The sequence below is a fragment of the Cryptomeria japonica genome, chromosome 8 (assembly GCF_030272615.1).
Source record: "Cryptomeria japonica chromosome 8, Sugi_1.0, whole genome shotgun sequence".
In the NCBI taxonomy this organism is placed as follows: domain Eukaryota; kingdom Viridiplantae; phylum Streptophyta; class Pinopsida; order Cupressales; family Cupressaceae; genus Cryptomeria; species Cryptomeria japonica.
Window position 1 is genome coordinate 478,074,095 of NC_081412.1, and position 288,358 is coordinate 478,362,452.

Here is a 288,358-nt window from a genome sequence, read left to right on the forward strand (position 1 = left end):
TAAACTTGATGTTCTTGTGAAGAAAATGTTGAAACGAATGACACTTATCTATGAGTTGCACTATGAACCTGTGAATTGACTAGATTTTTCCTTGAAATGATCTAAGTTGACTGATATTCTTAGGAGAAGGCATCTCTAAAATTGCTTTGACTTTTGTTGGATCTACCTCAATACCTCGTTGTGAGACGATGTACCCTAGGAGTTTCTCGGAGGTCACTCCAAAGACACATTTATTAGGATTCAATTTGACTTTATACTTTTCCAAGCAATCAAAAATTACTGCTAGGACATCTAAATGTTCTTCCCTTGTAATTGATTTTCCTAAAACATCATCCACATAATCCTCCATGGTATCATGTATGATATCATGAAAAATTATTGTCATAGCTCATTAATATGTGGCACCTGTATTCTTCAATCCAAAAGGCATGACGTTCCAACAAAAGGTGCCCCATAGACATGTGAATGTTGTCTCATATTGATCTTCAAGTAAAATCTTAATCTGATTGTACCTAGAGAATCCATCCATAAGTGATAACATTGCATGGCCTGCTATGAGATCAACAATCAAATCGGTGTTTGCTAATGGTAAGTCATCTTTGGGACATGCCTTATTTATGTCTCTAAAATCAGTACATATCCTTATGTTTCTATCTCATTTGCTGACACATACAAGATTGGAAATTCATTCAGGATAGTTGATTGGACTGAAGAAGCCAACATCCAAGAACTTTTCAAGCTCAACTTTCACTAGTAGTGCCACCTGTGGATGCATTTTACACAATTTTTATTTGACTGGTTTGGCACTTGGAGTAACTATCAAGTGATAATCTAGGCATATCTACATACGACCATGCAAAATTGATATGTCTCTCTATGAATAACTGTGTGAATTTTTACCGCTCAATTTTTGTCAATGATTGTGCAAGGAAGATGTAATGTGGTACCTCTTTTGTCCCGATGTTTGTTTTTATTGTCTCCTCAATCAACATAGATGAATTCTCTTGATATGATGTCATGGGGAGGGCATCAAACCTTCCATCCTCTAGCACCTCAAAGAGGTTTTCACCATCAGATGGGTCCTTTCTTTTTACTTTTTTGGGGTCAGAAAGCGCCACAGTGCGGTTTTCACTAAAAGACTCCTTATTTGTTTTAATTTTCATATTTTCGCAACTAGAAGATTTGGCACCCTATCCAAAGTATGCCACACTATTGATTTCAATGGTGTATCATGCTTTATGGTCCCCAAGAGGGAGATCATATCGTATGCACCAAGGTAATCAATGAAGGCCTCATCATTTTGGAATGTGTCAAGTTGCGGAGGTCCTTGTTGGTCTTAGTCAATGAGTTGAGGGTGAACAAGGGGAAGACCATTGGAATTTTCAAAGTCAGCAAGTGTAAGGGTAAAGACACAAGAATATTCGGGTATGTCAATAAAGTCATTAGGGTCACTACTGGTACTCTCCCCATCAGTCTCGATTGTGAAAGAATCTAAATTGACATCACTAGAAGGATTCTCAGCAATGGGAATTCTCACTTTTCATGGTATTCGCCTAGAGCGTTGAGATGTAGAGGGTTCGAGATTGCAAAAAGTCTTTATCCACACTTCACCACTATCTTTCTTATCTTGAGATGTGGTATTTGATTATGTTTCTTGAACAACTTTAAATAGTTCTTGTAGACTGTAGACACCCAAAATTGTCATGTCTAATTAAATAAATATTTTATTTATTTAATTATCTAAGCTTAATTCTTCTATTAATTAAATAAATCCTTATTTATTTAATTAATTCATTTATCCTCTTCGAGCCTTATTTCTCATTTAAATAAATACATTTATTTATTTAAATTATCCTTTTTTCCTAAATTAAATAAATATCTTATTTATTTAATTGATCCCACTTCTTCTATTAATTATATAAATCTTTATTTATTTAATTAATTCATTAACCTTTTCTACCTATGACACATGTCATTCATCTCTTAATTCATACACTACCTACCCTCTAATCATAGCCGACCTCCTTTTACACCTCTCAATCTTATCCCCCCATTTCATATTGTGTCTTCTATATAAGGAGATGCTTCCTTCATTATCAAACCCTAATGATCTTTTATGCAATTGTCTACACTACGATCCTACTTGCAACCACATTTCGTTCTTTGTTGAGCTCTTGTGCACATAAAATCTGAGAGCAAATATATCAAGCAAGAATGGAGATCAAAACCCTATTGGACATGTGATAGTATAATCTTTGTGATTTTGTTTTATTTACATGGTCTTAGGTAATCTTCATATGTTATGGTGGATCTTTGTTGATTGTTAGGCTAGGGTTTTGTGGTTGAATTCATTTAGCCTTTCAATATTGTTATCATTGTTATCCATTTTCACCATATACATTTTGGCACACCCGGTGGGACTCTTGTCCCTTTTGCATTTAACTCCTTTGTTGCAGATTTTGTATTTTGAAATTGCAGATCCGACGTTTTCGGTAGCATTTTGATATTTCCGCGTCTGTGTACTTTCGGATCGCATTTTTGATTTTCTAGCGCATCTATAACATCTCGATCCGCGTCTGCGTTTTGGCAATATTTTATTTTTGCAGGTTCAGAAAAACGCGTCTGTGTTGTAAAGTCGCGTCTGCACTAATTTTAGCCGCGTCTATGTCCAGAAGACGCGTTTGTGTTCTGTAGCTGTGTCTGTGTCTCACAAAACTGCGCCTGTGTTATCCAGTCGCGTCTGTGTTGAGGGTAACCGCGTCTGTGTTCACCAGTTTCAAAATTTTGGGTTTTTCATTGATTCAGTTTTTCGGATTTTGCATTTAGGGTTTTAGATCTGGTTTATTTTGAGCTAACATTTTCAGATCTAGCTAACAAAATTGGTGCAGCTTGTCTTGAAAGCAAAATCGTTTAGTCGAAGGCCCCTATTTTCACAAAGTCTTTTGAGTTTAAAATTTACCTAACTTGTGTGCTTGCAGGAAGGGGAGATTATTTGAAACAATCCAAACTACTAACAACTCTTTGTTGCACGTCCTTGGCAAGGGTTTTTTTTTTTTTTTTGGATTTTTATTGTGTGCCTTGTTTTCATAGACTAGCAAACACTTCAATTGGTGCACTAAAATTGAATCATTGTCTTTTGTGTCTTGAGCAATAGGCTCTTTTTGTTTAATCTTTAGAGGGCTTGTCTTCCCGTGTGGTCATTAGGACTACTAGTGAGAAGAGAACGACCCAAGTGGTAGCGAGGAAAACCCACCTCTTCCGAACCACTATAAACAAATGTATTCATGGTGAAAACTATGAATAACATGTGTTGATTAGTTCATACCGACACTATGTCTCCCCATAAACCCGTTTGATCAAATTTATTTGATCAGTTGTAGGGCGTAACCCCTACCAGCTAGGAGCCTTCTATATTTACAGAGTTGAAAGTGCCGCATGTATGGCCACACGAGCGGATGCCCTTACTAGCACCATTTTGTTTTAGAGGCCCAAATCCTTCTAGTTGTTGGGGCAGGAGGTTGGACCTCTGGTAGCAGCCCACACACATACAGTTCTTAGTAGAGATACAAAGTTCGCCACGGGGAGTTTTCGTGGGGACTGATGCTTGGCTGACCCAAGAAGTGAGTGTCAAGGGTGGAGCCAGTGAGGTCAAGCATCTAAGTATCCGATCTGAATAGCATAGCCTCGGGGGTAAAACCCCATGTGGGATCAACAACTATTGTCTTGGCCAGCCATAAGAATTGTGCTTGACTTATGTTAAGCATTCAAAACATTCAAGACCAAAAAGCAAAACATTGTGTCTTTTGTGTCTTCAAGTGTATGCAAAATATTTTTACATCAAACAACACACTTTTTTTGGAGTCATTTTGAGTCTAGACACTTGCAAACATTGGGTCTTCATCAACACTGTGTCCTCTTGTCACGAAAAAACAGTCAAACAGTCAGATTTGGTCACAACAAAATGACTTCACAGATTGGAAAAAATTGCACAAATTTTACAGAAACGCGTCTGTGTCGAACATAATAGCATCTGTGTGGTATAACCGCATCTGTGAAGGGCAGAATCGCGTCTGTGTTCCAACAGTCAACATTACACTTTGCAAAAATCTCAGAAACGCATCTGTGTTAAACAGAGCCGCATCTGCGTCAGGAAATCGCGTCTGTGAAGTATACAGGCGCGTCTGTGTCTAGAATTGAAAAACTGTTACAGTCCAGCAAACAAACACAGTCAGTTTCAAAATTCTTGAGCTTCCTAGGTCATTTCTCCAGGGTTTCATTTAGCATTCAACCTGTCTTTGGGTCTCACAAAATCTATCATTGCTTCACATCTCACTTTACATTCACATTTGTCTAAACTTGAGTCAAAAGGTCACTTGCTTGTCCTCATCATACTTTGTCAACACACTACATACAACAACACTTTGCTACGTGGTCCCTCATCAAGGTTTCTTACCTTTGGGTTTCATTTGGTCTTACTTAGAGTCAAGGTCAACTTACCTCATCAAGAGAAACTATCCTCTCTTTGGAAGTCACACCTACTCTACTACATACATACTTGGTCTTACACTTTGGACATTGCAAGTACACTTCAGATTCATTTACATTCCATCCAACTCTTGGTCTTCCATACTCTTTCCATTTTTCATCTAGTCTCACGCATCTTGGTCAATACCTAATTCATGGTTGAAACCCGTCTTCAAAAATCTAGGAGAGAAACTAAAGAGGCTCAAGAGTCCGCAAACATGAGTTCTTATGAGTATGACAATGAGATCTTTTTCAATTCTGATCATACTACATTACCCGACATGGATGCCTATAGAAACATTCCAAATGTTGAGAACGTGGACACTATAAACAACAATGCTATACATAATGACAATATGGACAACTTTTATGTACATTCAGCAGATGTGGAAGAATCCATTATGAATCCCCATTTCAATCGATTGGTTGAGGAAATAATGAGGAGGGATAGACAATACTTTTTACAAATGATGGCACAAAGTGGAGCCAAGATACCTCATGATTTTGACATGTCTCAAATAATGGAAAATCGACCTTTGCAACAACCTCACTCCAACATGGATCAAAGGAGACCTAATAGTGGAGGAAATAGAGGACCACATATGGTACTTGAATTACCATCAGCTTTGCTTCAAAAACCAGAGGTCCCACATACACATGGTCAAACATATGATACTCACCTTCGTAGACCATTATGGAAGTCTTATGGAGAGAAATATGCTCAATCACATATCAATGCTAAGGATCAACCACCAAGGCAATGGGATATTCCAAGGCATGCTCAAAATTTGGACACAAGGAAACCCCGTGTCAAATTTGGGGGCAATACAATAGAACATGACATGCCTGTAGGGTATGGTATACATGCACAAAATAGATATGGTGTTCCTCAACAGGAATCTATACCAAGTGGTCCATATACGCAACATCATTACAGACCTCCTCCATATGAACATGTGTATGATCAATATCATCCATATATGCAACATGCTCCTCCTCCAATGGGTACCTCAAACATGGGGTATGGTCCAAGAAGTCGATCTCCACCTAAGAGAAATTTGGAGCAACAAATCAGGGATTTACAAAAGAAAATGGAGGACATAAATACACCGAAGCCAACATACACAATGAGAGATATATGTCCTTATCCATTTGACAAGAGCATTCCAATGCCTCCTTTTCCTATACACTTTGTGACACCTAAGTTTGATAAGTATAGAGGCAAAGGAGATCCTAAGGCACATATAAGACAATTTTTCACAGCTTGCATTGAGGTAGCAGTAGAAGAGACATATTTAATGAGATTATTCCCACAGAGATTAGGTGATCAAGCTATGGAATGGTTCTCCCAACTTCCACCTGGAATTAAGTCATGGGGTGACTTAGTAGAGGCATTTATTCAACATTTCTCCTACAACATAGAGACAGACATATCAGTCACTACTTTGTGCAACACTAAGCAAAAAGAGGGAGAATCTTTTGCATCATTCTTACAAAGATGGAGAAATCTAGCCAGCAGATGCTCTTGTGAAATTCCACAAAAACAAATGGTAGAAATGTTCACCCAAAATGTTAACAAAGACATTGGCTATGATCTAAGAAAAGCCTGCTTGTCCACCTTCAAGGATGTCATTGAAAAAGGCTTAGCAATAGAGAAGGTCCTAATTGAACAAAGAGTCATTAAGATATTCAAGGAAAACAAAGATGACTTTAAAGGAAAAGACAAGCCAAGATTTTGGAACAAAAACAAGAACATGGTCAATGATGGTGTTGTTGATGCCAACACAGTGCGACCCAAAGTCATCTTTTCAGGATCAAGTTCTACAAACAATCAAGTGAATACTCAAACAACTTCCAGATCACGAAGGAAGTACACCCCATTGGGAGAACCACTTGAGTCAGTCTTCAAGAAGCTAGTGGCAAACAAGGTAATCACAGTTCCAGATTTTCCTCCATATGAACCAAAGGTTAAACCAAATTGGTGGAATGATGATGAGTATTGTGAATTTCATAAGAGCAAAGGTCATAAGACAGGAAATTGTCATCAACTGAAGAACATCATACAAGATCTCATTGATAGAGGTGACATTGAGATTGAGGGACATTCATCTAATCAAGAACATGAGATGTTTAAGGAACCATTCCCAAAACATGACAAGGGAAAAGCTAAAGCCACAGAGGATCAAACCAACTATACCAGAGCATCTTACAACTATGATTCAACTATCAATCACATCTCGATGGACAATTATGTCTCTACCATTATCATCAAGGACAAAAACCCTGAGAATTCTACCTAGAGACCCAAGATTGTCCTAAAAGGTGTTGGATCTTCTTCTGAACCTACCTCTGAATGTAATGTCACAACTCATCGAGGTAAAATCAGTTTGCAAGGTGCTCCAACTAAAAACACCACTTCTTCATCAACCAAACCTGAGTATGACCTTGTAGAACAACTAGGGAAGACACCCACGCTCATCTCAATCCTTGAGCTCCTACGCATATCCCCTACTCATAAAGCCATTCTTGACAAAATCTTGAGAGATATTGCCATTCCTACTTATCTGAACGTGGACCAGTTTCAAGCCATGGTGGGATACCTTTCCATTCCACATTCACTTACTTTCACAGAAGCCGATGACGCCTCCGTAAGTCAGCCACATAATGCACCATTACACATTGAAGCCTTCATACACAAACATCGAATAAAAAGAGTCCTAATAGATGGAGGAGTAGGTCTAAACATTTGCACATTAAGCACTATTACACAATTGGGATATTCTGATAAAGCCATGAATTCTACAAACAAAATCACCATCAAGGCATATGACGATGAAGAGCGTTCATCCAAGGGTACAGTCATCTTACCTCTCAGAGTTGGGCCAGTTACAAAGGATGTGGTTTGTCAAGTCCTAGATTTAAATCTCACTTATAACATATTTCTAGGATGCCCTTGGATCCATGAAATGAGGGCAGTCCCATCCACATATCACCAATACATTAAGTCTCCTCATAATGGAGTGGAAGTAACAGTTAACGGTGATCCAAATCCATTCATATACTGCAATAACCTGAAATCAAAGACTGAGACCATCATTCCCAGTAATCGTGAGGTTGTTCCTTCCTCGACATACATTGATCCTAAGTCATTAAAACCTTCGACATCAAAACAAGGTGAGCTTAAAGGCAAGTTTCAAGACAAGGGCATGGGGGAATATACTTTAAATCAGACCATGTACTTACGACAAGTCATGAGTTCCCCAAAAGAATATGGAAGACCACATCCTAACAAGCAAATCTCCATCATGATGCTCAAATGGGACCCTGCTACCTTTCAAAGATGGGGTGAACTAGAAGAGGAAGATTTATACCAAATGCTTTTCAGAGACAATGAAGAGGAAACACAAGATCACATTAGTCTACCATGTGAGAAATATGGCAAAGGCTTCAAAATTCTACAAAAATTCAGGTATGATGGAAAAAGCCCTCTGGGGTTGCGAAAGGAAGGCATCATTGAACCTTTACAACCTGAATTGACTTTCAAGAAGGAACGCTCGAAAGGACTTGGTTTCTTAACTCCTAAAGTCCACACCCAAAGGACAGAAGAAGCCTTGCAAATCAAAGCTGCCAAAATGCAACAAGAGGATCGCTATTCCACAGATTCCAACGAATGGGAATGGGGTTCCAACAAGTCTTCCAGTGACTATGAGCTCACCGAGATATTCAGAGAGCCAGATGAACCAACAGAAGAAGAGGAATTTTATAACAAGTTCAGAGTTGGTCAAGAAACAACCCATGAGGATTCCACACAGTCCTTGTCTCAAGGTTCTAGGTTGAAATCACATAGGATGAGAACACCTGTCCCAGAATGCGCTACTAGTGATGATAATTTGGATTCGCTCACGATCGAGACTAATGAGGAGAGTGCCATCGATGACCTCAATAATTACCTTGACATACCCGAATATAACTGCATCTTCACTCTTAGCCCCGCTAACTTTGAAGACATTAACGGCCTTCCCATTGTTCACCATCAACTCATTGACTGGGATCATGAAGGACCTGCACAGTTTGACACATTCCAAAATGATGAAGCTTTTATTGACTATCTGGGCATACGAGATGATCTTCCCCCTGGAGACCATAAAGCGGGATACACTATAGAACTCAATAGCGTGGCATATTTTGGTGAGGGTGTCGGACCTTCCAGTCACAAAAATGTGAAAATAAGAACAAATCAAGGGTATTATGGCGAAAACCACATTGTGGCGCTATCTGACCCCAAAAAAGTAAAAAGAAAGGATGTATCTGAGGGTGAAAACCTCTCCGAGGCACCCGAAGATGGAAGGCTCGACATTCTCCCAGCATCATATGAGGAAAAGTCATCCATGTTGGTAGAGGAGACTATCAAAACAAACATTGGTACAGAAGAGGTTCCACACAACATATTCCTAGCTCAATCACTGACAGAGTCAGAAAGGTCAAAATTCATAAGTTTCTTCAAAGAACGACAAATCAACGTCACCTGGTCATATGCTGATATGCCTGGATTAGATCCGGATTTGGTAATGCATCATTTGACAGTCAAACCGGGGGCAAAACCAATAAAACAGAAATTAAGAAAAATGCATCCACAAGTGGCATTACTAGTCAAAGCAGAACTTGAGAAATTACTCAATGTCGGATTCATACACCCAATTGATTATCCCGAATGGATCTCCAACTTGGTACCTATTAGTAAACCGGATCGCAGCTTCAGAATTTGCATAGATTTCAGAGACATCAACAAAGCTTGTCCAAAAGATGACTTCCCATTACCAAATATTGACTTGATTGTTGATCTCATAGCAGGTCATGAAATGTTATCATTGATGGATGGATTCTCTAGTTATAATCAAATAAGGATCGCACCTGAGGATCAACATAAAATAGCATTTACTTGTCCTTGGGGAACTTTCTGCTGGAATGTCATGCCTTTCGGGCTAAAGAATGCAGGTGCTACATATCAAAGAGCCATGACTACTATCTTTCATGATCTCATGCATGTAACTGTGGAAGATTATGTTGACGACCTCTTGGGCAAATCAATAGACAGAAATACACATTTGGACATACTTTCAGTCATCTTTGATTGGTTGGAAAAATACAAAGTAAGATTAAACCCCAAGAAATGTGTCTTTGGAGTAACCTCCGAGAAGCTCCTAGGATTCATTGTATCCAAAAGAGGAATTGAAGCTGATCCAGCAAAAGTCAAGGCCATCTTGGAGATGCAACCACCAATAAATACTAGCCAACTTCGGTCCTTACAAGGCAAACTCTAGTCCATTCGAAGATTCATAGCACAACTTGTAGATAAGTGTAATCCTTTTCAGCACCTGCTACATAAAAACATCAAATTCAAATGGGATGATAACTATCAACAGGCTTTCCAGACGCTCAAAGATTATCTTCTAAATCCACCAGTTCTGATGCCACCAGTTCCAGATCAACCACTGTTACTATACATATCAGCTACTCCAACAGCATTGGGGGCACTCTTAGCGCAACAAATTGTTGAGGGCAAGGAAAAAGCAGTATATTATATCAGTCGCACATTAGTAGGATATGAGCTAAACTACACACTAGTTGAGCGTGCATGTCTCGCCGTGGTCTTTGCTTCACAGAAATTACGACATTACATGCTTACTCATAAGACTAAGTTAGTTGCAAGAATAGACCCATTGAAATACCTTCTCAATAAAGCAACACCTACTGGGCAACTGGCCAAATGGGTAATGATCCTGAGTGAATTTGACATCGAGTATGTGGACAGAAAAGCAATAAAAGGACAAGCCATTGCAGATCAATTAGCAGATGCTCCGATGATAGATGATGTTCCTCTAAGTTCAGAATTTCCAGACAAATCCATTTTGACAATGTCACATGCCAAGCCATGGCAACTGTACTTCGACGGCTCATACACACAGCATGGGGCAGGAGCTGGCATCCTCTTTATAACTCCTCAAGGGGATTCTATACCAAAATCATACCGCTTATCATTTCCTTGCACTAACAATATAACGGAATATGAAGCATTAACAACAGGATTACGAATTGCAGTTCAATGGAAGATCCAGGAACTTCGTGTTTTTGGGGACTCCCAACTTGTCATCCGTCAAGCAACTGATGATTACCAAACAAAAGATGAAAAATTAATGCCTTATAAACAAATGGTGGATGACCTGAAACAACACTTCACAAAGATAGACTTTGAGCAGATACCAAGAGAGCAGAATCGTGCCGCAGATGCCATGGCTACAATTGCTTCCTTGATTGATTTACCTCCAAACGAGACCCGCTATGAGTTCTTGGTGGATAGCCTTTTGGTTCCTTCATATGAGATCATGCCTACTGAGACGATATGCATTGTTGGTCCCAAATCCCAGTTATATGGTTCCATTTTCACATACCTACGCGACAATACTTTACCTCCTGATCTATCAAATAACCAACGTCGCACTTTCATTCGCCAATCCTCTCGATATGTCATTTTAGCTGATATCATATACCAACAAGGTCTAGATGGCACTCTTCTTAGATGTTTAGAAAGTGACGAAGCTCAGATTGCGTTATGGGAAGTGCATGAAGGGATATGTGGTCCACATGCTAGTGGTCCTACCTTGGCCAAGAAACTCATCAGGACTGGATATTACTAGCCCAATATAGAGAAAGATTCATATCAGTTTGTCAAGAAATGTAAGCAATGCCAAATTCATGGAGATCTCATACATGCACCAGCACAAGAACTTCAACCACTTGCGTCTCCTTGGCCCTTTTGTTAGTGGAGACTCGATCTCATAGGCAAGATTCACCCTCCTTCCAATGGTCACAAATTCATTATCACGGCCACAGAATATTTTACAAAATGGATTGAAGTCGTGCCTCTCACACAAGTCACAAGAAAACAGATTGCTACATTCATCCTCAACTATATCATTTGCCGATACGGTATTCCTGTTTCCATTATCACTGATAACGGGCATCCCTTCAAAAATCAGGATGTTCGTGAACTCTGTGACCGCTTCCATATTTTCCATCGTTTCTCCACACCATATTACCCCCAAGGTAATGGCCCAGCTGAGGCATCTAATAAAACAATCCTAAAAATCCTAAAGAAGACAGTCGACGATGCTGGTCGTAATTGGCATATCCAACTTAATCCTGCACTTTGGGCCTACCGCACAAGTGTCCGCACGCCTATAGGAGCTACACCCTATTCACTTGTCTATGGCGCCGAAGCTATCTTGCCTATTGAGGTCGAGCTACCCTCTTTACGGGTCTCTTTGCAAAACATCATTAGTGACGAAGACTATAGGGTCTCTCTGCAAAACATCATTAGTGACGAAGACTATAGGGTCTCTCGCTTACAAGAGCTGGAACTACTGGATGAACGAAGACAAACTGCTTTTAGTCATCTCAAGGCTTACCAACAATGAATGAGTCGCAGGTACAATCACAAGGTCAAGCCTTGCACATTTGAGGTAGGGGACTTAGTTCTCAGAGAAAATCCTAAAAATCAACAAGACAGAGAGAAGAAGGGCAAGTTTGAATCAAATTGGCTTGGTCCTTACATCATTACAGCAGCCTATGGATCTGGGGCATATCAGCTCTCAACTACAGAAGGTGAACCTTTGGAGGATCCTATCAACAACATGCACCTTCGCAGGTTTTACACATAGCTCTTCAGAGTATCCTAATTCAAAAAATACAAAAAAATAAAATAAAATCAAAAATACAAAAAAAATCATAAAAAAAAAATCGTTACTTGGTGAAAACCTGGCAAACAGGCGCCTTGTGACACAAAAAACATTGAAAAATCGAAAAAAGTAAAGAGAAATAATTTTGTCCAATGGTGAAAACCACTTCGGTGGCACCCTGGGCAAGTACCATGGTGAAAACTGGGTCACCAACGCCATGTGTAGAGACATTGCTCCTCCCTCCTTCAGGATTCACTTTCATCCTTTCACTTTGCACACACTCACGACCAATTCATCCATAATGAACTTACCCATTCCCATCATGGCTTGTTATTGATCTACCTAAGATTGGTTAGCCATTCATAATGAACCTCCCTTTTCATCCCTTTCCATCCATAATAAATCAACTCCTATCTGTGGCTAAGGCAAATCCTACGTCTTGTGATGGGTGTGGTACTGAGAACATCACGTGTTTCGAGGAGTACAGTTTCTTCCAGCTTCCTTCAGTCTATCCGCTCACAATCCGCAATAAAGCAACATTTGCATCATAGATCCGCAATAAAGTTTCATCTTCTCCGCAATAAAGCATCAGTTTCATGGATTCGATCAATTTCAGATGAGACACAGCAGCAACAATGGGCTTCAACAAATCAAATCTTTCAACAGACTCAGACAACATATGGTTCAGTGCTATCTATCATTTTTGTGAAAGTAAACATTGTGACCACAATCAAATAAGACTTATACAAGTGACAAGAGACACTAAATTTGAGGACTACAGTGGATGTTGGTGTCGAGTCTTGGTTTTCTTTTGATTTTATCTTTTGGTGACATGTCTTTTAGCTTTTCCGGGATGTCTCTGACTAGAGATTCTATCTCCAGGATGTCTTTGGCTAAAAAGGCGAGGATGGGGTATTGTCACCTATTTGTATTTGTTGTCTGTGGATTGTCTCTTAGTAATGCTATGACTTGTCCAAAGATATGAGGATACTGTGAGTCTAGTATGAACTGGGGCATTCCTTGTTTGTGACTGTCTTATCTCCATGCAAATAGGTACAATGACTTTCTAGGTCGAACATATGCCTCGATTGTCATAACCTACTTGCCATAATAAAGCTCAATGATGATAACGCACAAGAAGCTCTTTCACTTTCATATCTTTTGTCTTCCATCCCCCTTTCTTGATTGACTTCCATCATCCTTCTCGAGTCCGCGTAGCTTGCTATCACATGACTGAGTATAATGACACACCAAAAACATTTGCATTTCATGTAGTTGCACCTGCATTACCACATATAAGCATTTCATACATACATATAGATATCACAATTGCATCACATCCTGCACACAACACCTGTTAGCACAATTTACATTTGCATTTTCATATTCATTTGCATTACATACATTCACATTTGCATTGGCATAACAGTTTAAAACATAAAAGAACAAAAATATTGCATTGCATCATATACATATTTGCATCCATGAAACATCTCATCACATAGGTACACATGCATATAGCTGCCGCAAAAATGAATCATCTCATATATATAATCAAAACGTGTCATGATACAATGAAGTCAAAAATCATATGGCTACAAAAAGCACCCGCAGGTGTCTACAATACAAAAAATGGTACAACACTGATACAAAGGGAGCCCTCTATGGCTATGATGAACTCCCTCCCTCGGAACCGCCTGGCCTCGATAGAATCTGAGCCTCTGAAGGACCTGCCCCAGGATCATCCCTCATGTCTCCTCTATCTGGTGTTGGTGGAGGACCCATAACCCCACCACTCGATGTCTGTCTCCTCCGGCTCCCTCCCATAGCTATCGTTGTATGCGATGGTCTATGGAAGCTCCTCACCCGCTGATCCACTAGCACTGCACCATAGTAGAGATCTCGCCAGTAGGCAATCTCCTCCCCTGCCCGCAGGACATAATAATATCTTTCCTTTGTGTCCTCCGCTGTCTATCTCCCGGCCCTCGGTGTTGTCTCAGCCTCTATATAGTGCTGAATAGCCTGATCCCGCTCCCGCTCAGTATCTCTGAGCCTCCTCCTAAGCCGATCCCTCTCCCTCTCCAGCTCCTGGATCTCATCTGCCTGGCCCTAGCAGATCTCCCTCAGATCTAGCAGCTCATCCTCCACCGGGTCAACCCCCTCTACCTCTGCCTGTGGCTCCCCCTGTACGGGTGCCTGCCCCTGTGCTTGTGCCTGTACCTATACTGGTACCTATCTCTGCCCCTATCCCTGCACTTGTACCTATCTGGGACCCTGTACTACTGGCACCTGTAGCGGCAATCCACTGTGACCCCTCACCACCCGAGCCTGTCTCTCCTCACCACCCTCCCTCTGAGGTGCAAATCTCCTCTCTCCAACTGCTCCCCTCCTCCTCCGTCGGCCTCTGCCCCAATCGCCTCCACCATCATCATCATCCCCACCTCCATCTCCATCCAATGGCTCTCCCGGATCCGTCAAGCGTGGGAAGGGATGCTCTGCCTAGTATGCTGTGTACTCAGCATCTATGTCGGCGTCCTCGATCTCTGACCACATGTCCCAGGGTACGGGTATCATCTCTACCAGCTGTGTCACTGCCTGATCATATGACAACAAAGGCCCAAACTGTGCCCGATCTCTAATTGTTCGTGCATACAAGCTTGAGCCTCGGGGCATCCTCTGAATCCGGCCAAACTGTCAGTCAATCCTGTCTACCAGCTACCTCTCTAGCACATAGGGCATCCGCCCAATCAAATACCTGTCCGGAAGGTGTAAGGAAGCTCAACTGCATCATCCTCCCACTGCTCGCAGCCCAGATATGGTCTCCATATGACCATGTCGATGTCATCTATCACCCGTCGCCAGTGCTCTAGCCTGCCAATCCGTGGTTGTGATGTGATCATATCATATAGGTGTACAAAGCTGTGTCCATGTCCCCTGCCCCTGAAGTGTATCGATCGGGTAACCGGCAGATGCTCATAGGCCCATACCTGCAGCAATGTCACTCCGCAGCCCAATCCTACTGATCCATGATACATGAACTGATGAAGCTCATAATACAAATGGGCCAGCACACACGGCCCCCAAGCATATCCGGTGTGTTGTGTCACCAGTGTCTCTAGTGCTCCTCCCCAACCCACAGCCAACCCTCATGTCGCCCTATCCGGACACAGGAACCCACTGATAGCTCCTCCTATCACTGTCGGCAATGCTAACCCTGTGGTTGTCATGGTGTCCCATGCCACATGTCCTACCCTCATCTCCAGTCCTGGGTCCTGGAACACCCGTCTCAGGGCCTCCCTGTCTCCATCTCGATCATATGGGATTAGCTCCCCATCGATCGGTATCCGCAGAATCCTATATACATCCTCCAGGGTGACTGTCATCTCACCCATCGGCAAATAGAACGTGCACGTCTCAGAGTGCCATCTCTTAGCTAATGCAGTCAGCAAACCCATGTTTGCCCGAAACTTGGGCACATACAGAACATGTCTCAGTCCCATCTCCTTAATAGCAGCTCGCTCCTCAGCTGTCAGCTCAGGTCGCAACCTCTGAGTCGATGGGAATCTCTCCCGTGACTCCAGCATCGGCAAATACTCCTACAGTCAAGCAAATCACTCACGTCAGTCATAGTGGCATTCACTGTTCATCACAAAATGCTACTTTTTATCTAAATGCATATGGCATTCTATCCTAGTGACACTCATTGTTCATCACAAAGTGTTGCTATTTATCCTAGTAGTACTCCATGTTCATCACAAAGTACTATGTGTGTGACACTCACTGTTCATCACAAAGTGTTACTCATATTTGCACTCCCTGTTCATCACAAAGTGCTGCTCATATTTTAGTACTCCTTGTTCATCACAAAGTACTCTATCTTGGTACACACTGTTCATCACAAAGTGCCTTGATATATCCTAGTCTTTCCTAGAGGACCTGCTTGAGTGTATCCTCTCAGCAGCTTATCCAATCGACAGTGTATGTTCATCACAGAACTGTCGATTTGACCTAGAAGACAAAAATAAACACAAACGCGCTTACCTGACATAAACGCGCTTTCGGACTGCACAGACGCGCCTGAAAAACACAGACCCGCCTGATCAACACAGACGTGCCTATGCTCTGCACAGATGCGCCTGGGCTACACAGACGTGCCTTCTTGGCATAGACGTGACTGACCATCACAGACGTGGTCGCATTTGACACAGACACGGGTTCCAACGCAAACGCACCTGGCACAAACACAGACGCACCTGGCACCTACGCAAACGCGCCTGGACGTTTTTGGACATTTTTTGGACCCTATTCTAAGCGCATTTATTACCCTATCTAGCATGCATTAATGACAAAAATTAAATGCGTCAAAGTACGAGGAGGTTTGGTGGTACTTACCGGCTCTCCTGCCTCTGCTGGCCTTTGGAATCGGTGAACGCGGTCGAATCTATGAATGAAGGCCATCACTATTGACTGTTGCTGCTCTATTTCACTCTACAATCTGCTCTCGTGGACGTGTAGATGACAATGAGGATGTATTTTCTCCCGTGGTCTATCTTATAGACTACCCCTAGCCCTCGTTTCCTGAGTCAGTCTTCTTTATCCCGTGACTTTGTCACTTTATCCGATCAGTCCATTCTAGCCTTTCTTTCTTATCGAGAGATTGTCTGCGATCTTTCCAAACATTTTCATCCAATCTCTCGAGGGGGCATATCATTCCCATCTTGGGGCAACTCTGTATCAGATCATCTTATCTTCTTTGAAACAATGCGACAAGCCGCATTGTCTCAAAGAGGGGCAAAATGTAGACACCCAAAATTGACATGTCTAATTAAAAAAATATTTTATTTATTTAATTATCGAGGCTTAATTCTTCTATTAATTAAATAAATCCTTATTTATTTAATTAATTCATTTATCCTCTTCTAGCCTTATTTCTCATTTAAATAAATACATTTATTTATTTAAATTATCCTTTTTTCCTAAATTAAATAAATATCTTATTTATTTAATTGATCCCACTTCTTCTATTAATTATATAAATCTTTATTTATTTAATTAATTCATTAACCTTTTCTACCTATGACACATGTCATTCATCTCTTAATTCATACACTACCTACCCCTTTCATTATTTTATTATTTCCTCTACCTACCCTCTAATCATGGTCGACCTCCTTTTACACCTCTCAATCTTATCCCCCCATTTCATATTGTGTCTTCTATATAAGGAGATGCTTCCTTCATTATCAAACCCTAATGATCTTTTATGCAATTGTCTACACTACGATCCTACTTGCAACCACATTCTGTTCTTTGTTGAGCTCTTGTGCACATAAAATCTGAGAGCAAATATATCAAGCAAGATCAATGGAGATAGGAAGAATGGAGATCAAAACCCTATTGGACATGTGATGGTATAATCTTTGTGATTTTGTTTTATTTACATGGTCTTAGGTAATCTTCATATGTTATGGTGGATCTTTGTTGATTGTTAGGCTAGGGTTTTGTGGTTGAATTCATTTAGCCTTTCAATATTGTTATCATTGTTATCCATTTTCACCATATACATAGACATATAAAAATGACCATATTCCTAAATGAATATCTTATGTTCATTCCTCTATTTAATTAAATCCAATATAATTGAATCACTCACATTTCTCTATTTAATTAAGTAAATTACTCAATTTATTTAAATTAAATTCACTAAGCCTCTTTTACCATTTAATGGGATAATTCATTTTATTCAATTAAATTCCCTCTATCCACTTTTTAATTAAATTCAATTTTAATTAAATAGTTTACCCTAAATTGAATAAATCTAATTTATTTAATTTCCCAAATTGCAACCAAATTGAATTAAATTAACTTTATTTCAATTAAATCCTATTATCTCTCCATCCACTTGCAAAATCCTACATCTCCCACTTGCCTCCTAAACCCTATTCTTAACCCCCTTCTAGACTCTTCTAATCACTTCTAAATTAGCCTAACCCATTTCCTAAATATTGTCACATCCCTAAGCAAAGGGAAGTCACTTCTCAAACCCTCAAAGTCTTTGAAAACCATTAAAGGCTTCAACAACTTAACTTTGAAAGTCTTCCAAACCATTAATGGTTAACTCAACCCTCCAACATGATTAAAGACTTTCTCTAAACTCAACCTCCATGTAGCCCAAGGGTCTCATCAAGCATTTATTGCTTTGACAATGGTTATTCCTTAATCCTTTGCACAGGAGTTTATCCTTTGAGTAAAAGCTTTATCCAATGGGTAATCCTAACCTAGCCTTAACCCTTACCCCCTAAGGTAACCATTAGGTCTTCTCAAGCATTTAATGCTTCTTACATCTCCTCTCAACCAACCCTATGTTGCCAATTGTCACCATTTCATTGGTGAAAATTGTGAACATGGATTGAGCAACTTTCAAACTCAACCCTTGATTAACTCTTTCAATCCTGGCCATCCATTACCCTATTTTTGCTATAAATAGAGCTCTCATTCCTCCATTTTCATATTTGCAAGCTCTTAGTATCATACTTATTCTCAATTTTATCACATTTAGTCTCTCTCTTTGCAAATAAGAATTAATCTAATAATCATTTTAGATTGCTTCTTTTATCAATAGCTTAAACTACATAACTAGTATATCATGTTAGGATAGCATCATTACTAATCTTGTCATCTTATAATCTAGTTCATTTCATTTGTAGGATCATGCATAGATAGGTTGCATTTTCATGTTAAAATCAATCAAAGCATCCCTTTTTCTTACATTTGTCATCCCTAAATCACTTTGCTCAGTGATCTGAGAGCAGAGGCATTGGTTTGAGGGACCTTGTGAGATAGAGAACCATGGAACCAACCTTGAGAAGCTGAGTTATCCTTCATGACTCCATAGCTTGCATCAAGAAGTCTTGTGGGTGTGTAGGAAAGCCTCTTGGAGCTTCATTTTTCACATTTTAAGTTCTATTGACCCGCTTTTCCTGCATACATTTATGGCGCCCACCGTGGGGCCTGACCCCATATATCAAATCAGTTTTTGAATTTAACCCCTTTTGCAGGTACGCGAAAAACAAGAATCAGTGTGTGGGAAACATTCCCTGGCGCATCTGGTTAACAGTCTAGCGCATCCCGCTTACTGTTTAGCGCTTGGGGTCTATTCTATAGCACTTGAAGCCTTTTCATTAGCGCATCGTTCTCATTAATATTTCCTGTAGGTCTTGGCACGAAAGAAACATAGAGTAGCGCCTCTGAAACACAGAGTGGTGCATCTGAAACACAGTTTAGCGCATCAGGCCTATCAGATAGCGCATCTAGATTATATTGTAGCGCATACAGTTTGTTCTGTAGCGCATCACAGACAGAGGCAAAAACTAAAATTTATAACCAAGTGTGAAATTAGACTTGTAGAAGTCCACAAGTTCCAAAAAAAATTCTAACGGTTTGATTGACATTTTGCAGAATTTCTGACGATTTCTTGCAGGTTTGGGAGCTCATTTTTTTTGTTTGTTTAGGAGATAAGGATTTAAATTTTTTTTTACTAACTTAGCAAGTTAGTTAAAAGGTTTGAAAGTTTTTAATATTCTTGTTTAAAAAACTAAAATTGAACTCACTTTTATTTTGGGCAAATACAAAAAGGAACAACAAAGAAATTTTTCTTGCTTTTCTAAGAGAAAATTTTTCAATTTGGGCTCTAAAAAGAACAACACAAATTTTCATTTTTGCAAACTCAAAGGGCTTAAAAAGAATTTCACCATCCTTTGGTGTATAAAAGGATCCATTTTAGGTTTTAGCAAGGTAAAGAATCACACAAGGTCCAAAGGTCATTTGCAACCAAAGAGGGAAGATCTTCCCCTTTGGATCGATTTATTTTGTTGACAAAACATTGGATTTACTTTGTTGACCATTTCTTTTCAATAGATCAGAAAATCATTGTAATGAAAGGTTAAAATAAACCCCATGTTTTTGTGGAGCAACATCTCCATATATATTTTAGAAAAATCATTGACTTGAAAGGTAAAAAGAACAACTTGATTGCCTTGTCTCGAAAGTAGAAGGTATATGCTCTCCCCTTAACTGGGTGATAAAAAAGCCAGACTACTCTTACGCTTTCAGTCATTTAAAGCATTTACATCCTTTAGCAGGCCTGCCGTCCTGAGGGGTTGAAAAACTCTTAAAGCCATTTATGGTCGGTGTGAAGGGAATGACCTAAGTGGGAAACGACTTTGAAGCCAAGTGTTCCAACCCACTATAATCAAAAGTGGAAAGTGACGAAAGTCCTTTTCAACGGTTGCGCACAATGATTAGTCTTCCCTCAGTATCCTTGAGATACGTAAAGCCTTTGTTCTAAAGGTTGGGAAGCCTCCTGAGGGAGTTTATCACTGACGGTCGAACAAGAAGCCTGATTACGAACCTTAGAAATAGAAACCTTGAGCCGAGTCAGTAACCAGACATTTGTAATATCATAGTGCAAGGGTGGGGAAGAATCCGCCCCCAAGATTACTCACCATATATCTCCCAAGATAACTACTCAATTGTGAAGCAATTCACTTTGAGTTAATTTATGGCAAAAGACAAAAAAATGGGCGCCCTCTAGGGAGTGACATGGTTGTTTGAGTTGACAGAGTATCGAGACTAGTGGGCTATGGTATTACTTATGACCCTTAAATAAAGAGTCTTTCTGAAGTAAATTCTTTATAACCAACCCTGTTGAAACATTGGGGATTTGAACACATCCTCGCATAATATACACTTTTTGTTTAGATTAGGCAAGGATGGTTATGTATTTTGTGTTGTGTTTGCATTTGTTACTTTAGAACATCATCCATCAGCATTAAAAACTTGAGGCAAAACACCAAAATCACATAAAATAGTCAAACCAAGGCAGTTTAGCGCGTAAGAGCAACATCTTAGCGTATATCAACCATACCTTAGCGCATCACAATTTATCCTTAGCACGTCAAGTATTCACAATAGCGCTTCATCAAAATTTAGAAACAACAGTAACAGTTAGCGTGTCAGAGTATCAACTTGGCGTGTGGAAGTCAAACTTTAGCGTGTGAGGTACAAACATTAGTGTGTCAACGGCTCATATTAGCACATGATACTTTGAAACCAAATCAAAAACCAAATTTACTGTCAGAAACAGTTAGCGCGTAGACAAGGGCAGCTTAGCACGTGGGGTATTTTCCTTAGCGCTTCAAGAAAAAATTGTAGCGCATAGTGTCTTTGCTTTAGCACATAATCAAAACTAGAAAAACAGGGGGCAGATTAGAGATAAATTTGGAAAATTTTGAAAATATTTTTGAAAGCCTCCTTTCATCAACTTCATTTTCGTCAAAACAGAATATCAAAAACAGAGTATTGAAAACTATTTCTAGAGCAAATTTCTAGTCAAACAAAAGTTGTCCAAACATCCAAAACTGATTGCGCGATAAACATATCTATCTTATCAAAATCGGGAAACATCATCACAAGGGACAAATAGGTCCTTTCTTATCTCGTGGATTTCATCCCAAAAACACTTGTTCAAAAACTTCAGGTTGTCAAATCAAGTTTCCATATCGAGAAACTTTATCCATATCATTTGACACGCTTTGTCGTGAGGGGGCATCTAAACCTTCACTTTGATAAAGTAAAAATTGAGTTTTCAAAACAAGATAAACTAAATCCAAAACAACTCAAAGGAAACCATTAATCACTTATGCATGAATAATCCTCATATTCTGAGAAGAAAGAATATTTATCGTAATACTAAGTTGAAGAAACAACAACTAAGTTTTTTGAAATTAGCCAAAAGAAATAAATTTTTATACATCAATCACCAACTCTTCAAATCTCATCGAACATTTCTTCATCACGTATGGCTCTATATCCAGAACAAATCCAACGAATTTGACAAAGAACCTTTGAAGACCAGGGCATATTGTCAAAAATCCGCATTTAGTCAGATCATAAACTGTGGAGGAAAGATCAATCCTGCATTCTTTCCCGATGAGTGCATCACTTACAACATACCTCGATTAGAACCACCAACCCCTGAGCAACACATCGAAGAGAATTTTATCCCTTTTTTCACAGAAAGCTTCTACTAGATGCCTATTGTTACTTGCTCTCAACAAAACAAACAAAGCAAAATGCAATCAGAATCCAGCATGAATCAGAGATTATCAAATTCTTTCGAGCATCCAAATCTAGAGGACGCCAAAATTTCTGAAGAACTTCTTCAAGAATATCAAGAGAGTGCTTCATTTCAAAAACTTGTGGAAAGACTCATGGAAAATGACAAGGAAAAATACCTACTCATGCTTACGAGAAAAGGGGTTAAACTTCCTGAAGACTTCGACAGACATGTTTAGAACAAGATCTCAACATTACGAATATCAAGAACAACAACGAGAAGGAGAAGCACATGACCCTGAGCAAGATATTCCTGAACAAAACATACCGGAACAAAATACACCAGGGCAAAACATCTATGAGCAACACATCCCTGAGCAAAACATACCGTTCCATAAACCATTTCAACCTAGGATTAATGCAAGGGAAGAAGTCTTCCCTTGGCAAAACAATGCGCCTTTGGTTGCCCTTACTCAACAAATACAAATGTTACAAAGACAAATGCAAGACATGCAACAAGGGACAACAATATGGTATTCACTAAATAAAATTTATCCTTATCCTTTTGACAGAAGATTGCACATGGTCCCTTTTCCTCCAAACTCAGACGTTCCCAAATTTGACAAATACGATGGGAAAAGCGATCCTCGTGATCATTTCTGAGAATTTTGCATCATGAGTCTTGAATTTGCTCACGATGACACCTATCTGATGAGGTTATTCCCAAGAAGTTTGGGAGGACAAACAATGGAATGGTTATCCAAAATCACACCTCCTGTCAGATCATTTGATGAACTAGTCAACAAATTCATAACTCAATATTCTTATAACATTCAACATGCTATTACCATGCTAGATGTCTATAATACAAAACAAAAAAACAATGAAACATTCATGGTATTCCTTCAACGTTGGCGACGTATGGTTTCACGATATCTTCGAGATATTCCTGAAAAGGAGAAAATGGAAATTTTCATCGATAACTTGAATAGTGAGATAAGTTACAGGTTCAAGCTCCAATGCATACCGTCTTTTGCTAAACTAATTGAAAATGACATTCAAGTAGAAGAAGCATTTGTCAAGAAAGGAACGCTAAAATTCTTCAAAGAAGGAACAGGTTCATCAAATTACAATAACCAAAACAACAAAAACTTAGACAAATCCAGATTCTGGACCAGAAACAAAAACAATGGAAATGAAGGAGGCAATGAATCAAATGATCCAAAATCTAAGCAGCCCATGCTCACATTATCAGGTAATCCTCAAGTTACAAAGAACCCCAAAGGTGCTAACCCAGACACTAACACTAACGCACCGAATACCAATCAAGGTCAATCCAATACCAATGACACCAATAACACCAACAATGCTCAAAACAATCATACAAATCGAGGACCTAATAACAATTCACGAGGTAGCACCAACAATTTCCAAAAATGTGTCTACACACCACTAGGACAATCACTGGAGTCAGCATTCAGAGAACTCCTGGCAAACAAAATTATCTCTTTACCAGCAATCAGCAACTATGAACCACAAATCGAACCACCTTGGTGGAATGACTCGCACTTTTGTGATTTTCATCACAACAAAGGTCATCAAACAAATGATTGCATGAGACTGAAAAACATTGTTTAGGACATGATTGATAGAGGTGATTTAACAATAGATGTTCTCAAGACAAATGGTGACCATGGAGCCTTTAAGAATCCTCTTCCAAACTACAACAAGGATGGAGATTCAACCACGAATGATACACGTGGAGCTCGTATCAATCACATCTACAATAACACCATCAATCATATATTAGTTGAAGACAATCAAGTCAATGTCATCACAATCCGAGATCAACGTGATCATGAATCTATCAACGTAACAAAAAGAGCTCAAAAATATGTCATGAAGGGACATACGTCAACAACAAATGCTATACCCAAAATTCAATATGATCTAGTCAGCCAACTGCGCAAAACTCCTGCTCAAATATCTATACTGGAGTTACTGAAACTTTCGTCGAAACACAAAGACATAATGGAACAAATGTTATTAGAAACAAATGTACCTCAAGATCTGGATGCTGACAAATTCCAAGCCATGGTCGCTCATATGACAGGACCTCATAATCTCACTTTTTCGGAGCATGATAATATCTCATTAAGTCATCCACATAATACTCCTCTCCATATTGAAGTCATTGTCTATAAACACCGAGTGAAACGAGTATTGATAGATGGAGGAGATGGACTTAATATATGTACCTTAAAACTTATTTGTGCATTAGGCTTCTTAGAGGAGTCTATTGATCCACGCAAAAGGATTACTATAAAGGCATATGATGATGAAGAAAGATCCTCTAAAGGAACAATGTTGTTGTCGATTCAAGTCGGACCAATACAAAGAGATACAATGTGCCAGGTCTTAGACATAGACCTCACATACAATATCTTATTAGGTCAACCCTGGATACATGAAATGCAAGCAGTGCCTTCTACATATCACCAGTGTGTCAAATTCCCCTACAATGGGCAAGAGGTTTCTATATCTATTGATCACAACCCATTTCAACATTGTAATGCAATGGGGGCAGCCCAGGATAGTTTGGTTCTGCATAATAGAGAGAAATAGAATCCCTCAGCATCAGATCTTCAACAAGAGAAGTCTAAATCATTACCTGGAGATTTCAAGAAGAAAATCAAAATCAAAGAACAAGGCATGGGGGAATACTCTTTGGAACCCATGTGTTTGACCAACTTACCCACAACACCTAGATCTCATGGATTACCTACAACATCAACACATCAAGCAACTCAACCCATCACCAAGTTTGATGGCACATTCATTCAACTCAGCACTTTAGCACATGAATCCGAGGAAAAGGATATCCTTAGTTGGCTATACAAAGATGAGGAAGAAGACAAAGCAGCTACTGTGGAAGTAGCTATACCCACACACCTATATGGAAAAGGCTACTTAATCATACAACAAATGGGATACAATGGCAAAGGACCTATTGGTAAGTGTCAGGAAGGTGTTACGGAACCATTGGATCCTCCTTCACAATTTAGTAAAGACAAAAAAGGATTGGGCTTTGAATTTACTCTACTACCAAAGAAGATACCACGCAAATATCAAAAACCTCAGTGGAAAGCAAAGAAGTACAAAGAAGAATCCTGGCAAGAAGCACTATTTAAGTCAGCAGAGACAATCCGTAAGGAACGTGAACATCAAGAAAAGAAGCAACATCAGGAGAAGCCCATCATTCACAAGAAGGCAACATCTACAGCAATAGCTCATATTCATGAACAAATATCCAACACAGCGAAATCACCTCAGGGCAACATCATTCCTCCCCGAGAAGAAACAGTCTACGAACAGATGCAAAGAATAGAAGCAAGATCTGACGCAGAATCAGAAAAAACTAGCAGACTAGTATCAATTATCAAAGATCTATTTTTGCCATTCAACATACCTGTTTATAGCACTAGAAAGATCTGGGATAATAACTCTGAGACTGATTCCAATGAATATGAATGGGGTAGCTGCCCAAATGCTACTGAAGATACCGTTGAAAATACTAGTTCTATATCCCTTTCTCAAGAAGAACATAGCATAGAAATTAGACTACTTGAATTTGGACCACAGAATATCTATGATGCTAAGGAAAGCAAACAGAAACATTATGAACAAGTCTATACGGAGGATGATACCATCGAAGACCTCGACAGCATCCTGGACTTCTTTAACACCCAAACCAATCACAATGAAACCTCTATCCTGACACTTACCGCAGCAGAACTTGATCCACCAAACGATTCCTTACCACTTGTCTTTCTTGACCTCGTCGACTGGAAAGAACCCGAAATACATGATATACCAATTTTCCCAAATGATGAATCTATTATTCACTACCTATGTACCGTTAACCCAGAAACAGGCTCTACCAGTGAACAAAGTAACGATGTCTGCAACCAAGGGAGTGCCAAGTCTCTCAGTCACAAAAATAAACCAGATAAAGGGTCTGATACTAAAAACCAGTCAATGCCAAGCTCTAGATCACAGAAAAGTAAAAATAAAGGACGCATCTGAGGGTGAAAACCTTTTTGAGGCACCTAAAGATGGGAGACTTGACACTCTTCCTGAACATTTTCATGAGAGATCGCCCATATTGATTGAGCCCACTCAATCGATCAACATTGGTACTACAGAAGCAGCCAAAAATATACACCTTGCAGAATCTCTGACAGAAGCAGAAAGGTCAGAATTTATCAAATTTTTTAAAGAAAAGCAAATCGACTTTACTTGGGCATATGCAAATATGCCCAGGATTGATCCACAATTAATCATGCATCACTTGTCTATGACTCCAGGAGCTAAACCAGTTAAGCAAAAACTGTGAAAGATGAATCCACATGTGGCACTCATGGTCAAAGCTGAACTAAAGAAACTACTAGATGTTAGATTTATCTGACCCATCGACTATGCAGAATGGATTTCCAACATTGTACCAGTTTCAAAACCAGATGATAGTATCAGAATATGCACAGATTTTAGAGACGTCAACAACGCCTGTCCAAAGGATGACTTTCCTTTGCCAAGTATTGATATCATTGTAGACCTCATAGCAGGCCATGCAATGTTATCACTCATGGATGGTTTTTCAAGATATAATCAAATCAAGATAGCCCCAAAGGATCAGGATAAAACAACATTCACCTGTCCTTGGGGAACATATTGTTGGAATGTCATGCCTTTTGGCTTAAAGAATGCAGGAGCAACTTATCAATGAGCAATGACAACAATCTTTCGTGATATGATGCATACCTTCATGGAAGACTATGTGGATGATTTACTAGCTAAATCCTTCACTAGAGCAGAACATCTAAGCATCTTAGAAAAGATTTTTGAACGATTGGAAAAATTCCAAATCAGGCTCAACCCTAAGAAGTGTGTCTTCGGGGTTACACCAGGCAAATTGTTAGGCTACATAGTCTCAGAAAAGGGAATTGAAGTGGATCCAGCAAAGGTACAAGCCATTATGGAGATGCCAGCACCAAAGAACATCAGCCAGCTCAGGTCGCTACAACGAAGACTCCAATCAATCAAGCGATTCATCGCTCAACTAGTAGATAAAAGTCTCCCATTTAATCATTTACTACATAAAAATGTATCGTTCAGATGGGAAGCCAAGTGTGTTGAATCCTTCTATCAAATCAAGCAATATCTGATGAATCCACCAGTTCTGGTACTGCCGATAGCAGGAAAGCCACTTATTCTCTGTATTTCGACAACAGATAAATCTCTGGGGGCATTGTTAGCACAAGAAGATCAATAAGGCAAGGAACAAGCAATATACTACACCAGCAGGACATTGAATGGCTATGAGCTAAATTACACCTTTATTGAGAAAGCCTGTTTAGTTGTGGTCTTCACCTCTCAAAAATTCCGCCACTACATGCTAGCTCACACAATTAAGCTAGTTGCAAAAATTGATCCTCTCAAATATTTACTCAACAAAGCAGCTCTTACAGGCCGATTGGCTAAATGGGTCATGATTCTCAGTGAATTTGATATCCGCTATACAAAGCGAAGAGCTATCAAGGGACAAGTAATAGCAGATCAACTAGCAGAAGCACCACCACCAGGAAAACAAACTATGGAGATTGAATTTCCAGATAGAGACATTCTTGCTATCTCTACCAAACAATGGACCCTATACTTTGACGGATCATACACACAACATGGTTTAGGTGTTGGCATTCTATTCATCACTCCTAAAGGACACACTATACCAAGATCATATAGGCTTATGTTCCCATGCACAAATAATGTGGTTGAATATGAGGCATTAGTTATAGGCATCGAAATGGTCGTAGAATGGAAAATCATAGAGTTAAAAGTCTAGGGAGACTCACAATTAGTCATCAATCAAATCAACAACGACTATCAAACAAAGGATGACAAGTTGCTACCCTACAAGTGAATGATGGATGACTTCAAACAATATTTTGTACACATCACCTTCAAGCAAATACCAAGGTTGAATGACAAAGCAGCCAATGCAATGGCTACTATTGCTTCATTACTACAAATTCCATAACAACAGAGTCGTTACAAGTTTCTGGTAGAGCAATTGTTCTCCCCAACCTATGACCACTCGGAATCCCATGTCATCTACGCCTTAACTGGTTTAGACTCCCCCTTATATGGAATGATATATGAGTATCTTAAGACCAATATCCTACCCATTGACTTGTCTCGAAACCAAAAACGTAACTTTATCCGACAAGCTGCCCGTTATACCCTTACTGCTGATACTTTGTACCGTCGAGGTCTAGATGGTACTCTTCTTCGTTGCCTTGATCGTAATGAATCTGACTCTGCTTTACACGAGCTTCACAAAGGTATCTGTGGCACACATTCCAATGGTACTACTCTTGCTAAAAAGCTTCTAAGAATGGGATACTACTGGCCTACAATGGAAAAAGATTCTTATCACTTTGCAAAAAAGTGTCCTAAATGCCAGATCCATGGCAATCTTATACATGCACCAGCACAGGAATTGCAGCCATTCACAACATCCTGGCCTTTTGTCAGTGGGGACTAGACTTAGTCGGCAAAATTCATCCTTCATCTTCAAATGGACACAAGTTCATTATAACTGCAACAGAGTACTTTACCAAGTGGATAGAAGCAGTCCCCATGACCACAATGACTGGGAAACAAATTGCCTCTTTTATCCTTAATTATCTAATCTGCAGATATGGTATTCCAAGTTCCATCATCACTGATAATGGACAACCTTTCAAAAACCAAGATGTCCGAGAACTATGTGAAAAATTCAAAATCCAACATCGTTTCTCTACACCATACTACCCACAGGGGAATGGTCAGGCAAAAGCATCCAACAAGACAATATTGAAAATCCTAAAGAAAACAATGAATGATGCAGGCAAAGATTGGCATGTGCAGCTTAATAGCACTTTGGACATACAGAACTAGCATTCGTACACCTATAGGAGCTACACCATACTCATTGGTATATGGATCAGAAGCAATTTTACCCCTGGAGGTAGAAATTCCCTCTCTTAGAGTCTCTCTGAAAGGCTTAATCCCAGATGAAGAGTATTGAGTTAACCGACTGCAAGAACTTGAACTATTAGATGAAAGATGCCAGCGTGCTTACGCTCATCTCAAAGCATATCTACAACGTATGTGCAGAAGCTACAACCACAAAGTCATTCCCCGGATTTTTTAAGTTGGTGACCTAGTACTCAAGGAAAATCCTAGAAATCAACAAGATCGAGAAAAGAAAGGAAAATTTGAACCTAACTGGTTGGGTCCCTATGTCATCATATCAATCTATGGATCAGGCGCTTATCAGCTAACAACTTCAGAAGGAGATGTGCTCGACAAACCAACTAACAACATCCATTTGAAGAAATACTACACTTGAGTAGTCTAATGCACGGAAAAAGTCAAAAATCAAAAAATCAAGAAAAAGCAAATAAAAAGGTACAATAAAAGCAACTGGTGAAAACCTGGTAACAGGCGCTATTGTGAAAGAACAACTCCTCTATCTATATCCATATCCCTATCTCCGTAGTAAAGCACTATCGGCCATCACCCAACATTCTATCACAAATATCCATTCAGGACATACTTAGCATAGTCACTATCCTGATTTATCCATCTAGCCTTTCACCACATCTCACCATGGCTTGGTAATCATTGTACATTCCTACATCAAGAGGTACCCTTAGCTAGGGGCAATAACCATCAAAAACTTGCAGCATGTTCAAACCGTCAAGACTATTTGCAAAACTCAAAACATCATATCCAACAACCAAAGGCTCACGCAAATCACAAAGCAAAACATTGATCGTTCAAACAAAGAATCACAAAAGAAATACGATGGATGATTTTCTGAAGTATCACATGTTGCATTTTGCATAAAATTTTGACTATTTTTGCATTTAAACTTTTTAAATTATTGGATTCTCTAAATTTTCTCCACAATGCTTCAAAGCTAGAGAACATCAGGCAACTCCAATATTTTTCTTAGTCTTCTATCTGCGAGGCGATCATTTGTACTATGTATATACTTGTCTCGAGACGTGATTCAAAACACATCACTGAAGACATGATTCCACTTTACGCATACAAATGGTTTAATCTTGTTTGTTTATACACAATCCGTACTCTGGTCGTCCTGGTTTAATTATACCTTGACGCTTGTGCTATCTTGCAAAATCAAACATCATGTAAATTTTTCTCAAGTCATCATAGTTCAATTATACCATTATGCTTGTACAAATTTTCAACATATCCCAAGATCAATCAAGGCTCAATGACGATACATATATCGAAAGCAAATAACATGTGGCTATATCGAATGACAAATACAGAATAAGGATGCTCAAAAACAATTAGTTGCATATCATTTTACAATTAGTTGCATATCAAGATACATCTCATAGCATATCATATCATACATCTCATTTTAAAGATACATCTCATAACATCATGCATTCACATCACATACATCTATCTAAGCATTGCATCATCATAGAATAAGCACAAGCATATAAAAAGCATAAATTCATAACACATCACATGATCAAAGAAAGTGGTGTCATATATATATATATATATATATATATATATATATATATATACAATATCTATCATGTCTATGCCCAGTACAACAAAAACAATGATAAAAAATACAATGGAGACAATGTCTCTCAAGTGTGACTATCTCCTGAAGGAGATGGTCTCGCCACAGATGTCCCAGCCCCTGGATCACTAGGTGGATCTTGTCTATGAGGCCCTATCACGCCTCTGCTCTCTAACCGCAAACCAGTCTCTCGAGATCAACTCGATCTCGACTGCGTGAAACTCTGCACTCGGCGCTCCCTGGGCACCGCATCCTCGTAATGTCTCCTGCAGTACTCCACCTCCTTGGCTCTCAAATCCAGCTCTCTCAAGGTGTCTCTCATCGGACCACCTATTGCCGCTCTCTACAAACTTGCTGCGAGCTCCTCTACTCAACCTCATCGCTCTATCTCAGCATCATGCTCTGTGGTCAGCTGTGTAATCTGACGTTGTTGCGCCAGGATCTGTGCCTGCAATTGCTGCACTGACAATTGCAGCGATCTGATCTATGCGTCCTCCACATGTGTTGGAATCTGCATCTGTAAGGGTACCTGTGAAGGGGTATCCCCTGTCCCTCTACTTGTCCTCGGTGTTGGCGGAGGTAATACATCTGATCTCCTCCTCTGAGTCGGTCTCCGCACATCCTCATATCCTCCCACTGCTGCTATCACCTCCTCCACCCGCTCCTCCTCTCCAGCTCTGATCGCCAAACCCCCTCTCCCTTTATCCAAGACCACCCACCGGATAGCTCCCTCTACTCGTATCCCCCTCCCACCTCCATCTCCACCCCTATCCCCTCTCCTCCGTAACTCCAATCTCCCTCTAAATGCACACCGACCTCTCCCACCTCCTCTGTCATCTCCTCCATCTCCTCCTCCTCCATCACCACCTCCCTCATCTGCCTCCTCATCATCATTGTATGCTCGAATCATCTCCGTTGGATCAAATATCCTAGCCATTGCCCGTGCTACGAAGAGTCCTGCAAACTCGTGAGTCATCCCTGCATCCACGATCTCAGGGGCATAATCCCAAATCTGGTTGGCTAACTGAAAGTACTCATCTACGACCGTCGTGCTATCAATCATAGGACCCCAATCTAGGATATCTTGTCTCCGTCGAGTATATAGACATGCTCCCTGTGGAATGCCCTGCTGCTGCCCATATTGCCGCAGCGCTTGACTATGCAAAAATCTCTCTATAACAAAGGGCGTTTGCCCTATCAGATATCGGGACATGAAGACATGTGGCATCTCCATCCCATCCTCTACCCAAACCTCACAACCTGTATATGGTCGCCAGACGACCGTATCAATATCATCTAACACTCTCCTCTAATGCTCTAGTTTTCCCAGCTTACGCTGGACAACTAAACCTCTGTACCCATATGCGTAAGCGCATCCAACAGGCCTATCTCTATCTACCAATGGCCTAGCCATGAGAATATGCTCCCATGTCCATACCTGGAGAAGTGTCACGCCAACTGATAGACTGACGTATCCAAGGTACACTACCTCATGAAGATCCCTATATAGATGGGCCAGCATAGCTGATCCCCATGCAAAACGATGACCCTGCATCACCATGTCCTCAACACTAACCCCCATCCAACGGAAAATCCCTTCGACCTACGGTCGGGACATAGAAAACCACCAATGAAACCTGCTAGAACTGATGGCAAGGGAGCGTAATCCAAATCCAAAAACTCCTACCATGGGATCTCATACCCGCAAAGGGTATCATCCTAAAAAAATTGACGCAATGCCTCGGTCCCACCCTCCTCTGTTTCCTCATACGGTAGTAGTGCACCTACTACAGGAATCCGCAGAATCCGATAGCAATCCTCAGATGTCACTATCATCTCAGCTATAGCTAAATGAAAGGTGTTTATGTCGCTATGCCACCTCTCTGCCAACGCTGTCAACAAACCCCCGTTTACAATAAACTGAGGTATCTCTAGCAAAGAGGTCAAACCACACCTATCAATAATATCCCTGTCTGCCTGTGTCAATCGTGGTATCAATGACCATGGTCTCAGAAATCACTCATGCGATTGCACTACACCAAGACGCTCCTGTCAAACACAATGCAAGTCCAAATATCAGTTCCCTCATCAACATATGGATATCAAAATCAAAATCATCTCAAAAACTTAAAAACTTTGAACAAATATAAATCAAGTTTCACATCATATCACTCCATCAAATCATATCAACTTGTAACACAACTCAAGTTCCATATCAGCTTGTAACACAGCTCAAGTTCCATATCAACTTGTAACACAATTCAAGTTCCATATCAGCTTGTAACACAACTCAAGCTCCACAAATTCATATCAATCATATTCATATCCAAAACTTGAAAACTTTGAACACATTTAAATCAAGTTCCACAAAATATCCAAAATCATATAAAAATCACTATCAAATTACAACATCGCAAAACAAATCAACTTGTATCAGAACTCATATTGGACATATCAAAGACAACAGACACAGAAACTGGCAAAAATTCACTTATCCCAGCAAACCTGACATTACCTACAAAATTTTCTTACTCACAAAATTCCACTTTACCATCAAATTTTCTTGTATGTGCTAACCTATTCTATCCAAGCACTAAACTGCATCTCATGTGCTACGTTGTTTTGTTTGCGCACTACCTGACCAACCCTATGCGCTAAACAAACTCTATACGTTATCCTTTTCTTCGCATGCGCCCTCTAAAACACCCTATGCGCTAAAGACAGTCTATGCGCTAGCCTGTTTTGTAGACGTGTTGTGAATTTACCCCTATGTGCTAGGTTACACCTACGCGCTATCCTACCCTCCTCATGCAACCTCCAACAAGCCCTATGCGCTAGGTTTTTCCTACGTGCTAAGCGACTTACCTTTTGCGCTATCCCATGCACCCGGTGCGCTATCCTAACTCGACGCGCTACCCTAGCCTGTCTATGCACTAGCCTAAAACATTCAAATGCTACCCTATTAACTGGACCCTACGCGCTATGAAATTTTTCGTATGTGCTACCCTTTCAACGCGACGCGCTAAAACGTAAAATCCGAATAGAAAATTCAAAAAAAATACCAGAAACGACAAAATCAAAAATCCAAAAAGGGTCAAAAGGTTGACTTACCGGTGGTCCATATGCGGCAGGCCTCCGACACCTCCGCACGCGCTCGAATCAATGAGTAGAATACGGAATCGGCATGTTGACTCTTCTCCAAAAATCACTCTCTACAAAGTCAACAAAGCACAAATGAGACAAAACAATGCACGTTTCCCCTTTTATAGGGTGAATTGAAATTAGGGTTTGGAGATGGGGCACCTAACTTGCTCACGGTCTCCGTCTAACCCTAACAAACATCATTATTGGGAGATGAATCAAATAAACGCATTCAACACACACCAAAATTCAAAATGCTATTATCCAAAACAATCCAAGAAATTTTTCAAAATTTTGATTCATCTCCCGAGGGGGGCATTATCAACATCATTTTATCGAATTTAGGGCGTCGATTATCAAAACTGGGGCATGGCATATCTCAAAACGACATAAAAAAAATAAAATTGATTGATCATAAATCGCAACGACACATCATTTTCTTTGAATTAACATGTGCACACACGTCACTTCAAAGAGGGGCAAAATGTAGACATATAAAAATGACCATATTCTTAAATGAATATCTTATGTTCATTCCTCTATTTAATTAAATCCAATTTAATTGAATCACTCACATTCCTCTATTTAATTAAGTAAATTATTCAATTTATTTAAATTAAATTTACTAAGCCTCTTTTACCATTTAATGGGATAAATCATTTTATTCAATTAAATCCCCTCTATCCACTTTTTGATTAAATTCAAATTTAATTAAATAGTTTACCCTAAATTGAATAAATCTAATTTATTTAATTTCCCAAATTGCAACCAAATTGAATTAAATTAACTTTATTTCAATTAAATCCTATTACCTCTCCATCCACTTGCAAAATCCTACATCTCCCACTTGCCTCCTAAACCCTATTCCTAACCCCCTTCTAGACTCTAGCCTAACCCATTTCCTAAATATTGTCACATCCCTAAGCAAAGGGAAGTCACTTCTCAAACCCTCAAAGTCTTTGAAAACCATTAAAGGCTTCAACAACTTAACTTTGAAAGTCTTACAAACCATTAATGGTTAACTCAACCCTCCAACATGATTAAAGACTTTCTCTAAACTCAACCTCCATGTAACCCAAGGGTCTCATCAAGCATTTATTGCTTTGACCATGGTTATTCCTTAATCCCTTGCACAAGAGTTTATCCTTTGGGTAAAAGCTTTATCCAATGGGTAATCCTAACCTAGCCTTAACCCTTACCCCCTAAGGTAACCATCAAGTCTTCTCAAGCATTTAATGCTTCTTACATCTCCTCTCAACCAACCCTATGTTGCCAATTGTCACCATTTCATTGGTGAAAATTGTGAACATGGATTGAGCAACTTTCAAACTCAACCCTTGATTAACTCTTTCAATCTTGGCCATCCATTGCCCTATTTTTTCTATAAATAGAGCTCTCATTCCTCCATTTTCATATATGCAAGCTCTTAGTATCATACTTATGCTCAATTTTATCACATTTAGTCTCTCTCTTTGCAAATAAGAATTAATCTAATAATCATTTTAGATTGCTTCTTTTATCAATAGCTTAAACTACATAACTAGTATATCATGTTAGGATAGCATCATTACTAATCTCGTCATCTTATAATATAGTTCATTTCATTTGTAGGATCATGCATAGATAGGTTGCATTTTCATGTTAAAATCAATCAAAGCATTCCTCGTTCTTACATTTGTCATCCCTAAACCACTTTGCTCAGTGATCTGAGAGCAGAGGCATTGGTTTGAGGGACCTTGTGAGATAGAGAACCATGGAACCAACCTTGGAAAGCTGAGTCATCCTTCATGACTCCATAGCTTGCACCAAGAAGTCTTGTGGGTGTGTAGGCAAGCCTCTTGGAGCTTCATTTTTCACATTTTAAGTTCTATTGATCTGCTTTTCCCGCATACAGTTCTCTAAATTTTTCTTCCTCAGTGGGTTCACCAAGTTCTCTAAAAGTTTTTGCAAGCTCATAATCACCGAATGATTTGTTCTAACCCCATTCCCATACATTTGAATCCGTTGAATAACATATTTCTTTGTGTTGATCATTAGTGGAAGTAGGATAAGTGATTTGCAATGTTGCTTGGGAATTAAGACCACGTAATCTCAATGATGCAAAACCAAGTCCTTTTATCCACTATTTCTTTAGTATTAGCTCAAGTTGTAATGGTTCCACAATACCTTTCTTTTGTAGGTCAAGAGGACCTTTTTCATTGTATTTCATCTTTTGTAAAAACTTGAAGCCTTTTCCATAGTTCTCCACTAGTTTTGTGATGTGGTCTTTTTTAGGTTTTTCTTCTAGTTCTTTGTAAATCATCTTGTAGATATCTTCTTATTCCATTTCACCCCATCTCTTGAAGGTGGTGGGATCCCATTTTATGATAATTGTTGATATTTTCTTTGAAGGATGTGGTCTACCATAAATCTTGGGGGAGTCCATAAATTGCCTTAAATACATAGTTTGATTTGGGTTGTATTCTCACATGCCTTTGTCTTTGAATTTCACTTTGAGTTCTACTTGCTTTGAAGTGGAAGCCTCTAAAGATGTTGGATCAATGTATGTTGAAGATGAAGTAACTTCTCGATTTATTGGGACTATTGTTTCAGGTCTTGGTCGAAGATTGTTGCAATACATGTATGGATTTGGATCACCTTTAACTGTTACTTTGATTCCATTGTGTGGTAACTTGATGCATTGATGGTAAGTTGAAGGCACTGCTCTCATTACATGCATCCATTGGTGTCCCAAAAGAATATTGTATGTGAGGTCAAGATCAAGCACTTGGTAAACCACATCCTTTGTTACTAGCCCAACTCTTAGAGGTAAAGTGATCGTTCTTTTTGAGGGGTGTTATTCATCATCATATACCTTTATAGTGATCCTTTTCCTAGAATCCATGACATTTTCAAAGAATCACAATTCTAAGATAGCTTTCAATGTACAAATATTGAGACCTACTCCTCCATCTATCAAGACTCATTTTATGTGGTATTTATGGAGAAAAGATTCAATGTGAAGTGGTGCATTGTGTGGTTGTTATGGAGATGAGTCATATGCTTTTGAGAATGTAAGGCAATGAGGGGTAGAAATATGTCCCACCATGGCATGAAACTGGTCCACATTTAGATCAGTAGGAATAAATGTCTCTCTCAAGGTTATAGCTTTGTGTGAGGGTGAAATGTGGAAAAGCTCAAGGATTGAAATAAGAATGGGTGCCATTCCCAATTGGTCTACAAGGTCATATTGGTTGTTGGATGATGTAATGATTTTTTATATAATACCTTGTAAAGTAACTTTACCCCTTTGAGTAGTGACATTGCATTCAGGGGCTTTGCCTTTTATGGTTATGGTTATGTAATCATAGGTCGTATTAGTGGAGTTGGCATTATTGTCGATCTCAGGGGTCTTTTCCTTATGATGTTTTGGAAATGGTTCCTTGAACATAACATTCTTTTCATTGGAAGTGTGACCATCAACTTCTAATGCACCATTATCAATAAGATCTTGAATGAGATACTTTAATTTGTGACAATTTCTATTCTTATGTCCCTCGCTCTTGTGATATTTGCAAATTTCATTATCATTCCACCGTGAAGGTTTTACCCTTGGTTCAAACATTTGATTATTTGGTAATGTAATGAGCTTGTTAGAAACCAACTTCTTCAATGCACTGTCAATTGGATCTCTCAAAGGTGTGTACTTCCTTGGAGGTCTAGGTGCTCTTTATGTATTTATTTGATTGTTGGACAAACTAGCACCAAGAAAATCTATCCTTGGCTTTATTATATTAGCATGCACAACCCCATCATTTACGGTATTATTGTTCTTATTCCAAAATTGGCATTTGTCTTTCCCATTACGATCATCTTTGTTCTCTTTGAATAACTCGATAGCGCCTTGCTCAATGAAGACCTTCTCAACTGATAGAACTTTTTCAATAACTTCCTTGAAGGTAGACAAAGATGTCATTCAAAGTTCATATCCAATTTATTTTTTCACATTTTGGGTAAACATCTCAACCATTTGCTTTTGTGGAATTTGACAAGGGCATGGACTAGCAAACTTCTCCATCGTTGTAAAAATGAGTCAAAAGACTCTCCATTTTTTTTCTTTGTGTTGCATAAAGTGGTCACTGATACTTCACATTCAATGTTGTATGAGAAATGTTGTATAAAGGCCTCCGTCAATTCACCCCATGACTTGATCCCAAGCAAAAGTTGTGAAAACCATTCCATGGCTTGTCCACCTAAACTTTGTGGAAATAATCTCATGAAGTAGGAATCCTCCCTTACCAACTCTATACAAGTCATGAATTTTTTTCTAATGTGTGCCTTGGGGTCTCCTTTTCCTCTATACTTGTCAAACTTAGGTACCACAAAATACGAAGGAAAAGGAGGCATTAGTATGCTTCTATCAAACAAATAAGGACATATGTCATGAATTGTGTAATCTTTTGTTGGTGTTGAAATAATTTCGATTTGTTGTTGTGATTCCTTGATTTGTTGTTGCAAATCACTGCTAGGTGGTGCTTTGTCTCTTTGAGGTATTCCCATGCCTAAGTCATCGAGCAAAGGAGGAGGGACCTAGTGCATGTAAAGATGATATTGATCATATATATGCTCAAATGGGGGAGGAATATAATTATTGTATGGGCCACCTGATATGGTATTGTGAGGAGGAACATTAAGCCTAGGATGATTATATGTATCGTGACCATGGGCATAATGGGTATTGTAAGCATGATCTTGAGTATTGCCACCAAATCTGACATGTGGTCTTCTTGTGTAGGTATTATCATGATCTTGGGCATTCACTTGTAGTTGGGTATGAGAATTGGTATTCCTTCGCCTTGGAAAGTACGTGCATAGGGTTGTTCATGAGTGTTTCTAGCATCATTGGTATAAGCATGAGTATTTGTCACTTTAGGTTTTTGAAATACAAATGAAGATAACTCAGGCATGATATGCTCACATCTATTTCCACCATAATTACCATTAAATTGATTAGGATCCTCTTCCAAACTTTGTGTCACATAAAAGTCATGGGGTAGTCTTGCACCACTTTGAATTAACATGTGTAAAAAGTGTGGCGGTCTCTTCTCAAAATTGCTTCAACTAATATTTTAAATCATTCATTGGAAATAGTGTCTTAAATCTTTGTGGTATTAAAAGACTCATTGTCAAATTCTTGTGCATTGTTGCGATTTTCATAGGATCGTGTGTTGTAAAATTCTTCCTCATCAAACTCATATGTTTCCATGTCTAGAGATCTTTGAGCTTCTTCAGCTTGTCTTCTAGACCTTTGTGATTGGGTTTCAACCATTAAATAACCTTGGCTAAAATGGAGTATGGAAGAATATGAATACTTTGGAAGATAAAGAGGTTTGTGAAATGGACAACGAATCTAGGGTTGTCTTGCAATGTCCCAAAATATCGTTCCAAAATAAATGTGATGATCCAAGCAAGGTGTGGCTTCCTAGGAGATGATAAACTTCAATGGGGTAAGTTGACCTTAACTAGAGATGCCCAAATGGTACCCAAGATGATAAATCTGATGCGGTAACCACCAAGAAGTGTATCTGGTATGTTTGCAAGATAAGGTAGGGACTACTAAACAACCTTTTGACTCTAGTTGAGAAAGTATGAAAGATAGATTGAAAGTGATGTCTGAAAGAGAATGAAAAGCCATGAAAAGATGATGATTGACCTAAATGAAATCCAATGGAATTAGCCTTAGAAGCTCTTATAATCTCATAAATATAGATGGAGTATGAATTCACAGACACGTCAAAATATCTCAAATACATAGTTTCAAAGTCCAAAAACATAGTTTCACAGTTGCAATGTAATTCTTAGTTTGTCCAAATACGCAATATGAAGTTGCAAACACGTCCCAGGAATAAACATAGATGCAATAAGATGAATCAGAAAAGGGTTTCCCAGTTAATATCGTTTTCTCACTTTTGTCTATAGATGCACCAAAAAGTGACACAAACACAACAAGAAGTGTGAGAAATGTCCTGACAATGAACATAGTTGAGACTAGAGTGATCGTATATGCGCTAGAAATAAACACAGACACGTTTCTGAAAAAATTCTGAATTTTATCCTTTTTTTTTAAGTTATTGATAAGTGACCAGATCTTAATGTTGATGTTTTTGTGGCAATAAAAAACAACAAACAAGAAGACACAATGTCTGAAGGTGTCGTTGTCCAGATATGAGTGTAATGTGTATGCTCTATAGGCCAAAACAACCCAATTTCCATGGGTCAACACAATCCAGAACACTTGGAAGCATGCACAACCTAGGCTTGGAAAGATGATACTACTTGATGAGTCCCCACTCGGATTTCTCCAAATACTTAAACAAGGCAGACGAAAAGAGATTTGGTGGCACTGGCTCCCCCTTACACAACACTCACTTCTCAGGCACACCAAAATCTCATACCCTGAAGATTTGAAGATCTTATAAATCAAGGGAAATTTATCTTGACAATGAGTATTAGAAATGCGGGGTGGCTTCAGAGGTCCGACCTCCTGCACCCAAGCAAAAAGGGTTTTTGGGACACTAAAAACAATGGTGTTTACTTTTGTTATATCTTAGGGTTCTGAACACAAAGCGCGTGGAAAGCACAAGATCCTTCAACAAACAAAGAAAAAGATCAATGAAATCAATGTGAGCCTAATTAAAATAGAGAAAACAAACACACATCTAAATTACCCCTGCAATCCAATGATTAGTAGTTTCAATTATTACCCCAATCTACAAGCAAACTTGTTAAGTTTATTTTTAAAATCCCAAAACAAAATGTTAAGGGGGCCTTCGACAAAATAATAGAAACAACTATACCACTTTGTTAGGCTACAAGATTAGGACAAAATTAAAAAAAATTTAAAATTTGACCCTAATTTGAAACACAAAAAGAAAATGCAAAAAACACAAACGCTGATATACTTGACACAAACGCAGAAAAACCTAGACTGTAACCTATAAAAAACCTGCAACCTACAAAATCATAAAAAACATATACGTGGCAATACAAATCACATATGCAACATAAGATAACATATACGCAACAAAAATTAACATATACGCAATAGAAAATAACATATACCTAGAAAAAAAACATATATGTAGCAAAAAATAAACATATATGTAGCAAAAAATAACAGTAAAAAACAGTCGGATTTGAAATCACAAATGTGCCAAAAAATACATATACGTGTCAATAATGAATTAAAACATGTTGATATGATGTAAAGACAGAGTAATACGATGCAAAAACGCGGTGACAAATCACATACACGATTATGGTGAAAACCTGCAAAATAGAGAGTCAAACAAAACACAGTCGCCCTGATATGATGCATGGACGCGACTTCGGCCTAAAATTGTCACTGATCCGATTTGCAACTTGTAAAAAATACTTAAAACTACAAAAATAATGTTAGAAACAAGGGACTAAGATCCCACTGAGCATGCAAAAATGTATAGGGTGAAATTGGGATACTAAAATTATTGTAAAACCAAATAAAGATTTTACCACGTAAACCCTAGTTCTATAATGAAATCCACCATACACCAATGAAGAACCTAAAAACATGCAAAATATCAAATATGAAAGATTATACCATTCACATGCTCATTAGAGGTTAAAAGCACAAAGTTGTGTCACACTTTTATAGAGGAAATGGTCAATGTTCATTCAACTTTTTAAATTGAATCAATAGAAAGTGAAATATATGTTTTGAATTTTGAAATGATGTAAACTAATAAAATGTATTATTTTTTGCATATTTTATGTTTTAATTTTTTTTTTTAAATTAAAATATTTGAATATGCTTTCTAATAAAGTAAACACTATAATTTAGTTGTTGATAAAATGTTGAAATTGAAGTTACACAAGGCATCACACTTTATATAGTAGAACTTACCTTTTTTCTTCAATTTGTTTATGTATATTAATAACTTGAAACTTTAATGCAAAAATATAGTTTTTATGTATATACATTTTTCAATAAATTTGAAAAATTGTGTGTATTGAAATTTAACTATTTTCATTTGGCATCACCTTTTTCCTTAATTATTTATCCAAATTAAAAAAGAATTATATCATCTCGGCATAGACTCTTTTCTCTAGTACATTTTTTTTTTCAAAATTTTTAAATAAATTTTAGTATTTTTCCTTTACAAGATAATCAACCTATTATTTTAGTGTTGACGGCCTACTTTCAATAAAATTAAAATATAAAAATATAAAAAACTAATTAAAATATTAAAAGATTTTTTTTTTTGAAAATTCACTTAGAGATCTACAAAAGGGTATTTTTACATCAAAAAAAATATTATTTATAAGAGTAGGAGTTGTTGAAACATCAAGTTTTTTTTATTTTTTTAAAATTGGTAATTAGACCCAAAGTGGTATAAAATAGACACTCGGTAGACAATTTTAATTGGAAAAGTTGTGGCGCATATAATATAGCTATAATGAATCTTTATAGAACATATGTTTGACTAAAATTAATTTATAGTTAGAATTATTTAAATTCACTTGTGTTGATAAGTTGGCGTGAAATGTGACACAGTTTTGTGCTTTTACCGTAGAATTGATCTACATTGTTTCTTATCTCCATTGATCTTGCTTGATATTGTTGCTCTCAGATTTTATGTGTGCATAAGAGCTCAACAAAGGATGGATTGTAGTTGTGTAGACTCTTGAGTGATTGATCGCATTCACATTAGGATTAGCATTAGGATTGATAAGAGTAAAAGAATCCTCTTATATAGAGAGTACCCTAGAAATGGAGGGATAGGATTAAGAGGTGAAGGGATAAATGGTCAGTTAGGATTGAAGGGTAGGTATGGAAAATAGAAAAATATTAGGGAGGTGGTTGAAGGTATATTAAGAGATGAATGAAAAGTGTCATGGAGAGAAAAAAAACTAATTAAATAATTAAATAAATGAAGATCTATTTAATTAATAGAAGAAGTGGGGCCAATTAAATAAATAAAATAAATAGATAAAATATTTATTTAATTCACGGAAAGGATAATTTAAATAAATATATTTATTTATTTAAATAAGGATAATTTAAATAAATAAAAATATTTATTTAAATAAGGACAATTTTAGTTGTCTATAGGTGGTTATCACCCTAATGCACCATCTGGGGAGCATGCTTAGAAAGGATAGCTCACTCATTGCTTAAATTTTTTTATGGATCGTTAATATATGTAGTAGCATGTCCACTTTTCTTTTAAACAAGACAGCTAATTATTCATGCTTATGCTCATATATGTTTATCTCCTTCCTACTAATCATTGGACTATATTTTGATTTTGTGAGAAATGTTATATGATCTTTAGCAATGACAAATTCATAATATTATGTTTTTTCTTTGCACCAAGATTCAAGTTTAATTGAATATTATGATATTGACTATATTGGTGAATATATTTTATATTATGCCTTCAAAATATATGGTTCATATGCTATTATTGTAGGTGAGAAAATGCGTATGAGATCTTATGAGAGAAGATCTAGATAGATCGTTCACCCAACAATGAAGTACCTAGAATGAACATGCATGCAAAATCATATGTCTAAACTAACACACATACACACACACATGCATGCAATGGGAATTTACCTCCATTGCACTCCTATTCCTCAAGATTTCATGTTCAAAATCATTTGCTCATCAGACTCACTTCTATGAGAAGCTATGAGAAAATGGAGATTCAAGATGAAAGATAAATAAAATAAAGATAACAAGATGTGAGATGAAACTATCAAGATAATGGATGCTAAGAAAGATAGAATGCTCAAGAATTCATAAACAATGGATGGATGCTCAAAATGCCAAGATAACATATGGGTGCTCAAAATGCAAAGATAATGGATGGAAGAATGAGAGAGAGGCTTGGTTTTTATAGATGTTCTCCAGGTGAGCTCATGTTGTGGGATGAATATGGGATAAAAAGTAGGGCTTGAGAGTTTAATTCCACATGCATGAGGTGGGTGCAAATAGATAGATGGAAAAGCACAAATAAGTGGTGGTTGCATAGTGTAATATGTTTGTGATAATAACGTGTGATATTAATATAAATGGGTAAATAATATTATGGATGCTAATAATAATAATAATATTAATGATGGAAAATAAATAATGATTTATAATGATGATATTAATGGATAAATAATATTATAAATGATAATGATAATAATAATATTAATGAAATATATGATAATAATAATGGATAAAAATATAATAATTGAAGATTTCTAGTTGGATGCATGTAAAAGTATCATCTTACTTGAAGTTATTTTACTCTTTCTAGAGAATATCATTTCTAAAGAGAGAAAAACAAGTTGAAGATCATGGGCACCTCATTGAGGTGAAAGTATTTCACCATAAAAGTTCTCTCCAGTTCCGTCATAAAAGCACATTGAAGATCATTGGTACATGTTATATATTGGAATATTAGCCATCACTTGTTAAAACCTTTGTGTAATGTTTGGATTTTAGGTGATGTCATTCAAGGGGAGTGTACACGACACCACCTAGAGGCTAAATCCTAGATGTAAGACCTAATAGACAATAAGACCTTTAGGCAATATATGCTCCAAATTCAAATCAATGCTTCGTCTTAGGTGATGCCATTAAGGGGGAGTGTGCATGTCAATGACACCACCTAGTGGCTAAATCCTAGTTTTAAATCATGCAGGTAGGCATAAGAGAGTCCCAATAAGTATAAAACAAGAATTATATAAGAAATAGTAAGTCCTTTGAGCCTATAGGTAGGCATAAGTAAGTCCTTTATTTTTTTAAATATTGTAGGTAGGCATTAGTAAGTCAAGTATAGAAACATTTGTGCTCAAGTCCTATGGGCATATTGTAAATTCTTCTCCTTGCAAATCTTCCACTTGTAAAAGCATTGTATTAAGTCCTACGGGCACTATGCAATGAACCTAGGGAGAGGCTAATTTGAGGAGGCGACAACTCCAATATTATTTCTTTTAAGATCTTGTAGCGTCATTTTTCAAACAATGGGATTATAAATTATGATACATATGACTTTCATGTAGTTCATAATGCATGATCTTCATGTTGGAATGCATTTGTGTCTCTGTTTATCACTGTCGAAGAAGACCTACGTTATTGGGGTAATTTATTTTTTATTTTATAAAAATTGACATGTGATGCCCCCTATTAACATTAAGGGGGGGTGTAAAGAACATAATGTTATTAGGGGTCACACCCTTGTAACATTTATATAGAGTTATGATATAAGGTTATAAAACCTTCTATATATTATATGCTTTATAAACATATCCCATTTGAAATAATCATAATCTAATAACTATTAGATTGTTAATTATTTATGAATGGGGGTTATTGAAAATATTTGACTAGAGAAGCTACCCTTCATCATATATTTAAGGAGTTTCTCTCTCATTTGAGAGGTGTGGGAATTTGGATCTATACACTGTGTTGTATCACTATCCACAAGAGGTATTATAGGCCATGTGGAAGTACATGGAGGAGCATCTCTAGGTTCAGGTCTATTTTATAATATACTACATTTATAAGTGTTTTAATAAAATGATGCTTTATGGGGTTTTTTACTCGAAAGGGTTTTTTCGCATGTATATCTTGTGTAATATGTACATTTATGCATGTATGGTTCTTACCTAATTTAATTTATATCTTGCTTATAATGATTAGTATACTAAGATCCTAATTTCTAACAAAGGCACACTATCTCTCTCTCCTCATATTCGTAATTCAAACAATGTAACTTATGTATATTGATTCAAAAAATTTAATAATGACATAATTATATAATGAACATTGTTTATGGATGTGGATATGATCATACACTATTGGAAATGGATTAACTTAGTTTTCATGTGGTTGGTGTTGGTATTAAACTGATTGATTATGCTTGCTTTTTTTTACGCTCAATGTTGTAACATGGTTAAGTGTATATGAAAACTTCATTTGGTGCTTGAAATGAAAATGGTAGAGTAATGTGGTGTCTTGAAGAGTTTTTTAATCCCCTCTTAGTGTTTTATTTTGTCCTTGTAAGAACTTGAGTTGATTTATGTGGATTCAAGTTAATTTGGACCCATTTAGGGTTGTCTAGAAGCATTTTGCAAAGTGTTGTGAAGCATCTGAGTGATTTAATTTATTATTATTGATGTGTTTGGGTTTAGGGATGGTTTTGAGGGTGATTTGGAGTTTATTATCTCCCTCCCTATCATCTCCCTTTGTGAGTCCTTGGTGCATAGTGTCTGAAAGGCTAGATCATCTTTTTTGTCTTTGTGTCTTTCTGCCATTTTCATGTTCCTTAGGTCACCCCAGAATGTTTCATAAAATTTGACATATATGTGATGTCCAAATGATTATATCCTAGTTTTGGTTCACTCACTTGTCAGGATAAATGTGTGTCTGAAGGACAACACAACTAACTAGCAACCAGTGACACTAGCGCTTAGAGAGGATACTAGTGTGCCTAGAGGATACTATCGCACGTAAAGGACTAGAAAACATTTTCCTATTTTCCATTTGTCATGTAGGTGTCCTAAAAAGATGCCTTATTCCCTTATGGGTGCCCCTATCTAATGTTCATAAGAGGCCATCTGTGACACCTAGGGCTTAGGAGAAGGCCTGGTTTGTTAAGTTGACTCTTGTAACTTTACGGGGGGTCTTGTTTGTGTCAAATCACCTTTTAGACCTTGTATAATGTGTTTTTATACTCTTCCCAATGCTTTATAGACATTTTGTGGTTTAAGTTTGAGGTTTGGGCTATTGTTATCATTTGTATTGTTTATGTTATACTTAAATGTTTCCATAAAAATTATTCCATGCATTCTTATGTCTTTTTATCCCATATTCTTAGGTGTTCCTTCTAGGTGGGGAATTACAACCAAGGAGTGGGGTGATCATGAAAATTAAATCTAGGAGAAAATGATCAAGCAACAATAATGCAAACTCTATAATTAAAATAAAAGACAACTTCTGACAGTTAAATTACTAATGTTAAAATAGTTACCTTCATAACCAACATAGACATACACTTTTACAATGAATTGACAGCTATAAGTACATACATAACCTTGTGTGTTTGTATGGAAATAAATTTTCTTGAAAGGCACGATATGTTTGCTAGGCACCTCAATCTGTATTCCTCTCCCTAATTGTAGTCTCCCTCCTCAACTGATAATAGGAAACTAGTTATCCTACATACACTTCATTAATCATATAATAGTTAGTTCATTAGTCACATCTATTTCAATTTTACCATAGCTAAAATTATAATAAAATGATAGAGTAAAATCATATCAATTTCTCATGTCATTGAAACTACTAGATCCATATTTCACATGCACTTGGTTATATATAATCAAACATGATAACTACATTTAATCCAAGGATCCTTAATAAAATCACAAATTAAAGCGCATAAACTAATTGTCTAAAATACATACTATAAATATTATGTGTTTTAATTATTTAAAACTAGGGTGTGAAATGACTAGATGAATCATTATCACATAACATGTTAGTGCTCCATGTGTCCTGTGATCCCATATCATCAAACAAGGTGGAGTATTACTACTTTGAATAAATGCAAAATCTCTCTAAACATTATGTATTTTCTATCTAATGTTTCTTATGATCATTGATAGTAAAATCTAGGTCGTAGTTTTTTGTTTTTTTTTTCACCTGTGTGATACAAGCTACCCATTACATATTTTACTTTATTTTGTAGGTTTCCATAGAACACACATATTGAAGGCTAGACTTATAAAATTCGATTTATTGGTGTTCATTTCTTTATATGGACTACGAACAGCTTTTACACTTGAATATTTAAATTACATTCATATTTTTACATTCTTTGAGGTGTATGATCATTTTAAGCACACACCTCAAATTGGAGGCATAATATAATGGTTGCATATTTGTGCCAACTCTTATTTAGATTTGTGCCTGTTTTGATAACATTAAAGGATGTAATCTCAAGTGTGATGAATAATGACGAACAGATAATACCCTAACTAGTACTGAGAGGGGGGGGTGAATCAATACAAACAAAAACTTTCTCAACACTTTATCATATTAAAACAATACTGATCGGTTGTCTTCACCACTAAAATTAACCATGGGTATACCGGTTAAACACAGATACTTCAAACAACATTTGGTAGACCTAAAATCTTGATGACTATTTCCTGATATAATCAAGCATGAGTTGTATCAACAATACCACGATCATTTAGCACTGCATGCATAACAACTACACAATCATCACATGAAAACTCACAACCCATAACACACATATTTTTCATGTGGAAACCCAAATGGGAAAAACCACGGTGGGGATGAATACCCACAATCTTGTTTTGAACTCTTTTGAAGCCCGCTTTGTTAGGAGCCTAGTTCGGTTAAAGATGTTAAAATAAGGTTATGTTAGGAATCGATCCTGTTAGAGATCACCCGGTTAAGGGATGGCTATAAACCCTGTTAAAGGTTACCTCGCTAGAGGATTTAAAGAACTTAATGAACTTGAGTCACCTGGTTAGAGGATTTGCAACAAGCCTGTTAAAGCTACCCGATCAAGGGATTTTCCTTCTGTTGAAATGGTTAGAAGTCATCAGGTAAAGCTTTGATCTGATAACAACACTACTTGCTAAGGCATATCCTTTTTAGCTCCTCTCCTCTACAATCACACTCTGCAGATTCCACACTCTGGTTTGGCAAGTATCTCAACATGAGGACACAAACACATCATTTGCCAACCCAAACAATAACAAACATCATCGACCTTATAGACAAAAATTAGGTCGGTAGCATAAACCCTAAACCCTAAACATTTTAGTTTTACAATTACAAGCAGTCCAATCTTGACAGTTAGATCCATTGCATAGAATGAAGCGATCTAAAACAAATCTTAAGTCATTCTACATCTTCCATTCTTCACCGCATCTGGAAATCAGTAACCCATCACGCACACTTCATACATTGCTCAGAACATCGTGCATTCCTAAGGTAGACATTCAAATGCATTTGATCTTCATGCTCACAAGAACATAGCTGACGTGGCACCACGATCTCATCCTTATCTCTTAACTAACTTATCACAGAATGTCATCGGTTGCACCACATAGGCCAAACCAGAAATCTTAGAGCTAAACGGGGACTACCAACCGATGGTCACACTTAGTGAACCTCGACACTGATCCACTCCATCCCGATTGACCATAACCACTTCCAATCTTCATACTAATTCACCTATTGACATCAATGACAACATATATTGTTACTGCTTCATCATATGCCAACAATCTCCCCCTTTGGCATTGATGGCAATACTCAGTGTATCATTGCTTAGTATCTGCACCATGCTTAATAACATATACCAGTTCAAATATCACAACCACCACCATCTGGACTAGTCAGTGTGCATTCTTTCATATATCTTCATCATCAGATATCTTCTCCCCCATACATCATCAGATATCTTCTCCCCCTTTGACAACAATACCAAAGTGGAGGCAAAAGCTTCCAAGCTCCACTATGTTGCTCCCCCTATGGAGTAGCAACCTTCAACACATCAATCCTGTAAGATTTGTCACTATAGTACCTTACTGATGTGGATCACACAACTTTAGTTTACCTCATGAAGGGGAAAAACCCCTAATTCATCTCTCAAATAGGTAAATGTAGTCTTCGGTAAGGGCTTAGCGAATATGTCTGCTAGTTTCTCCTTACTGGAAACATGTTCTGATACAACCTGTTTATTCTGAACCTTTTCTCTCAAGAAATGATACTTGAGTTCAATGTGCTTTGTCCTAGCATGCAATATCAGATTTTTGGAAATATTGATTGCACTAGTATTATCACAGAAAATACTCACCGGTTTAGATATAGGCACTTTGAAGCCATTCAGTACATGCTTCATCTAGATTGCCCGAGTGCAATTCATAAAAGCTACCACATACTCTGATTCAATTGTAGACTGGGAAATACAACTCTGCTTCTTGCTCATCCATGAGACTAGTCTTCCACCAAGGAAGAATGCTCCACCGATTGTGCTCTTCTGGTCGTCCACATTACCTGCCCAATTTGCATCGGTAAACACTTTGAGACCAAAGTCACCATTATATGGATACCACAATCCATAATCAACCATCCCTTTCAGGTATCTAAGAATCCTCTTTACTGCTACCAAGTGAGATTCTCTTGGACTCTTCTGAAAACGGGCTACTATGCCCACTGCATGAGCAATATCTGGTTTGTTGTGCACCACATAGTGCAGCTTACCGATCATCGACCGATACTCCTTCTCATCCACCAATGTTGTATCATCCTCTTTTGTCAGTTTGCAGCTAGTCACCATCGATGTTCCAACCGGTTTGCTCTCCTCCATGCCAAAGGTCTTCAATACCTCTTTGATATACTTGGAATGGGTGATGAAGATACCCTCCTTCATCTGTTGAATCTGTAGACTAATGAAGAACTTTATCTCTCCAATTAGAGACATCTCAAACTCTTTCTTCATTTCATCTATGAATGCATGACTCATTTCATCATCTCCTCTAAAGATTATGTCATCTACAAATACTTCACAAATCAGAATCTGATCACCTTCAGATTTCAGGTAGATGTTGTTGTCCTCACTCGTTCTCTAAAATCCTATCTTCACAAGATGAGAGTGTAACCATTCATACCATGCCCTTGGTGCTTGTTTCGATCCATATAGGGCCTTGTGTAATCTACACACCATGTTGCTCAATATACACTTCTTCTTCTAGGATTCCATTAAGGAATGCAAACTTCACATCCATCTGGTATACCTCAAATCCCTTGAATGTTGCAAATGCAAGTAGCATTCAGACACCTTCCAGTCTAACCACCAGGGCAAAGGTTTCTCCATAGTCTTCTCCCTCTTCCAGAGCATATCCCTTGCATACAAGTCTTGCCTTGTTCCTTACCACAGTGCCTTCTTCATTCAACTTATTCGTGAAGACCCATTTGGTACCTATTACATTCTTGTGTTCCGGTTTGGGTACCAAGGACCACGTTGCATTCTTTTCAATCTGGTCCAGCTCCTCTTCTATTGCCTTTATCCAGTCTTCATCAGTAAATGCCTCTCTAGTGGTCTTAGGCTCAAATTCTGAAATCATGCAAGAGTTTTCTTTCACCTTTCTCCTTGTGAGTATCCCTGCATCTTTATCTCCTATGATCTACTTCAGATCATGATGTAGTTTCACATACCTAGGAATGATCCTAGCTGGTTCTGCTTGCTTTTCCTCTTCTTTTTCCACTTCATCTTCTTCTTCACCTGCTGCAGCTTCTACTGGTATAGGTACACTAAGGTCTTTCTAGTGTTTGCAACTTGTTTCCTTCTTAACCGGTTCCTAGAAGGCTACACCCGGTTCATCTTCCACTTGCTTGCTGCAGGTTTCCTCAGGCTCCTCAAGGGATTCATCAACCCTGACATTGATACTCCCAACAATTTTCTGAGTCCTGTTGGTGTAGCATTTGAGAGCTTTTCTTTTAGTGGAATATCCCAAAAATATTCCTTCATCACATTTAGCATCAAACTTACTCAGATGCTCACCTCTTCTGATATAGCACTCACTGCCAAACACCTTGAAATAACTCACATTAGGAGTTCTCCTATTCCAGTACTCATAGGGGGTTTTATCTTTACCTTTCTTGATGAGTACCTGGTTCATGGTATAGACTGCAGTGCTCACCACTTCTCTCCAAAAAGTGCGAGCAACCTTTCCTTGGATCAACATAGTTCTAGCCGCTTCAACTATAGTCCTGTTATTCCTTTCTGCTATGCCATTCTGTTGTGGTGTCCTTGGGGCAGACAACTACCTCTTGATGTCGTTCTCTTCACAGTACTTTTTGAATTCATCATAAGTGAATTCACCTCCCTGATCAGTTCTTAGGCATTTTATTCTTCTATCGCTCTCCTTTTCCACCAATTCTCTGAAGGCTTTGAACTTTCCAAACACCTCAGACTTGTCTTTCAAGAATGTGACCCACATCATTCTTGAGTAGTCATCAGTAAGAATCATGAAATACCGATCTCCCTGAATACTTATAGTTTTCATCAGACCACACAGATCAGTGTGCACAAGATCAAGTAAGTTCTCTGCTGAAAAAGACTTACCTTTGAATGTTGAGGAAGACATCTTCCCAAGTTGACATTCTTTGCATAAAGCATTCTTCAGTTTGTTCAGCAAAGGCAATCCTCTTACTACCTTGATCTTACTAGCCTTTACAATATTATCAAAATTCATATGACAAAGTATCCTATGCCATATCTAACAGTCATCAAACTTTGCCATCAGGCACTGACTAATCTTGGCATTCAGCTGAAACAAGTTTCCTCTGGTCTGCTTATCGATGGCAATAAGTTCACCACTCTTTCCAATTATTCTATAGACTCCACCTTTGAACTCCATAACGAGTCCTTTGTCGTTCGGTTGAGCAACACTCAAAAGGTTGTGCTTAAGGCCTTCCACCCAGTAGACATCATCTACATTGCTTTTTCCATTCAGTGAGATGGATCCTTTTCCTTTCACCATGCAAGGTGCATCGTTGCCAAACAAGACAACACCTCCATCATATTCATCCGAAGACAAAAAACTTTCTCTGGTCACCAGTCATGTGGTGATAACACCCGCTATCAATGATCCACTCATTAGAGTTGTCAATGTGAGAGACAGGGGCTTTATGATCTGACACCTCTTCCTTTACAGCTACAAACACTATGTCCTCATTCTCTTCATCCTCAGATTATTCATTGGTAACACCTTCATCCACTGCAACAAGACAATTTCTCCTACCTCCTCCTTTATACTTTATAAACCTTTTTGGTTTATCCTTATTGTCATTGTTAGGATAGTTAACAACTATATGTCCTATCTTATTGCAGGAAAAACATTTTAGAGGAAGCTTACCTCTGTATTTTCTGGTGTCTTTTGGAAATCTCTTGGCAAGAAGAGCTTCAAACTCCATCAGAATCTCCTCATCATCCATGTCTCTATTTGTCCTGGATTCATAATTGGTGGTGACTTCTTTTCCTTTTCTGGTTGCACCGCATAGGCCAAACCGGAAACCCTAGAGCTGAACAAGGACTACCAACCGGTAGTCACACTTAGTGAACCTCGACACCGATCCACTCCATCCCGATTGACCATAACCGCTTCCAATATTCATACCAGTTCATACCGGTTCACCTATTGACATCAATGACAACATACATTGTCGTCGCTTCATCATATGCCAACAAAGTGTGAAGCTATGTTCATTCCCCTAGCCTTCAAATGTCCTTGTATGCACACATTCCTATAGATTTACTTGCACCTTATCAATCTTTGTACACTTTCCCATGTAGAGTATATTTATCACACCTAGCATGATTAAACATTCATTTCTTACAAACACTCTATTTTTATCATCTTAGAACATTTTTTTAGATGTAAGCTCAATCCCATCTCCATGGATTTGACTCTTGCATTTCTAAAATTCAAATTCAAGTTTGGTCTACTCTTGCTCATTTCACCAGTTATTATGAGCCAAATAAACACATGCTTGTGCATATTGTTTCTTTGTCTTTATAGTTAAAGGAATTATTTTGCATTCATTTCCCATATTTTAATTTTGGAATATCATCTCTTGTCCTAAAGAATAATCAATATCTAAGAACATTTCAAATTGCTTCACTAAAACTAATTAGAATTTGCATATTCATCCTAGGAAAATTTTTACATGGTTAAAGATTATTGCCTTTGATCATTCTCATGAACACAAATCTAATCCTTTTATAGGGTTGACCTAGGATAATTTATCTCCAAACAATTGACAACCCTCTAAAGGTATTAAAAAGTACCACTAGTTCAGTTAGTGGAGGTAACATAGAAGAATTCAACAAATCATAAAGTAGGAAAATGAAATGAACAAAGATCAATTCTACATGGAAGTGGCCTAAAGCTATGTACTTGACCTAGGTAGACACAAGCTTTGTGAAAAGTTCAAGGTGAGTCATAGATAAAAAGGTCTTATTTCAAGTCCGAAGATAGTTCATATTCTAAAATCTTCATTAAAATTCATCCATCTTTGGTCATTTTGTTAAGCATCTCTATCTATTGCATTTAATTTCCTAGCTTAGTGATAAATGATTGAATTACCCACACTTGTAACTCTCAACCATTAATCTTGGCTGATTTGTGTTGATGCAAATGTATTTTATTAGATTAATCTAGGTTAAGTTTGAGGGATCTTATTTTTCTTTACATCAATATTTCATGATGCCAAGTGGAAGTAAGCCTCCTAATAATATCATGATTCATTAGCTAAGGATGTATATTTTTGTGTGCACAACTTCTCCTCTCCCCTTGTAAAATAAATAGAACTAAAAAATGTATATAATTTATTTTTCCGAACTTATGAATGTATGCAAAACTCCATTAAAATCAAATATATCTAAAATATTATACATATAATTGTAATTAAATTCTTTAATAAACTTGATTGGTGTAGTTGGCTAAGGGCTTTGGGTTCTTCCCATATAGGTCTTGAGGTCGATTGTCTTCATCCAAGCTTACCTAATGATGATGGCATGTGGATTGTTGATGTCATCCCCAATGGGATTAATCTTGGCCTAGGATAGGCTTAGGCCAGGTTGGATTGCGAGGGACACCCTTAAATTATAAAAAAAAAACATAAAATTTTAATTAAATTCTAACAAACATTTAAAAAAAAAAAATTAGTTCAATTTAGCAACTTGTTAATGGGTCTTTATGGGTTAATCCATCTTCACAACAAAAAGAAGTGGTTGTATGGACAAAACTTGAGGTTGGGTGGATTAGAATTAACTTTGTTGGGATGTTAAGAGGCAACTTGAGGTTGTCTAGAGTAGGATGTGTAGCAAGGAACAAGCATAGAAATACGTTGGCGATTGGCACTCAGAAACTTTTGGATAAAACACATAATGATGCTAAAGTTAGTGTGACATTACTGACAATAAACTCGGCAAGTAAAATGTAAATATCCAAGGTGCATTTGGAAGGAGACTCGCAAATAGTTATCAATAGTATTGCTAAGGGTGATATGCCAAACTAGAAAATCAATAAATCACTAAGATTATAAGGGCAAAATTAAATTTATTTTCAAATTTTGAATTAACCCATACAAGGAGGGAGGGCAATAAGATGGCAAACACCTTATCAAAATGGATATCTGATGATCTTCTTGACATCTATAATGAAGCCATCAACACTGGAACTCTAGGAATTAATATTAATAGAGGGTTGATCAAACTTATACCCAAAGAAGGGGACAAGGCTTTAATCAAGAACTGGCACCCTATTACTCTACTCAATGTTTCTTACAAGATCCTTGCTAAATAGCTCACCTTAAGGCTCGAACATGTCCTCCCTAAGTTTATATGCCCCACCCAAACCGACTTCATTAAAGGGAGATGCATCTTGGAAAATTTGATTACAAGCTGGGAAGCCATGGAATGGGCCAGAGTTTCAGAACAAAAGGTGGCCATGTTTTTGTTAGACTTTGAAAAAGCCTATGACAGGATTTAATGGGGTTTCATAACCACTATGCTCCAAGCCTTTGGATTTCCTGAGATCTTCTGTTAGTCTGTTAAGGTCCTTCTTAGGGATGCTCATGCCCAGGTAGAAGTGAATGGCTTGATTTCTCATCCATTTGAGCTTAGTAGATCTATTAGGCAAGGTTGCCCTCTTGCCCCTGCCCTTTTTGTTATTGCTTCCGATGCTCTTTATTATTTGCTCAGAGACAACTCCCACTCCCCTAGGGTTAAGAGAATCTCCCTCCCTAATGAATCAGAACTGATCAACATCCAATTTGCAGATGACATTGCCCTTTTCTTTAAGCTTTCAAAAGAGAATTTGGATGCTCTATCAACCAAACTCTCCTTGTTTTGTGAAGCCGCAGGGGCCAAGATCTCCCAACCCAAATCTACCATGCTCGGATGGACTGAGAAACCTCCAGACTGGATTGCTACCTATGGGTATCAATGGGGAGGACCCACCATAATTGTCAAATATCTGGGGATCCCTTTTTCAATCTCCCCTTGCCTTAAGGATATGTGGGCATGGATTAAGGGGAATATTGAATCTAAGCTCTCTAAATGGAATAAGCACTGTTTATTGCTGGCAGGTAGAATGCAAGTATGCCAAAAGATTCTCTCATCTTACAGTATATACTATGTGTCTGTTTGGATGTTCAATAACTATCAGATCAATGAGATTTAGAAAACCATCAAAGACTTTTTGTGGTCGGATGGAAGAGGTCACATAAAAGCTCACTCGGTCAAATGGGATTGGTGTTGCATGGATAAATCTATTGGAGGCCTGGGTCTTAAGGATCTGAAAACCCAAGGGATTGCATTGGCAGCCAAATGGATTTTTCATGATCTGGAAGGTAATGAACCATGTAAAGTGCTCATTCATAATAATATTAGGAGGGGGTTTCCTAAGAAAGCTAAATCTTGGAAGTCCCTCCCCATTAGTGATTGACTAGTTGGATCTTTCTCAGTTTCTACCGTAGGCTCTGTTATCTTCAAAACCATCTAGAAAGCATGGGAAATTATTAGATCTAATGTTGGCAATGCTTGGAGTAGCCGTGTTAATCAAGTGTGTGGAAATAGGTCAATCTGGTGGAACTTAACCCATAAAGATAAGCCTTTAGCCCTTACTCAGGGGTGTTTGGCCAAAAAATGGGGCAGCAAAGGAATTTGTTGCTTCAAAGACATCATTACTAATGGAACTCTGATCCCTTAGGAAGAGCTCTCTGCAAAATTTAATCTACCTCCTTCTAACAAAAGGACTTATAAAATCTTGTGCAATGCTTGTAATTTCCTCCAGCCCCCCATTGCTTGCGAAGATAGCAGGCTTCTTTCCTTCACTTGGTTCGATGGAAACCCGATTGGGAACCTTAAACCTCTTGCTATCTATAAAACCCTCTCTTCTGATAGCAACATCCTCAACCATCTCAATTCAATCCGATATTCTGACCTGTCGAGAGCTCAATGGGGCCATATCTTCAAATCTCTTTGGGGATCTCCATTGGCTCCAAGGAAGAAAACCTTCAGATGGTTGCTTCTTCTAGACAAGCTCCCTACCAAATCCAATTACACTAATGAAGACCTGTGTTCTATCTGTAAAATCAGGGAAACCAGTAGACATATTTTTTTCGACTGCATTGTTGCTAAGGAAATTTGGCTTATGTTTGGTTTTACTCTTCCTGTGCAGTGTACTATTCTTAATGTTGTTATAGGGGTCATTAAAGGACTAAAGAGAGATAGTAATGTATTCTAGAATTTACTTTCTGGTGATATCCTTTGGTATATATGGAAAATTAAGAACTTAGAAAAATTTCAAGGGCAAGTCAGGGCCCTTACTAAGTCTTTTTGAAGTCTCACCCTCCACTCTGTTTGCTCACAGGTCACTATGGTGTTCATTCTTAACAAAGAGAAGTTCCAGAGGTTCCTTTCAGATGGACATGCCACGATATTCATCTTCGAGCTATCCCATGGATACACCTGGGGGAGAATCAATGCTGAGAGAACTCCTTTTGTGAACGCCCTCGACGCTCTCATGGAAGAAATCAGAGGCAATGGCCACCAGGTTAGACAACGGATGATCCAAACTGCTAGGATGTTGGACGATCGCAGGCTTTTCTGGATGGAAGGACCTACAGGATGGATAACCTGGATGTAATCTAGGCATACACCATGGATTATTTTTTTGCTTCTTTTGGTCTTTATTGTAATTAGACTGATGTATAGCGGATCTGCCAAATCACATACTCGCATATTTTTTGTACTGTTAGTAAGTAACAAACTGCTCCTATTTTGTACAGTTATATCGAACTGCTAAAGTAGTTACATACTTGTTTGTAATCCGGTTTATGAACTATATCAATACAAAAAAAATGGGTGAGTAGATTACATTCGAATCATGATGAAATTTAGTGGTATGATCTTTGGGATTTATAGATTGAGGAAACGGATATATGGTTTGCAAGGTGAAGTGATAAGGGTTAACGAAAATCATTTGCCATGTGTCTTACTAGCTAGTTGAAGTGTGGGAAGATTTTTGAGAGGAGATGAGGGTAGATTTTTAATTAATTCTTGTAGATGCAAACTCTTTTCTGCCTGGGCTATATTTGAATGTGGGATTTTTGAGAGCTTGAAGTGTGTTGAGACATAAATTAGTGGTGGTAGATAGCTTGTCACTGCCATCTCTCTATCTTATTTTGTAGAGGGCAGAGTGAGAGAAACTAGTTGATGATAGCATGGAGGCCAACTTTAGCCTTAGATTGAGAAAATGATAGATTTCTTTCATTCATGGGGGAGGTATTTGAGATTCACTTGAAACGTTTTTTTAAGTTCAAGGATCCTATGTCTATCAGATGGTGAGAATGTTACTGGAGGAGGAGTTTATGAAAGCATAGTACAAATGCCACTACAATGTGGATATGTTGTATATGGTGCTTGGAACTGGGGATGAAGGAGGAAGCTTGGTGGACAATGGAGTTGAGTGTGAAGAGTGAGTGGTGCTTGGGTCTTGGTACCTTTATTTCAATGGCAAAGTCGAGAGAAGGGTTCATTGCCAGAGGAGGAGATTGGGTTCAGGTTGTAGGGCATACTCCTCCACTTTGTCCTTTCATGCTTTGGAGCACAATAAAGAACAAGGAAGACCAACGAGAGGAGCTTCAATTGGGTTTTGTCATGAAGGAATACATCCAAGAGTGTAAGGAGGAGAAGTGTGCAGATAAGGAAGGTGGTCTCAAGCTGAAAAATAAGCGACTTAAATTCACTTAGGAGAACGTCCGAGTTTCAAATTGAGATAAGGATAAAATTGTTTAAATGGATAGTTTTTGATGGATTGTATTTTTGTTTATAATGACGAACTTTGCTATGTTAATATGTGGATATGTATAGGTATTTTATAGACTTGTTGTTGGGAGTATAACTAGGGGGGATAGTTTTGAAATTAACTGTAAATTTTGTTTATATGGTGTATGGTTAGTTGGCGAGAAGGATATGAAGATGCACATAGATATGATATACTTTGAAATATATAATTTTTTGATTACTAATATAATACTATATCAAATTTACTAATAATAAAAAATAAAATAAAATAAATTTAGCAAGCTAAGGATGTACATAAAATTCTAATTAATTTCTAAAAATGTAGATTAAAGGAAACCTTTAAATATACAAGAAATTTCTAGCCGCAAAAAAAAAAAAATCCGAAGAATTCTTGAACAAAAAAGCTTCCTAGGGGAAAAACACCAGTAGTGGATCACGTTCCAATAGCGGTGCACTCCTTGTGCACCCAACCCCCCAATTACTAATTTCAAAGGAGCCAAAAAAAGGATAATGAAAACTTCATTAATAAGTTTCACATGTACCAATAGCCAATCACTTTTTAGCTTTTTTGGTCCATAATTGGCATATTTGTGCACAACTACTAGACATTTGTCCACAAGTATTGTCAATTTTGAGTAGACGATTATTAAAACTTCTTTAAGTAGGTATTGGGCAACACTTTGAAATGTGTACTTTTTAACTCTTGTGCACATAACTGAACCTAGAATGTGTGTTATTACTACCTAGAATCCTGAACAATAGCTATAGTTAATCATATATGAAAATGACCAAAAAAATCATTGAAATCTGATGTACCATTTAAAATATGTGAGTGTGAAGTTACTCTAGCTAACCACTACTAATACACTTCCCTCCTTTAAAAGTTGAAATTTCACTTATCCAAAATAAATTCTAGGATGGCCCCACTCGTAAATTCTGTGTCGATTCTCCCAAATTGTCTAGATGGCTCTCTGCGCTGAAAGAAAATGAAATAAACGACTACCAAAATCTTACTCTCTCTATTGCAGAGCAAAGCAGAGAAGAAGAAGATTGATAGAGGATAAACAAAACAATGCCTTCCATCACAAGGCCCGCTCGACAGACAGATTATGCGTTGATGCCTAGGGAATGCCCTCTGGTTATCGACAATGGCGCTTTCAGTTTCCGCATCGGGTAGTTGTAAATCCCTAATTCTCTTGTTCTTCCGAAGCTGTTTAATTTTTTTAAAGTTGGCTTGAGATTGGTTAGGGTTTGGTTTTTGTATTGCAGATGGGCAGGAGAGGTCGAACCTCGCTTCGTGTTTCGAAATGGCGTTCACAAGCTTCGTCATAAAGCCTCCGGTAAATTGAATTTCTTTCTTTCGAAGAGAAATATTTTTTAAACCAGAGCTTAGCATTGTCGAGTCTGAGGGCAGAACAGGGTTATAATGCAATGGAATTATTATATATATTTGATCATTGTAGCATACCACATATAGGGCGAAGGCAAACACTTTGCCACATGGAGAAAAATATAGCGAGACATGGCAAATTAGAATGTTATACGATATTCATATAAACATTAGGCTTACATATTTGAAAAACTATGCGGTATAACTGAACAAACTTAACATTGTACTTGCAAAATTTGTATGTAATGAATAAATCACATTTTGAAAATGATATAATCTTCACAAAATATAGTAGACTTAGGGCAAGGTCCTATGCAGCTGTTTAGCTTATTTTGGCTAGTCATCACTGTTCAATTTTTTAAGGAGTAATTTGTGGAGCATGTGACCCCATGCAGCTGCTAATTTTGTTGCTTATTTTTAAGCAGTCATTTAATTTTACGACTAATAATATTATTATTAAATTTTCACATAAAATTTGGAGGGAAACTCTGGTGGTAAATGAAAAAGGAAAATTTGGTGGCAAATAAAAGAGGGAAATAAATTGATAAAGACACCTGACATTTTTTTCAATAAGCAGTTGCTGCTTATTTTTAGCCCCATTTTTTTAATGGCCTATTTTCATTTCCTAAACAATAGCTGCTCCACAAAAATAGGAAAAGATTCTTTATTATCCTTTTTCCACAATTTAAATTTTCCACGGGAACACTATAATTGCTTAAATTTAAGAAGAAAAGACACTTAAGCAGCGTGGGAACATGAGGTTAGAGCAGGTCCCTATGCAGCTGTGTAGCTTATTTTAGGTAGCAGCCATTGCTCAAATTTTTAGCAGCAATTTATGGAGTTGGTGGCCCCACAATTATTCAATTTTGCTACTTATTTTTAAGCAGTTAATTTGTAGAAAAATCAGAAGGCAAATAAAAAAGAGGGAAAACGATTTGTGGAGCCATGTGTTATTTTTCCCAATAAGCAGTTGCTGCTTATTTTCAATTTTTAAGCAGTGGGCACTCCACTAAAATAGGGAAAGATTATAATTTCTAATTTATCTTTTTCTCGTAATAAAAAATTGCATGGGAACACTCCAACTGTTTAAATTTAAGTAGAAATTGTATTTAAGCAGCCGTATGGGGACATGTGGTTATATATTTGAGAAAATCGTAGTGTCATTGACAAACCTACATGTGATGGAATAATAATGTCATGATTGCCGTGTTGTGTGATGTCCCCGGTTAGAATTGGGTTGGCTCCTTTTTTTACTAATGTTTATAAAATAAATAAATAAAGCTTTATTATAAATAAACATTAAATCTAAATTATGAATAAATGAAATTATTTATTAATTTGCATAAAGGGGCCCCTATTCCAACCTTGTCCAAGTTGTGGTGGTTTCCTCTTAGGTCAACTTGGTTGCGGTTCTTCTTGAGGTCAACCTTGGTAGGGATTTGTATATAAACTTATGTTGAAGAGTTTATTTTGTAAATGCATAAAAGGAGTGCAAGCTCTCAGACACAAACTTGAGAAGTCCCTTGTCAAGTAGGATGCCAACCTTGCTTGATGCATATTTGAAGTCCTTTATCAGCTGTCACGCAACATTCTGATTACATACCGCAACATCAACATCATGGGACATGAAGCGACCTGGTAACTTGGTTCAAAGGCTTCAATCTCTCACTCATGCGGTAGATGTAAGAGAACTTGTAGCATATAGGAGATTTGATGCCATTCTAAGGTGCCACTTTAAGGTGCTTGTTTTATTGCTTCAGACCTTCAGTCAAGGCACAACTGGAACATTGGTCTCCAGATAGTATAAGTTGTTATCATTGTTGAATGTATTTAGTTTATTTTCTGAAGTGAATACGTTATTTCTTAATCTGTATTAGTGCATCCGGTGGGCTAAGTTTGCTATATAAGAGGCTTTGAGGCTAAGCGAGTAAGTTATTTCTTAATCTGTATTAGTGCATCCTGTGGGCTAAGTTTGTTACATAAGAGGCTTTGATGTTTGCATATATCTGAGCCTCTCTTTGTTTATATTTGTTAACTGTGTGAACAAATCTGGTCCCTTATCCGAATGGAAACTTATTGCTAAGTTTTGAGCACGGGTATCACTGTTGCAACTATATTTATTGTTAAATCGTGTAGTTTCTTGTTTGGTATATTTCAGTAATATTAGAGCTTGGCATTCTGCTAGCCCGTGGATTATTGAGTGACAAAGACCAAAGATACCAGCCATGAGAAAAGAAGAAGTTCATGGGTGACAGGGAAGAGGCAAACCCTCAAGAATTCATTAGGGAGATCAAAGAGTTCCATATCAGTATGAGGGATACCATGATGGAGATGGTTGAAATTTTAAGAGGAATAAACCAGCAATTAATTACTGGAAGAACTATACAAAATGGAGGTGAAGGGAGCAGTTTGGGTGCTGAGAAAACTTCAGTTAGTGGTGAAAAAACTTTAGGAAATACGAAAACTTTTAGGGCCAAATTTTTGGAAAAAGAGGGAGCAGCAAGCAGTGAAGAAAAGCAACATGACTAGGAAGGTGAGATGACAAAGCTTCATGATGAATACAAGGCCTTAAGTGTTGCCATATGTAGGGACATGACCTTCACCAAATTTTATGTGATGAAGACAAGGACTAGGCATAGGAGGAGAAGGTATGAAGAGAGGAAAGACATTCAACATTGTTTGGGAAAAATAACCTCTCCTTTTGATGGAGCCGATGATTCCTCAGCAAGGGCTTGACTGCAGAAATTAGACACACATTTTTCTTTAATCCAATGTTTGAAGAAGCTATCAAATTTGCCACCTTGCATCTGGAGGGAGTGGCTCACGAATGGTGGTATTATGGCATGGTAAACCAAGGGCATGATTCAATCACTACCTTGGAAGACTTAGCCAAAGATTGATAGAAAATTTTGATAGGAGGGATCCAGAAACTCATTTTAGAGAGTTAGCATAGCTGAAGCAAGAGGGTAAGGTGGAAGATTATGTAGCAGAATTTCAGAGGCTTGTGGGTATGGTTTTTGATGTGTTAGAGAGAAGGCTTGCATTCTTCTTCATGGAAGGCCTAGTTGAACCCCTTAAAGGTTTAGTAAGGGCATTCGATTTGAGCTCATTGCAAGAAGCCATCAAAAGGGCTCTAAATTTTGAAGATACAGTGACTTAAGGACAGATTGAGTTTCAAGCAAGCATCTCTTATGCTATCAAAGAAATTTTTTTAGAAGATCACGCTACCTCCCAAAGAATTACCTCATAAGACAAACCATATAGAGGTGTTTAAGAACAAATTGTGAAGGAAAAAGCTATGCTTCACATGTAGAGAACTATGGCAACTAGGGCATAGGTATTTGGGTAAGGGAAAATTCACTATATATAGTCTCTGATGAAGACATTGACGATAGAACATGGGAAAGTGTGGATCCAAATTTGAAGTTGCTTGAGGACAAGTGACATCTAGGACGGGCTAATTGTGATGTCCTCGATTAGAATTGAGTTGGCTAATTTATTTGAATAAATAAATAAAGTTCTAAATAAACATTGAATCAAATTATGAATAAATGAAATTATTCAATAATTTGCATAACGGCCCCTAGGCTGCCCTTGTTCAAGTTGTGGTAGTTTCCTCTCTGGCCGACATGGTGGCGGTTCTTTTTGAGGCTGACCTTGGCAGAGATTTGTATATGTACATATGTTGTGGTAGGAGAAGGCATTGAATAGTTTATTTTGCAAATGCATGAAACAAATGTAGGCTCTTAGATGCAAACCTGAGAGGCCTCTTGTCAAGTAGGACGCTGTTGACGTGTATTTTGTACACTATCAAACACAGAATAAAATACCTAAAGGGTACCTTATCCTCTCTTGAGTAAAGTCTTTGAATGCTGAAGATATCGCGAAAAGGATCAATCAGGGTGGCTTCAAGGTTCTTTGTTGTAGGATCTCTATGTGTGGATAAGCTCTCTGTGGTATGATGTGATTTGCTGGAATCACAAGGGGACTTACACTTGATGATTGAACTTTTGATTTGCTTTGAATATTGTTGGAACACAGGATTTTACTGCCTTAGATTTGAAAAAAAGAAAAAAAGATGAGGGTGAGGAAAGAATCTAATTCTAATACTAAGGAATGTAGGAGCAATGATTGAGCTTTGATGAAATTCTAACTAAGTCTTGTTTTGACATCCCAGGACCATCTCCACAAGGTTAGTGCGATCTTCGAAGGAAAGCTTTATGATGTTCAAATCATCATTGCAGGCATAGACACCATCAGGCTGATGCATATCAATGAAGAAGCGGCAATTGAAGTTAAGCTTAAGCTGAATGATTCTAGTTGACTACACAAGGCAAGTCTGCAATCAACAAACTGCTAGTAGTATGGATGTGCGAATTTCACCATCAATCAAGCACATTTCTTCCACTCATCTAATAACATGAAATCAAGTATGAGAAGTATAGAGACCATGCAAATTGTCGAATCGACCCATAAATTTCACCATTTCTTCAATGAAGTTTTACAAGTCTCTTACAACAACATCTTGGCAACAATCTTTGCCTTCTCTCTCTACTCTACTCTAATTGCTATTCTATCAACTGCTAATCACCTTCTAACTACTCTCTATTCACTAACTCTATTCTAACCGCTTTCTATTATCCTTTACAAATGAAGAGCCGGGGCTTATATAGTGCCCTTAATACAATTCGATGGCTGAGATCAATTTGAGATCAATGGCCAAGATTCAACAATGAAAACCCTAATTAGGGTTTGTTACAACCATTACATAACATTTAATGCTCGACCAATGAAATAATTGTATTAATTGGACACATGTCTTCTCTGGAAAAATCGACCAATGGATAGCCGGGGTAGGTACATTGGAGTTTGTGCCATCTCCCATGAGTTAGGTACATTGAATGTGGACATGCTGAGGTGGATCAATCCGACTGGAGGAGTGATGATTGGGATGCCACCTCATTTGACACTTGGTTGATACTCACTTGATGTTGCTGAGAAGCTAGCTTTAATTAACTCTTCTGAAACTATCTGCTTCTTCAACGAACCCTTTGCTCTGACTTCTTTTGTCTCTGATGTGCAGGATGATGATGTATCTCGCCTTGTAATGCTGGATTGGAAGAGGTCGCCCTTGTCCTTGCTTGATCTTCTTGGAGGAGACTGTCCTTGATCTGGCTTGATTTTCCAACTCCGGGATCTCCATTTGATGCCTACACAAAATATTAAAGTTAGTCTTTTGAGCATCAAACCTTAAAGTATGAAATTTAAGACCTTTAAAAGGTAAAACTTAAGATATTAATTTGAAAAAAGTCATGATAAATCAAGAATTACGCATTTTCGAATTAATAATGAATGGAATTTGGATCTTCAAGACTTAGACTTTACAAAATTGCAATGGGATCACAATAAGTCTTGAATAAGAACTTCAAAAATGATTCTTCATACCTCCCTTTGAGTATTAAACTCTAAGAAATGATGCAAAAATAGATGAATTTCGCTAGGCAAAGTGTAGATCATAGCCTCCTCTTGGATGAATCACGCCTCCTCTAGCTTCAAAAGAATTTCACCTTCCACTAGCTTCTTCAAGATCTGGAAATTCGCCTTCAAATGTCTTCAGAAAAATCTGGAAATTATCCTCCAATCTAGCAAGAAATTCGCCTCTCCAATAGCCTCCAAGATGAATTTCGCCCCCCCTTAGTCTCCACACTTAGTAGAAATTCGCTCCACTCCAGCTAGATTTCGCACCTTCAATTAGCTCTCCAAATTCAATCTTGAAAGGATGATTGAATGATTTGAATTGTGAAAAAACACCTCCAATATATAGAGCGCTCACCCCATTGCTTCCTCTAGGCCGACTTGGCAAAAAGGAGGTTAAAAAATAAATAAAATCTCAAAAAGGAGAGGCCGACTTGATAAAATAATAAAAATAAGCCTTCAAGCGCTCCATTTTTAATTCTAATTTCACAAAAAATAATTTTAAATGCCTTTATAATAAGAATTCGATTTTTTTGAGGCTCAAAATTAATTTATTAAATGCCAATGTGTCTTCTATTAAATGCCAATTTAATTTAAATTTTCCAAATATTTCGAAGTTAGCAATTTGGCATCTAATGCAATTTGGAGGATATCAACGTTCAAGTATGGTGAAAATAAAAAAATGCTACCAACTTCGCCCTGGACCCTTGGAGAGGGACAGGAGTGAACTTTCAATTTTGGCCTTGCATTCCTCATTTTCACGTTCAAAACTTCATCTAGTCTTGAGTTTAATTTCACTTGATCTCTAGGAGGGAAGTGCATTAGGACCTTTTTTGCCCTGGACCCTTGGAGAGGGACAGGAGCGCTTTTTCACTTTTGCTCTTAATCTTTCATCCTTTAATTGCCAACTCTCATTGTGGGGTGAGTAATGATCTCTCTCATCCATTCCATACACGTTCAGCTTGCTTTTTTCAAGGCAAAATAGGTGTTTCAAAGACTTTCGCTCTGGGCCCCCAGTGAGGGACAGGGGCGACTTTTGTGTCCTTTGCACAAATTCTTAGTCACTTCAACATTCAAATTACCCCCAAGGCGTAGAACATCATTCTCCACTTCCTTTTGAGTCTTGGAAACAAAAAGTTATCTCGAAATGCAAGGAAAGTGGGCACACTTAGAAATTTCGCTCTGGACCCTTGGAGAGGGACAGGAGCGAATTTGCAAATTGTCATCAAAATTTGTAATCCTTGCATCTCAATTCCACTTCAAGGCATTTTAAACATCATTTCAAACTTGCGCCCTGGCTTAGATTTGTCCAAACTTGGCGAGAAGGAGTGGATATTAGGTTTTTCGCCCTGGTTCCTCAGAGAGGGACAGGAGCGATTTTGTAATTTCAAGCTTATCCGTCCTTTGCTAGCCCTCCAAATTATCTTCAATGGGCAAAACACACCTTCTTCCATTCATTTCAATCACAAAACTTGTTTTGTCCTTGCAAGAAAATTGGACTTTTAGAAAATTGCTTTGGACCTTCAGTGAGGGACAGGGGCGAAATTATCTTTGTTGCCCAAAATTCAACAATTTTCAAACTTTCAAACTTTCAAACGCATCCAGTAACGTCCAATCTTCTCTCCGGGAAACCCTGCACAAAACAAGTTAGCCAAAATTAGCGAGAAATAAACTTGAACAACATTTTCGCCCTGGACCTTCAGCAAGGGACAGGAGCGAAATTCGCTCTGGACCTCCTAAGAGGGTCAGGAGCGAAATTCGCTCTGGATCCTCAGCAAGGGTCAGGAGCGAAATTTGACTTTTTGAACTCTTCGTCAGGATAATTTTATGGAATACAACATTTAAGTATAAGAAAGAAGAAATAAGTTATATTCCATATATACTTTCAGGATGTTTGAGAGTGGTTTCAGACCTCCAGGAGTTATATTGCAAAATCTAGTTTTTGGAGGTTCTTCAGTTTCCAGACTTAGTCAAATTTCAGGATCAGGACATTCCAGACTTAGCCAAATTTCAGGATCAGGACATCACTCAAGCCGGACTTGCTATCCATGTGATCCCCTTGGCGACACTCAAAATGCAAAGGCTAACAGACAAAACCCTAAAAGACCTAGAAATCAAACCCTAAAAAGCAAAAAAAGCAGGGGTCCCCATTTGCAATGGGGCGATGTGTGAAATGGTCACAACAGACGCCAACCCTGCTTGATGCATATTTCAAGTCCTTTATCAGCTATCACACAACATTTTGATCACATATTGTAGCATCAACATTACAAGACAAGAAGGGACTCGGTCACTTGGTTTGAAGGCTTCAATCTTTCACCCAAGGGATAGATGTAGGAGAGCTCGCAACATACAGGAGATTTGAGGCCATTCTAAGGTGCCTATCTTATTGCTTTAGACCTTTAGTCAAGGCACAAGTAGAACATTTGTCTCAAGCCAATATTATCTGTTATCATTCTTGAATGTATTCAGTTTATTTTATGAAGTGAATAAGTTATTACTTATTTCTTAATCTTTATTAGTGCATCTTGTGGCCTAAGTCTGTTATTTAAGAGGCTTTGATGTTTGCATGTAGCTGACCTTTTTTTTTGTTTATTTTTGTTAACTGTGTGGACAAATCTGGTCCTTTATTTGAATGGAAATTTATTGCTACGATTTGAGCAATGGTATTACTGTTCCAACTATATTTATTGTTAGATCGTGTAATTTCCTGTTTGGTATATTTCATGCTGTGCTTCTATGCAATTTACATAGGGGTCAATTGCTTGGAAAACATTGAGATAAATAAGTGAAATGATGAGAAATGAGATCCTAGCCTGAATTCATAAACTAAGATCCCAAATCAATATCAATTTAAGATCCAACTTCAGTCCTAAAGGAGACTTGGATAGTATGTGTGATTATTTCCTCTTATTGTTTTTGATATGAAGATGTAAGAACTAGGTAAAATGCTAGGAAATTTAGAATATTCAACATAAACAGACAGATTCAAAACTAAAAGTCAACTCAGAAGTGCAGATCGAGAAATAAGACATCGAAAGAAACCTGTCATTGAAATTTGAGTTTGAAAATGTTAGACAAGTGTGTTAGGTGCCCTAGTCTTGGAGGTGCTTTTGTCAGCTAAAACTTCAGATCCTAGATCAGGATGCTCTATAGATTACTCCCTTTGAAATCTAGCCAAAAAGTGCCGAACAGGTGTGCTAATCGACATATTCCACGAGTTCTTTCTTGTTCAAAATCTAGAACTATATGTCTCAGTTTGCTCTTTGCACATCTGCAAATTTCCGTTGTTGGATTTGTAACTAGCACATAGAGAAGAGGGAAAAATAGTTGTGTTGTATAGGGGCTTGCCTAAGTCAAACCTTGGGTAAGTATTAATCTCCACTGCAACAATGATTGATTAGAAAAGGGAGCTTACCCTTGGTAGGGTAGAGTCTAAAATTGAAATGAAATGCTGATTTGAAATGCTATCACCTTAAGATTGATAATGATGGTGATGCAATGCTCTTTAGATAAGTCCTTTAAGCGTTGATGCAATAACATGATAAATAATAACATATTCCATCATGAAAACATTCTTGAAGATAACATGTTGTAGCTTGTTGCTTCTTGTGCTCAGATCTGCTCTTGAAGGAATTCAAAGTGTTTGATTGTAACTTGTGGATTGATTGTGGTTAGATGAAAATGAATTAGAAATGATACCTTTATGTAGGGTTGTCAAGGTATCTGGCATTTAGGTCGACTTCTAACAGTCATATCAAAATATTGGGATCTGATCACAAATGGCAGAAACTAGCACTTCGAAATATTGAAATTTGAGCCCCTTTTTGCAGGGACTATGGTGCTATGTGCCCTATCCCACCCAGAAAAGGGCAAACCAAAGGTGGTTGCAAAGTGCATAGGCCTAGAACATTGGATTGGATCACTGCTAGAGCATTTTAACAACTAATTATGCCTTTTTTGCTCAATTTCACCTAGTGCTTTTATGCTTCTAGTTGCTTTAGTTGTGCATCTAGTTTAGCTAGAGTTAAGCTTTTCTAGCTCCTCATGCTTGCACTTCAGTTCTCCTAAATTTAGCTTAGAGTATCTTTGTGCTTTCTTTATGAGTGCCTTATTGTACAATTGTAATTAATCCTATAATCTTTGTTTTTGAGGAGTATGTCATATTTTTCTTTCTACTTTTGTTTGTGGAATGTGTTCTAGTTTTTTGTTTGATCTTGTAGGCTTGTGTTGCGAAATTCAACATGGTATCAGAGCAAAATCATTAATTCAACATGGTATTAGAGCTCAATCTTTACTTCAATATGGTATCATAGCGTGAATTCAACAAATCCCTTCTCAAGTTTGAGGGTTTTTTTCTTAGAAGCATTGCATGGTCACTAAGTCTGCCTTGTGTGGAGTTGGAAGTGGGCAAATTTTTATCAGCTTTTGGAGCAAAACTGGCATTAGATTTTTTTTGGAAATATTCCATTTTCAAAAACTTTCTATTTTTGGAAACATTCTTTTTTTCGACAACTTTCTATTTTTGGGAACTTTCTATTTTCTAAAAGTTTCTATTTTTGGAAAGTTTCTTTTTTAAGAAACCCTTTCAAGCCTCCAAGCCCATTTTGATGTGCAGTTGGTTTTTCGACCATAACTTTCTCATACAACGTTTGTTTTTTGACTTTTGCATATTGTTGGAAAGTTTGTCTAGCAAGGTGTGTTATGCTAGTTGATTCATGCTAAAGAAGATTACAAAGCAAAATCTTTGTTTGCTAGATAATCTGAATATGCGACTATAAAATGGGCGCTACAGTGGCACCAAGCACAAGTAATGAGGAGGCCTTATATGTTCCCCTTAAGATGTCAACATATTGTCTTATTGATATCTTAAGGAAGATAGAGATGCACATCAAAGGATAAAACACCTTCAACACCAAGGAGACATCCTTAACAAAAATCCATGTGTTCCAAGCTAGGTAGATTCTTATAAAGGATACAAATCTTTAAGCATGGAAAATATTAGTTGTAAAGGAGATATCTTGCAACAAGTGTAAAAGGACTGTATCAAGGATACATTATTATCAAGGGGGGAGGAAGAGATCTTTGGCTAAAGATATCCACCTTTGTAAAGAGAGGAGATCTTTGATAAAGATGACATCTTCAACTAAAAGAGGAAGGAGATCAAGAATAGCCCACCTTCGCAGTTGCTAGAAGAGGGGATTCTTGATGGATTGCACACTTTCAACACCAAGGAGAGATCATTTAAAAGATACACGCTTTTAAGCAATGAATAGGTCCTAATCAAGGATACATACATCCAAGCAAGGAGAAAATCCGTATGAAGGACAAACAATTCTATGCAAGAAAGGGAAACTGTTAGAAAATAATGAAGGAAAAATGCTTGAAAACTATTCTTGGCCCCTAGTATAGAGGTGGGAAAAATTAAGCTTTTATGTTGCTACCCAAGTATGATTGCATATGAAATTGTACCACCATGAATGACAACGAACTCCCAGAAGGTAAGCTACTAGTGTCACATAGTGAGGAGCAAGATAATAGGAAATAAATGTTATTGAGAAGGGACAAGACAATGGTGCCACTTATTGTCACTTGTCATTTGAACAATACCAAAATTGCTGAATTGTTGAATTTTACTCTTTGAAGCTTGTTATTCATTAGTGGAATGACCATATATTTGATGATACATACACAAAGAAGAATTTTCATGATTTTGTTTAAGATTTTTTCTTCAAATTTTCAAAGGGAGAGTAATGAAATTGGCTTTAAGAGGCTCATATAAAATACTCTCTTGTTTAGATGAAAAGTTAGGAGAGGAAGACAAATGCATTAGACAATAAGAGAGGGGATGTCAACAAAGGAGGAGGTTGGAAACCTAAACCTTCTTTAGAAAAGTGTGATCTAGATTTCTTGTGGGCCTCAATACTTTGTTCCATACATCCTAAACCATGTCCATTGTATCCATGTTTATAATTTTTTAAAACCAACTCCATTTTGATTTTCCGAATCCGATGTAGGATCCTTAGTGGTTGTTGAAATGGCAAGAGTAGAGGGTTGACTCTTCGTTTTAATTGGGTTGAAGTCTAGAGAGCCCCAATCATCATAAAGACATGTGTTGGAAGAAGAAGAGGTTGGAATGGATGTGGAAAAAGCTTGGATAAATGAAACACTAGGCTCCTTCGAGGATTTAGTTTTAAATTTAGGGACTTTATGTTCTCCATAAAAGGAGGGTATAAAGTCTAAAGGACCCCAATTTTTCTCTAAGAAAGTGTCATCGATAGGAGATTGTGTTGTAGAAGGAATCATAGTGCTAAGGGAAGATATAGATCCTACCTCTTTTTTGACACCATCATATGGATTTTTATCACCTTCTAGAGTGTACATTTTGCTATTATAATTGAATTTGAGATTGCGATGAAGAGTAGAAGGGACTATTCGCATAACATGGAACCACGGTCTACTTAGAAGAAGATTATAATTGAGAGTATCGGGCATGACATGGATAGGTGTGGGTAGGATCATGGACCTACTTTAATAGGCAATGCAATTGTACCTAACGATTGTCTACCAACATTATCAAAGCCACAGATACAAAGAGAATCATGTTGAACGAGGGAGGTATCCACTTTGATCTTATGTAATAAGTCAATACTACAAACATTAAGACCTGGGCCATTATCAACTAAGGTACTTATTGCATTACCATTAATGAGCACAATGATCTTGAGAGGATCATACTGATTTGGAACTTCCAAAGGTGGTAACTCATGTTGTTTGAATACAATATCTAACTTTGTTTCATGCACACGATCAAGCAAGGCTGCTACATCATTGGGTCTAGCAGAAGATGAGACAACTATCTTTTGTAAGGCTTCTTGGAGCATCTCGTGGTATGTAGATGAAATTTGAATTAAATCCCAAAGGGAGATCTTAGCTGGAGTAGCACGAAGTTGCTCAATAAGATTATATTCCTTACCAACATGTTGTGAAAGATGAGGGGGTAGAGGAAGAAAAGGTTGAGAACTAGGAAGAACATTTGAATCTTGCTCGTTGTTACAAGTGTTATATGTGTGAGCTACTGCATGATAATCGACTCATTGTGACACTTGTTGATTCAGTCTATCTCTTTGAGTAAGTTGTTTTGTGAAGTTTAAGATGTAGTTGAGAGTTCTAGTTGGATTCTTAACACCTTGTAGAACAAGCATAGGTTTGTTTTAAGTTTGAGGGGCATCTTGACAAAGATGTACAACTATTTGAGGTTTCACATGATTGGCAACATGGAGTATATTGACTTGACATTGATTGGGCTCCTTGCTCACTAAGGCTTTATCTTTAGAAGAGAGAGCATTGGAAATATTGCTAGCAATACTCTCGTCTTGCACCAAAGTATTCTCATGAGTGGGACCAATTTTGGGAGAGGGACAAGCATGATTCATCAATACTTCATCTCTAGAAGAGATGTCATTAAAGTGAATATGACGTAAAGTGGAATTAAGGTCAGTCTTAATGGTATCATTCTCTTTTACTACAATATCCTTATAGGTAGGACCATGATTCATCAATGCTTCATCGCTAGAAGAGAGATCATTGGAGTGAATAGAAGGTAAAGCATCATTAAGGGGATTGTTAACCATATCAACCTCGTGCCTCACAATATCATCCCCTTGCACCAAGGTACTCTCATGTGGGATGTATATTTTTAGGAGAAGAATCGACATAATTCTTCAATGCTTCATCCCAAAGAGATAGATCATTGAGAGAAGTGTTAAAAATATGTTTTTGCACCAAAGTGTCCTCATGGGTGAGATAAACTTTGGGAGAGGTGTAAGGTGATATAAGAGAGGCTAAGGCAACATCACATGCATAAAAAAATTCATTTATAGCATTACTAGGAAAACACAATGCAAAGACAAGTTGGCCAAAGGTCGACCTTTTATCTCAAGTTGGACGACATGGAATGGGGTCTGGGGCAGTGTCTCAATTTTTTTTTTGCAACGTGAAAGTATTTTAAAATCTCCCTTTTTTTGGTCCATGATGTCTAATGCAATGAAACAAATATGCTTTCCAATTTATGCAATTAATGAAGCAATGATGTAATTAACTAAACAATGCAATAACATAAGAAATAAATTTGAGTAACAAATGCATTTAAATCTGAAAATATCATGCAAAAATTATATTTGGAACCAAAAATCAGAAAACATGTCGGCCTAACTTAGAGACATAAACTAAGATCCCAAATCAATATAAATTCATTAGGGGAAATAGCCAACAAGATTCAACTTTAGTCCTAAGGAGAGCTGGATACTATGTGTGACTATTTCCTCTTTTTATGTTTGGTATGATTTGATACGAAGATGCAAGAACTAGGCAAAATGCTAGGAAATTGACAATAATCAACATAAAGAGACAGATACAAAACTAAAAGTCAGCTCAAAGTACAAATATGGAAATAAGATACAAAAAAAGAACTTGTCATAGAAATCTTAGCTTGAAAATGCTGGACAACTGTGCTAGGTGCCCTAGTCTTGGAGGTGTTCTCGTCAGCTAAAACTTCGGATCCTAGATTGGGATGCTCTGTAGATTACTCCCTCCAAAATTCGACCAAAGAGTGTCGGATAGTTGTGCTAATCAACATAGTCCATGGGTTTTCGCCTGTTCAAAGTTTGGAACTGTATGTTTTTGTCTGCTTTCTGCAAATCTACAACTTTATACTATTGGATATATAACCTACACATAGAGAAGAGGGAAATATAGTTGTGCTGTGTAAGGGTTGTCTAAGTCAAACCCCGGGTAGGTATTAATCTCCACTACAACGATTGATTAGAAAAGAGAGCTTTCCCTTGGTAGGGAAGGGCTAAATTGTAATGTCCCCACTTTGAAATAGAATTTTTATAATAAATAATAATAATAATAAAATTTTAATATAAAAAATTAAATTAAAATATAATTAAAATGTAATTAATTAAAATTTAATTAAGTTAATGAATGGTCAAAAGACATGGAAGGAAAAGTTGTGACTCCCTCTACAATGAGATATAAAAGGGAGAAGAGAACCTCATTTGTGAGAGGGATAATTTGGGAATCAGAAGTGCAGATCTGATTGTGAAAGGTTGTGTCCCTTTCAAAGGGCAGAAATAATGAAGAGTTACACTCTTTCAAAGGCTGCTAATGGTGAAAGGGTGTGTCTCTTGCATGATGAAGAGGTGTGACCTCTCCCTCACATTGAGAGCTATAAAGGAAAGGAATCGAAAGCATCTAGTGACATCACCATCGATCAGATCAGATCAGAACTGTTACTAAGTTACAGGCAGTAACATCCTTGTTCTTGATGGTATGAATGGGGATGTGCTTAATATATCTGTTTAATATATGAAGCCTGATAATGTTCTTATGCAGAATTTAATAGTAATATTAATATAGACTGCAATATGTATGACAGTCATAATATACATCCACAGTACAAAGTGATATTGCCATAACTTTGTCCTAAGTCATAAATCTATTCTAATCCTTCTATTCGCCAAGGGAGATGGGTGCTGCTAGGGAAGGGCAGAGTAAAATCACTTCAATAGAAAGCCCCAAGGGTGAAAGGACTCCTCCTGAAATCTGGGCTGCAGGCCTCAAAGGTGAATGGACTGAGTTCTGGTAATCTGGGCTACATTAAGGAGGTGGTGTCAAGTGCCCTAGGCAGCCAAGCTCTCTTATTGGAATGGGGTCAGATTGGTTTGGATTTAGGCATGGTTTTAATGACATCATAAGCTATATTACAGAGAATTAGTTAGTTATGCTCAATTAATCATGATAGAAGGTAGTAACATAGATGTTGCTCTTGGGAATTGACAGTGTCTAAATAGGGGACATTACATAAATCTGAAATGAAATGCTGATTTGAAATGATATTACCTTAAGTTTGATAATAATGGTGATGCAATGCTCTTTAGATAAGTCCTCCAAGTATTGATGCAATAACATGATGAATCATAACATAGTCCATCATGAAACATACTCGAAGATAACTTATTGTAACCTGGTGTTCCTTGTACAAATGAATTAGGAATGCATGAATTGTAACTTGTGGATTGATTGTGCTTTGATGAAAATGAATTAGAAATATGTTCTTATATAGGGTTCTCAATGTATGTTTGCATTTAGGCCGAGTTCCTATGGTCATATCAAAATACCAGGGTCCAATCACAAATGGCAGGAATCGACACTCCAAAATATTCAAATTTGAGCCCCTTTTGGAGAGACTATGGTTTTAGGCACCTTAGTCCACTTGTCCATCCATAAAAGGGCAAACTAAAGGTGGTTGTAGAGTGCATAGGCCGAGGATGTTGGATCAGGTTACCTCATGACCATATGGCGATAGTTTGAATGTATTAAGGCCAAAAATAGGCTCAAAATGATCCAAAAGGAGGCACACTAAAGCAAGGGCCCCAAAAGGATTGTGAAAGTGTGAGTAGTTACAATTTATGACACTACATTAAGTAATTATACTCAATCGTAATTCAATAAATAATCTATGGTAACAAGCTAAGCAAGCCATTTTCTACATGGAATGGTTTTATCTTACTAGGAATTTACTTAGGTCATTGCTTCATTGTTATATGGGCCGCAATGATTGAGCCGTAGTAGAGCATTCTTATGCAGATCCTTTGTTTGATTTGGGTAGACAAATTATCAAATTCTTTTGTCTTTAATGACTCGATAGGCTTGACCATTTCTACAAATATACATTTATATTAAGCACATCAGATAGCTTAATTACTAAACAAGCACGATTACCTTTTTGACAGTACTATCTTATGTGAAGCTTATATAATGTTGGAAAGGTATTGCAACCCTATATCCTAATGTACTGTTTTATTAATTAATTAAAAAATAGGAAAATATATATTTTGGTACCCTAGTTTGATGGTGTCCTAACTCTTTACACACTTGTCAGAAATCAAAGTTCTTGAATATGTTGGAAACAACTCTGTAGAGCTGTTGAGAGGCTTAGCCAATACAACATGTTTCTCCAGAGCAATAGAGGGCCAGGAATGCATTGAAGGCCTCCTAAAATGTAGTTAAGATTACTAAAATGTAGAAAATATGAAAGATATAATTTTTAGATATTTCGCAGATTTGACCATGCAAATGCATCCAAATGCTTCTAAACCTCTATTGGATTATAAGGCATCTTTGGATGGGTTTGAATATGCCAACATGAGTCAAATATGACAAATTCTATGACAAGTTTTAACAGTAGTAAGAGCATCTTCTAAAAATAGCCTAGAAGACGATGATCAACTTGGGCATTGGTATTTGTGCCATTTTGGGTGCCACTTCTTGGCACTTAGATTTGGTGCATGGTTTTGGAAACCACTCTTGGTTTGTGGTTTGATATGTGCATACAAATGGGTGCTGCTTGGGATGAAGTATATTAGTTGATTTGCTATTATTGCTATGTTGTTGGAATTACATCAAAGTTGTAGGTTGGCAATACCTCTTGTAAGCTCTTGTTCTTGAGATGGTATTTTAAATTTGTTGCTGATAATACAATTGGTTTGTGCTTAGGAGAGTGGGATTTTTTTCCTCCTAAAAGGGTTTGACCCCCGTAAACCTATTGTTGGTGTACTAGCCATGCTTAGATGTCATCTTGCTTATGTAGCAAGGTAGTTACAGGGGTAGGTAGGATATTTCTCCTATATGTATGTCCCTTCTATGCATTTTTTATTCATCCACTCAATACACTCTTCATTTGCTCTAGTATTTTTGCCTCTTTGTTGTTTCTATTTCGCCTAATATATCTAGCTAAATTTCACAGCCATGCTAGTGCAAATGTAAATGCATTTATTTTGGGTGGATAGATTTCTATGTAAGATTGTGGACCTATGACTGAGGTGTGCTCGTGATATTCAGCATTAAGATTTGAGTAAGGTTCGTAAATTCTGCAAATATTTACTCTCTGCCAACAATATTTGTCAAATATATGATGGAATTTGATTAATCTTTGCAAATTCTATTGTAATTTGGAGCAAATTTCTTAAAATTTGTACAATCTTTTTTGGATATTCATTGTAACTACGAGTAGTATTTGCAAATCTGTTTAAATATTGAAGAAATTTGTGTAAATTTCAAAGAAGATTGCCTTCATTTGCAAAGTTTGCTGCAATTCTGCAAAATTATTGTAAAATATCTGGTTTATGAGGAATATTGTCAGTTGTTGCAAAATTTGGCAAAACTTGTGTTCAGATCTGCAAATACTTTAGCATTAAGCTTTGCATTTCAATTCAACCTGGTATTTGGTTTAAATCTGCAATTATTTGGCTCAAGACTGCAATCTTTGGGCTGTTTGGCATTGACCTACACTCCGAGTGTCATTTTGGTTTGCAACCTATTTTGCTAGCTCCAATTTTGGTGTGGATTTGCATTATTTGGTGTCGAATTGCAAATTTTAGTGTTTTGACTTGCTTTTTCACATCTATCTGCACTTCCTTGGCATCGATCTGCAATTATTTGACAAAGCTAGTAGTTATCTGGCATGAAATGAAAACCATTTAGCTTTTGGAGTCAAATCATAGTCATTTTTGTTGGGCGTGGCGTGAAGAATTGATTGAGATGATATGCAAACTTGAGTTTGTGTTCTAGCATGACGTGAAGATCTAATCAAGCCGATCTGCAAACTTGGCAGCATCCTTTGTGTTTGCTAGGGCATCCTTCTCTATTATGGCGAAAAAAAGAGAATTAAAAATTTGAATTTCAAGTCATTTTGGTCAACATTTGTCCTTTGTAATTTGACTTTGGCAGATCCTTATGAGTAGAAGTTTAAACTGAAGATTGAAAATCAACTTTTTTTTGGCATTTGACTTTTGTTTGATCAACTATTTCATTGAAAATGGTGAGCAATGATTTGAGCTATTGAGGTAGCTTTTGAATTGATGACCTCCAAGGGTTTGAATTACTAGTTATCACACCTCGTTGGCAAGCAAGTCACCTCGTCAATTTGCTATTTGAAGCGTCCCTTTGGCATCAACCTTTGGTGTCGAGATCAGCCCTTGGCATTTGCAAACTTGCATTTGAGTTCTCTATTTACTATCTAGGTGGCTAAGTCATTGATCTCCATTTCTAGTTTGGGTGGCATGTGCTAGGCTATTGATCTCCATTTCTAGGTTGGGAGGCAAATCCGAGTTGAAGACTTCTAGTGGCGAGGTATTTGGGTGGTAAGAAATTCTAATTTTTAAATTTGGAATTTGGATTTGTATTAACTTGCTATTTCAAATTTGTATCATTTTGAAAATTGCTTAATTTACAAATGGAAAGGGATCGTTGTCAACTTTATTCTAGCAATGTTGAGAACTATTCATGACAAAAAGTGCAACTTAAGGGGGCTTAAGTTCCTCGTTTCTCCTCTAAAGCAAATTATTTGTATTTTTTGCAAAGGCATCTTTTAAAATTTTGTAATGCATTGGGCGTAGATTGGCAAAAATCAAATTGACATAACTTTTAATCGGTAGCTCAAAACTGAGTGTCGTCCTTTACGAATGTGGTCAATTTTTCATGCATGTTCCATTGGAGTTGTTTTGGCACCATGTTTATAAAGTGCCATTTTTGGCTCCTAATTTGGACTTGCCTATGCACTTCACTCAAAAACTGCCGATTGGGGGGGGGGGGGGGTGTTCTTCAATAATGAATCAAGGCTGGGGGGTCGGAGGTGTAATTTGTGTTGTCTTTTGTATGCTTCTACGCATCTATTTTATTTTAGTTTGAGATGGGGATTATACATTTAATCATGAACTCAAATAAATATCTACTTTTATGGGGGTTCATCATGTCAAAATCGCAATTTCATCCTTCTGTTGTCAAGCTAACTTTAGAGAACTATTTGGCCTGGAAACAAGGGATCAAGAATAACTCTTGTGAGCATGGTCTACTACCTTGTCTCCTTGGACTCGTTCTTGATTCACGTGATGAATATCAAAAGAATAAATGGTTTAAGAAAAATGACAAGGTCTATGGACTGATAGGCATTACAATTTATGAGGAATATTTTCATCACTTAGAGCACATTGAATGCCCTTTCACTGCTTGGACCATCATCCAATAGCTGCATGGAGACTTTGAGTCTTCACCAAATCGTGATGTTTCCCTGGCTACTACTGAGACACCTGCCACCCCAACTTGTGCGGACACATCCTCAAGGAATTATTAGTTGACATGCTTTGATCCACCATGTATTGTAGCATCTATAATGGAGGACACTCTTTCATCTCTTGTTGCTTCATACTTGGATTTTAGTGATTCAGTGTAGCAGGTTTATATCAGTCTTCCAAAGATAGCTCATTAGGATACATTTCTACTAGATGTTGCATCTTTGTTCCTTTCATCTCTTGTTGCTTCATACTTGGATTTTAGTGATTCAGTGTAGTAGGTTTATATCAGTCTTCCAGAGATAGATCATTAGGATACATTTCTACTAGATGTTGAATCTTTGTTCGTAGAGTCTCGCATTGTAGACTTAGAGGACACCGTTGAGGAAATTTATCTCCTCTTTCATGATAGCTTCTATGAAGTTGATACTTATTCTTTAGATGATTTGAAGGCACGTTTAGACCCTCCTGTTCTTTCTTTGCCTACATTTGCTTTTATTGTGAGAGTACTAGATTCTTATTGGTTTAATTGTTTGGTGAGCATCATACATTCATGATTACTGTACCTAAATCTTCCATGGTACTTGATTTATCATATTAGTATTTGTCACAACTTGGCATTGGCTTAGAGATATGTTGTGACCTTTTCACACATCGGCCCATTGCTAACGGGGACCCCCTCTTTTCCTGCTTTCTGCGTTGTTAGGTTAGGGTTTTGGTTGCTTAGTGGGCAATTTTGTGTTTCTCGTGCTTGAGTCTTGGAGTTTTGATCATGCCTAGTGCCGTTTAGGGTTTTGAGGTTATAGGATCAAGTGCGTAAAATTGAGATTTTAATGATCCTAGTTTGTCTAAGTGTTGACCCTTTTGGAGCGTTAACGTGTTTTTGAATGTCCTCATCGGTGATTTTAGGTGCTAAGGTGTTTTCAGACCTTTTGGAGTTGTTTTCTCGCTCCTAGAGAATTATTCAAGTTGATTTCGCACTTTGTCCCGATAGATTCCCTTGTGTTACGCTCCAATTTTTGATGAATATGCCTAAGTCTAGTTGAGTTTTATTAAGTTTCGAAGTTTCTAAGTGATTCTGAGTGGAAAAATCATCATATTTCGGAGTAAAATCCATATTCGAAGGGTTTAAAGGTCAAAATTCCACACTAGAGCTGCTTTTCCCCTCGTATTCTTGACTACCCATGGTTTTCCCCTCTCAGAATCCATACTGGACATGGATTTCCCCTGAAATCCATACTTGCTCCATTTTTCCACCACTGTGAATCCATATTGAGGTCGTTTTTCCCCTGGAAGCATAAAATTTGACTAAGTGCGAGGATTTGTCCTGACGACCCACATTTTTCCACCAGGGAGGTATGGACAAGGTTGCGGATGACGTTTGCATTCATTCCACACCTGGGTCGATTTTCCACTGGGTCTTTTGTGACAAGTTTTTGAGGATTTTTTGTTCGGATTTTCATCCAGACTCATATTGATTTTCCACTGAGAGTAATTTTCATGGTTTTAGAGTTCGGATTTTCATCCAGACTGAGGTCGATTTTCCACCAAGGGGCAGTTTGAGTAAATAAAGTGATTTTTGTCCGGAATTTTTATTCCACACTCAAATCGATTTTCCCCTAGCCCCATTTTGTGTGCATTTTGATGGATTTTGTTGGAAAATTTTCTCCGTACTAAGATCGATTTTCCCTTATGGGGAATATTTTGACGTTTTAAATAATTTTGACGGGATTTTTTAATCCCCACCTGGATCGATTTTCCCAAGTGGCTCAAGTTTTGATTTAAATTGCAATATTTTAATAAAGTGAGCCTTGTTTTAATTGTTTTTCAATAAAGCAATGATTATTTAATAAATTATAAAAAACAATTAAATGATTTGCAATAAGCATTTCAATGTTTTCAACCTTCTAGAAGCAAATCAGTTTCACCCAAGCAAGTATAAGAACAAGTGGTTTATCCCACATTGCTTGTGTGGTGAAAGTTGGTGATGAATAAAGTTTAAAGAGAGGAGTCTAGCATTATTTTATTATTAAGTTTGCCAGGTGTCTCCATGCAAGGGCGATTTTCTCTCTTATTGGTTAATTTTGGTGAAGCGATTGGTAGAGGACTCCATTCTTCTCCATTTTGTCCAGCTTAGCAACCTTTTGGTGGCTGCCATTAATGGCTTAATTCCACGATTTTCCAAGTTTGGCGCTATTTTTGGTGTGTTTGGCGATTTTGGTGTTTATAAACTTTGGCGATTTTCCTTGACACCACCATCGTTGCTTGCTGTTATCAGACCTCCATTGTGCAGATTGTGTGCAGATTGAAGTAAATTTTGAAGACATTTTCAGACTTAAGTGTTTGGCGCCATGATTGAAAAAAATGTGATTTTGATTTAGCAAGAGTTTGTGCCTTTTTTGGGTGGATTACCTCATGTTTGGTGGTCACCATTATTCCCTACTTGCTGATGTTGCTTCAGATCTGAGTCTTAACGCCATTATTGCAGTTGGTTCAGCCTCCATTGTTGGCTGGTTATGTATTTTCAGACTTAAACTTTCATTGCCAGCCAGCTTCAGCTTCAACGATTTGCCTTTGGGAGGGTTTTCCAAGTCATCCTTAGTTGCATTCTTCATATCTGCTCCACGTGGAATTCCAAACACCTTAGCAATCGCATCCTCAGCAAGGTAGGCAATGACAAGTGATTCCTAGGTATCCGTCCGACAGAATGATCTTGTTGGAAGTGGTGAGACAACTTCTAGAGTTTGATTCCATTCAAAGAGAGAAGCATAGGAGAGACATGACATTCTCTATTTCAGTTGGGAAGACGTTGGAGGTTTGCTAGTCTACCTTAGCCGCTAGCACTGCGAGTGAGGAGCTTGTATTCTATCGATTTGCAACTTTCAAGAAAAGAGAAAGATTTGATCCAGATAAGAAAGTTGGAAGGATTAGGGGAGAGAAGTTCATCCACAAGGTAGACATAGAAGATTATTGGGCCAACCTGATGGACGAGTAGGCAGTGAAGAGACGAATGTGGTCCACAATGTCAGTAAATTTCATGAGGAAGTGTGGACTTTTTCTCATTCCTGATCAGGTGTTAGATGACAGGGATCATACGCATCCACAGTATGAAAATGAAATGAAGAAGGCAATCTTATTGTTTAATTGGTCAAAATCAGAAGAGATTGATCTGAATGTATTGATGAGAGAGGTTTTGAGTTTCTCCCGTACATGGGTAGATATTCAGATGAATAAGTTAGTTGATATGGGTGTTTTCTTCACTTATGAAAAGATGAAACCGGAAGAATCTACTTTTGAAGATGATCGAAGGACTATCAATGATATCAGGATTCATGCAGATGAAGAGAGTCAAGCTCCCAAGAGAAGGAAAAAACACGCTAGGAGGAGTCAAGGCCAAAGGGAAGAAAATTGAGGAGGTCAAGAAGAAGAAACAAAAGACTATCATTCCTTCACCTATCATTCCTTCACCACCTCTTAGTGTCTCATCACTTAAGGAAATTGAAATAACAGAACAAAATAAGGAAACCCAACAATATTCCAACACAGTGATACTATCAGAGAATATTCAGGAGTTACATGCCACAACGACATCTGCTCCACCAAATGAGAATGATGATCAGCTGGGATCCCCTACTGTCCTTTTGGAGGTTAGTTTGGGAAATGAGATATATGATTTGACCAGGAGTAATCCTGATGATGATGATGATGTTATCTCGGCATTGAGAGGACTTGATTGAGATATGTGTCTCGATGATGGTATGGAGATGGCTGCTATTCTTGATTGGCTGATGAAAAGTATGGAAAAAGTAAGAAAATGATAGAGGTACAACCTATTGATAACATTGATGACTACCTAGCTAGGAGCAATAAGGAGAAAGAACCCAATAGAGCTGAGATTTTGTCGCACATAGCTAGAGATGAGACAGGAATGCGGATTGCACAGGTGGCTGTTCCTATTGGAGGTGTGACGGTAGACATTGCTACTCTTATGGATTTCCAGATTACTTCAGTTGCCCTTGGCCGTACTACAAGAGAGCAAGAATTTCAGGAGGTTGGTGATAACCTTAAGGCGATCAACGCAAGGTTAGATAGAGAAATTGAAGAGAAGGAGAAGTGCAAAGAAGAGAATATTAGACTTAGAGAGTATATTGCGGGGATAAGGCGTGAGAATCCTACCCTTATTTCGCCTATTGTGGTTGATCATGGATTACATTCACACTATGAGGCAGCGAGAGATACACTCTCGGAGGTGGAGAAGTAGATTGAGAGTGCAAGAAAACAGGCAGATGATTTCCTTACTCAGTTTGTCCAAGCATATGATAGGACAATAGGGCTCATGTTTAGAATCTAGCATTTGGAGGGAGTTTGGGAAGAATTCCGGCCTATTCAGGAGAGGACTATTCCACGCCTTAGAGCTTTGAAGAAGATTCCTAAGTCCACATTGATCAACGAGAACATTGTGCACAATGGAGATAGATATGATTCCTTGGTTGGTATTGTTCATTGGCCGTGAAGAAATCAACTTATGAGAACACCCAGTTGAGTTGTATAGAGATGGAAGGATTGATTCAGGACATTTAGATGAAGATCCTTGCCTCAATTGAGGAGTTATTGGGTGTTGATGTTAGTGATGCTAGTGGTTTACACTTAGCTGACTTAAGAGACAAGATGAAACTTATGTATTTTTGTCAGTTGGACTCTTTGAAGAAGAGTCAGATAGATGATTTGGTCTCTTTGTTTATTCATGTTCATAGTTCGCAGAAGCTCATGCCAGATTGGGAGAACACTTTGGACGCTTGCTCAGATTCATTGGACGTGATTGATTTGCAACAAGATACTTTGCCTAGCATTTCCATGGAGGAGTTAGATTTTGTATTGGCTAGATTCTTGGAGTTTGCTAGGAGAGAGAGATACAGGGAGGAATCTTCTAGAAGATTCCTATTTGATGATTGGGTATCTTTTTATTGGGCCATATGTTGGTGGCACCATTTTTGATGTAAACCCTAATTAGGGCAATTCTAGGGTTTTGTTGGCATGATCTTGGCCGTTGATCTCGAATCAATCCTAGCCATCCATTTTGCAAGAGACTCTATATATACGTCCTTGTTTCTCATTTGTAAGAGAGTTTTTGTAGATTTGTTGGTATATGCTACAGCTATTTGAATCTAAATCATTGTTCAATTGTTGGTGATTTTGCCCTTCAAATGTTGTCTTTGCATTCATGGTTCTCAATTCCTCCAAGTTAGATTAGAATTTGTTTCCATGTTTATTAGATTGAATGAAAGATTTGTTCAATATATCTGTGTGGAATCCTTAATCCATACCACTAGCCTCTTGACGCTGGTAAGTGTGCTTTGTGTGGTCAACTGGAGATTTGAGTAAGCTTAACTTCAACTATTATGCATCCCTTGACAAGCATCAACTTGGATGGTGTTAACGTTTGATGGTGATAGTCTGAAAATCCTTGAGTATACCTTAGACGATTGCACTAAGCTTGTGTCAATACCTGTTTGTGAGACCTTGCCTAGTTTGATTCCACTAAACTTGTTCATCATTTCCTACACTCCTAGGCCTAGAATAGATTTCTTGAACCCTAATCCTTTTGCCCATTTTTTAGTAAGAATTAAGTCCAGAACTACATTGCTAAATCCTAAGTTGTCAGCATGCCTATTCCGCATATTTCATGATCGAAGAAGATTATCCTAACATTTGTGAAGTCCCCAAGTGAACACAACAATTCACATCGACCATTGAGTTACCCACTCGTCAAGACCTGACATGTAGAAACCTTGGAATCATTTTAGTTGATCTTACCCTTAACATTTGAGGTGATTTTGTTCAAGAGAGGGTAAATTACTTTGGTATTTTATTCTGAAATGTTATTTGCATAAAACACACATCAATAAGATACTTGAGTAACATCAGGAGTAGACATTTGCAAAGGAGGCACCATACGTCTTGAGCTTTCTTTCCTCATATTCCTTTCAGAAATGATAAGATAACTTGCATACTTTTGTGGTTCTATTTCTTCCTAAAGGGAGGAATGTTGTTCGCTGCGCTTGGATCATCTTCAACATTTGTTGTCGGGCATCTATCGTCATTGTAGGAGATTGTTCATTGAGGGGGGCTGCATGTTCTCACTTCTTCTCTCTTATGGGAAGGATGTTTCCCTCACATGGGGTTTTGTACTTCTCATACATTAGAGAGCATATTTTCCCTTGTTTAAGCTGAGTTTTTTCTCACAAGGTTTTCTTCTTTTCTCTTTATGGGGTGCATTGTACTTGGGTACCTTATTAGGCTTTGATGTCGTGACCCACTCTTTTTCCTCACCTAAGCTATGCTCAAGGTGGGGGGGGGTGTTGGTATATAAATCATGCTTAGGTGTCATCTTGCTTATGTGGTAAGGTAGTTATAGGGGTAGATAGGATATTTCTCCTATATGTACCTTCCATGCATTTTTCATTCATCCACTCAAGACACTCTTAATTTCCTCTTGCATTTTTGCCTCTTTGTTGTTTCAATTTTTCCTAGTATTCTTGGTTAAATCTCACACCTATGTTGTGATATATTTTTGTTGCATATGTATTTCTGTAACTATATGATTAGTTTAATTTTTGAATATACATTGTCATGTCCCCTTTTTTAATAGGTTTACATGATGCTTTGTAAGCCTATTTCCCGTGGGCTTAGGGAAATATTACTAGGGAAATGACTTTATAACTTTTAAGTTTGATATGCTTTTTATGTAATCATAAAATGTGACCTTATAAAGTATTTTCATAAAGTGGGCACCTAGAGTGGGGGTCTCTTGTAATTAAAACAATCTTTTACTTAATCCTCTGATGTGGTGCAGGAAGAGGCATTTGAAAATTTGAAAGAATATTTCTTTATGGAGGGAGTTGGGTGCTCAAGGAGACTGTCTAGGCAAAGCCTTTTGCCAAAGTATGTATGCTTATTTTATCAATTTATTCTCTCAAATAGATTGGACATTTGATTCATCTATCACTGAGGATTGGAGGACAAAAACCCTTGATTTCCATCATTGAATATTTGGTTGTAGAAAAAATGACAAGCACATTAAGGATAGAAATGTAGAAGTTCTTGGGTGCAAACTTTGAGCTTTGGAAGCCCAAGATGGAGGATATGCTTGTGGATGATCTATGTCCTGCAGTATCTGAATTCAAAATTGCAACTATGTCACTAGAAGATTGGGAGAAAATGGACAAAAAACCAAAGGGTCTTATCAAGCTCTTTTTGGGAGACTTTATATTGGTGAGTGTACATGAAGAAGGCAATGTTGTGAATCTCTAGAAGAAGCTGGGTGAGATTCATCAAGCTGAATCCTTGGTAAATATATTTTTCTTGATAAAGAAGTATATTTTCAGGATGAAAGATGGTGATTTTGTGGCCAAAATCTTGAATGCTTTTAACATGATTGTTACACATTTGCACTTTGTTGGATTGAAGATGGAGGAGGGAAATCATTGCATGGATTTTTTTATGTTCTTTGCTAGACTCATGGGATCACTTGGTGATGGCAATTGGGAGCACTACCATCGAGTTCAAAAAGGATGAGGTAGTTGTATTGTTACTTTTTGCAGAGATGTGGAAGAGAACTTTTGAATCAATCAAAGAGGCTCTAGTTGTTTGTGAAAGATTGAAAGAGAGGCAAGAAGAAGAAAAGAAGAAAGACATGTTTAGATCTGAATACCGTGGGGGATTCGTATTTTCTTAGAAGACTAGGACAAAATGTTGGAATTGTGGCAAGGTTGAGCATTTTAGAAGAGACTACAAGGGGGCGAAAAAGAAGAAGAATTTGATGATGAGTCTAAAAAGTCCCGTTAGAATGATAGTGATGCTTTTGTCGTGACCTTGGCAACACGTGTTAGAAGATGTGTGATCGATTAGCTTTAGGGCTTTTTTCCACAAGCCCTCATATTGGGATTGGTTTTCAAAATATGAAGAATATGATGATTGTAAGGTGTACCTTGGAGATGACTTTCATTTGAAAATTGGAAAAGTCTCGATTTGTTTTCTTGATGAAGTATTCAAGGGGAGCAACAATGTATTGCATATTTTTGGTTTGGCATGGAACTAAACTTTTGTAAGTAAATTTGATGATTTGGTTGTATACATTGTTTTCTCAAGTGAAGGTTGTAAGATGGTGAGAGGGGCTATGGTGCTTGCTAAGGGCGTCCTTATGGGCGCTCTATTTCGACTAGATACGTGCATAGTTTAGTGGAATAGTTTTGTTGTTCTTGCAATTAAGAGATTTGTAAAATCTACACCTTCACCATTGGAACCAATAGCAAAGAGGAGTTTTGGATCCACTTCTAATGGCTATACTTTCTAGGTACATACATGTGCTCTTAATGGAAAAAGCCTATTGTCAAAATTTTTGAGAGAAAAAAATAAGTAACTGATGGTCCAAATGAAATGGGTGTAAAAAAGTCTATTATATCAAAGAATTCAATCCAATGAGAGATCATGAGGAAAAAGCCTACATACGAGCAAATATTAAATGGAAAGCAAAAATGCTGATAGCTCTATTGAGAACTAGTTCTCATCACTTGAAGTGTGAAACAGGTTGATGGATGATACTTAAGGAAGAATTGGAAAAGCGAATATGCCTATTTTGCAACGCAGGAGTGGTAGAGATAGAACGACACTTTGTCATGGAGTGCCTGACACATATTGACATCCACAACAAATATGAGGATATTCTAAAAACAGATAATTTAAGCCATTTGTTTCAGGAAACAAAACTGGACAAAACAGCAAACCTACTTATCAAAATTCACTGTCAAAGGGCAGATCTAAAGAGGAGCTTACAAATTGTTTAAAACTTTGGTGCCTTGTTTTTTGGGGGTGTGTGCTATTCTTGAGTCCCATAGGCTGCTTCGGCCTCGTGCTCGTTATTAAAATCTCTCATTCATTCATTCAATTTAGAGGCCAAGCTATTTGTGAAGAAAACAATGTTAAGACACTAGAGAATAGGCCACATTGGTGAGAATGATCAAAGGACCCTAAAAAATAAAAATCTTGTAGAGGGTTTGAATGATTGTACCATTGAATTTGATTTCTATAAATATCGCATATATAGAAAACAAAATTGCATTCAATTTTACTTGAGTTTTCACAAATGTACAAATCTTCTAGGGTGTTGTATCTATTTCATGTTGATGTTTTTGGTTCTATGATTGTTCCTTTGATTTCAAATTTCATGTATTATTTATGTTTCATAAATTACTACTCTAGAAGGGAATGGGTATATTTTCTTATGGGTAAATTTGAAGTCTTTAGTTATTTTAAAGAGTTTAAGGCTCTTATAGAAAATTATACTAGTAAGAAGGTCAATGTTTTGAGAACTGATAATATTGGTGGGCTTTGTTTAGCAGGTTTTGATAAATTTTGTAAGGAGCACAAGATAGATAAACATAAGAGGACTCTATGCACCCCTTAGCAGAATGGAGTTATAGAGATAATGAATAGGACATTGCTGGAGAGGGTTAGGAGTATGGTTAGTGGAGTTGGATTTGAACAAAATTTTTCTGTGGAAGTGATTCCTATGGTTTGTTACTTAATTAATAGTGCTCCTACTTTACATCTTGTGCATAAGACTTCTATTAGGCTAGGTTGGGCAGAAAATCCTCATTACATCATCTTTGTGTTTTTGGTTGTGAGGCATATGCTCATGTACCCGAGTGAATCAAAATTGTAGAACAAGGCAGCTTATGGTTTTGGAGTGAAAGGTTACAAGCTTTGGGATCTTGTGCTCAAGAGAGTTTTGTATAGCAGAAGTGTCGTTAAGAGAAATTAAGCGTTCTCCTAAAATTTTGCAACCAAAAGAAGATAGGAAGTAAGATGTGGTTTAGCTAACTCAATGTTTTGATACTTGACAATATTGGTGGGCTTTGTTTAACAGATTTTGACAAATTTTGTAAGGATCACAATATAGATAAACATAAGACGACTCTATGTACCCCTCAGCAGAATGGAGTTGTAGAGATAATGAATTCCAAGACATTGATGGAGAGTGCTAGGAGTATGCTTAGTGGAGTTAGATTTGAACACATTTTTTTGGTGGAAGTGGTTCCTATGGCTTGTTACTTGATTAACAAAGCTCCTACATTAGATCTTGTTGTTGGAGATGTTGTCATTGATGTCAAGTAGGTATTCATTATTGTGTTCATTGATAAATAGACTAAAGTATTGGAAAGATTGTCTTTGATGTCAAAGGTAAGAAGACAATGTTGTCATTAATGTCAAAATGTGTATTGGACAAGATTATCTTTGATGTTGAAAGTGTAGGAGCGAGATTAATTTTTGTCACGTCATATCATCACATTGGAGCTATTCATTTCAGCAATTGGAGTGACATATTTAAGGTAACTTGCATCAGTTTTATAAGGCAATTTGAAGCAGATTCATGACATGTTTCTGAGCAGGGATATAAGGATTAATGGATCATATTTGTAGTTTAAATTTAACTTAGATATTTATTTGGGCTGATTCATCCTTTGGCGACAATATGTGAAGACCAAATCAAAATGTATTTTAAAGCTGGTCGACTATATGGAATTTGGCTGACTCATATCTAGTGCCATTGCTGGCCGACTACTTTGGAGTATGGAAGATGAAACCTGTATTTAAATGTTTTAATTGCCCGAGTTAGAGAATATGAAATGCAGATCAAGTTAATTAAAAGGCAGTGATTCATATGGAGCAGCAATTGATATGTTTAAAGACAACAAAACAGCAAAGATATTATTAACATGTGCAGTGATTAATATTATTTAAGTCTGTAATAAAGAAAATCAAGAGCAACAAATTATTAAAGATTGTTAATGCATGATAGCTTCGGTAAGATAAATGATTGAATGAGAGATAAATGAAGTCTCTCATTCAATCATTTATCATATCGATAATTATCATAGAAACCTTCAAGCAATTAATTCCTCTTTGATAGCCATTCTACATTTGCATATAAATAACCTATTCAGTTCGATCAAATCCTTAACAGTGATAATCATACTATATCATTTGATTATGTTCATCGATTACTAAATCATGTTCATGCATTCCGATTTGTATCGATTAACATAATTGATAATAATAAATGATTAATCAAACACCGATTAATATCGGGTTATATGTGCTCTATTATATATCGGGTGGCATGATAAAGTTTACCGATAGTTATCGGTTGTTAAGTATACACCGAATAGTTATCGGCTGTTAAGGCTAAACACATGCCGATAACTATCGGCTGTTAGTATTATGCAAACACCGATAGTCATCGGGTGTTAAATATAATCATACACCGTTTGGCATACACCGATAGTTATCGGGTGTTGAACATATACCGGTTGGTTAATTAACGCCATGCACTATCATAGCAAAGGGGCACAATCAAGCGATGTCTTGATCGGCCATGTCCAAAAGACATGGCCGGTCAAGGCATCGCTTGACTGTACCCAGCCCACTATATATGTCAAATGGGTATGTGTGAGAATGGACATAGAAATTGATAAATGCTCCTCTCACCTGCCACATAAAAGAAGATAATCAGATTCATATGATAATTCAGTAATAGATAAAACAAGATAATACCAAGTAGAATATAACTTGCATATTGAATGTAAATTGAACATCATTTACAAAGATGATTCCACCTATGTTATGGGCAGTAACTCTTATTAAATGACACCAAATTTGAAGTAATATTTAATTACTATTCTAGTTGACTCCTTTATAGCACCCAGGTTTGTGATTAGTAGAGAAGCAATTAATATATGCAAAAAACGAAATGTTATTGTCAGCAAAGGGGCAATTAAACAGCAGTGATTAGTGTTGATGTATAGCTTCGGTCGGATTCTTCAGGGCCGACTTAGCCATTAAATGTGTGAATGGCCTATCGGCCTTACACATTTATTAAATCAAATTTAATACTAATGCCTATCGACTTTATAATGTATATGTGTATTCATATTTAACACGCCACCCTTGTATAATAAAAAGACGTGTTAATTAAATGTAATCAAACTTAACAAAAGGACGTGATTGTTATTAAGGAAGCCGGCTCTTGAGGGAGACGTGTTGGTTGACATATCCAATGCGTGGGTATATAGATCGACTCCTCTTCTCTTCCAAGACAACAAACAATCATCTTCAGCAGGTCGTATCAACATACAAGAAGCAGATCATGTTTTCCTCTTAAGCATCGATTCATCTAATCTTCAGCAGATTCGCATTTCTTCATCAGCGATTCATATTGAGTAGATCTCCACCAAATTTATCTATAGCAGTTCGAGAGATTCTACAGCAGCTGGTGCACATTCATCTACAGCAGATAGAAGACTACTGCAGCAGTTTGAGAATCAACTGTATAAGCAGATTGTATATTCTCTATACTGAATTGTTGCCGCTCACATATACAGCTTTCAGTCTGAAGCAAAATCATTGTAAAGTCTCTTGACATAACTGAGATAATAATGACATATTCATTGCTGGGTTTTTCACCTTCAAGAGGAAGGTTTTCCCAGGGTATATTCTGTGCATTTGTATTTGATTTACTGTCTATCTAATCTGATCACCTAAAATTAACAATTAGATTGATAAAAGCAGCACTTAAGACTAAAGGAATGTTAGCAATAAAGGGACGGCTCCCTTCTCATTTCAAGTCACCCCCTTCTCATTACAAGTTGCCTTTCTTGGGCATGATACAAGATGTGATGCAATGGGGAATTGAAAATCATGGAACTAAATGAAATATCATTTTGAATTTGAAGCAGATTTATATAGAAGACAAAAGCAGATTTTGGAGCAAATTCATGAAGCGTACTGAAGAAAATAATTAAGGAGATTTAAGAAGAGGAATAGAGCAGATTTGTGAAGGTTTTGTATGGGCAGATTTATGAGTAGTTTTTGAGCAGATATGTGAAAGAGTTTTGAGCAGACTTGAAAGAACGAAAGAATGCAGTTTTAGTGAATAATTTGAAGCAGATCTTAAATATTTTTATTTGACTTCTAAGTTTGACTAAAAAGCCAAATTTGCCCCCTTTCCCAAAACAACCCTAAAACATGGATTCTAAACAATTAAAATGTTTCTCTCATTGGAAATGTAAAATGATGTGCACCATGAAGGTCTTAATTTGGGCATGGTGGCGGGGGCTCCACCCCTCAACCCCACCTTGTATTGTGAGAAGGAACATGTGAGGGGTATTGCTCCTCAATCCCATTGGGGCTTTGCCTCTAGATCCCGACTGAACTCATTTGATTTGCTAACTACTTTCTAAGTCCAAGTTTGCCTACAGGTTTTTGTCTGCAAGATCGCCATCAAATTGGACAACCTTCTCTAATGTTGCTTGATGCTTACTTGTTTTCCTTGCCATCTGGACGAGAACTTCTTCTTTTGGGGAGTTGATGTTGTTAGCGTGCAATGCCTATTATTATGTTTTAATAATATGGATGGTGATGATATTTTTGAAGACCCATATGATGATGCTTGATTAGTGATGTTTGATTGTTGATGCTTGACATTATTATTTTTTAATTTTGGTATCTAATATATATAATAATATTTGAGTTTGACTAATTGAAATTGTGATATTTTTTAATGTAATGGTGGCTTTGTTTATTATACAATATATGATGCTATGTGTGGTATTTCGAACTTGATTACTGCTGCAAATATATATATATTTCTGATTTTTATTAGTTTTTTGTATGGATGAACCCAAAACAAACCCAAACCCAAATTTTTTTTTGATCAAACCCGTGAACCTGAACCCAAATCAATACTAGGACCAGTAACTTAGCCGATAAACTCTTTGAAAAAACAATTTTATTTGTTTATATCAGTTTTTTCCGTATTTGAGACAATAAAGATATATAAGCTTCAATTACCATAATCCCACGCTAGGATTCATGATGAAAGCTTATTATGATCATTTATAAGAAAATATAACTTAGTATGCAGTAGAACTTTAGGGAGAATGTTCATGATATTACACAAAATATCTTTACATAAGTTGTTGTAGAAGATACATATTATTTTTAGATATATAACTCATAACAAACTATGATACATATGATGTTTCTATTTAGAAGGTAGTGAATCTGAACTTTTCAAATGTCAAATGGTCATAGCTTGCTAAGAAAACATGTTTTGAAATGAAATGATTAGATTTGTACTGTGAAAATCTAACACATCTAGAATCTTCATTCAATATGGCCAATTTATTCAATTGCATAACAATACCCCAAAACTTACAACATAAGCCATCATTATTTGCATTCCAATCTTCATTTCATTTACTCAGTGTCTAACTCCTAACTGCTTTGTCATTCTTGGAGATCAATGGAGCAAAGAATGCCTTAGTAGCTTTCTAAATTTAGATGCTGTCTTTTTATATTGAATAATTCGTTGGATCTATTTGAATTTAGTGTACTTAGATTAATTTTTTGTTTCTTTGCAATTCCCTTGTTTCATATCTCCTGTGCTTTAGGATCCCAATCCTGTTGTTGCTTAGTAAAAGATGAGCAATTAACTTGCATCCCAAGCATGTAACATGCTTGTGGGGTTCACTAGTTTAATTACCAAACATATTTGAATTGTTTTTTTTTTAATTTATTCATTCTTTATTAGTTGCATAACAGATTATCACAGAAAAAGGTACATTGCCAAAGATTAAAAGTAAGGATGGCCAAGGATACATATTAGATACCCATTGCTCATGTCTGTTTTTCATCAGATTTACTTTTGGAATAAATGTTTGCTATATTGGAACAGGAGACACTGTAAATGTCATTGGAGATTTCGATCATGGATTAATGAAATTCTTTGAATCTGGACGCTCCAATTTTAGGTCGGCATTTGATGGAAATGTTGTGTATCAGTTTGAGTATATGGAATATGTAAGACTTGCTTTCTTTAAGCTCTCAATGTTTTAAATTTCGTTTGTGCATTGGAGACTTTCTATATAGAGCAAGCCCTTATTTATGTTAAATGGTTAACTGTATGTGTTTGAATTTATTAACTCAAGTTGGTTGGCAATGGCACTCTTCAAATTCCTTGAAAGTTTGTCTCATAATTTTTTTCTTAGATATTTAGTCTTTATACAAATAAAATTTTAAGTACATATATTTTTATATTGGGGAAAGAGTACAAACATAGTTCAAATGAGCAAACTGGAGTAGAAAGCTAGCAAAACAGAGCTTCCAAAGAGCACAAGTATAGCATCAACAACTATCAAAATCTGCTCAAAGAGAGCAACCAAAAAGGTATCTCATATGTACTCATGATTATACAAAGCAATATAAAAACAGAGAACCAATTGTATCTTCATGTCCTTCATTTTAGCAGCTTTCTTCTTGTCTAAGTTGTTAAGCAAGTCAACAACCTGTTTTTCAGGAGTTTTAAGTTCTTAACCCTAAGCTCAACACGTTCTCTGATCCTCCACTTTGGATGGGCACTCCTGTAATCTCTGACAGGGGCAGGAGCATAATTTGAACTGGCATCATCATCCTTTCCAGGAACAGGATTAACTGCGCAATTCACTGAAATATCTTTGCTTCCCAAAGAGTCCTGCATAGGGATCAGCTATCCATCACTGTCATACTGTGTGTTATCTTCATATGTGCCAACAGCTTAGGAACAGCATCAGGAGGTGTAGTAATGCTCTTCTTCCTTTGATCCTGTGGAGGAATGTGGGTACCATCTGAAGCTAGGGAAACCCATCTGCAAGGAATCCAAAGGAGTGACTTCTCTAGAGAAGCCAGTGAGATCTTTTCAGTCATTGTGAAAACATTCTTATATGTATTGAAAGTTCTATCATAAATAGAATCACAGATCTAGGAATTATGCTGTATTTATTAGTCCAGACACAATTAAACCACTTGATGCTGAGTTCATTTACATCTAAAGATAAGGCTGTCTTTTATGAAGGAGGGGATCCTGTTGTATCCTGTGTATGACTAGGAAAAATACAGACAAAGGTTTCAATTTGTTGCTGTCAATCTTTTTTAATAATACATAAATTTAATCTAAACATAGAATATAACTTTGTTACCATAAAGATGAAAAGATCCAGTTACAAGTTTAAAATTTCAAGATTTTAGTACAATAACAATATATTAATAAGTAATGAATTCATACCTTTATAAGGACATAGTTTTTGTTGAGGTACTCCATATTTCTTTTGTTATGATTTAATTAGCAGTAATGGTTAAATGATATGAAATTCTCAAGTTAGCCCTTTGAGAATCTGAGAAGTTCTTAATTTTGTATGGGAATAGATTAATATAGACGAATATCAACATGCTTACAGTTTTTTAATTATATCATTGGGGATTTATTAAGGAGCCTCAGCCCAACTACAACTATAACCATGCATATAGGATAACAATTGTTGATTTTAGACTTTCAGATTAATATAATACTCAGAAAATAGAAATCTATCTTAATTTTCAGATTAATGTTGATTGCTGTTAGTGTTAGGATTTTCCAGAATTAACCATAAGTAGAGAAAATGAACAGAATGAACTCACAACACACAAGTACCCTGGGAAAACCTCCTAGGAGGAAAAACCCAGCAAGAAAGATCCTCGGATCTGATTATGTATTGAGCATAATGTCCTGATTACAACACTTATCTCTGATTGCTGTCCAAACAGCAAGATCCCAAGGTGATGAAGAATGATGCCCTAGCTGTTAGATGACCAAGAACCTAATCAGCAGAAGATGACTTCAACAGGCTGAAGCAGCATTATATCCAAATGTCCTTGGAGTTCGTCAAAGAGCAGATTCGCCAAGTGTAGAAGGGCAGATCGCATTTAGGAGCAGAGCAAATCGCATTTGCTGATGATGTATGTAATAATGAATTGAATTACTTCATCTTGAAGTACACATATATATACCTTTCTCTTGGCAGTAGACCTCTAGGTCGGCTTGCAATAATATATTATTTATTAATTACCTTTTCCTTAACACGTTTCATTTAGGTCAGAGGCATATTATGAGGCATGAGTTATATGGTCGACCCTATAGGAGAGTGGCGTGTGAGAAGGGCCCAGCCCTAAAGGGTACACGTTACCCTTTCAAGGTAAAAGGGCCCAGCCCTTAAGGGCGGATTCCAATGTTGCCTTAGGCAATTGGAATCCGCTCTTCACCCTAATTAAAACTTACACTCCCTCTTAATTAGGGAGAAGAGAATATAATCAGAATGTCACTAACTTCCATCTTGCACACAAGCAAAGAATGGATTACATAATTAGAACATAGTGGACTTCCATCTTGCACACAAGCATAGAATGGAATTACATAACAAAATCTTCCATCTTGCACACAAGCAAAGATTGGAGCTACCTTACATTGGCCGCAAAGGGTGGCGAGGATCTTTTCTACCATCTTACATTGCCCGCAGAGGATGGTAACAATTATTCTTCTCCTTGAGAAGACTACCACCTTACATTGCTACCAAACTACTATTTCCACTTGGCTTGCTGCAAGAGCTTATTGCATAACTTATCAAACTTCAGGTCAACATTAGTGGATGTAATGTTGAGAGTTTTGATGGAGTGCTCATAGGATCATGGTAAGCTTTTCAACGCGATAACCACCATATCCTCTTCTTCCATCTTGCGACCAATGGCCTCTAGTTGATCAAGAATGTCTTTGATCTTCATGAGACGATCTTGCAAAGACATCTTGTCATCCATCATAATCGAGAACAACATTTTCTTAAGGAAGAAAGCTCTGCCTTTATTTGACGTCTTGTTCAAATCCTTAAAGGGAGTCGAAATTTGTGCAACACTCTTTCCAGATGGCACTTCTGGAAGCATCTCATCGGTGACTAATAACTTGAGCAACATAACAGCTTCACAATTATGCTCATTAAACTTGTCTTGCTCTTTGCTTGCTACTGTGGAACAAGCACGATTACCCGGAACAATTTGGTCTAGACACCGATACTCAAAAATAGTGAGCATCCTTTGCTTTTTGGTATTGTAGTTCTTGCCGTTGAACCTCTGAGTGCCTTCGAACATGGTGTTGGGTAAAGAAGCCATCTGTCTCGTTATCCAAGACACAAGAACTGAGATTAGCTTCTCAAAAATTTGAAACCTATGATTTTGTCCAAAAATCATCAAAAAAAAAGTTGCTGTAAGACAACACCACTATTTTGTGGAAAAATCGTCAAATCCTCAATTTGATGCTGAAATCACACACAATTGTCTGAAAAAATCGGTAAAAACCTTCATTTTGTCAAAAAGACAGTAAAAGACCCTTGTTTTGTGGAAAAATGGTAAAAACCCATGATTTACAAAAAATTGTCAAAAAAAGCAAAAGAAGACCATAATTTTTAGGGAAAAAATCAATGAGAAAACCCTCCATGTTATTTGGAAAAAATCATGCAAAAAAATCCTCCACGATTTTATTTTTGGAAAAAAATCATGCAGAACATGCCAAAAAATAGATGTCTTAGCAAACCCTAGGTCTCATGCTAAAACCCTAGGTGCATAGGAAAGACACCAACAAACCCACATTTTTTAGAAAATTTTTGCAAAACAACCATTGTGCGAGTAGCAGAGAAAAAACAGATCTTCGCGTGGCAAACACAATAGAAGTCACATGATTTTTGTTTTAATAAATTGTAAAATAAATCCCATAAAATTGTTATGAATAGGAAGGCTGCGATTTAAAAAAAAACCCGCATATGCAAATGACCCGACCTTCAATGTGCGATGAAGAATAGAAACAATGCAGTTTTCTTGTGCAGAAGAAAATCCTTCTTTCAAAAAACCCTTGATCGATTTATCTCAAACATCAAATCGAGTTCGCGGAGAAGAAAAACGCGATGTGAGCAAAAAACCAGTCGTGGAGTAGAAAAAATAGACGTGGCCAAGAGTAGAGGAGCCCTCGTTGCAAAACCCTATTCATGTAGTAAAATCGTGACTATTTTGAAAAATATTGTGTAAAGAGACTTGACATGAACAAAAAACCTTATGCAGAAACACGGCCACAAAAACTTGCGTTCAACAGAAAGAAATCCACGATCTCAGGTCTGCAATTTGCAGGACGAAATCTGCGATTCAGACACAAGAAAAGGTTGCGCTATTAAACCCTCAATGCACGCGAAAATCAGCCACAAAAATTCCTGCAATTGTTTTTTCACTCACACGCTCAGCAACCCACGATTTATTTTTATAAACAAGACCACAATTTTTATTTTTAAAACAAAAAAATAAAACAAAAAAACCTTCTGAAAATTTCACGAAATTTCCATGTAGAAGCCATGACTTAAAAAAAAAAAAATCCGCCAAAAAACCCACAATTTCCAGAAATTTCCTCAAAATTTCTAGGTAAATGGACAACGATTTTTTTTTATATAAAAATTGCCAAAAAACTCCTGAGCTTTGATACCATGAAATGATAATTCGTTATTTACGAAGGAGATGAAAACTTCTTAAATAGAGAGTACAAGCGATGTCATCTATAAAAGAGATGATCAAGGATGAAAGACAGAAAGGAAACTTCCTAAATCTAAGTAGATTACCATTACATGCTATATATTACAATATTACTTTAATATAAATAAATGGAGCCAGCTAACACAAAAATATGTTTGCTATTTCATAGCACACACCCAGCCTCAACTCTACTTGGATTTCCTGCCGTTTCTCTTGCTTTCTACACTTGTGTAATAGCCATAGGTATTGATGAGAGATGTAGGTATGATTTGATCCCAGGTTAGTAATGTGTCAAGCATCTGTAATCTCCCAGATTTCTTCAAAAAAATAAGGATTGAACAGGTAATCAAGATTAACAGCAATTTAATGAACTACAGTTCTGATCCACACAATAAAGGCTGGAAAATTATGCATAACAAACTGTTGTCACCATTAAATTTGCAATGGAAATTTCTGATTTACATTCTGATCTGGATTCACTGGACCTTACAGCATTAACCCCTTTCAAAACTGATGTGATATAATCGTAACAACTGCTAACAATTCAGATACACCGGGTGCAAATCTGAGTGTTTGCCTTGACAAGGTGGCCACCTGAATAGGATGTATGCCTCCACAGTTTAAGGTCTATCTTTCCTCTCCCTGGTTGATGCCTGTGTAAAGTAGGTTGCTGCTTATTCTTGACAGAAGGATGGCAGCAGGCTGGAGGTAGATTGCATGGTTGTCGGTAAGATCTGTTGCAACCTGGAGAAATAGTGATCTTCCGGTGCTGGGATTGCTAGAAGACTCTAGCTGCTCAGATTTGTATGGATTATGGATAGCGGTCTGGAAACCACATTCGCCCTTGTGAAATGCTACTGCTGGGTACTCATTGGTGGGCGATAGGGTGGTCTGTGGCCTGAGAGGTTGATTTAAGGCCCACTCACCCCAATTTAGCTTGGTCTTGCCACTGGTGGACTGTGAACTGTCAAAGAAAACAGCGATCTGATCTCCAGGTAGATGTAATTTCTCTAGGATGCTAACTTGCGGAACTTAAGGCTTCAACCTGTTATAAGTCACAATCTCCAATAAGTACTGTTGCAACCCTGAATAAGATTGTAATCTGTGGTAAGGGTTTGCATCCTAACCTCAATTTTAGCAGCCTAGGAAATTCATCCTCAATTGCAGAAGTTTGGATTGAACCAAAATGTAAAATCAGAAAAATTAGGTGCGCCAAATGAGGATGAGACTTACTTTTATACTTTCCTGTGGTTTTGGGCACATAGGATCTATTTTGGAAATTTAAATTTAATTTATATTATATGTTTTATAGCATTGAACGTCAACTAGAGAGAGGGGGACATGACAACTTGCCTTCTTCAATACCCCCTTGAAGGGGAATATAAACATGCTTATAGTTACACATATATGCATATATAATATTTTTGCTTTATTTGTTTAAAATGTTAAAATGTTTCTGCATGTATTTGTGCATGAGTCTATCCATCTGCAAGCCCCTTTCTTGTATGCTTATGACATTGGGGTCATACGTTTCTAGCCACAAAACTTCTAGAATAAATGGGAATCAATTGCTCGTATGAAAGTCAAATTGTCTTCTCTTATTATCACCTTCTTGGATAAAGATAGCTTGTATTTATTACGAGGCTAATCTGTTAGTGACAATTCTATACACATTTTAGCACTTTATGGGTGGAGCTTTCGCTTGTTGCTGACTGAACATAGATTGTTTTGAGGTATACAAGGAGGAAATCTCATCTTGACACTTCTTTTGTGTTGAAGCTTAGCTCGTCATCGAAGGTCATTATAACCTTACAAATTATTGTTAGTCCCAACCGGTGCTGAGAGGGGAGGGGTGAATCAGCACTTTACCTATTATATCTGATTTAACCTTAATCAATTTTTCTATTCAAACTTAATACTTATCAGAATAAGCAGCATTAATAAACTACATGCACACACATGACCATTCACACAAGAACACCAAGATTTATCTTGTGGAAACCCAAATGGGAGAAAACCACGGTGTGAGTAGAAACTCACAAAATCTGCACTCTTTTGGAGGACGCCTGGTAAGGAGCCATCCTTGTTAGGAGATTACAAAGACACTGTTAGGTGCCACTCGGTTAAGGGATTTTTTTAGTCTTTTAACAAGGCTACTCTATTAGAGGTAGCCTTGTTAAAGGACTTAGGATCATCAATTAAGATGTCACCCGGTTAAGGGATTTTACAAAGGGACTTGTTAAAGTCCATCCGGTTAAGGGATTTTGAGTTGCAATGGTTAGAAAGCAACATGAAGTTGATCTGTTGGAATAGCTACTGATAGCTTGATTAGATTACAATGAATCTCATACTCTGTTTGCACTGGTTGTGTCTGCTCTGCACTACAGCGATTCTTTGCTCATACCCTCGGCTCTGCACTCTGCCGGTCTACTTCACACACACTCTGCTCTGCTAAATCACTTAGCACTTCCTCAGTCTTCACTCTGCACTTTGGATCGCCTCTCACAAGATTTGCACTTTGCAAATTTTTCGATCAATCATTTTGGTTTTCGCCAAAAGCCTTGATACCATATTTCGCCAACACATACCCGTTGATATCTCACAAGCAACTCATCCTTGATTGCCTCTGCAATTCATAATTTCACCAACCTCTGGGTCGTGTTCTGTCTTTTTAATGCGAACCAGAAAATCCGCACAAATCTCACCTTAACTGGTTGTTAACTGCTGTAGACTTCACTTGCTCGTTTGTTTGATGATATCTCGCCATGACTGACTCACCTTTGGTCATCGCATCCAGCTTACCGATCACTGCTTCGAGATTCCCGGTGGATATCATCCTTCAACCTGTATCACTGGTTCATCGTTGTAACTCTGTTATCTTCTGCCACCGGTCATTGATCACTAAATAGACTGATCACTTGTCTGTCCAAAGAGCTCCGGTCATGCATAAGACTACTAAACTTCAGTCTGAGCCAACTCCTGTGACCGCATCATCATGTCAACTACTTCTTATGGTGACTGCTTCTTTATCCGGTGGGGAGTCTTGTTGTTTCTTATCCAAACATCCTTCAACATACCGGTTGCCGGTTGCCGCTTCTACACTAACTCACTTGTCAGTTGGAAACAATGCACTGCCAGCATATCACTTACCGGTTTGTAGTCCTTGCACAAGTCAACACTAACTTGTGTACCAGTGACTCTAAAGGTCTTTGTGCTGAAAGACATTTCCTCACTTACCGGTGAATATCAAAGACATCTCATTAAGTATGCAACAATAACAGTACTGCACAAACATCTCTTACATCGGTAACCATCCTATACCGATTGACATCAATGACAATCACAATGCTAACAATTATATCCTAATTGGTTTCTTTCTAAGACAGTCTATTGGAAATTGAAACCAATTGCTGAGTCTAACAGAACTAGGAAGTGATTTGTTTTTTGTATCACAAAAGCCTGGCTAAGCTATATTTCAATTCCAATTTGCTTTTTGTCATACATAGGAAGTGATCATAGGATCAAATGCGTGCTATAGAAGATACAATATATTTTGTTTATTTGTTTCAAATGTTTGTAAACTAGTACATAAATTTTAAAATTTATGTTGTTCAGGTAGATTTTCTTGGATACTATATATTTTTCTGGATATGATTGAGGATGTTATTTGAGAAAGGGGAGAGTTTGTTTGTCATGAACTGTGCCAATATATCTATTCCTGCTATAATCCATGGGTTTTTTATTTGACTAATATATATTGATCTGCCGATGTCAAGGATAGGGATAAGTTGCTTAAATAGGTGGGGATGTATTAGAGCTCTCAAATGGAATCCAATCAGCAGAAAGTCACCTAGTAGCTCTTAAGCATTGCTTATCCTTAGTATTATCTACATTGAAGTGACTGAAGAGTAAGCTCTTTGGGGCATATACTTTTTTGCTAAAGAGTATCTTTGTCTCTTTGAGGTGAGTACATTGGCTCCTTTGTAATTGGTTACTGTAATGACAACCCTAAATAGAACCAAAAATTTGCACATTTTTTTAAACATCATTCTGTCATATCATGATAATGAATATGTATATCCAGGGGCAGCACTACAGAGCATTTTCCGGCAATGTAAATTCTCATAGTTCATACATAACACACATTATCTACAATATTACAATTCGATTACATCATAAAGATCAATAGAGAGTTAACTTTTAATGATACTTGAAGCATACCAAACCTGCTTTGCTTGGTCATTTAGATTCCTTGTCTTTAATCTGCCATGGTTGGCCTTGGGGGTGCATTACGAACCTTCCAATGTGGACATGATCCCTATCTATCCCTCCGAGCAGATTTTGCGGCCTGTGTTGAGGGAGTGGACATTTAGATTATCCTACAGTGCATAGGGATAACCTCCTAAAGACCAATTATTCAAGGTGTTTCTATCAAAGTTTTAAAACTCGGACTCGCCACAGACAAGGCAAACAAAAAATTTGGACTCAGACTCGGACTCGTGAAAGACTCGCGAAAGACTCGGCAAAAAAAACCCCGTAGTTTTACACATTACACATTACACATGTCATATGATCTACAAACATGCAATATTTGAAATTTCATCATTCATACTCATAGTTTCAACTCTAAAATGTATAATAGCAGCATAAGTTTATAAATGTTTACAAAATTACATATAATGATATATCCAACTCCAAATGTGAAAAACAACAATGAACAAACTAAAGAGAAGACTACATCTTCCTCTTTGTATTTCTCCTCCTTCACACCCTACAAACCTGTCATAACCAAGCAAGAATGCCAAATGAGGGGAAAAAAACAAAAAAAACTCACTTTTAAAGCTTGCATGACGTTTTTCCTGGGTTGCGTGAGTCCATCTGAAAGACTCGCACGTCTGTGCAAAAGACTCGCACGAGTCCTTGCAAAAGACTCGCGAGTCTTTCAGATGGACTTGCCAAGACTCGCCTCACGAGTCCTTGGCGAGTCGACTCGTGGCTCCCATGGACTCGCGAGTCCGTGGCGAGTCCACTATTCTTAAAACATTGGTTTCTACCATTGATGAACTAAGATAACAATTCCATATCAAGGTATGCCATATCAATAGTATGAAGTGGGCTTGATCTATTACCTATGTATGCTTCACTAGAAATTCTCTTTGGACTTTCATCGCTAACATGCTGCTGGCCCCAAGGCACACATGCTTTGGCGGAATCTGTCTTGTTGTCTAAGTGGTATGATTAACAGTCTGCCGTCATAATATGCTTCTTGATTATTGTCTATCTCAAGCATGGATAAGCTTACCTCTAAATGAGTCATAGGATTTCCATTGGTGATCACCTCAAAAGGAAAAGGGTAACCCACTTATTACAGGTATACAACCTCTACCTATGCCCTCATAGGGCCCTGTTGTGACGTTTTCACACATTGCTCCATTGCAAATGGGGACCCCCTTATTTTTTGCTTTTTAGGATAGTGTTTTGGCGTCTTGGGTTGTAATATCCCTAAATAAATATTAATATTCAATCTTAATTGTACTCTTATTAATATTATTTTATAATTTCTATCCTATATATTAATTTTTAATTTTTAATATTTAATAACAATCATTACTATTTGATATATATATTAATCTTTGTTTAAATATTAATTTAATATTAACCTGCAATATTATTAATATCAATCGGGGGGAGATTATTCCTGATAAAGTATGAACTATTGGAAATATTGTTTGTGACTCTTCATAAAGAAAGTTACGATCCTACTCGACCACGAATTATATAAAGCAAATTTTACAGCTAGCCAAAAGGGATATATAGAGGATCAAGGGGACAAGGAATCACACTGTCAGAAAGGTTGTCTGCAGTCGTATGTATCCCTTAACAATGTTAATATGGAAACCTTAAAGATGTGATAAGGTATTAATATTATTAAATATTGTTCAATGATAATCATGTTCCAGAATAGGAATAGAATTCATTAAATAATAAATAATAAGTTTCAAAATAAATGCAATATAATAAAAGAATATATCTTGGAAGAGAAATTAACTGGTTATCTAATTGTAGAATAGCAGTAAACTATACAATGTTACTCTGGATATTTACAAACATAAATACAGTCAGATATATTATAATAGGTCTGGATATTTAAATTAATCATGATAACAATTAAGTTATATAATAGTAAGAGAAACTACGTTAAATCGGTATAATAGTGGAATTACTTAATATATAATTGCCATTACTACGAGCAACTAAGGAGAGGTGATGGACTTGTTTCCAAGAGCGGCAGTCTAAATCCAATCAATAGGTTGTTTCCCAAGAGAGGGCGGGGATCAGCGATCTGAGAACCTTGAGGACAGGGTCCAAATTGGGGTAAGGGCTTGGATCTGTAAACTTTGAGGGAAGCCTATTGAAATTAGTATCAAAGCGCTTGGCAACATAGTCATTCTCTTCCTCTTAGACTGGAGTAATGCAAGGGTTTAAGGTTATAATTGTTGAAGTTAATCTTTTAAAATTAATTAATGAGCAATTTACTTATCAATCAATCAAATCAATAGAAAATGGACTGATACACATTTGATTATTTTGGTGAACCAATATCTTATTTTAACTAATCTAAGTCATATTGAAATAAGATAAATTATGATTAAACAGGGGACATTACATGGGTTTTGTCTTCGGTCTCTAGCCTTTGCAAATGAGTCAAGTTTTTAAAAAATTGGAGGTGTCATCAGAATCAATAAGAGTGGTCAAAAGAACGTTTTGATGCTATGGGTGCGCTCAAATAGGTCGAAGGAGTAACAACGCAATTTTCGGTGATCAATTCTGACAACTTCCTATTTTTAGGAAATTTGCTTGTTTTCTACTTTTTCTAAAAATAGAAAGTTTTGTTTTTGCCATTTTGGGGCCAATCTGAGAGCTTTCTTTTTCTAAAAATAGAAAGTTGCTTTTTTTGATTTTTCCGAGATTGTAGGTAGTTTTTGAGTCAGAGGAAATGTTGGGCTAGTTCATTGTTAGGAATGCTAATTGAAGATCACAGGAAAAATGGCTAAGTATGAAGTTTAGGAATGAAAAATTCCTAAATTACTTGGAAAAATTCCTTGTTTCCATGGAAGAATTCCATTTTCCATGGAAAATTCCTTAGTTCACATGAAGTCCGCCTAGGAATCAAGGAAATTCCTCAACCAAGGATGAAGTCCGCCTAGGAATCAAGGAAATTCCTCAACCAAGGATGAAGTCCGCTCTGGCTATTGAAGAAAATCCACAAGTTCACATGAAGTCCGTCCTAGCAACATGGAAATTTCCTGTCCAAGTAGCAAGTCTGCTCATGGTGAGGATAAAAAATTTGGTTAAGTGTTTGATTGATTGGAAAAAAATTCAAAAAATTTGGTTAAGTGTTGATACCTTGGAGTACAAAATAAAAATTTGTCTGTGTTGATATATTGGAGGAAAATTCGAAAATTTGGCTGTGTGTTGATAGATTTAAAAAATTCAAATCAAGATGAAGTTCGCCAATGACAGAAGGTTGTAGAAGAAAGCATATGAGATCACCTTTGAGGTCATTAAAAGTGAATAAAGAAAGAAAGGGAAGGTTCAATTTGGTGTCCAAATTATGACCGAGTTCATTTCCAATAAACATAAAAACAAAAAAACAAAGCAAAGCAAGAGTTCAACTTCTCTATAAACTTGAGCTTTGGCATTCATTCAACTCACAAGTTGCTTCTCGAGGTTGCAAGTTGAAGCTCAAGGAAGAATCTCTGTCAAAGTTCAAGGGGAATTTTGAAGAAAGTTGCAGGTGCAAGTCAATCTTTAGAGGAATTCAGACTAATTCCTACATTTGAAGGCGAAGTGGAAAGCAATTCCTCAAAGCAATTAAGGAATTTTTTTTTCAGGTTTATAAGAGTTTTGAAGGCATATTTTCAGAATTCAGTCTCTTTCACACTTCAAGATTTCCTTCTTTCAATGTGAATTTTAATTTACCAGACTTGTGGAAGGACCTTCATTCTGGATTCCTCGAATTTTTCGTAAGATTGAGGTTGCTTTTAATGCTTTTTACAGTTTTGGAGGCAAATTTTTTTATGATCAGACAATTAAAATATCCAGAATTTCACCAAGTCTTTATTTTTTAGTTTCAATTTCATAATCAGACTTGATTTCACAATTTCCAAAATTTCACTAAGTCTGATTTTTAAAAAGTTAGCTTTCAAAATTCCTTCAAGCAAGTATCAAACCCCCTTTTTCTTTTCTTAACTTAGGAATTTTTCATGTTTTCAGGTGGTAGATGTCATCTCAAGGAGGGATTTCTAGAAAGACGCAAATGAAATTCAACAACAAAGGACCACAACTGGAATCCAAGATCGTGACAAAGTGGAGGAAGGTTGTAGATATTGACCTTGGCCATGTGGATCTCGAAGATTTCAAGAAAAGAAGGCAAAGAAATCTTCCTTAATCCATAAATATTCCTTGGAAAAGATGAGGATTGATGGTGCCAAAGTAGAAGAAACAATCAAAGCAATCCAAGACAAGGTCTTTGTCATAGTCTCCGATGTGCTTGAGCAAGAAATAGTTCGAGACAAGGACATGGATGTAGAGAACCTGAAGGCCAAAGTTCAGAGCAACTTCTTCACTTCTATGAATCCAATCCAGAAGCAACATTTTAGCAAGGCATCCTCATTTCTATCCATTGAGGATGGTTTTCGAAAACTAATGGGATGGACTTGATGGAATACAAGACTGACATTTTGCCAAGTGTCCCAATGGAAGGGCTCAATGCCATAGTGACCAGGTTCATTGAATTCGCTGCCAAAGAAAAGGATAAGGGACACCCACTTGTAGAAGATAGTCGGATTTATTAGTTGTTTATTTCTCATTGGTCCATTTTGGATAACTATGTCAGCTTGCCTTATTTAGCATTTGATGTTTTAATCTTGGCCATTGATCTTGGATCAATCTGGGCCATTGCTTTGTAATGGGTGTCTGTATAAACCCTCCTCTTCTCATTTGTAAAGGGTGAGATTTCAAAGAAATTGTTGTAGTGATACTTCTTAAGTAATAGACATGATTCATTGTTCAATTGTTGGTGAATCTTTGTCTACTTTTGCAAGTTAGCATGGTTTCTTGCCTCTCATTAGAATGTATTTCATTTCCAAGTTGATAGATTGAATGAAGGATTTGATAAAATATCTTAATGTGGAGTTGATGTGTTCATACTTTTTATAATTGGATGATTTTCAATTATATTGCAAAATTAGCTAAACTAGTAAATAAAAACTTAACTTCTATTGTTATATTCATTGTTCAATATGTTGGTGAATATGAGTGATATGAAAATCTTTTGAACTCCTTAGAAGATAGCACCTTTCTTGTGTAGTTGTTGAATTTGGTAAAACAAGAATTGGTTTAAATTCCACTTTTGCAGTTTCTGTCTTCAGAGTTCATAGGATTAGCTTAGGATTATAATTATCTCCCTAAACCCTCACCCCTTTTTTCATTTTTTCCAAGTCTTAGTAGAAATAGGATCCAAAGAGCTTATTGCAAAATCATTCCAAAAGAGAAGAAAGTTACGAGTGTCAGCAATCATCAAAATCCTTTTGGTTGATTTACTCCTCGAACAATTATGTAAGTCCCCCCCTTGAGATTACCGGCAAATCACAACGAACCAACTGAGACTATCCGTACGCATTTGGGAACATTGGAGTCATCTTTGTGATCACATAGCTCAGCAGTTTAGCACATAGAAGATTTTGATCAAGAGAGAATAGGATATCTCTAGGTATTTTATTCTGTGTTGAATGTGCGTAAAACCATACCAACAGGCCCTTACTCCATTTGTAACTGTAAAAGTTAGTGCCTGGATCCTGCTTTGCATTACAATTGGAAGAGAGGTTCCTAATTCGGTATAAGTAGTTTCCAACCCAACCACCACTATGACTTAACTACTCATTGTGGTGTTTGAATGATATGAGGGGCCCAAATCCATTCATCCCCGAAGTGTTATGGCTGTTATTTACCCAAGAGGAGATAACCATTCGTTCCAAGCAAAATCCAATGAGGTAGTCAACTCACTACACCTCCAGTGATGGTTGCTACTACCATCCCCCAAGCTTAAAGAAAAGTGTTGCACCTGTTCTAAGTTTAACTATAGCCATGAATACACTCTGGAAATGTATTTAAAGATTGAGCGCTACTTGCTCAAGAACTCCTCTTAGCTGGAGGTAGAGTGAACTACTCCTTCCTTGGTTAGTGTGCCTATGATCCCCACTCCATCTCAACCCAAAAGGTATGTTTTTAAGGGATAAACTTGCAGGTGACAGATTTTTCATTTTTTAGGACATAATTTATCAGTTTTAACTAGTAATGGCTATTATAGCAGCTAACCCTGTTATTATCTTAAATGTGTAGTCTCATTATCTCAGCTCTTACTCATTAATTCTTAGTTTTCTTTAGGCTGTTTTCTGCCTTGCTGCAGGTTATACAAGCTGTCCTGGTTAAACTTTTAAAGTTATTATCATATATAGTTCCATCATGCCTTGACAGTTATTAAATAAATTTTGTGTATCCAAGTGGTTCATTAGAACTTAATAGCCCTAAATAAAAATGGATTCAAAGAGAGTTCGCTGCTGCTAGGAAAAATTAACATTTCAGTTTCATCGTAAGAGTAAGGGTAACACTTGAAGCTACCTGGATTATAAAGCAACGTTGCTTTCTTACTAGTTTCAAACTTAGAGGTAGATTCCATTTTATGCAAGTAAATATGCAACTTTCATCCACATAGGAGATTGAGAGTGTGTTACAGTGTGAAACAGTTTGTAGGAAATGGTTTATTTGAACTGTTTTATTTCAGCCAGCATATAGGAAAGCTCTGATATTATATTTTGTGGTGAGAAGTAGCAGACCTGAAATCTTCTTTGCTTTAAAGGATTATGCCTCTTTCAGTGCAAGCTAGGGTAGGGGTTTGTACACAAAGTTTAACAGCAACAACACCACAACATTCATGCCCTGAGTTGCAGCTCTATAGGAAGTTGTAAAACAGTTTGTATACCTGAAATTAAACATGAACCAGCTCTAAATTAACACCTCCAAACATACACACAAAACTAGTATATCAATATTTGTATATGCTAGCTTGTTTGTTTAATACACATAACCAAAATCATAACAGGAGGGGAAAACTATGAATTATTAAAATTTCAAATAGCTTTTTCCTAAATCTATCATTCATTAAGGAAAACATAGGAGTATTTCACTGTAAATCAGCTCAGTGATTCCTAAGGAACTCAACACCAACCATTGTTTGATGTCAAATTCGGAGGCATGAATGGGCAGGGAGGATGAGCGGCCAAAATGAAGGATCTCAGGTTGGTGTTACATATGTCAATATTCAAACCTGAATTACTATGACTAATGTATTGCACGATGTACTGTCCCCTTTTCTGTTCTAGTTTGTTTTGGGGACTATTGGCCAATCCCGAGACTCGTTGGTCAGTCAGAGGCAAAAATTAGGGTTTCCTACTTCTAGGAGGACGTTTTGGCATTTTTGGTGGCTTGCGTGTTGGCGTTTGTTAGTTTTGGTTCTGGATTCCTTCTGGGTTTTCAAAAAGCTTCGCAATGATGGTACATGCATAGCAAGCAATGGAGTTTGGCAGACTTACTATTTTTAGTAAGTGGAGGTGAGGGCAATTTATTTCTTTGGGTTTTCAGAGAGCTTCATGATGGTGTAACATGCAAGTGAATCTGAAGACTTTCCGGACTTACTATTTTTAGTAAGTTGCGATGGTTGCTCAAAATGTGGTAAAAATCACTTTGGGAACACTTACTATTATTAGTATGCTATTTTTAGTAAGTACTTTTTTTAGCAGTGCTACTTTTAGTAGGGGTTCAGTTGGTCAGTTTAGATGGCTATTTCCGACCGGTCAATTTGAGCAGTTTGTCTTCCAACATTTTTGGAGCTTGTTTTGGCAAGTTAAGTATTTGTTGAAAAATGGTGTTTTAAATTAAATAATAACTTAAGGCAAAGGTTGGACGATTTATTTAAGGGGGATTGCTTAAGTTATATCGATATCTAAGTCATTTCATTAATTATATGTTGGGTAATTCATGGTTGACGAAAATATTTTATAAGTGAATTATTGTTAAGGCAAAATGGATGCCTTAGGAGGAAAAAAAGATAATTTTATGATATAATTCACTTTATTCTTTGGACGTCATAATACACTTTATTGATGTATTTTTTTATAAAGTGTATTTGCCACCATGTGATGGGCGATTTTGGAAAAAAAGAAATGAAATGCAAATTAAGGAAATTTGAATGTCGTTGTTTAATCCCATATTGGAGGGTTTGATTCGGGGAGGAAGGTATAAATATGTGCCTTGGCCTTCATTTGAAACTATCAATGTTTATTTGCAACGAAGTTTTGCCGAAATCCAGAGAGATTGCTTCGAGGAATGCATACCTCCTAGCTGGTTCTTGGCTTCATGCTTGAAAGATAGCAACTAGTTGAGATTGAGAGACTGTTCTTTACATTGAAGAACAGATGGAGTTCATTGATGTAGTAACATTTGATGTGTTTTTAGGTGTTTGTGTGTTTTCAGGTTGCAGGTCGGCTGTAGTGCTGAAGTGGTTTTGTCATCATCAGTTTATGGGTGAATTCTTGTGGCTTTTGGGTATTTTCTCATCATTTTCCTGAGCCCTAGGCGATCCTTTATGCCAGTTTTCAGAGTCTAATTCGGAGTTTTGAATTTATTAGAGCAAATCACCCTCTTCCCAAGCCATACCATGGTGGGTTTGTCTAGAAATGCGTGCATTAATGCTTTGAGCAAGTTTGCAGTTGTGTGTTGGTCTTAATCAGGTTGGTTCCTTTGTAGAAATCATTTGCAATCAATCTTGAGTCTTTCCGTTGAGTTTTGGAGGAGTTGTGTGCATTTTAGTGTGGTTAGAAATTGCTGGTTTGTGTTATTCAGCTTGCTGGAAAGTATATCAGATTCTGAAATTTGGAGTGGGAGGGTCTTTTTGGGGTTAGTTGGTCTTTTATAGCTTGTGGAGTGCGTTAAACATTATTTGCAGCTTTGGATAGTGATATCTTTTAATCTAAAATTCATGCTATGTAATGTAAAGCTGATTAGTAGTACTAACAACTATCTCATTTTGAATTGTATCACAAGACCCATTGAATAAGTGGAAGAGGCTGGCTTTACTGCCTATCTTATTTCATTGTACTGATGTCCTCCCACTGAATAAGCGGTTGAGTGGATTGAATATTAAGTTGTTCAGTTCTCCTTCTGCATAAGTGGTTGAGTGATCTATTTCCTTGTTTGTAATAATTGCCCTCCCACTGCATAAGTGGTTGAGTGATCTATTTCCTTGTTGTAATAACCGTTGTCTTGCTGAAAAATGGTTGAGTGATTCTCTTTTAGTTGCTCTTGCCCGCTGGACAAGTGGAGGGGGCTTGCTTGCCACCCAACATTGTAAATTCAGTTGATTATTGGAGCTAACAATCCCCTATTCACCTTATGCTCTCACCTTCCCACATTGGGCTCTTGGTGATCAAAAAGTGGAAGGGTTCTCTTTCAGCAGTATTGAGTTTATATTTCCTAACCTTAATGGGTGTTTGTGGTGTTTGAAAATTGAAATAATTCAAAAAAAAAGTAAGGGAATATTTCACACGAATAGCAATAAAAGGGATGATTGAAGATTTTCTGCAAACCCATACCACCTGGCATTCATAATAAGATGTTTAATTTGCTGCTATCTAAATTTTAACCATTAAGCAACCTTATAAATTAGAGATTTGATTGGAAGAAGATATGGAACTCGAAGTAATGGCTTTTAAGGTATTTGTGTATGATTTGGAGATCTTTTCTTCCTTACCTTGTTGCCCTTAGCACTTTCCTTCTTACCAAATCCTTTCACCACCCAGTCGCCCAACTTTTGTTACTTCTTTCACACCACTCTCCTTACAAAACTAAAAAACTATCTAGTAAAGAAGTCATGGGGGTTTTTATTGCAAATGGGGCACTGTTTTTGGGTGAAATTTGCAAGCCGTCCCTCCTTTCCAGGCATTGCCATGTCTTTTAGGGATTAGCTGACCTCTTCTCTCCATGCCCATCGCCATTCTCGTTGATGGCAGGCTGTCTCTTGTTGTAGGAAGGAGTAGGTGATCAATTGATGGTGCTCCTGTTCTCTCCTCACCTTTCCTCTATCGTGAATGCATTTTAGTTTTGCAACTTGTTATTCCTCTATTGAATCTTATATTTTAATTTGCATAGGTAATCAAGTAATTTTATTAGACTTATAATTATTATTTAGCAATATCATATTTATCCAATTAAGTATTCTTGATGATTCTACTACTACTATTACTCTATGCTTGCATTTGTTTGAAATTAAATTCTTGTCGATGTCTTGTAGACATAAGTGAAAATGAATAAACAATTGCTAATGACGAGGTGTCAAGGTTTTTAAGAGTTTAGGCTTAAGGATTCAAACCCAACCCAAGTGGACTCAACTATGTTAGCAATTATTAATTATTGCAAGTTCAATTTGACTTGATGGTAACAATCTAAATTTGGGCAAAGGTAACAAAAGATCCCGACACAAAGGATGGGACCGATCTACATGTCTCTCACCAACAAAACCACAAAATTTGCTTCATATTGCACCTCGAGTACTTCCAACCAATGACAAACCTCAAGCAAGTCTACAAATGTACTTATTAGTCTAGGATAGTCTAAACAAAATCAATGCATTAAATTTACAAATACATGATAAGGATAGTAAACACATTCAATAATATTAGCATTAAGGCTCGCAATTGACACACATGGTTTCAAGGAGATATGACAATTACCTTTGACTACTTGAGGATTGTCTTCTTTGAATCTAGGATCTTTGTGGTGAGAATATACATAGATCATTGATGTTGGGAAAAGTTAATCTCTACAAAGTAGTCATCTAGTGTTTCAAGATGTGGAACGCTTTCTAGGTCATTTTGTGTGGCATGGAAGATTGCATTTTAGGACTTGTTTAGGAGATGTCTTCTTGTGGTAACATGGGGAAGTGAGATTCTTCACATGGTCTTTTGAAGTTAACATTAATTTAGCAATGATTTGGTGTGCAATCTTTGGTGTATGTTTTATCATTCATCGAACATTAGAATAAAATGTCAAGGACACTCTACCCTCTCTTGAACAAAATCACTACGTATGCCAAGATTGTGAGAAAGACCACACTGCGACTCCAAGGTTTATATGTGCGAACGGGCGACTTTATGTTGGATAGCTTCCTTGATTATGTATGTTGAAATACAATGTCACTTATGCTTGGCTCGTTCAATTCACAATGAAGGTCTAGACAATGAAGCTCTATCGTTTGGGTCTTGGATCATGGACTTCAAGAAAATTGAAAAGGAGATAAAGGTTTAGGAGTTCTAATCTATTCCTAAGAATTCAAGAGACGATATTGACTAGGTGAAACCAATAACCACGCTGGAACAACTACACAACGTGGGTGCAATCTTCAAGGGATGTGCTTATGATTTTCATGTCATGAATAGCTACCATCAAATCAAACAATATTCATCCAGACAGAAGTTAAGCATCCACAAAGTAAGCTCAGACTAACTTAACACGATGAACAAAAAACATCTGTTCATCAAAAGTTTGAGCGAAAGATTCACCATAAATCAATACTTATGAAGATTCACCATAAATCAATACTTATAAGATCTTGCATTTGTCTAACATACATGAAATAAAATCTAAACTATGATGAGGGATAAGAACCATGCAAACTCCAAACATCATCAATTTGAACAATGCATTACTTATTACTTTGGCAGTCATAAACAACAATTTACTTATCTCAACATGTTTTGCAACATGCTACCATGATTTAGAAATGAGGGGCGACCTCAATTTATAGGCTCTTCAATTACAATTCAATGGCCATGATTGATTTCGAATCAACGACGAAGATTACAAAATAATAATTAGGGTTTGTTACAACTAACTACCCCTTGACCAATGAAAACATTACATTTGGGGAAACTTGCCCTTTTGCTAAATATAAACCAATAATAAAATAGAAAGTTGTTGCATTGTGATGTATGCCTTCTAGAAGCTTCCATGGATAAGTTAGGTTCATTGAACCTAGACATGCTGACTTGGAACAATCTGATTGGTTGGAAGATGAAGAGGTGCCACCTCTGCGTGTTGGATGTCTTCCCTGAGTTTTCCAATTTGTGTCAAGAAATTGGTATGAAAATTTATTTGGAATACTCCTCTTTGTCACCATCTGATTCTGATTGGGAGCTTGTCTTTAACTCTTTAGGAGATGAAATCCTTCAAGAAGTTGCCCCGATTGCTCCGATAGGTCTGGGAGTGTAAATGAAATCCTCCAAGAAGTCCGGAATTTCTTTCTATATTTTCGCCAAGTCTGAAGACTTTTTTTTCTTGATGCCTTGAAATTCCTTCAAGTGCCTTGAATTTGCAGAAGAATTCCTCTGTACCTTCGCCACAATGGAGGAAATTGGAATTTACTCTGTGGAGTATTTCCCATACTTAACCAAATTTTGTCTATTCAATTTCATTTTGTGACACCTTCATGTGAACCCTCCAACACCTAGCCAGATTTTGGCCATCTCTATGCTCGGACAAACTTTGTCTGTGGATTTGCCTTCAATTTTGAATTTGGCTTGTGCTAAGTAGGACAAACCCCACCCTTGGACAAGGATTTTATTCATTTCCTCTTTATTCTTCTTCATTCTTCTTGTTTCCTCTTAGCCATTTTTTGTTTCCTCTTGGCAAATTCCAACACGGGTCGGACTTAGGAAATTCTTTCCCTTCCTTGCTTAAAAAAAAAATCCACTTATTGTCTTTGAAAATCTTCCCTCCTAGCCAACTTGTCTTCATCTTGGCCATGCAGTTGAATGTTTTGGCAAAGAATCTATAGAAATTCATGTGTTTTAAGAAATTTCTCTAAGTGTTGCATAAATCTTTGAAAAATAATTCTAAGCGTTATAGCGACCATTCTTCTATTATGGTTGAGCGGACTTTGCATGTTCCATGCCAAAAGGTGGGCGGACTTGGCACTTGCTTAGCCTTTTTGTGTTTTAGGGGTGGCGGACTTGAAGAGTTCTTTACCTTTTCTCCTTTCTATTGATGATATAGCGTCGGTAGAAATCCTACAGACTGACTCAGCAAGATCAAATGTGTGAATGGCCTATTGGCTTTACACATTTGATGAATCTATCAACTTATATTAATCCTTTAATATCTTTATTAAGTCACATATGCATTATCAGGTTTAATGATTAAACATACATTATCGAGTTTGACTTATCGGATTTGTTTCAAAGGGGCTGACTTTTGGTTAAAGTCCGCCACCCCTCATTTGAAGGCATGCAATGCTTCATGAAGGTCGTGCCTCCTTGATGAAAGCCGACTCTTGGATATCTCCTTTTGACAGATATATATGGACGTGGTCTTCCCTCTTTGGAACAGAGATTAGACAACAAGTTCGATCATAATTAGGCAGATTGAATTCATGTACAATCAAATCAATTGATGGTGAGAAATTTATGTAGCGTGCTCGGGGGTGACAATAAGAGCTTATCGTCTATGGTTGGGAAGGCAACAGATCTGATGTTTGCATGTGGTTAACGAGCACTACCTTAAAATCAACACTTTCTAGCTGGGCGGACTTGATCATCTTTAGGCCATCTTCCTTGGATAGAGCGGAGTTAATGTTTGTCAAGCCATGTTGAGTTTAGCCTTTGCGGACTTTGCTGTTGGCTTGCCACTTTATTACTTAGCATGGCAGACTTTAGCCTTGGTCAGCCATGTCTTAGCAGACTTGGCTTTATCTTGGACAATCCATTTTCTTACATGGTATGGCGGAGTTTAAGATTTTTGTGCCAACTACTTCTTGGCGGACTTCATGACTTGGAAGCCAATATGCATGGCGGATTTGGCAGCTTGCATGCCATTCATACCAAGTGCTAGGCGGAGTTTATGATACTTAGGCCACTTTCCTTGCTGGCTGGGCAGACTTTACATTCTTCATGTCACGTTTTCGAAGTGTAGGCGGACTATGCAACTTGTATGGCATTTCCCCTCTATTCCTTCTTTGGTGGACTTGGTGCTTGGAGAGCCATTCTTTGGTAGAGTTCATGATTTTTGTGCCATATTTGACCAAGGCGGATTTGAACATTTGCAAGCCAACTTCACCTTCTTCTTAGGGCAGACTTGGTGGATTCCATGCCATGGTGGACTTTGTTCTTGCCTTGCCATTGTGCATGTGCTAGGGCGGACTTTACCAACCTCATGCCATTTCTTACCTTCTTCCAAGGCGGACTTTGCTGATGTTGAGACATACTTGCACTTTCTTGGGTGGACTTTCGGTTTCATTAGACATCTTCCTTTTGGGCGGACTTTACCTACCTTATGCCATATTCACATTTTATCATGGGGGGACTTTGAAGCTGATTGGGCATGCTTTTTCATGCCTAGGCGGACTTTGTCTTTGTCTTGCCATATGGATTCTTGGCAGGGCGGACTTTATGGCTAGCAAGCCGAGTGCTAGGGCGGAGCTGGATAGTGTTTGGACATCCGTCAAACCTTGGGCGAACTTGACACATCTTCATGCCATCTAACCTGGCGGACTTGGGCATTGATTCGACGTATTTTTTCATGCCAACTCCACATTTTCCTTGGGTGGACTTTGAGGCTGGCAGGACATTGTCTAACTTGGGCAGGGCGGACTTTAAGCTTTGCATGCCATGTCCAAACCTTGGGCGAATTTAATAGCAGCTTTGCTAGGGCGGACTTTGAGATGGTCTAGCCATAGGTTCATGCGCCATCTTCCAACCTTGCTTCCATTGCCATCTTCAAGTTTGATCTGCCATGCTGCTTATCTAGAACATTTGGAACAAAAACCCTAGCCTGGAGATTTTACCTTGCTTTTGCACTTGGAGGCACAATTTTTTGATTCTGAAGACATGAACGTTGTTGCCATGACTTCAGGGACCCAATCCTTGGTCTACTTTCAGAAAAGTAGAAAAAAGCAAAAAAGCAAAAAGCAAGCCAAAAAAGCTGCTTCCCGGATTGGTCTCAAAGTGCCAAAAAGCCAAAAAAAAAAAACCAGAATTCCTAAAAAATAGGAAGGTGCTAGAATTGACCCTAAGCAATTACGATCTTTGTCCTTCAGGCCTTTTGAGTTCTTTGGTGGTGTCCAAACACTTATTAGGGCATGATTTCTCTATTTGGCTCAGATGACCACTCTAAAAACTCTAACTCCTCATTACAATAAGATTGGTGATTAGTAGTTGCGGCGCCAAGTCAAAACCCTAAAAAGCAAAAACAGGGGGTCCCCATTTGCAATGGGGCGATGTGTGAAAAAGGTCACAACAGGTCCCTCAAGTTGTGTAAGGAGGCACATTATTGCAATTTTGTGCATTGGGGTAGTATTGGTTTAATGGGTCCCTTTAGGATGCATTGGTAGTGGCTTGGGCCTAAGTTGTGTATTTTTGTTATGGGTTTGTATGGTATTATCACTAGAACGATAATACCATTGGTATATCAGTACATATGACTTGAGACTAAGATATCTTTGTAAATGGTTTGGGTTAGCAAATATCAACAATAAATAATTGGAGTGTATGATTCATTTATTACGCAATTCAAATTGTTTAATCATTTATACCTTGGCATATCAGATAAATGTGAAATTGTTTGACGATAAAGCTTGCTGATTATACTTGTCCCAATATACTGTTGTAACAAGGTGGAATTTCAAATAAAGCAATATAAGGGGTCAAGATACAATTTAATGCTGCTCCTTGTAGATCTCCAATTCTAGTACTGCTAAAGAAAGAACATAGCACATAGTGGTAAGTCCTATGCTATCATCCTTCCAACAATTTTTTTGTGGAGAACCTATGCCCTAGTCTTGACTAGCTTATGGACCAGCTTCAAGATGCCATGTACTTCTTCAAGCTGGACTTGGCTTTTGAATATCACCAAATCTGATTGTCATCTTTTTTCTTTTGAAAGACAAGCTTCAAGGCAATTTGGGATTTACAAGTGTTAAGTTATTTCATGCATGCACAATCATGGACATCATAAAATGATATATTTAGGCCCTTTTTGGAGTTGTCTTCTACTAGATGACATCTTGGTCAACAACAAGACTTCAGATTACCACCTTTTACATGTGCAAATAGTTATGGATCTTCTTTTTCAACATCAAGTTGACACAAAGATGGAGTTCTTGGTTATCTAAACCTTTGTGAAATGCTTGTCGTATTCATTTGTGAACATAGTTAACATGCAGATTCCATATATAGCCAAAGTACTTCATGTGCAGCCTTATTTATTGAGCACTTTGTATTTGAAGAGCTTTCTAGATGTGTAAACCTTATATAGTAATTTCATTTTCAATGACTCGCATGTTGCTCACTCCCTTCTTCAATTCATTGATTCCAAGGCTCCTAGTTGGATTCCACCAAGCAGAAAATATTTAGTCGTTTAAACTTTAAAGAATCATTGTGCTCTTATCTGGTGCTGCTCTCCTCCAATCTTGTTTTGGCTACCAATCAAATTGGAATTTCCTGATGTGTTTGGCTGTGACATGAAACTTTAATATTTCCAAATGTTATTCTCTTTATCACATAAATTCCTTCATAGGAAAGATCACATTTGTGAGAGGCAATTCCATATTGAATTGGTAGTCTTTTCCATTTGTTGTCTATGTGAGGAAAATTTGCAAATGGGCTTTTGGAGGAAACAAATTTCCAAAATCACTTGATATGCTTTTCTCGTACCACACTATTAGAATAATATTAGTATATCTTAATTAATGGTCAATATTGTATATTTATTGTATTTTTAGTTTTAGTGACCGATTGATTTGTTAAGGAAACATCGTCTTATGTAATTGCTATATGAACTCTTGTTCATTTGTAAATAATTCAATGCATTTTACCAAATCTTTATGGTATCTGAGTAGGAAATACAAATTTCTTTTGAAAAATTTATAATCCAAAAAATTTTTCATTGGAATTTTTTTTAGTGAAGTTTTTCAAAAATTTTTTTTGGTTCGATTTTCTGGTTGTGCTTGCATACTCGCGTGTTCGTAGGTTGTGATTTCATGTTGGCAACCTGCTTTTTTTTTTTGGCACGAAATCGTTTTCATTTGAACGGATTTTTTTAAACCGCATCGCCATTCTTTGTCTGCCTTGGATTTTCCCGTGCTCCCCCCTTTTGTTTCCGCCTTGCGAATCCTTCTTTTTGCAATGTGAGAAATTTCTTGAACACGTGTGACAACTATTTGTTCATGTCCACGTGACGACATTTTCTTTTTTGTGTCCTTGACGACTTTGCCTCTTTATTCGTCGTCTGTGTTTTGTGTCTGCGTGTGCTCTCTCATCTCCTGCGGGCGGCAACATCTCTGGTTTTTGATAGTGTGCGACCTGTGATTCTTCATCCACGACCAGGGTGTTGAACTGCTCTTTGCTTTCGCTTCCTACAGATATGTTCACGGGAAAGCTGAGACACAACTAGGGTTTTTGCTGCAAACTTTTGAGGCTTTGTATTTGCTGGAATATTTTTTCATAGCATACTTGTAGCTAGGGTCTCAAAACTGTTGGAGTCATAACACATTATTATCTGCTGTTTGTTTTCACGATTTTTTGATAAAAATGTTTGGTTTATGAACACTTGTTTGCAGCTAGGGTTTGACTACAAATCTCGTGCCCTAAGATTTCATCAAAATTGACCCAGGGTTTTGTGCCACAGTGTTGCCGTCTTCAATGCATTGGGATGTGTGCAAGCAGATTTATTTCTACCTTGAGATTTGTGCCTACATTTTGCCTTTATTTTTGTGCATTGGGATTCGTGCCTTGGGTTTGTGTAATCAAATTTTCACCTTTTTGTTTACCTTGTTTTTTGTGCCTCGAAAAGTGTGAAAGATGACGTCTTTGACCAACATATTGTATGAAGGCAATCAACAACTCAATGGGCGCAACTACAACACCTGGAAGTAGCGAATGATGACCATATTTGAATATCGCTGTTTTGATACACTTGTTCTCGGTACGAAAGCTTGTCCTATAACAATTGGATAGGACTGGGACAAATTTGACAAGTGTAACCGGGAAGCCGTGATGCTTATAAAACTCATTGTTACTGATGATCAGCTGTCGCAAGTGTCGTCTGGCAAGACAACTGCAGAGATTTGGAATCATCGAAAGGATCTCCATGAAACATCAAACAAGAATTGTGTGTTCTTTCTAAAGAACCATCTGTTCTCCATAATGATGCTTGAAAAGATGTCTCTGTAGGAGCATCTCACGAACATCAAGGACATCTGTGATCAATTGGAAGCGATTGGCCGGAAAATGGTGGAAGAAGACATGGTAGTCATCACTCTGAAAAGTCTACCAAAGTCCTATGAGCACTTTATTGAGATGCTCAACATTACTTCAACTAATGTTGACTTGGAGTTGCAAGAGCTGGGCAACAAACTTCTGCAACAAGATCGCTGGAAACAACAGTTTGGAAGCGGTGCTTGTTCGTCGTCCATAGAGAAAGCCTTCTTTGCTAAATCCTTTGCTAAGGATAAAGGGAAAAGCCCATCCTCTTAATAGAAAGGCTCAGGTCAATCTTAGGACAGCTCTAACAAGAAGAACATTCAATTGAATTATTGCCACCAATATGGTCATATGAAGAAGGATTGTTAGTCACGCTTTGTTTTTGAACAAAAGAAGTAGGGAGGGTCTCAACCAAAAGCGAATGTTGTCGAGCACACTGAGTAGAAGGAATCTGCCTTTTATGCCTTTATGGCTAAAAGAGTTGCAGATCATGTTAAGTCCTTTGCCTAGTACATTGATTCAAGTGCTTCGCGACACTTCACTCTTTGACATGACTGGTTCATAGAATTTAAGCCTTTCATCCATTTTGTGATCTTTGGAGGAGGGGAAGAGTATACTGTTGTCGGTAAGGGGAACATGCAGATTCAGTCTAGTGGGATTAATTTAATTTTCCTCAATGTATACTATGTTCTCGACATGGAACTTAACCTTCTCTGTATTAGCCAGATTATGAGACACTCCTTGGCTTGATGTGATGTTTAGTTCGCACAAATGTAGTATTTTATTGGGAGACTCGTGCTACAGTTTTTGTGGGTATTGAGGATCATTGTCTTTATAGACTTGTTGACACTGGTGATTCTCCTGAGCACGCCATGGCAGCAAAAAGTTCTTCAATCAACAATCTTAGGCATCAGCGGTATGGCCATTTGAACATACACCATCTCTCTCATCTTCGTGAGGATCAGGTTCATGGCTTACTTGATATTTAGACTCAGCATCAGGGAGTTTGAGGAGCTTGTCAAGCTTCTAAGGTATTGCAATTGGTTCATGCTGACATTTGTGGTCCGATGAACACTCCTTTAGTTATTGGGTCCAAGTATTTTCTGTTATTTGTTAATGATTTTAGTTGCAAAATGTGGGTGTATTTTTTTAAACAAAAATCAGTGGTGTTTAGCATGTTTCAAAAGTTTAAGGCCTTGGTAGAAAAAGAGTTTGGACAACAAATAATAACTCTTAGGTCAGATAATGGGGGATAATTTTGTTCTTTTGATTTCTTCGACTTCTGTGCACAACATCGCATTAAGCGCCAACTTACCACACCTTACACCCCTTAGCAGAACAGTTTTGTTGAGCGGAGAAACCGCACAATAACTGAGATGGCTCAGTCTATGATGGAACATAGGAATGTTCCAAAGAAGTTTTGTGTAGAAGCAATCTACATTGTGGTCTATCTTCCGAATCGCTCTCCCACAAAGGCCGTTAAGAAGATTGCAGAGGTAGCCTGGTATGATAGGAAGCCCAAAATTAGTCACTTAAAAATATTTGGCTCTTTTGCATATGTCTGGATCCCAGATGCCAAGTGCACAAAGCGGGATTCTAAGAGAGAAACTCATGTTCATCGGGTACAATGATGCTCACAAAGCTTACTAGCTGATTGATGTAAACATTGATCATCTCATATTTAGTTGGGATGTTGTTTTTGATGAAAGCGAGGGGCCTTTCTAGCTCTCTTCTCTTGTTTTGAGCCCCGATTTGGGTGTTCGTCTTCCCTTAGGTCCATCTGATGGGAGGGATTTAACAAACTCTAACTCTGAAGTTGTGGAGTCTCTTCGGCATGTTGTTGCACCACCCGACTTTCCCAAAGAGAATCTTGAGGAACATCTTGATGACTTTGTTATTGACATTCTTGGTGATGTTGATCCGCCTGTTTTAGATGTTGGTACTTCTACTCTCCGGCCTAATTGGTGGGCCAAGATTATTGGTGACATGATGTGATGTCCCCTTCTAGTTGACATCTGTCAGCTGAGTAGATTAGCCTATCACTGACCCTCGTACGCTGATGAGGTTGGGTAGAGGGTCCTCCAGAGTTTGATTCACCACCTTCAGAGCAAGCACTCCAGGTCTGCTCTTCGTTTGAGGTCTCCAGGACTTCGTTTGAGATACTTGGTGGGCCAAGATTATTGGTGACATGATGTGATGTCCCCTTCTAGTTGACATCTGTCAGCTGAGTAGATTAGCCTATCACTGACCCTCGTAGGTTGATGAGGTTGGGTAGAGGGTCCTTCAGAGTTTGATTCACCACCTTCAGAGCAAGCACTCCAGGTCTGGTCTTCGTTTGAGGTCTCTAGGACTTCGTTTGAGATGCTTTCTATTTTTAGCAGTCCTGCAATTTATAGCCAGTAGGTTGGGCAAGGACAGATTATGGTTTGGCAATCTCCAGTTCAGACGACAGGCATTTCTGATGAATACTTAGAGAGATATTAATATTTAATTATTTTTAATAAAATATTAAATGGCGAACTTTAATGTTTTAATGTTTTAAAAAGTCACTTTAAGTTATAACTTAAGTGAGGGTCTATTTCTCATCAGATGGGGCCAGTTTTTATATTAAATGGAAGATGATTTATTTTTGACACTTCAATAGTCATAAATAAATAATAAAAGGTAAAACATCATTAAAGGCCAAGTCGCACCTTTCTTGGGAATCGCGCCAACCCTAAATGGAGAAGATTAAAGAAGATTTTAGGTCTTCTTTTTTATTATGCTAAGTTTTGATATTTTTGTTTGGAGCTCTGAGAGGAGTTTTGGCCTAGGGTTTCAGCAGAAGATTCTTCTGCAGTGATTAGAGGTATCGGTACAAGAAAACGTGGGATTCTTGTGCAACAACATCAAAGGTTGTGAAATATCAGCTGATCTTGCTCTTTCAGTTGGTTTTATCCAGAAACCAAGATTGGACAGATTGGAAAGGGGTTTATTAATTTTAATGCAAAAGATTGATTGCAGCTGTAGAGTCAGAACAGAGGTAGGAATAGGTGTGTGACAGATGGGGGTTTTGTGCATGTACAGCTTGCTGATCTGCCGTACCTTTCTTCCTTGAAAGGGTACGATTTTTGCTGAGGAGGAGTCCAAAAATTCCGAAACAAATGCCAGAAGGGACGCCTTGCCAATGTCTTTCCATCGGGCCAACATGCGAGTATTTCGGGTTAGTTTAAAATAAATTGCAGGTGGCTGTCATAAAATCTGTGCATGACCAGCAATAGGAAAATAAGGGTTTTAATAGAATATACTGGTAGTTATCAGTTCTTCTCTAGCTTCTTGTTATTTTTATTTGAGTATTAAATAAATGATGAACGGATGTAATGAGGGTTTGATCAGTGTTGAATATAAATTGATTTCCAGCAAATACCATTAGTTGCTTTTTGTGCTTAAGATTGTCAAAATTCTATTTGCTGTCATTATTTGCAAAGAACACACTTGAAACACAACAGGTTCAGCAAAACGTTAGTTGTGTCAGTTGAGGGCCTTTTTGAGGTTCTTACAGTGTTATTAGAGCTAAATCCTGCCATCCTAAGGGTTTAGCAATTACATGCAGTTGCAAGAAACAGGTTCACACAGGTATTACACATGCAGTCGCAAGAAACGGGTTCACACAGGTATTACACACGCAACAGAGCCTTTCGTGAAGGAGAACAGAGTTTTAACGGGCAGTCAGATACCATGGGTGAAAGGCATACAGGCAGTCCAACCAGAGGTCACAGAGCTGAGGATGAGGAGACGAGAATTCTTTAGGACTATGGCCACTGGGCAGCAGCAAGTTGCTCAGGCTTTACAGGCACTCACCACCATGATGGAGCGTATGAATCCTCCATACCGAAACAATCAAGAACCAGAGGACAATAGGAGTGTAGCCAATATTCCTAGACCTCACAGGGTAGCTACACGCACAGTTGACAGGCCTTCAAGGCCTAATTTTTTGGTAGAAGAATCTGAGGATGTTTCCAGAGCTGAGGCAGAACCTGTCTTTGTTGATAATGTTATGACGGTACATGATAAGTGGAGTCTTCTTCCACCTGATGTGAGGCAGAATCTGAATTTTAATCAGTTCATGAGGCAAAAACGGGAGGTAGAGAGAAACAGGCAAGAGAGGAGGCCTCATTCCCAAGATAGAGATCTTGAGTTTGCCACAAGCAAGCTCACCCTACCTTATTATGATGGCAGCGGTGCAGTTACAGCTAGATCTTGGATCCATAAACTGGATACATACTTCACACTGAGACCCATGGTTGAAAGGGATGCAATTAAGTTTGCAACCTTACACTTGGACGGTACTACACATGAGTGGTGGCATAATGGACTCATCACTCTCCAACATGATGAGATTACCACCTACCAGGAGTTCGCTGATTTGTTAGTTGAGAGGTTTGATAAGAAAGACCCCGAGTCATACTTCCGGGAGTTAGCACAGCTGAAACAAATAGGGAACTTGGAGGTGTATGTTTCAAAGTTTTTGAAGCTGTCATGCATGGTAAATAACATGTCAAATCAGCGATTAGTAGTGTTGTTTATAGAGGGACTCATGGAGCCTTTGAGAGGCTGGGTAAAGGCGTTTGATCCCCCAACACTTCTACTCGCCATTAAAAAGGCACAGAGTATGGATGTGACAGCCACTCAAAATAAATTTGGGACAAAAGGATCAACATCTTTCAAAGACAATAGGAATTTCAGCAAAGGGAAAGAAAAATCAGACTTTAGAAATGATTACAAGCCAAAGCCAGCAGCCCCTCCCTTAGATCGGGAGACACTTAACGATTTAAGGCAAAAGAAACTCTGTTTTTATTGCAAAGGTCCATATGATGCCAACCATGACTGTCCTTTGAGGCCTAAGGGCAGGGCAAACAGAGTAATGTGGGCATATTATGAAGATTCTGAATCTGATCATGAAGGTCAGCTTGCTGGTTATGAGAATTTAGAGGTTGAAGATGACACACAGGGTCCTTAGAGACTCGACAAAATGGATGCAGAAGGTGATGAGCACCTTAAGGAGGCACTTCTCACGAGTATCCAGCAGGAAGGGTCATTTAGAATGAGAGGAGTACTTGCTGGTCAGAAAGTTATTACACTACTGGATACCGGAGCCACACATAACTTTATTGATGCCAGGTTGGTGGAGAAAAGAGGAATCCAAGCAGAGGAGTTTGAGGGCATTCGTGTGAGGGTGGCAGATGGTTACACTTTAAAGTGTAATAGGATGATCACACAACTCCCATTAGGTGTAAACAATTATGAATTCAAGGCTGATTTCTATGTGGTTCAGATGGGAGACACAGATTTGGTCCTTGGTATGAAGTGGTTGCAGGAACTAGGCAAGTTTACAATTGACTTGCAGGAGATGGAGATGTCTTTCACCATTGATGAGAAAACACATGTGCTGAAAGCGATTAAGGACGGCAATTTCAGAATGATTACACTCAGGCGGATGGAGAGGCTTGTACGCCATGATCAAACTGAGTGGGCAGCAGAGTGTATGATCATGCCCATATAGCAGGGTGCTCAAAAAGTTGAATATCATCTGGACATTCAGATACTAAGAACCAAACATAGCAAGGTTTTCAGTGACATAACATTAGGGAGACCACTAGATAGGGGTTTTGAGCACATCATTGAGCTAGAGGAAGGAGAGAAGCTAGTAATGATTACTCCATATAGACATCCGAAGCGCCTGAAAGATGAAATAGAGAAAACCATACAGGAGCTTCTGGCCATGGGACATATTCGGCCTAGTAAGTCCCCCTTTGCTTCTTCAGTTGTTTTGGTGAAGAAGGATGGCACATTGCGGATGTGTATTGATTACAGGGTCCTTAATAAGCAGACGATCAAAAACAGATATCCCATCTCGCGTATTGATGAGCTCATAGATGAATTACATGGGGCTTGTTATTTTTCAAAGATTGATTTGAGATCAGGCTATCACCAGATCAGTGTTCGTGAGCAGGATATTGAGAAGACTGCTTTTCGTTGTCATTATGGACATTTTGAGTTTGTGGTTATGCCATTTGGGCTAACCAATGCTCCTGCTACTTTCCAGTCCACAATAAACAAAGTCTTCAGACATCAGTTGAGGAAATCAGTATTGGTGTTCTTTGATGATATACTGGTTTACAGTCATACTTGGGAGGAGCACCTTAGTCACCTAGATACAGTTTTGAGCATTCTGAGCAAGGAGTCCTTGTATGCCAAGGAATCCAAATGTGACCTTGGAATGACTGAGTTATTGTACTTGGGCCATATTATCAGTGCAGAGGGAGTGTGGATGGATCCCGAGAAGATCTGTGCTATTGTAGATTGGCCTACTCCAATGAACCTCACTCAGTTGCGTGGGTTCTTGGGCCTATGTGGTATCTACCGCCGTTTTGTTAACGGTTATTCGTGCCATGTGGCACCTTTGACAGACTTGATGAAAAAGGGTGCCTTCTTATGGACTCCTGAGGCCCAAGAGTGTTTTGAGAGGTTCAAGGAGCTCATGACTTCATGTCCAGTACTTGCTACACCTAACTTCTCGAAGTCATTTGAGTTACAATGTGATGCCTCTGGTGAGGGCATTGGGGCGGTGCTTATGCAGGACAAGCACCCTATTGCTTATGAGAGTAGGAAACTCCGTGGACCTGAGAGAATTTACAGCATTTATGATAAGGAAATGTTGGCCATAATGCATGCACTGGCCAAGTTTAGACAATACTTAGTGGGCAGCAAGTTCTGCATTAAGACTAACCACAATAGTTTGAGACATTTCCTTGGGCAGCGTGACTTAAATGACAGGCAACAAAAGTGGGTCAGCAAACTTCAGGCTTACAACTTTGATATTTCCTATATCAAAGGCACACAGAATGTAGTTGCAGATGCCTTGTCACGTCGTCCCCCCCTGAATTCTATGGTCCAGATAGCAGAGGATTGGTGGCATATTATAGTTGCAGAGTATGCCAAAGATAGCTGGGCTGCAGGTGTGATAGAGGGGTCAATAGTGGACAGCAGGTATACAGTTGTAAATGAATTGATCATTTACAAGAGGAGAGTGTACTTGATCCCAGGATCGGAGTTGAGGAGTAGGGTACTGCAGTTTTGTCATGATGAACCGATAGCAGGACATCCCGGGTTTTTCAAAACCTACAGACAGGTGCGTGAGCGCTTCACGTGGAAAGGGCTCAAAGCGGATGTTCTACAGTATGTTAGAGAGTGCCTTGTTTGTCAGCAGAATAAACAGGAGCATACATACCCTGCTGATGAGGTTGGGTAGAGGGTCCTCCAGAGTTTGATTCACTACCTTCAGAGCAAGCACTCCAGGTCTGGTCTTCGTTTGAGGTCTCCAGGACTCCGTTTGAGATACTTTCTGTTTTTAGCAGTCCTGCTATTTATAGCCAGTAGGTTGGGCAAGGATAGATTATGGTTTGGCAGTCTCCAGTTCAGATGGCAGACATTTCTGATGAATACTTAGAGAGATATTAATATTCAATTATTTTTAATAAAATATTAAATGGCGAACTTTAATGTTTTAATGTTTTAAAAAGTCACTTTAAGTTATAACTTAAGTGAGGGTCTATTTCTCATCAGATGGGGCCAGTTTTTATATTAAATGGAAGATGATTTATTTTTGACACTTCAATAGTCATAAATAAATAATAAAAGCTAAAACATCATTAAAGGCCAAGTCGCACCTTTCTTGGGAATCGCGCCAACCCTAAATGGAGAAGATTAAAGAAGATTTTAGGTCTTCTTTTTTATTATGCCAAGTTTTGATATTTTTGTTTGGAGCTCTGAGAGGAGTTTGGCCTAGGGTTTCAGCAGAAGATTCTTCTGCAGTGATCAGAGGTATCGGTACAGGAAAACGTGGGATTCTTGTGCAACAGCATCAGAGGTTGTGAAATATCAGCTGATCTTGCTCTTTCAGTTGGTTTTATCCAGAAACCAAGATTGGACAGATTGGAAAGGGGTTTATTAATTTTTATGCAAAAGATTGATTGCAGCCGCAGAGTCAGAACAGAGGCAGGAATAGGTGTGTGACAGATGGGGGTTTTGTGCATGTACAGCTTGCTGATCTGCCGTACCTTTCTTCCTTGAAAGGGTACGATTTTTGCTGAGGAGGAGTCCAAAAATTCCGAAACAAATGCCAGAAGGGACGCCTTGCCAATGTCTTTCCATCGGGCTAACATGCGAGTATTTCGGGTCAGTTTAAAATAAATTGCAGCTTGCTGTCATAAAATCTGTGCATGACCAGCAATAGGAAAATAAGGGTTTTAACAGAATATACTGGTATTTATCAGTTCTTCTCTAGCTTGTTATTTTTATTTGAGTATTAAATAAATGATGAACGGATGTAATGAGGGTTTGATCAGTGTTGTTGAATATAAATTGATTTCCAGCAAATACCATTAGTTGCTTTTTGTGCTTAAGATTGTCAAAATTCTATTTGCTGTCATTATTTGCAAAGAACACACTTAAAACGCAACAGGTTCAGCAAAACATTAGTTGTCTCAGTTGAGGGCCTTTTTGAGGTTCTTACACATGATGATGAGCTCATTGAGGGTAGATCGTCTAGAAACAAGAGCAAACATCAACATACAATTAATTTTGCTTGCATGGCCAACATTCACAATATTTATGAGCTTTAGACATTCAGAGGCTAAGGGTATACCTAAGTGGGAATAAGCTATGGAAGTTGAACACCATAGTCTTCTGAAGAACAACACTTGGGTCCTCTTTGATCTTCCACTTGGGAAGAAGCCCATTGGTTGGAAATGGGTGTATAAAGTTAAGTATAAGGTTGATGGAACCCTTGATAAGTACAAGGCACATTTAGTTGCTTGGGGCTTCTCATAGAAAGTGGGCATTGACTATGAGGTGACTTTTGGTCCTACAGCCAAAATGAGTACAATTCGGCTTGTCCTTGCCATGTTGGCCCAGTTTGGTCGGAAAGTCCATCAAATAGACGTCAAGAGTGCATTATTCAATGGTGATTTGCAGGAAGAAGTCTATATGATGCAACCTCCAGGATTCAAGGGTGCCGGTAAAGAACACTAGGTATGCAGACTTGTGAAAGCACTCTAAGGCCTAAAATAGGCTCCTCGGCTTGGTACATAAAAATTGATAAGTACCTCAGTGATCAAGGCTTTCAAAAGAGTCCTTTCGATTCCAATCTGGATGTCAAAACTACTGGTGGTGATATTCTTTTGCTTGTCATGTATGTTGATGATTTAATTATTATTGGTAGATCGACACTTTTGATCGAGTAGATCAAACAGAGTTTGTGCCAGTCCTTTGACATGACAAACTTGGGACTTTTGCATTACTACTTAGGTGTAGAGGTTTGGCAAACTGATGGCAGTATCTTTATCTCTTAGGCAAAGTATGCCAAGAGTCTACTTGATAAGTTTCAGATGTAGGATTGCAAACTTGCCTCTTCACTTGTGGAAAAAGGGTTGAAGTTGTTAGCCAATTCAAATTCACCTGTGATGGACGAATCGACATTCAGGCAACTAGTGGGTAGTCTCATCTATCTTACCGCCACTAGACCTGACATCAGTTATGCAGTTAGCTACACCCCTCGCTTTCTGATAGCTCCTAAAGCTGACCACTGGGTTGCAGCGAAGCGTGTGTTGAGATATGTGAAGGGCACTTCTGACTTTGGCATTTTGTATGGCAGAAGCAAAGATCGTAGACTTATTGGTTTCACAGACTTAGATTGGGCAGGTTCTGTTGACAATAGGAGGTCCACATCATAGTTTTAAAACTCGTGGACTCGCCACGGACTCGCCACGGACTCGCGAGTCCATGGGAGCCACGAGTCGACTCGCCAAGGACTCGCGATGCGAGTGCTGGCGAGTCCATCTGAAAGACTCGCGAGTCTTTTGCAAGGACTCGCGTGAGTCTTTTGCATGGACTCGCGAGTCTTTCAGATGGACTCGTGCGACCCAGAGAAAATGTCATGCAAGCTTTAAAATTGAGTTTAACATGTGAAAAAATTAGGTCTCTCCGTCAGGATTCATATATGGAATATAACATTTAAGTATAAGTGATAAAAGGAAATGTCACTTATACTTTAAGTTATATTCCATATATACTGTCAGGATGTTTGAGAGTGGTTTCGGACCTCCAGGAGTTATAATGCAAAATCTAGTTTTTGGAGGATTCTTCAATTTTCCAGACTTAGTCAGATTTCAGGATCAGGAAGACATTCCAGACTTAGCCAAATTTCAGGGCATTTGAAGATCAAGATGACATTCCAGACTTTAAGTTATATTCCATATATACTGTCAGGATGTTTGAGAGTGGTTTCGAACCTCCAGGAGTTATAATGCAAAATCTAGTTTTTGGAGGATTCTTCAATTTTCCAGACTTAGTCAAATTTTAGGATCTTTCGGCGATGCCCCTTGACCCCAACTTGGGGGCGTTGCCCCGAAACCCCTGTCGAAAAATATGGGGGGAAATTGCGCCGATGGAAGTAGGGAAAATTTAACCTCCGAGTCTGATTAGGCTCCATATAAAAGCATAATTAGCATTGAAGAAATCTTGGTATTATACATTTTAGAGTTGAAAGTTTGAAACTATGAGTATGTGACGTGTAATGTTTCAATTATGGCTCTTATGTTCTCTAAATGCATTAATTTCTTTATGTTTTTTTGTAAAACTACGGTTTTTTTTTTTGCCGAGTCCTTGCCGAGTCTTTCACGAGTCTTTCACGAGTCCGAGTCCGAGTCCAAATTTTTGGTTTGCCGAGTCCGTGGCGAGTCCGAGTTTTTCAACTATGGTCCACATTTGGGTATGTCTTCATTTTGGGAACATGTACAGTCACATGGACCAGCAAGAAGCAATAGGCAGTAGCTCTATCCTTGACCAAAGCATAATATCGAGGAACTGTTAAAGCAACTTGTGAGGTAGTTTGGCTTCAAAGGATGCTTTTTGACATGCAAATGTCTCAAGCAGGGCCTTCACCCCTCTATTGTGACAATCAAGGGATGCTGAAACTTGCCAAAAATTTGGTCTTCCATGAAAGAACAAAGCATGTTGAGCTTCATTAACATTTCATCAAATAGCTTGTCGAAGACGGATCAGTTTAGTTGCAGTATGTTCCAACTGAGGATGAAATTGTGGGCATCCTCACCAAGTCTTTGAGCCCAGACAAGTTTGTAAAATTTATGGGGCAACTTGGTGTAGTTGACAGATTGACCATTAAGGGAGGGTATTAGAATAATATTAGCATATCTTAATTAATGGTCAATATTGTATATTTACTGTATTTTTTAGGTTCATTAGAATGTTTCTAATTTTGGTTTCAGTGAACAATTGTTTCATTAAGGAAACATTGTCTTATGTAATTGCTATATGAACTCTTGTTCGTTTGTAAATAATTCAATGCATTTTACCAAATCTTCACACACATCGCACAAGCTAAAAGGACCTTTGATGCTGGCTATGACTTGCTCGTGGTCTTGTGCTTTGCAAGTGTTTCTGTTGGGGTGTGTCCATTCAGAGCTTGAACCGTACATATTTTGGATGATCTTGATCTTTAAGATTTAATATCATTGATATAAGTTTCTCCTCTAGCTTTGTAAAAGGTAGATAATCATCATGAGAGTATGTGTATACTATTTTGTGATGCCTTGTTTCCCTTACATGGACCATCCGTTTCTTTGCATGATGTTTGTCTCTTAGGACACTTCGTACACCTTTTTTGATACTTTGTTTCCCCCACCAAGAAACTTTTGATTTTATATTTGATATAAGTTGAGATTATCATTTTCAAATCTGTCATTTATGTATTTGTGCACCTTTTCATACCAATTTAGAATGACGATTTATCATAGTTTGATTTCCACATAATATGTCATAAATATACCTTACAACTACTATCCTATCTGCATGCCCAAGTTGTTTACAGGCGGCTAGTATGGAAATGGGAAACAATATAACTTATTTTAGTTATAATTTTGTTTAACATAAATACAATTGGTTGGGATGGCTTAATATGAAGTAGATTGAAGAGAAATTTTGTTCATATAAGTGAATAATATAGGATAATAATTTGTTCACCTCTTAGGTGCAAAAAGTGCTAATTGAACCAATCGTGCTTATGAGAAATGGGTCAATGAGGATAGCCTCAAAACAATGCAGCTGAATCCTGATGAATAATCACATAATGATAATTTTTAAATCTCAACTGTAATATATTGATTTCCCTTAAACATTTTTAGATTGATGATTGATCCCATTTTTGTTGGAGAGTACATATAGTAGTGATGAAAAGGTTTTATAGTGGTTGGCACTTGCATGATTTTAAGATTTTTGAAGTCTATTTAATCTTTATATATATATGGAAATGTTGGAGTGCTGTGCAAGTGTGGATATAGCTCAACTTTGGCTACCATCTTTGTCAAAAAAAAAATGTCTGTTGTATGACGGTGACCTTGCCATAGCCATTATTCCCATGTAATATGAATATCAATCTTTGTTCTTAGCAAGAGAATTATGGTACCTTTCTCTTACTCTATTAAATTAATATACATTGTAATATCAATGCACTGCAATGCATATGAACACTTTATCACTTGTTTTCTCTGTAGTCAACTATTTTGGCTTTCTTTAACAGCATTTACTTCAATAATTCTGTAGACAGTCTTTTGCAAATTTATATATTTAATGCTGTTCAGATTTTTATAACAGTCAGAGTAGGTAGTTGTTTGTAATCCTATGTATCAAAGAAAGCTCAATATGCAATGTGCACAACTAGGCAATATATTAATTACAAAATTCATATTCTTGTATAGTTATAAGTTGCACAGCTAGGCAAGATGAGTTACGTATCTCATGTTATTGACAGATTCTAGACTATGCATTCGAGAGAATGGGCGCTGAAGGTACACAATTTAACATTAACACTTTCTCTTAACTATTTTGTATTTGTATACTCACATTGTGACAATCAAGATGGGAATATTTAAACTCTTTGTATTTCCTCCCCTCTGTCTATCCTCCCCCCTCTGTCTATCCTCCCAAGATGCTTTTCATTTCATGCTACATATATTTGTGTTCGGAGCAATCAGCAATGTTCTTATTGAGTTAGATCTAGAACGATATTAGCAATGGAGGGCTACTTTCATAGAAAAATCAAATAAATGTATTTGTTTCTTGTCAAGCACATATAGAATACTACATAAGAAAAATATAAAGGAAATAAATGAATTTGTTTTTAGTGAAGCACATATACAATGATATATAAGTGGACTATAAAGGAAGCTCATATTCAAATGTCATAGTGTAAAAACTGTAGTCACTTACACATGCATTTGCAACTATCTGTCAATGAATTATTAGGTCAGAATGTAGATAGACAGAGAACATTCTCATTTACTGTATTTCTAGTATTACGCAATGAAAAATGTGCAGAAGAAAAATAACAAGAAGCAAAAAATGGCTTTCCTCAAAAAATATGTGGAGCTTCAACTTTATGTATCTATCTTTTTACTTTTTATTTTGACAGTGACAAGTTTGAATGATTTCCATGCTATCAGACCTTGATCTTTGCATGCTTTTGTAGCTGTAAAAGTGTGAAGGTAAGCTGTGAGGCAGTGCAGTTAAGATAGTCTGGTTGAAGCTCATATCCAGTCTCTTAATTACTCTAAAGCAATATATGAAGCCATTATTTGAGCTCAAAACGTTCCACAATCTCTTTGATCCCTATGAGCTTGTCTTTTTGTAAACAGTTTGTTAAGTTTAAATGAGAAACGATACCAACAAACCTATATAGGAGAAGCAATGCTAAGTTAAATATTAAATGCAATAAAAAAAAGTGCACACCATATAACATGATTATTTACCTTGGGGAACACTCTTTTGGAAAAAACCTAGCAAAAACAACACTCACTGTATTAACTCAACTCTTCACAATATAATAAAATAATATATTTTTCATTTGTGCTCAACTCTAATCTTTTTGCAAGTATTTATGGGTACATCACTATAGGCAACTACTAAGCATTATTACAAAACAATGGGCAAAAAATCACCTATAATAGCCCGAAAAATATGACCACTCATTCCCTAGCTGGGGTGCAGCCTTGTAGGAGATGCAATGTATACAAATCATATCCAACAAATCTTCCACTTGTTGATAGTTTGCATAGGGGCAAATGCACACATCAATGAATTGCTAAGAGTGAGCATTCTTATTGATTTCTTGTACCAAGAAGACTTCCCATTGCTAGCTGACTTCATCTACAATTCAACAACATTCTCTAATGTGTTATCTCAACAATACCTTTTTGTCTCCAACCTTGTCTCTAACAAAAACATATTACAAATCAATGTCTTGTTCAAGTATAATAAGTGGGGTTCTTTGCCAAGAAAATTGCGCTTTGATAGTCACAATATATCCTTACAACTTTGTATAAGAAATCAACATCTAAACACAACTACCTTACATGCATGAGTGGCTACCACGTACTCAACTTTTGTTGTGTAAAGTTCAACAATTGCTTGCCTCTTTCTCATCCAACTGACTACACCAAACAAAATAAACACATAACCGCATGTAGATCTTCAGTAATATATATCCTCAATTTAATTTGCACTGACAAAGCCTTCTATATTTACTAATCTGTCCATCTCAGGGTTTCCATGGCAGTAGATTGCATAATTTGAATTACTGCACAAATATTTGAAGATCCTTTTTACTATAGCCCAATGTTCCTTCACTGTGTTTGACATATGTCTGCCCAAAATTGCCATTGCACAAGCAATGTCTAATTTGGTACTTACCAAGCTCTACATGAGACTTGCAATAACATCTGCATATGAACACATGTCTTCAATATCCTAATGTCTTGGGATATTGTTTTATAGATAATTTAAAATCAATAGACATAGGAAAGTTAAAATGGTTAGATTCTTGCATTCTAAACCCTTGCAATATATTATCAACATATTTCTGTTGATTCAACCAAAGTTTCTGGTTTAACCAATTCATTTTAATTTCTATGCTCAAAAAATTGTAGCACCAAGATCCTTCATATCAAATTATGATTAGTGTTGAGATTTAACATCTTTGATTTTTTTCTTCTTGCTTCTAGCTAGCAACATATCATTAACATATAATACCATGATAACAAAATGGTCACCAACCTCTTTGACATATACATAGTGATCAACTTCGCTTTGTATAAACCCATGTTTGAGCACATAATAATCAAATTTTTGATACCCCAGCATGGGTGATTGGTGTAGGCCATAAAGGGACTCCTTCAACCTACAAACCAAGCTTTTTCCATTAACTCTAAAATTTTATAGTTGTGACATATTTCTTCTTCAATATCATTTACAAAAGTTATCTTCACATCCATTTGTTTTACTTCAAGATGAAATGCAATACTAATAGCTAAAAGAAATCTAATATAATTTAGCTTAAAAAAAGAGAGAAGATGTCAAATGAAGTAAGTATTGAATCTACAGCGAATGGCAAGGAGTTGTGATATTGATATTATGAGGCCTGTAAGGCTGCAACTTCGAACCCTTAAAGGCTTATGGTTCTACAATTTGCAGGGTCTGCATTTTGCTTGCCTTGGGAGCAGGTGTTAGGGGGGTATGGGATTTACTCTCCCTTTATTTATTTATTTATTTTTGGTTCTTTTAGATGTATAGTTACTGTTGAGACATGGACCAGCTAGGACTTGAACCTAGGACATTCCAGACGCTGCTGGAGTGATCTACCACTGAGCTACTGGCCCCTCTTTGACTAGTACATCGTCTGTCTGGGTGTGGCTTATTTCCAACACCAACAGCTGCATGGCTACACATGAAGGTCTAGGTGGCCCCCCCTCAATTGTTCTTCAAAGATGTCATTAATGTTGATGAGCCCTCATCTAGAGATGATAATGTTGTTCAATTCTTGATGCTCGCAACCAATGTTGCTAGATTAGATCAGTAGTTGGAAATCCAACCTAGAACAAATGTGTGTTTGGAGAAAAGTTTTGATCAACCAATCTTGGTCATAAATCCGAAATTGATTGTAGACAATGTGCTCTATCTTTCTAAGCATGCTTTGATTTGCAAATTCATGGGTGTAAGGATTTCTCTTCCTTTCTTGGAAGCTTGGACGCATAGAACTTGGCAACTTGAAGGAGATATGGAAGTTTATCTTAGCTACAAGTGGATATTTTTTGTTGTCTTCGCATGAATGGTAGATCGTAAATAGTTATTTTAGGAGGTCCGTTTTTCCACAATCAAGCGGGTTTATTCATCAAGCCTTGCCATGTGGGATTTGATGTGATGGAGGGGCTGTTTGCGAAAATCATAGTTTGGGTTTGCCTCCTTTGACTTCCCATGGAATTTTCTAGAGTAGATATCTTGCAATCCATAGCAATTGCTCTTGGGAAACCCTTGGTACTCTTGTGACATAATCACACATCACCCCATTCCAAATGGGGACCCCCTTTTTTTTAAGCCCTCTCGGCCTTTTGGTTTTGGTTTTTTGGTCTTTTCGTGACAGTCTTGTCGATCCTCCAAGTTTGCAAGTGAGTAGGGTTAAATTTGATCAAGTCTGCAACTCTTTTGAACAAATCTGGCTAGGTTTGGGGCCTGTTTTGTCCGTTTTAGGGTTTTGCCCTTCAGGCCTAAATCTTAGGGTTTTTTAAAAACTGAATGTTGCATTAGAATCAGGACCCTTTGAGGAAACCACACATGAAATTTGAGCAACTTTCTATTTTTGTAAAGTTCCTATTTTTTAGGGATTTCAATGCCTCTCGGATTGTCTTCGTTTTGCCAAAAACCAAACATACCATTTTTAGTAAGTGTCTCTACGTCTTGTTTTGCTCTAACTCTGACATTTTGAAACACTTTCTATTTTTCGAAAGTCTGTTTCGCTAGGTTCCTCATAGGCAGACGCGAAAGATTGAGCATTCTTGAACATTTCTAAATCTAGAAAAGTTAAACAGTAGGTTAAATTGATCAAAAATTGGCTAAGTGTGAGCATCCATTCCAAAAGTGGAAAGCATGGAAAATCTTCTAAGTCTGGTGAAAATCACTTCAATTCCTCAAAATGGCACCTTGATCCGGAAATGATCAAAATCAACTAAATTTGTAAGGGAAGAAGTCAAATTCCTTAGCAAGATGATTTTGGCGCCCAAGATCAGGTATGGGCGTCAAATTGAAGGTATCATGGAAATGCAAAAAAGATCAAATTCCATCACCAAGGCAAAATAGCGCCCTAGTTAGGTGTTGGGCGCTAAAATCAAAGAGCCATGGATAAGTAAAAAACATGAAAATTCCTTGCCCAGGTGAAATCAGCTCCCCACTCAGGTGTTGGGTACCAGATTAAGGTAGGCATGGAAAAGTGTGCCAAGGTCAAAAAATTCCTTCATGAAGTGATTTTGGCGATAGGGGTCTGCAAGGAAAACTTCAAAATTGCAAATTCCTTGACAAAGTGTTTTCAGCACCCAAGGTGGTTATAGGGTGCCAAATGAAGAGGGGCATGGAAAAGTTGAAAAGGGTGAAAAATCCTTCCTCATAGCATTTTAGCGCCCAAGGTCCAAAGAGGGGCGCCAAAGTCAAATGGTCATGGAAAATGAGGAAACTCCAAATTTCCTTCACTTAGCATGATCAGTGCCCAGGTGCATGGAAACTTGAAAAATATGAAATTCCTTGGCAGGAGCAAAACAATGCCCAAGTATGGTAAAGATCGCTAAATCTAAGAGGGCATGGAAAATGAACAAAACATAGAGATCCTCAACCAAGTGAAAACAACGCCATAGTCAAGAGAAAAGTGCTAAAATGGGAATGACAAGGAAAGTTGAAGAATTCAAAATTCCTCCACAGAGGTGATTCAACGCCAAGTGAAGGAAGGGACGCCAAAATCAATGTGCTGGGGAAATTCCACGAAAGTTGAAATCTCTTCTATAGCATGAATTCCACGCCCAAGTCGAAGTTGGAGAAAGTTTTCCAGGGCATGGAAATTTAGGGGTCAAGGATGAACCGAAACTCAAAATTCCCCTCATAAGTTTTGAAAAATCCATTTTTCGGGCATCAAATCTCATCCAAATTTCAAAATTCTTTCAGATTTGGATTTGTGAGAGAATTTGCTCTCTTGTACTTGAAACCCTATTTTTTGGAAAATCCCTAAAAAATAGATGTTGGAAAATCATTGAAAATCTCCTCCAGATCAAGGAAAGCTTAAAAACTTCAAGAAAATCCTTCCTAAGTCCAAGATTCTCTCTCCTGAAGTTTTCTCTTTCCTAGGGTTTTTTCGCCAAGTGGATGGATAAAGTGAATCTCAGGTGAATCTTCCAAAATCCCTCCAAAATTCAAAAAATGGAAGGTTGGCGAGTTGGCAAAAGAATATTCCAAATCATGACGCACAACTCAAGGCATTAAAAGAAAACTCCATTTTGGAACTCAATTACGATGGTGGAGCCTGTTTGCATGGCGTGTTGGAAAGGAAACTATGACACATCATTAAAACAACTGCCCAAATTGACCTTTGCCAACTTAGCAGCATTTTGGAGAAATTCTATATAAACGGGTAAGTATAATTCATTTCTCACGCGCGAAGTTTGAGAAAGAAAAGTTGGAGAGAAAGTCCAAAAGTCAAACTTGGAGGATATTTTGTCCATTCAAGAAGCTTTGTTCACAGGAGAAATGGTGGAATCAAACAAAGCAACAACTATTACCAGACAGGCACATATAAAAGCAGAAATGAAGGGATAACTTTCGAAATCCAAGATGGTGTCCAAGTGGAAAGAAATCAGCGACACAAATCTAGCGACATTCAAGCTGGCTGCCAAGATGTTTGGAATAACCGGACATAATTCATCACCTACTGCTTCCAGGATTGTTAAAAGCGGGATTATTGCGGCAGAAGGTTTTCCTCCATCTATTCAATGTTCGGAGTTTATCTTGGAATGCACAAAACACTACAATCGAGAGAGAAGGGCTATTTTAACAAGTGGCAAGCTATTGGCCAACTTGACTCCGAAGGCTATTGGTGAAACCTTTGGAATTCCTTCACATCATTCCATGACTTACAGGACTATAAATAAAGCTAAGGTAGTATACGATGCAGGTCCTGATAGATGTGTGGAGATCATCAACAAGAGCTGGTTGCAGAAGCCTAGGCCTCACATCTCCAAAATGCCTAAGATGCTCACCATTTTTGAATTCAATTTGCTTTGGTGCCATGTTAGATTTGTTCATTCTATAGCTTTTTTCTCTTCCTTGGATCTTAGTAGGTGAATGTAATGTTATCTTTAGTCTGGATGAGAAACTTGGTGTTTCTAGTGTAGATCCATCATTTGCTTTGTTGCGAGATCATTTGTTATCTCTCAACCTGGTGGATGTCAAATCAAGAAATGGAATTTTTACTTGAAACAATAAAAGATGTGGGTTTGCTTTCATTTTTGAAAGGCTTGATAGGTTTCAAGTGTGAGATAGTTGGATTGGTGATAACTACGCTTCTTTATCAAATATTTTGGGGTGGAGGGGATCAAATCATTGGCCTATTAAAATATACTCAACTTTGTTTTTTCTTAAAAAGTTGCCTTCCAAGTTTCAACTTACATAGATCAAGGATTTTGATATCCACAAGTACATGAAAACATGATGGTCGGAGGGAAAACTTACTTTAGGTATTGCCATGCATTCTTTCTTTAAAGGCTTCAACTTATTAAGTTTAACCAAGTTCTGCTTGGCCAAGATGAATTACAACTCCACAAGAATTCGTGCAATCTTCCAAGGATGCTGGAGGATTTTCACATCGAGAAAGTGCATTTGAATACCCAAAACGACACAATCCAAACGACTATCCACAATCAAACTTAGCTTAAATTTAATGACTCATGCTAACTTTACACTGCAGCTTATAATCAACAAGATGCAAAAACTATGAACCATGGAAATTCATCAAACACCATTACATTCTCCATTGAAATCAAATCACTTTATCTAGCAATTGAGAAATTGGAAGAACACCATGCAACCAGTTGAAATAAACATGAATCCACCATATCTTCAATGAAATCGAATTTTATGTCTCCAAGTCTTACAACAATGTCTTCTTCGTCTCCTACTCTATTTCTACTCTAAGGAGATAGAGCTCTTCACTTCTAAGGAGCTAACTATCCAATGAATTACAAATGAGAAGGCATGGCCTTTTATAGAGATCCTCTTACAAATGAATGGCCAAGATTACACCATGCAAACCCTAATTAGGGTTTGACCAATAATTACATATGTGGCGCCAAGTAGTGGGCCTATCAATTAATAATGCATCATGCCCATAATGTATTTAATGGCCCATCACTCCAAATGAGGCGCCCACTATGCATTAAATAGCCCACTTCTCCATGCTTATAATAGCTCAATGCCCAAAATAGGGCGCTCACTATCCTTTTCCTTGGTGGTCAATGCAATGAATTTGGTTGTGATGGTTGGGAGACATTTGATTGGCTGGAGAGGGTGACGGAGCGCTATCTCAACATGCTGGACGCCATGTGGACTTGATAACTCATCACAAAGAATATTCCATTTTGATTGATTGTGATGGAGTATATTCTTGAATTGCATCATTTGGACCAAGGTTCTAACTTTGATCACCTCTTCTGAAATTATCGTTGATCATTTTCTTCTTTCCATGTACTTGTGTTCGAGAATTCACCTTCTTGGAATATCTTTCCTTGTCGATGACTATCATTTCTTGAGTACTTTTCTTTTGACTTTTGATTTTGTATTTCCAGAGGAGATTCTTTCTTCTACATTTGTACTTGACTTCAATCTTTGAGGTCTCAAACTAGCGATCTTTGGAGTTGGAATTCCTTTATGCCTTTCAAACTTCCTTGTAATGATGGCCTTGAACTGGAGAGAAGAATCTTTGATGCTCCCTTTTTGTCCTTTGCCAAATGCCATATCAAGGACAATACCTTAAGCATTAAATTCCATGCCTCATGTCATTTCTCCACCTTGAGCGCATATGAGACAAGTGGAAGGAATTTTCAATGCCTTATAAAAATTCCATGATCTTTTCCTTTCTTTCTTGGAGGTGGGCGCATTCCTGAGGTGAAGGAAGAATTCCGAGTGCTTGGGTGCCAACTTTGTTTTGGTGGAGGAATTCTTCTGACTTGGGCAAATTCTGGATGTGTTGTAGGATTTTCCATGCCTTTGATATTTCATTCATTTCCATGGTCTCATGCAAACATGGGTGTATTCCTGATGTGAAGGAAGAATTTTTTATACTCAGCCATTTTTTTCATTTTCCAAGAATTTTGTCTTGCTTGGGAGTCCGGAGGAAGAAATTTCGAACACTTTAGCCAATTTTACATGATTTCCAAGAATTTTGTCCTAAAGGAAGGAATTTTGGTCATGAGGAAAAAATCCTCCTTATCTTGGGTGCATTTTGGAGGTGAAGGAGGAATTTTGTGATTTTGGAAAAAATCCTCCACTGCCAGTCATTTGCATTCTCCTTCTAGTCTTGGGTGCATTTTGGAGGTGGTGGAGGAATTTCTTCTTGCAAGGAAAATCCTCCCTACCTTGGGATTTGCGCCCGAGGGAGTCTGGGCGCATTCTAGGGGTCATAGATGAATTTTATATTTTGGAAAATTCCTCCACTTCATGAAGATTGCACTCACTCTTTTGAATCTTGTGCATTTCGAGCGAGGTGAAGGATTCTTTAAACTTTGGAAGATTCCTCTTGTTCTTAGGAATTGCCCTCGAGAATAGATTTTCCATGCCTTGTCTTTTTTGAGGAGGATTTCCAGACTTTAGCCACAATTTGATCATTTGCCTGCTCTTCAACTTTGCCAGATTTAGAATTGGATATTTAGGAACATTCTACCGTTAGTGCCTTGCTAGTTGCCAGAGATAGTCTTTCCAAAAATAGACTTACTAAAAATAGTAAGTTCTTCCAAACACTAAATTAGGGCAAATCGAAACACAATGACACTAAAATAAACTTACTAAAAATAGACACTACTAAAAATAATAAGTTTGTTTAAATGCAAAATTAGGCCAATTCGAGCCGTAGTGAAACTTACTAAAAATAGACTTAACTAAAAATCGTAAGTCCTTAGAATTCGCTCAAATTTCACTGGTAGCTTCCTTGAAGGGTTCTCATTTCAATGCCTAGCTCAGATTTCACAATGCCCTAGGCCACTGACTCCATTTCTAAGTCTGAAGGATAAAAACCCTAAAATAGGCAATACAAGCTTCTAGACTTAGCCAAAATTCGTCAAAACATTTGGGGACTTGAGGAGATTGCTATCGAACTTAGCATAAATCATTTTCATTCATCCAAACACTGAATTCCTTGATCTGGAGTGCATTTTTACCCTTGCGGAGGAATTTTTTCAGACAACCAAATTTTGGCTGTTTCTCATTCATTTCTTCATATCAGTTCTCAGGTTTATATTGACTAGCCAAATATCCATCACTCCATTCCTCTGCATCTGCATTCTTTGTTCTATCATTGCAATCTCTTCCTTGGATGATGATATCATCCACTCAACGATGTCCTCTTCTCATCATCCAAAGTCCTGCTCCCCGCAATGTACTTGAAAAAGACGAGGAAACGTTGCAAAGTACAAGTATCAATCAAGTTCATTGTTAGCAAAATGCAAAGTTCGAAAGATAAAGCAATAAGCACAATGCATTTCTGAATACATAAATACCCTAATTCTCGACTTGATGACAATATTAAGATTGTATCCTATCTAGGCTGTATATTCCTTAAGAATCCATTCCCTACTTAGGCATTTCATCACCTTCAAAGATCAAAATCCAGACCAACAAGACCTTATAACTCATTCCTTAGGGCCGAGAGACGACATAGACTACAAAAGACTTGGTTTATTCAACAAAAAAGAGGGTGTCCTTATTTGCAATGGGGTGATGTGTGAAAATGTCACAACAAATATGAGCTAAATAGACATAATGGAATAATTTTTTTGAAATGTTTAGGATCAGTATATGCATCTCATAAAAGAATGATAGCCCAAACCTCCAACTTACAACAACTTGTTGATAAGCGACAATGCACAAGTGGAAGACTTAAGACACTAAACACCAACTGAGCACAGGGATAGATCTCCGAACACATAAGGTGAGATCGACAAGGTGATTAGATTGACACAAGACCACCCAAAAACACAAGAGTCAACTCGATAAACAAGACCATCTCCTAGGTCCTAGTTGTCACAGATGGGCTCCGACAACCATTGACTCGCACACGAATGCCATTGACACCACAAAACTCACTCTAAACACCATCAAGGCACCTTAGAGGTTTTTGAGATAGTATGAACCACAAAAGACACCTTCCACAAGGTCAAATTGACTCTTTGATCTTTTGGAAACACTGTTGGACAAGCAAGCCAAACAAGGGTGCCAACTGGGGATCCTAACATCCACTCAAGTATACTCAAGAGCACTAGGCAATACTGTGAGCGGGCTACAACACCCTGCAAGACGGCACAAGACACAACTAGGTTCATTTTAAGCCCAATAGAAATATTCCTAACATGTATTCATGATACCTAAGAAAAATTAAAGAATGAAAGCATATGATCTCATGTCTGGTATCGATATTGACACACGTAAAACTATTCTAATCCATTACATGACCACATGATTACATCATCCTCCATGAGGAGTGCCCAATATACATATACATTAATACATAACTTGGATTCAAATATCCATATGAATACATTTACATCAATTGAGAAGGTACATGAAAGAATAAGAAAAGGGGAAAGTAGAATGAACTTGATGCCATCCTCAAAACTATGATCGCCAATCCCTAATAGTGGTTGGTAATGCCACCTGACCATGTGGAACCGAAAGGTCCACCCCATCATGCTCATAGAGATAGACACACTCTCCCCAAACACTCAAGCAAGCATACACAAGGATATAGGCTTCACACACACCACATATAAAATGTACACATTAACATGATCAATACTAACAATCCCAACTGGGAGAAATACCATACATCTCAATTGCAACCCAATGAGCAAGAGAATAATACAAGCACTAATACATGTACGACACATGAAGCATGAAAATAAGAGTCCCATTCCACATCCAAGTACAAGGTAATATATAGCATCTTGGGGCAATTTGCATGACAATCACATGATCATCAATGAAACAACACCAACAAGGAAGGCACAACGTCTTCCAGGTTCTACTCAAATCTACAGGGCTAGATGTTAGAGAGCAAGAGCGGGGAGTGTCATTGCATAGCTCAAATGGATGGTTCATGCATAACATAGTAGTCCTCTCATGCAGACAAGGAGACCCAATCTTACAAGTCCCAACGCATGACGAGTGGGCATGTCTTCCCAATACGTCCTTGGCCTCATACTAGTCCTTAAGGCATGGAAGTGGCATCCACTTATCTTGGTTCATTTTGTTAATGTGTCATTAGTTTCCACTTATTAAAGAAATGCCCAATGAGTTAACCTTGTGGCCCCTTTGTGCTCCAACCCCAATTGGACACCACTCCTATCATTGTCCCTAATACGTACCCTAGGCTCAAAAAAACCAAATCTAATTGGAAAACCAACAATTTACAATTTTCCAATACATAAACTTTCATCAAATTGAGCCAAAATCTCATAATAAGCACAATTGATGAATTGACCAAGTCAATAGGAAAGCGGATCCAAATGGATCTCAAAACTAAATTTCATACACATTTTCCATCTTTCCACCAAATAATTTAAAATCATAAAATTCCACTTTTATAACATATTTCAAAAATCTCCAAGAACACTAAAATTCAAAGTTCAATTTTCACCACCCAACATCACACTTTCACCCTCACATACACAAATTATGCATTCTACTAAAATTTTGGCATGGTAAGGACAAAAAAATAGAGTTTTCTCAATTTTACTCACAACAAATTGATTACTCAATGAAATGCATTCCTTTCAAAGCGGAATTTGTTCTAAATCATCTAATGATCTATTTGCAAGCAACCAAAATCGAAAAGATAAAACATAGAGAAAGTTATGAGGTTCTTACCTCCACTTTGCCCAAAATTTGAAAAGAAGAAAACGTTGAAAACTCCACAAAATCCTTCGAATCCAAAGAGCAACAATAAATTGGTCCCACTCCTATCCCAATGAAGCAATATCCACAAAAATTCTCTCAAGAAATCCTCCTCAAATCTCCATTTCAAAAATCAAGTGTAGAGAGGATTTTTAAGCTACCAAAATGGAAAAATAAAAAAGTATAAAAATCAGCACTTTTTTTTATATAAAATCAAATTGACTTTTAGAAATTAAAATAATTAAATAAAACTTTAATTCGCACATTCATAAACTCAGCCCAATGATATGTGTGATAAAATAAACATAAATGAGCCGCATAAAAATATTCTCAAAACATTAAATAACCATTAAACAACCGATAAGTCATATCAACATTAAATAAATTAATAATTAAAACTTAAATTCACCAAAAGTCCAAATTCAACCCGAAAAATCATCCATACGCCAAATTGGGCAAATTTTAATTAAAGCTAATACTCATAACCCCTAATCAAATCCAAGGCAATTAAATTACCAAGAAAATCATTAAATCCAATTCCATATTAAAATTAATGACAATCTTGCAATTACACAGTATGCGGGTCTTTATTGGTATTCACATGGGAAATTGCACTTAATTAAGTATGATAGGTTGTAATGTCCCCTTTTTGGGACATTAGGAAATCCATTAAATAATTAAGTTTAAGTTGTCTAAAGTTAAACATAAAAACTTTAAAGACAACTTATTTTAATTATTTATTTAAGCAAACTAAAGTGACTTTTTATGTCCAACATCAAATTATAAAGTTAAGTCACTTTATTAATAGAAGGGAATTCCAGGAGACAGGCAGTGGGCGAACGATGAGTCACGGGGTTGAGCTATTTAATAACTTGGAGAGGCTCATCTTGGGTATGCTTGGTTTATGCTTGGTTTTATGTTTGGAAATTGATTCTCTTGGAGAGTTTCTAGGAAGCTCTAGTTTCAGCTGGTTTGAGGACCCAAACCCTCAAGCTTGGAGGCAGTGGACAGAAACCCATTGTCAGTTGGAGTTATCACGCAGGTGGCTCACATGTGCTTCAAATACTTTTTGCTGGTTGTCCAATCCGACTGTAAATGCTGTGGCTGGGATTGGTAATTTGTGTTGTTCTACTGAGGATTTTAATGCCTTGTTTATTTTAAAATTCAGAACTATTATTTCAGTGAAAATTAATGAATATCAGTTAAATTGATGGTGTATTGAAAATCAATTTGCAATCAAAATTGTTGTTTAAATATTCTGTGGATCATTTGGTAAAAATCTGGAACAAATATCCTAGAGGGATATTTCATAGGTAAGGTTCAGTGATTATTTTGGCCAATGTGTTATCTCTGATTTAACCACTGTCAGGGAAGGGTACGCTCAAACTTGTGGAGCCAGGTGGAGTCGATACTTAGTACGTGCAACAACCTTGAAACAACAAGGGCACTTGTGCAAACATATATATAATAGCGGAAGTGCATACAATTTCCCAAACGTGGTAAGAATCACATAATATCAATTAATTGAATTTAAATAATCTAAAGACATAATTATTTAATATCAATGTCAATATCTCAAACTAGGCAAACAAATTACAATGTTATTCCATCTCAAATACATTTGAATGTTAGGATCACATTAATATAACATTTAAATCAATATTAAATGACATCTTAACATGATTAATAGAAATCAGATCAACACCATATTGGATTTCATATACAAAAGTATATCAGTCCATCTCAAGGAATTAGACACAAAAGAATACATGCACACAATACAATGCATGCACAATGATAACTGATGGTCCAAGCACTTCATCTGATTTCTATATTGGATTTCATATAAAAAAGTATATCAGCCCATCTCAAGGAATTAGACACAAAAGAATACATGCACACAATACAATGCATGCACAATGATAACTGATGGTCCAAGCACTTCATAAGTCAGAGCACCAGATACACACTAAAGTAGACCATAGAACAGGCACTTAAGAACAGAACATATACATAGCTCAACATCTCCAAGATCAAGGTCAAAACATAACAATATATCCACATCTCCAACTGCAAATGGGATAGGCATTGCAAGAATAGCTCAGTTCTTTTCATCAAATACGAAATTGTTGCTAGTCAAAAATGTAATTCCCATTATAAGTACGTTGAGGACTCTATTAAATGGCAATTGAACCCAATTCCAGTCATCAAGGAACTCAACTTTTATTATTTCTCTATGTATCACCCATAAGTCAGAAATGAAAGTCTTTTTAAAAAAAGAGTCTAAATGCTTAAAAACTGGACTGAGCTCCTTTTTAGAATCATGCGATTGCAGTCTTGTACAATGAAAGTTTTAAAAAGTTGAAAATCACTCTTTTTTTCTAATGAAGTTAACTTTAGGAGTAATGTTATCAATTGTGCATGTCTATCCTGAACCTTATGCACACAATAATAAAGAGTCTTTGAACTCAGCTGTAATACTTGTCAACAACAGTCCTTTTTCTACTTACATGTGCAGACTCTATGCTGCCCTCCGAGGTTTCAAATGTCTGATACAAAGACAAAATGCTTCTGATGCACGCTAAAAAGGAGGCATAAGACACAAGTTCAAACGTTAGTATGTTAGTGACAATCAAAACGAAATACAAATGAACCTATGATCCTTAAAATGCATATCAAGAGAGATATAAAACAGACAATGAGAAGCATACAAAAACGGAAAAGGGAAAGAAAACCCCCCAAGATGCTCCTCACAATGCTCATAGTTGCTCATCCCTTGTTCCTCTTCTCTCCAAGTTCCACATGAGTGTAGCCCTCAACTTTTTGCACTATCTGTAAATGTTTTTGCAATTTCCAATTTAATGGACAAGTTATATGGTAGATAGTGTATTTGCGTTTTGGTATTATTTCTATGACAATAATATTATCTTATTTCTTTTCTGCAGGTCTGAGGAATGAACATGTATCGATTTCAATGTCATTCCTTTTCTTTTGAATGATGTATATATATCAAGGCAGCCACGATCAAGTGGCACCTTGATCGGACATGTCTTTTAGACATGTCCGACCAAGATGTCACTTGGTCGTGACTGTCCACCGATTCACTTCGGTGTTTATGATAACAGTTCGGTATCATTTGCATATGTTAATAGTTCGATATTAACACACCCGATGATGAATCGGTGTCAAGGCATATTATGATATAAGCACACCCGATAATGAATCAGTGTCAAAGCAGATTATGTTATAATCACACCCGATAATGGATCGGTGTTAAATTAAACAATAACAATAACTAATAGCATCATATGCTATCGGGTTAATACCCCGATAGTATATTAATGCCGATTCATAAATGAATCGACATTAATATAACCCGATAGCATTTAGATTTACGCTTAACATAGTTAAGCAGGTCATCGATCTAATCCATATCCATTATCAATATCATAATCAAGGTTACAGTCTGATAAACATATTCAGTTTAGATAATCTAATAGCATAGACGAATAAATCAAAATAGAGGAGATTAATGAGATAGGAAAATCTGATCTTGTAGAAGCTACTAATGCATTAACACTATGGATGTCTTATGAAGATTCAAGATTATGAAAATAAGAACAAAATGCCTATGCAAGTGTAAACAAGCAACTACGAGAAAGCACCTAATTAATCTATGTTAATTTTAGCAAAGTAACAAAGCAAATGCTCCTAAATGTTCTCTCAAAATAACTATAAATTTGATGCATAAAGATTTCTGGATCTTTTTGAAGAAGGAATGAGCTCTATTTATAGGGAAAATAGGGCAATGGATGGTTGAGATTGAGTAATCTCTACAAGGGTCAGGATTGATGGGTTTATGATCCATGTGAGGGCTTTCAACCCAATCCCATGATGACAAATGTCAACATGGGATGGCTTGAGAGGAAAGGGAAGAAGCATTAAATGCTTGAGATGACATGAAGGTTACCTTAGTAGGTAAGGTTAGGCTTGAGTTAGTGGATAAAGCTTTTATCCAATGAATAATGCCTTTATCCAATGGACAAACTCTTGTGCAAGTGTTAATGGGGATAACCATGGTCAAAGCAATAAATGCTTGAAGAGACGCATGAGTTAAATGAGGGTTGAGTTAGAGGGAAAGTCTCTAACCATGGGGGTGAGTTGAGTTTAATCATTAATGGTTATGTAAGAGCCATAAATGGTTTGGAAGACTTTAGGGGTTAACTTGTTGGAGAACAAAAGTCTTTAATGCTTTTCAAAAACTTTGGAGGCTTTGAGAAGTGACTTCTCTTTGCTTAGGAATGTGACAATAATTAGGGGATAGGATTAGGCTAATTTGGAATGGATTAGAAGAATCTAGAATGGGTTTAGGATGCAAGTGGGTTTGGTAGGTGAGAGAAAATAGGATTTTAATTAAAATAAAATTCATTTATTTCAACTAAAATTGTGCAACTTGCATTTGTAGGAGAATGCAAGTTTGGGGGGGGGGAGTTTAGAGATTTAAATAATTATTTATTTATTTATTTAAATGAGGAAAGAGGTTAAATTAAACAAATATGCTTTATTCATTTAATTAATTGTTAGAGTGTGGTTTAATGAATGAATTTAAATAAATTGAATAATTTATTTAGTTAATAGAAGAAGAGGTTGAGGATGAATGAATTAAATATCAATTTAATTAACAATTAAATAATCAAATAAATAGTAAATATTCATTTAATTAAGTGGACAGATTTATGTGTCTACAACTTCTACACTGGATGTTCTGTATTATTTCTCTTCTCACTCATTCTATTTTAAGAACTTCCTTTCCAAAATAGAGCCAATTTATTTAGGTCATGGAAAACATAAGCTCATGTCTCTGCTTTTGCTGCTTTGATTCTTGCTACCATACTTAAGCATGGACAGCTTCTCATCTACCATAGGGGTAACCGGTGAAAGGATATTGTTGTGAAAGTGAAGTTACTAAATGCACCTTCTAGTTGCTCAAACTGTTCAAATTAAAGAAAACTGTCATATTTTCATGGGAAAAAGTTAATCTGCAATGGAAATAAATACTTAACACTGTGAACTTGAAAAATAATGACTACATACATGTGCACTTCAGATATGATCCTTTTGTATATACTATATTTCAGAGAATGGGTCAAATTATCAATATCTCTTTGATTTTATATGGGATCAAAATTTATAATGAGCAAGTAGAATCATCACATATATAGTCAGCATACAATGCCTTTATTATATTTTGTTAATATGGTTGTCTTTGTCTATGTATTAATTGTTTATTGGCTTTTGGGTAGTTACAAGAGTGGATTGATAGATGGTTGCATTCTCATGGCAACTATTGAGTCTTTTAAATAGCCTTTGCATAGCTAGGGAAAGTAGTCTAATCCTTGGCTGAACATCTTTGGTTAATTTTTTTTAATAACTTCATGTTTGAATAAATATATTCTTTTACTCCTTTGTTTGGTATGCTTTGTTATTAATTCAAGTATCATTTTTATTAGATAGAAGAGCATATGTTTGGTGTCTTTACCTTAAAAGAAATTGGGTCAGATTCATGCCCTTAGACCCCAACAAAAGTGGGAAGAGACTACAACATGGTCAAAATCAAGAGACTAGATAGTCCTTAAGGATGATAGAACAAAGAGAACAAACGAGATAACTACAGGAAGAAATTGAAGAAACCCTAGTTCAAATCCAAAGTTAGAGCAAATCTTGAGAATAGAGTCCAATTTTTCTGTGTGAGTCAAAGTTAGAGCCATAGTCGGGAAAACAAAAAATTAAAATATTTCCATTACAAAGAAGCATACGAGAGTAGAGTGGGAGGATATAAGGTTCCCAACCCTTAACTATATCACATAATTAAATAAACAATTCAATTACACATAAATATGGAAATGAATGAATCGTCTTCAGTATATATAAATGACATATTACATCTCACATGTAAAAGTTCCCAATCTAGGTATAAGCATATGAAATATGATATAAAAATAGTACTCCTTAGAATCTCATGCCATGTAGTCACCGCCATACCAAAAATGTTGTACAGATACAAGTTATGATATATGAACATAATCATTGAAATCTCTGGTTGCCACTAACCCACACGGTCATCCGCAAATCCAGGAGACGAGAACATGGTTCAAGCACTTTTTTGCCCAACCATGTTCTTGTCTCCTGGATTTGCGGATACGAAGAATACTCGACCCTGCATGAAATGCCTAGCAACTTGGAAACAACATGTAGGAGGGAAACCCCGATGCAACCTAACATATCTACTTACATTTCTAACATGAACATGCAATGTCCTACTATTAGGATATGGTAGAGAAACATATCTATGTAATTTGATATGCAACTATTACTCTATTTCAATGGAAACATGGCTTTAGCCAAAGCACTTGAATATACTGGTAGATCTCAGAAAAAAGATCGACCTTTTCTGTTAGCCCATATTCGGTACCCTTTCCTGGAAGTTAAACCCATCACATGCATAGAAAAGTAATCTACTCTCTTTACTAAGACAATCCAAGGCCAAACATGCATATGCCCAATAAATAATTCCTTTTTCTGTTCATGCACATGATAAAAATTATGATACTAAATGCATTACTTTTCTCACTATATATCGTGCAAGATTTAATGTGAATACAAAAATGAGATCTACGTGATACTTCATGCATATTGATCTTCTGATATGAATTTCATGCAATATTTATTTCAAATGCATATGCTATTTGAATTCATGTTTTTCTAACCATTTTCATGTTGTTTTTGTAGCAGGGATAAGAGATTTCAGTCACATAGAGAATGATACAATTTGCATTGTTCCCATTAATAATCTAAAAGAGGCTGAAACAATATTCATAATAGATAAATTTAGAGATGATAAAGTGATTGCAAACACAAATTAAAGAAAAGAGGAAATGTTACTTCCTATGTAGAAATTAGAGTAGTTTTTAACAAATAGAGTGACACTAATTGATATGCAAATGTAATTTAATAAACCTTTAAGATGGGCCAAAACTATATTTTGACATAAAGTTTTAAAAGCTGGGTCAGCAGACTATCTTTTTACTTGGACCCTTCGTAAAAGTCTACATGTTGGGGTTACAATATCACAGCTCTTAAGAGTGAACCAACTAAAATGGTAATTAGGAATGGTATGGATAAGCAATTTTTACTGATCCAAGTCAATCATACATTCAAACATGCGCAAGCATGGGATATTATCATCAAATAAAGAAGGCTTTCTTAAAATGGACATGCAATTAAGAAAAAATATGCTTATTATAAGCAATTTTATTCCAATCAAAGATTCCACGGGATGTAGAGTGATGGCAACCACTTATCACTATTATTTTATAGACTTAAAGAGCCAAACTATGTTTACTAAATGTGGGATGACCTACCTATAGAGCTGATGCACTGATGGAGTGCTGTGTTCAGTAATCAACCTTTTTAACAGTGGAGGAGTTTTCTAAATAGATGACAAGGGCTATCGACATTACAGCTAATGTTAAACGACGAAATGTAGATGCACATTCTAGATATGTGATACTACTAAAAGGGAAGGTAATAAGAAGCAATACATTATGCACAAATACAGATGATGGACAGCTTGGTCCTCTGGTAACTTTTTAAGCTACAGTAGAGCTGATGCGGTAATGAAGTGCTGTGTTAGGTAATCAACATTATCAACAGTGAAGGAGTTTTTTAAATAGATGACAAGGACTATCAGCATTACAGCTAATGTTAAATGTAGATGCACATTCTAGATACATGATACTACTAAAAGAGACAGCATTAAGAAGCAATATATTATGCACAAATACAGATCATGGACAACTTGGTCCTCTCGTAGCTTTTAAGATACAATAGAAAGTGAATCTTCTCTTGATGAAAAGGTGGTTAACACATTGGTAAATATAGAACAAAAAATGAGGAACATAAAAAAAGCTCGAGAACTATTTATTTTCTACATAGTTATAGTTATAGTGGGAGAGGAACTGTCATTACAAAATCTATTGAATGCATATAGCTATGAAACAAACCTTGTTCATGAAATACCCACCTACGAATCTATAAATATTGCTGGGTGCAAAATAAAGGAAAAGGAATATAATAGAGACATGCCTAAATTTTGTAACTGTAACTTTACTTTTACTAGAATGCTACTCCTTTAACTTCTGAAATGAATCGGCGTTATTCCCTTTTTAAGTCACCTTATCACCACTTTGTATATGTGATCTGTTGTGTCAAGCCCATCTGGAATCCTAATCAACCTACCAAATCACTTATTCATTAAATAAAATTCCTCGTCTTATTGCATCTCTCCATTTCGTTTTGCCGGTTTTCTTCGAGATCAAAGAATCAACTATCATAGATAACCCCCTACCATAATAAAGCTGACTATGGTTTTTATTTGAGAGACAACGGTGTGGGTTGCAATATCCACTAGACATGTAGAATGAGAGCTCTAGATTGCAAAAACTCAACACAAATATATATATATATATATATAAGATTTGCAAAAAATGGATTTCTTGAAGAGACTTTCAAACAAAAGCAATTGGCAGGAGAAAGGCTGAATTTCACAACCTTTGCCAGCATCCTTCCTGCCTGTGCCATAATGGAAGCTATGGGGCAAGGTATCGACATCCCTCAATCATAATGAAAGATGGTTTTTTGCCAGATACTATAGCTGGAAATGCGATGGTGTTGCCCATGTTTTTGACCTTGGCTAATTTTAAACTTTTCCTATGGTTCATTGACCTCTCAAATGCCTTTTTGTTAGTAATTCAATAAACCACATGACGATTGATGGAGATATTTAATTTGATGAAATGACTCCAAGCTGCACACCAACAGACTTGTTGAAGAGACTTTAGAAATTTTCATGAAAATGCAAGTGGCGGTTGGCTTCGTTAATCAAATGGAATGTTTGAAATTCTTCTTCATTGGCATTTTAGGCGAGTTGTAAAAATGTTGTCCAGTCTTGACGGGGTTTGCACAACCTCGTCGAAGCCTGATAAAGAAAAAGGGTTCTTTCAGTGCTTTTCAAAAGTTTTGAAACTTGTAGTGGTGTCCAAAACAGTTTTAAAAACTATTTTAAAGCCAGCATATTAGCAGTATAACAGTGAAAGTGAATGTTTTCAAAATAACATCGGCCTTGCATTGGTTGTGACGACTAACTGAATTCCCAACACTCAAACAATATAGTTTTTGAAGACATTAATAAAGCATATCGGCCAAATACACTGTTCTTTTGACCATTTTGGAACCTGATAGGGTTATTAAACCTCCATTGGCTCCGATGCATAATCCATAACTCATGAAATCAAAGCTGAATATACTTGAAGTTTTGTAGCAGACACAAAATGAATTTGTTGAAAAGGCTTTAGAAACTTCTGAGAAAAAATAATCATTAGGCATATTGCAAAACTCGGTAAAGTCTGTCCCAGATATGACAGCACATTGTTCTATGATTGAGGGACTGCTCTTAGAGAAGAAGCCAGTGAAAACCTGGCTTTCTTTTATTTTTCAATTATCCAAGGGAAAGAAAGTATTGATGCTATCTTGGAGAAACTTGATATAGAGAAATGTGGTTTAGAGGAGAATATCGAGAGTTTTTGCCATGCTTCTATACAGCGTATGGGATGATCAGTTCTTGATGCATGTCAGGGTCGGCTTCTGTTTATGGAGCCCAAGTGCAGGAGGATGGAGAATGCACTAATTCCACAACAGTGTTATAAAAAGGGTTGAATGTTTTGTGGAGGCTGGATTTGTACCAACAACTACTAAAACTGACCTTGCACAGCCTGATGCTAGCTCCCCAATAATACATGTTGATATAGAGAAAGATAGTAAGCAACTGTCAGTTAATCAACTGGATATGGAATATGAAAACTGGTTAAAAGCAATGCACGAGAGTTATGATGAAGAGGTGGAATATTGTGATGTCAAGGCAGTGTGGGATTGAATTTTGGAAATCTAGGTGCAACAGAGAAAAACATATCAAACTGATAGAGACACCTGATTTAATTAAGAATCTTTTGAAAAACAGCCTTGATGCATGCTCCAAAATAAATGAAGTTCATCCAATATTTTCAAGGTTATATGCAGCAGACAACTCTTTATTCCCAAGGAAAGATGATATTAAGCCACTTTCTGCTCTTTCAGAATCAGGAGATCTTAAAGAAGGAAAATGTAATACAGGGGTTAGGGGTCAAGGAAGAATTAACAAGTAACAAGTTTGATATTTTGGGGTCTAATCAAAATAATATTGTTGGAAATATCCTTTCAACCAAGAGGTGCTTGGATGCTGAGAATTTGAGTTCCAGTCTTAACATTGGATCCCTACAAAAATACTGTGTCAAAAGAGAAGTCTGGTGATTCTGGAGATACGAATCTTGATAAAGTGGTAGAACCAAAATCAGGCAATACTGATGTGAAATTTGACAGAAGGAAGTGGGCACTTGAGGTACTTGCAAGGGAGACAGGTGGCAGTTAAAAGATAAATGAATTGAGCAGAGGGTAAAAAGTTAGCTTTCCATTATTGATTCAGTTACCTATAGATATCAGGTCAACCTTGCCACATGATTGTCACAGTAAAATCCCAACTTCAGTCATGCAGATGCAACTAAATCGTTGTGGAACTTTCTCTGAAAATGCAAACATGAAAAACTGCAGAATCTAAGTTTGCTGTTGCAGATGCAGATGGAAAAGGAAATCTATGAAAGATCTAATAGTATAAGTGTTTATATTAACCTTTGTGCCCAAGCTTTGTTTCGGTAATCATGTAACTATAAAGCTGTAGAAAATGATGATGCTTACTATGAGCTGGGAACTGAGTTAGGGGATGATGTTACTGGAGCTCTGAAGGATGCAGGCATTATATCTGACCCCCTACTGGAAGCCCTTATCGTATAACTGAAGATAGTGGGGTTGAAACTGACATTGTAGTTGAAAACAAAAATGATGCAATTGGTTGCATTGAGAATGTTTTGGAACTGGGCTGTCACCCAGATTTGGATATATATGGAGACAGTTGTTGTTCCAATGTGTTGTGACCTTTTTCACCCATCACCCCATTGCAAATGGGGACCCTCTCTTTTCCTGCTTTCTAGGGTTTTGTTAGTGTCCTATGACCTTTTGTTGCAGTTTCACCAAGCCTTGTCCAGTTCAGAGCATTTCAGGCCTTGACGATTGAAAGTTAGTTTTTGCAAGTTATGTGATTCCGAAATGCGAACACCACCAGAGTGCTTAGAGAGGCCAAAGGACGAAGATCGCAATTGATTTGGACGAATTTGGACAACTTTCTATTTTTAGAAAGTTTTTTTTTTTTGCTTTTTCCTATTTTTTAGGAAGTTTCGTTTTTGGCATTTTTAGCCCAATCCCGGTATGGCTATTTTTAGAAAGTTTTCCCTATTTTTTAGGGATGTCTGCTTTTTGCTTTTTTGGAATGGGAACCTAGGGTTTGCACTTGCATCATTGACCAGCTTCGACCGGGACTCAAAAATTCCAAGTTTTGACCTAAAAAGCTAAATCCCTAGCTTTTAGGCTTTTTGCTTTTTCGGGATGTAAACCTAGGGTTTACACTTGCACCACTGACTAGCTTCGACCGGAACTTGAAAATTCCAAGTTTTGACCTAAAAAGCCAAATCCCTAGATTTTAGGGGGCGTGATGTCTTAGATGATCCACCTAGGCATGGATTTCAAATTTCAAGTTAATCTAGTTAAATTTGATGAAGCTGTGAAATTTTGAATTTTTTCTAAGAAATTTGGCTAAGTTCGGAATGTCATCTTGATCCTGAAATTTGACTAAGTCTGGAAAATTGGAGAATCCTCCAAAAACTAGATTTTGCATTATAAGTCCTAGAGACCTGAAACCACTCTCAAACATCTTGACAATATATATGAAATATAACTTAAAAGTATAAGTTCTTATACTTAAATGTTATATTTCATATATAGTCCGCCCTCTTGAGAGCCTCCAAAAGTCCGCCTTGAAGAGCAAAGGTCTGGAAGTCCGGCCATGTTGGAGATGACCAAAAGTCCGCCATGTTGGGAGGTAGACCAAAAGTCTGCCATGTTGAGAGGTGTCTAAAGTTCGCCATGCATGTTGGAGAGGCTATGAAGAGGGAGCATAGAACTCCGCCCTCAAGGAGACCTTCCTAAAGTCCGCCTTGAGAGGCTTCAAAACTCCCCCATGTCTTGTGGACTCTCCAAAGTCCGCCCAAACTTGTTGGTGAAGATGGTAAGGACATCAAAACTCCGCCCAAGCATGTCAATTGGTGGTCATGCCTCTTAAACTTCGCCCTATGCCTTGTGGAGTGAGAAAAGAAGACGTGGGAGCCTTGTCCAAACTCCACCTTCCAAGCATTGAGAATCCTTAGAAGTCCGGCCTACCCTAGCAACATGATGGAGAGGTCTAGAAGTCTGCCTATGAGGAGCAACCTCCAAAGTCTGCCATAGGTTGGGAAGATTTTTGAAGAGCACACTCTAAAGTCTGCCCAAGGTCTTCAAAGTGGTGGGAGCCTAGCCTAAAGTCTGCCACGCATGTTAGGGAGAGCCATGAGGAGAGGCCTCCAAAGTCCGCCATGTCTTAGGACTCTCTAAACTCCGCCATGTGGGAACCAAGTCCAAAGTCCGCCCAAGGTAAGGGGACTCACCAAAACTCCGCCCATGGTGCTGGTCATCCAAAACTCCGCCCAAGGTGCTGCTAAGTGAATGGTCTTGAAACTCCGCCCTATCCTACCATGTTGGTGGCCAGCCCTTCAAAGTCCGCCATGTTTTGGAAGAGGCCATGATGGCCAACAGTCTAAAGTCCGCCATGTGTGTGGGGTGCCCAAGGGGTGAAGTCCAAGGTCCGCCCTATGTTGGAGACCCATCAAAACTCCGCCCTACCCTAGCAAAATGATGCAAAGGTCTAGAAGTCCGCCCATGTTGGAGATGTCTTAGAAGTCCGCCTAGGGGGTGTGTTCCAAAGTCCGCCCTATGCCTTAGCCAAAAATACGCCTTGATTGAGCTTTGCTCAAAGTCCGCCCTCCATGTTGAAGGGACCCTTCAAAACTCTGCCCAAAGGAAGTAGATGCTAAGTATGATGTTGAAGAGCCTTCTCAAACTGCGCCATGCCTTGGAGAGGTAAGGAAAGTCCGCCCAAGTTTGAGGAAGATGAAGGTAAGCCTCCAAAAGTCTGCCTACACATAAAAGTCAAACAGAATCAACGAAAATACAAAGTGATGTCATGAAAATCCTTCAAGATTTCGAACTTAAATCCAAAATAGAAAGTTTTCAAAAGGAGAATATTGGAAGATTGATAAGGATTTCGAACTTAAATCCAAAATGGAAAGTTTTTTTTAAGATAATATTGGAAGATTAATAAATATTTCGAACTTATAGCCAAATTGGAAACTTTTGGAAGATATTTTCTTCGAATTTGGAAACATGACAACACTTTCCAAAAGAATGAGGTTAAAATTGGAAACATGATTTGGAAGATTTCAAGGGTTTCTGATTGAGGATTTAACTTTATTTACAAATGCTTCGTTGTAAACTTCATTTCTACACCAAGAAGTTCGAAAATATTAAGGAGAGCTTAGTAAAATACTTTCAGTTTGGAGTTCATTTGGAGAAAGTTTTGGATATTGCTGGAAGTTGGATAAACTTTTTTGACAAAAGTTTCACAGATTTTTGGAGAAAGACAACCAGTATAAGGACGAATTATTGAATCTCTCCAGAATTTTTGAGTATTTTTTAAGGTGAAATTAAATTCATGATGCAGATTTATATATTTTCTGAGTTTTTCCAGAGTTTGAGAAATGATTTTTAGTGAATTTGTTCGAATTTCTAAGGGAGGAAAATCATTTTTTTGGCTAAGTATAAGAAATTTTCGGAGTTATAACACTTGGTGTTGGATTGTGATCACAGTTATCTTGAAGGATTTACATGTGAAAGTCCCATTCTCATGGCTAAGTATGAAAATGAAGTGAAATTTTCCAAACACTTAGCCGTTTGCAGCCTCGATTTTCTTTAATCCAAGATAGATTTCTAACTTATTTTCCTTTGGTTTTACAGGTCGTAGGAGGAAATAGAAGCGGGATCATCATAGAGATCACAGTTGGAGTTTCAAGCCAAACGAAAGATTGAGGACAAGTTCACAGGCAAGGTTCATCCGGGCGTGAAGATAGCCAAAATTTGGCTAAGTATGGGAAATGTTTCACAAAGAAAATTCCAATTTCCTCAATTTTGATGAAGGCATTTCAGGGTATCAAGAAGGACATGATCACAGCGAATGCCTGAACAACTTGACCCCATCATTTCATATTTGCAAGGGGTTACCCAGAGCTTTTTAACCCTTCTCCCACACAACATAAATTGGCAACTGAAGGCAGGATCATCACAGAAAACACAAATGGAGTTTCGAGCCAAATTCAAAATTGAAGATGAGACCACGAGCAAGGTTCGTCTGAGTATAGAGAGGGCCGAAATTTGGCTAAGTATGAGAAAAACTTCACTAGGGGTTTTCTTCTCCAAATTCGAGGCACTTGAAAGAATCTCAAGGCATCAAGAAAGAAAAGTTCTCAGACTTGGTGAAAATATGGAAAAGTTAGATAAACTTCCAACTTCTTGAAGGATTTCATCTCCTGAAGGAATTAAAAAAGACAAGCTCCCAAGCAGAATCAAATGGTGACAAGAAGGAATCAAATTTCCCTACTTAGACAATTTCTTGACACAAATTGGAGAATTCAAGGAAGACATCCAACATGTTGAGGTGGCGCCTCGTCATTTTCCAACCAATCAGATCGCTCCAAGTCAGCATGTCCAGGTTCGATGAACCTGACTTATCCAGAAGCTTCTAGAAGGGCACACTTCACAATGCAACAACCTTCTATTTTCATTGATGGTTTATATTTAGCAAGAAGGACAAGTGTCCCAAATGTAATTGGTCGAGGGTAGTTAGTTTTGGGAAACCCTAATTAGGGTTTATAGCTTTCAATTTGGGCCCTTGATCACTGTTTGATCTCGGCCGTTCATTTATTTTTGAAAACTATATAAGGCTACCTCCTCTCATTTGGAGGGGTGAGGTTTTTGATGTATTGTTGCTTAAGGTCATTTCCAGATAATATATTGCATGTGTGCTGCTTTGTAATCTCTATTATTTGAATGATTTGCATGGTTTCAATTGCCTCAACACTTAGTTAGAATTAATTTAGATTTGCTTTCATTGTTGTTAATTTGAATGAAGGATTTGATAAGCGTCAATTGATGGTGTATTTCCGCTCATACTTTTGGTAAATGGATGATTTCCATTCTACTGTGCAAAGTTAGTTTGAGCCCATCCCCTGTGCATCCCAACATCTCGATCATAAGCACAACCCATTGAAGATTGCACCGGCCTTGTATAGTTGTCCCTAGTGTGGCGAAGCAAGGTTTGGTTTCTCGAAAACACCCAGTTGATATGTTCTCCGAAATTCGTAGGATTAGATTAGCCTTCCTAAACCCTATCTCTTTTTCTCTTTCTGTTGAAAGTCTAAACCCCCCCCCAAAAAAAAAGAAAAAAAAGAAGAGCCTAAATTGCTAAATCCATCTAAGTCCAGCAGTTCAAAAATACTTGTCAAACGTAAGTCCCCCTTGAAAATTTCAGCATACACTACCCAAGAAGCTATTCCACTAAAGTTGCTTGTTCGCACATATAGACCTTGGAATCAATAGTGATTTTTCAGGAGAGGATAGAATACCGTCGGGTATCCTATCCTAATGTTTGGTAGATGATAAAACAGACACCAACACAATGTTTGAAGGTGAAAAGGATACTTCAGCTACTGAACTTTTGGATGACAAAGAGGTTATTAATGAAGTCTTTTTATCATTATGTACTGATATAAACATGAACTCAATAGGTAAAGAACAACAAGATTTGCCATTCCCAGAGAAAATATACTCAGTGCTGATGGCTGTAAAGGTTTCATAATATCTCCACCCATGAATGATTCAAAACAAGTGTTGGGTGAAGATTGTAGTCCAATACTGTGGCACCTAGTAAAGAAATCAACCATTTAAATACAGTATCTAGAAGTGAAATGTTTGATTCTGCTACAGAATCAAGGGATAGATCCAGGCCTTCTTCCTTGGTTGAGAATTCTCAAGCTTGTGTTTGGATGACTGATAGTCAGAATATGGTAAAACCTTCAACAGACAAAAGTAGAAAGGAGAAAAGAGATGTGGTTGCAGAATTTCTTCCTCAAGTTGCTAAAGGTTTCAACAAATCACATGCTAAAATAGGGGAGAAACATTTTGGCAGTTATGTTGTTGAGATGTCTACCAGTCAGGTTCCAACTTAGGGTTCAACGTTATCAGAGTGTAATGTCCCCATTTCGAAATAGAATTTAATAATAAATGATAATAATAAAATTAAAACATTAAAAATTAAATTAAAATATAAAATAATATAATTAAATATGATTAATTAAAAATTAATTAAGTTAATGAAAAGTCAAAAGACATGAAAGGAAAAATTGTGACCCCCTCAACAATGAGATATAAAAGGGAGAAGAGAACCTCATTTGAGAAGGGGAGGATAATTTGGAAATGAGAAGTGCAGATCTGATTTAAATAATAAGTGCAGATCTGATTATGAAAGGCTGTGTCCCTTTCAAAGGGTAGGAATAATGAAGAGTTGCAATCTTTCAAAGGGTGCCAATGGTGAAAGGGTATGTCTCTTGCCAAAGGGCATACATGATGAAGTGGTGTGACCTCTCCCTTGAATTGAGAGATATAAAGGGGAGGAAATCGCTGAGGAAAAATCAGGTCTGGACTTCAGTCTGAATATACTCTGCTCTAATCACTAGCCATTGGTTGACATCCACTGCATACGATTTCCTTAGGCTGGGAATACGTGTCTGGGATCAGTTTACAGGAATTCCACTGCGATCCTGCCAAGGTACACATAATTTACACAAAAATCTATATTTAATGCAAGTCATCCATAATACAGCAAAATACAACATCAGTAATTTAATTCATGATTACTAGAATAAACCGTAAAGGGGATGTCAAATATATCAGTGTTTTAATAAAATTGCAATAATTCAATAATTAATTTCTTATCTGTAACACATGTATGAATCCAGAACTATTTATTCTTTATCATACAAACTCTTATCCATAACTAGCAAATGAACAAGTTAGAACAATTAAACAAGACAGAAACAAATTGTTAATCCTTAATATGAATGTAGTCGGAAGGTTCTATGAATGAATAGGGAAAGCCCTGTGTAAAACCATCGAGCGTCTATCTCAAGATGGGTAGAGATCAGCGACCCATGTAAGACCTTGAGAGTGTCGTCCCAAAATTAGGTCTGGGCTTGGATCCAAAACCCTGAGGGAGTCGTCACGCTGAGGTATCAAAGCGTCCTATTCAAGATTTTCCAAACTTACATTGGTAGTAAGGTTTTTAAGTTGAACTCCATCGTGATGTTAATTTCTATTTCTATTTGCTTTGAGAATGTTGGAATTATGATGTCTTAAATGGTTAAACTTACTTGGGGAGATTACACAGAGTGTCAATGTAGAAGGAAGTATTTTTGATAGAGAACCACCTCAAAGCAGCACAAGGAGAAATCTGGATTCAAAATGCTGAGATGTAGTTGATACAAGGGATGTCATGTTGATACTAGTGTCTACAAGTCTTAATTCATTTTTTTATCATTTAAACATTATGTTTGCCAATAATACAAAGAGTTTTTCCCTTAATATTGTAATCGATTCTTTAAAAGGAAGCAGTTATGGAAGTTGAAACGGAAAGGTCACGTTAAGGGAAACCTTTGAAAATGTAATCCAGAGGCACCGCAAGGGGTCTTGATTTTTTTTCCCCACCACATTAGGAGGTGAGAATGAGAATCGATCAAAGGAGGGCATTTTGCAGTTCTGAAAGGGAGAAGTGAGCAGGGATTTTCCTCCAAGCACAATATTTAATATAGAGGGAGTGGACTCTGTAAACTTTATTTGTATCAAAGGAACAAAGAAGCGATTTGAATCTATGTGTTTATTTGTTCTCTTTGTTGACTGTAACATTTCCTGTGCGAATTTGCAATTATCTTTGATTTTTCCCTTTGCTATGTATGGTTGTAGATGCATATGCCACAGAATCCGTGAATCCTGATCTACAACATATATGTTTGGATCATAGAAACGAGTCTCGGACTCGGTGCGGACTCGGCAAGGTTGACCCAAATCAGGACTCGACAAAAACACTCGACAGGGCTCGACAAAACACGGCAAAAAACCAATTTCTAGTAAGTTTTGCCTAGAGCGAGTTCCTGGAGAGTCCCGAGTCCTCGAGACTCGGGTAGGGTCACTCGACTCAGGACTCGCCAAGACTCGGAGAGTCCTGGAACTATGATCTGGATGAAGTCTATGTTTATTCTCCTAAATATCATTGGCGGGTGCTGAGAGAATGTTCTGTGTATCATTTGTCTTTGTTCCCCTCTTATTCTAAGTTCACAAATGCATTTGTGTTGTGGTTACACACAGATGTTAGTTTGCCTTTTTTTGATTTCAGGTCAAAAGCATACTCCCAAAACCAAATCCATGTCATATGAGGGAGCTGCCCCTCTCAAACGTAGAGGAGGATCACCAATGCAATGGTGATCTATCACAACGACAACAACAAACATGGACAATACAATCCTTGATAAGGGATATGATGTAGATAATGAAGAAACTAAAGGCAGAAAATAAATTAGTAAAGACAACAAAGAACTTTGGTGCACGGAATGTAAAGATGGTCACATAAAAAATAATTGTTCCAGAAGAATGTTTTGTAGTATTTGCTAGGTTATGGGTCATTCTATCAAAGATTGCTCATATAGTTTGAGTAGGAGCATGCAAGTTATCTTCACACAAGGAGAGCAATCCACTCCACCTAGCTCTTCATTAGAGCCACAAAATAATAATAATGCATCTCTAGGCAGTTATCGAAGTCAAAGAGGGGGAGGTCGAATTCAGATACAATATGACTCTAGAGGTCATCTCATTGTACAATGTCAACAATGTGATGAATGGGGACACTTTGCAAGAGACCTCTATAGAATCTAGAACACAACTTGATTACCATGCAAATGGTGTGGACCTGGAAAACATGTAGAAATTGGATGTCCAAAGAAAAAGGCCAGTATGAACACTATAGATGTAGAAAGGCATAGTGAAGTATTGATCATTACTTGAGTCCAAACAAGGAAGGTTGTGTACGTGGACCCATTTATGGAAAAAGAAAGACTTTGTGAAGCAAGAGCTGAAGTATGGCTTACAAACATTGCCACTAAAACACAAATGTAACTACGGTGACAAATCAATTACAATTTGATAAAAATTTTACGAGGCAAGCACTTCAAACTACTGCATCAGTTAAAGTAATGGATTTCTTATAAATTTCTCCTAAACTTTGAACTGGTATGATTGACTCTATATCTAGGAAGAGACAATGCATGCTATGGTCCATATAGAATTATGAGAAAATGAAGGCCCAATAACCGTACCTCCATTGTCAGGAGACCAAGTAATCAATCCTATGTTATTGATAGTGGTGTTGCACATGGAGATCCTTGGAAGGAATCTCACTGATAAATTGCTGATGGGTGTATGTACTTTTGGAAGACACTTGGAGAAGTCTAGGTAAGTCAACTCTCTAGCATCCAACTTTTCAACTAGTGGGTGTAGAATATTTATTAGAATAATAACTTATTTATTTATTTAATGGTAAAAAATGTAACATAATGTACATTATAGCTTGTTTCTATTTTAGGATTTTCTTTTTAGAAACATCGTATTGTAAATTCTTTATAATGATCTTTTTGATCATTTGTTAATACATCCAATTTTTTATCAATTATTGTTTGTAATATGGCATCAGAGCGCATAGGTAAAAATTTGTTTTTCTAAAGATTTATTTTGAGAAATTTTTCAAGTTTTGAAATATGTCTTTATCAAAGCGGGAAATTAAATTTTTTTTATTTGGGTCTTCCGGCTTCTGAAAATCGTGATTGGTGGCATTTTTGTTTTGAAAATCGCGTCATTGTTTCCACGACCTGCATCCTTTTGGAGATTTCGTGGAAAAATCGCAACATATTTCACGATTTTCTATTTCGACCCACATTTTCTCGTGTGCAACACTATTTTTCGTGCTACTTCTGCATCACACAACGAGTGTTTTGCGATTTTTTGTTCTTGCTCATGATTTTTTGTTGCAATTTTTTGCGGCCTGTATCTCGTTGACCCACTTCTATTCTTGTGTGATCTCTGCCTCTTCGGCTTGCGTCTCATTTTGCAATTTTGCATTCCATGTGGCCTTTGTTTTTATTGTTTTTTTAGGTCGTGTCTGAAAGTATCTGAAGCTGCCGACCCTTCATCTCCTACCATGACGGGTTTAATTTTTGCTGGTGACAAACTTTATTTCTCTTAGTCGACTAGGGTTTCTTCGAAATCCTTTGATTTTTTGGTCGGATCTAGATTTAACCTACATATTCTTTGTGGGTTTTTCGAGAAATTTTCTAAGTCATCGTCAGAATTTTTTGGGTTTGCTGAAATTTTTCCTCGGGTTTTGTGCCAGCCTTACTAGTCTTCTTTGATATCTGTACTTGATTCTGCCTTTGTTTTAGTTTCACGCCTTGTCAGATATATCATTTTTTTTGTGCTTTGGGAAGCATGCACAATGTCGTCATCAACCAACTTAATGTTGGAAGGCAATATTATAACACCTGGAAGCAACGTATGCTGACTATTTTTGAATATCATCGTCTTGATCTTGTTTTGGGAAAAGTGTCTCATCCTACTACAGCTGGACATGACCAGGACATGTTTGATGAGCAGAATCGAGAAGTCGTCATGCTCCTTAAGCGCTCTGTCACAGAGGACCAGTTGCCTCGGATTCCCTCTGGCAAGTCAACATCATAAATTTGGAAGCATCTAAAGGAATTGCTTGAGACATCCAATAAAAGCCAAGTGTTCTTCCTGAAGAACTAGTTGTTCTCTATCATGATGGATGAACGCATGTCCTTATAGGAGCACATTATGAAGATTAAGGACATTCGAGATCAGCTCGAAGCTATTGGCCAGAAAATGGAGGAAGAGGATATGGTAGTCATTACCTTGAAGAGTCTGCCAAAATCCTATGAGCACTTTATAAAAACTCTCAACATTACTTCAATGAATGTTGATCTGAAATTTCCAGAGTTGTGCACCAAACTTCTGTAGCAGGATCGTTGGAAACCATAGTTTGGTAGTAGTGCCACTTCGTCCTCCTTAGAACAAGCCTTTGCAGCCAAATCCGTTAACAAGGATAAAGGTGAATCTCAGTTATATCAGTCATCTTAGTAGAAGGGCTCCAGTCAGTCTCAAGATGGTTCGAAGAAGAAGGTTCAATGCAACTACTGTCATAAATATGGCCACATGGTCAAGGATTGCGCAATCGGATAGCTTCTGAACAACGGAAGTAGGGGTGGTCCCAACCTAAAGCAAATGTCGTTGAACACATAGTGCAGAAAGAGTCTACCTTTTATGCCTTCATGACGAAAAGACCTACAGACCATGTGAAGTCTTCTGTCTGGTATATAGAGTCTAGTGCATCTTGACATTTTCCTCATAGGCGTGATTGGTTTACAAAATTCTCTCCCTATATTGATTCATTCATTTTTGAAGGAGGTGAAGAGTATACCGTTGTCGGTAAGGGCAACGTTCGGATATAGTTAGGAGGGAGGAATCTTATATTCCTCAATGTATACTATGTTCCTGGCACGGAACTAAATCTACTCTCAGTGAGTCAGATCATGCGGCATTCTCCTCAACGTATGGGTAGGCCTATGTTGGAACACAAGAATGTTCCTAAGAAGTATTGGGCAGAAATAGTGTATACTGCAGTCTGTCTCCTTAATTGGTCTCCCACACATGCTGTTAAGGGGAAGACTCTTGAGGAAGCTTGGACTGGTCGCAAACCCAGGATTAGTCATCTGAAAGTTTTTGGCTTTTTAGCATATGTATGGATTCCAGATGAAAAGCATTCCAAGTTGGATTCCAAGAGTCAGAAGCTTATGTTCACAGGGTACAATGACAACCACAAGGCTTACTTGTTGATTGATGTAGACACTGATCGTCTTATCTTCAGTCATGATGTTGTCTTTGATGAAGAACGAGGACCATTTCAGCTTTCCTTGTTTGAGCAGAATTCTGAGGATCAGCCTTTGAAGGCTTCTGATTTGGGTGTCCGTCTTCCATTTGGTTCACCTGATGGGAGGGATGATGTAGATTCTGAATTTGATGATGCACTACCTGAATTTCCTCTGGATGATGCTAATCTTCCACTTGTTCCAGATCCTGTTCCTCCTCCAGTTCCAGGTATTCCTCCTGCATCTGATGTTGGCTCTTCTACTCTCTGGCCTAAATGGTTGGCTAAGACCATCAGTGATCTTCGTCTGGATGTGCTCATTGAGGGTAGATTTTCCAGAAATAAGAGCAAACAGTAGTCTACAGTCAATTTTGCTCTCATGGCCAACATTCATAGTATTTATGAGCCTCAGACATATGCAGAGGCAAAATGGATTCCAGAGTGGGAACATGCAATGGATGCAGAATACCAGACGGTTCTGAAGAACAACACTAGGGTTCTCTCTGATCTTCCTCCAGGGAAGAAGCCCATTAGCTGCAAATGGGTGTATAAGGTCAAGTATCATGCAAATGGTACCTTGGATAAATACAAGGCCAGATTGGTTGCTCGAGGATTTACACAATGGGAGGGCATTGATTATGAGGAGACTTTTGCTCCTATTGCCGAGATGAGTACAATTCGTCTTCTTGTTGCTATTGCAGCTCAGTTTGGATGGAAAGTCCATTAGATGGATGTTAAGAGTGCCTTCCTCAACGGTGAATTGCAAGAAGAATTCTACATGATGTAGCCTCTTGGTTTCAAGGTTGCCGACAAAGAACATTAAGTATGTAGACTCATGAAAGCACTCTATTGACTCAAACAGTCTCCTCGAGTGTGGTACATCAAGATTGATCAGTACTTGGTTGCTCATGGTTTTCAGCATAGTCCTTCTGACCCAAATCTGTACATCAAACACTCTGGTGATGATGTTCTCTTTCTTGTTGTCTATGTGGATGACTTGATCATTACTGGCAGTTCAACACATTTGATTACCGAAATCAAATAGGACCTGTGGAAGGATTTTGACATGATAGATTTGGGGCTTCTCCATTATTGTTTAGGTGTTGAGGTCTGACAGACTGATGGTAGCATTTTTATTTATCAATCTAAGTATGCCAGGAACTTGCTTGACAGGTTTTGAATGCAGGATTGTAAACCTGCTTCCACGCCTATGGAGACAGGACTGAAGTTGTCAGCCAAGTCTGATTCTCCTCCTGTAGATGAAACAACATTCAGGCAACTAGTGGGAACTCTCATCTATCTCACTACCACTAGACCTAATCTTTTTCAGTGAGCTACATTTCACGCTTCATGACAGTCCCCAGGGTTGATCATTGGGTAGCAACGAGGCATGTGTTGCGTTATGTGCAGGGCACTTCTGATTATGGACTTCTTTACACTAGGAGTCACGATCCTAGACTCAGTGGTTTAACAAATTCGGATTGGGTAGGTTCAGTTTATGATAGGAAATCAATATTTGGGTATGTGTTCAGTTTGGGATTTGGTGCAGTCACATGGCTAGTAAAAATCAGCAGGCAATGGCTCTCTCCTCGACAGAAGCAGAGTATCGAGGAGTAGTTAAGGCAGCTTGTGAGGTAGTTTGGCTTCACTGGATGCTTGCAGATATGTAAATATCTCAAGCAGGTCCGACTCTCTTGTTCTGTGATAATCAGGGAGTTCTCAAACTTGCCAAGAATCCCATCTTCCATGAAAGAACAAAGCATGTGGAAACTCATTGTCATTTTATTCGGAAGCTTGTTGAAGACGGATTAGTTCAGTTGCAGTATGTTCCAACTGTGGATCAGACTGCAGATATTTTCACCAAGTCTCTTAGCCCATATAAGTTTGCTAAATTCAGGGGGCAGCTTGGTGTTGTTGACAGATTGACCATCAAAGGAGGGTATTAGAATAATATCTTATTTATTTATTTAATGGTCAAATATGTAACATAATATACATTATAGCTTTTTTCTATTTTACGATTGTTTCTTTTTGAAAACATCGTCTTGTAAATTATTTATAATGATCTTTCTGATCATTTGTTAATACATCCAATTTTTTACCAATTACTTTTTGTAATAATATTAAGAGTCAAGGTACTTAGAGTTTTAATGGCCCAAAAAGTATTCATTGAAGCTCAATTTTTTAAAATAATTTTGTGGTAATGTAATTATGAAAGAAAGCATATGATGCATTGTTAGGTCAAAGTTGGGTGGTAGTAGCCATAGCTGATCATAGTTAGAAAAATAACACATTCTAGATTTGGAGAACCAAGCAATAAGTGAGGAAGCAACTTCCTCGGATTCCTTAGATTTGTTAGAGTTGGACTTTGTGGAAGAATGGATAGAGAAGCAGGATCAAGGTCCAATGAAGTCTAATGATGAAGAGATATTAGAATTATTGTTGTGTTTAGAAGATGAAGTTGATTCTTTCTGTGGCCTATTTTGTTGGCAGATGAAGACAATAAAGTATTTTCGTTGTATTGTAATTTTGTTGAAGCTATGAAAATAAGTGAAGAAGAACAAGGATTGTGCGATGACAAGAAACAAATGGAGAACGACTTTGAAAAACTGGATAATTTGTGTGTGGGAAGCAAATACAAGGTCGGCAAAAGTTTGAATGTTTTTATAGCAAAAGACTAAAAATGTTTGAAGGTGTCTCAGAATAATAATAATTTAAAAAAATATTTGGCTTGGCACCTACAAATAAGGGACCATACTTGTGTTGTATATTTTCTCAGAATGTTGAAAGTATCGTATTGCAAGTTAAATAGAAAATTAATGAAAGGAAAAGTATTATAAGTGGGTCAGATAGAAAAAAAATATTAAAGTTAGAGAGGAAAATAATTTGTAGGCCCTACAGGAAGAAAATTAAAATAACAATTGAAGTTTAAAATTCCATTTGGGTGGAAAAGATAAAAATAAAAAAATTAAATTTCCCCTTTACCACCATATGGTTCTCGTAGTTCATGTTTTATTTGCTTGACCAAAGCAAAGAATTCAATTTGACAAAGTTCAATTTATTTTAACACTATGACAAGCTGAAATGGATCTCACTTGTAATTGTTGACTTGGTGGTCAGCACCTCCTTCGGGGTTCGGGACATGGCTTAACCGCCTCCCGTGGATCTGGGTAAGTCTAGCGTTTGTAGGCATTGATAGCTTGAGCTTTTGGTGCAACGACAAACATACTTACAATTGGTATTAGAGCCTTGGGTCATGGGTTCGAATCTCGGGAGGTCTCCTTCGTTCCGTCGGTGCGGAACCCTCGGTGCTGAGGGGGAGATTGTTGACTTGGTGGTCAGCACCTCCTTCGGGGTTCGGGACATGGCTTAATTGCTTCCTGTGGATTTGGGTAAGTTTGGCGTTCGTAGTGGGCATTGATAGCTCGAGCTTTTGGCGCAACAGCAAACATACTTACAGTAATATGCTACCCTGCTTTTCTTAGTTTTTTGTTTTGTTTTTGTTTTGTGTTTGCAATGGTTTTTGAATGGTAAATAAAGTCCAGATAACAGAAATATTTGCAGCAAACTAATAACTCAGAAATTTGACAATACTCAGAAATACAGAAGGCTGAAATATTCTAGATTTTATTTCTGATCTGTAAATACAAATTTTCTCAAAAGTAGGAACAAGCCAAATCATTGAGTAGCGTTACATATCTATTTCAAACATACCCATAAAATGCAGCAATGAAATGGATTGAGCTGTTCACAAAATATGCAAACTGGCTTCACTGGAAGTGGACACCATACTTCAAAATCACCCTCAGTGGCCAATGTGATGATGTCTCTGTATTCTCCAACCTTGGGCAACCATAAACAGCAAAATAGACCCTCCAAACCCTAGCCGACCAAGCCATTGTAAACTCCACACCCTTCTGTGCATGTGGGACCAGCAAGAAGAATGTATGGCCAGCAAGAACAACTCAGTAAACTCCTCCAAATCAATCCTCCCCTATCAGATTTGCAATGAAACTTTGGTAATGTCTGAATAGTAAAGTCAACAAACAGCTCAAATGTTTTTTTCAGGATGAAAACACCGAGAAATCTTTCAAATTATGTCTTTCAACAATGTGGAGGATGTTGCCTATAAGGGATTTCTTCCTCACAAGCCTTGGGAAGAACAATCTTTTCCAAAATAAGAGCAATATCAAATATCAAATCCAACATATTCCAAAATGAGCTCCAAAAATTGTTTATATAGACTCCCCAAAAGGCTGCACCCACCTTCTTGACATATTTTACATAGTATTTATTTTATTCATTTTATGTCCCGCAAAGTGGCATCCCCCTCCAAAAGGCCCCATTTAATAAACTTATCTTTAATATTGGGTGCCCAAATAGTGTTATATTAAAAATATTAAAATAATCATAAAGTTAAATCTTTTATTCAACTTTTTAAAATATTAACTTATTGTTATTCTATTTAAAATCACCAGACTATACCAAATATTGAGATAATAATATCCATTCCTCCCATCAACATATCTAAAAATAGTAACCGTGCGAACTGGCTCAGTTGGTGCCCGAAACTAACTTACTAAAAGTTGTAAGTATTGGAGAACTCACCCAAAATCACTCTAGAAAAAGGCGTTGTGCACAATATAACTGCCACAACTCAAATAAACACTTGATACTACCATCCTGCTGGATGAACTGTCTCCCAAAGTTCCCTAACCCCGACGCCTTAGCCTATAGGAAGCCGCTGGATATGCTAACTTTCCACCATACCAACTGATTAGGGAGGGTACATTACATCACCGTATGACAATCAAGAACAAAATATATTGCAAATCATAACTCTTTGATTGTACGACAACAAAATCTTTTTCCTATTGTATGAAAACTAAGAGATATTCCAAACTTCTCCATCATAGGATAGAAAGAAATAAGAGATTATCAAGTTCTTATTGTATGGTCTTCATCGAAGATGCTTATTAAAATTTATGAATCTGCATTAATCGTATGACCTCTTAGTAAACTGATTGTATGACTTTCCTTCGCTACTGGCATTGTGTGGTTTTGTTTTCTTGTTGTTTCCATATGCCTTATCTTTTCTACTGCTGTTGTACAACTTCTGTCATGTCCTTGACTTGATGTACAACAACACTGATAATTCAGAACTTTTATGATTTTATTCTTGATATACGTATTCCTGCATAAAAATCAGCGGATGAGGATTCAAAGCATTTGTCTAACCTTGCTTCCGTTGTTGATAAATTATCATGACCTCCATCCTGAGGACATAACTCTCACAACTCACAGCATTGCAAACTCCAAGTCGCTGCTTTTGATCTTGTGCTAAGGGAATATGAAGGACTTAAATAAAAATATTGATTAAAAGTTAATAAGCCGCGATCTTCCAAAACATGTATGTAGTACTAAACAAAATTAACTAATTGGCATGCAATCTGGTTTAAGCCAAGCAGCGCTTGGGTTGAGAGGAGGGGCATCCCTTGGAAAGGGTGGGGTGCTAATAGAGTGGTGACTATTCCACTCTACAATGAGTGATATAAAAAGAGATCGATTTATTTGTTAAGGTAGGGAATAGGATAGAAATAAAGGTACAAGCATCGAACATGCAGAGAATGGAAAATAAGCAATGGGTAAACATCAGAAGTTGGAATGCATATAACTTGCATATAGGAGGAAAACAGAGATATAAGGAAGAAATCTAATGAGATCAAAAAATTGTCTTATTAATAAGACTTAACAATTATCTATGATAAAGCAGTTGGTCTTGGAAGAAAAACATTGATACAGATTCAGACATCTGCAGCAATTAATAAGGGAACACAAGAATCCAAATCGGGCAAGGACCATTGTAATTAGCAACCATAAACCAAGATCGGACCTGTCATATATCAGATCCAGATTCCACATACCAACAGCTAATAACATTAATTTAATAACTATCATGGTGGTATATGTTTAACCCATGCACTATATGCTAATATTTATATAATCTGTTATATATGCTGAACATAAAATACATATGCATGATTATGAATCTGTTTGTAAACCCCCATCATTTAGGGAAGGAAGGAGGTGTAAGTTGGAGGGGTAAGTATGAGATCGCCATCTAAATAGGCCACCTTGAGTGGATGTCCATGATGCCTGCTACTGGGGCCAAGAGGGCTAAGATCCACTCTTGGGCTTTGATAGGATGATTAAGAGGCTCCCTATTACGATCTTCTTTCCGACTCTACAATGATTGATTATTGATCTTAGGGGATGAGGCATGGATAGGGAAAGTAGGTACAAGTACTTGACTAGGTAGACCACCCCAAGTGGATGTCCATGTTGCCTGCCATTGGGGCCAGAGGGTGAGTGTTCATTCTTGGACTTAATGCGGGGATGGCTTTGGGCAGACATATCATGCTTCCTCCCCCAAACCCTAACATGTTTAGTAGGGAGTAAAATTGAATTTGTCTATTTATTGATGTAAGATGATTGCATGATATCATCTAACCCTAATGATTGGAAAAGTATGTATACACACACACACACACACACACACACTTTGTTATGATTGCATGGTTTAAATCAAGGATCATCTTATTAAGAAGGATATTTTATTGCTAAAGATATAACCCTAATCCTATTTTATCTCTTGCTTTATTGCATTTGTGATTCTAGGGCAAATTCTAGGATAAGTCTAGAATGGGACATCACAACTTCCCTCCACCTTCTCTATTGTAGTTGTATCACCAATGTTGACTTTCTTTCATCTTTTAGTCAAGACAACTAAATGGCATTGTACAACTTCCATTTTTTTTGTTGCACACCTAACAAATTTGCTAATTATATGATTTGGTCATCCACCATAATTGTTCACCGTACGGCACAATTAGCCTCTCTTGATTAGAATTTTGTTGTATGATTTGTTGGTTTTACATTCAACTGTTGCCCGTATCGTCGTACGACCCTTGCGTTTTGTTGTTACTACCATAATACCTTTCATTTTGTTCCCATCGTACAATCTCCTACTATTGTTGTATGACTTGCTTTAGTTTCTATTGTCCAAAATGCAAACCATTCAGTTGTATGGTCATTATCGGTTGCTACTTATCCTTTCGTAATTGGCTCTTACTTAAAATGTAGAATGGGTGTACACAAAGAATGATTCCTATCAGTTGGTGAATTATCCAATAGTACATCCATTGCAGATGGGGATATTGAACAAAATTTTCTTGATGAGGATAATCTTGAAATGCTTATAGTACTGTTTGGGTTCAATGTTGGATAGTGTGATGTATTTTCTAACTCTATAGTGCAGTAAGATTTTGTTCCTTTTTTGTTCTACTTATGCTCTGCTTATGAGAAGCGTTGGCATTAAGGTTCTCTTTTGTGTACAGTGCCATCACAAGTTTGAAGAATCTGACCTAATGCTGTTTAATGCTCACATGTTTTTTGTTGTTGTCCGAGAGATGACATTTTTCTGTTTTGGGAGATGATATAGTCAACATACAACGCCTTTATTATGTTTCTCATTCTATCTGACAATGTGGTAACCATTAATTGTTTCTCAGCTTCTGGGTAGTTATAGGAGTTGGTTGATAGATGGTTCTGTTCTTGTGGCAACTGTTGAGTCTTTCAAATAACCTTTATATAGTTAAGGAAATTAGTTTGATTCTTGGTTCATTATTTTTGGTCTATTTTTGTAATAACTTAATGTGCAAGTAAAGATATACTTTTACTACTCTGTTTGGTATATATGCCTATCTTTGTTTTTAATTCAAATTTTAATTTTATTAGATAGAAGAGCAAACAACTTACTTCTTAATAAGTTAATACCAGCAGCATTCTTGCTTCTCACATGTTATTGTTCTCTTATTTTTCTCTTAAATTGAACTCTTCTGTTAATCTTCTCCAGTAAATCATAAATCTTTTGTGCTTCAACAACAAATTTTAAATCCACCTGAAATGGTTTCTTAGAGGCCGATTCACCTTTTTATCCTGACGATGATATGATATTATCGGTTCAGATAAAACATTATCTCGCTTGTATTTCATTGATATGTGAAGAAATTACATGATGCCATGATTTGCTCTACATTGATATGAAACTTTGGATAATAGTCTACTGTTTTTAAATTGCATCTTGCCAGTTGAATTATGCCAAAAATGTGCCCTATGATTAAAATTATATCCTTATGCACGCTCTGAATTTTAGCAAAATGTTAAGATGATATTTTATTATTTTAATTTCATGTTCTGGAAAACATTTTGTATGAAAATATTTATTTGTATTGTCACATTCATACTAATCATTTGCAAATAATCATATAAACTGGAGGACAGAACAGGTTGGGCATCCCATTCTGATGACTGAGTGCCTCTGTAATCCAAACCAGTCCCGCAGTAAAATGGCAGAGCTTCTATTCGAGACATATGATATCCCTTCAATAGGTAATTTACTATTTCTATGTTAGAGTAAACACTTATAAAATAAGAACTGCCCAATTAATATGCTGTGGTAGTTCTTCATTAGTGCTGCTAGTGATGGATTTTCTATTTGAGGGACGTGCAAGAGCATCATAAAATGTTTTCTTTTCCATGATTTCTGTGTGTCAAAAGCATGATGTGTTTGTTTTAAGATGACATAGCTTGTAATAATTAGGCAATTCTTTTGCACAATAGGTATCTGTCGAAGAAATTTATGTTCCTTCTTATCTATTAATATGGCCATGTTGCAGCTTTTGGAATTGATGCTGCCTTCAGCTACAACTACAATCAGCAAATAGGAAACTGTGATGATGATGGCCTGGTTGTATATTCAGGCCATAATACAAGTCATGTTATTCCAGTAAGTTCTCATCACTGGCTAAAGAATTTTGGTTTACAGCAGAGTAGGTTGCTACTGTAAATGTAGATTTATAAAATTGGATACTTAATACCACTCTAAAAGTTTGAAAGGAATTCAAATCAAAATGGTAGAACATGGAAGATGGATGCTGAATGATAAAACAAAATTCTTTAATTGTTCTTGTCCTGGTCTTGGCCTTTTGACAAAATCTCGTAGTTCCATGAAGTTTCTTGATGGGGGAACAGGGGGAGGTGGAGACGGGTGTTGGGGACCGGGGGACCAAGGGCCTAAAATTGGGCATGGTGAGGGGACAGCAGGGGGATGACACGGAGCAGTGCTGATATAAAAATAGAGGCAAATTGAAATCTTCAAGGCAAAATCTGCAATATAACATCTCTTTGAGTGCCCCAACTAGTTTTCACAAAGTTAAAGGTTGCAATCAGTATGTAATGGCATGTGCCATATAGCAAGTGACCTAGCGGCGTCCCCAACAAAGGTGGCAGAAGTGGTGGTGCTGTGAGGGCATGTTTTTTCCAAGTCCCCAAGCCTTGGAAACAGGGCTACAGGGGATGCGGGTTTTTTGGGAAGTGGGGGGGGGGACGTATCCCTGCAGAACACTGGCTCCTTTTAATATTCCATAGCTTTTATTTTCTGTTTTTTTGTACCACTAAATATTTTGTCTGTGCTTTACTCTTTATCAAATTCTTATTTGCTGATCTACTTACATCTATCCTCCACATGTATCTTGAACAACAATTTAAAACTAGGAAAGAGAAATATTCACAAGTAGATTGAATTTTTGTGCTAGAAGTGAACTGAATTTACAGGTGAAGCAGTAAAAAATACTTATGATGTTGGAAAAATATATACAGTTTTATCTTTTCATTATTGGTGTATTTTATGGTAAATATTGAACAACCATTAAGAACTGGAGAAAAGAGAATAGTTAACAAGTGAAGTGGGGAAATATCTATTTCGCAAAATTTGGGAACTTATATGCCAGAGGTCAATTAAATATCTAGGTAAGGCAGTTAGAAGTACTTATGATGTTGGGAAAAAACATACAGCGTTTTCTTTTCATTACTGTTGTACTTTATGGTTTCTTCAAGTTGCTTTGTTTACTAACACTGTAGCATAACTGGCATCTATGAGAAACATATTCTTTCTGTAATTCAATTGGGGATTCATGGCATAATTAAGACGAGCATGTGTCTCATACCATGATTTGCTAACATCATCAACACATGTAACATAAACATGAAAGAAAAGGTGGGATTGAACTCAAATTTGTGTAAATTGGGACCCTGAAAGCATGTGCTGGCCTTGTGCATGCCCAACTACTTAGATTTATTTCAAATATATTGGTCTTTATCAAATCCTATAGCTCCAGTTATATATTAAACAAAAGTTCAATCGATTTTTCTTCCTTTAAAACCCCAAGATTACATATCCAGGATTTAATGTAGGGTGTAGGATAATTACGTGTTGCTGAGCAATCACCAATTTAATGAGCTCAGAAAGAGACTAAGAACTTCTTTTCAGGTAGTCAAAGCATGTACATTAGGATTTTTCTAAAATTCATTTTGCTCAATTCTTTTAATTATTAAGATTTGTAAAGCTAGAAGTATAATGGATTGTGCAGTATGATGCTTTCATCTTTATAAATTATAGTATATTGAGCAGTCAAGACAACAAAAGTGGCAGAGAAAGCATTGGGTGCCGGTGGATTACTCTTGCCAACATTCTTGTTTTCCTTTCAAATTTGTGCCTCTTCTTGAAACAATGCTTCTTATAGCTAATTTGCCAGTTCAAGCATGTGTGCAGGTATGAGAACTAGAACCCGGTACGGTGGCACACAAATGTTTTGCCCCTTAGGTCTGGGTACAATATATGTATCTGCTCAAAATTATAAATTATAAGAACAATGATACTAGTAAATCCATAATTGCCAAAAAAATAGAATATTTAAATACTTCATATTCATAATTTGCAAATATGATAATACTCAAGTTTCAAAATGTCATTATACAATGAAAATTCAAATTACAATCAATATTTAATATTCATATTCTTCTTCATTAGAAACATCAAGGTCAACATTTGGTTCAATTTCATTTGAAACACAATCAATTGGATTGCTACTCACACTAGCTGTGTCAAGTGCAAAAGCTGCCGCATATATAGAGACATTGGCAAGTTGTGCAACTGTAGTATCTAAATCAGCACACTCAGGGGTTAGATTCCAATTCTTTCTCACACCCTCATTGTATTCAGATTTATTATGTGACAGGAGACAAAGGTTGGAGTGTATGTAGACCAAATACTTTGCTTTTCTTGTACCCAAATGATTATGCTTGACCGAGTGGATGAAGGAGTATGTACTCCAATTCTACTCAGCTGAAGAACTTGCAAACTGTTGAGTTTGCATACAAAATTCACTATTTAATTTTATAATTCAAGAATGAAAGCTTAAAAGTTAAAACATAAATTAAAATTATATTAATATAAAAAATAATATATAGCATGGTAGCATCAAATGAAAAACAAGAAAAATAAAAAATAAAAATTATATACTTGGGAGAGAATTTTAATTGTAAGAGGCTGGAAGAAAATGGAGCCTTGACCATGTAGATACCACCACTCATCAACACTTCCGCTATATTTATCTAGAAGAGCGGAAACATCCTGATTTTTTGAAGCGATGAATAGGCCAAACTCGCTCAAGACAATACTTTGGATTTCTTCATTGTCATTTCCCCACCAAACTAGGGCTAGCAGCCCATAAACAAATTGCAGCTTTTATTAGATCAGATCGTGGCCCTTATATCAGTTAAACCTAGGCAATGAAATAAAAAGGATAACAACGATTTATTGTAAGGGGCCAACCTAGATAAGAAAGGATATCATTATTAAAAAAGTTCATTGTAAAAGGGCCGACCTAGGCAAGAAAGAATATCATTATTAAAAGAGTTCATTGTAAATGGCTGATTTAGGTAAGAAGGAATATAAAAATCAGCAATTAATTCAGAAAAATACATGCAGATCTTTATGAAGGGATGTATGCCTTGCTATGTGAAGAGGTGTGACTCCCTCTCAATTTAAGATATAAAAGGGGAAGATCAATTTATTGGAGGGGCATCTATGAAGGGATCAACACATCTATTTGGAATAGAAATAAAGGGAAATAAAATAGAAAGGAAATTGAGACCTAAAGTAGAATTTAATGTTGTCTTAAGCAATAATATTACCATGAAATAAGTTTGAATTTCCTTTCTATTTTATTTCCCTATATATATATATATTGTAGAAGGTGAGTAATTGCAGCTATTTGTAAGTAATATTATTGCATCTCTTTAAGTTGTTTACTAGCATTTCATATAGAAAACTCCTATAGGAATCTATTTTGAATTTATTAGAAATGTCTTGCAAATAGGAAGGATGGCCAACCTTTGGAGTTTAGGAGATATCAAGCATGCCACCACAAGATGGATGGACCAAAAAACTTGCCATGCTCATGAGCTAGGGGTGTTGAGGACTAGAAATCTAAACATTTCCTTGGGCTTGAGGATCATACCAAGCACACCACCTCAAGATGGATGGACTAGAAATCTTGCCATGCTTGTAGGTTGGGAGGCAAATGGGTGCTCCTTGGATTGATTGAGGAGGATGGTGTGCCTCTAAGGTGGACTGAGGGATGGAGTGGACTTGAGATCTTGCCATGTTTGTGAGCTGAAAGGAGAATGAGTGCTCTTGGGCTTGAGGGACTTTTCAAGTACACCACCCCGAGATGCGTTCTCGTGGGCTAGGAGGCATATGAGTGCTCTTGGGCTTGAGGGTCTTCTCAGAATCTCAAGTATGCCACCTCGAGATGGAGGGATGCGGATCCACCCCTCTTGCAATACATGGACAACCATCCTTGAGATTGTGGTTTGCAAACATTTCCGATGCATTACTAATATAGTCACTATAGGAATATGCATTGAAATAATTATTAATGCTATTGATGTATTTTGATTAAAATATGAATGATGTTTATATGTTATCATGATTTCTTAATATTTAATGCTAACATAGTGAATTAGATGTTTCATGGATTATTAATAAATGATTTTAATGTCTATATCTAATGATTAATATTGTTTGTAGGACATAAATTAGGATTATCTTATAAAGGACATTTCTAGTGGGTAATTTCATAGTTTGCAGACAAGGACTTGGAGAGTACTTGGCAAGCCTGAAATTTTTAACTCGGAGAGAACTCAACAAATACTCGACAACTTAGAAAGTACTCAATTAAAATCCCTTAAATAAACATTTTTTTTTTGTAAAATTCCTAAGTTATTGATTCTTCCCTAGCTGCCTCGGGTCCTGGTCGAAACTTGGTTCCCCGTGGATTCCGCCCGAATTCATCATTGGAAATTGAAAAAAAATTCGTCGCCACTCGCCAAAAAAATTCGTATAGCTAGAGTTACAGGGAAAATGGATTTTGAAAAACAACATTTCGGTGGTTTCTGGCTAGCTTGTTCGATTCTTTAGATGCTGTGTTGATCGCTGCAAGTGTTTTCCGGCTAGCCCAATCCCGCGACCCAATCCCGCGACTCCGATATTGTGTCAATCACGATAAATGTTTTGTTTTTATTTGAAGTCTTTTGTGTTAATTTCAAAATGTTCTTTTGTTATTAGGGCGCATACACTTAAAACAAAACATTTTGGTGACGATTCTTTTGTTGTTGAATGATTTTTTAAATTAAATTTTTATTCAATATGTTTATTCGATTGCCGTCATTTATCTTAAATAATATTTAGTAAAATATGTTATATTTTATATATTAATTTTAATTTTTTCATAAATTCACATATATAATATTATTTTATATATATATATATATATTGTTAGAGTATTCAGGTATTTACTTGATTAATTAAACAATATTTGTTTAATTATTGAAGTTCCTTTTATCTCTTTTACACTTAAGCTAACTTTAGGTGCATAATAATTAATTCTTTTATTAATTATTATGTGCAAGCCTAGGTTTTCCCTATTAGGGTTTCTTGACCTATTAAAGGTTGAGTTTTTTCTTTTCTTGACCTATTATTGACAATACATTTTTGGAGATTATTGAGCTCTCATCTTTTGGAGCATATTTTTCCTGTGTTTTTGTTCTTTTTGTGATTTGCTTCCTTGCTTCTTGTAACAGGTTTTTCAGCTTGCAGAGATCATTTGGGCTCCTGTGGTGTTGTATTTTCTCAACACCAACATGGTATCAGAGCTTCAGATCTGCAGCTGCCTATTCTTGTTTTGAGAATTTTTGCATTGGAAGCAGATCTGGGGTTTCAGAAAGTTTTTTAATGCACCTAGGGTTAGGTTCTTTTTTTCTGAGCACTTTGGGCCTAAACGGACCTCACCATCGTGCTCAGAAGGCCTGAAAACCCCTATGGTCATATAAAATTTGACCTATTTTGGTTCTTGAGCCTCGGGGAGTATTTTTCTCTAGATCCAGGTCGTACGGCCTTGGCACGAAGTTCGAGAATTTTTTTTTTTGCCTTTCTACGGCATGCAGGCCGGATTTTGATTTTTTTTTTTTTTTTAAATCTTCAAAAAAAAAAAAAAAAAGGGCACAAAAGTTTTTGGCAAAATTTTTTTTGGGGGGGTTCCCACGGTACGCAGGGTACTGTGGGGCCCCTGCCTTGTTGCAGGCCTTGCCGGCCCCTGCCGTCCGACCCCCTGTCGGCCTCGGGCCCCGACCCCTGCTTCCGTTCTCGCCGGTCGCCGCCTCTTCCCGACCCCTGGCGCCTGCAGGACCCTTGTTGCTGCTGCTCTCCTTGGCCGCCGCCGCTCCCGGCCGCCGCTGGAACTCCGGCCCCTGGCACGCCGCCGCTGCAGCAAACCCTGGCCGTCGTCACTGCAATCCCTGGCCATTGCCCGACCGCTGCACTTCCTCCCCGCCAACACCTTGCTCCTCGCCCAGCCCTTGCCACTGCCGCCGTCGGGAATCGCCATGCTACTCCGGTCCTGCAACTGCTGTCGTCGGAAACTGCTCCGGCCACCTCCCGTCGCCTGCTGCGCCGCCGGAAACCGCCGCCCAGACATAGCTGCCCGCAACCGGGGAGCCACCAGCTCGCCACCGGAGCGCCACCCATTGGCCACCTCTGCCCGAACAACCACCAGACTACCCCTTCCTCTTGTTTTGAAGGGGGGTTTGGTTTTTTGGCCATATCTTGGGCATATGGAGTCGTTTTTTCGAAAACGAATAGGCATCAGAAAGCTGGTTCGAGCCGGACCTTATGGTGTTGGTAATTTTTTCCAATTTTGCTGTTTGATTGTGTTTTTTTCCAGTCAAATTGAGGTCTTGTTTTTGCACTCCGGGAGCCATAGAATGAGCATCCGACCTCCGTTTTTCGAAAAATTTATATTTTTGGAAAGCGTGTGCTGTGTACTTTCTAGCCATATGAGTTTTATTTCCAGATTCTGCTCCATGCATATTTTATTCAGTTTTTTGCTTTTCAGCACTCTGGTGGATATCTTGGTTGTTTCAAGGCCTGGGATCTCTTGTCTGGTTCAGATGTCTCTATTTTGGTTCTCGTTTCTATTTCCAGTCTTCTTATCATTGTAGCTTGTATTTATGCAAACGCACTGAGATAAAGTGCCATCATGCATTGTTTACTTGGGATCTTGCACATCTTGTGCCTTATTGTACGTGCACTATTGATAAAGTGCCATGAGGGGGTTGATGTTTGCCTTGTTTGCCATCTACCTTTGTCTAGTGAGTGTTCCTTTCACGACATTCACCTCATGATGTGTGTCAAGTGAGTGTTCCTTCCACGACACCATGTACTTTTTCTCAGCACCTTTGATGTTCCTGGTTCTTCGTCATGCAGTTCTTCTTGGCTGTTCTTTTCAGTGTTCTTGTCCCTCTCCTTTAGCATTATGGGGAGGTTTGTCCTGCTGGTTCTAATGCTTCTATGGTTCGATTGATCAACTCTTCAGGCTTTGGTGTTTTCATGCCATTTGTATCTTCGATTTCAGTTGTTTGCCTTGTTTGCCATCTGATTTGAGTAGTGTCATTTGAGGGCACTCATACAGATTATAGTCTTCTCTACCTGGTCATGTTTTATTTCAGTGGAGGTTCTCCAGATCAGCAGTTATTCTTTGACAGAGTTTGTAGGTTCTTCATGCTTCAGTGGTGTTCTTTTCCATCTCTTTTTGGAGTAGAGTTTTGTTCCCATGTGGTTTTCTCTATTTCTCTAGTTCATAGAGATTTTATTGTATTTGGGTACCTAATCAGGCCTTGTTGCCAGGACCCATCTTTATTGCTTTCAGTAGCTGTTTTAGGTTTTAGCTTCTCCCTAAGTCTAGCTTAAGGGGGGGTGTTAGAGTATTTGGGTATTTACTTGATTAATTAAACAAATATTGTTTAATTATTTAAATTCCCTTTATCTCTTTTACACTTAAGCTAACTTTAGGTGCATAATAATTAATTCTTTTATTAATTATTATGTGCAAACCTAGGTTTTCCCTTTTAAGGTTTCTTGACCTATTAAAGGCTGAGTCCTTTCTTTTCATTGTATGAAGAAGGATTATTATTGACAATACATTTTTGGAGATTATTGAGCTCTCATCTTGTGGAGCATATTTTTCCTGTGTTTTTGTTCCTTCTGTGATTTGCTTCCTTGCTTCTCCTTGTAACAGGTTTTTTAGCTTGTAGAGATCATTTGGGCTCCTGTGGTGTTGTATTTTCTCAACACCAACATATATATATATATATTATAATATAATATAATATGATATGATATATATTATATTATAATATATATGTTATAATATTATATGTGTGTGTGTGTGTACGGATGTACCCGTACTGAAGGAATTTTTTTTTTGCTGTACCCCCAAATCTATACCCATACTCGTATCCGTACCTGACTTGGTAACTTAGTAAAATTTAATTACAAAATGTATTAAATTAAAAATTGACTTCTGAAAAGAGAAAATGCATGGTTTTATAGCAAAAGCATGTGAAAAAAACTTTTAACTACCGTTTAAGTTTTTGATTAGGGGAAAAACAGGTTTTGAGGGGACCTGAAACCCCATACAACTGGTTTTGGAGGGACCCGAAACCCAATAGATTTTATCGGGATCTAGAACCCAACAAAGTAGGCTGCTAAAAGAAATAAACTATGAAAAACCGCAGCCAAAATCTAGTAAAGATGACTAAAACCAGCAACAACCAGCATAGTCACGCCACACCCAACAAAGCTACAGCTCCAAACTATAGCACGAGACAGTAATAATCGAGGGTATACCAAGCACCCTCAGCCAACTATCAGGGTTTTGAAAGGTACCCCTAACCTTCAATAACAACACCAGATTACAGCAGATATTCATACAATTTGAATCTGGCCAGTAGGGGTTTTGAAAGGCTCCCTCAACCTTCAAACTGGGTTTTAAAATGGAACCCAAAACCAGCAACCAGGGGTTTTTCCAGGCACCCTCAACCTTAAATGATGAGCTCAGAACTCCAAACATATGATTTTCCCCAAACCAAAGACAGCAGAAAGACAACTATGCCCTTTAAAACTATTAGCAACCGTCCTGCCTATAGGAAAAACCAGGAGCCCCCAACTAGAAAAAGGGGGAACAAAGACCCCAAAAACCAGAAGGAAGGAGGCCAAACCAAGAAACAACAAAAAGGAACCAGTCCAGGAGACGAGCTGGGAGTCTGGAGAAAAGAACTTCCAGCCCCATCCAAGGAGACTCCCAAGAGAAAAGAAACCAGCATCCATAGCCAGCAGCAAGAGGAGCTCCAAAAGTTGAAAATCCCCAACATTCCATCTCTCCACCTCAATAGGAAAGAGCTCCACCTCTACAGGACGAAGAATGAAGCAGAAAGACAACAACCAACACTCTCCAGCAACAAGCAAAAACCAGCCCTTTCCCCTCCACCAAATATCCACCTCCATAGGAAATATGGTCACCTCTAACAGACAAGGAGGGGAAGAGAGCAAGAGCCAAGAAACCCCTCTCAAAGGTTCACACCAAAGACAACTCTGCAAGAGGAGCACCAAAAGTTGAAAATCCCCAACATCCCATCTCTCCACCTCAATAGGAAAGAGCTCCACCTCTACAGAACGAAGAATGAAGCAGAAAGACAACAACCAGCACTCTCTAGCAGCAAGCAAAAACCAGCCCTTTTCCCTCCACCAAATATCCACCTCCATAGGAAATATGGTCACCTCTAACAGACAAGGAGGGGAAGAGAGCAAGAGCCAAGAAACCCCTCTCAAAGGTTCACACCAAAGCCATTTCTCCACCTCCATAGGAGAGTAGCCTAACAGAGAAGAACTGAAAAAGGAAGCTCCTTTGAAGAACCAGAGCGCCAAAGGCCAGAACAACAACAAATCCTCAGCTCAAAGGAGAGGAGAGAACACATAGAGCCTCTCCACAAGAGATCCGCCAGGGTCCCAGATCTGCCCAAACACCATCAGGAAAACACCCCCCACTAAAGAAAGAGCAGAAAAAAGACCATTGACAGGAACCACCGCAAACCCCTGATGACCAAAAACAGAGGCCACAAAAAACCCTTGCCAAAATGCCTCTATTGCTGAAGCAGCCTCCACTCCTTCCTCAGAACCAAACTCCTCCACCCACCATTCCAGCAAAGAAGAGCCACGAAGAGCCCCATCAGAGGGCTTAGAAGGTGAAAGGAGGAGAAGGATGAGATCATCCTCATCCGCAACATTGTCTTCCCCATCTTCAGCAACTCCTACGTAGGAAACCCCTCCCGCTCCCGCTCCCTCTCCCGCCCTCCCGTGCTCCATTTTTGGGGTAAGATCCCATGTTTTTTTGCATCTATAAAAATGAGAGTTAAACTTGTGAAAATTCCCCCAACAAAAAAAATAGAGTACTTGGCAATTTGGAGAGTACTCGCAAAGTTTGAAACTATGGGTAATTTTATATTAATAAATGTATCGTATTTCTTATCTTGATCTGAGATTGTTGTTTTAGGGTAAAAATCAGGAATATTCCAAAAGGGGACATTGCATTCATTTGTATATATGTTTCTAAATGCAACCTTTTAGCTAGCAACAACCTCTCCATCTCTATATGGTTCCAACCTCCTTGGCAATCAAGGTACCTCTTTACTATAGTACTTTGGCGACAAAGCAAACGCTAAGAGATGTGAGGGGGTGGTCATCATGTTCCAACAATCAACGATAATCTTTTGTAAAATTTTGAAAAGTGTTTGCGTTGGGTTAGGTTCCTTGGCCTCTATTATTACTCTTATTTTCTCCACCATGGAGTCCATGCCATCATAAATTTCACCCAAAGATAGGCGAACAATATAAGCATAACTAATTATGCTCATGATGGGCTTAGTGAAATTCAAAACATATTCCACACAAGCTTGCCACTCATCATCTAGGATCAATGCTTTTACTTTTTGGGCTCTTTTTGTGCTTGACTACCTCCATACACTCCATAAATTGTTGATGATTGTAGAACTCAAGGCCTCTCACACCTTCACAAGTTGACTTAAGATGATTGTTTGAGATGCAAATTGTGTTTCAGCAACCTAACATGGTATAAAAAAATACACATCACATATCAACAATAAAATAGAAAATATATTAAAAAATAAAATTTAAATTACGTTCAACAACTTTAACTTGAGAAGGTGTTGAATATGGCTTGTGACATATGATGATTAGTCACAAATATTTTAATCTACCTGGCTTCTATGTAGACTTGTTTGACCCATTCAAATTGTGCGCTGATGATTTGAATTATAAAATTGAGTGAGTGGACTGCACATGGTGTCCAAAAAATGTGACTATATTATGTAGCCTCCACCATAGACCTAGTTTGCCTACAAATTTTAGCGTTGTTTGTTACTTGGACAACATTTTCAAACCCCACCATTCTAATGGATTCTATGAGGATATTGGCAATGAAGCGTGCATCTTTTACTTGCACCTCACAATCCATTGCCTTCAAAAACATCATCCCTTTAGGGGACATTGCTATATTATAATCAGTGATCTATTTTTGCAATCTGTCCATCCATCAGAAATGATGGACATCCTTGTTCCAAGCCATGTATCCTTGGTCACTTTCAATGATGTCTTTGTTGAAGATTTCCCAATAAGGTGATTTGCACCTTTTCATACCTAGGACTATCATAGTGAGGAGGTGTGTTGCCAAGGTTATTCACCATATCATGCCAATAAGGTGATTTATCAATGTTGAACGGAAGCCCAATGTGTTAAATGCAACGAGCAATGATTTGATCTATAACTTCTCTCATTTCTTTTTTTAAGTCCTTGTCCAATGGGCCTCTTTTTTGTGAAACTGAAACATTCTCTTCTTCAAAAGATGGTGGCATTGGCATGAAAGGATGTGGGCCAGCTGGTTGTGTGAAGCCACTAGGAGGTTTTTTGTGAGCTTTTCTTGGCATGAGGATGTCCATGAGCCTTTGATCTATTACTTATCATGTCAGCATCCTCTCGTTCTTCAACATAAGCCAATATTGGGTCCTTTGGTGACCCTTTTTTATTTGGCCCCAAACAAACTTTCATTCCTTGTAAAGAGATGGCACATAGATGAGCTTTCATTCAAAAATATGAGCTCTTATACTCTTTTCCACAATGTTTATATTGTGCAAGACAAAACTGGCCACTAGGAATTTGTTGAATCATTGTTGTATCTCGCCAAAGAGGCAAGGGTGCATCAAATTTAAAATAACTCTTTTCATTTTGGGCAACAAAAGTAGAACTTCCAGCTATTTTGTATGAACCTAAAATGAAAAACATTACAAATTAACCAACACTACAATTCAAAAATTATTATAATCCCTTATTTTGCATAAAAAGTTCAAAAGAACATTCAAAACTTACTAAAAAATTAAAAAAAAACTTGAATTTTTAAAAACAAAATTTGAGATATCTTGAAAAAATTATTGAGAACTTAAAAAAATTGAAAGATTTACTCACCTTTGGTGGCTAAATTTTCCTTGTGCAACAATTCCTAAGCTTTTGGTGTATGTCATAGAAGCCCTCACCTTTGAACAAAAAGGAAGCAACTTTCAAAACCCAACAATGGCAACTTGGAGAACAAAATGCTCTTCTTGGTGCTTTGTGTTTGTCAAATGATTTGCAAACACCAAATAGGGACACTTTAGGGTGAATGCATTCATTAGTAGGAGTGCAAAATTTAAAATTTGATTTTTTTTTGGATGTCCCAGGCTCCATGTTTACTTGGGTATGTCTAGGTTTAGCTTGAGTATGCCCATGGTAATGCTTGGTCGTCCTGGTACGCTGTGGATCCTTCTGTACTGGGTTGCCCAATTGGGGGCGGCAGGGTGTACCTTGGACATACCTGGACGGGGATTTGTATTGGACTGGGATCTATATCGTACCGGTATAGTACTTGGGCCCAGATACAGGTACCTAGCAACACAGTCTGATAGTGACCTGCCTTGCCTCAATTGTTGCAACATAATTTCACATTTCATTTGAAAATAATTCTCTCTTTCAGAAGCATATTAGGACTCAAGTATATGCACATGAAAAATAATTATAGGCAAAAGCATTATACTGAGGAATTAAAACTTGCAGAATGAGATGGATGTACCCTCCATCAGATCTAATAAATGCCTGTTTGAAATCAAAATTTAACCTAATTGAACTGTTGAACACAGAACAAATTTTGCAGTCTTGTTTGATTTTTCCTCCATAGCTTGAATTAATCTGTGTGAGTGCTTACATACCCAAAAATACTTGAGTAGGGTCTAGAACAAAGAAATAATGAGCAGGTTCCAGAAAATAGTTGAACTCAGATCATTGTTGTTCAAACAACATACACATAACTTACCTACATCAGACCTATGCACTGGATTGAATTTTACCCAAAATAACTTTGCATCTCAAAAAAATTCACATATGGTTACAACTTACAATGCATATCAAAATATCAAGGAAATGTTTGCATATGGACTTGTCTTCTGAAAGCAAAATGTGTGAAATGAAAATTTCACAATGAAGAAAACAGTTAGGGTTTAGTAGGACTTAAAGGTTTTTCTTTCATAATTGTTTTTGAATATTAACATTTAATCCTTTTGGGGCGCCCTTAACGGAGAGATATCCCCATTGGAAATTGGAGTAGGGGTGTTTCCAGTGCTGAATCTTGTTAAAGGAGATGGTTTGGGATGTCCTAAACTGAAATTTGTTTTCTTCTGACTTTTACAATTTTCACAAAGATGAAATGTATGAAACCTTATCACCTTTTGATCATGAGATCCTGATGTGGGCATGTTGAAAGCATATGTTGAAAGGATGTGAAATAATATTAAATCAACATGTTAGTCAGTGGCAAACTGGATAACTTATACTGCATGTAAATCAACGGTACAATGCTGTTTCTGGTAGCAACCCCTCCAAAAAAAATACAAAATTGAAAGTAAATTTGGTGGAGAACTGCATAGATTGGTATTACAAAACTAGTATTGATTAATACACGATCTAAATATATGATTGCTGAAATGACCTCTAGAGTTTATATCATAACTAACATAGTGATCAAAACTAGAATTAGGTAAATACCAATTGATGGCCAATGTCATAAAACCTGTGTATGGTTAATGCAGAACATCAGATATTAATGTTTCCAAATTTCCTAATGTCCATGTATGCAACAATGCTCTTGAGTATTGTTGTATGGCCACTCAAGGGAATAGCACATCCTGAATATGGAGCGATTACCTTTTCAATTTTAATACTTGACAGTTGTGTCACAAGGTTCCAAATTTCATGCTTGAAGTTTGAAATTTGGTGAACTTTTAAAAAATGTATGAAATCCTTAACATTTCTGAAATGTTCACCCTTGATTTTGTTTTTGTATTTGTTTGATAGAATAAGATGGAGATGCAGAATGTGTTTTGTGTTTCTTGTTTCGTTCACATAATGTTGTTGCATACATTGAATAAACATTGCATTGAAAGAGAATAGGTAATACATTTGCATTAAACCATATTTATCTCCATTACAAAATAAGCATTAAGCATCAAACTGAAATCAGACTAATAAAATTAATTTGCAGATCTGATTACAAGTCAAGAATTGTATTTTTAGATGTTCAAGTGAACAGAAAATTTCTCTCATCTCCTCCAAAAGACTTATAACAAAAACCCAAGCAAAGCAGATTTTAAACCAAAGAAAACCCAAGCCAAAGAGTGCAGATTGAAGTGACCATCAGACCCACATTGCAAATTAAGAAAGGCATCCAGCCTAGAGAGGTGATTTGTCTAGTAAATCAGTCCTTCATCAAAATCTGCAAGTGACATATCAAATAATGGCGCCCAGCTATGAGAAATGCATTAAATCAATACCTAGAATGATATCTATCACTCCCACTGAATTATGAGCAGAACAATGGTTTCTAGTATCACTGAAAAATCACCAAATCACCACAAAACTTGAACAACGCTCTATGAAAGCTCACCACACACCAAAAACCCAATACCCATATCAGACAACTTCACAAGTCTTCAACATCCCAGATCACAAAACCAGGCCAAAATGATTGTCGATCTCAAACCAAGCACACCAACCAGCTAGGGTGGATGTTTCACCACTGAAAGCAGGAACCAAGAAGAGGGTTTTCATCCTCAACTAGCAAAAGAACTCTTAGAGCTGATTCCAACAGCATCTCCTTAAGTTGTCAAATCGAGTAAATCCAAATGAGATCTCAAAGTTCATATTTATAAGAAGAGGGAAGAATTAGGGCAACATACATTTGAATTTGAATCTATTTCCCTCTCATTGCACCTTTTGAAATAACATGAAATTACCTCTCCAAGTTCAACTCTATCTTGAGCTCACAAATATTAGCTTTTGAAAACACTTTATCATTTCCTAGTCTTGGCATCACTTTTTAGAGTGTAGTGTCCCCTTCCTAATTTGCCCTAGAATTTGTCCTAAAATACAATTGCAACAAATTAGGGTTGGGGTTGCATTGTACCTAATAAATTTTTCCTGAATAATGCGATCTTGGATTTGAATCTTGCAATTACAACATGAAAACACATGCAATACACACACACACACACACACACATCAAATCTTTAGGGTTAGTCAAACCATATCATATTTGTAGAATATTAATAACACTACATCACCACATTAGGTTTTTGGGGGAAGAGACATGATGGGTCCGCCTGAAGCCATTTCTACTCCAAACCCAAGAGTGGATGATCCATTGTCCTCTTGCTTGCTTGGTGGCTTGTACCTACTTTTCGCAACCATGTCTCGTCTCCCTATAGACAATTGCCATCTTGTGGAGACGGGGGGAAGTTGTAAGGGGATTCCTTGACTTTGTGAGTGACCACTTTGTCCTAGGACGCTATGGTTCATCTAGGACGGCCTTCTCATGAGCCCTATCGTCATCCTCCTTTTACACCTCAAGACCTCTCTCGCAAGGTGGATTTTAGACAGTAATTCTTTATCATAGAGTCATGCACTTAAGCGCACACACACACACACACACACACATATATATATATAAAGAATGGAAAAATATGATGTGAGTATTATTTATACCAAGATGTTGAATGTATGGTTAGATTGTAATCCCTCAACTACTATCTATTGGTGGACTGTGTGCTCTTGTCCAATCTGAGATCAACTGCTAGTATTCGATGCTATGTTGGAAGTTCGATTTGTCTTGGTGTTGATGAATGCTTATGGATTGCTAATTTGCAAATCCAACACTTATGATTCTACCAATGTGTATGGGCTGATCAATGGCTGTTGATGATGTCCGATGCTGATGTTCCTTGAATATATGTTTACTGATTGCTGCTGATGCTTGTTACTGATATCTGAAGATGTATTTTGGATTGATTGCTGATGTGTGATACTCAATTCTGATATTCCTGATGATGTATCTTTATCAATGCTTGATACCTCCTACCCTCAATCTCTTTTCTTATACCTTCTTCTAACATTGAAGAGTTGTGACATTTGGCTAGACCTTTGCCTTGAAAGGTGGTGTCTCCTCTTAAAAGCTAACTGCTGCTTGTTTCCCTCAACTAATTGTTGCTTTAGTGAAACGTCCTAAACACTTTGTTTGCACTTAACACATCACTTGTTAGTGAGGAGAGGACCTCACCACATCGCTTGTTAGTGAGGAGCGGACCTCACCGTCTATCCTTGCGTTACGATCTGTGTGATCCTCTTTGCAAACTGATTACAGGTTTGAATTTACTGGGATATATTTGGGCCCATGACGTGGAGGCATAAAATAAACCTTTTAAATAAACAAAGTCCCTCCTATACCTTGGTGTCACTTTATGAGTTCAACTTGCTGTTTAAAAAAAACTTAAAGTGACCCTCTTCCTTAGGTGTAGGAATAAGGGGGGCACTTTATGAACACCTACCCCTTCGCTTAAGTTATAAAGTGACTTTGTAAAAGAACACTTGAAATAAATCAAATATTATTCTGTCAACCTTAGAACTCACCAAGGCATTGAACTAGGAAGCATTTCACTATGAACGGAGAGGAGACAAAATCCAAGGCCAAGTGCTAAAAATAACACTTACTAAAAATAAGCCTATGCCAAAAATAGAAACTTTGCTGGAATACATTAAAAACACGTGCTAGAGATCTCCTTAGGACAATGAGTCCCCTAACAGTGTCCCCTAACCACATCCACCCAGCCTATGGGAACTTGAGAATAGGCTGATGGAAACCTCAAGCTGACTAGGTGCAAGAAGGGGACATTACAAATTCGTGTCTATATTTGTACAAAAGAAGTGCTAGGACTTTTATATAAATATATTTTCGCAAAAGTATTTTCGATAGGGTTTTGTTATAGGATTTTAAATAATGTCAAGGCCCACAAAATCAATAAGTGAGTTCGTTAAGCTAGGGCACACATCTTTTGCAACCAACATCATGTAGTTCGTCCAACCATGACTGCCAATAGCCAGGGCGTTTCTTTTGCAACGTGTAATAGGAGGGAAGAGCCACATATTTCTTTGGCAAGCATTTCTTTTGCAACATGTGACAAGAATTGGAGGGATGAGTGTTGAGTCACATTTCTTTGTCGTAGATTTCTTCTACAAAATTTCTTTGGCCATTGGAGTAATTCTTTGGTGTATCTTCTTCGGATTTCTGTTGTAGTATTTGTGGATATTTGTTCCAGCTTTTGTTGGCTTGTGACCCCCAAGGAGGCTGCCATTTTCAATACGCCTTTTGAGAGTTTAGGTTTTTTTAGTTATTGTTTTTGTTTTATAAGATTCTGTTTAGGTTTCCTTTTTGTTTTATTAAATATTAAGTATGTGCAATTGACACTTATAAAAAATTAAAAATTATCTTATTTTTATTAAAAAATTAATATTTAATACATTTAAATTTAATATTCTTTTATTTTATTTATTTATATTAACATTTAATAATGAAAACATTATTTAAATATTTTTTTTTATACTTTTGTGGTTGTATTATTTATATTAAAAAATTAAATTTATACAAGGTGAATTTTTCCTCTTGCCAAACTTCATGTGAATTTTGTTGTTGCCGAACAAACTTGAATTCGAACCTTGTGTCATAGCTTGCAACCTTGTATGATAGTTGCTAATATAAATCCCAGTCTTCAAAAGAGCTATGGTCCCTTTTTGCAAATAGTTCGACGCCCAAGAATAAACAATATGACTTGAATATTATATGTCCACTACAAAAAGGCAAATTGTTCTTTGGTAGTACGGCTCCTTGTTGGTAGGTACAATAGAGAATGTTAAATAGGATAGTCTTTAGAATGTTATAACCAGCCACCTTTGTCTCTTACAACATCCCCAAGTAAATAATATGAAATCCCTCTCATCACCCTTGTTTTACACTTGAAGCCCTCTCCCACAAGGTGTATTGCAGATGTTATGGAACAAAAAGTAAATAACACCCTCAACAACATGTGGGGCACCATCATGGCTAATTTTTAAAAATTATGGTAGCATAGCAGCACCACTCACAAATTTATTTAATCATTCCTTCCACTTGAATGAAGTTAACACCATGGCTAATTAAATGCTTTTATTCCGTCCTCTTTTATTTCAATTCATTCTTGGCCTCTTCCTCTTTTCTGGAAGGAATATTCTTGGGCTAATTAAATCCTTTTCAAAGAGGTTTTTTAGAGGGAAACATCTTTGTTTGGAATTTGCTTCTAGGAATCAAAGTCTTTAATGCCAAAGACCTCTTGATTGTCTATTGCAATGATCGTGGATTGAAAGCCTTCATCAGATCCCAGAGGGGTTTAGATAGATCTTCCATGAAAAGAATAGTGAGCATCCTTTTAGAGACAATGGGGACCATTGGACAAGTTTTGAAATTCAGCCGCATGGCTTTCCATAATGACGTATTGTCTAAGCTTGGCCAATTCCCTAAAATGGATCTCAGGATCTTTTTGGTTGTACTGCACAATAAATTTTCTGCTGAACTTGTAAGTATTGATAAGACTGTGACTCTGAGTGACCAACCCGTTTTTCCATCACTCATGAACTATGCCTTCAAGGTGAAGTGTGGCAAACGTGATGGCTTCCTAAAACATGGTTTTGAGGGATATATATTGCCTAGCTTTTGAATCCATGAACAAATTGTACTCTTGTTTGACCCATCAAAAGTGGAATGGTTCAACTTTTTCAAATTATGTTGTAGATCCCTATGCTGCTGATTTTGTTCGATAAAATGCATAGAATACTAAAATGTATTCTTCTATTAGATATCAAGTTTTAACATTACAAATATATTCACCTCCTTTTATGATATTTCGATTGAAGATAAAACCATAAAAATAACCTAAGTTGACAAATAAACTAATCTAGTTTAAAGTCACTACATTAACTTTATTACAAAAAGTTCTTATTATCTCTAATACCCTCTATTAAGACTTACTGTACTTAAAAAAAATTAAACTTACATAAAGAACACCAAAATAAAATCACCCTGAACCATGAATTAGCCTTTCTTCAGAAGATTTACTTTGAAAACAGACCTTACACTAGGCAGAACTCCGTCAAGCTGTGTTGAACCCTCGTAAAGGTGCAGCTTCTGAGCTGAATTCCTAAGTTCCTAGATTACCACCTCCCTAAATTCCCAAAACCAATGGACAATGATCTATGTTGAGCCACACTAATAGAGCTCCATCAAGTTGTCTCGTGACCTTAGTAAGCTTATGATTCCCAAGATTCACAAACTCCAAGCTAATTAGGCACCATCCATTTTGAGCTTCATCTACACTACCTTTTTACCTATGTTCAAAGAACTAGACTTGTTTAAAATGCATAAAAAGTATCTTCTTCACCATTGCCAGCATCTGGAGGGTCTTCAACAATGGCTACATTAGCTACTTCAAGAAAATCATTAGCTCAAAGTCTATATTTCCAAGTTGTGTGCCCTATTTTCTTGCAATAATAGCATTTTGTCCTTATTAGATCTACAATTTGAGTATACTGCTATCCCAATTTGAGGATCATCTTTAGTATCTTGTGCAATAGTTCTCTTTTCTTCATCTAGGAGAGTTGAAATCATATCTTCCAGACTTAAGAAGAAATTTGACTAATAGGAAATATGACATTGCTGAATTTTGAAGATAAACTGTTTAGTAAGATGGCTTTAGCATCTACATCATCCACTGCAACATTAGATTTTGCTAGTCAAGGAATAGGTCTTAGATTGTTCACGTGGCTTGACATAGTGACTCCATTAGTTATTTTGAATTTGAAAAGCTGAAGCTTTAATTTTATTTATTTTTGGAATAACTATTACTACTGTAAATAGTGTATTCAGTTTCCTCCAAATCTCTTTAGATGGTTTTGCCAAATCTATATGATGTAACTCAAAATCAGAAAGGGCAAGATTGATAATAGCTTCGGCTTTATCATTTCTACTTATGCTATTTCAGTACTTACTAGAATCTATAGGAAGTTTCTCATTTCTGTTTACTATTCCCTGCAGGTTCTTGTGCATCAATTGTTATTTTATATGATCAGATTTGCAATACACAGAAACACAGAAATACAACACATGAACAAAATAGAACACACCACATATCCTGGGAAAACCCTCCTTCTTGAGGGGGAAAAAACCCAGCCAAGAATATATCTCTTATATTAAATTGATTGATTAAAATGAAATGATCATCACCTTCTATGTACAGAAAGTAAGGTGCCTTTTCTCAAGCAAGACGACTCTTCACAAGAGTTGGCCTCATTCAAGAACCAAGGTGACTTTTCATCTTGGGTCAGCGCTTATAAATTTAAAATAATAATTTGCATTAGGCCGACTTGCTTCTAGGAATACCTCCTGCAGCTATAAAACACTAACACTCCCTCTTAGCTAGGGAGGTATTTTCCAGATATCTTCGTCATGGAGTCTCTCAACATGACGCCCACAATCGCTACACCCATTTGTGGAATGCTCAAAGGTTCATCACGGAGTCTCTCAACGTGATGTCGTCATGGAGTCTCTCAACATGACGTCCACCATGGCTACTCCCATGTGTGGAAAGAAACACACGTACAAGTGCCCATCGCAGAGTCTCAATGTGATGTTGTCATGGAGTCTCTCAACATGAGGTCCACCATGGCTACTCCCATGATTGGAAAAAACACAAGTACAAAGAATTCATCAGGGAATTTCTCAACGTGATGTTGTCATGGCGTCTCTCAACATGACGTCCACCATGGCTACTCCCAGAGGGTGAAAAGACAAGGGCTTTCACCTCAAATTTCTCTATCACAGAGAAAAAATGCATTACAAGGGCTTTCACCTCATACATCTCCGTCTTAGAGAAATATACATTATAACAAATCTTCATGATGATGTGGCTCCCTTTGAAGCTCCAAGTTCTTGCATCAACCTCCTGACCTCCTTGTCCAAGGTTGCCTCTATTGGTTTGTCAGACTCCCTCAAAATGTTATTTCCTTCTCTTCGAAGAAACTGATCGCAATGACAATAAGGTTCTTCCTCTTTGAGAGATGTCTCCAGTCACCAACTCAGTCTCATGGCTACAAGCATCTAGTTCTTCCTTCCTTGAATGCAATCTCTTATTGCTTCTTGGTCTGTCCTCTTTATTGATTAATCTTCCTCACAATTTACCAATTGTTCTTTCTGTTGATTTGTAGCTAGGTCGGATCCCTTCTAGGGCTGACCTAGTACATAAAATGCCGAGTGGCCTATCGGCCTTAGCATTTTGACACATCACTTTATTGTGTAAACCCTATTTGGGTCCGGCCCTATTTGGGCGATGGGTGTAACTTGTATAACTGACTGGTATATGTAACTTGTAATTAAGTGTGAGACTCATACTGAGTCCTACCCCAAATGAAACTTGTAATAAGCAACAATTGATGTAAATTGTGAATGGGCCTTGACCAATATTTGAACTGTAACTTGGTTCCAAAATATACAAGGCCGACCAAGGGTGATTAAGGACATAATCACCTATATAAGCAATGTAATCTGGGCGATCAAACATACAACTCAAGCATTCATTCATTCAGCGATCTACTTCTGATTAGCAACGAGTTTCTCTTAAGTATCAACGGTGAATTACTTCAGTTAGATCAGCGACCGATCACTTGGGCGAATCATCCAAGAACAGTGATTTCTTAGTTCAAGGCTGAGTGAATCATTCTCCAAGGTTGCAGAACTTGTCAAAGGGTTGGCATATTATCCTAGAGGTGCCGGATAGACACTCAGTGACACAACGAACTGCACTTCAAGGATATTTTGATGAGATTGTCTCAGATAAGTTGTGCCCTAATTGATCTATGTCTTGAGAAGACAAAGTTGTAATTTGCTTCTGTGTTTTTTCTAATCTGATCTGAGATTGCTTGTTGGGTTTTTCATGTCCAAGAGGGAGGTTTTCCCAGGGTATCTTGGTGTTCTTGTGTATGTGTATTTATTTATTTCCTAGTCATGTTAATTCTGATCACTAAAATCAACATGGTATTAGAGCTTGGTTCGTAATAGTTGTGATCAAATTCATCAATTATAGTCATTTTTTCAGTCTAACCTACTACTCAAGTTCAGGTCAACATGGCTTCTTATCTTACGGCTGAAGATAGGCTGGAAGGTTCTGCCAATTACACTTCATGGAAGGTCAGAATAATGATGGCCTTAAATGACCTTGCTGAATATGTCGGCAAGGATGCTGCTGAACCTCAAGACGAAAAAGAGAAGGAAGAATGGAAGAAGGACTACCAAGCACAAAGGATGATTATTGATTCCGTCAAAGATCACATTGTGTCATCCATCTCCAAGAAGAAGATTGCGAGAGAGATTTTCAACACATTGGAGAAGATGTACGAAGTCAACAACACTAGCTACATACTTGCCTTAAGGAATCAACTCTCTCACATCTGATTGGAGAAAGGAGAACCTGTAGCTGCTTACTTCTTGAGGATCTCTAAGCTAAGGGATCAACTTTCTACCGTTGGGAAGAATGTTGAAGACAACGACTTAACTATGATGGCTCTAAATGGTCTTCCTTCTACATGGGAGCCCATTATTCAAGGAATCGGTGCAAGAGTGGAGCTTCCTCAATTTGATCGATTGAGAGGAGATTGCATTCAAGAGGAATCTCGCTTGGCTGCGAAAGGAAAAATTAGAAGTCCTCATGACAATGATCATCATGTCCTCACAGCTAAGAAGGAAGGTGGCCAGTGGAAGAAGAATAACTTCAAGGGAAATAGAGATTTCAGACCCTCTGCTCCTGATTCAAGGAAGAAACCAAAGGACTTATCTCACATCCGATGCTTCCGATGTAACAAGTTTGGTCACTTTGCAAAGGACTCTCAATCTCAGCTTGAGCAAGGAGAAGCAAACCTAAATGAAGTCTCGGAACTGTTGAATAATAAAGACTTCCTCTTTGTCTCAGCCTTGTCAAGCAATGTTCACTCAGACAGTAACACTTGGCTGATTGACAGTGGTGCATCTAGACACATCACAGGCTATCGGGAGCATCTCTTAGATTTGGTGGAGAAGAAGTCCAACCTTCATGTGACTATTGGTAACAGTGCTCGTTATGCAGTAAGAGGTTTTGGCTCTACTTCCTTAAAATTAGATTCTGGTATTTCCCTTCATCTCAGTAATGTTTTGTTTGTACTTGGAATAAAAAGGAATCTAATCTCTATATCTGCTCTAGAAGATAAAGGTTGTCAGGTTGTATTTTCTAAAGGAAGAGTTCTTGCATGGCCTAAGGAGTCCAACATCAAATCAGCTCGTGCCATTGGGATTAGATATGAAAGCCTATACAAGCTTTCAACTCACACTTTCAATTAAGGATATAGTTGATAGATTCTTAAAACTATGATAGGAGTAAATCAGCTAGTTTTTTGAATCATGTGAACTTATTACTTCGATAAGGATTGAGCGGGAGTTACATATTCCCCATAATCCTCAGTGAATGCATTGTTGTTAATTATATTTAGTAAAGCTTAAACATGTTGCTGTTTTCTAACCATTGATGTTGAAAACTGATTTACAAACAAATTGATATCTCTAGTGTTGGATTTGAGAAGTATGGCTAACCATTTGAATTCAAATCAGTTATGAATTTATATGATTATTGCAAGGATGTTCTTGATTATGATTCTATGATAGAACTAACATGTGTTTCTTGTTTCTCTGAAATATACTTTGGCCAAGAGGGAGTTTTCGGCTCCTATATTAACATTGTGTGTATCTTCCACCCTCTACGGAGTGCAAGGTGGGACCACCCTTTGCAGAGTGCGAGGTGGTAGTTTCTTTGAGGTGTAATACCTCTTCCACCCTCTGCAGAGTGCAAGGTGACAGTTTATACTTCTCTGTAGAGAAGTTTTGAGGTGTAAGACCTCTTCCACCCTCTGCAGGCAATGCAAGGTAGATCCATCCTCTACGGGTGTGCATGATGGGTATCATGAAAGAGTCCATGATGTACTTAGGATCCACCCTCTGCGAGTAGGCATGGTGGAGTTGCATTCTTCTTTGGGAGAAGTTTGAGGTTAAAGGCCTCGTTCCACCCTCTGCGAGTAGGCATGGTGGTAATGCACTACTCTCTAGGAGAAGTGTGAGGTGAGAGCCCTCTTCCACCCTCTGCGAGTAGGCATGGTGGATCCAACCTCTGTGAGTAGGTATGGTGGATACACCCTCTGTGAGTAGGTATGGTGGATGTCATGGAAGAAATTCCATGATGTGTTTGTTCACCCTTTGGGAGTAGCTATTGGTGAACATCATGTTGAGATGACGTCATGTTTATTTGGTTTCCATCCATGGGAGTAGCCATGGTGGTTGTGTTCATTTGCATTTTTCATGGGAGTAGCCATGATGGTTGTCACTATGTGACTTGGTTATTCAGAAGGAATCCTCCCTAGCTAAGAGGGAGTGTTGATTTGTAGCTAGGTCGGATTCCTTCTAGGGCCGACCTAGTACATAAAATGTTGAGTGGCTTGTTGGCCTTAGCATTTTGACATATCACTTTATTGTGTAAACCCTATTTGGGTCCGACCCTCTTTGGGCGATGGGTGTAACTTGTATAACTGACTGGTATATGTAACTTGTAATTAAGTGAGACTCATATTGAGTCCTACCCCAAATGAAACTTGTAATAAACAACAATTGATGTAACTTGTGAATGGGCCTTGACCCATATTTGAAATGTAACTTGGCTCCAAAATATACAAGGCCGACCAAGGGTGATTAAGGACATAATCACCTATATAAGCAATGTAATTTGGGTGATCAAACATACAACTCAAGCATTCATTCATTCAGCGATCTACTTCTGATTAGCAGCGAATTTCTCCTAACTATCAACGGTGAATTACTTCAATTAGATCAGTGACCGATCACTTGGGCGAATCATCCAAGAACAACAATTTCTTGGTTCAAGGCTGAGCGAATCATTCTCCAAGGTTGCAAAACTTGTCAAAGGGTTGGCATATTATCCTAGAGGTGCCGGATAGACACTCAGTGACAACGAACTGCACTTCAAGGATATTCTGATGAGATTGTCTTAGATAAGTTGTGCCCTAATTGATCTATGTCTTGAGAAGACAAAGTTGTAATTTGCTTCTGTGTTTATTCTAATCTGATCTGAGATTGCTTGCTGGGTTTTTCACCTCCAAGAGGGAGGTTTTCCCAGGGTATCTTGGTGTTCTTGTGTATGTGTATTTATTTATTTTTGAGTCATGTTGATTCTAATCACTAAAATCAACACTTTCCTAATCTTTGCACTTAAAGATTCTAATCACTAAAATCAACACTTTCCTGATCACTGCCAACTCCTGATTTCAGAATCCTTTGAATAGGAGAACAAGAGGGCTGCATGCAGGTCTCCACATAGTCTGCCAACACAATATTGATAGCAATCCTTCAAGCAAGCTAACACCTCCGTCACACACAGAAGGTGCATTGAACAGTAGTGCTCACAAACTCAATTAGAGTTTAGCCGTATGCAAAAAATAACTTTTGACTTCCTTTTAAGGGTCCTTATTAGCTTCCAAATGACCCATTCAAGTTCTCAAAAAAAAACGCTCAACAATTCCTTTACTATGCCTGAAAGATTGTCACGATATTGATCGCACAACCTAATTTTAAATCACTGATTCATTTTCCTCCTCAAATTTGAATTTTGATGATTCTTATTTACAACTCTTGTCTGCAAGATATTGATTCTACCTCCATAGATAGATGACTCTTCAAGGTGAAGCAATCAACCTGGAATTAGACAACGATTATTCTTCATCCAAATTGATGCCATAAACTGAATCTATTCAAGATGCTCCAAAATCGATTTTAATTGCACTTAATCTCTCTTAAGAATAATAGTTGACCATTCCTCAAACTCAATCGATTCTGATTCAGAATTCACTTATTACTCCCTGTAAGTGGTGTCACCCAAGCTGTTAATATTACAACAAATTTGTCACCAAAAATGAATTTCCGGTTATTGCAAGGGTGTGTTCAGGGAAAACGTATTCTCCAGTCTCTTCCACAAGGAAATGAAGCCTCAAATGATTCCACAACAATATTGATATTATTTGCACTGCTCACCATCTTTGGATCTTAGATTTACTGCCTGACTGCTTAAGCAAATCTGATTGGATCTTTTCTTAGAACCGCTCTGATACCATGCTATTTTTATGATCAGATTTTCAATACACAGAAACACAGAAATACAACACATGAACAAAATAGAACACACCACATATCCTAGGAAAACCTTCCTTGAGGGAGAAAAAACCCAGCCAAGAATATATCTCTTATATTAAATTGATTGATCAAAATGAAATGATCATCACCTTCTATATATACAAAGTAAGGTGCCTTTTCTCAAGCAGGGCGACTCTTCACAAGAGTCTGCCTCATTCAAGAACCAAGGTGACTTTCATCTTGGGTCGGCCCTTATAAATATAAAATAATAATTTGTAATAAGCAGACTTGCTTCTAGGAATACCTCCTGCAGCTATAAAACACTAACATCAATTGCATCTGTATTCTTACTTCCAGGTGTGTGTAATGACCCCCAATTAGTTATACTTATATTTAACCTAAATTTGGCCAAATCTATAAACAAGTGATTGAGTTTTATAAGCGTACCTTTGTAGACTGTTTTCCTGCAACAAAATTAGAGAACATATATGAAATAATACTTAAAACTGAAATATAAATTATATTAAATGATACCAAATCTGCTATATTAATAACTGTTAGAATCATAATTGTCAGATGTAATCAGAAAATTATATTTCCTAGAAGAGATCAGATTATTATTAAAGCATGTTTGTAAATCAGTTACTAATCAATTCCTTTAGTCCATTAGTTGGATAGGGTGTCCAAGAAACCATCCTCCTAGGCCCAAGGGCAGAATCCCATGTCCCCCTTGGCTCCATATGGCAGGTGTTAGGCATCCATCATGGACTGGTGTACCCAGCGAGGTGGTCTATCGCCGTTCCCCCTCATCACAACTACCCTCTCTCTTAAGCCCAAGAGCAGATGCTTCACCCCTCTTGGCTTCATGTGGCAGGTATTAAGCATCCACTATGGAGTGGTGTACTTAAAGAGAGCCCTTCATTTATAATGAACCATTTGTGATATTCCAATGAACTAATGAAGTTATATTCAGTCCATTATGACAGTCAGTTATATAATTACCATATTGTGTTATATTACATAAGTACCTTATATTGGATTAACATTATGTTCCTTGTTAGTATTACTTTGTATCAGTGTTACTCATTTACTGTCATAATCCCATTACCATCAGTTTGTTATCCCTTGTACATGAATTTACAACATTATCATAATCTGTGTAAACTGAATTATACTATGATTTCTTGTAATCATGTGCAGATATTCAATTATATGTACTGTCAAATAGTATTGTTATTTTATTGCTGTTTGAATAAATATAATCTGCCCTTTTAACTTTATATCTGATTAATTCTGTCACAATGATTTGCTAACATATTTAATGTTAAATCGGAAGATCATAGGTGTTCTGAGTTTGAACCTGTCACTGCTCGTACTATTCTTTTTATTGGCTGGCAGACCCAATCTTTGTCTTTCTTCTTCGCTGGCAGACTGGAGAGATTATCTTCGTCCTGTCTTTTTCCTATCCCCGTTGGCAAAGAGAAGGGAGGTATTTATCCTGTCGACCCACGTGGGGAAGAGACACGATGGTTAAAATCTGTAGCGATTCTTTCTGAAGAGTCACCATCTTTTTCCCTAGCGGGACCCATGTAGGAGCTATTTCCAATGTTAAAGAGGGTCATCGGGTATTTGCAAATATCGGTCGATAGGTTTAGCAAACGTTTTAATATAAAGGCATTGTTCAACATTATTAGAGCATAATATATAATTTATGCTGCTAATATAATATTATAAAATGTAAATAAATGTTTATTGCAAATATAATAATACCATTAATATGAGGATTGATAACAGGACATCATTTTTACATAAATTTAATATAATACAAATATAATCTTAACTAATTATATGACAAAAATTATACTGATTGTTTCTACTATAAATGATGGAACATGACAGTGTGGAAGTTGAAACCAGAATATTTATCCATTGTAATTCCCATTCTCATAAATTAAACAAACTAGAAATATCCTTCTAGCAAATTGCCTTGAAAAGTGTGCCCTATTCGAGTACGAGTACAAACTTCAGTTGATGAAAAGAATCTGCATACCCTAGTCTTTGTTCTTGCAAACCGTCACCGATCTGAAATTTGTAGTTTTGAAACCCTAGTCGTGAAATAATATAGTAAGAACCTTCACTTTATTTTTCATTTATTTATTTTTTTGAACAAAAGTCATTGAAACCCCTTAGCTAACTAAAAAAATCCTTGGCTGTCGCAGTTTTATGTGCATTGGTTATGGGTTAAAAAAGAAACATCGAAAAAGAAATGTTGAAAATCTAAGTTGCCAGTATGGGTATGGGTACAAGATATGCGTTTTTTTTTCCTTGGGTACGATGTTTGTGTGTGTGTGTGTATACAAATAATTTAAAGGAATATACAAAATTGTGAAACTAAATACGTTTGATGGTATGATACTTCATCATTGGTCAATGCCAAATGCCAAAATAGTAGTCTTAAGGATTAATATTAAATGCCAATTGATAGTTTAGAATTTCAATATTATGTCATATGCCATATATGAAAAATAATTGGATTAATTTATTCATGAATAGACAATGTATATAAAGAGAATTACAAGACGATGTTCTAAAAAGAACAAACCGCTCAACTAAAGCTTCAAACTGAAGCTAAAAAGCTAAACACGCTTGAAATGCTAAAAAGCTAACTACGCCTTCTAATAAAAGAAACAGTAGTTACATTGAACGAACTAAAAAAAGGACAACGAAGACGACAACTAAGATGAGCATTCTAGAATAAATATAATATTATTTTAATACCCTCCCAAATGGTCATCGTACTCAATACCCTATAGAAGATATCGTTTTGATTTCAAATGCAAAGAACAGTCTGCTGCTACGTAGACCCTCCCAGGATCTGTAGAATGTTAATGATCAAGAGTAACAGAAGCTGTCAAACCTAATGTAATCCTCACATGCGAATTATAGAACTGTCACATGTGAATTATTGAGCTTGAAACCATGATTTTGAGGAGAAATTGACAAACCCTCCAAAGAGCAACAAACACGATTTTGACAAAAACTACAAAATTTTTGCAGAAGAGCACTAAGCATTGTTTGCTCCAGCAACTCCAAACAGACTGCAAGATACCATGGTTTTTGTGGAAATAACCGTCAAACCCTAAAATAGGAACCCTCCAAAAGAGAATTTATGATTTTGAGGAAAAAAATGACAAACCCAAAAATCTGAGGTTACAAATCATCGTTATTGCAGAAAAACAGTAAAACCCCAAAATTACACAATCCCATGCGAACATCGCGATTACAAATGATACACGATTTTTGAGGAGAAAAATCAATCAAAAGTTAAAACCCATAGACAATTTTTGAGGAAAAAATCACAAAAACCAACAAACAACTTTTTAGGAAAACATCGTGAAAACCCACAAATAATTTTTTGAGGAAAAATTATAAAAAGCCAACTAATAATTTTTGAGGAAATTTTTTATTAAAACCCAACAAATAATATATTTTTTAAACAGAAAAAATTATAAAAAACCTAGAATAGGTTTTTTGAAGACAAACAATTAGAAAAACTCAAAATAAATGTTTTCAAGGGAAAAAATTATAAAAAACCACCAAATAACTTTTTTTTTGGGAAAAAATAATAAAAAAAACTAGCACCTCCAAAAACCTCACGCAGAAAAGATGGTTGAAAAATAAGCCCACATAAAGAAATTCATTGTGCATTGAAGCTTCAACAGAACATGCACGTTTCTTAAAAAATGCAGATTCAAACACACGCGACGTGGGCTAAAAAATTGAAATTGCCGTTGAGTACAAAAATTGCCCTCTCACAACTGAAAAACAGCAGCTAGACATAGCCAATGCATCACAGAGTTGTGAAAATCGTCGGAAAAATGTGAGTTCGGCCCCCAGAAACACGAAACCTTTCGGCGCCCAGAAAAATGCAAGGTCAAGCTGAAAATCACACTGAAAGACTCAAAAAGTGAAAAAACTAAGAAAAAAGCGCAGAAAAATTGTGGTGAACACAAGCACAGAAAAATCGTGGATGTTTGTTATTGTAAACAAACGAAGAAATCCATCGTGGAATCCACCAAAAACCTTCCCACAAAGAAACAAAACTGTGCGTGAAAAACTGAAAACCGTGCACAAAAAAAATGCATATTAACATTCGATGCCGCCGTAAACTCCATCCATAGATTGCGCATCGGAAAGAAATCGTGCGTGAAATAAAACACACGGAAACACATAAAGGTCATGCTGAAACACAAACAAGTCTCGCATAGAAAACACGACCTTTGAACACAACCAAAATCCTATTGCCAAAAAAATCGTGCGGCTTTAAATCTTGCAATCGCAGATTTTTTTTTCATAAAAAAGAAGTTTGAAAGAAAAAAAATTCTAGGAATAAATTCCAGGTAGAAGGCCTCAAATTTTTATCAAAAAATTTGACAAATCCTAAAAAACCCCATCAACCTGTTCTTATACCATGAGAAATAATTGGATTAATTTATTCACGAATATATAATGTATATAAAGAGAATTACAAGACGGTGTTCTGAAAAGGACAAATCGTTCAACTAAAGCTTCAAACCGAAGCTCAAAAGCTCAAAAGCTAAAAACTGAAAAGCGAACTACACCTTCTAATAAAAGAAGCAGTAGTTACACTAAACAAACTATAAAAGAAAGACAACTAAGACGACAACTAAGATAACCATTATAGAATAAATATAATATTATTTTAATAGTATAATATATATCATATATGTCTAGGGTCACAATTCCAATGAAAATCATTACAATTACAAAATTGATAATAAAAAATAATAAATATCTTCAATCTTCATCAATCAACAAAAGGATCTAGATCAAGATCATCGTTTGCTTCAAGTTCAACATCATTTGAAACATAAGTAAATCCAGTGCTGCTCCCACTAGGTGCATCATGTGTAAGTATCTCATCATCATCATCTATAGTGACTCTAGCAAGCTCTTGAATAGATGCATCCAAATTTGTACACTTAGGGGCTATGTCCCAATGCTTCGTTGACCCTTCCTTGTAGTTTTCTTGCTTATGTGATAGAAAACACAAATTGGAATGAACATAAACTGGGTCTTCTGCTTTTTTGCAGCCAATCTGTTACACTTCACTAATTGGATAAAGGAGTATGTACTCCAATTCCGTTCAATAACAGAACTTGCAACCTGTTAAAATTGGGAGAAAACCAACACAAATTAAAAATAAATTAAAGAATTCTAAGTGCTAAAGTCTACAAGACAAATGTTAAATATTAAAAAATAGTTGTGATAGAATCTTGATTGAAAGAGTTTGGAGGGACAAATAATATTGCCCATGGATGGACCACCATGTACGAGCATCTACATTGTATTCGTGTTGAAGAGAATAAATATTATGATCTTGCCCTAAGATGAACAAGCAAAACTCTTTCCTCACATTTTCCACCACCTCTAGATCTGAGAAGAGTCTTTTGAATGCCCATTTGTACCCATTAGCAACTTCATATCTCTATATGTGTTCTCCCTGGCAAAGAAAGTATTTGTGACCTATAGTATTTGGGAGATAATGCATATGTAAGGTGGTGCAATGGTGTGTTCATCTTGTTCTAGTGACGATGAATGATTTTTTCCACACTTAAGGAAAAATGTTTCTTCAGAGTCATTCTCTTTTTGTGCTATTATACCCTTTATTTTTTTTATCATGGAGTCCATGTCATCATAGATTTCCCCCAAACATGGCTGATCTAACAATCCTGATCATACTCATGATAGGCTCGGTGAAATTAAAGACATTCCACACGAGCCCACCAATCATTGTCTAGGATCAATGACTTGACCTTCGGGGCCCCTCTTTGAATTTGATTGCTTCCAAATGCTACATTGGTTGCTAATAACCATGACACCCAATGCCTCTCGCACCATCACAAGTCATCTCAAAATGAATGTGTGTGATGCAAATCAAGTCTTAGCAACCTAGGATCATGTAAAAAATATGTTAATAACATTTAAAATATATTATATTCATATTAAACATGGCATAAATAAAATTAAAAAATAAATTAAATTTACCTTCAACTATTTCAATCTTGAGAAAGTATTGAAAATGCCTTGTTTGGATCTCCTCACCCTCTTGGTAGATATCATTCACCCACTCTATATGAATGCCAATTGCTTGCACCACCAAGTTAAGGGTGTGTACTGTGCATGGTGTCCAAAAAATATGTTCATATCAATCCTCAACCAAAGCACCCTCAGCCTTCCAATTTTTCACATTGTTTGTAATAATTTGGACAACATTTTTAGGGCCCACCATCTCTATGGACTCAATGAGGATTTTAGAAATGAATTCTAAATCTTTGATTTGTCCCTCAAATCAATTGCTTTAAAAAGCATTGCCCCTTTGGGGGCATTGCAATCTTTCCATCCATTAGAAACAATAGAAACTCCCATTTCAATCCAAGAATCCATGTTTGGTTTTAGTAATGTTTCTGCAATTTTTTTTTGATTTCTAGTAAAGTGGTGTGCACTTTTTCATGCGCAAGACATGTGAAACTAAAAGGTGCACTATTGATTGCCACCACTATTTTCCACCAATATGGTGATCTCACCAAGTTGAAAGGAACACCATTGGCATAAATGCATTGTGCAACTTGTTCCTTTGCAACGTCTTTTGCTTCATTTTTAAATGTCTTGTCCAATGAGCCTCTTTGGCGGAAAGGAGTGGAATCTTTTGCTTGGATAAGGAGTGTCTCCAAGAAAGGATATTGGGAGGCAATTATTGAATGAGAATTTGTAGACAAAGCCATTGATTTTTTTGGCTAAAGGATGAGATTTTATTTTTGCATTTCAGTGACAACATCAACTTCTTGTTCTTTTATAAATGCCATAATTTTTTCGTTTGAGAATCCATTCCTATATGGCTCTTGACATACTCTAATCCCTTTCCCACTTATGCCACAAAAGTGATTTTTCACTTGATAATACAAGGTCTTAATGTTAGTTTTACACTCATTACAATTCTGAAGTAATCTAGAAGTTGTGCAAGCATCATAGTAATATTTCCATAAGGGAGATGCTCTATTAACTCTAAATTTTTTGTTTGCATCCACACCCACTGAACTTAAACTACTGCCCATTCTTTCAATCTGATTTCATTGTTATAAGAAATTATACAATTTTAAATAAAATAAATGCAAGCCTACAATATGTACAAACTAACGAATGTTCAAAACAAAGATCAAAAAACATTATAACAAATAGTTATCTAAAAGAAAGTAAAAGAAAAAATTTGAAAAAATTGATCAAGAACTTGAAAAAAAATTGTTACAAGACTAAAGAAGGGTAAAATGCTTTACCTTTGTGCAAGCTATATTTTCTCCTTTGGCACTCCCCGATTGGGTACCTTCAAAAAAACCCAACTGCCCTTCAAAATGCCAAAATGAGAAAAGAGAGAATGAAGAGAGCAAAATGATGTTTTTATTGGGTGAAATGATGCTTTTCGAGGCATTTTAGGGTTTTTATTTGCAAAAAAAGTAAAAAAATGTTCCAATTACCCTTCAAAATGCCAAAATGAGAAAAAAGAGAATGAAGTGAGCAAAATGATGTTTTTATCGAGTGAAATGATGCTTTTAGGGGCAGTTGAGGGTTTTTGGATGCAAAGAAAGTTAAAAAAATGTTTTATTTGGTCACTTATTTGCATTGAGCGCCTTTAGGTACTTGTAGGTATTCCTAGGGTGCGCCTAGGGTCCCTATGGCTACACTGTGCCTTGGACGCCGCAGGTTCCTTGTGGGTATGTGCCCACATTCCCATAAGGAAGCTGGGGTGTTTGGGGTGCACCTTGGGCTTACCTAGGTGCGAACCTGCATTGGGATGCACCCAATATAGGTGCAAGGTGTGTTTCGGGTATACTTGTTAACATAGTCGAAAATGCAAAACCCTAGTTGCGGCCTTCATTTCTCAAAGCTCTTTTTTTTACTCAAAAATATCATGAAATTTGACGAGAGAAGTAGGTGTGCTTTTTGTAGAAGGGGGTGCAAGCTCACGTATCCATATGGAACTTGGGGTGTTTGGGGTGCACTTGGGCTTACCTAGGCACAAAATCCACACCGGGATGCACCTAGTATAGGTGCGGGGTGGGTTCTGGGTGTACCCAATAACAAAGTTGAAAATTGAAAAACCTAGCTATGGCCATCATTGCTGAAACCCCCTTGTTTTTACACAAAAATATCATGAAATTTGATGAGAGAAGCAGGTTTACTTGCAATAGGTGCAATTTAATTGGAAAATGGCAAATGTGATTTGTTGATTAAAAAATGTATGATTTTTTTTTACAAAACAAACCCTGCAATTTACTAAAAACAAACTTGATTTTTGGTAGCAAAATCATGCGGTTTGCAAGCTTTTCTAGGGTGCAATTTTGCAATAGGGAAAAGCTCACATGATTTTTGTTGATGAACCTAGTCGAGAATCTCCGCACTTTGATACCACATTTCAAAAAACAAATAGATTTCAAAAATGTATTCTTCTATTAGATATTAGGATCAAACATTACAAATATGTTCACCTCCTTTTATAAGATTTAGGGTGAAGATAAAACCCTAAAACTGACCTAAATTTTAAACAAACTAATCTAGTCTAAAGTTACTTAAGTGACTTTCTTACAAAAGTCTTAATTGTCTCTAATAGATTTGCATGGGGTCTTGGATCAATTCTAGCTCAATTTCCCATCTTTTTGAATTGCTGGAGCAAGAGCTCTATACTCAACATAACAAGTGGAATTATCATCATTTGCTAGATTATCCACTTCAACTTTTGGTGGTTCTTCTTTCCTTCTTAGGAAAGTAGGTTGAAAAGGTCTAGCAACAAAGCCAATTACAATTATGTTGTTATTATTCGCTAAGGTACTCCCTTCATTATTATTTTGAGTAGGCCTAGGAGCATTCATGTTTTGCATTGTTGATATCAACTAAGCCACCATATTTGTCAATTGTTGTTGTCCTTAGATAAGGTCATTAAATCTTGAGTCCTCGTTTTCTGCATCTAACAACTCTCTAAACTCCTCTTTCCATTTCAAACTCTTCTAATTCTGGTCCTTGATAGTGTAATTCTACATTTTGAAGTTCTAGTGATCAAGCCTTTCTTCTTTTTCTCTAATAATAGCTTGATTCTCTGTCACTCATGTGGTATATTCTGCATCAAATTGTTAGCTTATCTATATGTTGGCATGATCACTTTCTCGAATACCACTATAATGTCTCAAACAAGATTTTCTTTCTAATTTTTACAATTTCACAAAGATCGAATGCTTGAAACCTTATCACTTTTTGACCATTGAGATCTTGATGTGGGTAGTGTGAGAGTACTGAAATGATAATTGATTATTCAATGTTCCATTTAAAAAGGAGATGAAGACTATTACAAGCAAAGTTTCTAAAGCAGAAACGAAAGACTGAAAAGAAACATTCTAATTAAGAGCAAACTACGAAAATGAAATATCCTAAACTAACTAACCAACCAAATGACCATTATAGAATCATTACATAATTACTTTAATACCCTCCCTTAATAGTCATTTTACTAAGTACCCTACAGAAGACTTGACATAATCTGTAGGTCATTTGGCCATGAATGCATAGAAGGCTGCTCCCTTCTCGTTAGAATGCTCTACGACCTGAGCCCACTGTTGAGATCCTCCCTGGTTCTACAAAACTTTTGGATATGACTAAGTTCACCATAATTCTTCTACCACAATCCTTCCAAACCTGATTTTGTGTAACAAAACCATCCCTCCCGCTATCTAGAGATACAAAAACCGAGATCAATTGCTCAAAAACTTCACATGAACTCAATTTTTGGCAAAATTTTCAAAAGTAGTAACACCCACGATTTTAAGAAAACGTCAGAACTTTTGCAAAAGTACACCATTCACTCTAGCAACCCTAGGTGTGACCCAAAACAAGCTGCAAAAAACCTCGCTTTTTGCAAAAAATATCCTCAAACCCTTGATGCGATGTTAAAATCACACACCATTGTTTTTGTGGTAAAATAGTATAAACCAAGGTTGCAGGGAAACGTCTCCCGAATAACCTGGTACCCATATTTGTTATTGGTTTGCATATCCTGAACCATGCAGATTTGTTGGTTCGTTTGGCAGGCGTGAGCTAGAGGCGGACAAAGGTATCTCGATGTATCCTCGTCGAAAAAAATAGACAACTCTAAAAAGTGACTTTTTTAAGTGCGTCAAAACATGTCAAAACACTTTTACGAGTCAACAAAAAACTTTTTGAGCCATTTCTTAAGCCGCTCAAAGGGTTTTTTGCAAATGAGAGCCTTTTCTATGCCGCATGAAGGGAGATTTGGCGGATCAGAAAACGTTTGACCCATTGTATGTCGCGTGAAGGAAATTTTATGGATTTAGTTTTTTTCACCCAAAAAAAGGTATTCAATTTTCATTGATTCAAATATTTCGATTTATATAGTCTGTAGATACTCGGATTCAATTCAACATTTACGATTTTGTTGTGTATTTACATAGATATTTCTCTATCTTTGACTATAAATACTAAATTTAAAATTACCATCGAATATTTTAGTTCACAATGTAAATTAAGTTAAATATTAAAATGCTCGAGCATCAAGCATTTTAATCTTTAACGTAATTTACATTGTGAATGATATTAATATTTATAATAAATTATAATTAAATTATTAATAAATTAGTTAAAATTAAATTACTGAGTATTATTATATTATTAATTTTTTATATAATCTTTTTTTACTCAATATAGACTATATAATTTATTTTTTATTATTGAGTATATAATTTTTATTTATTTTTACCAAGTTATAGTAAATTATATAAATTATTAAATTGACAACAATATAATAATTTTTGGAAAATTAGTAAAAAAAATTATATACTCAATACTATATTAACAATATTAACAATATTAACAATATAGTATTGAGTATATAATTTTTTTACTAATTTATGATAACATTTATCTGAAATTATTAAATTAATAAATTATTATACAAAATTTGAAATAGAAACTGGTAAACAAATTGAAATCAGAAGTATCATCCACTAAGAAATTGAAATCAGAAATCAAATACCACAAAATTAGCAATAAAAAGATGAGAGAACTAGACCTAAGACAATCAAACTCAGAAATTAAGCACACAATGTCAAAATCTAATATTCTTTTGTTTTAATTTTTTGTTTAGATTCAAAATGTCAGGTGGAGGAAGACAAGGGTTGCACCCACTATAGAAGTATGGTGACCGTATTCCGAGCCAAAAGGATCAGGTAGAACAACCATTGTTAAATGTAAACTTTGTCCATTGATATGGAAAGGTACCTACACGAGGGTGAAAGCTCATTTCCTCCACTTGCCATGTAATGGTGTTGAAGGTTGTACAAATGAGTTTGAAAGATATGATGCTGTGAGAGAACATGAAAGGGCTGATGGGAAAGTTGCTATTTGAAGCTCTCATGCTTCAACAACAGGGGCAACTACTGCAGCTTATAGTCATAATATAGAGTCAGAGGTGGATGTGACTTCTAGAGTTGTACAACTGAAGAGGCTCACAAAACCTCACATTGGCAGCTCAAACCCCATTGGAAGATGGTTTGATGTGCAAGGTCGAGAAGCAGTTGATACAGTAATCAGACGATTCTTTTGTGCAAATGGAATACCATTTAATGTTTCCCGCTCACCATTCTATGGAGAGATGGTCCATGCTATCAATAATGCACTAATGGGCTATAAACCACCTTGGTATGAAAAGTTTCGCATTACTCTAGCTGATAAAGAAAATTCTCGAGTAGAGGAACAAACTGCACCATTGGAAAGAGTGTGGGCTCAAGAAGGATGTAGTATTGTGATGGATGGGTGGACAGATGCTTGGAATCGTTCACTACGTAATATCATGGTAACATGCAACAAAGGGCCTTATTTTTTGAAGGCAATAGATTGTTTAGGGCAAGAAAAAATGCAGAATCTCTTCATAACCAGCTATGTGTTAGCATTGAGGAGGTGGGGGCATCACATGTAGCCCAAATTGTTATTGATGCTACCCCTGTTTGTAAAGTAGTAGACATGTTGGTGCAAAGAGGTACAAGTAGATATTTTGGACACCATGTTGTGTGCATTCATTGAATAATGCACTCAAAGATATTGGCAAGTTCCAATGGATTTCAGATCTCATAGAGAAGGGCATAAAGATACAAATGTTCATATGTAACCATCACCACACACAAGCCATTTATCGTAAATTTGCCAAGGTGGAACTTCTCAAACCTACTGATACACATTTTGCTTCTCACTTCATTCTTCTTGATTGCCTTTGTGAAGTCAAAGGAGTTTTGTATTCCATGGTTGTTAGTGATGCATGGGCAGCTTGGAAACAATCTACATTAGATATTGCAGTTGAGGTGAGAGGTATGGTCCTTGATGAACATTTTTGGGCTAATGTTAAGTTTGTTGTGGACTTTATTAAGCCCATATGTGAGGTGATCAAATTTGCAGACTCAAACAAGACATGTTTGGGAGAGGTTTATGAAGCAATAGATTCCATGTGTGAAAGAGTCAAGAAGATAATAGATGCAAAAGATATTTCTCTATCTCCTTTGATAGAGGAAAAACTACATGGAAGATGGAACAAACTTAACACCCCTCTTCATTGTGTTGCTTATGCCCTTAATCTTAAATGGTATGATATAGAAGTGACCAAAAAGAGGGTTCCACATCAAGATAGAGAGGTAATGAAGGGATTTTGGGTAGCGGTAAAAAAGATTTATGGCCAAGGTGAGGATGCTTAAGTTTTGAGGACTAAATGGAATAAGTTTTCCTGTGGGCGGATGATTTTGGTTTAGTGTAAGTTATGTATGATATGAAAGTAAAGAAAGACCCTATAGAGTGGTTGTGGAACCATGGAAAGGAAGCCCTTGAATTGCAATCATTGGCAATACGGTTGCTCTCACAAGTAGCCAACTCTTCATCTTGTGAGAGAAATTGGAGTACTTATGGGTTCATTCATAGCTCACTTCATCTTCTCTCTCGTGTAGATCTTGGATACAATGAGGGTCTTTTAGCAAAATGGGATCAAATTTCACCCAATGGAGAAGTTGCAGCCATTGTGGATGAAGTGGTTGAAGCAGATGGACTAGCTGATTTACCAACTGCTATTCTACCATCATAGGAACTTGAATTTGAGTGTGATGGCTATTTGGAGAGCCTCATTGTTGAGGATCTTGATATGGATGATCATGGTGAAGAAGAGTAGATGATAGATATAAGATTTTTGATTTTTGTTTTCAGTTTGTTTGTGTACCAGCTTGCTGCTTATTAAGCTATTTTCAATATGTAATCACTAATCAGTTTGAAACTTTGACACAATGATTGCATGACATTTTGATTTGACTCATTTCACATTTATGTACTTAAACTTCGAAGTTAATGTTAATTCTTGTTTTGAAAGTTAAATGTCATTATGTTTTCAGATTTTCTATAAATTTATAAATTATATATAAAAAAAAATTGGCATCTCCAAGTACCCCTGTTGCCTATTTTGAAAAAATGGCCGTACCGGTACTAGCACCAATCTCCGACATCTCCAAGTACCCTCGTACCCATGCAATCTTGCTCAAAAATCATCTAGAAAAAATCTGCAATTTTTGTATGAAAAAATTGCACAAAACATGAAAAACCCATCATATTTTTTTTGGAAAAATATCAGAAAACCCATAAACAGCAACACCTTTCATGATTTTTTGTGGAATAAATAAAAAAACCCTCCAGCAGAGAAAGAACCCACAATTTTGTGTTAAAAAATCATACAAAAAACAAACAGAGAAACCATGATTTTTGAAGAGAAAATCATACAAAACCTTCCAAGATTTGTTGTGGAGAAAAATCAGATAACTCATACATGATTGTTGAGGAGAAAATCGTACAAAATCCCCCACTCTATTCAAAATCTTTACTTGCGGCCATCACAAGTAGTAAACAAAAATAAAACTCCCTCACAAAAATCAAGCAAAACCCTTCGATAATTTTTTGTGGAAAAAAATCAGAAAACCCATCCACGATTTTTGAGGAAAAAATCATACAAAACCCCCTAGTTTGTTCAAAAACTTTACTTGCGGTTATCACGAGTAGTAAACAAAAATACTCCATGATTTTTGTGGAAAAAATCAAACATAACCCTTCCATGTTTTTTTTTTGTGGAAAAAAATCAGAAAACCCCCAAAAAAATTTCACAAAAAAAAGTCGATCAAAAAGAAGCTAAGCTCTGATACCATGAAATGATAATTGATCATTCCATGTTGTATTAACAAAGGAGATAAAGGTTCCTTAAATAAGCAATTACAAGCAAAGTTTCTAACACAGAAATGAAAGACCGAAAAGAAACATTCTAAATAAGAACAAACTAGGAAATATCCTAAACTAACCAAATGACCATTATAGTGTTAAATTTATGACCTAGTTCAGTAATCAGATTTCTAACATTTAATTATTTGCTAGCATTAAGTAAACCATAATCAAGTAGATGCAAGAATGAAAACAAGAGAGCAAGAGAACAACACAAATACCTTGGGAAAACCTCCAAGGAGGAAAAACCCAGCACTAAAGACCCACAGGTCAGATTATGTATTCAATCTTAATTGCATCAACACAATACTTAGCTTGACTCTTCAGATCTGATTCCTTTTATCATATCAGATTTGCCCTTCTAAATACACCAAGTCTTCATCAAGGAATACCAAATGACTTCTATCTCTTTGAACAAGTTCACACAATCCTCTCCTTTATTTCGCACCTTCAATTGCAGAGCTATTTCGCTGATTGCATGAGAGATGAAAGTGAATGATTGTATTTGCAAGTTGACTTTATTTATATGAGTCTTAACCTTTATTAAATCCAAGTCGGCCTTCCTCCTTTTGGCGCCAATTTATTTATTGAGGCGAGGTGTATTTTAGGGTGGTGTGAAGGTTAAAGGGCCTGACCTTAACTTGGGGGCACGTTACCCCTTTAGGACCCAGTCCTATATGGGTTCGGATGTTGCCTTAAGGCAATCTGAACCCATCTTACCTAGTTACAAACAACATATAGAAACATTACATTATTACTTCAATAAGTACATTGTGAGAGGATATGAAATAATATTAAATAAATATGCTTGTTTGCGGCAAGCTGCACAACTTACAATGCATGTAAATCAAAGGTATAATGCTGATTTTGGTGGCAAGCCTTCCACAACAAATACAAATTTAAAGTAAATTTGGTGGAGAACCACACAGATCGATATTACAAAATTAAAATTGATTAATGCACACAATCTGAATATATGAGTGTTGAAATCACCTCTGAAATATATATAATAAACAGCATAAAAATAAAAAATAAAATTAGAAAAATACCAGATGATGGCTGGCGTAATAAGACTTTTATACGGCTGTCGTAGAACATTAGATATTAATGTTCTGAATCTCCAAATTTCTAAGCATGCAGCAACGCTCTTGAGTTTTGTAGTATGTCCACTTAAGAGAATATCAAATCTTCAATTTGGAGCGATTACCTTTTCAACTTTAATACTTGCAACCGTGTTAGCTAGCTGCTAGTATAAATCCTAGGCTTCAAAAAAGTTATTGGCCCTTTATGCAAATAGTATGATGCCAAAGGATAAACAATAGAACTTAAATAATGTACAATTGCTACAAAAAGAGAAAATATTCCTTTGATATGGCTCCTTATTGGTAGGTATGGCAGGCAATGGTAAATAAGATAGTCTTTAGAATGTTTTGACCAGCCTCCTGTGTCATATACAACACCCTAAATAATATGAAAACTTCAATTTGTACAACTACATACGAACAAATGATTTCCATACTATGTATGACTCAATAAAATCTTCAAAATTAGTACGGCTACTATCATAGCTATGACTAGCTATAATATGTGGTATGACCAAGCCAATAATATAATGGTATTTTGAAACCACCACAAATTCAAATTCAAATACAAAATCTTCAAACTCAGGAATCTAAAAACACCAAATTGGAATTGGAAAAAAACTGCAACCTTTCAGGTTATTGGTAATCCCTAGATGGAATTACTCTTACGAATAGGAGAGTTTTCATATTTGAATCCATTTGCCAAAAGGGTTTTTGTCCTGAAACAAAAAAAATGAACATTTTTTCAATCTCAAGGAAAATTGTGTTTTGATTTCATGAACTGGATGCCTTCTTTTTTCCCAAGTCTCTCCTTCTATAAGCTCTTTGAGGGAATATAATATTTTTTCCCTGTTCCTTCAAAACGTTATTTTAAAAGCATCTAGAAAAGCCTTTTAAATAATCATTACTTTTTTGGTCCTTGGTCTCAGTGACACTTTATATCATATTAATTTTTAAACATAAGTTACCTTTCTATGAATGTAAGTTTGTAACATAAAGTTACTTCGAGGACAACTCATGTTAATTTATTAAATAATCTCTCTTACATCACCTGAATAGCTTATAGGAAATAAAATAATAGGCTGAGTAATTTGATAACTTTTTCTTGAAAAGAGGACATGACATTGGGGTTGTCCCCATTGTGTTCATGTATTTTCCATCCCTTAGGAAATTGAGGTCCATGGATGTATTCCCATGGGACATAGGTATAAGAAATTGAGGTACTCTCATGTTAAAGGAGATGGTGTGTAAATGTCCCCATTGTGTCACGTCTTCTCTGTCCCATTGGAAATAGAGATCCAGGATGTATCTCAAAAGTAAACATGCATCAGAATTGAGCTCCGTGGATCTGCATAAGAAATTAAGTTAAAATTACTTATTTACAATGAAATTAGGCCTGTCCCTCGCAAAAATATGATTTTCTTTATGCTCAGTGTGCAATATTCATAAGAATACTTGGTCCACAAAATTGAATATTAAAGCATGCATAATCTTAGTCGACCTAGGGAAAATAAGGTGAGAAGTGATGAGTTATTGCTGTCAATTTTCTACTCATTACTCTTGTTTGTCATGGATTATTCAAGCTTCTATTAAAGCTGTGTTGAGAGGTTTTTCTGTTTTTTTCAATTTGTTACCAAATATTCTAAATATTTTTCTAGGTTTTAGGGGTTTAACAATAACGTGAAAGGCATAATTGATTGGTAAGTTTATTATTTTCTCTCTTATCTCAGGGCAGCACAGTGACATACGCTTTAGGAGCCAGTTTTATTGTATTTTCACAATGCATTTTAAACATATTTTAATTTGGTATTATCATGATGTTTTTGTACTTCAGGTTCTAAGGGGTGAGCCCGTCATGGAAGCATGTTGTAGAACTAACATTGGAGGATCTCATATCACTGAATACATGAACAAATTACTTTTGCTTCAGTATCCTTATCACCGGTGAGAATTCACTTGTTTCATATTAATGTCTTCAATTTGGTTTCATATTGCATTTGTTTGAGACTTCAACCTTCTATATCTTTCTTTGTATGAAACATAAAGCTTCTACATGAATTGCAAACAGTGACAGCATCACTTTGGAGAAAGTTGAGGAACTGAAAAAAGAGCATTGTTATGTGGCAGAGGATTACAGTTCTGAGCTGCAGATATTTCAGGTCAAAAGGAAGTTCTTTTCTCATATATAAGCAATTTGCGTATATCTGTAATATAGAATCTTCCATTCCATGTCGCATAATCTCCAACATTGTATGTTTAGTGGTTTAATTTTACATCCTACATGATTCTTCTTTTTCAATAGTTTAATATGCATTTTCTTTTCTTTCAATCATGTATTTGTACCTGCGTGTTCATCATTACAATTGTATCCTGTTTTATTGGCTAATTTCATATGTAACTGTTAGTTTACTTATAATTAAAAAAATTATTCATTTTCTGCTTATTTTCACCTTAGGCTTGTAACACTTTCTAAGGCTTAAGCTATTCATTTGTAACTCAGAACTCTAATTTGTTTTCTGCCTATTTTGGTATTATGTTTTATTTGGGCTCAATGAATGCACATATTAAGCAATGTGGTTTCTAATGCTTGCTTAAGGTATGAAATTCAAAACTTGAAACTCTCCAACCATAAATTCTGCAATAGCATTCTTTGCATCGTTGCTTGGTTTTTTAAAGCTAATTGTTTGTCATTTGCCTATTTAAATATCAACTACATTTATGTGTGCACCACTGCAATTTAATTCAATGTAATAATTATTAAATGATGCACAAACTAATAAGAAGTATCGTTTGAAACTAACAGTCATCTAGCAAATGAGACCTACTTGCTGTCCTTCTGATGTAATTACTAATTACAATCACGCAATACATGAACATATGAGGTATTCTTCAAATTTTGGTGATTTTATAAAGTTAATCAACAAGCCAAGCGGTATCATTTGCAGCAATAATTATGTTTAACAGGGAAGCTTATTCATTTGATCTTTGAGTGCTCCTCCTGGAATTAATATCCTTTTGTACAGTGATCCAAAATCAATAGTATTCTTTTCAAACATTTCTGTTGGTATTAGCTAAAAGTGGGTCGTAATCCAATGCATTTATAGCATTTCATAGAGAATTGTTTAGCATTGAATTAAACCATGTGTTGCAAAAAAATTATTAGGTGTAAATATTTCCACTTTCATTAAGAATGCACCTTTAGAATAGGACTTCATACCTTGGATCGAATATCTTAGTAAATGCAATGACCCTAGAATGACTAAACTAGGTATGGAAAGAAGTCTAATGAACTATACTGAAGAGGATTTATTTCCTCTATGGTGTCCTATATGTAATGATATCCTCCTAGTAAATATTATAAAAAAAAATCGTTGCAATTTTTTTTATGAATCATAACTGTTCTACACTCTCTTTAAGGAATGCACATTTGGGAAAATCCTTCCTACCGTGCATTGAATATTTCAGTAAATGCAATCAGTCTCTAGGACGAGTAAGCTAAGTATGGAAATAAGTTATTGAACCACAATGCACACTAAAGAAAATATAGATCCTTCATGTTATGCCTTTGGTGTCGTACTAAATAATTTACATCAAATATACTTGTAGACTGTTTCAGCAGATTTATTGACCAGATTTGAAAGGTATATAACTCTTTTTCTTTTTTGTTATTTTTTATTTTTACATTCATTCTTGTTTTCTAGCACTTCTAATTAATATTTCATGTATTGTTTATTTTTTGTTTTTTTCTTTCTTTCAAAGCTAGGGTTTACAATTTTTGAGGTTTTATTTATTTTTCACTTGTGCTACGTTTTGATTTTCCAGCTTTGTAGATAGAGATAGCATTTGCAAGTAACAGTTGTAGTGGCAAGACCAGGGACCTTGCTCAGAGGAATGGCATATGAGGTGCATGGGTAGGAATGGTGGTGTACAATTATGAGTGGAGCCTTTGATTGCCGCAAATATAACCTTGCACAAATCCCTGGCTGAGATGTGTAGTCATGTAATTCAATGGAACTTGAGATTGCATGAGAGAAGAAGGTTGTGAGAAGAAATTAGAAAGAAGAGGGCAACAAGGCAGTTGTGATGAATTCACTTCTAGACTTAGAGGCTGATGTAGAGGGCTCTTTGGCTTGGCCCACAGATATGAGGCTTATCTGCTGGAGATAGTTATAACCAGTTGCAATCACACTCACAGGGTACTTTGTTTCTTATACTACTCTTGGTGCACAACCTTTGTTTGAAGGTTATAGCGTAGAACTAGGAGAAGCAACATCAAGCAAGGATGATGAGCTAATTTTAAGTATCATACCAATATAGCACTCCATGTTGCAAGGATCCCATATTAGGATACGTTGATTAATATATTGCATGTAATTCCACAGTATTTTGGAATGGGGGATGAGGGTACCGATATAGATTTCAGTAATAGGGGAACTAAGGACCTTGATTTGGGGGCTGTGGGGGAATTGATTTGACTAAGATCCTGGAGCATTTGAATGAATCTAGGAAATGTCAAAAACCTAATTATTTTGGTATTTTCTACATCTCCATAATTTTCAGTTTTGGAGGCCTTCAAAGCAGATTTAGCCTTTGGATTGTCTATGAGAGGGACTGTCCGTGGAACTCATGTTAGATTTCTTGGAGTTCTTTCCAACACATCCGATAAGTTCAGTTTTAGCCCAGCGGGCTAGGAATATTTATTCTAGTTTTTAATTTATGTATTCTTGGTTGAGTTGCATCTGCCGTTGTATTGTTGTGGAAATATTAGTTAGTTTTATAACCTTGGTCTTTGCACTAGAAACGTGCACAAGATAAAAAAACCAAAAAAAAAAAATCTGGCTATATAAAGGCAGAGATGCAGACATCTATGTATTCCAACTTGTTTCCATAAAAAAAAAAGAAAAAAGTTAAAAAAAAATCTGCAAGTGTTAATGTTCAAAATCAATATCAGCTCCCAGTACCCATAGTGAATGACTATATAGTAAATGCAGGATTTCTTTCCTTCTCATTTAGTAGGTAACTTGTTGAATTTATGTTAACTAGATTACAGTCATATGGGTTAAAAGAGAGTTTCAAGTTGTAAAAGATATTTTGTGAATCCACTTTCTTATAATTGTAAGATGATTTATGCAGTGCTATTGATTGTTTTGTAGAAATTCAGAGCTAACCATGTTTCAAAATGAGAGCGTTTGCTTGAACTAAATAATGTAGCATTGCTAAATGACTACTGCCCTGGACCCAGAACTTTAATTCATAGATTTTATAATGCTAATTGAGCAAGGCACCTACAACCACACAATCTTCTTGCCAGTGATGAGTGATTATTCTTAGGTTTCAAATTGTGTGATACTATCTTTCCAGGGAAAAATAGGAGTGTTATTCGAATGAAAGATTAATGATTTTCAGAAGAATTTTATATGGTTTAAAAAAAATTGACTGCGTGATGAAAGGTTGCCTTGAAAATCACAGGAATTTGGTCAAGTATAACTATCTGTTTCTTCTTTAGATTGAAATGTGCTTGTAGTATTTTGAGAAAAATGTTTGAACTATTTGCACATAAATGATTTGATTTCAGAAAGCTTCAAAGGAGGCTGAAGAGAAGACTAGATATTGGCAACTACCCTGGGTTCCACCCCCTCAAGAGAAGGTAATAACAGAAGAAGAGCTTGCAAGAAAAGCAGCTATCAAAGAAAAGCAAGGACAACGGCTTCGTGAAATGGCAGCTGCAAAGCGCTCCTCAAAGATTGCAGAGTTAGAAAGTGAAGTTGAGGGATTTGAACAGCTCTTACAACAACTAGATTACTTGGATGAGCCTCAGGCAGATTTATTTTCAACTGAGAATGGTTTTGGTTCAAGGCAGGAGATAGAAAGTGCACTTGCAAAATCCATGACATCCTTGAGAAAGCTTAAGGGTGAGCCTACTGAAGTTGAGAAGGAAAAGGAGGAGGTAGCGATGGAAGAAAGATACCCTCTTATCAACATTCCCAACAGCATGCTGACATCCGAGCAGGTAATGCATTTTTTGGTATTCTTATCTAATGTCAATATGTAGTTATAAAGAAAGCTCCTAGTTCTGTGAGCAATTCAAGCTTTTATTATCATGTCTACGCCTATCTCTCTACCATCTTGCCAAGTAACAAGAGGTTTCAAATGCACATTACACAAATTTTTGATCCATTGGTGCATAACAGAAGATTAGAACTGGACAATGATCTTCAGTTTGCACTTTTTCTGTAAAAAGTGTGATGTGTCTATTTTTCTCATTTCTCAAGTGCAAAGTCCTAGACTAAAATTTTCATTTTTGGGCTATTACCCATCATAAATACAAGGGGGTTTGATCTATGTAGAAATCAAGATTGTTCATGCTTGTTATTCATGGACTTTCAGTTTTTAACAGATAAAAGAGAAAAAGAGGCAGCTATTCCTCAAAACTACCTCTGAGGGTCGCGCAAAGGCAAAGCAAAAGCGCCAAGAGGAGGAGTTACAACGGGAGAGAGAAAATCAGCAGGATGAGGAAAGGCGACTGTAAGTTCTTGTTAGTATTGTGAAAATGCTATTGAAAATCACAGATATTTACTGTTTACTTTTTAGGTTTCAGGACCTCTCCTTGAAAGTTATTGCTTTTATGAAAAAATTCTGCTTTAACTCTGGGTGTGATTTAGGGAAAATCCCGAGCTTTACCTGGAGCAGTTACGTGCAAAACAAGCAGAGCTTGCGGCAAAAGTTGAGCAACGAAAACGTTTAAAAGTGAATGGATTTCCTCGTACAAACAACAATGTTACTGTAACTGGAGGAGTAGGACGTGGGGAGAGGCTCAATGCAGCACAGAGGGAGCGCATGAGACTTTTGACTACTGCTGCTTTTGATCGTGGGAAAGGTGAGGACACATTTGGACAGAAAGATGAAGACTGGCAACTTTATAAGAAAATGAGCAAGGACAACGATGATGATGATGATGATACACCAGACCAGGATGAAGCAGAGCTTGCACGTTTGAATGCACGCCTTCAGGTGTTCTGTATTTTCTCTTTGTATATTTAATTTTTTGTTTTACCTATCCCATAGACTGTCAACTAATGTTTCTCCTTTGGTAACAGGAATTAGACCCTACATTTCTATTACCATCAAATGATATCATGGGTAGCCAGCCTACCTTGGAAGTTCAGCAGCCTCGCCCACTTACTGCAGAGGATTTTCGCATCACACTTGGGGTCGAAAGATTCAGATGCCCTGAAATTTTATTTCAACCTCATATGATTGGAATTGATCAGGCAGGACTTGATGAAATGGTAGGAATTTCAGCCCGAAGATTGCCTTCTCATATTGCAAATGCAGTCATGGATGGTACTATTCTATTAACAGGTGGGACTTCACTTTTGCCCGGTTTGGATGCTAGGCTACAGGCAGAGATACAAAAAATAAGGCCTCTTGGATCTACAGTGAGGTTGGTTAGGGCGTCTGATCCACTTTTAGATGCATGGCGTGGGGCATCCAATTATGCTTCCTCTTCACTCTTTACCGGATATTCTTTTACTAGACAAGACTTTATGGAGAAGGGGGAAGATTGGCTCCGGAAGTACAAATTAAGATATTCATTTGGTGCTTAGATGCTGATCCACATTAAGTTAAAGTTGGTTTTCACCAAATAGTTGTAAATTCTAATATTTATGAAAAAAAATATTCTACCGCTGTGGAGGAAGAAGTGAATGATTTGTACACCTACAATGGAAATGGGACAGTTGAGTGTCTCAGGTATATGAGCATGCTATAATTTTTTCAACTCTTAGCCAATGTTCCATTTTATATGAGCATCCTTGTTTTCGTCGTTAGCAATTTAAACATTTATAGAGTGCGTTTTAACATTATTAACGTTTTAAGTATTCCTCACATGTTCACCCATCCACGTGAATGGGGCTTAACTTGAAGAATTGAGATATATGGTTTTAATTTAATATTCTAAATTAACATTTGTAAGTGTTTGAGATAGAATATACAAGGTATTTATTTTATAGAGAATTCACATTTAGATTTGTAGGGAATAACGTAAGGCTAAACTGTCGCTTATATGATTCCATGTATAATATTCAATAGAATATACAATTATAACATAATATTTGTTTGCAATATAAGGATTTTTTCAATTGAAGAGAGCACCAATAAAGTAGACTATTAATCATGGAAAAAACAAGGAGATTTCCCCCTCAATGGTGCTCATTTTTCAAGGGGAGGATGCGACCCATCTCTCTGACGAGAAATGAAATTGGTGGCTCTATGTGACCGTTGGAGATCGGCTTAATCGGTTAATTGAACTATGATCTCATATATAAAGACATTTGATCAACCAAATTTCATCCTAAGTAACATTCTAAGACTCCAAGCATTCGACCTAGAGCATTTAAGCATTGATGTGTTCATTATCAAGCATTTTCAGAGATCTTCAAGGTTGCATTTCCTTCATTCAATCTTTGTGGAGAAAAAATACATCATTCATATGCAAGCATGCGTGAACATATGTGAATACGTTCAAAAAACAAATTATCATTATCAATCATTACAAATCTAAGGTATATATTTCCATTGTTTATTTCAGTATTTGCAATATTTCATTTAAGGTTAATTCCTAAATTGAGGTTTGACATAGGCAAGCTCCTATTCCCAATTTATTTTCCCTTTTTTTTGTGTGTAGGAAGCAGGTATGGAGTTGTGATCTTTAGAAAATCATTTACACTGACGAATCAATCACCCATTGGAGTGTGAAAAGTACGGAAGACCAGGGTGGCCACCACCATGGTCCCAACAAATTAGGAGCTCCTTTTGGGAACAAATTTGAATACATTTACATTTTGCAAATCTAGGTTCGTGGCTTGATTTGACGATTGCAGCTCACTATTCATGCGTTTTTACACCAATTCCAACCCATTTACCCTAATTTCAATATTTTTAACAATTCAATTCAATTCAAGTTAAAGGAAATAAGAGGCTCATCCAAGATCCTTGGAATTTGATCAACATCTAGATCCATTGGGTTTAGATCTATCAAATTTTTATCTTTCCCTAATGTATTGGTCCCTAAGTAAAAATTAGTGGTTTTCATCTTTGTGGTGGAAACCTTAATTTTTCATTTTTACATTTTGGTGAACTCAAGTCCTTACACCTGTAATCTTAAATCTGAGTGTTTAGGCAATTTAAAATTCAAATTTACATTTACAAGTTCAATTCCCAAGTGAATTTCATAAATTTAGAGTTTTAATCAATAAAAACCCTAATTTTTAAATTCTAAAATTGAGCTTGCGAACTATCTAATTTGGATTATTTGTTTCAGATTTGATTTACAAACATTTCAAATTTTCATTCATAAATCTCATTTTAATCAAATTACCTAAATTTAGAGGTTTAATTCATAAAAACCCTAATTTATTTTGGTTAATTGGATTTGTGACTTGCATAATTTATCACTTTAATTTTTAGATTTGTTTTTAAGCATTAATAATGACACTTAATAGATCTGATTTATTTGCTATTTCACATATGATTTTTTTTCTTTTTACTTACATTTATTATAATCATGTGTTGGATAATGACTTCTTTCACTTCACATTGCTTTTTTTCATTCATAGCACTTTGGCATATTGCATTTTTAGAATCTATAAATTTCATCCTTTCAATCAATTAGATCTCAAAGTTTTCATTTATAGTGCATGATGTTTTATTGTGATATTTTTAGGAAAATGCATTGCATATATAGATCACATTAAAGCTTTTGTAGATCTCAATCCTAGAGATGCTAATGGAAAAGCTAATCCTTGTACCTCTTCTAGGGTATCTAGTGTGAATGAAAAACAAGCTAATACTCTTATTAATGATCTCTCTAATGGAGAGCAAGCATTGAAGAACAACATGGCATCATCTTCTCCCCATACACATACTCTAGCGCAAGGGGGACAAGATCAAAATATTGGTGTTTCTATTTCTATGGATCCTACCTATTCTCCTAGAGCCTATCTTAGTCATCAAAACATATGCAGAAAAGATGATGTTATGCATTTTATTTATGATCTATCTCTTAACATAACATTAAGCAAAGATGAGACCTTAGATGATAAGGATCTTCCTTCCCAATCTACCAAAGAGGATATGCATGATAGAAAAGAAAACCCTCTTCCACAAGATATTTCTTCATCAACTTGTCCCTTTGTTCCTCCTATGCACACACTACAAATTTCAAAGAAATTCATTATAATATTCCTCCTTTTCAATAAAGAAATTTTTATAGGAGTGACTTTAACATAATATCAAAACAAGGTTTTAGAGGACAAGGACTTGGAAAATTTGAACAGAGAATTAGTCCCCCTATAAACCCTCCTATACAAGCTAGCACAAAAGGCTTAAGACATTATCATGATTTTCCTATGGATGAACTCCTTAGGATTCAAGACTTCAAAGATCATCTAGCAAGACAAAAAAAACCTATCGTTCATCTAAAAGTGATTTTACTTCAACAATTCCTTTCTGCTCATATTACCAAACAAATGATTACATTGCCAATGATTGTCCTAATTTTCAAAATGGAATGCAAGGACTCATTGATAGAGGCATAGTTAAAATCATAGATAACAATCCTTCTTCTAACAACCCTTGCCCCATATCATAAGAGACAAGGCCTAATCCTATTGATGATCAGGAAAGATTAACAACTAGAATCTTTTGGAAGTTAAAGTATGATAAGAATGTTGTCTTTCCTTTCGTAAAATTTAGCAAAGAGCACAAAAAAGTAGTGAACATTGTTTTTTTTCATCACGATAGTTCTCATTCTCTTGAAAAGTGTAAATCATTTAAGATATTTGGTCAAGAACAATTTGATATGGCTCACATAGATCTTTCAGGATATTGCTCTCTTTCTTGGTGAGAAAGTAGTGCCTTGGCACTTTTTTCACCTCCATGTTGCTCCTCACCCTATGCCACAAGTATTTAACCTAATTGGGGGCTCTTTGTCATAAGAGGTGATGTTTTTTCAATATCAAACATCTTGGGGCAGCAACATGGTTCATTCTTGCCTCTATACTTGGGGGGCAAGAATCTTATCCTTTTATTTCTCTCTATCTAAAGTGTCACTATTTCCTTTAGGGGTTGCATTTTTCATATCTTTTTTTGCGTGGAATGGTATGTCTTTTATGATTAATCTTTCTCTTAAGAAGAATATGTGATCCTTCATTCTAATATTTCTCTCTTTCCCTTTGAAGATTGCATCTTCTTTAAAGTTGCATTTTACATATATAAATGTCTTTTCTTGCATTGAATATTCTTCGTGTGAGTACATTGTGCATTTGCTTATGTCTAATCTCTCCTTAGAGGTTGTGTAATTCTTCTCATTGTCCCTGAGTTTGAGGGGGCAAGTATTTCTCTCTTATCCCTTCTAAGGATCCACTTTTCTTTTGTTGAGTGGTATTTGCATATGATCTGATGTCATTCCTTCTGTGAAATTGTTGTTTGCTCAAGTATTCTCTCTTATGCAAGAGGTGTATGTCCTTAGCTACAACCTCTTTTGCACTTGGCAATGATTATAAACTTACCCCTCACATTGGGTCAAAAGTGTGTCATCCTATATCAAGAATCCCTTTCACCTAGCAATAAGAGGAAGGTAGGCATTCTTGTTCTCCTTCCCTTTTGGTAGAAAATGTTATGTTTGTTCAAGAACTCCTCTTGGAGGAAGATGTCTTTTGAGCAAAAATATTTTCTCCTCCAAGGACCCTCTTTACACTTTTTGCAAGATATCTCTTTTTCAACTATCTTATCCTTACCTGTAAGAGTATTCCCACTCTAGCTTGGATATATGAGCATTGTTGCCTAAAGGATATCTCCTTGGTGTTGAAGGTGGGTATCCTTGTTTGTAGCTTCCTTAAGACATCAACATAGGGCTATGTTGACATCAACATAAGAAACAAACTCTTATATGGGATGCTATATACTTGAAACTAGACATCACTTGCACACACACATGAGGATGACTGGAACTAGCAAAACATAGCTAGACTATTCCTACTCTCCTCCCAAACATGGATCACCTAGAAAAACACATCTAGAGTGTGTGTCCATGTCCTTTCTCATCATTCTTCTCATGGATCACATAGAAAACCACATCTAGCATGATTCTTTCTTCTCATGAACTCATAACTTTACTATTGGTGGTTCATGGATGATGCGTGTTTTTCTCTTTTATGTGATCACTTTTGTTCTTGAGATGGTATTTTTCAAGAATGATATTAGTGGTTGAGACATTTTGATATCGAGGTCTCTTCAACTAGTTGACTTAAGGTCTTGTTTTGGTGTTTAGTTTTTGTATCTTTTGACTTTTTTTGTTTTTGTTTGTCTTTTGTTTTTGTCTTGTTTTGTGTGCCCTTGCATGAGTTTGAGTGAGTTAAGATCCTAATATTGGTGGCTTTGTTCCTCAAAATTAGTGATGTTTTATACTCCTTGTGATTTTGCTCCTCTTTGCTCTTCTCCTTCATCTCTTTTGTCTACTTTACAGTGTGTATTTGCATAGGCTCATACTCCTGTTAAAGTGGGGGCTAAATATAGTGTTGTAAATCGTCACCAAGCCAATTTACACCTCATATTTATGCCCCTACTTTAGTGTGTCTCCCCCTCATCTCCTATCTGGGTCCGTTCAGTGCCTTAACTCCAGTTTTTATGCCATATACACCTGCCAATTGATCCTTTGGGTCTATTTCCTTCTTCTTGGGGCTAAGTTAAGATCTTTGATTGAGGCGAACTAGGGTGCTAGCGCCCTAGTCCCCCTCAATGGGGCCCATTTTTCAAGGGGAGGATGTGACCTATCTCTCCGACGGGAAATGGAATTGGTGGCTCTATGTGATCGTTGGAGGTCGGCCTAATTGGTAAATTGACCTAGGATCTCATATATAAAGACATTTGATCAACCTAATTTCATCCTAGGTAACATTCTAATACTCCAAGCATTCGACCTAGAGAATTCAAACATTAAAGTGTTCATCATCAAGCATTTCTAGAAGTCTTCAAGACTGCTTTCCTTCATTCAATCATTGTGGAGCAAAATTATATCATTCATATGCAAACTTGTGTGTGTGATTAGGGCTTTGTCATGTTCATGCCATTTCATACAACATATGTGATTACATTCAAGAAGCAAAGTATCACTATCAGTCATTACAGATCTGACGTATATCTTTCCATTGTTTATTTCAATATTTTCAATATTTCATTCAAGGTTAATTCCTAAACCAGGGTTTGACTCAGGCAAACCCCTATTCCCACCCTATTTTCCTTTATTTTTGTGAGTAGGAAGTAGGTACGAAGCTGTGATCTTTAGAATTGATTTTTTTTACAGTGACGAATCAATCCTCCATTGGAGTGTGAAAAGTGTGAAGGACCAAGAAGACCACCATGACAGTCCAGACAAATTAGAAGCTCCTTCTGGGAATAGATCTACATATATTTACATTTCTCAGATCCAAGTTTGTGGCTTGATCCAACGTTTGTGGCTAACTATTCATCTGTTTGTCACTAATTGTTCATCTATTTTTACACCAATTCCAACCCATTTACCTTAATTTCAATGTCTTCAACAATTCAATTCAATTTAAGGGAAATAAGAGGCTCATCCAAGATCACTAGAATCTGATCAACATCTAGATCTATTGGGCTTAGAACTATAACATTCCTATCTTTCCCTAATATTTTGGTCCATAAGTAAAAATTAGTGATTTTCATCCTTCTTGTGGTGGAAACACTATTTTTTCACCTTTACATGAGGTATATAAAGTTCACACATAGTTTAATTTCCCAATTTTTCTTCCTTATAAGGACCAAGTTCACCACCTATGAAGAATACTTTATGGGAAAGATAATGTTGGCTTCTATAAGTTTGAACAACTTCTTCCTCACGGACTCAATTTTAGGGTTGATTAGCCTTTGTTACCATTTGGAAGGTTTGCATTAGGGTTTAACTCAATGGTATGATGAGCTACTCTATGGTTAAAACCTTCAATATCCTCATGCATCCAAGTGATTATGTTACCATAGCTATGACAAAGTTGAATGAAGGTTTGATACTCAGATTCAAAACATACATTTCACAATTTTAAGGACTTTCCTTCTACTATAATTATTGGCTTATAATCACCCCATTTTACAACCAATTTCATCAATTTTCTCTTCATCCAGTCATTAGATTTGAATAGTTCTCTAGGATGATGAGACATCATCATATTATTGGAATTTATTTGCATGATATGATCTTCATATTATTCTTGCGAACTCTACTTTATTTTGCAAGGAATTGAAAATATGTTAGTCGTTTCTAGAAACATAATAATTTACTTGGTTTCATGGAATATCAAGCCTTACAACAAGTTTGATATGCGATTTCTTCTTTCATGCTACATTTGTTAGTAAGTATGATTGAACTCCATGACACTCATCATCACTTTATTAGAATTTATTTGCATGATATGATCTTCATATTATTCTTGCAACATGGATTGATTCTTAGTAGAGAACTCTACTTTATTTTGTAAGGAATTGAAAATATGTTAGTCATTTCTAAAAATATAATAATTTACTTGGTTTCATTGAATACCAAGACTTACAACAAGTTTGATATGTTATTTCTTATTTTATACATGTGTTGGTAAGTATGATTGGACTCGAATTTTTACAATTCTATAAGCATGATTTTTTTGTCATTTAGGAATGGACTGCATGTGAAATGTTTTAAATATCTCAATCAAATCTCATATCCTATGTTTGTATGAACTAAGAAAGTTATTATTGGTTGCATTTCAAGCTCTAATTTGATGGAAAACCAACTCATTATTACTAAAAGCTTGCAAAACAATGATCCTATTTTTGGTGCAAGTTGTTGATCTTAGATTATTATAGACATTATTAATCTAGCTAAACTAAATTCTCAAAGAGAAGTAATACTTTTCATTGTTAGGAGACACCAACATTAAATACAATATTAGTGTTAGAGTTTACAAGTAGACTAGAGCAATAAATAATATTGGTTATAATATAAAATAAAAGGAAAAAAAATATTATTTACAATAACACACATTAAATATGGTTTACCCGATATGGGCTAACTCCACAGAGAGACAACCATCCACTTCTATTATCCAACAAAAAAAATTACAATATCATAATTTTTATATCTCACAACCACTTATTTATCAAGCCTTTTTGGAAATTTATATGGTTGGTTTACATACCAAAATAACAACTGACTCTTCTACTAAATAATAGGAGATTTTTTCTTTGGGGGTACTACCCTTGAGCCCCAAAAAATTTCACTAGAGGCATTCCCCCTAGACCCCTATCAAGGGCTTTCCTCCCAAGCTCCAAAAGAAGGGATCTACCCCCATAAATTCCATTATTTGAATTGTAGGGAAAATGAGACTATGAAAGTCACCAAAAAATTAAGCTCGACATCATGATCAATCACCATATATCCACAATCTCCTGCTTGGGGATTGGTCAGACTCCACACCAAACAATCTCCCACTTAGAGACCAATCCTGGAGTAACACTAATACACTTGTTGCTCCCACTAGATTGATGCACTTGGAATTGGATTATTTATTATTTTCATTATAATGCTTGCAGGTCCAAAAAAATGATCAAAAAATTAGTTTCCCCCATCTTACTACCTTCATTAACATATCTAGAATATTTTCACTAGTGTGTATCTTTGTCCGCTTGAACTATCCATCCACCAACATTCACCATATGAAATGGAACCTTAGTCGTATGTGTTTGGTCTGAGAATGAAGGATTGATTTCTTTGAAAGATGAATAACACTCTGAATATCACTATAAAACATACAATGGTTCTATTGTTTTTCCAATTCCTCCACAAACGTTTGTAACCAAATCATCTCTTTTGTAACAACATAAAGAAAGAGTACCATTTCACCATTTACAAGCAGTAAACATAATTATACAATACATCATCAAATCATAAGGTTTTTTTTTTCAAAAAAATGGTCTACTCATCCAGATCATAGCATAAGTTCATGTATCCTACAAGCAATAACAACTTGAAAGAATAAGTACCATTGCATCATCTACAAGTGATAATAGCATAATACATTGGTCATCAAATGACAAAAATGGATCATTAATTGAACATTACATCTGAATTTTTGATAAGTTCTCAATTCCATTATGAAGGATGGAGAGATTCAGAACAATAGGAGGTTAGTGTATGAGCGCACTACCATATCCATTAAATCATGCATTTCATTAGAGCTCAACAAAATAGGATAATTTTGAACTGAAATAAAAGTCATTCACTTCTTAATTAGTAAAATTTTCTAATTTAACATAACAATGAAATCCAAACCTCTTTCATCCTTTCTCTATAATCTAAGAAAAAGAGAAGGGAGATAGAGATAGAGAGAGAGCATCACTAGAATGATTTTCCACCCTACCACAAGGTCAGTAGGCTTCCCCATGCTACCCCACAAAGGAAGCCCGACCCATCATGAGGAGTCTAGCATTATGTGGCCAACATGTATGAAAACTATGCAATATGGTGTAACTGACACATGCAACCTATTAATGCACACACAAAAATATCTATGCATATGCCCCTTTACCCATGAAGTGATTTGATTTTAACCCAACAATCCTTGAATAATTATTAGAGTTACTCACTTTGGCCAATGTATTTATTTTGTTATTTCTCTCAGGCCTAATTTGGTAGTCACTTAGCACCTTTACACATGTTTTCAATGATTATATACAACTACTTTTAGTTGAGATATACCCATCAATTTTTGAGGTTTTACCTTGAAATGCATGGATGTATACGGTTTATCCTTTTCAATCAATTATGCCATTATCCATTGTTCTTATTAATAACAATGGGTTTTCTGATGCAGGGGCATCCCTTTTCCTTTAATGGTTTTTGGGTGTTTAGTTTTTCTTTCAGTTTTGGGTTTTGGTTGAGTTTTGTTTCTTCCTATTCCTTTCGCAGGTCTGTGTGTGTTGGTCCATGTTTTTGTTCCCGTTTTAACTATGACAAGAAGTTGCATTTTCAATGGAGTTCAATATCACAAATACCAACCGACAGTTGCACATAGTTGGAGTCAATTACACAGTTTTGTGTTGGCAGTCGATTCCCAAGAGCCATGTTGGTAGTTGTTCGCCAATCAACTTCTCCTCTATTTGTAAGGCGTATGTGGGTGAATCGGGGGTTGGTCAAGTTAGAAAAATAATTAGACAGAGATAGAAGAAAGCCTATAAGGAGATTAGTCAAGACGACCTGCAAGGAGTTTTTTTTGTGTTAGTAGATGTGTGACAAACCAATTCAATAAGAATCAGAAATCATTGTAATAAGGGGTGAATCATATAGGAATATAAGTCTCTATTGTTCTGTTGTTGCATATGATGGATGTCAGAACAAGCGCTATTTGTTTCATGTTATATTTGTAGCAGATCGTTGATGTTAATATAGTTCTTCTTGGCGAATACTTGAACTTCCTATCATTAAGTCCTTGTTAATTTCTTGTAAGTTTTTGTGTTTATTTTATTGAATTGGTGATCAACAAGATGTGCCACCATAGTGGTATCCAAGCCTAAAATATATTGGGCTTGAGTTGTACCAACATAATGCCTCCGAGGAGAATGGGAAGAGGTGGATCCTGAGGAAGAGGCATAAGAGTTTGTAGTGAGGGAGTTCAAGAAATGTTGCAACATTTGATGGACCGAATGGATGACATGGAAAGGGTATAGAGAAGGGGAACCCCAAAAGATGATTTGAGTGAGAATGAAGAGGAAGAACAAGAACAGGAAGAGAATTAGGAAGCACATGAAGAATTTGAAAGGTCTAAGGAAAGGTTATTGAGGACAGTATTGAATGTGGTTTCCAAGCCCAAAATAGAGGTTCCTACATATTCAAGAAGCCTCAATGGAGAAGACCTAATTGACTGGATCAATGACTTAAACAAGTACTTTGAGTATGAGGGAATGGTAGAGGAAAGGAGAGTTAAGTTTGCCTACACTAGATTGAAAGGTCACGTTACTATGTGGTCGGACTTTGCGCAATTTAAGAGAAGAAGGAAGACTACAAAGAATATTAGTTCATGGGATCGAATGGTGGTAAAATTGAAGGCCAAGTTCCTTCTTGGAGACTATCAAACAAATCTTTTTAAGATATTGCAAAATTTGAAACAAAAATACATGATAGTCAAAGATTACACTAAAGAATTTTCTAAGTTAGTGATTTGGTTTGGCCATAGTGAAGAAGATGGAGAAAATATCCAGATATATGAATGGACTAAAGAATAGTTTACAAGATGAATTAAGTCGCGTGTTCCCTAGAAGTCTTGAAGAGGCTTATCAACTTGCCTTAAAGGAAGAGGAAAATTTCAATGAAAGCAAAGTCAACAAGCGAAGAAGAGAGGAATATGTTTTAGAGGAAGGGGACAACAATTTGGTAGAAGACAACAACACCATCAAGGAGAAGAGGCTAGAAGTAGTAGTGGGACAACCAACAATGAGAGTGGAGGTTCCCAAAACAAAGGTGGAGGATCCTATGGAAGAGGTGGTTCACAAGGTAGAGGAAGAGGGTTCGTTGAAAATGCTTCAAGTGCAACCAAGTTGGGCACAAGAGTTGGGAATACTCCGAGTCTTCTCAAGGGGGACATATGAAGGGTGAAAGGAGTAATCAAATTGTTCATGCTGATCAAGAAAGTGTGGGGTCACTTGTTCACCATAAGGAAGAGCCATAATCAAGAGAGTCATTATTGTGGAAGAGGGTATTCTTGAAGCCCCAAAAGGAAAGTCAAGAACCTGTTCAAAGGAGATCCTTATTCAAAACCAAATGTAAGTCCAAAGGTAAATGTTGTGGATTGATTATTGATAGTGGTAGTATAGATAACATTGTTGCAACGAAGATGGTAGATAAGTTAGACCTTAAAAGGATCAAGCATCCCTCTTCTTATAAAGTATAATGGTTACAAAAAGGACATCAATTGTTAGTAAATGAGAAGGCCTATGTTGATTTTCCAATTGGAAGTTAATAAATATAATGTGATGTGATATAACGCCCATGGATTTTGCCATGTATTGCTTGGAAGACCGTGTCAATTTGACAAGAAAGAAGTGCACAATGGAAGGGAGAAAACCTATACAATTGAGAAAGATGGAGTGAAACATACTTTGATGCCTATGAAAGAACAAGAGGCAGATAGTAGCAGTAGTAAGGTAATATTGGTAAGTGGTAAGGAATCCATCCGTGAAGTGAAGAATGAAGAAGTAGAATTTTCTTTGGTTCTTAAACCTAGGCATGTGTTTGCCACCATTACACTTGATGATTTGCCTCTTGAAGTGAAAGGTGTTTTGAATGAACATTTGGATATTATTTCATCTTATTTTCCCAGTGAGTTGCCACCTACAAGGAGCATTAGCCACCATATGGATTTTATTCTTGGAGCTAGCCTTCCAAATAAGGTTGCCTATAGATTGACACCTGTGGAAAATGAAGAGATATGAAAGCAAGTGGAGGACCTTTTGAAGAAGGGTTTGAGAAGGGAAATTTTAAGTCCTTGTGTTGTTCCCACTGTACTTGTGTCAAAGAAAGGAGGGGAATGGTGTATGTGCACTGATTCAAGGGCTATAAATAAAATTACCATAAGATATAGGTTTCCCATTCTTAGAATTGAAGACTTAATGGATTGTTTGAGTGGCTCTATGTATTTTTATAAGATAGAATTGAAAAGTGGCTACCACCAAATAATAATCAGACTGGATGATGAATGGAAGACAACCTTAAGACCAGTAATGGTTTGTATGAATGGTTGGTTATGACTTTTGGATTGTCTAATGCACCCAACACTTTTATGAGACTAATGAATGAGGTTTTGAAACCATTCCTTGGTAAATTTGTGATTGTATATTTGGATGACATTTTGGTGTTTAACAGGTCTGAAGAAGAGCATCTAGAGAATTTGAGACAAGTATTGAGGAGGCTACATGAGGAGAAGTTGCAAATAAATCTCAAGAACTGTGTCTTTTTGCAAACCGAATTGATCTACTTGGGCTTTGTGGTGTCCAAGGATGGAATAAAGATGGACAAAGAAAAATTCCAAACCATACTTGATTGGGCCACACCAAAGAGTGTAATGGAGGTAAGGAGTTTTCATGGGTTAGCAGGTTTTTATAGAAAATTTATAAGAAAATTCAGTCATGTTGTTGCTCCTATCCTTAAGACTATTAAGGGGAATAAGAGACATTTTGAATGGACTAGGAAGGCCATTTTGAATGGACTAGGAAGGTTGAAGAAAGTTTTAAATTTGTTAAACAAAGTGTAAGTGAGTAGCCCATTCTTTTTTTACATGATTTTGACAAAGTATTTCAAGTGGAGCATGATGTTAGTGGGTTGGTTATCGGGGTAGTCCTCAGTCAAGAAGGTAAACTGTTAGCATACTTTAGTGAGAAATTAAATGAGGCTAAAAGGAAGTAATCTTCTTATGATTTGGAATTTTATGCTTTGGTTCGGTGCTTAAATAAATGAAGGCATTATTTTCTACCCAAGGAATTCATTGTGTATACAAATAATCATGCTCTACAGTTTATAAATAGCCAACACAAGTTGAATCAAAGACATGCCAAGTGGGTTGAGTATCTCCAAATTTTAACTTTGTTTTGACACATAAAAGTGGCCAAATGAATAGAGTCATTGATGCTTTGAGTAGAAATAATTTGTTTCTTTATGAAATACAAGCTAACAGTGTGGGTTTTAGAAGTTTAAAAGAATTGTATGTAGAGGAAGCAGATTTTAAAGAGGCCTTTGAACCTTGCAACGATCCAATTGTCAAGAATAGAGAGCCATGGGTGGACTTAATGGTTCAAGAAGGTTTGCTGTTTAGGGGAATAACTTTTGCATTCCCAAAGGATCCATGAGAGACGATTTGTTGAAGGAGAAGCATTGTGATAGTCTTGCTGGTCACTTTGGATAGGATAAGACCTATTTGTAGCTAAACAGTCATTATTATTGGCCAAAGATGCAAGAAGATGTGAGGAGATATGTGGAAAGGTGTATCATTTGTCAACATGCCAAAGGGAGAAGCCAAAATTTTGGGCTATATCAACCACTTTCAGTTCCATCTTAGCCTTGGAACTTAGTGAGTATGGATTTTGTATTGGGTTTGCCTCACATTCAAAGGGGAAATGATTCTATATTTGTTGTGGTAGATAGATTTTCTAAAATGGTTCATTTCATACCTTGTAAGAAAACTAGTGATGCCACTAACATTACAAATTTGTTCTTCAAAGAAGTAGTACGATACATGGCATTCCAAATAGTATTGTCTCTGATAGAAAATACTAAGTTTGTGGGCCATCTTTAGAGGACCCTATGGAAGAAATTGGACACAAATCTGAATTTTAGTTCTTCTTACCACCCACAAATGAATGGTCAAACAAAGGTTGTTGATCGAAGCCTTAATAAGATGTTGAGATATCTTGTTGGAAAAAAACCAGGTACTTGGGATCTATCTTTGAATCAAGCCATTTTTCATTTAATGTTTCTCCTAATCAGAGTAATGGAATCAGTCCATTCTATGGTGTATATGGTATGCATCCAAGGGGAGTGTTTGAGTTGAGAGATCTTGGTAGTATGGAAATTTGTAGTATGGAAAGTCTTAGTGCAACATGTGAGGAGTTTTCTAAACTCATACATGATCTTCATGAAGAGGTCAAGGTGAATATTGAATATAGCAATTTGTAGTATAAACAACATGCTGATAAGAAGTAAATGGAACTTCATTTTCAAGTGGGAGACCTTGTCTTGGCTGATATGAGAAAGGAGAGGTTTCCTGCTAGATTCTACAACAAACTTTAGATGAAGAAAGTGGGTCCTTGTAAAGTTCTCAGAAAAATCTCTACCAATGCATATGAAATAGCCTTGCCTTCAAATTTGGGCATCTCTCCTATTTTCAATGTGACAGATATTTATCCATACAAAGGAGATGGACAGGAAGATGTAGTTGAAACTAAGTTACCATTCAATCTAGAACAATAAAAAACTACCTCCACTCCATCAGAAATAGAATGCATTCTTGATATGCAACTATTGAAGAAGACCCGGGGCAAGGAATACTTCAAATATCTAGTTAAGTGGTAGCATCGAACAGTAGAAGATTTTTCTTGTCTCATTGAACAAGAGATGAATCAGTTGGGTCATACTATTTTAGATCTCATGAGTAGGAACTCATGATTCTTTATTTGCTTGGGGTGTATGATGCATGGGCTTTAAGACGTGCCATCTTTTTCCATTAACAATGGAGTGTGTTTACACTTAGGTGGGTTTACATCAATGTTGTTGGTAATTACATGATTTTGTGTGAGATAGAGATATTTTTTTGAGTACATAATTGATCTACACTTGCACAAGATTTCTAGCCATAAAGTTCACAAGATCAAAGCTATAGAAGGTGCATAGATTCAAGCAAGGTGATGGAAAATAAAAATTGTAAAATTGCAACAATCAAAAATGATATTGAGCTTAATAATTATTGAGGTTGCATTGTTTATTCCTTCCTTCACTATGTTGGTAATTCACAATTTACTGTAGAATTTAAGGGTTGTTGATAAATACAAAAATCACACATTATTACCAATGGTGTGTAGCATATAACTGTTGTGAATAACTACATCAATGATGTGTAAACTATCATATGTCATCTTTCCCCACGATTGATGTATAATTTACCTAGTCTCATGCAACACATGATTAGACTTTTACAATTTCATACTTTCTTGAAAGGTTTTTCAGTAACTTACATACTTAGATATGCCCTAACAGTCTATTTGTTCCTATAGCTTTCAACCCTACTTCCATCTAGGGTTAGGCATGGTTAACCCATTTTCACCAGCTCCTGCTCTTAACATTTCTAATCTATCCCAAGCATCTCTAAATTCTATGCAACTAGAAGTTGACTTTCATTTGGAAAAATGAACATGGAAAAAAATTCTATGTTGTATTTTAACCAACTAGTGGTCTAAATTAGTGCCATTTAGTCATATTACAATAAGAAATCATGTGGATTGAAGACTAGCCTGTCTTAGGACTATGAATATAGGCTTTAAAAAAAAAACTAGCTTGTTTGTTTTTAGTGTTGCTAACTTATTCTCATAAGCTAATTATTTCTTTCACATACAGTAAGCTTATCAACACTCAAAGAAAAAAACTCCCAATGCATACCTATGTATGGAAATGTAGTAATTTGTTGCCTCAAAACACCACATAACCTTCATTCCTCTTCCCTTTGTTGTGCTCCCCTTTCCAAAAATATAATAAAAACCCACAATACATTTACCTTTTCTTTTTCTTATGCCCCCACACCCCTCCTTTTTTTCTACGTGGGAGAAGAACCTCTTCCCAAGGTGCTAGGTGCCAATAAATTTTTAGATTATCTTTTCTTTCCTAGTGACAACTGGTAGGCGTCTCTTAGATAGGTAGCACCCCTTTTAGTTTTATTTCCTTTTTCGTTGAGTAACATGAGGGAGGGGGAGTGGGGTTATGTACCTTTTGAAGGTACTTAATAAATTGCATGTATTTTTATTATATAGTCTTTTTTAATATGAATTCTCCTTTTAGGCCTTGGGTCCCACCCATATAAGATATTTTACTATATTGCTTATTGTTATATGTATATATATGTATGTATGTATACACACACACGTAAATATGTGTGTATATACATATACATATAAATGTACATACATACATACATACATACATACATACATACATACATACATACAGATATATATACATACACACACACATATATACATACATATATACACATATATGTATATAAATGTATATATATGTATATGTATATGTATATATACACACTGTGTATGGTGAAAATGGATAACAACAATGTTGAAAGACTAAATGAATTCAACCACAAAAACCCTACCCTAACAACAACAAAGATCCAATAAGAAAATAATGAGAGGGTAGGTAGTGTATGAATTAAGAGATGAATGACATGTGTCATAAGTAGAAAAGGCTAATGAATTAATTAAATAAATAAAGATTTATTTAATTAATAGAAGAATAAGGATCAATTAAATAAATAAGATATTTATTTAATTTAGGAAAAGGATAATTTAAATAAATAAAAGTATTTATTTAAATGAGAAATAAGGCTAGAAGAGGATAAATGAATGAATTAAATAAATAAAGATTTATTTAATAAATAGAAGAATTAGGCTAAAATAATTAAATAAATAAAGATATTTATTTAATTAGACTGGACAATTTTAGGTGTCTACATTTTACCCCTCTTTGAGACAATGCAACTTGTCACGTTGTTTCAAAGAAGATAATATGAACTAATACAAAGTTGCCCCAAGATGGGAATGATATGCCCCCTCGAGAGATTGGATGAAAAAGTCTGAAAAGATTATAGACAATCTCTTGATAAGAAAGAAAGGCTAGAATGGACTGACCGGATAGAGTGACAGAGTCACGGGATAAAGAAGACTGACTCGGGAGACGAGGGCTAGGGCTAGGGCTAGGGCTAAGGCTAGGGCTAGGGTTAGGGTAGTCTATAAGATAGACCATGAGAGAACACATCCTCATTGTCATCCACACATCCAGTAAATCAGAGTGCAGAGAGAGAATTGAGTAGCAACAGTCAACAGCGATGGCATTGGTGCATAGATTCGATCGCGTTCACCGATATCAGAGGCCAACAGATGCATGAGAGCCGGTGAGTACCACAAAACCTCCTTGTACTTTATCACATTAATTGTTGTCATAAATGCATCTTAGGTAGTGCAATAAATGTGCTTTAGAAAAATGTCAAAAAATGTCAAAAACATGTAGGCGCATCTATGTTGGCTAGGCGCGTCTGCGTTTGTGCCAAGCACGTCTATGTTGGGAAAAGCGTCTGTGTCAGATGCGAGCACGTTTGTGTTGTGCAGACGCATTTGTGAAATGTGGGCACATCTGTGTAGGATAGGCGCGTCTGTGTAGAGCATAGGCACGTCTGTGTATTTCAAGTGCGTCTGTGCAGATCAGGTGCATCTGTGCAGTCTGTAAGCATGTTTATGTCATGAAGGTGCGTTTATGTCTTCAAGGTCAAATCGACAGTTCTGTGATGAACATACGTTGTTGATTGGATAAGCTGCTAAGAGGATACACTCAAGCAGGTCCTCTAGGGAAGACTACGATAGCAGATAGGGCTAGGATTGACAATTTTGTGATAGAACATATGTTGCCAATTAGGAAACTACTCAAGAGGATACACTCAAGCAGAGGCCCTAAAATAGGATAGATCGAGGCACTTTGTGATGAACAGAGAGTACCAAGACATAGTACTTTGTGATGAACAGGGAGTACCGATAGGAGCAACACTTTGTGATGAACAGGGAGTGCAAATATGAGCAGCACTTTGTGATGAACAGGGAGTGCAAGAACACGTAGTACTTTGTGATGAACAGTGAGTACCACTAGGATAAATAGCAACACTGTGTGATGAACAATGAGTGTCACTAAGATAGATAGCAACACTTTGTGATGAACAATGAGTGTCACTTGGATAGATAGCAACACTTTGTGATGAACAGTGAGTGTCACTTGGATAGATAGCAACACTTTGTGATGAACAGTGAGTGTCACTTTGACTGACATGATTGATTTGCTTGACTACAGGAGTACCTGCCTATGCTGGAGTCATGGGAGAGATTCCCATCGACTCAGAGGTGACATTCGATGACAGGGCTGCCATTGAGGTTATGGGTCTGAGATACATTCTGTATGTGCTTGAGTTTCGGGTTAACATGGGTTTGTTGACTGCGCCTGCTAAGAGGTGGCATTCTGAGACATGCACTTTTCATTTGCTGATGGGTGAGATGACAGTCACCTTGTAGGATGTGTACAGGATATTGAGGATACTGATCGATGGGGAGTTGATACCCTATGATCGAGATGGAGACAGGGAGGCCCTGAGACGAGTGTTCTAGGATCCGGGATTGGAGATGAGGGTTGGACATGTGGCATGGGACACGATGACGGTGACAGGACTGACACTACTAGTAGTGCTAGGAGGAGTGATCAGTGGGTTCCTGTGTCTAGATAGGGTGACACGTGGGTTGGCTGTGGGCTAGGGGAGTACCTTGGAGACCGTGCGTGCTAGCACATTTATATTATGAGCTTCATCAGTTTGTTTATCATGGATCTGTAGGATTGGGCTGCGAAGTTACATTGTTACAGGTATGGTTACATGAGCATCTGCCAGTCACATGGCCAATACATTTCAGAGGTAGGGGTCATGGATGCAGTTTTATTCATCTATATGATATGATTACCTCACAACCACAGATTGACATGTTGGAGCACTAGTGTTGAGTGATCGATGCGATTGACACTGTGATATGGAGGTCGTACCGCGAGTGCGAGCAGTGGGAGGATGATGCAGTAGAGCTACCCTATACTTTCAGGAGCAGATATCTGATTGGGAGGATGCCCTATGTACTAGACAGGCAGTTAGTGGACAGGGTATGCAGGTAGTTTGGTAGGATGCAGCAGATGCCACGAGGTTTTGGTATGTATGCGCGGACAGTGTGAGACCAGGCACACTTTGGGCCACTATTGTCATATGATCAGGCAGTGATGCAACTAGTAGAGATGGTGCCCATGCCATGGGATATGTGGCCTGAGATTGAGGATGCAGGTATGGATGCATAATACACTGCATATTGGGCTGAGCATCCATTTCCATGACTGACAGACCCAGGGGAGCAGATAGATGGAGATGGTGGGGGGGATGATGATGATGATGAAGATGGTGGGGGGAGAGGCCGACAGAGGAGGAGGATGAGCTATTTGAGTTGAGGGAGGTCTGCGAGGGACAAGCAGATGAGATCCAGGATCTGGAGAGGGAGACAGCTAGGCTTAGGAGACAGCTGAGGGATACTGAGCGGGAGCGGGATCAGGCTATCCAGCACTACACTGAGGGTTGGGAGGCAGGTGAAAGAGGACACAGGGGCTGGATACGCCTATGTTCTGTGGGCAGGGGACGAGATAGGTTATTGGCGAGACCTATACTATGGGGCAGTACCACTAGAGCAGCGGGCGAGGAGCTTTCGTAGACCATCGCGGACAGCGACAACTACTGGAGTCAAAGGAGACATGCGTCTAGCGGTGGGGTTATGGGTCTTCCACCACCACCAGATAGAGGGGACATGAGGGATGATCCTGGGGTGGGTCCTTCTAGGGCTCAGACTCCATCGAGGCCAGGCGGCTCCGAGGGAGGGAGTTCATCATAGCCATAGAGGGCTCCCTATGTATCAGTTTTGTACCATTTTGTATTATGATGTAGACACCTTCAGGTGATTGTAGCCATATGATTTTGACATCATTGTATCATGACACTTATGATTATATATATATGAGATGATTTCTTGCAGCAGCTATATGCATGTGTACCTATGTGATGAGATGTTTTATGATGTATGTTTCTATGTGATGATTATGATATGGATCCAAATATGTACATGAGGAAATGCAATATTTTTGTTCTTTTATGTTTTTATATGTTATGCAAATGCAAATGTGAATGTATGAAATGCAGATGAATATGATAATGCAAATGTAAAATGTGCTAACATGTGTTGTGTGCAGAATGTGATGGAATTTTGATATTTATATGTATGTATGAAATGCTTATATGTGGTGATGCAGGTGCAACTACATGAAATGCAAAATTTTTTGGTATGTCATTATACTCAGTCATGTGATAGCAGGCTACACGGACTCAAGAAAGATGATGGAAGTCAATCAAGAATGGGGGATGGAAGATAGAAGATATGAAAGTGAAAAGAGCTTCTTGTGTGCTATCATCATTGATCTTTATTATGGCAAGTAGGTTATGCCAATCGAGGCATATGTTTGACCCAGAAAGTCATTGTACCTGTTTGCATGGAGATAAGATAGTTGCAAACAAGGAATGCCCTAGTTCATACTAGACTCATGGTGTCCTCATATCCTTGGACAAGTCATAGCATTACTAAGAGACAATCCGCAGTCAGCAAAGAAAAATAGGTGACGATACCCCATCCTTGCCTTTCTAGTCAAAGACATCCTAGAGATAGAATCTCTAGTCAGAGACATCCCGGAAAAGCTAAAAGACATGTCACCAAAAAGATAAAATCAAAAGAAAACAAAGACTCGACACCAACGTCCACTGTAGTCCTCAAGTTTAGTGTCTCTTGTCACTTGTATAACTCTTATTTGATTGTGGTCACAATGTTTACTTTCACAAAAAGGATAGATAGCATTGAACCATATGTTGTCTGAGTTTGTTGAAAGATTTGATTTGTTGAAGTCCATTGTTGCTGCTGTGTCTCATCTGAAACTGACTGAATCCATGAAACTGATACTTTATTGCGAAGAAGATGGAACTTTATTGCGGATTGGCGATGCAAATGTTGCTTTATTGCGGATTGTGCACGGATAGACTGAAGAAAAATAGAAGAAATTGTACTCCTCAAAACAGACGATGTTTTTAGTTCCACACCCATCACGAGACGTAGGATTTGCCTTAGCCACAGATAGGATCTAATTTATTATGGATGGAAAGGGTGAAAAGGGGATTATTATGAATGGCTAACCAATCTTGGGTAGATCAATAACAAGCCATGATGGGAATGGGTAAGTTTATTATGGATGGATAGGTTGTGAGTGTGTGCAAAGTGAAAGGATGAAATGGAATCCTGAAGGAGGGAGGAGCAATGTCTCTACACATGGCGCTGGTAACCCAGTTTTCACCATGGTACTTGCTCAGGGCACCACCGAAGTGGTTTTCACCATTGGACGAAATGTTTTTTTGTTTTTTCAAATTTTTTTGTGTCACAAGGTGCCTATTTGCCAGGTTTTCACCAAGTAACGATTTTTTTATTTTATGATTTTTTTTTTATTTTTGAATTTTTTGATTTTTTTGTATTTTTAAAATTTTTTGATTTTTTTGTATTTTTAAATTTTTTAATTTTTTTTATATTTTTAAATTGGGATACTCTGGAGAGCTATGTGTAAAACCTGCGAAGGTGCATGCTATTGATAGGATCCTCCAAGGGTTCACCCTCTATGGTTGAGAGTTGATATGCACCGAATCCATAGGCTGTTGTGATGATGTAAGGACCAAGCCAATTTGGTTCAAACTTGCCCTTCTTCTCTCTATCTTGTTGATTTTTAGGATTTTCTCTGAGAACCAAGTCACCTACCTCAAATGTGCGAGGCTTGACTTTATGATTGTAGTTGTGACTCATTCGTTGTTGATAAGCCTTGAGATGATTAAAAGTAGTTTGTCTTCGTTCATCCAATAGTTCAAGTTCTTGTAAGCGAGAGACCTTGTAGTCTTCATCACTGATAATATTTTTCAAAGAGACTCGTAAAGAGGGTAACTCGACCTCAATAGGAAAGATAGATTCAGTGCCATAGACAAGTGAATAGGGTGTAGCTCATGTAGGTGTGCAGACACTTGTGCGGTAAGCCCAAAGTGCGGGATTAAGTTGGATATGCCAATTACGGCCAGCGTCGTCGACTATCTTTTTCAAGATTTTAAGGATTGTTTTATTAGAACCCTCAGCTTGACCGTTACCTTGGGGATAATAAGGTGTGGAAAAATGATGGGTAATATGGAAGCGGTCACAGAGTTCACGAACATCCTGATTTTTGAAGGGACACCCGTTATTAGTGATGATGGAAACAGGAATACCGTATCGACAAATGACATAGTTGAGAATGAATGTAGCAATTTGTTTTCTAGTGACTCGTGTGAGAGGCACGACTTCAATCCATTTTGTGAAATACTTTGTGGCAGTGATGATGAATTTATGACCGTTGGAAGATGGAGGGTGAATCTTGCCTATGAGATCGAGTCCCCACTGACAAAAGGGCCAAGGAGTCACATTTGGTTGAAGTTCTTGTGCTGGCGCATGGGTGAGGTCTCCATGAAATTGACACTGCTTACATTTCTTGACAAACTGATATGAATCTTTTTCCATATTGAGCTAGTAATATCCAGTCCTGATGAGTTTCTTGGCTAAGGTAGGACCATTAGAATGTAGACCACATATCCCTTCATGTACTTCACGTAACGCAATCGGAGCTTCGTCACTTTCTAAACATCTATGAAGAGTGCCATCTAGACCTCGACGGTATAGGATATCGGCTAAAATGATATATCGAGAAGATTGGCAAATGAAAGTGCGACGTTGGTTATTGGATAGGTCAGGAGGTAGGATATTGTCACGAAGGTATGTGAAAATGGAACTGGATAACTGGGACTCGGGATCAACAACACATATCATCTCAGTAGGAGTGGTTTCATATGAGGGAACCAAAAGGTTATCCACCAATAACTCATAGCGGGTCTCATTCAGTGGTAGATCAATTAGTGAAGCAATTGTAGCCATGGCATCCGCAACTCGATTCTGCTCTCTGGGTATCTGCTCAAAGTCTATCTTCGTGAAATGTTGTTTCAGGTCATCCACCATTCTTTTGTAAGGCTTTAATTTATCGTCCTTTGTTTGGTAGTCATTAGTTGCCTGACGAATTACAAGTTGAGAGTCCCCAAAAACATGAAGTTCTTGGATCTTCCACTGAACTGCAATCCGTAAACTAGTTGTTAATGCCTCATATTCCGCTATGTTATTAGTGCAGGGAAATGATAATCGATATGATTTTGGTATAGAATCCCCTTGAGGAGTTATGAGGAGGATGCCAGCTCCTGCCCCATGTTGTGTGTATGAGTCATCAAAGTATAGTTGCCAAGGATTTGCATGTGACACTATTAAAATGGATTCATCTGAAAATTCTGAAATTAGAGAAACATCATCTAACATGGGAGCATCTGCTAACTGGTCTACGATAGCTTGTCCTTTTATTGCTTTTCTGTCCACATACTCAATGTCAAATTCACTCAGTAGCATCACCCATTTGGCTAGTCGCCCACTAAGTGTTGCTTTATTGAGAAGGTATTTCAATGGATCGATCCTTGCAACCAACTTAGGCTTATGAGTTAGCATGTAATGTCATAATTTCTGTGAAGTAAAGACCACAACGAGACATGCATGCTCAATTGGTGTGTAGTTTAGCTCATATCCCACCAATGTGCAACTGATATAGTATACTGCCTTTTCTTTGCCCTCAACAACTTCTTGTGCTAAGAGTGCCCCCAGTGCTGTTGAAGTAGCTGATATGTATAGTAATAGAGGTTGGTCTAAAACTGGTGGCATCAAAACTGGTGGATTCAGAAGATAATCTTTAAGTGCCTAGAAAGCTTGTTGATAATTATCATCCCATTTGAATTTTATGTTTTTATGTAGCAAGTGTTGAAAAGGATTACACTTATCTGCAAGTTGTGCTATGAATCTTCGTATGGACTGGAGTCTCCCTTGCAAAGATTGAAGTTGATTGATATTTCTTGGTGGTTGCATCTCTAGGATGGCCTTGACTTTTGCTCGATCAGCTTCGATTCTTCTTTTTGATACAATGAATCCTAGGAGCTTCCCGGAGGTTACTCCAAAGACACATTTCTTGGGGTTTAATCTTACTTTATACTTTTCCAACTAATCAAAGATGACTGAAAGTATGTCCAAATGTGTATCTTTGTCTATTGATTTACCCAAGAGGTTGTCAACATAATCTTCCATAATCACGTGCATGAGATCATGAAAGATAGTAGTCATGGCTCTTTGATATGTAGCGCCTACATTTTTTAGCCCAAAGGGAATGACATTCCAACAGAAAGTTCCCCAAGGACAAGTGAATGTTGTTTTGTGCTAGTCCTCGGATGCAATTTTTATTTGATTGTAACCAGAGAATCCATCCATCAAAGATAACATCGCATGACCTACTGTGAGATCGACAATCAAGTCAATATTTGGTAATGGAAAATCATCCTTAGGACAAGCTTTGTTGATGTCTCTGAAATATGTACATATTCTGATACTACGATCTGGTTTACTGATAGGCACTAAGTTGGAGATCCATTCGGGATAATCAATTGGGCGTATGAATCCAACATCCAATAATTTCTCAAGCTCTACTTTGACTAATAATGCGACTTGTGGATGCATCTTTCTTAATTTCTATTTCACTGGTTTTTCCCCCTGTTTAATTCTCAAATGATGCATTACCAAATCCAGATCCAGTCCAGGCATATCAGCGTATGACCATGCAAAGTTGATTTGTCGTTTTGTGAAGAAACTTATGAATTTTGACCTTTCTAACTCTGTCAAAGATTGAGCCAGGAATATGTTGTGTGGAACTTCTTCTGTGCCAATGTTTGTTTTGATAACCTCCTCTACCAACATGGATGACTTTTCGTCATATGATGCTGGGAGAATGTCGAGCCTTCCATCTTCGGGTGCCTCAGAGAGGTTTTCGCCCTTAGATATGTCCTTTCTTTTTACTTTTTTGGGGTCAGATAGCGCCACAATGTGGTTTTCGCCATAAGACCCTTGGTTTGTTTTTATTTTTATATTTTTCCAACTAGAAGGCCCGACACCCTCACCAAAATATGCCACGCTATTGAGTTCTATAGTGTATCCCGCTTTATGGTCCCCAGGGGGAAGATCATCTTGTATGCCAAGATAGTCAATAAAAGATTCATCATTTTGTAATGTGTCAAACTGTGTAGGTCCTTCATGGTCCCAGTCAATAAGTTGGTGGTGAACAAGGGGAAGGCCTTTGATGTCTTTGAAGTTAGTAGGGCTAAGAGTGAAGATGCAGTTATATTCAGGTATGTCAAGGTAGTTATCAAGATCATTGTTAGCACTCTCCTCATCAGTCTTGATCATGAACGAATCCAAATTATCATCACCAGTAGCGCATTCTGGGACAGGTGTTCTCATTCTATGTGATTTTAACCTAGAACCTAGAGGCAAGGACTGTATGGGATCCTTCGGGGTTGTTTCTTGACCAACTTTGAATTTTTCATAAAATTCCTCTTCTTCTGTGGGTTCATCTAGCTCTCTGCATGTCTCGGTGAGCTCGTAGTCACTGGTGGATTTGTCTAAATCCCATTCCCATTCATTGGAGGATGTGGAATAACGATTCTCTTGTTGAATTTTGGTAGCTTTGATTTGTAATGCTTCTTCTGTCCTTTGAATGTGGACCTTGGAAGTCATGAAACCAAGTCCCTTTGAGCGTTCCTTTTTGAATGTCAATTCAGGTTGTAAAGGTTCAATGATGCCTTCCTTTCTTAAGCCAAGAGGGCTTTTGCCATCATACCCAAATTTTTGTAGGATCTTGAACCCTTTGCCATACTTTTCACATGGTATGCTGATGTGATCTTGTGTATCATTTTCAAGGTCTTTGTAAAGCATTTTGTATAAGTCTTCCTCTTCCAGTTTACCCCATCTTTGAAAGATAGTAGGGTCCCATTTGAGTATAATGATAGATACCTGCTTATTAGGATGTGGTCTTCCATATTCTTTTGGTGAACTCATGACTTGTTGTAAGTACATGGTTTGATTCAAAGTGTATTCACCCATGCCCTTGTCCTGAAATTTGCCTTTAAGCTCACCTTGTTTTGATGTCGAAGGTTTTAATGACTCAGGATCAATGTATGCAGAAGAAGGAACAACCCCGCGATTACTGGGAATGATCGTCTCAGTTTTCGGTCTCAAGTTATTGCAGTATATGAATGGATTAGGATCTCCATTAACTGTTATTTCAACTCCATTGTGAGGAAACTTAATGCATTGGTGATATGTAGATGGGACTGCCCTCATTTCATGAATCCAAGGACGTCCTAGTAATATATTATATGTGAGATCTAGGTCTAGGACTTGACAAACCACATCCTTTGTAACCGGCCCAACTCTGAGAGGTAAGGTGACTGTGCCTTTAGATGAACGCTCTTCATCATCATATGCTTTGATGGTAATTTTGTTTGTAGAATTCACAGCTTTATCTAAATATCCCAATTGTTTAATAGTGCTCAATGTACAAATGTTTAGACCTGCTCCTCCATCTATCAGGACTCACTTTATTCGATGTTTGTGTAGGAAGGCTTCAATGTGTAAAGGTGTGTTATGTGGCTGACTTACAAAGGCATCGTCAACTTCTGTGAATGTAAGGGAGAGTGGAATGGAAAGGTATCCCACCATGGATTGAAACTGGTCCACATTCAAATCAGTAGGAACAATAGTGTCCCTCAAGATTTTATCAAGAATGGATTTATGTGCGGGGGATATGCGTAAGAGCTCAAGGATGGAGATGAGCGTGGGTGTCTTCCTTAACTATTCTATAAGGTCATACTTAGGATTGGTCAATGAGGAAGCTGTGTTTTTGGTTGGAGCACCTTGAAAAGTGAATTTACCTTGATGAGTTGTAACATTGCATTCAGAGGTAGGTTCGGAAGAAGATCCAATGCCTTTTAGGACAATCTTGGGTCTTTGGTAGAATTCTCAAACGTTTTGCCCTTGATGATAATAGTAGAGACATAATTGTCCATCGAGATGTGATTGATAGTTGAATCATAGTTATAAGATGCTTTGGTATAGTTGGTTTGGTCATCTGCGGCTTTAGACTTTCCCTTGTCATGCTTTGGGAATGGTTCCTTAAACATCTCATGTTCTTGGTTGGATGAGTGTCCTTCAATCTCAATGTCACCTCTATCAATGAGATCTTGTATCATGTTCTTCAGTCGATGGTAATTTCCTGTTTTATGTCCTTTGCTCTTATGAAATTCACAATATTCATCATCATTCCACCAATTTGGTTTAACCTTTGGCTCATATGGAGGAAAATCTGGAACTGTGATTACTTTGTTTACCACTAGCTTTTTGAAAACTGATTCAAGTGGTTCTCCCAATGGGGTGTACTTCCTTCATGATTTGGAAGTTGTTTGAGTATATATATGTATATGTATATGTATATGTATATGTATATATACACACATATACATATATATATATACACACATATACATATATATATATATATACATATACATATACATATACATATATATACATTTATATACATATATGTGTATAAATGTATGTATATATACATATACATACATATGTATGTATACATAGATACACACACACACACATATATATGTATATACATACATATACATATACATATACACACACACACATATATGTATATATGTATATATGTATATACATACATATACATATACATATATATATACACACACATATACACACACACGTGTGTGTATGTATATATACATACACACACACACACATATATATATGTATATGTATATACATATATGTATATATGTATGTGTGTGTGTGTGTGTGTGTGTGTGTGTGTGTGTGTGTGTGTGTGTGTGTGTGTGTGTGTGATGTAGAGGAAGACCTTACAATAGGTTATCACAAAACATGGCAAGGTATCTCATCAAACTCCAACATGGCTTGATTCAAAGGCTTGTTCATTAGGACTTGTCTTGGGTTTGTTTAGAGACCTTTTGAACACATGGTATTTGTCTTTTCCAAATAGCATAGGGCAGGGTTTGTGATGTGATCAAATGACAAGGGAACAATTCCTACTCGAGGATCAACAATTATGCATTTATGTTCAAGGCTTGTTCTTATCTTGGTATTTTGACTCTTAGGATATTCCTCAATAGGGCAAGGCCAAACAATGTCTTTCATAGACCAATCACAACCAAGGCTCTTGAAGGTTCTAATAACTTACATTCAAATGGTCTTAGGACATACTTTATATTGACAAACAATGGAGAAATATGAGACTATTTATTTCTGCCCTTAATCACTGTCATACATGGCCTCTCTAGGACAATCATCTATTCTTGTTGTCCAATGACTTTTTAATGGTTAAAGACCCTTAGAATATGCTTGCACAACCTCCTTCCACCCCCCTACAATCCTCTCCAATTACAAGGAGACCTTCAAGACTTCAACAAAATGTTTCCTTCAACATCTATTGTTGTTACAATGTCTGCTACATAGGGATAGCATACCTCCTTCATGCAAATAACCCTGCAAATCTTAGCACAAGTTCCTACAACTTTGGCATATGAAAATATATACAATTAAAATCTATTCCACCAAGTTATATAATTATCCACCGGTGGAAGGCAAAGATATACATTTATTTAAGCCACAGGTTACCCTAGGTAGGGTTTTCGCCAGTTTGGAGAAAAAAATGCAATATCTCCCTTAATACTTGATGAAATTAAATGAAACAAAAAAAAATTGAAGTAGATTCAGAGCACTTTCATTCCCAATTGGTCTCATATCTTTTGATGCATCGTACAATCCATACCATTTGTTGCAACAACCTGCAACTTCATAAAAAAATAGTCTTGTAGGGTTGCCTATGGTTAAATGACCATAAATTTATCCAAACTCAGTGAAAAACCACCAAAAAAATTGCAAATGAAAGGTGATTCATCCCTATATAATTCCTAATCAACCTCAAAACCATACTAGGTCGTATAGATCCGTACCATGCAAGAGAACAACAAAAACGTGGAAAAGTACATAAATTAATGTGTTTTTATTGCTCAAAACTTCAAAGTACAAAAAATTCAACCCTTGGGTCATGTGTATGAGGCCTATTTATGCCTATAAAAACTAGATAGAACCCCCAACCAACCCTCAACTGACATTTAACAACTTTTTGAAAAGTTGTCATACAACATTGATAACAAATGAGCAATTTTTACATCTTTTGACCAAATGACCCCAGATTTCCACAAATGACTCCAAATGATCATTAATGGTCCAAAATGACCTTACTTACATAAAACAAGATAAAAACTCAAATTTTGACTCTTGGAGACATGACAAGACCTGTGGGTGCTCCTGCACCAATGTGCAATATATGGCCTTGTACACACCATGACATACATCAAGCTACCAATTGCTAAAGAACAAGAAAATTGGACATGCAATTCATATTTTCTTGTTTCTTGGGACACATCTCCTTATTGAATTTGAAATGACTAGGCAGAGCTATGCAAATTGGTTTTGCATCTTGCATCTTAAATCTTATAAAAACCTTTTCTGTGTACTAACTTTGAGACAATTTTGATGTGTGATTTTCCCCCTCTCTTTTTATTCTCATACCAAGCATATGTTTTTTCCCCCCCTCTCTTTTTATACCTATGTTGTATATTAGATATGAAAACAAGCATTTCGTCAACATATATTAACATGATAATATAGCTACCATTATTGAATATCTTAAAATAAACACAGTGATCAAAATGACATATATTTTAAAAACTATCAAATTTCCAATACCATTTTTGGGGAGTTTGCTTCAGACCATTAAATTATTCTTTAACATGCACACTAATTCCTCCTTATCTTTGAGCTCATATCCCTATGGTTGTTGCATGTAGATTTCTTCCTACAAATCTCTATGGATTTTTTTGTTGTTGTTGTATCTAGTTGTTCAATATGAAAGACTTGTGTAGCCATAAGACTTAGAATAGTTTTTATTGAAGTCATTTTAACTACAAAAAAAACATTTCATCAAATTCTTAACCTTTTTTCTATGTGAAACCCTTTACAACAAGTCTTTCCTCATACCTCCTTTTCCTCCATCTTATGAACCCATTTGTTTTGTAATTCTCTTTTTCCTTTAGGCAATTGAACCAAGTCTCAAGTCTAGTTTTGCATCAAGGAGTCTATTTCCACTTTCATGCCTTGCTCCCACTTCTTTCTTGTTTTTACCTACATCGCTTCTTCATAACTTTTTGGTTCAACAAAATTAATCAACAATATACAATACAATGAAGGGAAGTATAATCTCATCAAATTCTTAACCTTTTTTCTATGTGAAACCCTTTACAACAAGTCTTTCCTCATACCTCCTTTTCCTCCATCTTTTTCCTTCATCTTATGAACCCATTTGTTTTGTAATGCTCTTTTTCCTTTAGGCAATTGAACAAATTCTCAAGTCTAGTTTTGCATCAAGGAGTCTATTTCCACTTTCATGGCTTGCTCCCACTTCTTTCTAGTTTTTACCTACATCGCTTCTTCATAACTTTTTGGTTCAACAAAATTAATCAACAATATATAATACAATGAAGGGAAGTTTAATTCAGGGGCTCTACTTATCTTGATAGATCTTCTTGCAATAATTTGAGGTACTTGTTGTTTTCGTTGAATTTTTTTTTTTTTGCACCTTTGAAACTAAGTTTTGGGGATTTCATCAAGAATTGTATATTCTACATTTCCCTTTTTCTATTTATTTCCATGCAATTGATCTTTGTTCATGAAATTCTCATTGAATATCACATCTCCATTCCTAATGATTTTATGATTTTCATAAACCCACAAACAATAGCCAAGTTTATTGACTCCATATTCAATAAAACTAAGCTTCTTGAATTTTGCATTAATCTATGTTCTATTTTCTATGTCAATATGGGAAAATGCTTCACAACCAAAAATTTCTAGAAATTAGTAGTTTGCATTTTTATTCATTAATGCATCCTCCTGAATACCACCATCTAAATAAATTGAAATCCCTTTTTTTTATAAAGTAAACAACAATATCCACAACATCCACTCAAAATTGTAACAACAGTCTTGCATTCAATCTCATACTCCTCTCATGCTTTATGATTTTTCTATTCATCCTTTTAGGCACACCATTTTCTTGTGTTGTTCCTAAAATTGTCTTCTATCTACAAGTCCAATGGTATATGTAGACACCTAAATATTTCCCTAGGCCTAATAAAAAAAATGCTTCACCTAATCTTATTCATCATTGTCACCTAATTTATTTCATCACCTAGTTCACTCCATCACTTTGTCTAATTACCCTTCACCTAAGGTTCACATTTAATTAAATTAATTCATATTATTTAATTAAACACCTTTTTTCACTTCCTCACAATAAATCAAACAAGCAAATAAAAATTTATTTCCACGTATTATCCACCTCATCCATGTAGCTAAAATAATTAAATTATATTATTTTTTTATTTGACCTTTAGTCCCTCAACATGATCCATGAATAAAAGGGACACAAAAACACTTGTCTGTATAGTTCCACTGCTCCCCCAACAAGCCCAAGAATCTAGCCGCACTAGATGCACATGTTCCTTTTTACTCTCATGGTCAAAAACAACTTGCTAAAATTAGTAAGTCAATCCTAGCCATTAATATTCTTACTACCTCCATTCCCTCCTTGATCCTAGGGAAATATTCTCAAGAATTCCGCATCATTGATCTCATCCTTAAATTTTAGTCATTCATTCATCCTTCTAAAAATATATAGATTTAGGCACTCCTATTCACTTTTCATCCTTTATCATTTTTGCTAAGTACATGTGATGCAACCAAGGTAGGGAGATCCAATGAAGGACATCCAATCCTTGCAGCCTAACACAAACACCATGCAATATATTCTCATAATCGGTAGCACAACACCAGATAAAGAAAAAAGAATAACCGGTAACATCAAAGAATACATAACCGATAAACAGTATGAACAAATCTTATAACAACCTGAAGAATTACATATGCCACATGTTGGACCACAGCCTAGGATTACAAAACAACTCTTACAACTTAGATTTATGATCTGCAAATCATTCTCTCAACAAATCATCATCCGGTAACAACTTCCACTGTTCTGCACTGATCCAGACCTCAACCATCTCGACTTCAGTCTCCCTGAACCAGAATCTCACCAGAATCAATATACAAATCTAAAATTTGCAAATCTTCTGCGCAACGAATAGGTCTCCGATAATAGTCTGCACTGTTTTGCATTGATCCGGACTTCAGCCATCTCGACTTCAGTCTCCCAGACCAAAATCTCTCCGGAAACTACATCTTGCTTGATCTGAAACTTCAGTCTTTTATCTTCTATCTTCTATTTTCTTTCTCCTCAAATGATTCACAAACTTCTATTTATACCGTCCACAAATAATAATAACTTGATCAAGTCAGCCCAAAGACCAATCAATTCATGAAACGTGCTAACGGTAACATGTCGGCTCAAATCACTAAGAACATCTCCAAAATGCATAAAACATCACATAGTTCTCCGGGAAGATCGGACAAGGTACAAGAAACATTAATCAATGATTCACAAGTCACGAAGATCAACTGCAACTTGATCCAACTTCGCTCAACACACTGCAAGACTAACCGATAAGAACACATCAACCAAGGCAATACCAAAATGGATATCTCACTGGAATTAAGTCTAAATTCCATGAATCTCGAACATGATAAAGACAATGAAATCAGAGGAATAAATCCAAAACCACAATGCTAAACTCTCAAACATGAAGAAATGCCATGATCTCCAAGCAATTCCACTGCTAACTGCTCAATTGGTAGGAACTACACTGGTGCTCCTGCATCAGACGCTCGAGGTTAATTGAAAAGTGAGTCTCATCACTTGATCTGGCTCAATGATATGTCAGTAGGTACTTGTAACTGCCTCAAGGATTCAACGATCTGAACAAGTCCACAAGTTGCCTCAACTTCCTTTTCCAACCAACCAGTACATAACTGAGCCTTCTGTTAGGTCCAATATGGAAAGCTAATGTACTGACAGGGGAGGGGTGAATCAGTACGTCAAAAAATTTCTTCAATAATAACTTTACTGAAAAACATAAACTGAATATTGTTGAAACATAATATAAAGCTAAAACATATAAATAACATTCATACATGTTTCACTCCATAACACATATATTTTGGTTACACAGAAACTCTTTGTTAGAGAGAAAAACTACGGTGGGGATGGCACCCACAATTTCACTACTGCAATAATAAAGGTTGCTCAGTTAGAGCTACATGTTTAGCTATTTCTGATAGCTTACCCTATTAGGAGTATCAAGATCTTTAGATCTACTTTGCTAAAGGATTTTACAACACTTATACTAAATGGTGTACCTGGTTAAAGGCTTTACAATTTATAGACTTTGTTAGAGTCTTTTACCCTATTAAAGGTTTCTCTTACAACTCAAAATAATACAATCAAAATCTTTACAAAATATCTGCAACTTCACATCTGAAATGTTATAGCAGATTCTATGTGCTCAATATGAAATCACCTTGCTCATAACATACCTCGGTAATTGATAAATCAACTCGGTAAACCCTTCTGTTTACTCTATCCCATAAACTATTCTTTGAAGACTCTCTCGGTGACCTTTGAATATCTCTGTCAGTCGTAATAGTCACAACACATTGTGCTTTCTCATGATTTTTCCTTTCAGCTTATCTATCACACATGTCTTGCTTCATATATTTTGATCCTCATTTCATGCTGTATAAATAGATCTCTTATGACGGTGATCTATTCATGTTTCGATCTTACAAACATGATTCATTGAATGAATAACCATACAAATTATTTCATTGGATAGATGTCCTCAAAATCATACAAAACCTTAAGGTGCAATTTCCTATGTGATAATGGTTCCCTGTTCCTTGATCTTGTAACACGTTTCCACATATGTGTCCAGGTTCAATGAATCTGGTAACACGTTTCACTCAATTCATATTAACTTGGTAAACCATCTTTGCTGCTCGGTAGACATTAAACGTTACTCGGTAGACAACTCAGTGTATACTAAACTCTGTGACTTCTTTCTTCTATAACCGACTGCTTTAGTGCTTACCGACTGAGTATTTTGGTAGTATTAACCGACTAGAGTATATAGGATGACTTTGGACATAAAACTAATGACAACTTAGTAAATAGTAACAATCTCCCCTTTTGACATTAGTTTGGTATGTTTGACAAAACTCTTTTCAAAGTCATTACTCAAAAATCTATATAATTACAAAATTTGACTAAATTGACAGTATATACAATTGTCAATAAATAGTATACTCAGATATACTCCCCTATCAATATACTATACATAACTCTGATTTTGCATGCAACTTTACTGTTCTGTATTCATTGCTCAGTGTTCACTGCTCCCCCTATCAAAATTACTTGTACATCCCGATACTCTGATCTGCTTGACACACTTCCTCTTGTATACACTATACTCAGTACACTCCCCCTTTTTTACAAACATCAAAACTAGTTACCATTTGGTGGAGGCAACTGATCAAAAATAGATTTGTACTTAGTTCGAGCATCAGTGAGAGCATTGGTAAGGGCACTCTTGACACTATCCATTAGGGAATTCTGAGCTGTAATATCAGCTAACAGTAAAATCAGACCATCTAAAGTGCTTCCCTCTTGTTGAGTGGATAAATAGGTAGCTTCGTTAATCTACTCTTGGATGGAGGACAAGTGTGTAATGAATAAGGTTTGAAGAGTCATGACATCCATTCTTATTTTATGCTCTTCATTCCGAAGTTCCAACTGTTGAGCCATGAGAGATTGTAACTTGGTATAGAAATTCTGAAAAGAATTGGGCTTGGTGGTCAATTTATTTGAGAGATCGGTGATCTCTTTTTCAATAACTTCAGTTTTATTCTTGATATCTTTAATGAATAAAGAAAATGTACAGAGCTTTTGAAATAAATAAAGAATATGTTTGAGTTGAGGGGACAACTCAGCAATGAGTTCGACTAGCTTAACTTTACCGATAGCAATGGCTTTCTGTACCTCTTCAATCATTCTAGTAGTGAGCTCTTTGTCCTTCAATTTGCTTAGGTATTCAGATGCTTCTATTTTAGTGAGGAGTTCATCTAGTTGAATATAGATGGCTGCATCTTTTGTCACAGTAGCTTCAGATAGCATTTTTGTTAATAATGCTTTAACCTCCTGAAGTACTTTGTTTTTCTTCTGTATAGCCATTTGTCTCTCTTGTTCTACTTTGGCTTTGCATAGTTCCTTGAATTCAATGAGTGCTTGCCCTTTCAGTTTTGAAATTTCTACATTTGGCAACACAATCGGCTTTGATAGATCTAGCTTGAAACTATGCTTCTTCATTTTCTTCTCTTTAGATGATGAGGCTTTCATCGGTTGAACCAGTACAATGGCTTGGGAAGCTTGTTCACCCTCGGTAGGTTTCTCAGTAGAGGCAACACTTTTGTTGGTTTCTTTAGCCTCAGATGTAGCCTTCGGTGATTCCTTGCTTGGGGTCTCGGTGGCAACAGTTTCAGTGCTTGTTGGGGCTTGAGAAGTCTATTCCCTAATGGTCTGAGAAGTAGCTTCTCCTTTGGTAGACTGTTGACGCTCTTTTCCTTGTTCAGTGTCCTGAGGTGTCTCGGTTGAAACATGCTGAGTTACCGGAGGATAGGACTTGACTTGTTCCAAAACTGATTCACTTGATACCAGTTTAGCATAGGCATTCCCTTCTATCGTCTCCTGTTCCTGTACCTCAGGGTCCATGATATCCTCATCAAGTTGTATAGTACCAGCAAGATCTTGCTCAGTGATATCAACTATTTCAACTTCACCTTGCTCATCAACACTCTTGATTCAAAAAATTTCTTGCCATTTTTCTTTTGTCTCTTTCTCTACTTCAAGATAAAGGCCATTCATCGGTTTCAAGGCTCTTTACTTAACTAGGAAGTTTGTCTGGTAGTTTTTCAGATGTTCACTTATCTCATCTACCGACATGTCTGGAAAGAGATGTTCCAGACTTCTTTCTCTCATCTTCTTTTCTGAGTCCATAACATATTTCCACCTGTTATCAATGTGTAAGTACAATGCTTTTGGAAGAGAATTAGTTACTTCCAATGGGACTAATCGGAATTTAAGAAGTGTACATACAACTGACTCTTCTATTTGCCTCTTTTCTTCTTCTGTCCAAGAGTCATATTTTACATATCTGAACGCTCCAAATCCACCATATTGTTTCAAATTTGCACAAAAAAATCAACACTATGTACATCTTTCTTTGTGCTCTTAACAATCTGAAATTTACTTATGTCTTTAGATTCGGTGTCACTTGACTCTTTATTCAAAATGAGTTTTTGTTACCATAGGCATTGCAACATTTTTCAGCTTCTTACTCGGTGACACTGCAAATGATCTAGTATTGGGGCGCTTCATTGGAGGAGTAGGTGATACCTGTGATGTATCTTGTTTCTTCCTTTTCAAAATTTTGCCTTTTGGCAACTCGATGCTCAATGTAATTGCTGCTTCTTGGGCTTTAGATTCCTCCTCAGTGATGACTTGATTGCTCTTGACAAGAGTGGAGGAAGAACCTTCTCCAAATTTCTCTGTTAATACTTTGATCATTTTGGTTGCTTTCCTTGTAGCCTTAGGAACTACAATGCTCATATTAACTTTTTCTTTGACCTCTTCATAGGCACCATACCTGATCTCGATAGCATGCCTTGGAAGTGAAAGAAGGGCATCTATCTGCTGCTGCGTAATGCCAGAATCAATCTCATAACCCATAGGCGACAAGGATTGAGTTCTTGGTTCTACTGCATTGACATAACAGTAGTCGGTGTCCACTTCAAAACATATACTATCCTTGTATTTCTCCACTAACTGGGGTGGTATTCTGTGCCTGTTATGCATCTTTTTCTAAAATTTGCTAAAGTTATCACCTAGCTGATTGATGAAGTCATTTATTTGATGGGTGATTGGTCGGTGTAGCTCCCAAACTACGTTACCAACTGATGGAAAGAATTTATGAAAATAGAAAAACATGCATACTAAGAGTGACCCAAACTTTAGTGTGTTTGCCGAGTTGTTCTTCTTTGGCTTCCTTATGGTGTTGAGATTTTCAAAAAGATTTTTCAACAACACTTCACATAGGTCAATCTTCATACCCTTTTTCACAATTTTGTATGCTAAATCAACAGCTGCACATGGTACACTATTTTCCCTTGCCGACTGAAAGAAACAATAACCTATGACTCTAATTGCAAACTTCAGCTCTGAATCTATAACATTGTTCAATTTCAGACCTCTACAATCAGATTCAACTCCGGTTAAAGTGATCAATTCTTTATGTGAAATCATTTTCTGAGCTAGGGCATGGTCGAATATAGGGTATCCGGTGATTAAGTGGATGATTTCCTTGGTGATTTTGAATGGTTTATCTTCTAACCACATAAAGTCATCATGAACTCTACTCAAAACAAATTTAACCCATTGGGGTTTGAAGACTCGCAGGTAGGTTAGGGCTTCGGTCAATCCCTTGACTTTGATATGCTCATGTTTGTTATCTAGATTTCCATCGGTGCATAATTCATCATACATGTCCTTGATCTCAATATGACCTAGTTCCTCAACACGACACTTAGTGTAGAATTTGACATCCTCAACCAATAGAACCCCATCCAGAATGAGAGATAATGCAGTTTTATCATTGGGTTCGGATGCTACTTTGGGAGGTAAGGAATATTTTTGTGAGGGCTTCTCAATGGTTTCAAAAACAACAGGTTTCTGAATCTTTGGAGCCATTTCAAACTTTGGATAATTACTAACAAAAAAAAAAGGCTTAGGGTTTGAAACTTAACCAGCAAATGCTTTCCACTTAGTAAATATAAAGCAAGTATTCTCAACTAATATGATCGGTTAACTTGCTTGAAAAATGCATTGAGATTGATGAATAAATACCTTGAAATTTTCTCGGGAGGAGTTTGATCGCCTTTGAATCGCTTAGCTCTGCTTTCTGAAAACTTGGTAAGTGTAAAATGACCGCGCACAAGACTTTAAGTAGACATTTTACCTTATCAGGCTTTGTGCAATTAGGTCAGAAAACATTAAATGCACTCAATTCCTTTAAACCGATTACCTTCCTTTTTATGCTTTTACCGACTAGATAGGCTTCCTGCATTTACCGATTTCTCTAGTACTCCAAAAGACTAAATAAAATTTCAAACTTTCTATTGCATCTTAGCTATGCAGATTTTGGAATTAAGTACATGATAAAATAGGAACTGTTAAGATATAACCTTGAGAGAATGCAGTCCCTTCATACCTTTATCGATTAATTTGAAATATATGCACCTAACTCGGTAGGTAAGGTGCTTTCTACATTAGTTGACAAATTTTCCTTCTTTTTCCAAATCATCTGTAATTTGCTTCTTATTTCCTCAGTATCTCCTCCGGGTTGATCTTTGCAATCTCTGGCCAAGTGTCCAACTTTGTGACATTGAAAACATGCCATACCAGGATTTCTCCATGATCTTCGGTTGTTCATTCCAAACCTTATAAAGCAGTTGGCACTTATATGTCCATATCTTCCACATCATTCACACCATATCCTTGTATTGTAATCCCATGGTACTATAGTATACTGTCGGTTGATATCTATGTGAGTTTGGTAACTTCTAGCATTTGCTCAGTGTGAAGACCACATATAGTTTTTCTGCTTAAACCAACACTTCTCGGTACTGTGACCATATCTCTTGCAGTTTTTGCAAAACCCCTTGAATTTTGCCTTCTGATAATTGCTAATAAACTTAGTCCTACATTGATTAGATGTGTGACCATACTTATTGCAATTGGAACAATAACCATTAGACCTAGTGACATTCGGTTGCTTACCTTTTCTGATTTGGCACATGTTGGCAGTATGTCCTTGTTTTCCACAGTAGTTGCAAATAGGCTTCTTTCCTTTGATGTTCTTCTTGTTTCCAGCTTGTTTTGATGATTCTCCTCTCTTGGTGATGTGGATTCCTTTCTCGGTAGAGTCTTTTCCTTTGAAACCAAGTCCTGTATCTTTGTTGGGTCTTCTTGTATTCAGTTGCTCATCCAACATATTTGATGCTTCATAACTTTTCTTTAGTGATTCTTTTTACTTCTTTTCTACTTCAAGTTCATCGGTCAATCTTGATATTTCAAGTTTCAATGCTTGATTCTCATTTTCTTTCACATTTGCTTCATGATGTGCATAACCCAATTGATCAGATAGATTTTGTTGAATTCCAGTCATCCTTGTGATTTAATCATTCTTTTTAGACACTAATGCTTCAAGTTGTTGTTTTTCTCTTTTTGTATCTCTTATGTTATTCTTGGCTATCCTCAATGCATCAAGATTTTCAATCATCTGTGTGCTGAAATGCTCATGTTCTCTTTTCATTGATTTTAGCTGACCAGTCAGTGCTTTGTTCTTTTCTTTCAATACTCCAATCATTTCTTCAGTCTCTTCAGATATATTGTTCTCAGATGATGTCTCAATTTGTTCCACCAGCTCTTGTGAGTCGTGCAAATCATCAGACAATCTTCTTCTAACTTTCAGTGATCTTTGCATTTGTTTCTGCATGTCTGCAATCACTTGATTAGCATGATCCAATTCATTTTGAAGATTCATAATTCTCCGAGATTGTTTGTAGCCTTCCATTGATAATATCTTTCTCTTTAGGCAGTTAAACCCTTTTCGAAGATTGAAGCTCTGATACCAATTGTTAGGTCCAATATGGAAAGCTAATGTACTGAGAGGGGAGGGGTGAATCAGTACTTCAAAACTTTTCTTCAATAATAACTTTACTGAAAAACATAAACTGAATATTGCTGAAACATAATATAAAGCTAAAACATATAAATAACGTTCATACATGTTTCACTCCATAACACATATATTTTGGTTACACAGAAACTCTTTGTTAGAGAGAAAAACTGCGGTGGGGATGGCAGCTACAACTTCACTACTGCAATAATAAAGGTTGCTCGGTTAGAGCTGCATGTTTAGCTATTTCTGATAGCTTACCCTATTAGGAGTATCAAGATCTTTAGATCTACCTTGCTAAAGGATTTTACAACACTTATACTAAATGGTGTACCTGGTTAAAGGCTTTACAATTTATAGACTTTGTTAGAGTCTTTTACCCTATTAAAGGTTTCTTTTACAACTCAAAATAATACAATCAAAATCTTTACAAAATATTTGCAACTTCACATCTGAAATGTTATAGCAGATTCTATGTGCTCAATATGAAATTACCTTGCTCATAGCATACCTTGGTAATTGATAAATCAACTCGGTAAACCCTTCTATTTACTCTGTCCCATAAACTGTTCTTTGAAGACTCTCTCGGTAACCTCTGAATATCTCTATCAGTCATAATAGTCACAACACATTGTGCTTTCTCATGATTTTGCTTTTTAGCTTATCTATCACACATATTTTGCTTCATATATTTTGATCCTCATTTTATGTTGTATAAATAGATCTCTTATGATGATGATATGTTCATGTTTCGATCTTACAAACATGATTCATCGAATGAATAACCATACAAATTATTTCATTGGATAGATGTCCTCAAAATCATACAAAATCTCAAGGTGCAATTTCCTATGTGATAATGGTTCCCTGTTCCTCGATCTTGTAACACGTTTCCACATATGTGTCCAGGTTCAATGAATCTGGTAACATGTTTCACTTGGTTCATATTAACTCGGTATACCATCTTTGATGCTCAGTAGATATAGAATGTTACTCGGTAGACAGCTCGGTGTATACTAAACTCTGTGACTTCTTTCTTATATAACCGACTGCTTTAGTGCTTACTGACTGAGTATTTCGATAGTATTAACTGACTAGAGTATATAGGATGACTTTGGACATAAAACTAATGACAAATTAGTAAATAGTAACACCTTCCTCCAACAACATGTTCACAAACCAGCTCTGATACCACTTGATGCAGTCAAGGTAGGGAGGTCCAATGAAGGACAACCCATCCTTGCAGCCTAACACAAACACCATGGAAGATATTCTAGTAACCGGTAGCACAATGCCAGATAAAGAAGAAAGAACAACCAGTAACATCACATAATACATAACTGGTAAACAATATGAACAAATCTTATAACAATCTGAAGAATTACATATGCCACATGTTGGACCACAACCCAATATTACAAAACAACTCTTACAACTTAGATCTATGATCCACAGATCATTCTCTCAACAAATCATCATTCGGTAACAACTTCCATTATTCTGCACTAATCCAGACCTCAGCCATCCCGAATTTAGTCTCCCTAAACCAAAATCTCGCTAGAATCAATATACAAATCTAAGTCCGTAGATCTTTTTCTTGACGAATAGGTCTCTGATAACAATCTGCATTGTTTTGCATTGATCCAAACTTCAACCATCCCGACTTCAGTCTCCTCGGACCAAAATCTCTCTAGAAACTACATCTTGCTCGATCTCAAACTTCAGTCTTCTATCTTCTATCTTCTATTTTTTGTCTCCTCAAATGATTCACAAACTTCTATTTATACCATCCGCAAATAATAATAACTTGATCAAGTCAACCCAAAGATCAACCAGTTCATGAAACATGCTAACGGTAACATGTTGGCTCAAATCACTAAGAGCATCTCCAAAATACATAAAACATTATGCAGTTCTCTGGGAACATTGAACAAGGTACAAGAAACATAAATCAACTATCCACAAGTCATGGAGATCAATCACAACCCGATCCAACTTCGCTCAACACATTGCAAGACTAATCGGCAAGAACACATCAACCGAGTCAATACCGCAATCAATATCTCATCGAAATTAAATCCAAATGCCATGAATCTCAAACACGATAAAGACAATGAACTTAGGGGAATAAATCCAAAACCACAATGCTAAACTCTCAAACATGAAGAAATGCCACAATCTCCAAGCAATTTCAATGCTAACTGCTCAACTGGTAGGAACTATACCGGTGCTCCTGCATCAACATGCTATCAAAACAAGTAACTTTGAGCAAAGGAGCATCCACACACCATCATATTATTGGAGAATATTTCAACAATAGAGGTCTTGGTAACATGTGAGTTTTATTGATGTAAATTATTATATTATTTTGAGAATTCATTAGAAGCTCTATCTAGAGGTTTTTCTTGAGTTGTAAAGGAAATTTACACTTGTTTTTTTCCATTTGTATTCAAAATTTAGAATTTACAATATGAACATTAACAATAAAATTCTTTGTTGCAATATTCACCTCCATTATCTAATATGAGACACTTCAATTTATTTCATTTTTAAATCTCAACCAAAGCTTTCCATTTCTTAAAAGTATCAAAGAAATCCTGATTTTTCAGAAATGAAATAAAACTTAGTTTTTTCTAGTTGTGTCATCAATAAAAGATAATAATAAGAACCACAAAGAGATGATACCTTATGTTGGTTCCCAAATCAACAGATTGCAAAACCCTAAGAATGTGCCATTTTCTATAATCAGGTTATGCAACTAACTTGGCCAACGAACATGAATCTTTTGAAGGAAGATGTCTTCTACTCTTTAGGCTCTACTAAACCTTGGTGGGTGTACCTTTTAATGACAAAATTAGACTTACAATTTTATGCTAAAACCATTATTTGAATCCACTTAATATGGCACATATACTTGAAATGGATGTATTGTTCCTTATTACTTCTACTTCTATTTCTCTAAAATAAATTAAAAGAAAACTAAATCTTGAATGAAAATTATTTTTGAAATTCTTAAGACCGGTTCCTCCCTTTAGGGCCACAGAGTTTACATATATCCAATTTCTAATCAAAATTCAAATTACTTGGTGTCCAAATGTGTTTATACCTTATATAAACATCCACCAATGTAATGTTAGTAGGTTCTTCTTTTTAATGCACTTATTTTCTTCCAATTTTTTGTAACTTTATTAAATGGAATTTAATTTTTCCTTAAAGAAACCAATTAACCAAATTACATAGAGAAAATGGTTGCTTTGATAAATTAGAAATATCCTTGATAATCTGAATTAAACAAGTAGGATAACAATGAACTGGAGACAAACAACATTTATCATCCACAATCAAACAAGTAACTGAGAGAAAAAATATGGATTCTTTTATTGTATATTCGTCATTGTAAGGGAAGTACAAAATTTTCTTGCCACTACTCTTGTATCTATATCCTCCATTCAGTCTTGGTTTCTCCCTTATATATCAAAATTGGGAGAAGCAACAAGCTTCAAACTATTACATTGCAACCATTCATAACTAAACAATATAGTTTTCATAATTAAGGAAGACTTAACTAAAATATTAAAAAGAGTTTTTCAATTGAACAAAGTACTTTGTAACATGTATTGAAATAAAACATAACATAACTTTAACTGGTGAATATGAATAAGCCATTTTATCATCATGCTACGAGTGACAACCCGTGACCTTTGGGTCTAGAAAGGTTCCACTTAAAGTAAGGGTGTCATCCATATCCACCGATGGTCTCTCTACTGCATCAGTCCTCTGATGCCTTCAAATAATTTTTTTCCCACTAGTACACATCATAGTCATTTGACCACTTGAAATTCTGGACAACAGGTACGTTTGTAAGAAGGTGATCTCTCCATTTCTTGTCTGTCATGGCTCAGACTTCTACAACAAATTTTGAATTTCCAACATCCAATGTGACAATCTTGTCCAAGAATGAATTAAAACTTTGAATACTCATATCTTTTTCCTCTTTCATGTGGGACACAAGTTTGGGAACATTTGGTAGAATTCGCTTCTCCAATTACTGAAATCTCTGATATGCTTGTCCCTGTAAATAATGTGAGGTATGGTCTAGTGTTGGAATGTATGGAAGGAGTCTATTTCGGCTTTTACCTTTTTCTCTTCACTTGAAAGATAACTGAGTTCTTTAGTGACTATAGTTATTGCGTTCTCAATTCCCTTATTTGCATGATGAGCAGTAGGATCCCTATGTGTGACCTTGCACAAAGTGACCAAAGTATGATGGACCAGTTACCAATATTTTTGACAAAGATTTTAACTTGGGTTTATTTTATTTAAATGTATATAAAATTTTTAACAAGGACTCATAGCCCTTATAAACATCATCCATCTTCTCAATAACATGTTTTACTCTGTGTGCCAGTATTTGCTCAAAAGTGTTGTGCATCTGATGTAGTATCTTTTGCATAACTTCTTCACTGGCCATTTTTAATTCTTTGATTTCCTTTTTAAACTTTTTTTTTCTTCATACCATCCCTTATTGTCCTTAGTGCTCTATGTTGGCTTACGTGTAGCATGTTTTTTCAAGACAATGGCTTTGTTTTGGCTATCCAATTGTCTCTTTGTCTTATCTTTCAAAATAGCATTTTCAACATACAACCTGTTAATCTTATCATTCATTTCCACTTGTCCTTTTTCAAGTTCAATTAGTTTATGTGCTTCACTGTATCCCTAGTGAACATAGTAGTGTGCATGGTTAATGTGGTTGCCTCCAATGGGGAGGTATATTTCAAGGTTTTTAGAATAGTTGTTCTCTTTGTTTCCTTTACCATATCTACTAGTTTTCACTTATTGGTGCTCTTGAAATTAACCCATGCAGGAAGAATCTCCATTTTTGGGTTATAACCAGTACCACTTACTCCTTCGAAATCAAATTATTCTACTAACATAGGGTTTTCTTTTTCCTCGCCTAATCTAACAAAAACATTTGTTTCAATGTCATTCCTGGAATAATTAACACATTACTCTTCATAACTATTTTTCTTTCTTTTGCAGTAGTAATGTGTATTTCATCAAACTTTATTTCCTTGAAAGTTTGTGCAATTAATTCATCATGTTTGGATTCATCCACACCCATCAACTTCATTTGTTTCCTCTCCTCGAATTCCTTCATCTCCATTTTCATCAAAAAGTCCTTGAATTCAGGAGTATTAATGAATTCATCGTCTTCTATGAACCTTAGTGATATAGCCACCCTTTCATCCACATCATTTACTGGCTCTGCTTCTTCTTCTTCTACCTGAGCTTCATAGCCATGTGTTTCTTCTTCATACCTCAATGGAGGGCTATGTTTGACTGTTATGCCCCTTCATCACCCTTTAGAGTTTTCAATGCATTGATGGCCTCATTAGTGTCACCTTATCTTTCTGATTCTTCATATGGTACTAGGGGTTCAGGGCCATTCTTCTTTTGCCTTTTTGATGGGGGTGAGATAGGTGAGGATTCTTGAATTGATTCTTCATCAGACACATCATTAATTCTAACCCCTTGGGGTTTCTTTGGTGGCAATTTGACCTTCTTTGGTGGAGACCCACCACCTGTTGATTTTTCATATATTTTTTCAAAATTATCCAAATACAAATCAATTCTCCTTAGTTCATTTTTGTCTTAATCAAACAACCTAGCGACATTGGGATCCCTCTTATTTTCTTCCTCTAATTTCTTCAAAATATGCCATTTCTTTCTTCCTTGCACAATCTCTTGGAATGATACAATTCCCGATCAAATATTCTTGTATTAATACTTCATGTGAGATCGCTTTACTAATAGAATAAGCATGGCCTTCTGGATCACACATTCTTTCTTGACCAGATTTCAAAGAGTAATTTATTTTTAGGTATCCCTGCAACCTTTCCAAAATATTATATCTGATGTAGAAGTTTGGACATTTGGTTACATGGGGAAAAAATGTCTCCTTCTTTCTTTTTTCAATAACTTCCTTTTCGAACCATATCATATACCACATAAACTCCAAAAAATACAATCCTGTCAGATACAAACATGGGTAGCAAATGGGGAGCCTGAGGACACCCATATACTCGGATGATTGTATGTTCTCCCATGTAGAACCAATCAAAAAAGTTATGTGTATGAATTTTCTCAGAGTCAAGAGTGAGTGGCCTCATTATTTTCCTCAAATTTAATGACAATGTTTCAACTTGATGATTTAAAGAACAAAAAATTACAATGACAAATTAATCATGAAATTTTTTGGAACTACAATCCCTACACCTTCTATCCCACAGATAGAACCATAACTACACCAATAGCCCATTTCCATCACTATCCAATATCCCCAGCTTCAATTGCTGGCCAAAGGCTTGTTTGTTTTGCTACAGGATTAGATAACACAATAAAGAGTAGTGGTGGAAGTCACAACCCTTTATCTCTTTCTGTGCCATAAGCTGAGTTGAATTCTCTTCTCTAGTTCTAGGGAAAAGTCAAATTCAAGATTCAATTCAGATTTTTGTATCCTCATAGCCATATACATCAATGTCATTGACATTTTTTCCCTGGACTCTTCTCCTAATATTTGACACAGAGCATAATACATTTTCTAAAAATAGACATGGAATTCGTCCACAAGAAAGGGCTCATTTCCTGTAATCATCATAGGATTATTGTTTATGCCCCTCTTTCTATAGAATGGGAGCTCATCTTTTCTGAATGTTTTTCTCAACCTAGTGTAGTCTATTTCAAATTTTTCTAGATCAACCCTAGTCAAAGCCTGTTTGTTTAGCATAAAAAAATCAACAATAGCCGATTTTGTGACCACCAACAGTGGGTTCCCACTAGGAATTCTTAAGATTCAGGTCACTAGGTGATAATTTTCTACCAACACTTGAATCATTTCAATATCAATGAAAACATTAGGCACTATTAAATTTGCCACATCCAAAGTCCATGGATTTGATACTAGGACATTTCCATCTCCATTTTTATAAAAATACCAAAAGAAATCCCTTCCCACTATAGGAATTGAGGCATCCCTGCATCCCTCGAGCCTATCCTTAGATACATTTTTGGCTTCGGTGTCCTCTAACCCAAGCAAGGCATCTAGTAAGGATTTTGGTAGTTGCCTTCTCTTGTCTACTGAATTAGATGGCTGAGGTTTTTTCTAAGAACCCTTGCCCTTTTTTGAGCTTCCACTTACTTTAGACCCTTTCCCCTTCTGAGGCATTTTAAATCTATGGTTTTTCTAGAAACCCAATTGGATTCTGTAAATTCTATAGCTTAAGGAGTGATGGAGTACTTGTAGTTTTGGAGATGATTCTGACCCATTCTTCCTTGTTGCAGAGATCACACTATGTAATTCTTTAGTTTAGAATGACAATTTTAAGTAGAAATTATGTTATTAATGACAACTTGTGAGGGTATTTTCTTATTTAATTCATTCATGCCATTAACATCTCTACCACTTTTTCAAAAACCTAAGTTATGACACGCTGAAATCACTTTCAACTTGGCTCGATCACTATTTTCACCATATTACACACCCGCCTTAACAAACTTGTTTCATCATTGTAGAATAGTGACAATAGTTATCTCTATATCACAACACTTGTCCTTCCTATTGTTAGACATAATGTTGCACTGAGAGGGGGGGTAAATCAGTGATTTACAAACTTTTCCCTTTTTTATCCTATGTGTGTATACCGGCTAACAATTCTAATAGAAAGAAGACTTACCGGTTAGATGGGAGACTAACACAAATTCAATCACACATGAAAGGGACATCACATAATATCAGTATATACGAAAAAAACCCAAGATGGGAAAAACCTCAGTGAGAAATGTTGTTGGAGTCTATTGCTCCAATCCAACCTCACAATGGATCTTTTGGATCTCAAATCAACAGATTGGATACGTTCCAAGGAAATGCCAACTCCTATGATCAAACCCTCCAATTTGACTTGGCCAACTTATAGAGTGAACCTATTTGGTTACTAACTCCCTCACTTTAGGCTCTGCAAGACCTAGGCGGGTATACCTATTCACTAGTGGCTTTCGATGACTTATTCTTTTTATAGCAGATTGAGTATCTTGATCTAACTTTTTTCCTATCTCAGAATGGCATAGGTTCCAAGGATAGGTGGATTTTAGATGAGCTCAAGATTGTTGTTGTGAAAGCTATTCAATCTTTGTACTTGAAATTTATATGTATATATACTATTGCTAATTTGTTTTATGTGTCCTACTCAACTAGTCCTATTGCTTTAATGTAAAGGTCATTCATATGGTAAAGATTGTGATTTGTAAATGACCAATGTCTTCCCTATTATTTGGGCTACATAGTCTTATATTCTTCTAGGACTTAATGTATGATTTATGAGACAATTCTTAAACTTACCCCTTTGGTAAATCTGTCAATTACTGTTTCTTAAAAGATATCTGTCAAATGTTTATGTTAGAGACAACCTGAATGAATTTAACCCTAACCTTAAGGGACCATTCAAGAAAGAGCTATAAGGAACAATGACAATTCACTAGTAGATCTTTTGATTCAGATTTATAACATAAGAACATAAACTTGACTAGAAGAATACAAGTAACCTTATCTTCTTAGAGATAATATCACAAACAACTGCCTATAAAAAATGAAATAACTCACGACACATATGCGAAGGAAAACAACTAATTGTATTGAAGGTCCAAAATAGTACAGTATTATGCCAAAGTCTATATTACATTTTTTGATCCCCAATCTTTACAAAAACTGCTCATATATATATGAGAGCAAAATCTATCCTACGAAGAGTCATGTCTCTTCCACACTAACACTAGATTGTGTTTGTTTAACAAAGTGAAAGATAAACAAATTAAGAATCCCAAGGTGATTTATGTAATTATCACTCTTGTAACATCTGGTGGCAATGCTCCTCACCTTCAACTTTGTTTCTAGTGAAAAGAAACCGAACACTTCCCGATTTATGCATGGCGCCATGTCTTCATCTCAGTTTATTTCAGCAACATCTTTTCCCTTAACACAAGCAAACTCATTTTGCCACTGTTCTAATGATATCATCTCTCCTTCATTGTAGATTGTTGGTACTTTTTCAATGCCATCTTCATCCAATGCCTGGAGATCTTTATTAAGTGCATCCGCATATCTATCATGTTCTTCTAAATATAGATCTCCTTGAGCTTTCTCTTCTGGTGACATAGCCTCGTGATCGTTCATTACATCCTGCAACCTTTTCTTCAACCTTTCATGCTCCTCCAAGGCTTTTATAGTCCCTATATAGGCCTTCCAATATTGGTTTGTGTATACCATCATAGCTTTAAACCTATGTTCAACAATGTCATTAGCAAGTTTGTTAGTTCTCACATTAGCATTATCTACTTGTTTTGCAAGCTTTTCACTTTTTGTTTTCCAATAAATGGGATCTGTTAAAGCATCTATAACCTTTCGGTCAGTCTGGAGCATCGTATTTAATTCATCATTCTCAATAACAGGAGCCTATTGTAGCAATTGCTCTTGTAACTTCTGGATTTCTTTAGTGGCCTTCTCATACAAACCCTTGTAAGTGTTATTTTCTCTGACCAAGAACTTTGTTTGATCTTGATTCAACTTCTCTACATCCAAGTTCAATCTGGCTGTGATCCTAGGATTAGTCTTTCCAGCTTGCTGGATTAGTAAATGGCTAAAAGCTTGATCTGTGTCAACAAGTATAGGTCTCTTTTCCTTTGGATAAAAGGCCCACAACATGAGAGCCTTTTGATCTGGGTCATATCCCGAACCCATAAAGATTTTGTCAACTTCATTAGGCATGTTTTGCCTAGTTGGATCTTTTTTTTTTGAGAAAGCTATCAAATAATAATGTGGATCTCATGTCCCATCCAAAATAAATCAACACACCAGAATCCTTGAGTAATTGTCTCCCCTTTTCAAGCGTCATCTCCCTCATGGCCATATCTACCTCTTCTTGCAATTTCTAGATCTTTTCTTCTTTTCATAACATCCCTAATTTGCATTCCTTTATGTTGGCATTAAAATGTATTGAATTCCTTAGAAGAAATAAAATCATTATCAGCAATAAAATCCTCATGTTCTAATAGTCTTATATCTCTAATCTCCCGGATATTGTATTGTCCTGTTACCAAATTCAATTGCACATCACTTTCAAAACCAGGAGGGTAATCTTCCCTTGATGAATCAATTGGAATAAAATCAGAGGTGGATTGGGGAGACATTTGAATCAAGGGCTTTGTATCCCTAATGTGTTGTGCTCTGTCTCTGAAAACATATGTAGGGACACCTTCTAAGATTTCAAGTTAATGCTTCATGAGTTTGTTCACTTTAGCCAAGGGGTCATCTATCCCCTATAGGACATCATCATTAATTTTTCCTTTGTTTAGTTTCCATGCATAGGCCTTTGAGACCTTATCATGTTGTGTTGTCTTAGCAATGGTTGTTTCTCTATCCAAATTTCTTATAAAGTCATCTGGCATGAATGGCTCATGATCACCTGCTCGCAGCTTCTATGATGCCTTTGCTTCTCTTATGTAACCCTCAGGGTCAAAGTTTGGTCTAGGGTCACCTTCCACCATTTTATAATAGTTTAATTTGTTCTGCAACAATCCATAACTCTTAGAGCTCTTAACAATAAAATACGAGAACACCAACAACCTAGGCACAATGGATTGTTTTGCATGATCTATTAAGTGTTGGGCACTTGCTATTGACAAGTGTCTAACAATCTCAAGGCACACCACTCTATTAGGAATTGTGATAGGCAATAGATAGGGTTTTCCTTCAAACCCATATACTCTTATTTGAGTGTAATCTAGAAAGCAATACCAGTCTCCCCAATTGTACTCAATTGAAGTGTCTTCACCATACTCCTTTAGTCTCAAAAATCTTTGAATTGCAGGAGATGAGGCATGGTCGCATGGATATCCCAACAATCTATACAATGTCTAACAAAAAACTCCTCAAAATGGCAGTACTGGTTATTATTGTATCTCTGGTCCCATGAAGATATCCAGAGTTGCACATTTTTGCTCATCCTAGCCTTATCATATGCCCTGATGCATAACTCATCTGTCCACAACCCTTTGTCTTGTCCAACATATAACAACATATGCATAAGAATAGAATAATACTTAAAATGTACATTAAACACATCTTCTTTCAATTTCTCTAAACCGTGATTAATGACTTTGGCAAGAAAAGTAGCAAAATCAAATAACCTGGGATCCTTAGACTACAAGTCTGCACAAATAACCATGGCCGCTATATCCATCAAAGGATGAGCCTCTATTTCTAGAACCTAAGCAACACAAAAGTATGTATATCTAAAGTAAGGATGGAGATAATTAACATCATAAGGAACTTTGTCTTCTTTGCCCAATGGCACTATCAACCCTGCAACTCTAGGCCTATGGATGGGAAGTCTCCATCTCTTATAGATGTCTTCTATGTTGAAATATTCTTGTGCCAACTTCTTGGTATCAATCTGTTCCTCGAATCCCCAATTCAAATCAAACACAGCGTCGATAATTTCTTTAGTAATTGATAATATTGGTTTCCCCATGTAATCATATATGGTCCTGGTTTTGGGATCATAATTGTTGGCTAGGGATTTCATGAGTTCAACATTCACAATGACATTAGCCACTGTCAATTTCCCTAAATTTAATCTCCACAAATTATTCACAACCTTAGGTGCATTCCTTCGTATATATCCAAAAATAAATAGTTCATGACCTCTTATTTATGTCCATATATCTCCTAGGTTCTCAAACCTATCCTCCAAACCTTCCTCATTTGTTTTAATTTTCTTAGACCTAAGGCTTGACGAAGGACATTGGTCAATTAGGTCTTGGGCTAGTGAACACCCTTCCTTTCTCTGCCTCTTAGGTTTATCCTCCACGGCTGGGTCCCTTTAGCTTTCCTAAGCCTACTCTTTTTAGTAGATGATGCCTCCATTATCACTACAGAGCTCTGAGAATGAGAAACTTACTTGAATTCTGGGTAGACCTCTTGTGAATCTGATTTTCAATCATCTGGCTTTCCGAGGCTCACTGTGAATTTTTCAAGCGTTGCCCAAAAGTGTTTCCTTTCTTGTCAATTTATCGAGCATTCATGGCGATCTTATCAGTTAACATTATCGGTTGCACAATGGCCACAAAGGCATTCATTTGAATTATGATGAGGTGACTTCATTAAGATTTGTATTGATCTTCGCGGCAAAAAGTAATCATTTATCTAGCAGTACTTCATATTTTCTATCGATGCTCATTAATTTTATAGTTGCACTGTTGTTTTGATGGAATCATACACTTTGGTGGCATCACTTCATCTTCCTTCGAAATGTCATGTTTCATCGATGTTACCTTTGTTTCAATGAAACCATCGTTATCGTCAATGAGCCTTGTGGTTTCATCGATCTCCTCGTTTTCATTGAAAGATTTACCTTACATGTTTGTGTCGATGAAATCCTCCATCGGTTCATCGAAACCCTATTTTTGATAGGAATCTTTTTGTTGCTACATTTCACAACCATCTTATCGATCTTTAATTATATCGATAATGGTTTCTTATTATCCGGCTTTTGCATTGGCATCGATGAAATTCCTTATGTCGGTGAAAGAAGAATATCTTCCTTCAACCTTTTGGTTTTACTGATGGCATGTTATCGATGAAAATCTCTTATGTTTTATCAACCTTTTGTCTTTCGATGAAACTATCACTGTCAGCCAATAATCTTAGTATCTCTTCGACACCCTTCTTTTCTCGAAAAGTCCTATCGATGAAACCTTCCCCAATTTCTTCGATCTCATCATTTCGGTCAAACTAGACATTTCAGTGAGAGGTTAGTGTGTATATCCGATGGCTTTGGTTTGGGCAATAACTTTTAGGATTCTAATGTTGGTGGAAGTTTCAAGGGTTCTATTGAAATTCTTAAGGGCATGCTTGATTTCATTTTTTTTTAGAAAACTTCCGTAGCTTCAATTAAAACCATGGAATTCTATTGATTTAAATTTGATGCTCAATAGGATCTCTGATTACAATGTTTAGGGCACCAACCCAAGGAGAACCAACCCCTAATTCAGGGAACCAAACCAAGGAGCACCAACCCCTGCTTCGAGCTCTAACTCAATGATTACAAAATCATATTTTGATACCAAAGTTATCTTCTTGTTACAAAAGAACTGTGTAACTCTCAAGTATGTCTCTCCACCGGTTCTCTTCTCTATAGATCTTTGTCAGTTCTCTAGTCACCTATCCTCTGTAGAAAACTTATCTCGTTGCAACCCACTTTCTATTGCACCTCCCTCTCTATTTCACCCTTGTCGATTCAACCTCTTCTCCTTCTCTGTTGATTCTGCTTTCTGCCAGTTTTTCTCTTTGTCAGTTCTCTCTTTTCTCAGCTACTCTGTTTCTCTCCACCAGTATTGCACTCTGTTGGTTCTATGCCTGCCTTCTCTATAGTCTTTTGCTTCTCTTCTCTGTCGATATGGTCACCACCATTTTTCTCCTCTGATAGACTGAATGGCTGACTACCGGTTGCCTCACTGTTGTTGATTGAACCTTTCAACTCGATTCTCTCTCATGCTCAGTCTCTCCTTTGATACTCATTGAGAACTTTACTGATTTCTTCTTACATGCAACAACACTCTCTCATTCAGTAGCAACCTTCATCGATTTTGGTTGCACATTTATAATCTGGTTTTCTCGCCAAAAGCCAATTCAAATTTCGGGTAGTTAGGGTTTCCTCATCGACCTCAAGGCAAATCAAATTCAATTAGATCTCATTAGATCTGATCACCTAGATTGATGAACTACAATGCATCAATCAACCTCACCATTGTCATGCCTTCTAAAACATGCCTTCCTCATTTGGTAGTTTGCATTTAACCTATCAACAAATTTCTTGGTCGATCACCAAGAATGGTTTCACGGTTCTCTTCACCTACCTTGATTTGGTCAAAGAGTATGTGCTAGATATTTGTTGTCCATCTGACCTCAAGCTGCAAACATCTACTACACGTCCCATGAATCACGTAGTCGACATAAATGTCAACCTGTTCACCAGCTACCTCACCAACCATTGCATGCATGACACCTGTGTCCTATGTTTCATCATCATCAGCATGTACCTTAGTTTGGTCACCATGTCGATCACCGACCAACACACAATATCGATGCTTCATCTACCAACTTACTAATCCTGTCGATTATACCCTAACTGGTCTACTTTCAACCTTGCACTCTGTAACCCTTCCGGTGGAACACTCAACCGATCAACACTCTTGCTAACCTACCTTATTCACATCCTTATTAGATGGGAGTCTTCTGTATCTAAAATTTGTTAGCATTAACGATGGACATACTTACCAGTAAACACCTTGATGACACCATGTCATTAACCTTCAACAAACTCCATCTTCAATCTGACAATGTCATATGTCTGAAGCTGTTCCAACTTTTCCTTCTTCATCATCAGCTCAGACATCATTTCAATTGGTTTATCAAAGTGAAAAACCCATCACTTTTTACTTCCTTCTTTGTCCTAGTGGCACAACATGCCACCTCTTTCTAATCCAGTGCACATCTCTGATTTCATGCACCTAAGGCATCTTTGTGATTCACTAGTAGATCTGGTGTGAGCCTTCAAACACCTACCTTTAACACTTTTGTCTTATCTCATAGAACTATGATGCACACTTTGCATAATAGGAGATAAGATCCACTTATCGATGGGAGTGGATCCTTGTCATATGTATTCTGTAATGCACCAATGTGGCTTTCTTGTTTGAGCAACATATCTAAAAATAGGCACATGTGATCCAGTTGGGGCACATTCACTGTTAGTCTTCTCTTCAAATGGTGACTGCAACTTTGGTGGGAGTCCTATTGTTTGACATCCACATAATGTATCGGTGACCTATACATCCTTCTCCTCTGGTGTTTATGTGATTCTTGATAACATTCTACCTCTTCATAACAATTAACATCCAAGCACCTTGCTCACCTTGCTTGTACACTAGTCATAAGCTTGCCGGTTGACATACTCTCGTTATCGGTGATAGACTATACCGATAACCTACTAGACTAGTTGACATCAATGAGTGCACATCAACTATATTCCCATGCCGATTGTCCTTCTATACCAGTTGACATCAATGACAACACAATGCCAACAATCTCCCCCTTTGGTATTGATGTCAACACATGTAGTATCTGACATACTACATATTCTCTCTCTCTCTCTCTCTCTCTCTCTCTCTCTCTCTCTCTCTCTCTCTCTCTCTCTCTCTCTCTCTCTCTCTTTGTGTGAACCATGGATTCTCACACATGTAGTATGTAGTATACTACATAATCTTTCTCCCCCTTTGACAACAATGGCAAAGGGCATTGTCAGGGTTTTTCTCCTCCTTGTGTCTACTTGGCATTGACACAGTTATATCTCTCCCTTTTTCTCTACTGGATGCTTCTCCTCCTTTGACCATCATTTGTTAAATCTTCTCAAATCACACCACTTGAGATGGAGGGTACAACCACCAACTGACATCAATTTAGCATGCTAATCTGATACCAATTGTTAAAGCACTCAATTCCAGAAGGATGTGTCAGTGAACACTACTTACCTGCTGGTCAGACTGCATCATCCCCCATTTGATCCCAATTTATCTTTAGAATCAAATGTGATTGTGCTATGAATGCAACCAATTTGGAAAGTAGATACCCTTAATCATGAAATTCTCCTAGGTATTCCTACAACAATTTCCATCATCTGCAACTTAGGCAGTTAGTACCCTCACAAGTTCAAGCATACCGGTTCAACATTATGAGCACTTGAACTCCCCCTGAGTCATACATCTCAGGTCCATAATGTTGTTCAGGTTCAATACTGGGGCTCCAATCATCTCCATATATCGGTTGAGATGTACAAATGTGATCATCTGATGATCTTTGAGCTCCATTATATCCACCACAACCTATGACATGATCCTGGATGTACACAATGCCATACAATGTCATCATCATGCCATAAATAAAATAGGTTATCCCTCAAAGGATGCATGCATACATAATCAACAACTAGGCCATCATATGTCATTCAGGTCTTTTCCAATACCACCTGAGACATAAAATCTTCATTCCATGCTACTGGGGCTAATGCAATAATCTCTATCCTCATTGTCATACATAACCTGCAAGTATCTATTATCATTCTTACCGGTAGCATCCTGCACATACCGATTTCTTGTACCGGTCCATCATCACTAACATAGCACCTTGCTGCAGCTCCTGTCATTTTGTGCCACTTTGCATTTTATGCTAATTGTTAATATGTCAACCATTAACACAAGTAGTAGTGATTTATCCCTCATCTGTAGGTGTGTAGCCAAAACAACCATTACATACACTTATCTTCTCATATGCTTCCTTCATACTGATAGTAGCTTTGTTCTTCCATGTGTCCTCTTTCGCTAAGGGGGTGAATAATAAGGTCAGTGTACTACTCCCCCTAAGGTACCACATCTCCTTCAAGCCTTAGGAGATATCACCTGTGCTTTGAATGCACAGTCCCAGTCCAAGGTCCTTCTCTCTTCTTTCTTCCTTCATACCTGCATGACTTCACTTTTCTTCCCATTTTTAGTTTCGGGAGCAGGTGTTACCTTCATTTTCTAATGGGTCCTTACATTTTTGAATTCTGCATCATAACTGAAAGTAGTACTATAGTAGCACACAACATCCATGCCAATCTCATGATTGGGGAATCTTATAACATGCCGATTAGACCATCTTCTTCTGGTCATGTTGTTGTGGCCGACAACCGAAATCGACGGACCTCTTGATCCTATAGGGACATTTCTCTTTTGGTTCCATGCAGGTCTTTGACTTCCATATGCTCTGTATCCATTTCTATGTTTAGAATAGTTGCTATGCCGGTTTCCATATGACTACAAGTTCCTCTTCCTGCATTCAAACTCTCTATGGCTAAAACCATTATAGTTATAACATACATAGTTTACATTTCTTGCAGCAGCAAATGGAATCATCTTATTATGCATAGGAGCAGATCTATGCATGTTTCTACATCTTGACATATTATGGCCATATGTATTACTTTTTGGATAGATAACATTCTTATTTCTAAACCTTTTTTATGCATTCATCTGCCCCATGACCATAATATTTGCAAGAGAAGCAGTAATCAGTAAAGGATGGCATATACCTTACAAATTTGTTCTTCCATGCATGGGGAGATCTTACCGGTTTGGTAACTCCATGTCTACTTCTTCGAGGATGTTCACCTTCTGTGATTCTTCCATCTGGTCCCTTCTTATTCCACACTTGCCTTGAGTTGTAGATGGTAGCATTTCCTTGTCATCTACCGGTAGGAGGTCTTCTTTGCTGTCTTCTCATGTTCTTGCTTCCTATGAAGTTGTCTTCTCCCATCTTCCCTTTTCCTTTGGGATCTAAATTTTTCCTCCTTCTTGCAACATTGGTCTTCAACCTTGTCTACATGTCTTCACCAATTGTGGTTAGGTCAACCTTCTTCTAGGGAGTATTCTGGACAGTGAAGGTTTGTCCCTTGTTTTCTCCATTTGAGGACATAAACAAAATATCATTGTGGGGGACATTCTTGCTGGTGGAGCATTCACCGACACCACTTCCTAATCCTTCAGTGTCCTTGGCATGTTTTTTATTTTTCAACATTTTGTCCAAGGCATCACTACTGCCATCAAACTGGATTCTTACCTTGAGCTCATCCTGACATTTCTCAAGGCCATTTCAAAGAATCTTCATTTCTCCTACCAGCTGCTGATATTCTTTATCTTTTACTTCTAACTCAAATGCTAGATAATTACACCAACACTCCTTGTTGTCTTCTTCTTGAGTCTTCAACTCTGAGATACATTTCTTAGATTCTTCAAGGCATTTGATCAACCGATTCTGCTCCATAATAGCAAAATTATTTAATAACTTGTATTCATTTCTCAGTCTACTAAGTTCTTCAAGTGCATTTACAAGTTCTCCTTGAAGATCAACTTTTGCTCCATCTTCATCTTCTCCTTCACTGTCATTGCCAAACACATCTTGTCAGTAGGAGTGATCTGCATGATCATTCTTAGATGTGTGCCTCTCATCTTCTAATTCTTGAGCCATGAAGAGGTGAGTTCCATCATCATCATTTATGTTGCTGCTAACAGATCTTCCTTCATCATTTGTAGATGCATGAGATGCATTTCTCATCCTATCTTCACAAACTGGTTTTGTAGTGGTAGGCTCATTTCCATAGGGCTTCTTCAATCTATCCCATAAGATCTTTGTCGATCTGCATCTGTCCACTTGTGAGGAGACATCATCTAATAACCCACAGAGTATAGCTTTCATTGTTGCATTATTGCATTGTTTTCTTATTTCTACATCTGAATTGGTGGGAGGACTGACTTTACTAGGGCAGCCATTTACAACTGACATCCACACATTGAACCCTAGGGAGGACAAGTAGACTTCCATTCTATAAGTCCAAATGGAATAGTTTGAACCACCAAATACCAGAGCTGGGACTGACACTAAATAGGCCATTGTGTCCTTAAGCCAGAATCTACCCAAGCTAGAGAAATCTTATCAACCGGGAACCTAGGCTCTGATACCAATTGTTAGACACAATGTGCCACTGAGAGGGGGGTGAATCAATGATTTACAAAATTTTCCCTTTTCTATCCTATGTGTGTATACCGATTAGCAGATCTAACATAAAGAAAACTTATCAGTTAGATGGGAGACTAACACAAATGCAATCACACATGAAAGGGACATCACATAACACCAATATATACAAGGAAAACCCAAGATGGGAAAAACCTCGGTGAGAAATGCTACTGGAGTCTAGTGCTCAAATCCGACCTCACAATGGATCTCTGATTACAATGTTTAGGGCACCAACCCAAGGAACACCAACCCCTAATTTAGGGCACCAACCCAAGGAGCACCAACCCCTGCACTGAGCTCCAACTCAATGATTACAAAATCATATTTTGATACCAAAGTTATCTTCTTCTTACAAAAGAACTTTGTAACTCTCAAGTATGTCTCTCCACTGGTTCTCCTCTCTACAGATCTCCATCGGTTCTCTATTCACCTATTCTTTGTGGCAACCTTATCTCCTGTTGCAACCCACTCTCTACTGCACCTCGCTCTCTATTGTACCCTTGCCTGTTCAGCCTCTTCTCCTTCTCTGCCGGTTCTACTTTCTGTCAATTTTTCTATCTATCGATTCTCTCTTTTCTCAACTACTCTGCTGCTCTCCATTGGTACTACACTCTGTCGGTTCTATGCCTACCTTCTCTGCAGTCTTCAACAGCTCTTCTCTACCGGCATGGTCACCACCAGTTTTCTCCTTTGACAAACTGAATGGATGACTACCGGTTGCCTCACTATTGTCGATTGAACCTTTCAACCTGATTCTCTCTCACACTTAGTGTCTCCTCTGATACTTTTTGAGCACTTGACTAGTTTCTTCTTACATGTAGCAACACTCTCTCATTCAGTGACAACCTTCATCAATTTTGGCTTGCATATTTATAAACTGGTTTTCCCGCCAAAAGCCAATTTAAATTTTGGGTGGTTAGAGTTTCCTCATAGACCTCGAGGCAAACCGAATCCAATTAGATCTCATTAGATCTGATTGCCTAGATTGATGAACTATAATGCATCAATCAACCCCGCCATTGTCGTGCCTTCTAGAACACACCTTCCTCATTTGGTAGTCTGCATTTAATCTGTCAGTGGATTTCTTGGTCGATAAAGAAGAAAGGTTTCGCAGTTCCCTTCACCTGCCTCGATCTTGTCAAATAGTCTATGTTAGATCTTTGTTGTCCATATGACCTTGAGCTACAAACCTCTGATGCACATCCCCAAAATCATGCAGTCGACATAAATGTCGACCTATTCACCAGCTACCTCATCGACCCATACTTCACTGACCGCTGCATGCATGACACCTATGTCCTATGCGTCATCATCATTGTCATGCACCTCAATTCAGTCACCATGTCGGTCACTGACCAACACACAATACCGATGCTTCATCTACCAACTTACTAACCCTGCTGGTTATACCCTAACTAGTTTTCTTTCAACCTTGCACTCTGCAACTCTTCCGGTGGAACACTCAACCAGTTAGCACTCTTGCTAACCTACCTTACTCACATCCTCATCAAATGGGAGTCTTCTGCATCTACACTTTGTTATCATTACTGGTGGACATACTTACTGGTAAACACCTTGATGACACCATTTCATCAACCTTCAAAAAACTCCATCTTCAATCCGGCAATGTCCTTTGTTTGTAGTTGTTCGATTTGTTCCAACTTTGCCTTCTTCATCATCATCCTGAACATCATTTCCTGGTGGCACAACATGCCAACTCTTTTTGATCCGGTACACATCTCTAATTTCATGCACCTAAGGCATCTTTTTGATTCACTAATAGATCTGGTGTGAGCCTTCAAACACCTATCTTTAACACTTCTATCTTATCTCACAGAACTATGATGCACACTTTTCATATTAGGAGATAAGCTCCACTTATAGATGGGAGTGGATCCTTATCATCTACATTCTGCAATGCACTAATGTGGCTTTCCTATTTGAGCTGCATATCTACAAATAGGCACATGTGATCCGGTTGGGGCACATTCATTGTCAGTCTTCTCTTCAAATGGTGACTGCAACTTTATCTAGTGGGAGTCCTATTGTTTGACATCCACACAGTGTACCAGTGACCTGTACATCCTTCTCCTCTAGTGTTGATGTTATTCTTGATAACATTCTGCCTCTTCATCACAATCAACATCTAAGCACCTTGCTCACCCTTCTTCTACATTGGTCATAATCTTTCCAGTTGGCAACCACACACTATCAACACATCACTTACCAGTTGACATACTCTCCTTACCGGTGATAGACTATATCGGTAACCTGCTAGACTAGTTGAGATCAATGACTTTACATAAACTATATTCCCATATCAGTTGTCCTTCTATACCGATTGACATCAATGACAACACAATGGCAACACCTATATCCTTTCATCATACAATATAGTGGCATGTGGTTTAGCCACTATCTCTATATCATGACTATGTTTTATCTCAGTCGTCTTCACCCTGTGATTTGGAAATAACATTTTGAGCCACCGCTACATTGCAAGTTTATGACCCCTTTATTGATCCATCTTAATGATAATGTG

At 37.0% G+C, this 288,358-nt stretch overlaps 1 protein-coding gene across 1 annotated transcript; it reads left to right on the plus strand.

Annotated features, from left to right (window-relative positions):
- Positions 1-60,018: 60,018 nt before the first annotated feature.
- On the plus strand, positions 60,019-227,683 carry LOC131043746 (actin-related protein 5). Its single transcript, XM_057976976.2, has 12 exons — positions 60,019-60,302; positions 60,399-60,469; positions 94,924-95,048; positions 134,838-134,874; positions 177,570-177,677; positions 177,965-178,074; positions 221,549-221,658; positions 221,783-221,873; positions 225,290-225,724; positions 226,112-226,239; positions 226,377-226,725; positions 226,812-227,683. Exons 1-12 carry the CDS (start codon positions 60,202-60,204, stop codon positions 227,319-227,321), a joined length of 2,175 nt encoding a protein of 724 aa, XP_057832959.1. The 5' UTR covers positions 60,019-60,201; the 3' UTR covers positions 227,322-227,683.
- Positions 227,684-288,358: the final 60,675 nt, after the last annotated feature.

Excerpts from the sequence above, each read along its gene's own strand:
- LOC131043746 (XM_057976976.2), top strand. The coding sequence starts at position 60,202 with ATGCCTTCCATCACAAGGCCCGCTCGACAGACAGATTATGCGTTGATG. Across the intron at positions 95,049-134,837 it reads AGTTTGAGTATATGGAATAT|ATTCTAGACTATGCATTCGA; the intron begins GTAAGACTTGCT and ends TGTTATTGACAG. Across the intron at positions 134,875-177,569 it reads CGAGAGAATGGGCGCTGAAG|AACAGGTTGGGCATCCCATT; the intron begins GTACACAATTTA and ends ACTGGAGGACAG.